This window comes from Panthera pardus, unplaced genomic scaffold (assembly GCF_024362965.1).
Source record: "Panthera pardus isolate Hobbes unplaced genomic scaffold, ASM2436296v1 HiC_scaffold_9, whole genome shotgun sequence".
Classification (NCBI taxonomy): Eukaryota; Metazoa; Chordata; class Mammalia; order Carnivora; family Felidae; genus Panthera; species Panthera pardus.
In genome coordinates this window covers 1,131,626-1,408,099 of record NW_026527024.1, presented here as the reverse complement: position 1 = coordinate 1,408,099, position 276,474 = coordinate 1,131,626, and the positions used below count along the sequence as shown (strand labels likewise).

The 276,474-nt window shown below is 53.9% G+C and overlaps 11 protein-coding genes and 2 long non-coding RNA genes across 43 annotated transcripts; 5 read left to right on the top strand and 8 right to left on the bottom strand.

The window, feature by feature from the left end:
- The first annotated feature begins 2,232 nt into the window (after positions 1–2,232).
- On the top strand, positions 2,233–7,790 carry LOC109268892 (GTPase IMAP family member 1-like). Of its 3 annotated transcripts, XM_053898641.1 has the most exons (4): positions 2,306–2,418; positions 2,599–2,647; positions 5,228–5,276; positions 6,521–7,790. In XM_053898641.1, the coding sequence occupies exons 2-4, from the start codon at positions 2,645–2,647 to the stop codon at positions 7,402–7,404; spliced, it is 936 nt and encodes a 311-aa protein (XP_053754616.1). In that variant the 5' UTR covers positions 2,306–2,418; positions 2,599–2,644; the 3' UTR covers positions 7,405–7,790. The 3 variants fall into 3 exon arrangements, with proteins under 3 accessions (XP_053754615.1, XP_053754616.1, XP_053754617.1); XM_053898640.1 differs by lacking the exon at positions 2,599–2,647 and having other exon boundaries at positions 2,233–2,418; XM_053898642.1 differs by lacking the exons at positions 2,306–2,418; positions 2,599–2,647 and adding an exon at positions 2,716–2,842.
- Positions 7,791–25,492: 17,702 nt separating this feature from the next.
- Positions 25,493–43,262, bottom strand: GIMAP8 (GTPase, IMAP family member 8). Its single transcript, XM_053898685.1, has 5 exons — positions 43,129–43,262; positions 37,150–37,810; positions 33,098–33,143; positions 29,785–30,411; positions 25,493–27,516 (listed from the first exon to the last, which is right to left on the bottom strand). The coding sequence occupies exons 1-5, from the start codon at positions 43,161–43,163 to the stop codon at positions 26,801–26,803; spliced, it is 2,085 nt and encodes a 694-aa protein (XP_053754660.1). The 5' UTR covers positions 43,164–43,262; the 3' UTR covers positions 25,493–26,800.
- Positions 43,263–51,062: 7,800 nt separating this feature from the next.
- LOC128775876 (uncharacterized) lies at positions 51,063–60,657 on the top strand. The gene is made up of 2 exons (XR_008420818.1): positions 51,063–51,556; positions 58,105–60,657. It is a non-coding gene; the product is annotated as an uncharacterized LOC128775876 (long non-coding RNA).
- A 2,096-nt stretch (positions 60,658–62,753) lies between these two features.
- Positions 62,754–70,717, bottom strand: LOC109269248 (zinc finger and SCAN domain-containing protein 2). Of its 6 annotated transcripts, none has more exons than XR_008420813.1 (3): positions 70,555–70,717; positions 66,754–67,652; positions 62,754–65,082 (listed from the first exon to the last, which is right to left on the bottom strand). XR_008420813.1 is itself a non-coding variant. In XM_053898703.1 (2 exons), the coding sequence occupies exon 2, from the start codon at positions 67,622–67,624 to the stop codon at positions 67,013–67,015; it is 612 nt and encodes a 203-aa protein (XP_053754678.1). In that variant the 5' UTR covers positions 67,625–67,652; positions 69,344–69,646; the 3' UTR covers positions 66,382–67,012. The 6 variants fall into 6 exon arrangements, 1 of the variants encoding a protein (XP_053754678.1); XR_008420811.1 differs by lacking the exon at positions 70,555–70,717 and adding an exon at positions 69,943–70,154; XR_008420812.1 differs by lacking the exon at positions 70,555–70,717 and adding an exon at positions 69,781–69,936.
- Positions 70,718–76,893: 6,176 nt separating this feature from the next.
- ZNF775 (zinc finger protein 775) lies at positions 76,894–97,348 on the bottom strand. 7 transcript variants are annotated; one of them, XM_053898718.1, is made up of 4 exons: positions 97,241–97,287; positions 86,491–86,554; positions 85,474–85,629; positions 76,894–79,196 (listed from the first exon to the last, which is right to left on the bottom strand). In XM_053898718.1, the coding sequence occupies exon 4, from the start codon at positions 79,180–79,182 to the stop codon at positions 77,635–77,637; it is 1,548 nt and encodes a 515-aa protein (XP_053754693.1). In that variant the 5' UTR covers positions 79,183–79,196; positions 85,474–85,629; positions 86,491–86,554; positions 97,241–97,287; the 3' UTR covers positions 76,894–77,634. The 7 variants fall into 7 exon arrangements, with proteins under 7 accessions (XP_053754693.1, XP_053754692.1, XP_053754694.1 ...); XM_053898717.1 differs by lacking the exon at positions 85,474–85,629 and adding an exon at positions 81,475–81,509 and having other exon boundaries at positions 97,241–97,281; XM_053898719.1 differs by lacking the exon at positions 85,474–85,629 and adding an exon at positions 82,217–82,326 and having other exon boundaries at positions 97,241–97,271.
- A 4,059-nt stretch (positions 97,349–101,407) lies between these two features.
- Positions 101,408–107,231, bottom strand: REPIN1 (replication initiator 1). Of its 5 annotated transcripts, none has more exons than XM_019453163.2 (3): positions 107,214–107,231; positions 105,649–105,846; positions 101,408–104,236 (listed from the first exon to the last, which is right to left on the bottom strand). In XM_019453163.2, exons 2-3 carry the CDS (start codon positions 105,803–105,805, stop codon positions 102,522–102,524), a joined length of 1,872 nt encoding a protein of 623 aa, XP_019308708.1. In that variant the 5' UTR covers positions 105,806–105,846; positions 107,214–107,231; the 3' UTR covers positions 101,408–102,521. The 5 variants fall into 5 exon arrangements, with proteins under 5 accessions (XP_019308708.1, XP_019308706.1, XP_019308709.1 ...); XM_019453161.2 differs by lacking the exon at positions 107,214–107,231 and adding an exon at positions 106,536–106,655; XM_019453164.2 differs by lacking the exons at positions 105,649–105,846; positions 107,214–107,231 and adding an exon at positions 106,536–106,648.
- A 10,055-nt stretch (positions 107,232–117,286) lies between these two features.
- On the top strand, positions 117,287–120,635 carry RARRES2 (retinoic acid receptor responder 2). Of its 4 annotated transcripts, none has more exons than XM_053898724.1 (6): positions 117,287–117,396; positions 118,384–118,630; positions 118,836–118,940; positions 119,885–119,980; positions 120,192–120,317; positions 120,520–120,635. In XM_053898724.1, exons 2-5 carry the CDS (start codon positions 118,457–118,459, stop codon positions 120,306–120,308), a joined length of 492 nt encoding a protein of 163 aa, XP_053754699.1. In that variant the 5' UTR covers positions 117,287–117,396; positions 118,384–118,456; the 3' UTR covers positions 120,309–120,317; positions 120,520–120,635. The 4 variants fall into 4 exon arrangements, with proteins under 4 accessions (XP_053754699.1, XP_053754700.1, XP_053754701.1 ...); XM_053898725.1 differs by having other exon boundaries at positions 117,352–117,463; XM_053898726.1 differs by lacking the exon at positions 117,287–117,396 and adding an exon at positions 117,484–117,611.
- Positions 120,636–120,768: 133 nt separating this feature from the next.
- On the bottom strand, positions 120,769–134,794 carry LRRC61 (leucine rich repeat containing 61). Of its 3 annotated transcripts, XM_053898721.1 has the most exons (4): positions 134,275–134,794; positions 132,014–132,185; positions 131,473–131,815; positions 120,769–122,334 (listed from the first exon to the last, which is right to left on the bottom strand). In XM_053898721.1, the coding sequence occupies exon 4, from the start codon at positions 122,168–122,170 to the stop codon at positions 121,391–121,393; it is 780 nt and encodes a 259-aa protein (XP_053754696.1). In that variant the 5' UTR covers positions 122,171–122,334; positions 131,473–131,815; positions 132,014–132,185; positions 134,275–134,794; the 3' UTR covers positions 120,769–121,390. The 3 variants fall into 3 exon arrangements, with proteins under 3 accessions (XP_053754696.1, XP_019308695.2, XP_053754697.1); XM_019453150.2 differs by lacking the exon at positions 131,473–131,815; XM_053898722.1 differs by lacking the exons at positions 131,473–131,815; positions 132,014–132,185; positions 134,275–134,794 and adding an exon at positions 125,620–125,735.
- Positions 134,795–139,968: 5,174 nt separating this feature from the next.
- On the bottom strand, positions 139,969–146,712 carry ATP6V0E2 (ATPase H+ transporting V0 subunit e2). The gene is made up of 4 exons (XM_019453158.2): positions 146,507–146,712; positions 145,072–145,119; positions 142,186–142,300; positions 139,969–141,713 (listed from the first exon to the last, which is right to left on the bottom strand). The coding sequence occupies exons 1-3, from the start codon at positions 146,608–146,610 to the stop codon at positions 142,207–142,209; spliced, it is 246 nt and encodes an 81-aa protein (XP_019308703.1). The 5' UTR covers positions 146,611–146,712; the 3' UTR covers positions 139,969–141,713; positions 142,186–142,206.
- Positions 146,713–146,858: 146 nt separating this feature from the next.
- On the bottom strand, positions 146,859–184,403 carry ZNF862 (zinc finger protein 862). 3 transcript variants are annotated; one of them, XM_019453144.2, is made up of 9 exons: positions 184,147–184,403; positions 180,023–180,045; positions 174,297–174,408; positions 172,448–172,552; positions 169,688–170,385; positions 168,013–168,190; positions 155,098–155,202; positions 151,655–153,769; positions 146,859–150,116 (listed from the first exon to the last, which is right to left on the bottom strand). In XM_019453144.2, the coding sequence occupies exons 3-9, from the start codon at positions 174,355–174,357 to the stop codon at positions 149,941–149,943; spliced, it is 3,438 nt and encodes a 1,145-aa protein (XP_019308689.1). In that variant the 5' UTR covers positions 174,358–174,408; positions 180,023–180,045; positions 184,147–184,403; the 3' UTR covers positions 146,859–149,940. The 3 variants fall into 3 exon arrangements, with proteins under 3 accessions (XP_019308689.1, XP_019308688.1, XP_019308690.1); XM_019453143.2 differs by lacking the exon at positions 180,023–180,045 and having other exon boundaries at positions 184,147–184,402; XM_019453145.2 differs by lacking the exons at positions 180,023–180,045; positions 184,147–184,403 and adding an exon at positions 174,574–175,007.
- LOC109269239 (uncharacterized) lies at positions 183,982–186,758 on the top strand. Of its 2 annotated transcripts, XR_002081002.2 has the most exons (3): positions 183,982–184,091; positions 184,794–184,923; positions 186,269–186,758. It is a non-coding gene; the product is annotated as an uncharacterized LOC109269239 (long non-coding RNA). The 2 variants fall into 2 exon arrangements; XR_002081001.2 differs by lacking the exon at positions 183,982–184,091 and having other exon boundaries at positions 184,569–184,923.
- A 3,284-nt stretch (positions 186,759–190,042) lies between these two features.
- Positions 190,043–247,049, bottom strand: SSPOP (SCO-spondin). The gene is made up of 105 exons (XM_053898624.1): positions 247,025–247,049; positions 246,769–246,965; positions 243,537–243,853; positions 243,045–243,127; positions 242,751–242,930; positions 242,252–242,496; positions 242,037–242,136; positions 240,922–241,080; positions 240,755–240,834; positions 240,123–240,275; positions 239,701–239,872; positions 239,258–239,498; positions 238,811–238,955; positions 237,800–237,917; positions 237,539–237,714; positions 237,229–237,456; positions 236,860–237,025; positions 236,396–236,630; positions 235,454–235,643; positions 235,217–235,311; positions 234,771–235,027; positions 234,319–234,453; positions 233,491–233,687; positions 233,233–233,360; positions 233,036–233,145; positions 232,557–232,706; positions 232,330–232,423; positions 232,066–232,235; positions 231,620–231,853; positions 231,179–231,400; positions 230,512–230,748; positions 229,791–229,919; positions 229,606–229,697; positions 229,277–229,508; positions 228,987–229,139; positions 228,743–228,883; positions 228,457–228,639; positions 228,200–228,350; positions 227,425–227,584; positions 227,226–227,283; positions 226,321–226,425; positions 225,799–226,002; positions 225,416–225,525; positions 224,381–224,534; positions 224,147–224,300; positions 223,580–223,652; positions 222,726–222,783; positions 221,128–221,304; positions 220,685–220,828; positions 219,441–219,611; positions 219,192–219,356; positions 218,284–218,463; positions 218,043–218,165; positions 217,743–217,872; positions 217,513–217,638; positions 217,245–217,336; positions 216,188–216,361; positions 215,753–215,917; positions 214,785–215,037; positions 213,777–213,823; positions 213,433–213,603; positions 212,981–213,112; positions 212,608–212,753; positions 211,160–211,254; positions 210,398–210,450; positions 210,033–210,239; positions 209,742–209,912; positions 209,557–209,636; positions 208,191–208,360; positions 207,604–207,650; positions 207,296–207,487; positions 207,035–207,205; positions 206,573–206,773; positions 206,168–206,264; positions 205,860–206,059; positions 205,349–205,515; positions 204,076–204,236; positions 203,662–203,885; positions 203,016–203,057; positions 202,692–202,847; positions 201,978–202,187; positions 201,648–201,815; positions 200,780–200,911; positions 200,432–200,678; positions 199,997–200,149; positions 199,871–199,917; positions 199,368–199,712; positions 198,850–199,023; positions 198,164–198,294; positions 197,777–197,901; positions 197,510–197,556; positions 196,977–197,255; positions 196,448–196,606; positions 196,162–196,278; positions 195,562–195,700; positions 195,222–195,424; positions 194,947–195,074; positions 194,706–194,848; positions 194,525–194,571; positions 193,522–193,739; positions 193,125–193,220; positions 192,933–192,993; positions 192,514–192,644; positions 190,808–190,958; positions 190,043–190,208 (listed from the first exon to the last, which is right to left on the bottom strand). Exons 1-105 carry the CDS (start codon positions 247,047–247,049, stop codon positions 190,186–190,188), a joined length of 15,900 nt encoding a protein of 5,299 aa, XP_053754599.1. The 3' UTR covers positions 190,043–190,185.
- ZNF467 (zinc finger protein 467) lies at positions 246,586–256,018 on the top strand. 6 transcript variants are annotated; one of them, XM_053898651.1, is made up of 6 exons: positions 246,587–247,132; positions 248,837–248,947; positions 249,259–249,335; positions 249,803–249,919; positions 250,727–250,840; positions 253,951–256,018. In XM_053898651.1, the coding sequence occupies exons 2-6, from the start codon at positions 248,868–248,870 to the stop codon at positions 255,450–255,452; spliced, it is 1,890 nt and encodes a 629-aa protein (XP_053754626.1). In that variant the 5' UTR covers positions 246,587–247,132; positions 248,837–248,867; the 3' UTR covers positions 255,453–256,018. The 6 variants fall into 6 exon arrangements, with proteins under 6 accessions (XP_053754630.1, XP_053754629.1, XP_053754626.1 ...); XM_053898650.1 differs by having other exon boundaries at positions 246,587–247,219; XM_053898653.1 differs by lacking the exon at positions 248,837–248,947.
- The last annotated feature ends 20,456 nt before the right edge of the window (positions 256,019–276,474 follow it).

Genomic DNA, 276,474 nt, shown 5'->3' with positions numbered 1-276,474 from the left:
GCTGTAGACTTCAATGTCCACGTTGAACAACACGTACCACAGCTAATCAGAAGGTCAAAACAGAAACAGAAGATGTGATCCACAGATAAACCAACTAGACCTAACACTAGATCACTTAACCCAACGAAGTAGATTATGCATTCTGTTCAGGTACACAGAGAACGTTCTCCTAAATATGACGAATAGGCTATAAAATGGGCCTCAATAAATCTAAGAGACTTGAAATCCTAGAGTATAACAGGGGGGTAAGCTCCTTTACATCAGTCTTGGCAATAATTTTTTGGATTTGACCACAAAAGCAAAGGCAGCGAAAGATAAAATGATCAAGTGAGATTACATCCAACTAATACGCTTCTGCCTCACAAAGGAAACCATCAACAATACAAAAAGGCAGCCCACTGAATGGGAGAAAGTATTTGCAAATCATATATTTCATAAAGGGTTAATACCCAAAATACATAAAGAACTCCTATAACTAATAGCAAAACCCGAGCAATTTATTTAAAAAGGACAGAGGAACTAAACAGGCGTTTTCCCAAAGAGGACATACAGGTGGCACATAGGTGCATGGAGATGTGCTCAGTATCACCATCATCAGGGGAATCGCAAATCAAAACCACAATGAGGTATCCCCTCACACCTGTTAGAATGGCTATCATCAAGAAGACAAGAGGTAACAAGTGTTAGGGAGGATGTGGAGAAAAGGGAAGCCTTGTGCACTGTGCATGGGACGCAAATTGGTGCAGCCACTGTGGAAAACAGTATGGACGGTCCTCCAAAAATTATAGGTAGCATCACATTTGATCCGGCAATCCCACTTCTGGGTATTTATCCAAAAGAAAGGAAAGCAAGATCTCAAAGAAAGATCTGCACTCACAAGCTCCCTGCAGCATTGCTCACAATACCCAAGATGTGGAAGCAACCTAAGGGTTTATATATATATATATATATATATATATATATATACACATATATATAGTTCTCTGAAAAGAAAGAAGAACATCTTCTCATTTGCAACAGCAGGGTCAAACTTGAGGGCATTATCGTAAGCGAAACAGGTCGAACAGAGAAAAACAAATACTGTATGATATCACCCTTATGTGGAATTTTAAAAAGCCAAACTGATAGAAATGGAGAGTAGAACGGTGGTGACCAGGGTCTTGGGGATGGGGGGATGGGGAGACATTGGTCAAAGAGTAAAAAGTTCCAGTTATAAGATGATTAAGTTGTGGGGATCTAACGTGCAGCACAGTGGCTATAGCTCATTACCACTGTATCATACCTTAAGTGTTACTAAGAGAGGAGATGATCTTAAATGTTCTCACTCAAAAAAAGAGTAATGGTAAATATGTGATGTGATGCAGGTGTTACCTAATAATATTATGGTGGCAATTATTTTGCAATATAGAGTGTATCAAATCAACACATTGCACCCTTTCAAATTACAGTGTTACATTTCAATTATATCTCCATAAAGCTGGATAGGGTGTGGGGGGATAAGGTGGAGGGCCATGGGTTAGGTATCTTCACTAGAGAGAATGAACTGGCAAGACTGAGTAAAAATCACGCCCCAGAACATTAGCTTCAGATTAAGTGAAAGCCCTCACTACACACGGCGAGAGTTGACTCCAGAAACTGTAAGTGAGTTAGGCAAGATCGCAGAGTTGATTCCAGAACAAACCAGGTCCAGGGCACATAGCACCATACACTGTTGTAGCCTTCTCTCCACACAAAGTCTGGCTATTTTACTCACGGCTATTTTCCTCTCTCATGACCTCCTGAGAGGAGAAACAGACACTTGGGTCAGAGATACCAACTTGAGGCTAGACTAAGTCTCCTATGAAAATTCCATCCTCTTCCTGCTGTCTGATCTTTAATAGCTGAAAAGACCTCTTTTTATTTAGGAATGAGGAGATGGCAGAGAGGACCACATTGGTGGCCTTGTCCACACTGATGTCCAGTCAAGGATTCCTCCCTGATTCCTGGGGAAGGAGACTCTCAAGAGGCCATTTTCTAGGAAAACACCCAAAAAGCAAAAGGCAACTGGACATAAGAGTAGTGGGCAGAGGCCAACACTGAGAACAGGCCTCAGAAATCTAAACTGCCCTTCACTGAGATTACAGCCCCTCCCGGGAACAAGATGTGGTGCCACAGCGACCATCGGAAAGGATCAGCACAGTCCCAAGCAGGGGGTGTGTTGCGCAGTGGAAAGAACACAAAGGCACCACCCGCTGGCCCACCTGGCCCATGTCCTGTCCCTTTAAATCGGCACCACTGGGCCCTCCCTCCCTGGGTTCTGAGACTTCCTCCCTGTGCTGTGCTGGCAGGAACAGCCTCTGTACTCACAACCCAAGGCACAGCACCAGGTCGCGGGTTTCTGCAGCCAACAGCAGAGCCTGTCACCACTTCTGCTGGAAGGTGAGCACACAGGGGAAGGAAGGGAGCCACCTGGGGCAGAGGGCAGTGGAGGAAGTGGGGGGGATTAGGTTGGCTCTAAGGAGTTCAGGGCCTGGTTGCAGCTCACTGAGTGGGTGCCTGCATTCTACTACCTCCCAGGAAGGGGAGCGGGATCTAGAAAGAATAACTTCACCCTTGCAGGCTTTTCAGGGAGCTCTGAGTTTCAGAACAAGCAAGTGAAGAAGAAATGGTAAGCATCTTCTCCAGCCGTGGAGTGCGCACACTTTTACTTGGGACTACGTACTTCGTCCTGCCCCGCTCCTCACCTGGTCAGAAAGGTGTTTGCTGGAAGCACTGCCAGGGCTGAGCACGCTGGAGAAGGCTGCAGACACTCCCTCTGAGGGCATGTGCAGCCAAGGAGAGAGACATTTCTGAGGACAAACAAGTGAGTCTAACCTCAGAACACATCGCAGAGTGGAAATCGTGTCTGTGAGCCGAACCCCACTCACACCCTCCACCTCCTCAGCCCTGTGCACCCCCAGGGACTTGCAGGAGCCAGCAAGAGTTATGAACATGGTCTTCAGACCTCTGCAGTACACGTGCTTGTGTGTCCTTGCACATCCCTTCCCCCGCCCAAGCTGCCCAGGGCTCTGTGCGCTGGGAGCCCTCTTCATCCCCACACACTGGCTATAAATGAAGGACTTGGACAGGATGAATGGCTCACAAACACAGAGCAGGGACCCAATGCATTAGAATCACTCAGGGGGTTGGGGTGGGTACCTCGGTGGCTTGGTCCATTAAGCTTTGAGCCCTGGGATGGATTCTGTGCTGTCAGTTCAATGCCTGGAGCCTGCTTTGGATTCTTCATCTCCCTCTCTCTTTCTGACCCTCCCCTGCTCGAGCTCTGTCTCACCGTCTCTCAAAAAAATAAGTAAACAGTAAAATAAATTTTTTTAATAAAAAAAATCCCTCAGGAGGAGGGCTGAGAGATACCGTTTTTTTAACGTTTATTTATTATTTATTTATTTGTTTGTTTGTTTATTTTTGAGACAGACATGTGAGCAGGGGAGGCACACACGAAGAAGAAGGAGAGAGAATCTGAAGCAGGCTCTGTGCTATCAGCACAGAGCCTGATGAGGGGCTCAAACCCACAAACTATGAGATCATGAGCTGAACCAAAATTAAGAGTCAGACACTTAACAGACTGAGCCACAAAGGCACCCCCTTTTTTCTTGTTAAACTACACATCTATGAAACAAAATGTCAAATATATGTTTTAAAGACTCCCATAGAGGCCTCCAAAAGATAGCAGGTTCAGGAAGCAGGGGACTACATAATATCCAATCGCATTTAAGATGCTAGGAGTCTCCATGTTCTACATCAGTCAATGACTCCAAGCTCTAAACCCCAGATGTCAGCTCTCAGAAACTCAGGAAGAATTTTTCAAATCCCATCCCAAACCATCGCAAACCTTTGGGAAGTCCCATAGGGGCCAGGAGTCCAGTGGATTTCCTAGAGCACACTTGGTCAGTTCTGTCATCGATAAGGACTTCTTGCTTTAGCTAAATTCTTGTTCTTTGCACTGAATCTTCTGGCCGTTTCTTCAGTTCTGCTGTGCAGTCAGTTATGGGAGTTTGCTAATTTTTACACACAAGATCACTACTCACCTGAAGCCTGTGGGATCAACTTTACCAAGGGCTTTGGGGAGCCGAAAGTGGCATTACGCAGAAGACAAACCTGTCATCTAACTGGTCAGAGACAAGTTATCAATCAACCTTTCCCTTTGCTTGTCCTTGTGTGTTGCCCATGGGACACAGCACGGTCACCCACAGTAGCCAGGTGTTGCCATGAAGAGGTAGCATTTGAAATGGATGGCGGAGCACAGACAGGACTCAGACAGAAATGTGGGAGAGAAGGAGTGGTCATGGGGGTGAGCGCACAGGTGGGCTGGAAAGGCCCTGAAACCTGTCCTCTGCGGAGCAGCTGACCCAGAAGGGGAGTGATTGGGACACAGGGCTGGCGAAGCAGACAGAGCAGAGCTGCGCCCTTGTGACCAGGTCCTCATGAGATCAAGCAGACTCCATCACTGAGTGGCTATCTGTAGTAAATCCTGCCGGACTTGGGGTCATCGCTTAGTTTGAGAGGCCTCAGATTCGGGGCAGGAACACCAGGAGCCGGAAGGGAGTGTCCCATCTCTCCAGCACACAGGTCATATTTACACAAATGACACAAGCCAAATTCTTTGGTCTTCGGAGAGCAGAACACAGGTTCTTCAGATCAGCATGGGAGATAGGTATCTTTCCCAATTTTCAAAAGCAAACTGCAAACTCTCTTCTTGTCCCCCCACCCCCACCCCCGCCCATCCCCGGCCAACAGCCCTAAGGTGGTTCCCTAAGTCACTGAGCAGAATTTCTGATTCTCAGGGTTTTCCAAAGTCTCCCCTGGCTGTGGAATCTTCTGGGAAAACTTTGTGCCTACAGTTAATGCCACTGACATAAATTACCTGGGAAATTCTCAGCTAAAGCTCACTCACTGACACAGAGGACGGGTTATCACTTCCACTCTGTCATTTGCATTCAGGGTCCCTGAAAGGACCAACAAGGCTCACCAAAGGTTCTCATGGTTTGGTTCCAACACCAACCAGGTCCTTCCGGGGTTCCTCCCCAAATTCTGATGTTCAGGGAAGGGCAGGAAGCATGACCTTTCATTGGGATGTCACCAGCTCTTTGGACCTTGCCTGAGCCACCTTAGGTAGTTATACCTATTTGATAAACGAATGAATGATTGAAGGAATGAAGGAACTAACAGGTTGTGTTTGGAACTCTTTCAGGTGGGCATGGGAGGACGCAAGATGGCCAGAGATGAAGAGAATGCCTATGGTAAGAAGTGATCTCAGTATGTACTTGCCCCTAGGCGTCAGCTCTGGGTCCCAAGGCCATGGGCTAACTCAAGACTGAACAGAGACATTGGGGCACCTGGATGGCCCAGTCGGTTGAGCGCCTGACTTCAGCTCAAGTCATGATCTCGCAGCTCATGAGTTCGAGCCCCACGTTGGGCTCTGTGCTGACAGCTCAGAGCCTGGAGACTGTTTCAGATTCATCTCCCTGTCTCTCTGTCCCATCCCACTCGCATTCTGTCTCTGTCTCTCTCAAAAATAAATAAACATTAAAAAAAAAACAAAAGACTGAGCAGAGACATATCCCAGACATGTCCCCATGCTGGGGTGAAACAGCTAGAGCCCCAGCTTTGCATTTTTGCTGGACCTCTGCCCCTGACCTACTGTAGGATATTAAGTGCCTTGACTAGCCTGTGGCTTGGGTCCCAAAGGGTACAATGAAGATAATACATCTACTCCGATCCCCACGGAAGATGTGGAGGGTTGAGATCATGGACTGGAGGGAACACAGTTTACCAGGTAGACTGTGTCGGTGAACAAGGATAGAGGGTTAACTGTGTCTTACTGGAAGCAGGTTTACTAGAGAGAAGAGGGAGGAGGAGGGGAAGTGGAGGAAGGGAAGAAGGAAAGAGATCCTGTCACCTAATGCTCTGAGCAACCCTGGGAGACACAACTCTCTGTCACCCCTCCCATTATGCAGAAGACGTTGAAAGCTTAGACTAAACTCGCCCAAGCTTCCACAGCTGGCACATGCGGGGCTGTGATTCCAACCCGGGGTGTCTGGGACTCCAGACAGCCCTTCACTCCCAGGCCTTCTGTGCCCTCCCGCATCTCCTCGCTGGGATGGCCCCTGGGAGAAGTCTGGCAGAGGCCTGGGAAGTCGTCGAGCACGGAGCAGCTCTGCAAAGTGCGGACGACCAGAGGCAATGTCAGCTGAAGTCATGGCCTGCGACCGTCGAGGGGGACCCTCCAGAGCAGTGTGCACCCGGTGCCGGAGCATGGACTGGGGGGCAGGTGCACGCACTGGAGCCAAAGATGGAAGAAAGGTGGCTAAAGATGCCCCCGGAGTCGCACAAGCTCTAACCAGACCGCCTGGGAAAGGCCTGGTTGGACAAGCGGAAGCGGGAGGCGTCGGTGCCCTCCTCCGTTCAGGAGGCACCCCGGAGCCCCGGTGGAGCGGGACGCGCGCTCTCAAGCCGGCGGCTCACGCCTACTCTGTCCTCACAGGTTCCCAGGACCCGGACGACCAGCAGCAGCCGGTCGCGCAGGAGCGCAGGCTCAGGCTCATCCTGGCCGGCAGGACCGGAGTGGGCAAGAGCGCCACGGGCAACAGCATCCTGGGCCACAGGCTCTTCCCGTCCAGGCTCGCGGCCACCCCGGTGACCAGAAGCTGCGCCCTGGGGAGCCGGAGCTGGGCCGGGTGGCGCGTGGAGGTCACCGACACCCCCGACCTCTTCACCGCCCAAGGCCGGCACGCGGACCCGGACTGCACCGAGCGGGCCAGCTGCTACCTGCTCTCGGCGCCCGGGCCGCACGCGCTGCTGCTGGTCACGCAGCTGGGCCGCTTCACCGCCCAGGACGAGGAGGCGGCGCGCGGCGTCCGCGAGCTGTTCGGCGCCGGCGTCCTGGCGCGCGCCGTGCTCGTCTTCACGCGCCGGGAGGACCTGGAGGGGGGCTCGCTGCACGACTACGTGCGCGCCACCGACAACCGCGCGCTGCGGGCCCTGGTGGCCGAGTGCGGCGGCCGCGTGTGCGCCCTGGACAACCGGGCGGCGGGCGCCGAGCGCGATGCGCAGGTGGGCGAGCTGCTGGCGCTGGTGGAGCGGCTGGCGCTGGAGCACCACGGCGCGCCCTTCACCGACGACGTGTACGGCCTGGCGTGGGCCCGGCGCCACGCGCGTCCCGAGGACACGCTCCGCCTGGTGGCCGCGGGGCTGGCGGCCCGCGGCCTGGGGCGGGGTTGCGGGCGGGGGTGGGGGCGGGGGCGGCGCTGGCTGGAGGCCGTGCAACGGAGGTGGCGGCTGGTGCTTCTGCTGCTGGGGGGCGTGCTGCTGCTGGGCCTGGTGTTCCCGCGTGGGCCCCTGGCCTTGCCTGAGGGCCGTCCTGAGTGACCCTGTTAGAAGGACTTTGACCCATCAACTGAAGAACACGTTCCCCTGCTGGTGTTGTGCGTCTCTAGGGCCCACACGCTCTTCCTTCCTCCTTCCTATTCAGAGCCCTGCCTTGGGCCAACTCCTACAATACCTTCCCAGAGGTGGAGCGCTTCCCTGAGCTCTCTCTCCCTTGAGTGAAGCCGAACAACCAGCGTTTCTTTGGTCTGTTTTCCACCGATCAGACTGCCTCTCCTGTCGTTGAACTGTCTCCGCTCCTGTCTTTGCCTTCCTGTCCTGGACTCCCCTCAGATTAGGGTGAAAGCCAACAATGATCAGAGCCTCAGGCCATACTCGTTTATTTGAGTTATCTGAATTGAATAAATAAACGCACTAAATCACATTGTGTTTTCTTTAAATATAATTTATTGTCAAATTGGCTTCTTTTCAACACCTCATCCCAACAAGTGCCCTCCTCAATGCCCATCCTTCAGCTGGTAGATGATTTTTCTGCTTTATCTGCCCATTGAATATCATTCCTAGCTCAGTCTGCAAAATCCAGATACCTCATGCTTGCGCGTGCGTGCGCGCGCGCGCACACACACACACACACACACACACACACTCAAGCACCTAATCATAAGAACAGAATACACTGGAATAGAACTGTCCATCTGTACCAGCAAGGGAATGTGTCCCTGGGCATGGCCATTCCCACCCCTCTGCAGCTTGCAAGCAGACGTTCTACAAATCCCAGGAGAATAGGACTAGAGACTCCTTTCCCTAGGGGCTATTGAGACCCTGAAGAAAGTCCACTTCCAAAGAGGAGTTTTTTTCACTGGCTCACACACTCACAGGGCGAGGATACACTTTTGAACTCAGGGATAAATAAACAACATTTAAGAGGTTTGGAAATTTTTCTTTTATTTCAATCTCAAAAAAAGGCTGGGTGGGTAGGGGGACAAACAGATTTGTGGGCCAACTAGTGAGATGATATGAGGTGCAGAATCCTCTCCTTCTGTCCCATGCATCTCTGGAAGGATCATCTCTCTGGTCCAGGTCAAATGAGCCAGGTTAGCCTCTATTGTGCATCCTAACTGTGCCTCCTTAGCTCTCCACCCACACTTGCTTTGTCTCCAACATCTCTACCCTCACACACAAAGTCAAGCCCCTCTCTGATACTACAGTGCAATTCCATATCTCTTCCCTCCAGTATCCTCTGCCAGGTTGTCCTCACAGCCAGGGATTCTCAGGTTGCTGATGACCTCAGATTTCTAATGAAATGCATAAAAAGGGGAAATTGTCTGCAACAGCTGAGCACACATCGCAAAGAAAAGCCCACCAGCCTGCATGCAAGCCATGCAGACATGAACAGGGACACGGATGCCACACGCTAAAACCTGAAATTCCCTCAACTGCAAAAGTTATTCTGGCTTAAGGGGTTGTGTATGGTTCTAGCAGAAGCCCTGATAAGGAATCTTGATTTGGGTCTTGTTCACTTCTCAAACAGAAAGAAAGAAAAAAAATAAAACAAAACTCTGGCACTGTCACTTTGCTGAGAAAGGGGATGGTCCCTGGCAAAAATAAATGTGAGAAAAGAATAACAAGGTGTCCAGCGTGAACAATGGAAACTTTTAACTCACGACCCAAATAGTGAGAAATATTGGTTTCTTGCTCTTTAGTTGGGGAGGTTGAGAGCCCAGGGAACTCCCAAGGAGCAGTGTTTGAGCTGATGGGAATATGGGAAGGAACATTCCGGGGGTCCTAGAGGGCCAGCATGTCCCACTAAGGCTGCGATCCAGGACATATTGAGAAGAGAGTGTGTTTGTGGGCAGTGTGTTAGAAGCTATCTATACATGTAGGATATATGTGAAAGTATAGAGCATGCCAGGAAAAAATGTCTGAAACAGGGTGCCTGGGGCACTCAGTTGGTTAAGTGTCCAACTCTTGATTTCAGCTCAGGTCATGATCTCACTCACGGTTCATGAGATGGAGCCCCACGTTGGGCTCTGTGCTGACAGTGCAGAGCCTGCTTGGAATTCTCTCTCCCTCTCTTTCTGCCCCTTCCCCCTCTCAAAATAAATAAACTTAAAAGAAAACCTATAAAACTCTGAAAACACAGTGTAAATCTTTACAACCGTAAGTTAGGCAATAGTTTCTAATATATGACACCAAAATCAGAAGCAACCAAAGAAAATAGATGTACTGGATTTCATCAAAATCTAAAATTTTTGCATATCATGGAACACCATCAAAAATGAAAAGACGACCCACAGAATGGGAGAAAATATTTGCAAATTACATATCTGACAAAGATCTAGTACCAGACTATATAAAGAACTCTTACAACTCCACAATAAAAAGACAAATCACTCAGTTTTTAAATAGATAAAAAAATGGATTAGACATTTCTCCAAAGAAGATACATAAATAATCAACAAACACATGAAAAGATGCTCAACATCATTAGTCACTAGGGAAATGCAAATCACAGAATGAGAAACCACTTCACATTCATGGAGTGGTTATAATTTTAAAAAAAGAAAAAGAAAAACTAACAAACACTAGTGAGGATGTAGAGAGATTGAATCTTTGCTGCTCAGGGTGTAAAATGGTGCCACCACTGTGGAAGATAGTCTGGCAATTCCTCAAAAAGCTAATCATAGAGCTGTCAGGTGACTCAGTAATTCCATTCCTAAGTATATACCCAAGAGAACTGAAAACATGTTCACACAAAATGAGATTAGAGAGATGTGTAAAACGTGAGAAGCAGTGCAAAATTCTGTAGAAAATCACCACCCGAATAAGGCTGTAGCAGTGTAGTGATAAATCTGTTTAACAACAATGCAATGTCACATTTCCACAAAATCCTCAAAAGGAGGCAAAATAAAGTGTCATGGGACAGGTTCCATGTTAAAATTGCATGAAAAGAAAAAGATTCCATTGAGCCAATAGATAGCAGTAATTCCGTTAGCGATAGTGAATGTTGTCCTATACAATAACCCTCCTCTCTCACATCTCCCTCACACCAGCCACGAAGGTTTTCAAAGGGAAGTGTAGGTTGATTTGCTTATTTTTCTTTATATTTTGTATTTGATTTATTATTTTGTATTACATTACAGTATTTTAATTCATTTTATATGAAAATTTGGGGGCTGGGAATGAATCATCTGAGTTTCCATTATTTCTTATGGGGAAATTCACTTTGATATACAAGAGCTTTGGATTGCAAACATGTTTCCAGAACGAATTATACTCGCAAACCAAGGTTTGACTGTGTGTGTGTGTGTGTGTGTGTGTGTGTGTGTGTGTGTGATGGAATATTACTCAGCCATGAAAAAGAATGAAATCTTGCCATTTGCAACAATTTGGATGGAGCCAGAGTATAATGCTAAGTGAAATAAGTCAGTCAGAGAAGGACAAATACCATATGATTTCACTCATATGTATAATTTAAGAAACAAAACAAACAACCATAGGGGTGAAAAAGAGAGAGGAAAACCAAAAAACAGACTCTTTACTATAGAGAACACACTGATGGTTACAAGAGAGGAGGTGGGTAGGGGCATAAGTGGGGATTGAGGATGATGAGCACTGAGTGTGGTACGGAAGTGTGGAATCACTAAAAACTAACACACACACACATGCACACACACACAACCAATAAATAAATAAATAAATAAATAAACTATATTAAAATCAAAATAGAATTATAAAATTGTTCAAGTATCCCACAGGAATGTAGAGGGGAAAATAGAGAAGTGAAAACCGGAGAGAACAAAGGAAAAAAAAATAAAATAAAATAAAAATGGCAGACTTATGCCCTAACACCTCAATAATTAATTACATTAAATGTAGGGATCTGAATACACCAATCAAAAGATAGAAATGGGAAGGTAGATTAAACCACATGACCCAACTATATGCTGCTTATAAGAAAATCATTTCAGATATTATGGTAGAAACAGGTTGAAAATAAAAGGATGAGAAACGATAAACAGTGCAAATATTAACCATGCAAAGGAAAGAAGGAATGGCTATATTAATATCAAATAAAGTAGATTTCAGAGCAAAGAAAATCATCAAAACCAGAGAATGATGTTATACAGTGATGAAAAGGTCAGTTCATCAAGAAGACAAAGCAATTCTAAATGTATATTCCCAAAAACAGAACTGCAAAATGTGTGAAGCAAAACCTTAAAGAATTGAAAGGAGAACTGATGAAGCCACAATTCTATTCGAAGACTCCATACCTCTCTCTCAACCATCGATAGAGCAACTTTTAGAAAATGAGCAAGCACATAGGAGAAATGACCCAATAACACCATCAACCAGCAGGATGTAATTGATATTGACAGAAACAACCACAGCAGACACATCCATTTCAAGTACACATGGGACATATACCAAGACAGACCACATCCTGGGCTATAAGACAAATCTCAACAAATTTAAGAGTTGAAACCAAATGGAGTATATTCTCCAACCACAATAGAATCCAGTTAGAAATCAAATAACAGAAAGATAACAGAAATATCTTCTGGACTGCCCTATAGGCAGCATCATGACTCCCTTAACAATCACCAGAATCTGAACAAAGGCTTTGTTGATGGTCTTCCAATGTCAAATTCTAAGGCTGAAAAGGGACTTTTCTGGGCTTGGAAAACACTCAAGACTGTCACCGAAGGATGGAAAAGTAAGTGGTAAATAGCCATTTCTTCCTTTTTTTTCTACCCATTACTAAAGCCAACTTCTTTGCCATTGAAGAGAAGAGGGAATTATATGTTCCCTACTGCATGTCTGTCCCCTGTCCCAACGTTTACTCATTTTTCACTTTGAGTACAGATGACTTTATTCAAGAATAGACAAACCCGATGTCTACTCACCCTTGGCCAGCTTCCGCCCACCAGTTATGGCCTAGCCAACCCTCTGGGCACAATCAACTCAACTATGTAATTTAGCCCTTAGGTGAAAATGCTGAGAGCACTTCCTGGTCAGGGACAGACACCTTCCAGCCTATGCTGAGAATAGGTCTAACAGGATGCTGGGAACACCACGGCTCCCATCCCTGGTGCACTGTGAACAGCCTCCTCCATGCACTCACAGGGATCTCAGGGATTCCAACTTTACTCACCCAAGAGAAAGATGACTCTTTTTCTTTTTTTTTTTTGACAAAAGAGAAAACTGAAACCTGGAAAGCTTAGATAGCATATACCAAGCCCCTCTTTGTGCAAGATCTGGAACTAATTGAAATCTGACAGTTCATCTCCTCTCTGTCCCTCCACACACCTCACAAGACCCCACCCCATCCACTCAATGATTAGACTGATAGTGGTAAGAAATGTGGAAATGAAACCACAAGTCAGAGTTTGATGGGAAGAAATCTGAATTATGAAACAATATTTCTTCCCTTGTCTATGCTCAGTCTTGAGAAGAAAATGTATGCTGTTGAGAAAGGAGTGTTGAAATCTCCAGTTCTATGGATTTGTCTATTTCTCCACTCATTGTTTTCAGTTTCACTTCTTCAGTTTTGAAGTTCTCTTGGTTTTTTGGTTTAGTTTTGTTTTGGGGTTTTTTTTGCAGCTCTGTTACTAATGAGGTACATGCACATTCAATATGATTGTGTCTTCTCGATGAATTAACCTATTTATTACTATGAGGGTCCTTCTTTATCCCTGGTGTACAGATGGCATTGTTCTGAAGCTTACTTTGTCTGATACCAATATAGCCACTACAGGTTTTATAGACTTTATGTACGTTATATCATTTTCTGTTCTTCAACTTGAACCTATCTGTGACTATATTTTTATCTTTTATTTTGAGAGAGAGAGAGAAGCTTAAGCAGGTTCCATGCTCAGCTGGAGCCCAACACAGGGCTTGATCCTACAACCCTGGGATTATGACCTGAACTGAAATCAAGAGTTGGAGGTTCAGCCGAGTGAGGCACCCAGGCACACCCCCCTTTTAAATTAATTAATTTATTTTTTAATAAATCTGTGACTTAATATGTAAACCCAGACCTTTGGGGTCTCTATGGAGGCTTTGCTGCATAGTCATGATTGACCAAGTCATTGGCCATTGACTGATCCAACCTCCAGTCCTCACCTCTCCCATCCTGGGAGGTCTGGGGGTGGAACTGAAAGCTCCAATGCTCTATAATCACCTTGCTGGTCCTCCAGGCAATCAGTACTGGCCCTGCCTTGGGTGGATCCTTCATTAACATAACAAAGACACCTTTATCATCCATATCACAGGAAATTTCAAGGGTCTTAGAAGCTGAGCCATGAGCCATAGACAAAGACCAAATACATATGAGAAATATATTTTGATCATTTGACAAAATAAATATTGCTTTCTTTTTTTTTAGTTTATTTATTTATTTTGAGAAAGAGAGAGAAAGTGAGCAGGGGAGGGGCAAAGAGAGGGAGAATCCCAAGGACTCAATCTCATGACTGTGAGATCATGACCTGATCCGAAATCAAGAGTCAGACACTTAACTGACTGAGCCATCCAGGCACCCCAAATATATATTTCTTATAAATCACAGTATCACAGGATGGATGATAAATAATAACCTTGGTTATTCCATCACGGCCTGAAACAGAAGACCCCCACCCCCTGTCTTCTTTTGCAAAGTGCTTATCCAAGACATTAGACATTTGTACAGTTAATTTTCCCACATTCTGAATTTTTCTGTTTTCACCCTCACAATGTCTTTTAGTACGTTTCTCTGTCTCAAACATTTTTGTAAGCTGGCACTTAGCTGTGATTGGTTTGATTGGACAGATCAGAATCAAGTTCAATTTTTTTTTTACAATGTTACTTATAAATGGTGCCCTATGTTTCCATCAGGGGGGATGTAGTGTATTTTTTCATCTCTTTTTATGTTAACAGTCATTGATGATCACTGTGGAGATCTATTATTTAAATAAGTATTGCAGGTGTGCCTGGGTGTTTCAGTCGGTTGAGCATCAAACTCTTGGTTTCAACTCAGGTTATGATCTCATGGTTTGTGAATTCGGGCCCCACATCAGGCTCTGCACTGACAGTGCAGAGCCTGCTTGGGATTCCCTCTCACCCTCTCTCCCTGCCCCTTCCCTGCTCACTCTCTCTCTCTCAAAATAAATAAACTAAAAAATATTTAAATAAGTATTGCAAAATGGTGATTTTCTATTCTAATATTTCTTTTCCATTATGCAGCTAGAATATTTGTACTAGGATATTCTTTCCCTCTTCACTTACTTAGTAACCTGAAGTACAGTTGATGATAGAAAGGCAAAATAAACGCTTGATAAACACCAGGATAAATTACACACGAATAAAAGATTTAAATGTTAGCAAAAAGGAAATCAAAAAAGTTCTAGAAGGAAACATAAAAGTATGCATGTGGAAAGTCTTTCTAACTATGACTCAAAAGCCAGAGCACATAAATTTATTGATTCATTTGCCTACAATAACAGTGATACACAACTACATTTTTTAAAAAGTAAAATATGAATAACAAACTAGAAAATAATATTTTTAACCTATATAATAGACAAATCACTAAGCTGTCTAATACGTAAAGATTCTAGGAAATTGAAAGGGAAGAGACCAACAACCCATTGTAAAAATGGACAAAAGAAAACTCGAGAAAAAAAAAAAGAAACTCGAGAGTTGCCAGAAAAACAAACTGATTCTAAACATACAAAAAAGATCCTTCATCTCACTCATGTGGAAAGAAATGCATATCAAACGGTGTCGTAGACTCTAGGTCTAGAGTTCTTTCTTGCCCAGCAAGAAAGCGGGATGCAGGATTAAAATGCAAGAGATGGCTAATGTCCAGGAGAATACAAGAACCCCGATTAAGGGTACTTGCTCCATTTTTATTAGAATCAGAAGGCTTACAAACATGATGATGGACATGCACAAAGAGACAATAAATCTGTGAACAATAACTCATGGGCATGAGGGAAAGGTGTTTTTGAAGATATATGGTGCTAGGGGGTTAGGTCAATATAAAACAAAATCCTGGCGCCTGGCAGATGGATGTTAATGGCAAACATGAGATGCCACATCTATTCATCTTAGCTAGCCTAGGGGATAAGACAGATAAAGCATGCTACCTGAGGATCAACAAAGCACCTTTCTTTTGCTAATTAGCTCTGATCTGGGCAGCTTCACCCCGAAGAGTCCATAGCCCTATTTACCTGTTTACCTAATTTGGTCCTTCCTTCCATGAAAGCAGCTTTTTGCTATAGTACTAAATTATTTTTTAATAAATCTGTGACTTAATATGTAAACCCAGACCTTTGGGGTCTCTATGGAGGCTTTGCTGCATAGTCATGATTGACCAAGTCATTGGCCATTGACTGATCCAACCTCCAGTCCTCACCTCTCCCATCCTGGGAGGTCTGGGGGTGGAACTGAAAGCTCCAATGCTCTATAATCACCTTGCTGGTCCTCCAGGCAATCAGTACTGGCCCTGCCTTGGGTGGATCCTTCATTAACATAACAAAGACACCTTTATCATCCATATCACAGGAAATTTCAAGGGTCTTAGAAGCTGAGCCATGAGCCATAGACAAAGACCAAATACATATGAGAAATATATTTTGATCATTTGACAAAATAAATATTGCTTTCTTTTTTTTAGTTTATTTATTTATTTTGAGAAAGAGAGAGGGCGTTTTCGCCCTGAATACTTAATCTTGTTTACCTCATACACCTTTGTGTTGGGACCTTTGCCCTGCCCTGTCTATACTGGGGCCTTTGCCCTGCCCTCTCTATACCCATTTACCTAATCTTGTTTACCCAAACTTGGGTGTGAGCATCCTATGGCTTCACAATTCCTTATGCCTTGTTAACCCATCAGTGCAGCTCAGGGAATTCCTAAGCTTATTCCTCACAAAATGGCACTCAGGTATGACTCCTCCCCTACCAGGTTTTCAAAACGAAAAGTATGCCTCTGATAGATTTTAGCCATGTTCATGTGCTTAGAAAGACAAAAGAGTAAGCCTGTTAATAATTTTTGAACTGCTATTCTCATTCCGGATGCTATTGTTTCCATTCAGAGTGCCAAGGAGCCTCTTCTTTCCTCCAGAGTTCTGAATAATAGCATATACACACAAAGAATGGAGTCATTTGGGCAAACTATCACCTTTTCATCCAAAGTACAGAGCCCCCTAGTAAGTTAGGGTAAAGTTAAGCACAGCTTAACTGCTACATGTGCTAAGAATGGGTGCAAGATTTTGCATTTTACTAGCGCTTTCCTGCCTAAGAATAATGTGCTATCAAATGCAGAAAAACAGCTGCTCTCTTAGCAGAAATCTTTTGACATAGTATTTCCAATGAAATCTGTAACATATGAAGCAGTTCTAAGCAAAGTACCCAATGAGAAGCCAATATTGAAATGACTTTTAGAACTCCAGGTATAAGAAACCAACAAGTCACTGTTCTCAACCTGCATGAGGAAACACCCAAGAACATGGAACCACAGGAGCAAAGTAATAAGCCATAATCAAAAACAGCTCCTACAATATGTAAAGGAAGAACAAGGCCAAAAACTGAAAAACAAGCACACCACAAAATATCTTCCCTCAAGCAACATCGTGAGACCCTGAGAAAGAGGGGAAAAATCAAGAGCCTAGAGAAGGAACTGGCAGTGATCTGGTAACGGAAATAACAAGCAGCAGGCAGTAAACAGTTGAAAAAAAACCATTGGAGAACATTCAAAAAGAGACAGCCTTTCTCTAGGTGCTAGAAGATTTACAGTGGAGTCTTTCAACTATTCACAGAACACAAGCAGAATACCAAAAATAAGTACAAATAGATCTTCTCACTGAGCCTGACAGAATACCCTGAACATTTTCTTTAATGTTTTTATTTTATTTCTGAGAGAGAGAGACAGAGCGTGAACAGGGGAGGGGGAGAGAGAGGGAGACACAGAATCCAAAGCAGGCTCCAGGCTCTGAGCCATCAACACAGAGCCCAACACGGGGCTCGAACTCATGAACTGCAAGATCATGACCTGAGCCTAAGTCAGATGCTTAACTGACTGAGTCACCCAGATGCCCCAATATTTTTTGGTCCACACTTGATGTTTATCAATCCTCTATGCAATGTTCTTAATATGTGGGAAATTTTTAAATTTTAAATGAAGTGTATTAAATTGACTTTTCTTCCCTTTCAATACAATGCAGGGGAGGGTGCTTGGGGAGTGAGGGGCTTTTTACACCAAAGCTTGACAGACTGAAAGAGAAATGTCATCATTGTCCACGAAGGGACAGGATCTCATATACATGAGTAAAATCATCTGAAAAATTGTTTAAAAGAGAGGAGAGCGAAGAGAAGAGAGTGATCAAAATGAAAGAGGAAGCCGTGGGCTGACTCGTGTGCTTTGCGCAAATCTCCGGTAACGTTTCTAAAATTAAAAAAAGAAAGAAAAGGCTGAATATTAATAATAGTGTGTGCATACCAGTTTAAATAAAAACTGTAAAAGCACTGCATTTTTGGACTTTCAGAGACATAGGCTGAAACTGAAACAGTGCATAATTTCATAGGAAAGAGGAAATGGAGAAAAGGCTGAGGAAGAGCACAGAGCTCTTAGAAATGGGAGGAGGACTTCAAGCTCTCACATACTGTGTAACAATGGATTGGACCAAATTTAACCAATTCATCAGAGTAAGGGATACTCAACTGACATTTGAATGACAAATTCAAAACTGAGGAGGGCCTTGGGGGTGCCTGGGTGGCTCAGTGATTTCAGCATTGGACACTTAATTTCAGCCCAGGTCATGACCTCATGGTGGTGGGATGGAGCCTTGAGTCAGGCTCCAAGCTGGGCACAGGGTCTGCTTGGGATTCTCTCTCCCTTTCCCTCTGCCCCTGTCGTATGTTCTCTCTCTGTCTCTAAATAAATAAATAAATACATACATACATACATACGTTCATACATAATAAATAATAAATAAATAAAAATAAAAACTGAGGGCCTTGGACATATCAAATATTGGGATATAACTTAACAACAAGGAGTTTCTGTCACCAAAGATTTTACAATGTACTTGGGTATATAGACAAGATAGTAAGCACTTGATCTGAGTGTCATATAGGACAGACACTTAAGCCAACCTTGGGTGGATCAGAAAACTTTCCTTAAGAATATAAGCTATAAGGGTGCCTGGGTGGCTCAGTCGTTAAGCATCTGACTTTGGCTCAGGTCATGATCTCGTAGTTCATGAGTTCAAATCCCGCATTCAGTGAGCACGAGCCCAGCTTTGGGTAAAACTGAATCCCAGGTGAGCCCCGCCTCTCTCTCTCTCTGAATCTCTCTCTGCTCCTCCCTCATTTGTGCCCTCTTTCTCTATAAATAAATAAATAAATAAATAAGAATATGAGCTGTAAAATGAATCCTTAAGTCTAAGCAATGAGTTGGCACAGTCATCCACAGCATGCGTGTGTCTGGGGAGGTGACAGGGGACTGCTGCAGGAAGCACTGTGGGCAGGAGGGCAGCACCCTGGGGTGTGACTACAAAAGTAAGAATTGTGAGTGGAGAGTTACAAGGAGGCCACAACTGAACAGCTTTGCCTAAAATACCAAGGAGTTGGGACAGCTGTGAAGCACATCATGATTATATTTCTTCCCAGTTTCCCAAGTATTTTATCATAAAGGGGTGTTGGATCTTGCCAAATGTTTTTTCTGCATCTTTTGAGATAATATGTGATTTCTATCCTTTATTCTCTTAATAGGGTAGAATACACTGATATATTGAATGAGGGTTAAATCCCAGGTAGATATATTTTTAGATGATACATACTTCTCATGGTCTACTCTTCTTTTTATAAGTTGTTGTATTCAATTTGCTAGTATTTTTTTCACCTTTATATGTATATATATATATATATTTTTTAATATAATTTATTATCAAGTTAGCTAACATATAGTGTATACAGTGTGCCCTTGGCTTCAGGGATAGATTCCCACGATTCATTGCTTACAAACAACACCCAGTGCTCATACCAACAAGTTCCCTCCTCAGTGCCCACCACCCATTTTCCCCTCCCTGCCCATCAACCCTCAGTGAGTCTCTTATAGTTTGCCTCCCTCTCTGTTTGAAACTGTTTTTTCCCCTTCCCTTCCCCCATGGTCTTCTGTTAAGTGTCTCAAATTCCACATATGAGTGAAAACATGATACCTGTCTTTCTCTGACTGACTTATAATTTGCTAGTGTTTTGTTGAGGATTTTTGCCTAAGTCAAGGTTTTTGGCATGGGCATCTGTGGAGTGTCACCATTTCCATTGTAGGTAACCCAGGGAGGAAGGGGATGAGTGACCAATGGAGCCAACAGTGGTGCCCATGAGAACCTCATTGCCCAATGGAAACAGATGGTTAGAAGAAATAACAGCGGTGTTTAGCGAAAGCTCCAGTCTCCAGTAGACCTGGCAATGTGGAGAACCTGGCTGACCAATGAGATTGAGAGTTATGCTTGATGATCAATAGTGCCTTCTAGGCAGTACCCAGCAGAGGATTCATATCAGGGAAAGAAGAAAAACATGGTAATACCACATGGCAGGTCACAGGTTTTCAGGAGCTAATGGGATTCATCCTTTGGGGAACCTCAAAAATATATCCAAGGAAAACCAGAACTTGTGGGGGCTCTGGAGGGCTGCACCAGCAGGAAGAGTGAAAGCTAGGAAAACATTCATAATGTCTAAATGACCTCATTTTGAACTTACTAGCCTTATTACAGACAAATTACAAATCTATTTCCAGAGGCTCATTTGAGCATAACACCTCTTGGCACAGGCTTGACCCCTTTTCATCTAGCCCACACACCATCCTCTAATCTGGGGAAACACAGAACCACCACACTACCACCACCTAATACATATGAAGAAGCATTAGGTGAAAAGCAATAAACAGGAAATGTTTGCAGCCGAAGATCAAAATGTGTCATGTTGTTCACAGGTAGATTTCACACCAATCTGGTAAGTATATCCTGTGTCTATTCTCAGAAATAAACACAAGGATTAAGACCACAAAGTTTTCCTGTTAGCATCACATTGCTTCTGCTGGTAAAATAGAAGATGAGATATGCTGATGCCTAAGTCCGTTAGGGAGGAGGACAATATGGCAGCGGGGAAGGCTGGGCCAGTGGGTCCACGGTACAAACAATTGTAATGATGGGACAGGAAGATGAGGGTTGGGGTGTGTTTGCGGTTTTTTTTCAGATTTCCTGCCTTTTTGCATCAGCAAGCTGTTTTTTTTTTTTAACTGTTAAAAATTAAACTCACCACAAAAGCCATATTCTGAGCAACACCTTTCTCAGGGCAGGAAGAGAGAGAACAGGAAGTGAAGGGGGTCGCTGTAAGGAAGGGGAGGCTGTAGGGGGGAGTCGGGGGGCACTTGATGATCCAATGTGACAAATAGGTACACACGCAGTGCATTAGCAAAACAGAAACACTGTGAATAAGGAAAAAACACTTCCTTCGAAGCTACTTCTCCCACTCTCTAATCCAAAGACAGCTGGTGTGTCTGGACACCCTTCAATCCATTGCATTGGGGTTTCTCACCCTCAATACTATCAACATATGGGGCCATACAGGGACTGTCCTGTGTATTGCAGGATGTTTAGCAGCATCCCTGGCCTCTACCTACTACATTCCAGTAGCATCCCCCTACTGTGACAACCCAAAATGGCTCCAGGGATTGCCAAGCCTACTTGTGGGGCAAAATCATTCCCAGTTGGGAACCACCATGTGACATCCATGATATCTCACTCAACAGGCAGGATGAGCAGTTCATGGCCAGCATTTAGTGGCCTTGTTAAGACACATACGCTTGAGAGAGTCTTGAGGTCTTACCAGGGTCTTAGATCCTTCAGGAATAAAGGTTTAGGTCACACAACAGGCAAACACTGACGTGAACATCAATGAGAGCTGAGTGTGAGGGAAAGGAAGATGGACGGTGGAGGAGGAAGACTGAGCGCTGGCTGTAGCCCAAGATTGAATACAATGACAAGGACTGCAGTTCAGCCTAGAAATTTTCCTCTTTTAGTCGCCTTGCAGGAAAAGAGACCCTGTGGAACCCCATAGGAACCGATCTCCAAACATACATGGAGAAGTGGATCTGTATGGAGGACAGCAGAGGATGTGACAGCCTCGAAGGTGCACCAGTCTCGAAGGTCTCCCTTCAAGCAAATGTATTAGTCAACTGGGGCACATAGGTGGCTCAGTCAGTTAAGCGTCCAACTTCAGGTTATCATCTCATGGTTTGTGAGTTTGGGCCCTGCATCAGGCTCTCTGCTGTTAGTGCAGAGCCTGCTTCAGATCCTCTGTCCTGCCTCTCCTCTCTCTGCTCCTCCCCAGCTTGCTCACTCTCTCAAAAATAAATAAACATTGGGGCACCTGGGTGGCCCAGTCATTTAAGCATCCAACTTTGGCTCAGGTCATGATCCATGGTTCGTGAGTTCAAGCCCCTGCTTCAGACTCCATGCTGACCATGCAGAGCCTGCTTGGAATTCTCTTTCTCCCTCTCTCTCTGTTCCTTGCTCACCAGCACCCTCTCTTTTCAAAAATAAATAAAAAATAAATAAATAAAAATTTAAAAACAAACACATAAATAAACATTTTTTTAAAAAGAAAAGAGGGAATTGTGGGAAGATGGCAGCGTAGGAGGATGCTGGGCTCACCGCATCCTGCGGATCACTTAGATTCCACCCACACCTGCCTAAATAACCCAGAAAAACCCCAGAAGACTAGCAGAATGGATTCTCTGAAGCCAAGCACAGACAAGAGGCCCACAGAAGAGGGTAGGAAGGGTGGAGAGGCGGTGCATGCCACACAGACTGGCGGGAGGGAGCCGGGGCAGAGGGGCAGCCCGCTGGCAAAGCAAAGCCCCCGAGTCTGGCTTGTAAAAGCAGAGGGGCGGGACAGAGTGTGTTTGGAAAGCAAGTGGGACTTAACATCTGGAAGGTTATAAGTTAACAGCTCTGCTCGAGACCAGGAGGGCTGGAGGACAACGGGAGGGAAAGTTGTTGAGCCCTGGACAACAGATTTCACAGGTAGATTTCACAGGTAGATTTCACAGGTTTCTCAGGATGGAACTGGAGAGTGTGATGCTAAGTGAAATAAGCCATACAGAGAAAGACAGACATCATATGTTTTCACTCTTATGTGGATCCTGAGAAACTTAACAGAAACCCATGGGGGAGGTGAAGAAAAAAAAAAAGAGGTTAGAGTGGAAGAGAGCCAAAGCATAAGAGACCCTTAAAAACTGAGAACAAACTGAGGGTTGATGGAGGGTGGGAGGGACGGGAGGGTAGGTGATGGGTATTGAAGAGGGCATCTTTTGGGGTGAGCACTGGGTGTTGTATGGAAACCAACTTGACAATAAATTTCGTATATTAAAAAAATAAATAAATAAATAAATAAAATAAAATTTAATCAACTAATCTTTGACAAGGAATCCAAAAGTACTCAATGGGAAAATGATAGTCTCTTCAATAAACGATATTGGGACATTGGATATCCACATGCAAAAGAATGAAACTGGACTTAAGAGTCCATTATTAGAGTCTATTATTAGAAAATTAGCTCAAAGTGAATTAGAGATGTAAGTGTAAGACCTGAAATGGTAAAACTACCAGAAGAAAATTCAGGGAAAATAATTCTTGAGATTGGTCTTGGCAATAATTTTTTTGCACAGACAACAAAAGCAAATATTGGCAAGAGGGATAACCTTAAAGTAAAAAGCTTCTGCACAGCAAGAGAAACAATTAACAAATTGAAAAAGCAATGTACAGAATGGGAGACGATATTTGCAAATGATATATCTGATAAGGAGTTAATATCCAAAATATATAAGGAACTCATGCAATGCAATAGCGAAAAAAGAAGAAGAAGAAGAAGAAGAAGAAGAAGAAGAAGAAGAAGAAGAAGAAGAACTGATTATTAAAACATGGGCAAACCACCTAAACAGATACTTTTCCAAAGAAGACATACAAATGGGCAGCAAAAACCATGAAAAGGTGCTCAGCAGCATTCAGCATCAAGGAAATGCAAATCGAAACCACAACAGGAGAGAGGTATGCCTAGGTGGTCCAGTAGGTCAGTAGAAGCATCAGACTTCAGCTCAGGTCATGATCTCAGGTTCATGAGTTTGAGCCCCACGTTGGGCTCGGTGCTGACAGCAAGAAGCCTGCTTGGGATTCTCTCTCCCTCTCTCTCTGTCCCTACCCCACTCATGCTCCCTTGCTCTCTCTCGCTCACTCTCTCTCTCTCTCTCAAAATAAATAAAGAAATAAACTTAAAAAAAAAAGAAATAACAAATGTTGGTGAGAATGTGAAGAAAAGGAACCCTGTACACTGTTGGTTGGAATGTAAATTGGTGAAGCCACTCTGGAAAACAGAGTAGAAGTTCCTCAAGGAATTAAAAATAGGGGTACCTGGCTGGCTCAGTTGGTGGGGTGTGTGACCCTTAATCTCGCTGTTGTGAGCTCAAGCCCCATGCTGGGTGTAGAGATTACTTAAGAATAAAATCTTGAAGAAGAAGAAGAAGAAGAAGAAGAAGAAGAAGAAGAAGAAGAAGAAGAGGAAGAAGAAGAAATTAAAAAAAATAGAATCACCATATGATTCATCAATCCCACATCTGGGTGTATATCCAAAGAAAATGAAATCAGGATCTTGATGGATACCTGCACCCCCATGTTCATTACAGCATTATTCATAATAGCCAACATATGGACACAGTCTAAGTGTCCATCAATAGATGAATGGATAGGGGCACCTGGGTGGCTCAGTCGGTTAAGCATCCGACTTCAGGTCAGGTCATGATCTCGTGGTTCATGAGTTTGAGCCCCACATCGGGCTCTGTGCTGACAGCTCAGAGTCTGGAGCCTGCTTCAGATTCTCTCTCTCTCTCTCTCTCTCTCTCTCTCTCTCTGCCCCTCCCGTGCTTGCTCTCTGTCTTTCTCTGTCTCTGTCTCTCTCTCACACACAAAAATAACAAACATTAAAAAAAATTAAAAGAAAAAAAAGAACAGAAGAGGAGAGGAAGGAAGGGGAGGAGAGGGGAGGAAACTTCCATTCTGCTCCAAAGACAGCAGTTAGCTGGCAGCCTCCAACTATGACACTTTCAGGACCCACTTCAGCTTTGAGCCAAAGCCATGCCCTTCCCAGCCAGTCCCTAGCCAAAGGCTGCCAGTGCCCAATGCAGGATATCATCACTATGGGTCAGTCTTTGCCCTAGAACCCACTATTCAGATGTGCAGCTCTCCCTACCCAAGCAGCGCCTCCCCTGTTTCCTCCTGCATGTGTCAGACCTGCATCACAGTGTGGAAGCTCTCTCAGACCAATTCTGCTTCCTCTTTATTTTTTTGAAAAGGTTTTACGTTTATTTCTTTATTTTGAGAGAGACAGAGACAGAGCAAGCAGGGGAGGGGCAGAGAGAGGGAGAGAGGGAGAGAGAATCCCAGAAGCAGGGCTTGAACTCAGGAAACCATGAGGTCATGACCTGAGCCAAAAAACAAGAGTCAAACGCTTAACCGTCTGAATCACCGAGGCAGCCCTCTGCTGCTTCTTTAGTCTTTAACAGCCTTGGCATCACCCCTGTGCCCTGTAAGCCTCTGGCACTCCTAATTCTCAGCACGTGCCTCTCGGAGGAACCCACATGGCAGTACTGTCGCATGTCTCAAGCGTGGTCCTAAAGGAAAGTGGAGACGGATGTTAGGTCTTGCCTGGGAGAAGATGCCACATTGCTTAGCCCACCCATCCCCCACCTCATGCAGCTCCAATGTCACCTGCTCAACCTAGGGTGGCACACTGGGGTTTGTGCCTGCCTTCAAACAGAAGAGAGGCTCTGGGAAGAGGCACAAAATGCCTTCTAGGCTTTATTCCTTCCATGCTCTTGGTTCTAATTTATTTGTCCTTGCTCTAGTGAAATGCCCAGAGTGGAAGATTCCTGAGCTGGCAGAGGCCTCATGAAATGGCTGTCACCCACTCTAAGGTCCTCATGCACCCAAGATGCAAAAACCTCACCAGAGTCAAGGTGTCTAAACATCTGCATAGCCTCTTCATGGAGGCATGGTCTGCCCCGGAGTCAGAAAAATAGAAATCAGGAGGACGTGAATTTATAATATAATTCATCTTTATTATTTCACTCAATTGAATATACTTATACATACATTTTCCAGAATGTGTCATTTTCAGGGTTATGCAGAGTACAACAGTATTGATGGTGATGGTCCATGCTCTGATAAGTGGGTTAATCTTGAAGGCAACTGATAACTTTCCAAAAATAAAAGTATATGGATGATGTAGATCCTGTCCTCAAAGCATATATAAAACAGTTAATACTGACAGCATCTGACTACACCTACCTGGAAGAAAACCCCATGGTTCTCGTCTCAAATATTGCCCGTACAGGCGCCCCTCAACATAACCTGCTCAAATGTCAGGGAACACCACCATCCTGGAACGGAGAAGCAACCTTAAGTGTGGAGGCCACATTCCACACCAGCCTCAGACTGCCTACCCTCAGACTTCCTGATGTGAGACACAACAAGCCCCTAGTGTGTTCGAGACTATTATTTGAATCCTCTGAGCTTTACCCTAATTCCTAACCCACGGGGATCCAAAAAAGAGAGAGAGAGAAAAGTGCAAAGGAATTTTCAACTTGTCTGGAGGCAATCTAGAATTCTACATAGAATTCTGGAACTTTGCAATGTTGTCTCATGTTGGCAGTTTTACCACATTGTGGATTTTTGTTCTACTGTCTTTCACTGTGATGGTTAGCAATAAAATCTTTGGAAACCTCACAGACTCATGGTCATTTCCTAAGGAACAATAAAGAAGAGTAGACTGGGGCCCACTTTCCATTCAGGCTTGGAATGAAGACAGCACTAAAGAATATCCGCCCCAGGAAGAAAAGAATGTGCTGGCCCTGAGTTCTGCCCAATGGCGACAAGGCAGCTCAGGAGACCAGCATGCCTGACAAGCATCCCTGGGCACCCAGAGGCCCACGGGATCCAGCTTGTCCACTCTGCCACACCAGGAGTTGGCTGGACACTGCTCATTACTCTACCCTCGTGTGTCTGGATCCCCTGGTTCGTGGGTATTTGTCTGTATTCTGACCCCGGGCTGGCCTTGGTCACCGTGTCTGTCCTGACTCCACTCTATGTCCACAGGTGAGGTGATTCTTGTGATTTAATTCTGACCCTCAATGGCCACTCAATCTCAGGAGCCTCTTTCAAGATTTCCCCACCTAATTTCTCCTTTCTCCTTTCTAATCCCCTGCCCCAGGCTGACAATTTATTCACCTACTAAGAGCTGAAACATTGCAAGGTGGCCAGCATGTGCCTTTCAAGCCCTCTAAGACATGGACCCTCCTCCCCTCCCACCAGCCCTACCTCACACCCATCCCCAACTGAGGGTGTCTCTAACTTAAAGACACCCCACGTCCATCAACTACCGATGATACCATATCTTTTAAATTTTTCAGTAAGCTTTTGGGCTTGTCCTTTTCCTGGTTATTTCTAATGATTTTTTTGACATTCTCCCATTCATGGGGGTAACCATGCCCTCTGTGGCTATTTATCAGATCAACGGCCATTGTCAAAAGAAGACTTGCCTGGTTTTCCCTGGCTTGGCCAGTTTCTTTGTTATTAAAAGCACACACTCGCTCCTCACACTTCTTAGTTATGCTCTTAAGAGCTTTGTTATCTGTCTCCTGGAGGTAAACTTTGAGGTCCCCCCCTTCTAGGTCTTCCTTCCGAGTGAACAGCACAATCGTGTACTTCAGAACTTCCTCCCCAAAGATGGTCTCTAGATTCTTCACTGTCTTTTTGTCCTCCTCAGTGAAGCGTCCCAGCTGGAACACCAGGACCAGAACTATGTTCCCTCCCTCACAGCAGGACAAACAGTGTTTGACCTCCTCCTCCAGCCCAGATGGAGGAGTGCTGGCCGTCAGGCAGAGCAAGGGACTGTCCACAACCACAACCCTCCACCCTTCCCACATCCTCCTGCTGCTCTGGCTCTTCCTGGTGACCAGCTGTGTTCGGAGCTGGTCGAGGAAGTCACGCCTCCCAAGGATGGTGTTCCCCGTGGCGCTCTTCCCGGTGCCGCTGCCCCCCACGAGGACAATGCTCAGCATGTCTGTCAAAAGGAAAGCAGGAAAGATTCATGACCATGGGCAGATCTGTGTGCGACTTTCAAAGTGATGCCAGACATCACAGCAGAGGATGCTCAGAGAGCACTGTGGCCACCCCCTCACCCGGCAGCTCCATCCCCAAGTATGGGGGTGGGGGGCGGCTTCTTCCAGCCAAGCACTCTGTGAACCCACAAGCACGACTTGGACCACCGTCTCTGCCCAGTGCTCACCCATGACATGGCCACTGTCCTTATCTCTGAACTTGCTCCCTCTTTCTGGTACCTCCTCTGACTCCTGTGGGTGCTACTGGCTGTATGACCCATCACCTACTCAGATACATCCGGGCTATACATCTCATCTCTTGGGCTTCTGTTCCTGCTGCAACTATGGCTTCCTGTTGCCAACCTAGTGCTGTAACTGCAGCAAAATCTCCTCGATGTATTTGAAAATTTATGCCATAGAACTGACTTTTCATGAAAAAGCAACTACATATATTATCAACAGATTACTAGTTCCTTCATTCGGACCATGCTACAATTCATGTCTCATTAAAACCACATTAAACTGAACTGTGTCTTTCTTTCATCAAGGAGTCAAAGAGTACTTAGAGGTTATAACCGTGAACACGCCCTCCCCTGTTCTGTGGGGCAATGACGGAGAACAGATGTCCTTCTAGATGGAATGACAGATGTACAGAGCCCTTGCAGAGTGTGCTAGTGGGGACTCCTTGTGACTCTGCACTTGTCCTGTGGTCTTTCTCTTCCACACTGCCTTTTTCCACAGTTCTCCTCAATTATGCATCGCTGGCCAAGTTACCAATATCCACCCAGAAACAAAGAGTGAGGGAAGCCTACCCTGTTCTGTTCCCCCAGGGGAAATTATTGAACTGCTTGTCCTGAACCCACAATCTCATAGTTATGCGTAAAGGATGAAAAAGAGATTAATCCTCCCACATTCCCACATTTGTCACAGGCTTCGGTCCTTGCTCCCATACCCTCGGAAGGTGGCTCCCAAGAACCTCCATGATCTCCCACTTCATGTAGAGGCACGAGCCCTCCATTTCCATCATTGTTCCAGATAGCTAGTGTGCTCTCTGCGATGTCCTCCAGCTTTCTCCCAGCCATCCAAACTCTGCCCATTTTCTAAAGCCCATTTCAAACTGGGCTTTCTCCACACAGCCTCTCCTGACATTCCCGCATATCTATGCTTCTTCAGGAGGCTCCCCAGCACCTGGGGCTCCATGGCAAATATGAAAGGGCTCTTTTGAGTCTGTATTCTTCCCAGGTGAGGACATTTGCCATGGGACAGAATGGGATGACTCATACTGGCCTGGAAGAATCTCAGTTCAGGGCAATAGAGTATGTAGCACAGAGTGCATGGGGACTTCTGCTAAAAAAGCAGGTAGTGGGGCTGGACTGAGAAACCCATCTAGCTGGGGCACCTGGGTGGCTCAATCGGTTGAGCATCTGACTTCAGCTCAGGTAATGCTCTTGTGGTTCGTGGGTTCAAGACCCACATCAGACTCTGCTGTCAGCATGGAGCCCACTTTAGATCTTCTCTCTCCTTCTCTCTCCCTCCCTCAAAAATAAATTATTAAGCTTAAAAAAAAAGAGGGGTGCCTAGGTGGCTCACTTGGTTAAGCATCCAACTCTTGATTTCAGCTTAAGTTATGATCTGAGGATTTGTGGGTTCAAGTCCTACATCAGACTCTACACTGACAGTGTGGAGCCTGCTCAGGATTCTCAACTCTCTCTCTCTCTCTCTCTCTCTCTGCCCCTCCCCTGCTTGGTCTGTCTCTCTCTCTCTCTCAAAATAAATAAATAAACTTTTTTAAAAAAAGAACCAAGAAGTTAAGAGAGGGAAAGAGAGAGAGATGGAGTGGGCTTAAGAGAAAGAGAAGAGCAAACCAATGGTTCAGAACTATCTCATCACCACCGCTGAGTCCTGAGCCCCAAACCACAGATACACTGTGGGGGAAACGGGAGATTAGAAAAAGCTCAACTCCTTCCCTTAAGTCCTTCACCATCCCCTTGGAGAGATGGGATAAGGATCAGGAAGGAAAAATTAAAGAGTTCGAGGTGTGGACAGTGTGCGGGGGGAAGGCTCATTACCTTAGGAACATTTGAGAAAGGAAGGAGAAAGAGAAAAGCTCGTCAAGAGCCTGGACCTGTCCTTTTTAGCTTCTCTCTGCCCTTCAGAAAATAGAAAGCTCTTGCACATGTCACATCTAGCTGTCAAAAGCATATATAAAATGTGTTTTACACAATATGTACCTTCCTGGCTGATGACGCATGGCTTGGCCCTGTTCTGCAGCACCAGGTCCACGATCTTTTGTAGGAGCTCGTCCACCTGGCACTGCTCCTCTGCCCCCGTCAGTCTGTAGTTGAAGGCGCTATACCGGTCTTTGCATTTCTTAATGAGCTGGTAGAGAGCTTCATTATTGCTTTTCAAGAACATCTCTAGATCCTGGTCCCCTAGATCTTCCTTCCTGGTGAGGAGGACGATCATGTACTCAATGAATTTCTCTCCAAAAATGCTTCGGATGGTGTCCAGCACAGCCTCATCCGTCTTGGTGAAAGAGCCCAGCGGGGTCACCAGCAGGAAGGCATGGAGGCCTTGAGGGGCATGTCTCTGAAGCTCAGCTTTAATGTCCTTTGAAGATGCAATGTCCGGAGTATCAATGACCCAAATTTTCCTCCCTCTCCAGATTCTGCTCACAGACGCAAACATCTGGGTTACCGACTTTTCACTGAATTTGGTCTCAAAGACTCCCTTCCCCAGAAGGCTGTTCCCGGCGGCACTTTTTCCGGCTCCACGCTTCCCCACAAGCAGGATCCTCAGTTCCAACAACTCAGGGCTCGGTTCACATCCTGTGGCCTGCAGCTGCTTTTCCCCTGGCCCTGTGGGACAAAAGGGCAGATTCAGAGTCTCTTCTTGAGGCCGAATATGGAGATGTGGACAGGTTTTATGATTTCTCCTCCTTGCCAGTTTTTACAGAGAATGGCAGTAATGCTCTGAACAGCAGGACTATAGTCCCGGGTCAGAAGTCACTCACCCATTCAAGTAAAAACCACAAAGGCGGCCACGAATAAATTAGGAGATGTGTAAAAAGCTCAAGACCTCCCAGAAACATGAAAATCAGTTAAACTTGGCCTTTACAAGTCTTCGTCCTTAGATTTCCTTTCATTTGCTACCAAAGTCCATGAAGTCCATGGGCTGAGGCAGGACAAGGGAGAATCTGAGTTTAAAATGCCCCTTGGTGGTATATTCATAAAATGTTAGACTACTCAGCAACCAAAAACAAAAACAAAACAAAACAAAAAAGAATGAATGAATAAATGAACTATTGATATGCAACACGCATGGATCTTCTAAACATGCTAAATGAAAGAAGCCAGACACAAAACCACATGCTATCTGATTCCACTATATGAAGTTCAAGAACAGACAAAATTTAATCTATGTGGATAGAAATCTGGGTTGCAGTTCCCTTTGGGGAGAGGCAGCAGGAACTTAGGTAAGGTGACGGAAATGCTCAAGATCTTTATCTAGAGGATGGTCACTATGGGTAGATACATAAAGTCACTGAGCTCTACACTTAAGATCTGTGCATTTCACTCTACATTCATTATGCCTCAATACATGACTGTAGAAACTTGTGCCACAAAACTGTCTCTGCACACGTGCCCTGTCCCCATCACTTCTCCTTGATCCAACGTCAACACCAGACCTCCATGCTGAGCAAAGGGCAGAGTCAGCAATACAGAGAATATTCAGAGTTTGAGGCATCCTAGGCGCTAAGGGTATGGATTGTCACTTGGTGTCAGAGCCGCCAAGTCTGGGAGGTGGAATGAACACGGCATTTAAAGAAAGCCACTGAAATGCTAGTGACACCACGTCCTTGTTATGTTGCCTTGGGAAAGCTCCTACTTTCTTCCAAATCACCTCATACAAGGCTACATCGTATAAAAGGTCACTTCCAACTTTTTGAGCCACCCTGTGGCTACCCATGGTGTGCTATTTCCTCACCACCACGAGGCAAAATTTGGGGCCATAACAGGTAAGTTCCTTCAGGTCTTGACAGAAGGGCATCCGGAGAATTTTAAATCCCTACTTCTGCCTAAGCTCACATCTTTCTGGCTAAGTTTACTCATCTGTCAATGAGACTAATGATAATACCACCCTCTTCCTAGGGCTGTCATGAGGAATATACTTTAGGGTTGTTAAGAATATATGGTTGTTATGAGAATTATATTTATACACTAGGAGGATTGAATTATTTCTATATATTTTTCCAGCACATAATGTCAACTGCAATTATTATCATTATTAAAATTGAAATAATAATAAAAGAATAATTATTTTATTTAATAAATAAAAATGCTATAAACATTCTAGTTAATTAAAATTATTATTATTATTATTATTATTTTATTGTTATTATTTGGGGGAGTTCTATGGGGACAGAGATCTCACCTACCTTATTCATTGCTGAATATTCTGTGCTTGCACAGAGCTGGCCCAGAAATAACGTGAGAGTCCATCAATAAAGGGATAGTTGGGGGCACCTGGGTGGCTCAGTCAGTTAAGCTTACAACTTCAGCTCAGGTCATGATCTCACAGTTCATGAGTTCAAGCCCCACATCGGGCTCTGTGCTGATGGTGCAGAGACTGCTTGGGATTCTCTTTCCCTCTCTCTGCCCCTTCTGTGCTCTCTTACTCTCTCCCTCTCTCTCTCTCTCTCTCTCTCTCTCAAAATAAATAAGTAAACTTAAAAAAAATTTTTAAGCCTGATTTAAAAAAAATAATAAAAAAAAGGAAGGAAAGAAGGAAGGCAGGAAGGAAGGGATGGTTGAATTAGGCGTGTACGCCCTTACCGTGAACAAAACTGCATCTACTAAACAGAGCGAGGTAGATCTATATGTATTGATTTGTGCAGTGTGCAGGATGAATCATTAACGGCAATCATTACATGGATACTGAACTCCATTACGGAATCCTATAAATTAGTGCTCCCCAAGAAGGTAATTTCTGCTTTCCCAGTAGGAGCCAACATTGTATATATAGTCTTGGATCCAGGGCCAGGAAGACAAGGCTGAGTCACAAAAAAAAGCCATGAAAGACAAGCCCACCTCCACAATATTTCAGAGAAAGCCAGGGACACCCACTCCATGTCCACCACCTTTGCTGCTGCCATACCTACTCCCAAGTGTTAGGAGTTTCCTGGGGGACAGGTTGTGGACACCAACCTGAGCAAGGTCCCTAGAGCGCATCTTTGTTTCTAATTATCTATTTTTTCCACTTCATTTTGATGCCTAATGCATTCAAAAGAATATAGATATGAGCTTAACTTTTTTTTAATTTTTAAGTTTTTATTTATTTATTCATTTTGAGAGAGCACGAGCAGGGTTGGGGGACACAGAGAGAGGAAGAATCCCAAGCAGGATCCACACTATCACCACAGAGCCAGATGCAGGGCTTGAACTCACAAGCTGTGAGATCATGATCTGAGTCAAAATAAAGAGCTGGATGCCCAATCAACCACCCAGGCACCCCTGAGCTTAACATTTTTAAGGATCATCTTACCATGTGGATTGTCCCCCTTCTGAGATGTGGCTTCATTCACATGATCCTAGAAAATAAAGTGGGAAATGATGCTCAGAGACCCAAAATCTCATCTTTTCACAAAGCAAAGAAATGGAGACATAAGTATATAATTCAGAGTAATTTGATGATTGGGATGTGGTCAAATTCAGGCCATGGTCCTATTCCTTGTTGGCTTCTGTAGACCCATCCATAATGACAGTCGATCCTGAAACCCCATTGTTGCCACCACAACAGGCTTCCCAGAAATATGAAGATGGGTCTTGTTCTCACTCAGGTGAGTCCCATAAATGCCATCTAACCAAGGTATTTGTCCTGAAGCTCTAACTTTCCTTCTCCCCGGTCCCCAGTGGTAATAGCAATCCCTTCCAAAGTCTTCCAGAGTTTTTTCTGTTCCTGGAGAAAATCCAGAGGCTTAAAGACAGCTTCTGGATTCCCCAGAAGAAGAAACTAGCCCAGTGATGTTTGTGATGTGCATCTGAGGGACCAGGGGAAGGGAGGAGATTGGGAATCACGCTCCCCACACATCTCCGGTGCCTTCTCCCTGCACCACACCCCCGGTACAGAGATGATCCTTCTTCTGACGTGAGAGCCAGGAAAATTTGGAACCTTCTCCATCCAGGTGGGCAAATGGAGACAACAGAGGATGGAAGGCCAAACACACAGTTGGTATTCCCTTCCCCTGCCTGGCCAAGCCATACAGTCGCACCCCAAACTTAAATTGTCATGACATCAAAAGAGAAGGTGAAAACAATGATACACAATGTGGATGAATCTGCTATTCTTAGAAACTCCCAATACTTTATTTTAACCTTATCTTTGTTAAATTTCCATGCTAGCCAAGGAAATTTTCCCTCTGCTTTCTTACCTGGCCTTACCCCAAACCATTGATACCTTCCACCATCTCCCTCCCTGGGTCTTCTCCATTCAGCTCTGATTATCACACTTCTTTCTTCTTACCTGGCACAACTCAAGGTCTTTCATGTTCTTTAAATGGAAAACATTTTTACAATGCAAATGTGTATGATCTAAAAATTAATAATGTTTTTAATGTTTATTTATTCTTGAGAGAGACAGAGCACAAGCAGGGGAGGGGCAGAGAGAAAGGGAGACAAAGAATCCTATGCAGGCTCCAGGCTCCGAGCTGTGAGCACAGAGCATGATGGGGGGCTCGGATTCCACAATCCATGAGATCATGACGTAAGCCAACTAACCCACCCAGATGCCCCTAAAAATTACTAATTTTTAAATTCCCAATCCACTACCAAAGGAACAATAGCTAATTCACATACATCCTTCTATGTTTTTCTAAGTTTATACAAACACACACACAAGCATATATGAACACATCGGGAGAACTTGGCTAGGTTTCAATCTGCTTAATACTATGTCCTGTACATCTGTACAAATCAGTACATATCGATCAACCCAATTTTTCTAGAAGATGCTATTTACTCCACAGCATGGATATGGAAAATTCCATACTAATGTAACGATTCCTGTATTTTTTTAAAGATTTTATTTTAAGTAATCTCTACACCCAACATGGGGCTTGAACTTAACAATCTCGAGATGAGGAGTCATATGCTCTACTGACCGAGCCAAATGATTCCTTTATTGATAGATCATAAGCTTATTTCTGGATTTACTATTTGAAAAGATGCAATGATAAATATCCTTATATATACATCTTTATATGTGCAAATGTTTTCCTTTCTTGGTAACAGGGTCCTAAAAGTGGGAATCTTGCTCAGTCTCTGGGTTGTTAAAGTCCTTAATGTCTCCATAACTTATGTGAAACTTATACACGTCCATGATAATAATAACAGTAATAATAATGGCAACTATGGAGCGCCTGGGTGACTCAGTCAGTTGGGCGTCTGACTTAGGCTCAGGTCATAATCTCATGGTTCATGGGTTTGAGGCCCATGTCGGGCTCTGTGCTGACAGCTTCAGATTCTGTCTCCATCTCTCTCTGCCCCTTCCCTGTTTGTGCTCTCTCTCTCTCTCAAGAATAAACATTAAAAAATTAAATAATAGTATAATAATGGCAGCTAATAATTACTGAATGTTTGCATTTCAAGTATTTGCAAATAACTTTGTCAGCATTTCATTAAACCCTGAGATACATAGTATTATCCCTTTTTACACAAGACAGAAAAATAAGATACTGTGGTCAACAAAAAGGATAGGAGTTCTGTCCCTCAGGGAGTCTGTGGGGAGGCAGCCATTGAAAGCACATACAGAGCAACCACTTGACTGGCTGATGGCCATGAGGAGGAGAAGCGCCCTGAGGGAAGGGGGGCTGTAGAAGCTCATCCCAGGGGCCCACAGGGAAGACTCTCTGAGCAAAGGAGCTCTAGCAGAGGCAGACCTGGAACAGGGTGGGATGGGAGAGGGGAAGTGTCCAGGTGGAGAAAATTCCAAGTTCAAAGCTCTAGAGCACACATGAGTATAAGTCAAGGACCCCACAGGGAAGGCCGGTGGGACCAACACATAAAGAGCAAGTTAGAGGGTGAGGGGCCAGCTCAGGTCAGGGATTCCAAACTTGATCTGAAGATCAACGTACAGTCACTGCAGGATTTTACACAACAGGGGGTTGTGTTCTGGGTACACTGCTGACAGTTCATTCTGTGCCCCTTATCCTCTCTGCTGGCATCCCTGTTCCATACAGCCTTCAGGGGAGAGACAGAGGCTATAAAGGAGAGAGAGAGGGAGATCAGGGCTAGGAGATAAGAGAGTGACAAGTTCTCCTGAGCCTCAGGGTCCTCCTCGTACATTGAATAGGTGTGAAGATTTGATCAGTCTGGGGGTCTGGGACTTAGCAGGTGCTCAGTAAATATTGCCTTCCTTCTCATTTCCATCCTGTTTGGGTTTAACACTCACCAGTTCTCAGAAGATTCACTCTGACCAAAGCTGCCCCCACGTTGGATTTTTGCTTTGCTTTACATCCATGGACACTTGCATTTAAAGACTCCTCTGTACCAACATTCACTTACTTATGCTCAATCAGGAACTGCTTCGTGTCTTCTGCATGAGTCACTCAAACAGAAGCGTGAGGTCCTCGAAAACAAAAGCCTGGATTTTTGTATCTTCCTTCATTACAAATATATTTTCCACTCAAGTCTAGAAATTAAATAAAATACCACTCTGGCTGTCGTGTAGAAAATGGATTGAGGGGTAAGGCACAAGAACGAATGAGGGGAAGGTTGTTTGTAAAACAGTACAGGCAAGAACAGAGGCTGGCTTGGAGCAGAGCGGGGGCAGTGGAGATGGAGAGAAATGCATGGATTCCAGGCACACCGATCACACAAGACCTAAGGACTTCTCAAATATCAGCTGCCAGCTAGTAGTAGCAAAGCCGACCTCTGGGTTTAGGTTCAAGGAGCATCAGGAGCATCACCACCATTTACCCAGTTGAGAGAAAACTGAAGTCTCATACATCTCAGAGGGAAAACCAAAAGTGTAACCTTGTGAAGCCTGAGATCCTGTAGGAGAGCCAAGTGGAGACATCAGACGGCAACTGGATAAGGGAGCAGGATTCAGAGGAGAGGCCTGGACAGGAGTGACAAATCTGGAAACCATTAGTGATCAACGGAGCTCAAAGCTGGAGGGCAGAGAATTGAGGAAAGCCTAGAACCACACCCTGAAGATCTCAACTTTTAGAGGCCATGTGAAGAGAACTCAACAATCTCCAGAGGAGCCAGAAAGAGTAGGAGGAAAAAAAACAAAAAGAGTATAGCTGTATTGAAGCCAAGGGAAGAAAGGGTCTATTTGTGTGTCCAATACTGTGAGGGAAAAACTTAAGTAAAGACTTAACTGTATCCATTAATTTGCCAATAAATTTCAAAGTCCAAAGGGTAATCCTCAAAGCAACCTACCATCTGGTGCCTCAACTTTCCAGATCATAGATAAACACCTCCTAAACAAAGCCTAGGTTCCATCACACAATGTGACAGGTCACTTATCCGTGCTTGTCTTCAACCCACTAGCTCTCACCACAAAGATCCTTGAGGACCTTCAGCATTTCTTACCAGGAATCCACTGCCTTCATTTCTGAGATTCACGATATATGGTCCTCCGTTTTCATCCACCAAACGCTGGACCATGCAGAGGAGCTCCCTCACCTGGACATCCCGCTCATCCTCACTTGCCTTGTTGTTAAAAGCGCAGTATCGGCCTCCACAGTTTTCAACCAACTCCCTAAGGGAGTTCTCATCTTCAATGCAATCTTTCAGTGAGTCATTCTCCAAATCATCCTTCCGAGTGAAGACAATAATGATGTGCCTCCTGGAGTTAGCTCCAAACACCTCCTGGATCCCCGTGACTGTCTCTATGTCCTCGACCTTATAAAAGCTGATGGGGATTACCAGAAGCAGGACGTGGAGGCTGGGAGCAGAGAGCTCGAAGCAGTGTTCAATGTTACATTGCTTGTCTTTGGCACAAGACTTTGAGGAGAAAAGGTCAGGGGTGTCAATGACCACAATCCTTCTCTCTTTTGTGAACCCACTCTCTCTCTGGCATGTTTTAGTCACCATCTGGTCACTGAATTTGGACACGAATGCAGCTTTGCCCAGAATAGTGTTTCCTGTGGCACTTTTTCCTGCACCACTTTTGCCTAAGAGGAGAAGCCTCAGTTCCGGCATGGAGCACTCTGGCTCCAGTTTCCTCTCCTGACACAGGCTCTGGTTGGTTCTGCTGGGATAAAAAGCAACACATCAGTGTTCAACCCATGCAAGAGTGGATAGAGGAGCAGCAAGAAAAATGCCTTCCTTTTTGGCTTTTCCCAAAGGATGTGGCCTACTGAAGTCAACTCAGGCTAGATTGGGATAAGAAATCCTGTTTCCCACAATCTTCTCCGTGCTCTTGTCTCTGAAATAAATCCACACTGGTAAGATGCCCAGCACTGTAGGGGCACCTGGGTAGCTCAATCGGTTGTGTCCAACTCTTGATCTCAGCTCAGGTCATGATCTCACGGTTTGTGGGATCGAGCCCCACATGGGGTTCTGCGAGGACAGCACAGAGCCTGCTTGGGATTCTCTTCTCTCCCTCTCTCTCTCTCTCTCTCTCTCTGCCCCTCCCTTGCTCGCTTGCTCTTGTTCTCTCTCTCTCTCTCAAAATAAATAAACACTTTAAAAAAAGATATTCAACACTGTTGACTGACTAAACCAACAACCCCCTTCTCTGTATTCATCACCCATTATACATGCTGGGGGAAACTGTGATAGACAGAATAATGCCCCCCCCCACCAGATGTCCATGTGCTAATCCCTGGAATCTGTGATTGTGTTATTTTACATGGCAAAAGGGACGTTGCCAATGTGATTAAGGCTCTTGAGACGGAGAGATAAGAGGATCCTAGAGGATCATCCAGGTGGATCCATTATAATCACACTAAAAGAGGTCCTTCCAAGAGGAAGATAGGAAAGTCAGAGTAAGAAAAAGGAGATGTGAGGACAAAAGCAGAAGTCAGAGAGTGAGAAAGATTTGAAAATGCTACACGATTGGTTTTAAAAATGGAATAAGGAGCCACCAGCCAAAGGCAATGCAGGCAGCTTCTAGAAGCTGGGAAAGGCAAGGAAATGGCTTCTGCTACACAGCCTCCTCCAGAAGAATCCTGCCCAACACTGATTTTAGGACTTCTGACCTCCAGACTGTAAAATAATAGCTTGGTGGGTTTTTAGCAACTAACTTTGTGGCAATTTGTTACAGCAGCAACAGGAAATTAATACGTTCTCTCTCCCAGCTTCCTTTCGACCAGGGGTGGCCATGTGACCCAGTTCAACCTGATGACAGTTGAGGGAATATTTGCCTGGGTCTTTTGGGAATGTTATTGTTTTCTTGATGATAGAGGCAGACTCAAGTAGAGAGCTCCTGTTCTCACCTCCTCCCCCTTCTTCTTTTTATTTTTTCTTTTTATTTTTTTTTAAGTTTTTTTAAAGCTTATTTATTTGTGAGAAAGACAGAGCATGAATGGGGGAGGGGCAGAGACAGAGAGAGACACTGAATCTCAAATACAGTCCAGGCTCTGAGCTGTCAGCAGAGCTTAAACTCGGGAACAGTGAGATCATGACCTGAGCTGAAGTCGGACTGATGCTTAACCAACTGAGCCACCTAGGCTCCCCCTTCTTCTTATTTGACATTTAAATGTGACATCTGGAATGGCAGCAGATATCATGAGGCAATGAGGTAACAAATAAGAGAACAAATGTTGTTGAAGGACCCCAGAGCAGAAAGATAAAAGGATCCCCGATGACATCACTGGGCTACCAAAACATCCTTGAGATTGCCCTTTTGCTAAGTAAACAGCTGATATTCTAATGATTTAAGCTGCTGCTACTCAGAGCATGGTTCACGAACAAGCGATATTGCCAATAACTGAGATCATGTTAGAAATACAACATCTCAGCCCCACGCCAGACTTGCTGAATGAGAATTCTTCATTTGACAAGTTCCAGGTGATTCTCATGAGCATTCAAGTTTGAGAAGCACTGGTGTTAAGCCACCATTGGTTAAAGATTAGCATTCCGGGGCGCCTGGGTGGCTCAGTCGGTTGGGCGGCCAACTTTGGCTCAGGTCATGATCTCGCGGTCCGTGAGTTCGAGCCCCGTGTCAGGCTCTGTGCGGACAGCTCAGAGCCTGGAGCCTGTTTCGGATTCTGTGTCTCCCTCTCTCTGACCCTCCCCGTTCATGCTCTGTCTCTCTCTGTCTCAAGAATAAATAAACGTTAAAAAAAAAAAAAAAAAAGATTAGCATTCCTAACTGAATCAGAAACCACTGGAAGAGCCAAGTTTCCCAGCACTATTTCTTTTTTTTTTTTTCATGTTTATTCATTTTTGAGCTAGAGAGACAGAGAACACAAGTGGGTGAGGGGCAGAGAGAGAGAGAGAGGGAGACACAGAACTTGAAGCAGGCTCCAGGCTCTGAGCTGTCAGCACAGAGCCCGATGCAGGGCTCAAACCCACAAACTGCGAGATCATGCCCTGAACCGAAGTCAGACGCTCAGCCGACTGAGTCACCCAGGCTCCCCTCCCAGAACTATTTCTTGAACAGTCCCTTTTCCAAATGATTCTGTCAGATACCAGGGGCCCATGTTTCCATGAGTCTTTCCCTAGGTTGTCTGTTTTGTCCACTGGACACTTTATTCCTGAACCAGAAAGCCTTAATTACTAAAACCAAGATGACTTAATGTTATTCTACTAAAAATATAACTCTAAAATGAGGCTTCATTATGTAATGGAGCAGGTTCCAACACCTTGCTATTGTTCAAAACTGTCACAGTATTCTTGGCTTTTTAATCCCCTGTAGAACTTTGAAAATCAGTTGTCATTGTCTTCAGGAAACCCTGTTGAAATCTAGAGTGTCGTTGCATTGAATTTGTAGCTTACTTTTATTTTTTTATTAAGTATTTATTTATTTTGAGAGAGAGACAGAGAGAGAGCACATGCACAAATCACAAGGGGGCAGAGACAGAGGAGAGAGAGAATCCCAACATGGGACTCGATCTCACAGACTGCGAGATCATGACCTGAGCTGAGGTCAAGAGTCGGACGCCCAACCGACAGAGCTACCCAGGCGTCCCTGCAGCTTAGTTTTAGAAGAATGGACATCCGCATAGAGTTGTTCTCCCCACTCCTTTTTTTAGTCAGTTTTAAATATGTTCTAATTTCAATCATTTCTTTTTGATCCATAAATTAAGAGAAGTAATTACAAAATTTAAAAATGAGCGGCACCTGGATGGCTCATTTGGTTGAGTGTCCGACTTTGGCTCAGGTCATGATCTCACAGTTTGAGCCCTACTTAGCTGAAGTGTCAGCTGGGGTCAAGCCTTTCATGGTTTTTCCAGACTGAACTGATCATCAACTCTTCTCTGGACTTCTGCAATAACAGAATCACTGATTCCCCCTGCTTCTACCCTTCTAGAGGCTATGGTCTGTAGACAGTCAGTGTGCTCCTGCACAAACAGGAGACAGATAATGTCATTCATCAGTCCAAAGTCCCCCCGTGGCTTCCCCCTGACTTGAAATAACAAGCAAAGCCTTTACAGTGGTCGACAAGACCCTACCCATCTGGATTCTAGCTGTCTCTCTGATCTCCTCTCCCACCCCTCTCCACATTGTTTTGTCTCCTGTAGTCACATGGACCTCCTTGCTGTTCCCCAAATGTGCAACCTTGGGCCTTGGTGCTGGTCGTTCACCTGAGCTAGAACACTCTTCCCCCGGACTCGTGCAAGGCGCATTCACCTCCTTTAGATCTTTACCGCATTGGCCCTGTGGGACAGATGGCCTTCTTCAGTCATCCTACATTTAACAGCAATCCCCCTACTGCATCCCAACAGCATTCTGCGTCCCCCACATGCCTGTTCTGTACGCCCCCAGCAACCACTGCAACCACCTTTCACATTGTGCATTTACTTGCTTATTGCTTTCTTTTGTCTCCCCATGGCTAAGAGGTAAGTCCCATGAGAAGGAGGACCTGCTTTATCTTGTTCACCATCGCATCTATGACCCAGAGAAGGCATTCGATAAGCACCAGCTGATAGTATTTACTTCATCTAACTTTGAAATTCTCTCTACCACCCTTGGTATGAAACCCTGTAAGAGCAGAGACCATGCCTGTCTTGTCCTGTGTCCCTAGTCCCTGATATTGTGCCTGGCTTAATAGTATAGGCTTAATAAGTGGTGTTAAATGAATGATCATGGGGTATAGGGGTGAGGAAAGGAAGAAAAACAGTTTTTAGAAATGAAGAGAGTGACTGAAGTGATGCCACTTTGAATTAAAAAAAAGAGAAGTAACTTCACACTGTATCCCAAGCCAATGAAGTGACATTTTTTGGAACATTAATTTTTTTTAAAAAAGACACTAGTGGGCAAATAGCTGAAGGAAGCAGAGACCTCCAGCAGGTCTGAAGAAGAAAGAAATTGATTTCCCAAGTAAGCTCCACTGCTCACATGATTACCCATCATAGTGTGTGTAAATTAATGAGCCTTTGCTAAACTGTGTGTTATATTGAATCAGGGACCCACCCAACCTACGCCCTTGCCTTGCGAACTTTTCTCTGGAGCAGAAGGGGTGCCTAGGTGGCTCAGTGGTTGAGCCGCTGACTTTGGCTCAGGTCATGATCTCAAGGTTCATGGGTTGGACCCCTATGTGGGGCTTTCACTGACAGCGCTAAGCCTGCTTCGGATTCTGTCTCCATCTCTCTCTCTCTCTCTCTCTCTCTCTCTCTCTCTCTCTCTCTCTCCCCCTCCCCTGCTTGTTCGTTCTCTCTCTCTCTCTCTCTCTCAAAAAATATTTAAAAAAAAAAAAAAGTCGGACAAAAGGTAACCAAAACTCCCCCTCCCTCACTCTCTCCTTTACCCACACTCCCCTCTGACCATCTCCCAGCCCCTCTGGAGACCCCAGCAGGGCAAGGAGAGAGAGAAAACGAGAGCTTTCACTCCAGAACTATAGTGACACTCTCCAGCAACCTGTACTTGTTCTCGGGGTATAGCTCGAGGGGGATGTGGGTTCAGCCGTACAAGCAAAGCTCCCAATGGTCTGGGGAATCTGCCCTGCACCCGGGAAGTTCAAGCCCACAGAAAGAGATGGCCAGAGAAGCTTCCAGAGCCTAGCCTGGGGAGGACGCACTCCCAGCCCCGCAGGTCAGGCAGTCATCAGGAGGACAGAAAAGCATTCAACGGTGACAGCCCAGGGGGCTCAAATGTAGGCAAAATCATAAGTCTTGTTTGGGGCAACCACCGGCCATCCCGAGGGCTCAGTTAAGGGGACCCGACAGCGCACGGGGTGGGGAACAAAAGCGAGCGTGGACGGGGCGGATCCGTGGCTACCAGCCTCCTCCCCCAACCCTGCCATCGGCCCCTCGCCGCCGAGCCCTCCTCGGGGAAGGCGAGGAGCCCGCCTCCCTCCCCCATCCCCCCTCCCCCCTCCCCCGCTCCCCCCTCCTCCCCGCGACCCGCCCGGCCTCGGGCCCCCCACCCCCCCCCCCCCCCCCCGCGCGGATGCGCAGGCACCTCGGCTCCGGCTCCGGGCGCGTCGTGGGCACCATGGCTCCGGAAAGTGGCCGAGAGCCCCGCAGCAGCCGGCCCAGGGCAGGAGGAGGGCCGCGCGGAGAAAAAGCAGGGGCGGGCCCTCAGAGGCGGTGAGGGTGGAGGGGAGAGTTGGGGCTGGTGCCAGGTCGCGGGGTGCAGACGAGGGACAGGCACGCCTCCCCCCCCCCCCCCCCCCCGGCCGCGCCCTCCTGGGGACACGAAGGGCAGGACTCGAGAGCGGAAGCTGGGCCTGGGGCTGCGGCGCCCCCGAGGGTTCCCCTGGAGAGGGTCATAGTGCGGGGTGCTCCCGTCCCTGGGACCGACGTCATGGAGCCTGAAGACGCTGAGCCTGGCCGGTGCGGGGACGGCGCCCAGCAGGTGGTGCTTCTCCGGCTGGTGTCCGCCACCCTGGGCACCTGAGACCCCTTCCCGAGACTGAGGAAACCGAGAAGACGCCGGTTTCCTTCTCCCACCCCCACCCTCTAGCAACTCCTCACACCCCTCCTGGGGGACCCTCCAACCAGACCTGGGGAACACGCTGCTTGCCAGGCTAAAGGGTTCCTTCTTAGAGCCCGGCTAACATTGAAATGCTGCAACTTCTATGCTTTCCAACAGCTTATAAACGAAACCCTTTTTGTGCGTGATGATAGTATCCGGAAGCTTCCTACTACAGGAGCCGGACTCTGAGAAAGACTATTATTTTATTATGGTTTTTATTTATTTTATTTTTGTAATGCCTTTTCAGTTTTGAAAGAGAGACAGAGCGTGAGCAGGGGAAGGGCAGAGAGAGAGAGGGAGACACAGAAGCAGGCTCCAGGCTCCCAGCTGTCAGCACAGAGGCTAGAACCCATGAAGTGAGAGATCATGACCTGAGCGGAAGTCTGAGCTTAACCAGCTGAGCCACCCAGGTGCCCTGATTATGGATTGTTAAAAAAACAACAACACACCAACATCACAGAATTTTACCATCTTACCGATTTTTTTAAAGTTTATTTATTTTTGAGAGGGAGAGAGAGAGAATCCCAAGCAGGCTCTGCACTACCAGTGGGGTTTGAACTCCAGGATCCCGGGATCAAACTCACGAACTATGATATTAGGACCTGAGCAGAAATCAAGAGTCCTAGGCTCTACTGAGCCACGCAGGCGCCTCCCCATCTTAGCCATTTTTAAGTGCACAGTGCAGAGCATTAAGTACCTTCCTTGTTGTGCAAGAGCTGGAGAACTTTGCCACCCTGCAACAATAAAACTCTGTACTCATTAGCCCTTAATGCCCCTCCACTCCCCCAGCCCCTGATAACGACTTCTCTACTTTCTGTTTCTGTGATTTTAAGGGCTTTAGATACTTCATGTACCTGGAACCAGTGTTTGCCCTTTGTGACTAGCCTTTTTTCGTTTAGGGGAGTGCCCTGGAGGTCCCTCTGCGTGACTGCTCTTTTCATGGGAATGCAGAAGCTGATGAATGGCCTTGAGCTCACGCTGTCCCACCAGGCTTGGTCTTTGAAATGTGTCAGGTGGTGCTAGACTTCCAGAGATCCTGCAAAAAGGAGGAGCAGTGGGGGCCCTGACCAGGTTTTGGGGGCTGCTCTGTCCCAAAGGGTCCAGCTCCCCTCTGGGCTGGTCATGCCCATCTTGTTAGGAAGCCAGAGAAAACCTAGGGATCCTGGCACTGCCCACCAAGGGCTCAGGTCTACACAGACTACCTCTTGGTGAGAAGAGTCTCTCCCATTCCCCACCCCATTTACTCCCCTGGCAAGGAAGACCCCATCTAGAAACAATCCCCACCCTCTTTGGGGGCACTAGGTCAATTCCATGAAAATCAATTCATTGAAGTAATTAGACAGAAGCTTTCAATCCCACCCTGTGATGATCCCAACTGTGTTGTTCCCAGAAGTGGAGGTCAGTTCAGGGGCAGAGAGTCACAGCCCTGTGGAGTATCAGTTCCCCAAAATAGAGAAAACAGTAAATGGAGAAAAAGCTCCCTTGTTCTGAAATATTAAGCATTTGGAGAGCATTCTGAGTAAAACTGCAGCTTCAAATAACTCCTCATTGATTTAGCAAGTTGATTGTTTGCTGAGTTGACCATTTTTCAGGAAAAAAAAAACCCCGATCTTTCAGTACATTGGCTTGTGGGGAATTGATTTCTGTGGGGAAGGCTGGGTGCGCTCAGGTCTGGGGAAGGATGGGGGTTCCCTGCCCCCTAGTGGCTTTGTGGCTAGCACTTACTCTCCCTTCTCCCTTCCTCTCAAAGAGGCTGAAGAGAGGGCTGGACTTCCAGAAATCATATAAGCCTGGAAGACACAAACTATGCAAACAAGGAGGAATCTACCAGGCTAGGCACCATATGAGACACAGGGGCCTAAAGACCTGCCAGACAAATCTCCATTCAAGGAGCTCAGTCAAATGAGGAGACTGAACCCTATGGTCATGGACCAATAGAACACGTGTTGTCACAGAGATGTGTTCAGGGGAGCGAAGAGGAAGGGCTGTAAGTCCTACAAGATGCAGAAACAGGGGCGCCTGGGTGGTTCAGTCGGTTAAGCACCCAACTCCTGAGGTCAGCTCAGGTCATTGTCTTACAGTTCATGGGATCCAGCCCCGAGTTGGGCTCTGCACAGACAGTGCAGAGCCTGCTTGGGATTTTCTCTCTCTCTCTCTCTCTCTCTCTCTCTGTCCCTCCCCCACTCATGCTCTGTCTCTCTCAAAATAAATAAATTTTTTAAAAATTATTGAAAATATGGAGACACAGCCAAGTGGGGAAACAAATTTACAAATAAATCCATAAACCATTCATTCTCTGTGGCAGGTACTCTCATGGAGGACATTACTAGACACACTGGAGGAGGAAACTGCCACACAGGGGAGCTTACGCCTACCCTGAGTCATGAAGGGCATGTAGAAATCTCCCTGCAAAGGACATTCAGGCAGAGGGATTATGGCAAACCCCACAGGCATTCGGAGTGCTGAGAGCAGTTTGGGCAGGTGGGGAAATGGCATCAGGCTGGAGGTAGAAGTGATGAGGGAGCATAAGGCAGGTTGAGGGCAAAGTACAGGCTAACAGCTCTTCTTCCTCACCTGGGGGGTACATGTGTGATATTCCTCGGACACTCCTGGCTGCCAAAGAACAGGGGAAAGGAAGGAAAGCAAATGTTTGACTGATAGAGATCACAGTCCTGCAGGGCAGGAGTCTCCTTCAGTGCACAGATAACTTAGTAAACTGCAAGAAAAAAGCAATATTATCCATAGCCTAATTTCCAGAAACCTATAGACTCCATTTCCTAGAGTCCTAATAACACCCTCATCAAGATGTAAGGGAGTTTAAGTGCTTGCCATGGCGATGTGGGAAACTAAGGCAGATGAAAAATTAAATTCCCTTACTGCCTACAGCCCATTGACAAGTCCTTGAAACAGGCAGAGTGACCTCCCTCTAAAAGCTCAGCTGCCTTGATGGTGACACTTTGTTAGGGGGCGAAAGGGAATCTTGGCTTAACATTATCCTGACCCCCCAGGATCCTGCGAGTCTCCTTAAACACATAAAAATTGGCAAACCTCCTTTATCTTTAACCCCCAAGTGTATGTTGGCAATTATACTCTAAGCATATGGCCCCTGATATACATCTGAAGGGTCTCATGACTGAGGTTTTACTAAGCTGTAATAAATGATGGTTTCCTAACAACGGCTAGCCCCTCAAGGCCCTGGAAACCTTGATTCCAAAATTCCTTAGACTTACTCCTTCCCTAACCCCCTCCCAACCTAATGGTATATATATGATCAGTCACACTTCACAATCCCAGTGCAGCTCTTTCTGCCCACGGGTCCTGTCCCCATGCTTTAATAAAATCCCCTTTTGCACCAAAGGTATCTTCAAGAATTATTTCTTGGCCATCGGCTCTGAACCCCACCATCACTTCAAACCCCATCAGAAAAACCTAGAGGCTACCAGCTAAAGGCTACTGCAATAGTCCAAGCTAGATGGACAGTGGAAAAAGGAACAGACTGATGATCTATTTAAGAGATAGAGGGGTGCCTGGGTGGCTCAGTTGGTTAAGCATCTGACTCTTGACTTAGGCTCAGGTCACGATCTCACAGGTTGTGAGTTTGAGCCCCACCTCGGGCTCCGAGCTGACAACATGGAGCCTGCTTGGGATTCTCTCTCTCCCTCTCTCTCTGCCCCTCCCCTGCTCACACACGTTCTCTCTCTCTCTCTCTCTCTCTCTCTCTCTCAAAATAAATAAACTTTAAAAGAGAGAGAGAGAGAAACAACAAAATCATTTTTAAGCAGACTAATTCAGGGTTGCTATTACAAGGATTCAGGCACCACATTAAAGAGAGGGCTCTTCACAGTATAGACATTTCCTTATTTCAAAAAATGTTGTTATATGTTGTTTAACTTCATAGATGGGAAATGTATGTTTCCTACAACGTTGGCAGATGGCTGTAAAGTCTCTTGCAACTAGATTTGTATATTTTGGCAGTTTTCTGATGGAATTAAATGTCTTACTCAAACAGAGTCCTTGTGTGTTACAGTAATGTTTAAGAAATAATATGCTTTAAGAGACTGTTAAAAACTGAGAACAAACTGAGGGTTGATGGGGGGTGGGAGGGAGGGCAGGGTGGGTGATGGGTATTGAGGAGGGCACCTTTTGGGATGAGCACTGGGTGTTGTATGGAAACCAATTTGACAGTAAATTTCATATATTAAAAAATAAAAAAAAATAAAAAAAAAAGAAATAATATGCTTATTTATAAGTATTTAACTTAGAAGAGACACCATTGTCTCATTCACATAGAGGCTAGTGGTCACCTCAGGCCGATTGGCTGTGGAACGCCTGGGGTCACAGCACTTCTGGTGGCCTCAGTGAAGGCAGAGCTGTGAAAGGCCCATGTTCAGGGTGGGGTGGGGGGAGAGATGATCACGTCAGCTCCAGGATACTGGGTCTCAGGCACCAGAGACAGGGCAGGCAGAGAAGTCCGAAACGTCATGACTGATTCCTCTTTCCCGTGTTATTCGTACCAAGCCTCCCACTGGAAACAGTTAGAAGTAAACAGATGTGGGGCGCCTGGATGGCTCAGTCAGTTAAGCGTCCGACTTTGGCTCAGGTCATGATCTCACCATTCCTGAGTTTGAGCCCCATGTGGGGCTCTGTGCTGACAGCTCAGAGCCTGGAGCCTGCTTCGGATTCTGTCTCCTTCTCTCTCTGCTCCTCCCCCTCTCACTCTCTCTCTCTCTCAAAAAAATAATAAACATTAAAAAAAACTTTTTTAATTAAACAGGGTAAAAATGTTTACACCTTCTCAAAAGCATCCAGGAAGCAATAAAGCTACAAAGAACTACAGGCCCCAGCAAGGACCAAGACCTGGAGATACACGAACGCTCGCCCTGGGGGCACGTGACCACCCAGAAGGAGGAGACCCCCTTGCACATTGGTCAATGTGCTTAGGCCAGTGTGTCTGCTGAGTGGTGCCCACATCAAAGTTAGGCTTCTGCCCTCCCACAGACAGACTGGGGAGATCGGACTGCCTCCTGGGGGTGGGTGCCCACGTCCCTGAGAAAGCCGGCTCTGGGTTGGGAAACTGGAAGCAGGTTTTTTAAAGATTTCCATCTCAAAGGGGCAGACAAAGAATTTGCAATGACAAGTTTTCTAAAGGAAGTTCTCTAAGAAAGGAGAGGTCGGGGCCCAGAGTCAGAACACAGCCGTCTAAAGCTTAGTCAAGCTGGGGGACACGAACATACCTGGCCACACCAGCACCTGCACGGCAGGAATGGCTGGCGGGGAACACACGGACTCTTCACATTCTTGATTCCTGTCCCAGACCGGCTCTGAATCCTGGCCATCACCCTCTCTGTCGCAGACAGTCACTCCCCACTGCCCTGGTCAGGTACCTCCTGGCTTCTGGCTTCTAGCACTCCCACCCCTCCCCACCCCCACTCAGTGGATGACCTGGCTTCTTATTTCTTTGGGAAAACAGAAACAGTGGGTCCCACCCGCCACCCGCCCCCCCCCCCACATCTGCCCACCACCTCAGGCCAGGCAAGGGATTCCACCTGCCTTCCCGTTACTGTGATCGACCTGCCCAGACGCTGGCCTCAGCCCAGCTCCTCGGACTGTATGTCAATCCCCATTCTCTACTGCTCACAGACCTCACTCTGGCGAGTGCCCCCTGCCCTGGGCCATCAGCAACCCCCTCTCTCCTGGACCACTGCTGTGGCGTCTAAGTGGGGAGTTTCTCCATCGGATGGGGGCCCCCAAATGTGGGGCGGGGATCAGGTGGAAGGTGCAAGAATTCACCTGAGGCAGAACAAAGGAGACAGAAGTTTACTGATTACACAGTGCAGTGGCCCGTGGCCCGTGGCCCGTGGCCCGTGGCCCGTGGCTGGCAGCAAAGGAGAAGCTGTCTGCTGCGAGGCAGTGGGTGGGGGCTGTTGTTAAAGGGGGAAGATGAAGCAGCATGGCCACAGATGGAATCTTCCCCCTTATTGATACTGGCCTGTCTGTATTCAGCCCAGTGGTCACTGTGGGCCCGTTCAACATTCCCCTGCTCAAGCCTGTTTGCCTCAAAGCAGCCTCTACAACTGCCATCAGCATATGACCACGCCATGTTCTCCTACCTTTAGAAAAGAAAATTCCCAGGGGCACCTGGGTGGCTCAGTGGGTTAAGCATCCGACTTCAGCTCAGGTCATGATCTCGCGGTTTGTGAGTTCAACTCCCACGTTGGGCTCTGTGTGGACAGCTCAGAGCCTGGAGCCTGCTTCAAGTTCTGTGTCTCCCTCTCTCTCTCTGCCCCTCCCCTATTCGCACTCTGTCTCTCTCACTCTCTCTCTCAAAAATAAATAAACATTTAAAAAAAGAATTGTTTAAAAAGAAAATTCCCGGGGCGCCCGGGTGGCTCAGTCGGTTGTGCATCCGACTCTTGATTTCAGCTCAGGTCAGGATCTCAAAGTTTGTGAGTTCGAGCCCCCACATCGGGCTCCACACTGACAGCCCAGAGCCTGCCTGGGATTCTCTCTCTCTCTCCCTCTCTCTCAAAATAAATAAATAAACAAAAACAAAATAAAAAAGAAATAAAAAAAGAAGATTCCCTTACCCTACTCTCTCCGGCTACCACTCAACTTCCCTCTCCTTTACTGCGAATTTTACCGATGTATCTGTAAAATCTGAATTTTACCTGTATCTAGACTCAGGATCGCCTTGGGAAGAGGCAGTCTGTCCAAGCTTTATTATTTTTTTACGGATTTTGTTTTTAAGTAATCTCTACACCCAGCATGGGGCTTGAACTCACAACCATGAGATCAAGAGTCCCTCTACCAGACTGAGCCAGCCAGGTGCCCACAGGCTTTAATCCCCCAGGCAGGCAGTGTTGGGGAGGGAGGCCCAGACAGCAGACACACAGGCAGCTGCTCCAGATGATTCCATCAGCACCTGGAGGGACTTTTTCTAGCACCTCAACTGTATTCCAAGACACCTGCCCCTGCCGCTGCTGGGCTGCTGGCTGGAAAAGAAGCAAAACAGGATTTGCAATGAGCTTTCTTCCAACTCACTGTCTCCTTAGAGCCTCTGGGCGGAAGCCAGCAACCCTGCTCTGCATTTACCAATTCAAGACAACCCTCAGTTTCCGCAGGGCATTCTCAATTTTTTTTTCTTTCCTGCTCATTTTTGGTTTGGGGGTTTCCTAAGTGGTTTTTGTCCCCCCACCCACCCAATGCTGCTGCTACTTTCGGTTTTGGTTCCTGAGATTTTTGTTTTTCTGTCCCCTCTTCTCCAAAGGAGACTCAGCACAGCGGGTGAGCCCCAGGCTGGCTTGGCCTCTCGGCAGGACCAGGCCAACCTCGCTCTCACCCAGACAAGCAGGAAGCCACCCGTGCTGCCTGCAGGTGCTGAGCAGTGGAGAGGGGCCCGGGCGGGCCTGTGAGGAGAATCCCCACCAGAAACCCAGTGGGCTGCTACTAAAAACACAAACCCAGGGGCAGATGTGATTTGTTCCTTCTTCTCTACTTCCCAAGAGAAAACAGTCACGAGAAACTCGTTTCTGGCCTCTGCTGCTGTGAGAACCCCCCACCCCCCACACCACACTCCTACTCCATAAGGCCCACGATGGCCTCTCCAGTCACATTCCAGAGCAGCCAGGAGGGAGAAAGCCATACCGTGCCCAGGGCGCCGGGGGCAGACTTGGAGGGGGGCGGGTGGTCCCCTGCAGTGAAGGGCCAGGAGGAGCTGTCCTGAACACTGGCTGTGACTTGCTGTGCTCCTTGCAAGCAAGACGTCATGCTCCCTGTTGTTCTGGCGATGGCCATTCTCTCGCCGCCTCAGCTGGCAGCTAAGGGATTAAAGAGTTGAACTGCTTCTGGAAGATTCTAGAGAGACACAGGCCACGCACAAGAGGCCTCGAGACCTGAATCGGCAGCGAAAAAAGTAAGTTCTTAAACCCTAAGTGACTGATACTGGCAGCAAAACAGCTTTGTGGAGCTTAAAAGTGTTTTTCTATCAGAGTTTTGGAAGGTCAAGGGCAGTTAAAAGCTAGCAAGGGGCCAGATTTTGACGTGAGGAATACCACCCAAAAAAGGAAGGAACATGTTAGCATAAAGGGAAAGGTCATTCTTGTGAAATTCTGCAGCAGCTTAACCTCTCGAGCTGCCTGTCAGGGGAGACAATGTGACAATGTGAAGTTTCTCCAAATTCTCCAGATTGTTTCACCTGTTAAAAACGAAGATTTCTGGAGAGGGGAACGGTAGAGGTGGGTCAGACGTCATCTCAGGGCTGAGCCCCGTGGGGCAGGAAATGAGCAGATGGAGGAACTCGGCTAAGCGGGGAGAGTCTGCCTTTAACCCGAGACTGTGGCACACAGGGGCCTCCCTCCCTCCGGCCCAACACTCTGCTGGAGAACCCTGGGCCTCAGAGCAGAGCCCTGGGCCTCAGTCTGGAGACTCCGAGGCCACACATCTTCTCTGAGAACCTAACCGAGGTCACTTCCAGTGTCGGGCCCCTGGCCCCGGCACCCAGGAAACAGATCCTGTCTGACCATAAACCCCATACTCATTTGCCAAGCCCAGACAGGAAATTTTTGTCCCTGCCGTGATTTGTCAGGAGCTGTGCTCTCCATCGCAGCCCTCATGCCAATTTGGGGGGTGTAGATGGGTGATTTCAGTATTGTTGCTTTAACTGTGGACCGTCCTGGTATTCTCTATTTCTAGAGGAACCAGAAAAGGCCAGAAAGCCAAGAGACTCAGAACATGAACACAGCAGGTCCCCAAACCAAGCCTTGTGATGTCAAGCGCCAGCATGCGCCATGTTAGAAACTGACGCCTCCCACCCCTCAGCTATGACTCGTATTTCAACCCAGACCTTCTCACGTGGTCCTCAGGCTGTCCATGACCTCATACTCCAAACCAAGGCAGAGGAGCAGAAAGACCGAGGGACCGCTCAACTCACAGCCCCCCAAGTGCCAACTGCTTTCCTTCCCCAAGGACATGCTCCCCTTCCTGCTTCCTAACCCCTGTCTGCCTTCTTCCTTCCACTTTTGACCAATAGGTCTTTCCCTTCTCACGTTGCCAATTGTGAAGATGTGGCCTGTTCATCAAAATCGCTTCTGTCTGTGGCTCTTCAGGACCTACAGACAAGAAGCCGGAAAATGCTAGAAAAAATCAAGGAAGGAAGTCAGTCAATACTCATGGTCACTCTCATCCTTTCTTGCCTGGGTTCATCATAATTTGATGATTTTACACCCATAGTTTGAAATGTTATATGTGGCCAGAATAGTATTTTGTGATATCAACCCTTACATAGCATCTTCCTGGTATTCCCAGTATCGTGGCAGATGGTAGAATCCCACTCATCTGGCCACACGGTACTACGCTGGGCTTGGGGGACCCAAATGAGCATGAGCATTTTAAGAACCGAGCGATTTTTTCTTCACAACCACCTCCTGCCCCAACTAGGCGTTGCTTGAAGGAAAGGTACTTCTCCCGCCGTCCCAGGGAATAATCAGGGCGGGGCACATCAGCGGGGATCTCGCCCTGAGCCCCCTCTCCCAGAGACATACCGCACAGTGTCAAGACCTTCAGCACGGCTAACGTGACATCAGACATGAGCGGCAGGCAGTCAGGGGTCGGCATTTACTGTACAGCCGAGCCAACAAAAGCAACATGGCAAACCAGGAACAATAAGTGGGGCTAAAACAAAAGTGAGCAACAGACCAGTCACAAGCCAGGAAGAAACTTAGAGTCGCTTGCCTCTTGCTTTCAGTCTTGGGTGCCCCTGCTCCGTGGGCTAAGGGCTAAGGACCAGATATGGCTAGACAGTGAAGAATCGTTCAGCACTCAGGAGAACTTCTGAGCTAAACAAAAACTTCCCCAAAAGCCCGGTTTGCAGATAGTGGCCTTGGGACACTGCCCACCCCCCACCCCCCTCCCCAAGCCTAGATCATAAATGTTTTCACCACACACACACACACACACACACACACACACACACACAAAGATGGAGGGGTTAATCAACCTTAGTGTGGTTTTTGCAATAGGTTTTGCAATACATACGGGTATCCGTAAGAGACTCTTAAATCCAGAGAACAAACTGAAGGTTGATGGGGGGCAGGGGGAGGGGAAAATGGGGGATGGCCATTGATGAAGGCACTTTTTGGGATGAGCACTGGGTGTTGTTTTCGGGGGGAACCTACCCCCGAAACCAAGAACAGTATACACTGTGTGTTAGCTAACTTGACAATAAATTATATTAAAAAATTATATTAAGAAATGAAAAACAATTTTTTTATTTAAAAAAAGACACACGGGTGTCAAATCATCACATTGTACACCTTACATTTACGGATGTTGTACATCAATAACATCTCAATAAAGCTCGAAAACATTTAAAATTTTAAAAAGTCTCCTTTCTTTAGAAAAAAAAAAATAAACAGGGGTGCCTGGGTGGCTCAGTCGGTTGAGCATCCGACTTTGGCTCAGGTCATGATCTCACGGTCTGTGAGTTCGAGCCCCGCATCGGGCCATGAGCTGACTGCTCGGATTCTGGAGCCTGCTTCGGATTCTGTGTCTCCGTCTCTCTCTGTCCCTCCCCTGCTCGTGCTCTGTCTGTCTCTCTCTCTCTTTCATTCAAAAAATAAATAAACATTTAAAAATTAGAATAAATAGGGGTGCCTGGGTGGCTCAGTCGGTTGAGCCTCCAACTTCAGCTCAGGTCATGATCTCACAGTCTGAGTTCGAACCCCGCGTCGGGCTCTGTGCTGACAGCTCAGAGCCTGGAGCCTGCTTCAGATTCTGTGTCTCCCTCCCTCTGACCCTCCCCTGCTCATGCTCTGTCTCTCTGTCTCAGAAATAAATAAAAACATTCAAAAAATAAATGTAAAAATTAGAATAAATAAATAAAAATAAAAAGGCAAGACCTGCTTCTGTGTTCCCTGATGTACGTGGTGACGGCTTGCTGGGTGAGTCAGTCAGGCCGGGTTTGAGTCCTGCCTTTGCTATTTTTTTTTAATGTTTATTTATTTTTGAGAGAGAGAGAACATGAGCAGAGGAGGGGCAGAGAGAGATGGAGACAGAGGACCTGAAGTGGGCTCTGTGCTGACAGCAAAGAGCCCGATGCGGGGCTCAAACTCGTGAGTTGTGACATCATGACCTGAGCCAAAGTTGGAGCCAAACCAACTGAGCCACCCAGGGGCCCCATCTTTGCTACTTTTGAACGGCACATCCCCGAGCTGACTGCTTGCACTCGCCACACTTTGTTCTCTTACACAAAACGGGGAAAGTGGAACACGCTTCAGAGACTCGCAGACTGGGGGACTGAGGGAGACCAGGCTGGTAAATGAGGAAGTGCCCATCCCGGGGGGATTCTTAGCGGGTGGTAGCTCACAGCGTAACCCCCAAGCCCTGGGAGGGCCCAGCAGGCACCGAGGGGCCGGTGAAGTATGTGAACACTGCATTTTAGGAGCGGGTCCCTGGTGCCCTGCAAAAGCAAACGAAGGCAAAGGGAGCAGCAGAGGACGGGAACAGCCCTCGCATCATCTGTCGCTCTGAGCATTTCTCTCGTTTGTCTGGAGATGGCTCAGCGCCTCCCGGCAGTGGAACAGCGGCTCCAGGCCCCAGGGGGCGGGGCACCCAGATCGCCACGGGACACCCTCCACGCCGGAGCTGGGCACAGGATCGGGGAATCGGACCCTCCGCCCACACCCGCCAGCCTTTAGGGGTGGCTCGGCAGAGCCTGGTAAAGGCGTAGTGCTGGAATGGGCACCACTTGGACCTTCACCAGGAAATTACCATTTTAAACAGACTGTGCGCTGTGAGTGCCGGTTTACAGTTGCTCTAAGGATGGCCTTGAGCCTTCCTTCCGACAGGTGGGCAGGGGCGGAACTCAAGCATGTCCTCTCCCCCACCAACACTGGCTCCTCTAGCAGCATTGAGGTGGGAAATTTCAAAAGGATAAAAGGATTGAGTAGAAGCACACTTTAAGCTGTCCTTAGGAAAATTTTCAAACACACGGCAATGGTAGAATGAGATGAGCCCCAGGCACCTGTTGTCCTTCAGGCTGTCGACATGTGCTCCCTGTGGCCCATTCCTGTTCCCACCCTCACACCCATCCCCCAGCCTGGGTGGAAGCCAATCCCAGCATTTCATTCCCTATGTATCTCTGAAATTAAAGATCTTCATTGGCATAAGCACAATAACCTAATTATTACCAAGAAGCAGCTAATAAACGGTATCATCGAATACACGTAAGTCTCAAACTCCCCCCAGAGCATCTACATTTTGAAGATTTATTTACAGATGAAAACAGCCCACGGCTCTCCAGCCTGTCACTGCTTTCCACACTCTTCTTTCAAGCTTCCCTCCCTCTGGTCCCCGGCCGCGCATCCAGGGACTCAGTGCCCCTCCCGATTTCACAACTATTCCCTTTTAGGATGCATTAGGCTAAATGGAGCAAACGTTGAGTGCTGGCTTTTTTGAAATGTTTTTAATGTTGATTTATTTTTCGAGAGAGAGAGTGTGACCGGAGGAGGGGCAGAGAGAGAGAGAGAGAGAGAGGGAGACACAGAATCCAAAGCAGGTTCCAGGCTCTGAGCCGTCCGCACAGAGCCCGACGCGGGGCTCAAACTCACAAACCTCGAGATCATGACCAGGCGCCCCGATTGCAGGCTCTTTTGGCTAATTCTCTTTGGAAAGTTACTCTATGTTTCCTTCTTATTTCCTCTTGAAACCCAGTTAAGAAACACACAAGTTTCTTCTATGCCTCCAATTTTCCTTTGTTCCATCAGCCGCCAACCTTCATCTCATCTCTAAGGGGACAATTTACTTTGACAACTTGGCTTTAACAAGTCGGCTTTTTTTGACTCTCTTCCACGGAGCCCTCCAAAAAGCCTCACGGTTATATTTATTCACTCAGGAAATATTTATTGACAGCCTCCATGCTCCCTGACTCGCAGGCGGGGATGCCTTTAGGGCATCAGAGAAACAGGCCTGGTTGCAAAGTCTCAGGCACTCAACGTCAGTTCTCCAAACGTGCACTAGAGGGCACCACTCTCCCATTGGCCTCTGCTACAAAAGTCTGGCGCTCAGGCAGCCTAGTTAGGGTTTGTTTGTTTTTTCACTTGAATACTTTTTACACATAACATGTGGAAGTTTAAGATGTTCAATGTGTTGCTTTGATATATTTCTGTATTTTAATATGACGGCTGTTCGGATGTCTATCGCTCTAAGCGACTATAGTACAATATTTTCTATACTCAGTGTACTGTGTGTTACATCTCTGTGGCTGATTTTCTACTACATGCAAGTTTGTACCCTTAAGCAACATGAATCCTGTCCCCTTTATCTTATTTGGATTCTGGACACCGAACCACGTAGTCAACCCAAATGAAGACTCTCACACATTTTGCTCCTTAATAACGAAATAAACTCCATTTTATTAGATGCATAAACAAAGAGGGAAAGATAGAAAGTATATAATTCCCCAAACAGGTCCATTTAACCATTAACTCATAAGCACAATGCCTTATGCTTAGGGCTTACAGATTTTGTAAAATTATGAGGACCTTGAGACTATTTTTAAAAAAAATTTTTAACGTTTATTTATTCTTGAGACACAGAGAGAGACAGAGCATGAATGGGGGAGAGTCAGAGAGAGGGAGACACAGAATCTGAAACAGGCTCCAGGCTCCAAGCTGTCAGCACAGAGCCCGACGCGGGGCTTGAACTCACGGACCGCGAGATCATGACCTGAGCCGAAGTCGGACGCTTAACCGACTGAGCCCCCCAGGTGCCCCTGAGGCTATTTTTATTTCAAAATACCAAAAACAACCTCGGGGCACCTGTATGGGTGGCTCATTTGGTTAAGCGTCCAACTCTTGGTTTCAGCTCAGGTCAAGATCTCACGGTTTGGGGATCCAGCCCCGCATAGGGCTCTAAGCTGACAGCACAGAGCCTGTTTCGGATTCTCTGACTCCCTCCCTCTCCGCCCCTCCCCTGCTTGGTTTCCATCTCTCTCTCAAAAATAAATGAATAAACATTTTAAAAAATACCCCCCAAATCTGCAAAATCAAAATCAATAAATCTTCAACGAAATGTCTATAACCAGCAACATATCAACCGATGGAGCCACTCAGGTGCCCCAATTATTTCTTTTTTTTTTTTAATGTTTATTTTTGAGAGAGAGACAGAGTGTGAGCGGGGAGGGGCAGAGAGAGGGAGACACAGAATCCGAAGCGGGCTCCAGGCTCCAGGCTGTCAGCACAGAGCCCAACGCAGGGCTGGAATTCATGAACCGAGAGATCATGACCTGAGCCAGAGTTGGACGCTTAACCCACTGAGCCACCCAGAAACCCCCCAGTTATTTCTAATGTTATTATATTGTGGTCGCATGATATGATCTTTCAGTGCTATTTGGGGCTTTTTTGTGAGTTGCCTAATAAATGGGACTGTTGTATTTATGGGCCTGTTTCTCAATTTTCTCGTAAGATTTCGTGAATCCGCTCCAACGATGGCCAAGAAAACAGTCCCACTTTCTAATCATCTCCAGGCAGTAGAGAGAAGTGACCATCAATCCTTGCCAACCAGGGAGAGGCAATAGGAACTGAGAGAAACTCCCCGAGTGACATTTTTGTTCCAGCTCCAACACGACACGCAGAGCATGAATCCAGTCGAAGCCAACATCCGCGCGTCCAGGCCACAGACCTGTTCCCTGGGCTCCCAGTGTTGGACACCAGGGTCCCAGACCTGCAAAGTTTCCCCCGAGTCCTTGAGGGCTTTACACACAAGAAAGTGGACTACCAGACGGTGTACAAATGCTACCTGTCGTTGGAGATCAGCCAGAGGCATGAGACGTTAAATCTTAAGAAAATGGTATAAAAAAGGACACGAGGCATTTGGATCAATCTGCCAGGTGAGGGATTTGCCCAGTAAAAGTTACGGGGTGGGGAGGGAAGCAGAGTACTGGCCGGACCAGAGAGACAGCCCTATTGCCTGTCACTTCACCCCCATCTGGGGACACGAGTTCGGGCATTCCCTCAGAAGCCCCCAGGACCTACACCTTGGCGGTAGCTATTAGACCCAGCGTGCACCTGTACCAAGGTTCACTGGCAACATCAATGCTGGAAGAATAGACTGTGTCCCAGGGCCTCCCTAAAGGGATGGTGACCAATCACACCAAAATCCACCCTGAGGACTCTGCATGTGAGACAAAGAAAGACAGAGTGGTGGTGGTGAGGAAGCCGAGGGCAGTGGCAGAAAGCGGCATTAGCGACAAGATCACAGGCGCCACAGCGAACACAGGACAGGAGGTGGCAAAGATGGCCAGTGTGTCCCCCTTCACCAGCCCGCCATACGCTTCGTATGTTCGAGTCGAGACTGAGCCCTCCCCGATCCCCAGAACTCCGGACGATCCGTTCTTCCCCCAGGAACCCCACGCCACACATACACCCGGTAATTTTCTGGGAGTGTTCACACGTGGAGGCGCCTGCCTGCCCCGCCCTCCGCCAGTGTTCCTGTCACCTCTCAGCACCCCCGCAGTGCACCCCCCTGTGCCACCCTTCTCCAGAGCCCCTCTGGCCCCACACCTGGACACAGGGCACGCTGCTCCCACAAACAAAGTCTCTCTTAGATCCACGCTCTTTAAACCTAATGTCTGGGGACAACTGCTTGTCCCTAGCAGGTTTCCACATCCCGGAAGGGGGACCAGCTCAGCCCCTCCCGAATGAAAGAATTTCGGGTCCTTTCCACACTTGAAAGGCGCCTATCCCCAGGGGCTCTGCCTAACAACAGCCTTTTTAATTTTTTTTAACGTTTATTCATTTTTGAGAGACAGAGTGTGAGCAGGGGAGGGGCAGAGAGGGAGGGAGACACAGAATCCGAAGCGGGCTCCAGGCTCTGAGCTGTCAGCACAGAGCCCGACGCGGGGCTTGAACTCACAAACCGTTAGATCATGACCTAAGCCGAAGTGGATTCTTAACCAATGGAGCCCCCTGGGCGCCCCAGCAGCAGATTTTTTTAAATGATTACTATCGGGGCACCTGGGTGGCTCCGTTGGTTAAGACTCTGACTCTAGATTTCAGCTCAGGTCATGATCTCACAGTTCGTGAGTTCGAGCCCTATATCAGGCTCTGTGCTGACAGCGTGGAGCCTGCTTGGGATTCTCTCTCTCCCTCTCTCTCTCTGCCCCTCCCCACCCGTGTCCCCTTTCTCTCTCTCTCTTTCCTTCTCTCTCAAAATAAATTAAAAAAAAAAAACCATTAAGATGATTACTGTTAAACACAGCAGCTAACATGCTGTCCTGAAGCGTCTGTGCCCAAGTCCAAGGCTAGTTTGAGACTAGCAGTGGGAAATTGTTTGACATGAGCTTAACCGATGGCCTTCCAGAAACAAAGGTCTGCTCCAAGGTGTCTTTCTGTCTCTGCTGCTAGAAACTGTAGCAAGTGGTGTCGCCTAAAGACAAAACAAAATTAGTATCTCGTTCCACAAGCATCTGCTAGAGGGTAAAGGGTGAGAGCAGCCACAGGAAGGAGCAGGGCTGAGTCCCAGGAACAGTGTGGGGACCAAGGAGAGGAATGCCCTCCTGGGGGGGGCACGGCGGTGCATGGGCCCCCTTGCATCTCATGAGGCCTTGCCACACAGAGTGTCTCTGCCCCTTGCAACCCAATAGAGCCCACACGAGCAGTCAGGAACCAACTATAGAATCTCACCCCTAAAAGAAACATCAGGGGGTGGCTACTCCTCACTCCTCTTTTCGTGGATCAGAAAACTGCGGTTCAAAATGGTAAGGATCCTGGCCAAAGCCATGGGGCTATCCTAGACCCCAACCCTTGACCCTTGATCTAGATTCTTCTGCCTTGTCTCCAGTTGGGAGGGGCCTCAGAGCAGCTGGTGAGGAGATGTTACACCAGCGCTTAAGGCTCGGGCCTGGCCCCTCACAAAGGAGATGGCCACCCCAATCTGTTAATCTACTGACAATTCTTTGCTGGAAACCTACAGGTAACCAGCACCGCCCAGAAGTGAATAAAGATACTGGTCGTGGTCTCTTGCGTGTGCAAGGTGCTTTGAGCCTGTATTCCCCAGAGACATTTCCTTAGGCTCGGGTCCCTAGAAGCAGAGCCTGAGGCAAGGATTCCATCCAAGGGGAACAGGTGTTATTGAGAAGTGCTCTCTGAAGAAAGGGGAGTGGGAAGCAGGATTGGGTGGGGAGAAGAGCCAGTGATGTGGTCTCAGCTGGAAACTAGCATCATCGGATCCCTCAGGACTACACTTCAGAGTTGGCCCCCCTGTGGGGGTTGGCGAGGGGCAGCCCCACAGGCGACCCAGCTATGAACCACTAGCCGCCCACACTCATAAGAGCTTGGAAAGGGGATCTGAAATGGCACCAGCCGCACCCGGGGCAGACGCCCTCTCACTTGGGCATCATTACAAAAAGGAAATTGAGGCCTTGCCACATTTGGAAGGGGCTCGTATGGAGGGAGGGAGAAGATGGGGGGCGGTATACAGACCGGGTAGAGGAATCGCTCTGGGTGAACCACCTGCTTCCTCACCCAGGACTGGCCACTTTCTGCGCCTTTCTCTCCTGCCAAAACATTCGCATAAAGCCAGGCTGGGCAGGCCAGGTCAGCATAGGTGCTTGCTGCTGGTGTGCACGCCAGGCCCCACACGTGGTGGGGGCGGCCAGGCAGGGGCCCTGGACCCTGGTGGAGACAGCATCTTGCCTCCACACCCACAAGCCTGCCTCAGAGGTATGCCACGTCTCAATCTCCTCTTAAAAAAAAAAAAAAGTTTATTTATTTTGAGAGAGAGATAGAGAGCAAGTGGGTGAGGGGCAGAGAGAGAGGGAGAGCGAAAATCCCAAGCAGGCTTTGCAGCTGTCAGCACAGAGCCCCACACAGGGCTCGAACTCACAAACCGTGAGATCACGACCTGAGCCGAAACCAAGAGTCGGACACTTAACCGACTAAGCCTCCCAGGCGCCCCTCAGTCTCCTCCTTTTGACAGAGGGTTGATGGCATGTCTGAGTCAGAGGCCCACCTCAGAGAGGCGGGCAAGTGACAGTGCAGAGCACCTGTGTCTACACACGCAACTGCCTGGGGATCCTGCTGAAATGCAGTTTCTGACTCAGATTCTGGAGCGGGGCTGCGATTTTGCATTCATAACAAGCCCCCAGGTGACTCGATGTCACCGGTCAGTAACAGGGTGTCGGTCTGCCCACCTGGAACCCACTCACCGCCTCTCCCTCCGGTTGTCCCCTGGTGAACCAACCACTCCGTCACCTGCCCACAGACCCGGGCTCCAGGGGGGCTGACCCCTCCGCGGCACTGTGTGCCCCGGGGCCTGGCCATTCAGATCGCTGCCCTCCGCCGCCCCATCAGCCCTGCAACTGGTTCGGACCTTTGGGGGAGAAACCTGGCCTCAGCCGACGGAGGGCTTCTTCCCGGCCTGGGTGCGAGCTGGGGAGGCAGCCCCCAGGAGGGAGGGCAGAGCCCAGGACAGGCTGGGTCCCGACTATCACCCTCAAGTCACTGCATTTCTGTCCCCTGAGTCCGCAGTTCCCCATGTAGGCATTAGTCAATTTGAGTCCAACAGGAGTCCTGCCGGATCCACCCCCAACAAACCCAGGTTCCACGGGTCCTGTCCTTGAGTTACTGGCACTCAGGACCTCCCTTGGCTGATAGACGCCATCGATGCAGCCCCAAATCTGTCACGAAGAGGAGGACACAGAAAGAAGGTGCTGGGGAGAGCCTGGGCTGTGATCAGGGCCGGCGCCTTGGCAACAACAGGACTGTCACAGCTAAGCAGACTAAGCTCAGGAAAGACACGCGGCTGGCCAAGGCCCCCAGGTGATGGGGATCACCGCGCAGGCTCTCAGCAGGTCTGGACTCAGTCTCGGCTGAGCAAACAGTCGAGGCTGCTTGAAGGGGCCCCAATATCCGTTACCCAAATCCAAATAGCAGTCATCATCCAGATTGCAGGGGAGGGGGGAGCTAAACTATTCACTGCTGTGGTTTTGAGCTCTGCTTGCTATAGCCTTTGACAAACCATAGCACACGGCTCCTCGAGACACGATGGACACAGAGATAGAGCCCTTCTCCCTGCTCCCGGCGGAGCCCCAAATGACCACTGCTCACGCCAGCTGATGTCGAGAGAACATTTATTCCACTTGGTCAGCTCTGGCAGGTATCGGTGACCGAGGGAAATATCCAGGCTGGACGACGATTGACACGCACTCCCGCGTAGCCATGGGGGCGTCCCTCCTGTCCCACTGGCCCAAGTAGGGGAGGACCTGAGGTCTCCTACAGTCATTAGTGCCCCAGGGGAGCCAGCTCACAGCCCAGTGAAACGAACCCACAACCCACGTGTGAACTCACCCGCCACCTCCTCCCACCACCAGCCACCCTCCAGCCTCCAGCACTTGACCCATCAGCCAGTAGACAAGTATTTCCTGAGTGTTATGAGCCCAGCCCTGTGCTGGACCCTGTTGGGGTTCAAGAGGAAATGGCACATCCCTTGCCCTCAGGGAGCACACAGTCTAGCTGAAGACTCAACACACACACACACACACACACACACGTACGCACACGCGCACGCACGGAAAGCCAGAGTGCAAGGCGGCATGTGCCCCCGAGAGTGAGACGGTGTTAACACGGGGACCGTTCAGAGAAACACGATGGAGGTCCTGGTGGAGAAGTGGGTTTGGGGAGGACGGGGGAGGGGCGCATTTCACAGCAATACCAGGGAAGGCAGAGGCCGCAACAGCGCATGAGGGCTGCGTGGTTAGACTGGAGGGAGGTGAGCTGACGATCGGCAGGGAAGGGGTCCATCTGTGAGGCTCCCTCCAGGCAGGCCAAGGATCAGAGCAAATGGAAGCTTCTGGAGTGCAGAACGCCTCCTGTTTCTCTGATCTCCCCCAGCACGGTTTGTTATTCCAGGATGAGGCGTGCGGCAGATTTGCAGCAGGCTGCAAGGGAGACGGGACAGGCAAGATCCCAGGGCAGGAGCTGGGGAGAGGGGCCTCCAGACAACCCTGACCAAAGCCCAGCTGGGCCCTAGGACCTCCCACCAGAATGCTCCATGGCGCCCCCCACAACTCCCATTGCTGGGATTTGATCTAAATCCATGGCTCCAGGCCTCTCCCCACCCCCAAGGGTTTCACTAAGTAGAACCTGCATCTGGAGGTCATCGAAACCCCAGCCCAGCCCTAATCGGCCACACCTCTTCAGATGAGTGGCTCCTTCTGGGGAGGCCAGTGAGCTCCAGGCCAACCCACTCAGGGTGGAAACAGAAGTCCTCTCCCTGCTGGTGGTCCAGCCTCTGCCCCTCCACATCCATGCGCCGACCTCGGGAAAGCTCCTCGGCCCCAGAGCTGGCGGGCACCAGGAGCCAAGCTCCGTCTGCCCCCTCAGCCTTCCCCACATCAGGCCTGGCTAAACACCTGGTGTGGTAGAGGCTTGGCTGCTGGGAAGCAGGATCCCTCCCCCCGGGTGGACCCAAGGTCATGCACACCCTACACCATGGAACTCCCTGCTTTCCCCGCTGCTTTCACAGTGAGATCAGAGCCCGGGCCAGGGATCCTAGGCATGGTGAAACCCAGCAGCCAGAGCAAGCAACCCCAAACCAGAGAAGAGCAAACCCAGCCCAGAGAGCCTCCAGCAACGTCTGTGGAAGGGAAGAGAGGTTCCAGAAGCCTGAGGCCCTGTGAGGCCTGGGAGAAGAGAGCGACTAAAAGGATCCCCTCCTCAGAATTCTTTATTCCTGAGTGAGGGAAGGAAGTTCAGCAGGGGGAGGGAGAAATGCTACTTGTGGGGTGGCCCTGACCCAGGGATCTATCGTAGGTAAGGAAAGAGTGGCAGGTTCTGTCCTGGGGCTGAGATTCTCAGCCAGGAGTCCAGGAGCTCTAGAATCATTTGTAGATTCTCGTGTCTACGTGAGTATGCGCGTTTTCCTGGGGAGAAGGTTCATATCCTTTGCTAGATTTCCCAAGGGTTTCACACCCCCAAAGTCTTAAGAACCATTGCTCTGAAAGGAAAGTGGAGCCTTGAAAGTATGGTTCACACCTGGGGGAAAGGCTTTGCCTCTAGAGCCAGGCCTCCTGCTGACTTTGCTGTGTTCTCTTGGGCCAGTTACTTGCTGTCTCTGATGGGCCAGGCAGGCGCAGAGAAGCTGGCTCTCCACACAGGCACTGTCCCTGCTGCCACATGAGAGTGGAAGTCTGTGGCCAGGCAGCCAGGACGAGCTCTTCTCTGGCCATGACTCCCAACTGGTTCGGGGAGTTTTTCCACCGGGGCACAGAACCGGCCTCCAATTCCAGGCTGCATCAGTCCCCTCTGCAGGGCACCTCCGGAGGTAGGTCTTCTTAGGGGATATGTCCTCATGCCGGTGGGCAGGGCTCCAGAGGGCCCCATTCCTAGACTCTGTGCCCAGATGTGCCTCACACACTGCCCAGAGGTCCTGCCCACTCCACATCTGTTCATGGAGACAAAGAGACGAGGGTCAGGTCTGGGGCTCTGACACGGTCCTGCCCAGCCATCCCTCAGTCACCTCTCTGGGGCTAGGCGGGAAGAGTCCGTGGGGCCACCCTGCACTTGTCCAAGGCTTTCAGCCAGTCTGTTTAGCCCCCTACGGAGCACTCCAGGATTATCAATCCCATGAACCCCTGAGACAACTTGGGGCTGGGGCATGTGAGCTCCAGATGTCCCAGGTCCCAGATTAATCTCTTCATCTCTGCCACTAAATACTAGTCCACACTGCAGCAGCCACCTGGTGGCAGGCCGAGGGCCACTGATGCCCAAGGAGCCACAAACTCTAAGGAAGGGCAGAGGGCAGGGACAGGTCTCCAGCACCTAGCAAGGTGGTGGCACAGGCTGGGCACAGAGCAAGGGCTCTGTGAGTGCAGGTCTCCTCTGACACCCCCAGCTCCCTTCCTCCCAACCTGCTACTGTGGACGCCAAGACCCCCTCGGGCACCCAGGGGCGCCCCTGCCCAGGATCCTACCACGTGGGATCTTGTCACATCCCCACGACCTCCACACTCCATTTTCCCGCCAGTAAGAGCTTCTCTTGTGGGCAGTGAAATAGAGATGAAGGGTCTTGGGGGCCAGGCTTGCACTGTGACACCACAGTACTAAGTACTAAGTGAGTACTAAGTGAGATTTGGGGCAAGCTTGGGTGAGCCTGTTTCTTCACCTGCCAAATGGCTGAAGAAGCCTGTGCTTCAGAGCACCAACTTGGAATCAGGAGCCTGGGAGACAGTCCTGGCTCTCCCCCTTGGTCAAGCCTCTTAGCTAGGGCCTCATTTTCTCTTGCCCAGATGACCCCATAATGCTGGAGGCTCCTGCTCACCCCACTTTGACCTGTCCTCACAGTGCTTGCATTACCCCTTGAACCGTATGTCTGAGATCACCACGCTCTTCTCATTAAACATCTTGGTGTCCTCTCTTTATGGCCACAAAGTCCTTTATAGGGCACATATGGGCTTCCTCTATCTGATCCCCACCTCAGAAACCCCACACACCCTTGCTCTCCCTAGAGAACCTCTATTCATCCCCCGGACCCAGTTCAAGCCATCAAACGCTTTGGGTGACACCAATCACCTCCCCCACCTCCCAGACTACGTTATAGTTTGTCCACTAGGATAGCCTGCATCACCTGTGTGTGTACCAAGTGTCACCCCTCAGATGACAAGGCTTTGTGTCAGTGCCTCCTCCCAAGAGCACAGCACTGTGCGTGGCACACTGGGGTGCTCAATAAATGTTTCCAGACCAGCGCTGTCACCCTCTTTTATCTAGTAATATTGACTACAATCCTCACAATATCCCAGGGAGAAGTCCCTCTTAAACACAACTTAAACAGATGAACAAACTGAGTCATAAAGTGCAATGATTTCTCAAGTACACCAGATAGTAAGTGTTGGAGTCAGGAGACCTTGGGTGTGGAGGGGGTAGGGGGTGGGTGGGTCTGGGGACTGTGGAGAGCGGCCCTCTCCAGGTGACTTTCAACTCTGACATTCTGGGAAAGAAGATCTAGTAAGAAGCTTGTCATACACCCAGAGCCCAGTTCACCCCACCTTCCCTGCCCGCCCCTGCCCCCAACCCCTGCCCAGGCCTGAAAGGGGATCGGGCCAAACCTTAGGTCTCACCTACTCTAGGCCGGGTGAGCCAGAGGAGGAAAACCAATGCAGGGGCCCAAAGCAGCTGTGGACGACCAGCCGTAGGGTGGAGAAGACTCGGAAAGAGGCGGCCCAAGCGGGGCAGCGGCCCACTCCTTCAAGACCCCAAGCCAGCCCTCCCCGTCTCTCAGGATCAAATCCAGGACGGGGGCCGCAGCCCAGCGCCATCTCCTGGAGTCACGGATGCGGCTCTGGGGCAGGAAACCGGCGGCGGCAGGCCTGGCGCGCATCATAGCACGCGGCCTAAATGGGCCGCCTGGCCCTCGGGCCCGTGGCCGTGGCTGCGCTGGTGGGTCTTGAGCGAGCCCTCGCGCGCGAAGCTCTTGCCGCAGCGGGCACAGAAGTAGGGCCGCCGCTCCCCGAACACGCCGGGGCGGCGTGGGTGCGGTGCGGGCATGCGCGCGTGGGTGCGCTGGTGGTTGAGCAGGAAGCGCGGCTCGCGGAAGCAGCGGCCGCACTGCGCGCACTGGTGCGGCTTCTCGCCGCTGTGGATGCGCTGGTGCGTGAGCAGGTTCTGCTTGAGGCTGAAGCAGCGGCCACACTCCGGGCAGGGGAAGGGCCGCTCGCCGGTGTGCGTGCGCTGGTGCACCTCCAGGTTGTGCTTGACGCTGAAGGCCTTGCCGCACTCGGGGCACACGAAGGCGGCCGCACGGCCCACCCCAGCGTGTGCCTTCTGGTGGCGCACCAGGCTGGGCTGCTGCGAGAAGGTCTGGCCGCACAGTGGGCAGCGGTGAGGCTGCTCCTCCGCGGGGTGGTGGATGACCAGGCCTCTCTCGTCCCCCAGACCCTCCTCCCCGTCCCCCGCAGGGGACCCGCCCCCCGAGGACGCCAGCTCTGTCATGGGCACTTCCAGCTGCAGTCACCAGTCCCTGGGGAAGCAGAAGCAGAGAGAGGAGTCAGGGGTGGGGGGATCCAAGGATCAGCGGCCCCCAACCTCAGGGACACTGGACCTTGAACTGGCTTCCCACAACTTCAGCATCCACCCCTCTACAGTCTTGTTCAAGCCAGCGTTCCCCTGCTGGCAAGCCCTTCTTTCTCCTCTACCCTTTAATCACACCCTGCCCCTCCTTAAGGCCTTTCTCAAGTTCACCTTCTGCTAGAACCTTTCCCTGACCCCTCCAGCCCCTCCTGAGCCCTACGGCCCAACCTTATGACCCTCAGTCATCACAAAGCCCTGGCCCTGTGATGCCTTAAGGACAGAGCCGCCTCCTTCTTTTATCCCCAACAGCAAGCACCCAACCTGCCACACAAAGTACTGAATAAATGCCAACGGGTGATATCCAGGGGCTTCTAGTCTTACAACTTAGCACCTGTATATGTCTTATCTCTCCAACCAGCATCTCAAGGAGGGAGGGGATAGGTAGGTGCATCCCCAATCTGGAGGGAGGGATGGGGTCACCGGTGGTTCACAGATATTTTTTAAAAGCGTAAAAGAAGAAACAAAACAAAAACCCTGTACACTTGAAAGTAATCTCAATTAAACATTAAAGGCAGCAGCTCTTTGTTTATCAAAATGTGGCATGCCTGCAAAAGGTTTGCAAATCACTGAAAGGGAGGGTGACCTTCCCTGGGGGGCGGGGGGGGGGGGCGGTGCTGGTCTCAGCTTGATTCCTCTTGGCATCCCCAAGACACGGAAGCCTGACCCCGAGGCTCAGCAAACACCCCCAAGTTCAGCTCCATTCCATTCATGCTGGTTCTAAGGATTCTCTTCCCCATAGCACCGTGGTCTCTTAAATTGTTTCCCACTGTCCTCACAACAACCCCAAGGAAGGAACAGGGCTTATTGAGCCCTACTTTATAGACGGGGTAACGGAGGCACAGTGAGGTCACCTTACTTGCCCAAGGTCGCACAAGGTGAGCTCGGACTAGGCCCTAAGTTTCCTGACTCACTGTCAAAAGCTCTTCTCAATGTGCCAGCTGCTCACCAGCTAAACTCCCCTCAAAATACACACGCATGTACAAGACCACCACCACCACTATCCTGACCACTGCAGAGTTCTAGATCACCCAAAGGGCCACTGCTCCTGTACAACCCTGTCTGCAAGAACTCCTCCCACGCCCTCCCCCCCAAATAAAAGCCTAGGGCTCCTGTTCCTGCAGAGCACTGAGGCCTGCCCCAGAGCAGGCTGAGCCGGCACTCCCCTGCGGTCCTCCACCCCGGTCAGGGACCTAGACCTCCATGCAGGCCTTCTCTACACTTCCAGATCTCACTGTTCACTACAACCTCAGTCGATCTATCTGCAGAGTGGGGTCTCAGAGATCCCCCTTCTTTCTCCCCCTACCCTCAGGCCAGGCTGGAACACACACCCACCCTGGAGAAGGGGACCAGTACTACTTGCATTGGACCCCACCCACGAGGCTCTCAGCCCCCCAGCTGCACTGACATTTGCAAAGACAGACCATCACGGTCCCCTCGGCCAATCTCAGCCTGGCCTTGTCCCTGGACAGCCTCCTAGCTCTCCCCGGCATGTATCTCTGACCAAGGCCCCCACTACGGAGAGGGTCGAAAGCCACGGCCCCCTCTTCTCCCCCAAGTTCCTCCATCCCCTCCCGCACTCACAGCCCAGGCTGCGCCCCTGCTCCTCCGGTCTCCAGCAGTGGCTCTCTCCTCTAGAGTCTGCGCTGCCCAGCGCAAATACGGTAACTCTCCCGCAGCGACTCCCGCGCCCCTTCTCCCTCGCCCCCATAAAGACGGCCAGCCTCCCGCACCGCCCTCCTTATCAAACTGCTGCATTAATCAAAAGAGCTGACCCCACCCACCCGACCTCCGCACCCACAACCGGGCCGACTCCCGGGGCCAGAGCGACCCAGGAGAAATATGGGAAACTCTGCGTCGCAACCTCGCCCCCACGAAAAGACGTAGGCCTCCCACCCTGCTGCCGCAACCCACCCCACGTCGCTGCAAGGCCCGGCCTCCTCGGGCCACGGATGCGACCCACCCCCACTCCCAGCTCCCGCGGCGCCCCCCGGGAGAACCACGCGACCCTGGATAAATACGCAATTAAGTCGCGGCGCTCCCCGCTCCCGGAAAGGCTCTGCGCGGCTCCCGGCAAATACGGTAGCGCGCCCGCAGTGACCCGCCCCCAAGGGTCCGGCACTGGCCTCGATAAATACGGTAATCTCCCGCCGCGGCCCCAGCCCCGGCGGCCCGGGACTCACGTGGCGCCGCCTCCCGAGCCCTCCGTCTCCGCCGCAGCGCCGCAGTCGCCAGCGTCGCCGCAGCCGCACAGCAGCCCCGTGAGGCTGGGAGGTCTAACTCGCCAACGACCTGGCTGGCGGAAAAAGGAGGGCTGCGAGCGCTGCGCCCGCGCGGGCAGGAGAGGGAAGCCGACGGGAGCCGCTTCGGGAGCCGGAAGCCCCGCCGGGCGGGTCACCCCAACTTCCCCGGCACCCCCCCGCCCCCGGCCTCGGCCATTCCCATCGCCGGATCCCCCCGAGGCCCCAGTCCAGCAGCAAGAGCCTCATCCCCATCTCCGTCATCCTAAAACAGCGCTACCCAGGCCGGGCCCACGATCTGCCCCCAGGAAGCCGGAAGGGTCTGGGGCGCTGGCGGTTTAAGCCTTTCCTTGCAAGAGAGAACAGGGGGTGAAGGCAGGAGCCCCTGCTGCGCAGCCTCTCTGGGCGGGGTGTCTGGGAGACAGCCATCGAAGGGGCGGAATCAGAGCTGCCCCAGCTGACGGGGTTGCGAAAGCCTCCCCCTACTCTGTGGCCCGGTTTATGCCACCAGGACGGCTGGCAGCAAGGAAGAAGTGATACCCCTACTGTTCCCACCTCCTCAGGATTGGTCTCATTCCGATCTGACCAAAGATATCCCATAAAAGGTATACCGGAGGGGCCTGGACTTCAGCTCAGGTCATGCTCTCACGGTTCTGAGTTAGAGCCCCACACTGGGCTCTCTGCTGTCGGCGCAGAGCCCCGCCTAGGCTCCTCTGCTCCCCTCTCTCTGCCCCTCCCCTGCTTGCATGCTCTCAAAAATGAATAAACATTAAAAAAAAAAAAAAAAAAAAGATAGGGGAGCCTGGGTGGCTCAGTCGGTTGAGCCTCCGGCTTCAACTCAGGTCACGATCTCCCGGTTTTTGAGTTGGAGCCCTGCATCAGGCTCTGTGCTGACAGCTCAGAGCCTGGAGCCTGTTTCAGATTCTGTGTCTCCCTCTCTCTCTGCTCCTCCCCTGCTTGTTTCTCTCTCTCTCTCTCTCTCTCTCTCTCTCTCTCTCTCTCTCTCTTTCAAAAATAAATAAGCATTAAAAAGAAATTTTAAAAAAAGATATCCCATAAAAGAGCCACCTATCACACCCCTTTAGACAGGCCTGGGCTGAATTCCAGCTTTCAACTGTCCTTCAATAATAATACCCCTTACCTATATATTACTTTTCTTTTTACAAAGCCTTTTCCCATTTATTATCTCGTGGGAGCCTTCCAATAACCATGTGCCGTGTATGTTACACAAGTATCATTATCCTATTTTATAGATGGGAAAATAAAATAAAATAGAAATACAGAGAGCTTCCCTGGAGACCCAACACTCTAAGCGACCGAGCCCAGATGGGAAGACAGGGCCACCACCCAGCTCACTGTCCCCTGCACCCCCCTGGTACCAAACCCCAAACAGAAACAGGGTGTGATGATCGTGATTGGAAATAATCTTGTCCAGAGTGAGAAAGTGCCTCAGAATTCACATCTCATAGATCAAGAAACTGAGGCGGGAAGGGAAAGCGATTTTAAGTTAAAAGTGCTAAGAGGAACATCAAGTAGCCTTTTTCTCTGTAACCCCCGGTTGCTGCCAGCTGGGGCCCGGGCAGAGCTCCTTACAACAGATGGTGGATGTGACAGCTGGGGTGGCGCCATCCCTGAGGAGGGGCTGTGGGAGACACAGGCCTCCCAGCCCCGTGAGGTCACCCCTGCCACTCCACCCTCAAAGCCTGGGAATCGTAGAATTCCGGGGCTGGGGGGGTGGGGGGGGGTAGGTGGAAATAAACTCAATCCCTTATTCTCAACACCAGACCTGAAGATCAGGCCTGCCTGCTTTCACATCCCGCTCCGTGGACCAGTGAGTGCATCCCAGCAGGTCCATCCTGCCATCCTCAGCCTCTCAAGGACCCACCCCTACCCCACCCTCTCCATGCTGCTTTTGTAGCAACTCACTGAAGTATGCAGGACTTCATGAGTTAGTCCCAAGGACGTTGGTATTTAAAATAGAAGCAACAGGGAGGGAATTCTGGGAAGCCAAAAGAAATGAATCCACCAGGATAGATGTGCCCATGGCATTGACAAAAGGACCCCTTAACCACTGACAACTGATACCCACGCTCTACCCAGGGGCTGGCACTTTGCTGGGGGGGGGGGGGGGGAACAGCCACACCTCCCAGCTCTCCAGCTCCCTTTGCAAAAGTTGTCACCTGCCAGAGCAACCAGCTTTCATCTCTTCTGCAGGCTACAGGACAAATGGGACACTTGGTAAATGACCAGGTTTCTCAAAAGCAGCAACAACACTATACCTGAGGATGTCACCCATATTTTTAGCAGCACTTTCTAAGTAAGCTGTGCCAAAATGGAAAGGACAGGAAAGGCACACGGTGGGGGGATGGGCGTAGGAGGGAGACAATGCCACCTAACACCCACCTTGTCAGTGCCAAGGGCCAGGGGATCCCGGAGGCCTCCACTCTCTGCTCTGCCAATGTGTGATTTCTGCTGAGTCACCCCATTTCTCTGGTTTCATACACATGCAACCCCCCCCCCCCCACAACAGACACCCCTCCCTCACCCTTCTTATGTGCTGCAGCGAACACAATAGAAAGGAGATGTGCAGACATTTTGCAGAGGAAGCCATGCCTCTTTACACAGGCAGGGCCAGTGGCCGGCCCGGCAATCACCGCGGCTCCACCAGGCTCTTGTGACAGCCGGACACTGGACCCTAACAAAAGCCTAGGCTGCTCACAGCCAAAGTGTCCCCGAGAACCGCAGGCTTGTGGCCCCCCGCTGTGAGCAGAGCCCTGCCCAGGGCCCTCCCACTCGCCCGGGGCTCACTAGGTGGACAATCACCCCCGCTTGCTCCTGCAGTACCCGCGGGGCCTTCCTCCAGCTCTCCTGCTCTGGGCTCGGTCCCCAGGGCTTTCCTGCTCAGCTGGGCAACCACTTCCCCCCTCACTAGCTCCTCCCATCTCCCCCGAATTGGACAGCGGTCACTAACATCCCCTTCCAAAGCACCTTGTGCTGACTTCCAGTTGGGATTTAGCACACCTTTGTGTTCCCAGCGGGCTGTGAGCCTCAAAGGGCGGGGACCATGTTTTTGGCCTCTCTGCATCCCAAGCGCCCAGCATATAATAGTTCCTCAGTCAATTTCTGTTGAATGAATGAATGTAGGTCTGGAAGCTCCATCTGGGAGCGTGGAGAGAAGAGAGGCCACCCCGCCCCCCCCCCCCCCCAGCTAGCCAGCGTGCTGATGTCTTGTAAGGAGGGGGGGGGGGGCGGTTTGGGCGGGGTTGCAGGGAAGGCTACGGCCCCAGCATTGGGGGCTGGGAGACCCCACCGACCCCCGTTCGGAGATGTGGGGCTGTGGGTGCGCGGTGTCACCTGCACCCAAAGTTTCTCTTTCCTTGACACTAAAACCCAAAATGTGACCTATGATCAACTCAGCCAAGCCCTTAAACTTGCAGCTGGCCTACTTAACACAGGTGGCGACTCCCTCCTTACGGGATGGCGCTCTGGGGAAAAGCCCATTCTTCTTTCCACAATAAACGTCCACTTGTACAAATGCTGTGCAGGTAGCCACACATGGAGTTCATCAACGCGACGACTGGAGCTGCTATTTATTGAGCGCTTGCTGTGGGCCGGGCACTATACTACATGCTCTCCCACAGGCTATTTGCACGGGGTCCCATAGCATAGGTGGGAAAGGCAGAAGTCCGCCCCCGAACTCTTCTGACTCTGTCCACTATTCCCAACAACAAAGGAAAGCTCTTTCTAGATTTACGCGGTGGCAGGGAGAGAGACACAACATTTCTACCCCTTCTCGGCAGGAGCATTACTCCTAGAACTGTACTGTCCAATAGCCACGTGTGGCCATTTAAATCAATTAAAATAAAACAACATTTTAAATTCTGCTTCTCAGCCTCACAAGCCACATTTTAAGTAGCCAGTAGCCACATGTGGCTGGTGGCTAGGGTATCGGACAGCACAGCTATGGCATGTTTTCATCATCACAGGAAGTTCTACCGGATAGCGCACCCCTCCTTCCAGATCTGAGTAACCTAGGAGACACCACTCTCTTTTGAACCCAAAAGACAAGCTCTAGGATACCATCCGTTTCTCTCTCTTCTCTGCCACGATCCAGTAAGAACACTGCCATGTGAGAACACACTGTTTCCAGCCGCAACACTCCTCCTCTTGCCAAAAGGTCATTTTTTTGTTTGTTTTGCCAGATGACTTGATAAAAGGAAAAGGTCTCAGAAGCATCCCCCACACCCACCAGGAGCTACCAAGTCCCTACTGGTCCCGCGGCCTCCCTGTGGGTGCACCTGCTAAGAGGGTTTCCAGCCTATTCTCCCTCGGGCACCTCCCTGGGGCTGGGCAGCAGGAAGCCAAACCCTCCTGAGGAAGCTGCCCCCCTGCCGGCTGACTCCTGACTGGGAGCTTATGTTGCTTGCCAAAGAACCACCATTTTCCAAGCTCCGGGGTCATTTTTCTTAGCTCCCAGCCTGCTTCTAACACGAGGGTGATGCGGGCACTTCCGGAAACCCCAGCTCCACCAAGCTCATCTGGCCCATTGGAAGCTTGACTGCGGGGTCCCTGCCGCAGACCTGCACTTACCTGGATGTGGACAGAAGTCTTTTAAGATCCTGACTGGCTGGTGGTTGTTTTCTGTTCCCCCGTGGAACTCTTTTCTCTCCGCATGCTCTAGAGTATTCGGGAGTGTAAGCCACTAGGATAGACCTGACCTCCTTCCTTGTCTGATTTTATGACATGACGTTTCCTGAGTATTCCCTGGCCTAGTTTTATTCTTCCCAAATGAGCGGGGATGAATATGGAAATTGACGATCCAGGCCACCCTGGGAGAAGCCTGGGGTCGGGACAGTGGAAGGGGCTTGGCTAACAGGAGGCCTGGCACCTGCCCTTAGTTTGTAACTTGAAACGCGACCTGGCGGACAAGTCCCTCTGCAACATCCCGCTTTCCCGGATCACTGCCCTGCCACGGTCACCGACCCGCAGCGAGGCTAAGTGACACGATGAACAAGGAAGCTTTAGTAAGGGGGCTGGGGGCTGCTCTTCAAGAGCTGGCCGTACAGATTGTTCTGAGCTACGTGTGTATCAGTGATTTTCCACGAAGGTTCATGAACCCCTCAAGGAGAGGGGCCCTGACTGCTATTGGCTGAATTGCGTCCCCCTCCAAATTCACATATCGAAGCCCTGACCCGCCCCCCAGGTGATGGCATTCAGAGACGGGTCCTTTGGGGGGCAGTTGGGTTTCAGTGAGGTTGTGAGACTGGGGTCTTCCTGACGAGATTAGCGTCCTTGTGAGAAAAGGAAGAGACGCCAGAAGAGACGCACCCCTGCCCCCACCGTGTGAGGACACAGAGAGAAGGTGGTTGTCTACAAGCCAGGAAGCGGGCCCTCACCAGGAACTAAATCTGCCAGCCCCTTGATCTTGGACTCCCAGCCTCCAGACCGTGAGCAAATACACGTCCGTTGTTTCAGCCCCTGGCCCGTGGCACTCCGTTGTGGTGGCCCACAGCGTCACTCCAGTTTGGCACAGCGCCTGGCACACAGTAGGCTTGTTTAGTGAACCGATGTTTGCCCTCCCCTGACCTGGCCCATGGGGCAAGCATCGCAGTACCTCTCTGCTCTAATGGGACCCTGTCCCCCTTGTGACCCAAAGCACTCACTTGTGAGGACCGGTCACCTCGGGTTAGTGAACGGACAGCCTCATGAATGTGCACAGGGAAGAAAGCTGCAATTAGACCTCGTTAACCCCTAGCAACACAGCTGTTTGATTGACTTGGCCATCAAACACAGGCCTTTGTGGACAACGGCCCGTTCTATTGTACAGAAACTCCCATCTGACTGAGGCCTTCACCGTCTGCCTGCACTGCCCCTCAGGCACCTGATTTGACAGGGCTCCAGGGTCTCACAGGCTGCTGTCCTTCCCGACAGCAGCCTTCTAATGCAGGAATGGTACTCCGGGATGCCTTCCTGGAGGAGGTGGGCTTTGCTGGAGTTGGCCTCAGGATTTGCTGAGTGGCAAAGTGGAAGAAGCAGATGACTCCCGAACTTTCCCCGTGTTTCAAGTAGGTGTTGCTGAGATCCCGGGCCCTTGGCCTCCCTGAGCAGGGCAGCCTGGGACAGGAATTGCAGGAGGGGGCAGGCATCACAAGGGAGGTAGGGCAGCGCCTAGTGCCTAGAAGAACCCTGCTGGGCTGAGAGCCCAACTCTCACATCCGTGCCAACAACTGGGCCCAGCTCGCCCAGTGGGAGATTCCACACAGCAGCGTTCGCAATGGAAGACCTGGACCAGTTGGGCAGCTCGGCTGAGCGCTGACTGTTACTGGTGCCCCCGTTAACCCAAGTAAACCCCGTCGCCTCCACAGGTCTTCCCATGATGCTACAATAATCAGAGCTCCTGCCAGGTGAGGGGACTCAATAGAACCTGAGAACGTGGTGGCCAGAAGCCGAGCTAAATCCGGCAGCTCCTGGAAAACAGGTGGCACTTCCTCGAGTTCAGAGAAACCGGCGGGCCCCTGGGACACAGGCAGGCACAGTCCGTCCTCCTACAGAATGCCAGGGTCCCCTCTTTTTCCTCCCACCTCCCAGCTCTCCACCCCTAGTGCCCCAACACCCACCCTCCCCTCCAGAGGCCCAGCCTGGAGCCCCGCATCCTGGTTTTGGAAGGGACCTCTGGGGACCAGAAGTAGAGGAGGGCATGTGGGAAGATACCAAATGGCTTGGAGAGGGTAGGAGAGTACTGCCCCCCACCCCCAGCCAGAACCAGGCATGGGGAGCTGCTACGCTCAAGGTCGAGCTCCCTGTCCCGGTCCTGGGGGCAAATGGATGCCTCAGAGCACACACAGACCTAGAGTTCCAAAAGGGCAGCTTACAAAGGACAGTGAGACCACGTGAGACCGTCCATCCTTCATTTTTTTCTCTTCTGCAACACTGACATTGAGAAGGATCCAAGTCAGTGACGGCCACTGGGAGCGCCACACGAGGGCTTCTTTTCCTGCTGTGGGCCCCTCCCCAAGCTACTGAACCTCAGCTGCCACCCACCCCTCTGGTGCCAGTCCGGCCACCACACCCATACCAGTCCCAACGTCCAGCCCGCTGTGGCAGCACCCTGGGCTTTGGGGCACTCAGGGTTGAGGAGGACCGCAGAACCATTCAGTCCTTCCAAACATATGCACTGAATGGCCATTAAATGCCAGGCACTGCCCTTGACATTGGGACTGTGCTTGACCCTCCTCAGCCGCTACTGCTTGGCTTCTGTCCTTGCTATACCAGCGCGTCTGTTAAAACTCCCCGCACTAGACTGGCCTCTGGCCATCCGGCAGCCTGCATGGGACAATCAGTCCAGCCCTGGGCCATTCCCCACCTCCCTCCCACCTCCGAGGGACAGACGGACACATCCGGGCTCCTGAGTGAGCAATGCTTCGTCTTACGTCCTCCCTGAGCCCACACTGGGACCTCTACCTGTCCCCTTTGGGATGCTACTGGAATTCTGTTCTCTAGCTTTCGGAGCCTGGAGGAAATCGCCTTTTGACGGGGGTTTACCCCCTGGGGTCGTAGAAGCCACCATTCCTGGCCACGCGCACCCCCACAGACATCCCCTCCCGCCCCCACGAGTCCGCTTGGGTCCGAGGCGCACTAAAGCGCCTGGTCCTTGGCGCTGGGGGTGGGCGCCAGGGCCCCCCGGTGCACGCGCTGGTGCTTGAGCAGGTGCTGCTTCTGGCTGAAGCCGCGGCCGCACGCGGCGCACAGGTAGGGCCGCTCGCCCGTGTGGTTGCGCCGGTGCCGCGTCAGGTTGGGCTTCTGGCTGAAGCGGCGGCCGCACTCCGGGCACGGGTAGGGCCGCTCGCCCGTGTGGATGCGCTGGTGGATGGTGAGCGCCGACCACCACGAGAAGCTCTTGCCGCACTCGTTGCAGATGAACTGGCGCTGCTCGCCCGGCCCGGCCAGGCCCGCCCGCGCCCGGCCCCACGGCGCGCCGCCCGGGCCCCGGGCCGCCTGGGGGCCGCGCGGCGGCGCCGTCAGCCCCGGGGGCGCCTCGGCCTGCGGCTCGCTGCGCACGGCGGGCCCGGGGCGCGGCGGCGCGGCGGCGGGGGCGGCGTGCGCGCGCTGGTGGGCGCGCAGGGCCGCGCGGCTGGGGCAGCTCTGGCCGCAGCTGGGGCAGCGCGCCGCCTGGGCGCCGGGCAGGTGCGTGCGCTGGTGCTTGAGCAGGTGCTGCTTCTGGCGGAAGCTGCGGCCGCAGTGCAGGCAGGGGTGCGGCCGCTCGCCGGTGTGGTTGCGCAGGTGCCGCGTCAGGTTGGGCTTCTGACTGAAGCGGCGGCCGCACTCGGGGCACGGGTAGGGCCGCTCGCCCGTGTGGATGCGCTGGTGGATGTTCAGGGACGACCACCACGTGAAGCTCTTGCCGCACTCGTTGCAGATGAACTGGCGCTGCTCGCCCGGCCCCGCGGCGGCGACTGCGGCCCGGGCCCCCGCCTGGCGCCACCAGCCCTGGCAGAGCCCCAGCCAGGCCCACTCGGGGCGGCCCCGCGGCGGCCCGGGCCGCAGGCGACAGCCCCTGCGGGCGGCGGCGGCGTCCCGCAGCAACTCCTGCAGCCCCGCGCGGGCGCCCAGGCGGTCCCGGGCGTGCGCGCGCTGGTGGATGCGGAGGCCCACCTGGTGGCGGAAGCAGCGCGCGCACTCGGGGCACGAGTGGGTGGCGGGCCGCGCGTGGGTCTTCTGGTGCTTGAGCAGGTGCTGCTTCTGGCTAAAGCGCCTCGCGCACTCGGGGCAGCAGAAGGGCCGCTCGCCCGTGTGGTGGCGCTGGTGGCGCGCCAGGTTGGGCTTCTGGCTGAAGCTCTTGCCGCACTTGCCGCACAGGTACGGCTTCTCCCCGGTGTGGGTGCGCTGGTGGATCTTCAGGGACGACCACCAGCTGAACCTCTTCCCGCAGTCCAGGCACACGAAGTGACCCTCGCCGGCAGAGAGAGCCCGGCCCGCCAGCCCCCCGGCCTGCTCAGGGGGAGGGGCCCATCTTGGACCCCCAGGCTCCTCCTGTCCCCCCAGGGCCCGAGGCTTCCCCACGGTCTGGCATGGCGGGAGGCCCCGATGCTGCTGGAAAATGTTTTCCTTATCCTTCTCGGAGAGCACGGCCTGCGGCATCAGCGTCTGCAGCAGCCACTCGGGCTTCTCTTGCTTGATCTTCATCACCGGCCCATCTCCTGCCGGGGACAGAGAGAGAGTGGATGCGGAGGGTCACTCACTGCTCGTGGGGTGGAAGGAAAGAAGTGCCAGGAAGGCAGAGCAAAGGCAACGGGGCAGGAAGGAGGAGTGCAGAAGGCAGCTTTTAGGAGGAAGTAAGGGGGTATAAAGAAGAGAGCAGGGGCGGTAGAAAGGCAGTAAGATAAAGGCAGGTCGGGGTGCCGGGAAGGGCAAAGAAGAAAAGGACAAGAAAGGAAGAGAGGCTGATGCCCCGCCTTCTCTGCCCTGAGGCCCTGAGATGCAGGGAAGGTTAAAGAAACCAAGCCAATGACCCCTCCCACCAAGCAGAAAACGGACAAGCTTCCAAAGCATCTCATTCTTTTTTTTTTTTTTAATGTTTATTTTTATTTTGAGAAAGACAGAGACAGAGAGAGTGCAAACAGGGGAGGGGCAGTGAGAGGGGGAGAGAGAGAATCCCAGGCAGGCTCCGCACTGTCGCTGTCAGCCCAGAGCCCAGTGTGGGGCTCAGTCTCACGAACCATGAGATCATGACCCGAGCTGAAATCAAGAGTCGGACCCTCAACCGACCCAGCCACCGGCATCTCATTCTTTTTCTAAGAGGATCCATGTGCCGGGAGCTTGCAAAGTGAGCGCACGCCCGGCCCCTCAGTGTTTGGGGGGCCTAAGCTCCACTCCACTGCCAGGCTCTCCAAGGCAGCCGCCCCGGTGCCTGAGCACCTCACCTTCTTGGACCTTGGCTGTTCGGGAACTTCACCCTGTCTCCAACAGAACAAGAACAAGAAAGTAGGCCAGAAAGGTCTAAGCACCCAGAATAGGTGCTGCACCATCCTGACTAAACCCAGGCTGCTTTACTCCCCACGCAGCGCCATGAGCTCAGGTCTACAGGGTGTGTGTTTCCCTGCTCGTGGACATAAGCCGTGATGGAAAAGGTCTGCTACAGACACTAAATACAGACTGTGTGATTCCACTTAGATGGAATTCAAGAGCTGGCAAAACTAATCAGTGAGTTAGAAGTCAGGGTAACGGCCGCCTATGGACAGTGTTGTGACTGGAAGGGGGCCTGAGGGGCCTTCCGGTGTCCTGGCACCGTTCTCTTTGTCAATCTGGGTGCTGGCTTCATGAACATGTTCATTTTATAAGAATTTATAGAACTTGTGATCTGTGCCTTGTTCTGTGTTATACCTCAACAAAAAGTTTACATTCAATAAAAAGCAGGTGAAATTGGGGCGCCTGGGTGGCTCAGTTGGTGAAGCGTCCAACTTTCACTCAGGTCATGATCTCTCAGTTCGTGAGTTCGAGCCCCACATCGGGCTCTCTGCTGTCAGCACAGAGCCGGCTTCAGATCCTTGTCCCCCTCTCTCTCTGCCCCTGTCTCTCTCTTTCTCTCTCTCTAAAATAAATAAACTGAAAAAAAAAAAAGTAGATGAAATAAAACAATTGTGAACAAAAAAAAGAGAAACTCTAAATAAGTTCCAATAAAAAAAAAAAAACAATAAAGTAAACCCAAGGAAGTAGGAAGAAGGGATTAATAAAGATAAAAGCAGAGATTATAGGATAAAGGGAACATAGAGATATAAAAAGGAGTCTAAAAATCCTAATGCATAAATGTTGTATCAATTTGAAAAATCTATATAAAAAGGATGATTTTGTGAGACGATATCAATTAACAAAACTAACTCAAGAGGAACTAAAAAAAAAAAAGAAAATGCTAAAAGATACAAAAAGGACAGCTAACGTTCTAACTCGAAAATGGGTAACAGTCCTCTTAATTATAAAAACAGGTTCTACTAAAACTTCCAGGGAAGGTTTATCCGCAGCATGCATAAACTGTGACAGTGACTAGGAAGGGGAGGGAGCCCCCAGGCTAGCATGGTCCAGTGTCTATAAGACGAGGGCAGAGCAGGCAGGAAACTATAGGTTTAGCATTTGAAAGTAGACACCAAAAACAAACAAGCAAAAATACTAGCAAAGCAAGTTGAGCTGGGATCTTCCCCAGGAAAGCAAAGACGGTTCAACATAGTTCATGACATTGACATTTTAAACGTGAAGAACTTTCTACAATCTCAATACATAAAAAATGTCCTATGATAAAATTCAACATCATTTCTGGAGGGAGAGAAGGAAGAAGGGCTGGAGGGAGGAGGCTCTTAGCAAACTAGGAATATGAGGAAACTTCCTTAGGTTGACAAAGAAGCTGCACTGGAGGCTGCAGCAAATGTTATAACCAAAGGCAAGAGATCAGAAACCCATTCAAGTGACGAACAAGGTGATGCTCACCGTCACTGCCACTCTTCAACATTGTCCTTGCAGAACTAGCCAAAGCATAAGGGGAAAAAGAAAAACATATATAAATATTGGAAAGGAAAAGCGTCATTGGCTGATAATTATTCACCTAGGAGGTGCAAAAGAATCTGACAAAATATTAGAAATAACAGGGTCAGCAAGATGGCCAGATACAAAAACATACAAAAATTCCTTTTTAAAAACGGCAATAAAAGCTATGAAATAACTGGGAATATACCTGATACACATGCAAAGCTTATATAAAGGAGGGGCGCCTGGGCAGCTCAGTCGGTTAAGCATCCAAGTCTTGATTTCGGCTCAGGTCATGATTTATGGTTCGTGAGTTCGAGCCCCACGTTGGGTTCTGCACTGACGACTCTCTTGGGAAGCCGCCTGCTTGGGGTTCTCTCTCTCCCATCTCTCTCTGCCCCTACCCCGCTTGCGCACGCACACACATTCTCTCAAAAAAATAAACTTAAAACAACCCTTATATAAAGGAAACTATTAAACGTTATTGGAGGGATAAAGAAAAGGTAACGAAAAGGACAGAAACATCATACTCCTAGACGAGGAGGAAGGAAGCTCTGCACTCCAAAACATGTTTAAATTCGGTGTCATCCTGGTGAAGCAAATTACAAAATTTCTGATGTGCATAAATCATCCAGGAGACAATAAAATGAGCCAGGAAGAATCTGGCTTCTGCACCACTGAAAGCTAAAATACTACCCCTGCATACCTATTCGAACGGCCCAAATCCAGAACACCGCCAACACCGAATGCGGGCCAGGATGTGGAGCCGCGGGAACTGTCACCCGCTGCGGGAGGCAATGCAGAATGGTGCAGCCACTTTGGAAGACAGTTTGGCGGAAGGAGACCTACGCTCACCACACGGCACAGCAACCGCTCCCCCAGGTCTACACCCAAAGGAGGTGAAAACCTCTGTCCACACAGAAACTTGCACCGAGATGTGGATCGCACAGGCAAACCGCACAGGACAAGTGCACGTGTGCGTGTGCCGGGGGCATGAACTGATTCAGACCTTTTGGAGAACAATTGGGCAACGCTTATTACAATTATAAATGTATCTGACCTTCCACTTCCTCCACCCAACAGTTTCTACTCTGGGTGTTCGTCCTAATGAATGCTTCCGTGTGAGCGGACAGAGGAATGTCTGAAAATATTCACTGCAGCGCTATTCGTAACCAGTACCGATTCCCCATCAATAATACTGAAACAAAATTATCACTCCCTTCACAGTATGGAATAGTATGCAGCAATTTAAAAGAATACAAAGGCAGGGGCGCCCAGGGGGGCTCAGTCAGTTAAAGGTCAGGGTCTTGACTTCACCTTAGGTCATGATCTCAGGGTTCTTGAGTTCAAGTCCCCCGTTAGGCTCTGTGCTGCCAGCCCGGAGCCTGCGTGGGATTCTCTCTCCCTGTCTCTCTGCCCCTCCCCTGCTGGTGCGTGCTCTCTCTCTCTCTCTCTCTTAAAATAAATACATAAACTTTGAAAGAATAAAAAAAAAATAAAAGAATACAAAAGAGCAGTATAGGGTGGCATAAAGATTTCTGAAACACTTTAAGGAAAAAACAAAAAACACAGATCGCAAAATGGTATCGTCTGACCCAATTTATGAAAAATAAAACTATGGACGTACATATGCACAGTCCAGGATGATTCACGACAGTGGTCACCCTGTAGACAATGTGGACAATATAAAGGCTAGACAGAAGAGGTCAAAGGGGACCCTTGCTTTTCCTGCATTGTTCGATTTTTTTTTTGTTTATTCATTTATTTTGAGGGAGAGAGACAGAGAGAGAGAGCACATGTGCACCAGCAGGCGAGGGTCGGAGACAGACAGACAGAGAGACAATTCCAAGCAGGCTCTGCAAGGTCAGCACAGAACCAGACACAGGGCTCCATGCCACCAACGGTGAGATCATGACCTGAGCTGAAACCAAGAGTCAGATGCTCAACCGACTGGGCCACCCAGGCACTCCTCTGCACTGTTTGAATTTTTATGAGGATACTCAATATAATTTTCAAACCTTTAAAACATTTTAAGAAATAAAAAGAAAACCTCCCCTCGAATCTGGCAGCCTTTGGTTCTCGGGCCAGAGAGTTCCGCCCTGCTCCACAGCCTTGCTGCCCATCACAAGGACTCGAAAGAGGATATGGTGACCGTGGGGATGAACGTGGGAGTCACAGAAAGTACCTGTGAGGGGCCAGTTTTCCTCCTGGCAAAATGACCTTGTGAGGCCTCCGCAGGTGCTCAGTTGTGAGAAATCATAATTTGAAAATGAAAGTGGTGACTTCAATCGCACATTGGCAGGAAGTGAATACCCAATTGTAAGAAGTTCACTTGATTCTAAGAGGGTTTCCTTAGATGCACTGAAGTGTTGGGCGGCTGAAGTATTTTACGGGGCGGCTAGGGGTCCAAATTGGGTGGGTAGTGAATCCAAAATATACTCACGTGACAGGGTCCCAATTAATGCCCCAGAGCCCCACAAAAGCCACTGCCTTACTCTCATTAAACCTGACCTTGACGTTCATCATGGTGCCTGATGGCTGGGAAGGTTCACCCTCTCCAGCCAAAAAGAAGACCCCGGTCTGAGAGCCCAGAGAACGTTCCTGGCCACGGCTGCGGGGCCCAAGGAAGACACAAGTGCCCGGGTTGTGCATGTGTCGACCCCGTGAAGTGCATGCACTGGGACTTCTCCCTCGGGGCTCAGGTATTAATGTAAGGAAGACAGGCCTTGGCCTCTACCTGTGGAAGGATCCCTAAAACAAAGGTTCTGCTCCTCAGTTATCATAAAGAGGTTAATTTTTTTTTTAATTCTAAGCAGTTCAGATAAAATAAAAAGGTGCTCTATGGGGAGCTCTTACTCCCCAGAGTTTCTGGGGTGATGAAAATGTTCTGGAGACGGACGGTGGGAGATGCTCGCACAACATTGTGAATGGACTTAATACCACTGCACCCACTGTACGCTTAAAAATAGTGAAAATGCTGGGCGCCTGGGTGGCGCAGTCGGTTAGGCGTCCGACTTCAGCCAGGTCACGATCTCGCGGTCCGTGAGTTCGAGCCCCGCGTCAGGCTCTGGGCTGATGGCTCGGAGCCTGGAGCCTGTTTCCGATTCTGTGTCTCCCTCTCTCTCTGCCCCTCCCCCATTCATGCTCTGTCTCTCTCTGTCCCAAAAATAAATAAAAAACGTTGAAAAAAAAAAATTTAAAAAAAAAAAAAATAGTGAAAATGGTGACTTTCACGTTACGTGTATTTCACCACGATAAAATAAATAGAACTTAAAAGGTGCTTAAAAGAGGTAAGCTCTTGGGGCACAGGGGTGGCCCAGTCGGTTGAGCATCCAACTCTCGATTTGGGCTCAGGTCACAATCTTACTGTCGTGAGGTCGAGACCTGCATCGGGCTCCATGGTTAGTGGAGATTCTCTCTCCCTTTCTCTCTCTCTCTCTCCTCCTCCTCCTCCTCCTCTGCCTGCTGTCTCTAGTTCAAAACAAAAACAAAAAAAAGTAAGCTCTTAATTATCTGGAAACTTTGGCCAGCCAGGAAGAGTCCTCCCTAAGCCTGGCCAGCAGGCAGCGGAAGCCTGTGGAAGGCCCAGAGCCGCAAGGATGTGGCTGCAGCCCAAGACGCCCCCCAGTCCCCTGGTGCCTCTGTCCTCAGGGGTCAAAGCCAGTGTTCTTCCGCCTCTTTCCTAAGACCTCAGGGTACCCCAGAAGCTGCCACAGGTTGGGGAGAGGGCCCTGGCAGACCCTACCTCTCATGCCTGAATTAGGATTCTCCTTACGAGTTTACCCGGGGAAAGGTTCCTTCTGCTAAAATGTTTGGAATCATGTCCTTGGTTTTCCTATAATTATGGTAATGTCAGCATCGCTCACACACACACACACACACACACACACACACACACACACACACACACCCTGAGGACTCAGCCTTCAAAGTGACAGGGCAGCGGTGGGTGGCAATGCTCACCGAAGTCTGTGTCAGGACCCAGCCCCAGAATGTGTGGTGTCCATGCATCATACCAGCCCCTTGGAGCTGGAGGCTTCCTTCCTGTAGTACCCTACCGGCTGATTTCTGTCCCCATCTTAGGTTCATCGCGACGTTTATCCTGGGAGGGTTGGGGCTCTGGAGGGGAGGGGAGGTAAAGGAAACTGAGTCACTGAGCCTAGGGGCAGCATTCCTAGGAATGGGCCCTACCCTCCTCCCAGGACCAGAGCCATTCTGCAAAAGGGTGGCTATACTCTCCCCAGGGCCTGCGAGGAGGCTGGGGATTCTGGGGCGGGGGGGGGGGGGGGGGGGTGCCAGGGAGTCTTCCGCTGAAAGCACAGGACTTTCCACTGACAGGAGCACCTGCTTGAGAGACACCAAAACTGATGGCCTATTTCCTCCCATCGGACCGTGAACTCTGAGTGACCCCAGGAAGCCTTAATGGACCAAACTGCACTTGGTGATGGAAAACCAACAGGGATCGTCCCACCCGGAGTGCTGGTTTTCAGAGTTAGATCCGCACGCCCGCCGCGCACTCCCTGTGCCACACTTAGCAAGCACCTTGCTCGCCCTCGGGCATGGCTTCCTACGCGGGTGTGCACACGTCCCCTTGCCTGGTGAGTCACAGCGGACTTTGTCATTGTATTAGCTCCATAGTCTGTCTTCTTTCCATTTTTTTTTTTAATGTTTATTTATTTTTCAGAGAGAGAGGCAGAGAGGAGAGGAACAGAGGATCTGAAGCAGGCTACAAGCAGACAGCTGGATGCGGGGCTTGAACTCACAAACCAGGAGATGGTGACCCGAGCTGAAGTCGGACACTTAACCGACCGAGCCACCCAGACGCCCCTTCTTTCCATTCTTTGACATGACCTTCCACATCCTGGTCCCGCCATGCAGTTCTACAGGGAGGGCAGCAGCACGCGCTCAGCGGCAGGGCAGGGGGGACGACCTGGAAGAGGAGGCCGCTGTTGGCTCCCACCCCTCCCTGTGCTCCCTTACCTGTGCTCGCGCCAGCCAGGCCACCCTCCATCCGCGGAGGCCTCCGGGGCACCCGCTCTGCCGTCTGTGGGGGAGAAGGGGGCAAAGGAAGGACAGCTGGCCATCAGGACAAGGACCGAATGGGGCCCCCTGCCCTCCTGCCACCTCACAGAACATGTTCCCTCTTCATTAAGAACTCCTCTGTCCATGACCTCAGTTGAAAGCGCAGGGCTTTTATAAGCTGCACACTTACCTGCTAGGCAGGACTTATTCTCATTTTATGAGGAGGAAACTGAGGCCAGGGAGGGCCACTGACATGCCCCGAGTCACAGGGGTGGCTGAACAGTGGCGCCGGTGAGGCCCCATGTCTTCTGACTCCCAGACCGGAGCCTCACGCCCACGGGCTCAATACCGGCAGGGGAGGGTGTGACAGACACCACCCCAGGAAACTCAGCTGAGTCCAGAGACCTTCCTGAGTGGCCGTGAAGACACCCTGGAAGGCAGAATTGACCCTCCCAAATCACCGGCCCCTCTGCTGCCCCCTCCCACCCCTATTCCACCTGAAATCACACACAGGCCATACGGGGTGCTGGTTAGAGTTCACCAATCTGGGGCTCATCTCTTTTCCTTTAAGTTTATTTATTTTGAGAGAGAGAGAGCGCGCGCACACGCACCAGTAGGGGAGAATGAGAGAGAGAGAGAGAGAGAGAGAGAGAGAGAGAGAGAGAGAGAGACAGGGCAAGAGAGAATCCCAAGCAGGCTCCACGCTGCCAGCACGGAGCCCGACTTGGGGCTCAAACTCACAAACCGTGAGATCGTGACCTGAGCCTAAATCAAGAGTCGGAGGCTCAACGGGCTGAGCCAACCAGGCGCCCCTCCCCCGCCTTTTCTTTCTTTAATGCTCAAGGCTTTGGACACATCCTGACCGGCTCACTGTCAGGGACAGGTCACTCTGCTGGGGGGCCCCAGGCTTTACACCTCACATGCTGCCCGTCTGCCGGGGAGGCTCTACCCTGGAGCCCCGCGCCGCCTTTCAGGTCTCTGCCTAAATGTCTTCAGAGTGGTCTCCCCAGGCTACCGTGTACAAAGTCACAGCCCTAACGCCACTTCACGTTCCTCCGTGACTTTCCGCCACCTGACGTGGTATGTATGTGCCTGCGCTTCTCCAGGTCACAGAGCTTCCTTCCTGCGGCTCGGCCACCTCACGAAAAGCCGTGTCCTGCTCTTCACCTGGGCCCTCGAGAAGCCCCATCCCAAAAGCGTCCCCCTCCCCTCTCCCAGGTCCCCTTCCAACAGCCACTCCCGGACAGGGACCCAGGCTGGGAACCTGGGCCCTGCCCAGAGAGGTGGGGGCAGGGGCAAAGGGCAAAAATGAATTTAAAAAATAGGTAAATCGGGGCACCTGGGTGGCTCAGTCAGTTAAGCGTCTGACCCTCTCAGATCACGATCTCACGGTTCGTGGGTTTGAGCCCCGCATCGGGCTCTGTGCTGACAGCTCGGAGCCTGGAGCCTGTTTCAGATTCTGTGTATGTGTGTCTCTCTCTGCCCCTCCCCCACTCATGCTCTGTCTCTCTGTCTCTCAAAAATGAATACACGTTAAAAAAAAAAACTTTTTTGGGGCGCCTGGGTGGCTCAGTCGGTTGAGCGTCCGACTTCAGCTCAGGTCACAATCTCGCGGTCCATGAGTTTGAGGCCCGCGTCGGGCTCTGGGCTGATGGCTCAGAGCCTGGAGCCTGCTTCCGATTCTGTGTCTCCCTCTCTCTCTGCCCCTCCCCTGTTCATGCTCTGTCTCTCTCTGTCTCAAAAATAAATAAACGTTAAAAAAAATTTTTTTTTTAAACTTTTTTAAATAGGTAAATAATTTTCCCTGGGGCAAAAAGGGAAAGAGTCCCCTCCCTTTTCTTTTACAGCATTTACTTGAGAACAGTTGTCATTCTGAGTTTTTCTCTGCCCCTTAGAGATGCATGCAAATCTTTTTAAAAGCTACCACAAGCCTCTTGCCAGCTCTGCAGCCCAGGCCTCTTTCCCAAGGCCCTGAGAGCCACCTCTCTGATACCTAAACATCACGGGAGATGGTGACCCTGGGTCCCGCTGCCCACAGGAGGGAGGATGGGAGCCTGACTTCTGCGGTCGCCTGGCTCCAAGTTGCAAACCCACCTCCTGCCATAAAGATAGGAGCCGTGTATTTTTCCCTTGCATGAAGGCAATTAGCAAACACAGGTGGCTACCCCAATCACCAGGTAAATTCAGGATGAACTACGGGTGACAAATGGTACCATCGAGGAAGTGCTCTTGCCCGAAGACTAGTTACACTTTATCTTGAACGTGTGTGTGCACACACGTGCACGCACGCACCTGCTGGGCTATGTAACAGGGTGAGATCTCTTTCTGTTTTCCAGATCTCTTAGCAGATTGCCTGTGATGTGCAGCTTTTTCTGGTTTAATGCTTATTCAATCGGAAAAAAAAAAAAACTGTTCTCTTTCTTTCCTCCTTTTGTGGGAGCTTTTCTGACTTGGCAGGAGATTTTGTTTTTAATTCTATTTCCCCAACAGGGGTCTGCCGTGCGCTCCTACTGTGGTTTCCTACAGACACTAAAACATGCTGGTGGTGCAGAGAAAAAGCGGGCGTCAAAGACGGGAGGAGAAGGCCCGCCGGGAGGACCCTGATGGATGCTGAGGCACCTGCCCTCACGCCCCCTCTTCCCTCCAGGGTTCCTGTGTGTGCCAGCCTTGGGGAAGCCTCTCACCCGCTGGAGATACAATGGCCCCCTAAAGAAATTCAGAGGGCTGACACCTCAGTTCGGGGAAAACTCAGAGGGGCCAGAGCCCCCGGGGCCACAATTCAAGGTGAGGACAGAGCTTAGGGCCCGGCTTCATTCACAAAAGCCATACACAACACCCTTGAGCCCGATTAGATCAGTGCTCCTTGATCCATTCTGTCTTCCAAGGAATATTAGGACCTAAAAATCACCTCAGGTGGCAGAAAGGCTTCAATTCTTGGTAGATAATTCACAGCGAGCCACAGAGCAGCCCCTCCCGTGTCCCAGGGTACTTCTTTCTGCCCCAGCCACACTAGGGCTCAGGGTGTGGTCCGAGTCAGCAGAGTGGGATCAGAGGGAAGGGGACCCGAGGAGACAGGGGACAGGGGAGACACAGAGGACAGCAACGGGGGGCAGGCCCCCAGGTATTGAGGGCCCATCTCCAACTGGGTGCTCAGGTGGGATGTGTCTGGAAAACAGGCCAACAGGTGTCCTGCAGGTAAAACCCTGAGGAGGCCAAACGGTGGAAAGTCTCCGCGTGTGGCCACGTCTCTGCAGGTCTGTCTGCCAGGCCACCCTGAGCTGTGCCCTTTCTGCCTCCGCCCTGCTATACTGCTCTGCACGCCCCTTCCTACCCGCCACTCCCCCACCCTCCCTGACACACGGCTCACCTGACCTGGCCTGGAGTGCAGCCTGCCCAGAAAACAGAAGGAAACGAGGCTGACCCGCCACCCCCACACTGAGGGGTGCCCACACTGAGTCCCTGAAGGCTGCTCAGCCTGTCGTGCAGGGCCCTCACCCCAGTCTCCAAGGGCCTCCCCCCTCCCTGCTCAGCAAGTTCTGTGGATCTCGGGACAAACCCCTGGTCACCTCCCCCTTCCCAGCACCTGGCTCTGGGCCCGGCCCTCCCCACACTGGGTCAGGCTGCAGTTGGGATGACAGCCCCCCAAAGAGAGGCCTCCAGGGTTGGAGGGGGGGCAGCTGCATGACAAGGCCAGACCACACAAAGCGGGGATTGTGCCCTGCAGCAGGTGGTGAGGTTTGGGGGCAGGGGACGGTAACAAAGGGGCTTTGCTCTCAGCAGAAACGTGGGGGCAGGGAGGGGAGCGGACAGCAGCTGGGGTGAAGAGAAAGGCCACAGATGCGAGGGGCAGCGCAGGGACATGGCCACGTCTCCCTGCATGCTCCCAACCTCAGCCCCTGGAGCTTTTTCCAGCAGCCAAGCACAGCCTTCTTCACAGATCAGGCCTCAGGCAGGAAGAACTGGATGGCACCTCCCGTGTCCTTTGTCACTGGTGGCGTGGGGATTGGCCACGTGCCAGGAGCGGAGGCTTGGAGGGGGTGGCATCTCCCCAAACCCTGGCCGAAGGCCCAGCTCCCAGGCCCTTCTCAGCCATGAGCTCCCCCCAGGGCCACACCCAGCTCCTCACCACCCACCACTGCTCCCCCAATAATCCCCGCCCCCCCGGAAACCGCTCTTCCCAAAGTGCCCCCTCCTCATCAAGCCGACCCCCTCTGCCACACCAGCAAGACTGCCATGCTTCCCGAATCCTCCGCTTCCATTAACCCCATCTTTCCCACCCCTCAGCTGGCCTGATCCCACCCGCTCCGCAGTGGATGGCCCACCCGCCCAGCCTCCCACCCTGGCCTCCACATGCTCTCATCCGCCTGGCCCGCTCCCAGCTTTATTTCCTCGGGTCCTGTTTCCCTGTGGGCAGGCACCACTTCTCATCTCCTTGCCCCGACCCACCGTGCTGGCTCACACAGGTCACATGCCCAGGGAACGGGACTCCAGACTGTGGCTCAGGACAGCATTTGCAAGGGGGTGGCCCGGCGGGCACAGGCTCCAGCCAGCCCCCACTCTGGGCAGATGCTCTCAGAATGTCCCCTGGGAACGGAGGTTCTGCCTCTCCTAACCTCGTTTATTGAGGGGAGTGCGGGACTTCCCTGAGATCTTGACATTGATCTGGCTGTGGAAAGAACGGGTGGTCAGCCAAGACTCCACTACGGCCAGGAAGACAGCCACTACCTACTGAGCACTTAGCCGGCGTCGCCCATTTCAGCCCTCACAACCAATTTCGGCTCAGGAGCCACGGCTCCGAGAAGTTAAGTCATTTGCTCAAGGTCACACAGTTAGTTAAGTACCAGAGCCAGAACCCAACTGGGGTCAGCCTGCCCCAGCCAGAGTTCTTTCTCCTGGACCACGCTGCCTCCTGGGAGAAAGTGCAGGACTTAACCAAACCTTAAACTTCCAGTCCCTCGTTTTCAGGAGTCTGGCTTCTGTACCCACATGTGGTTATTCAGATTTACATAAATTCAAGTTTAAATTCAGTTTTTCAATCACACTGGCCACATTTCAAGTGCTCCAAGGCCTCATGGCGCTCGGGCTACCGTATGGACAGCGGAGGACATCCCCGTGTTCACAAAGCTCTGCTGGATGGCACTGCACTGGACTGTAAGCTCTGGGCTTGCCCTGCCCAGTCCCTGATATGCTCGACTTATAGGCACACCTCATTTCATTGCGCCGTTTTCTTACACTTCACTGATACTGCATTTTTTTTGTTTTTTTTTTCCAAACCGAAGGTTTGCGGCCAATCTGCACTGAGCAAGTCTATTGGCACAACGTTTTGCAACAGTATTTGCTCACTTTGTGTCTCTGCGTCACATTTCGGTAATTCTTACCATATCTCAAGCGTTTCCATTATTGTTGTATTTTTTTATGGCAACCTGTGATCAGTGGTACAACCTGCTGAAAGCTCAGGTGATGGTTAGCATTTTTTAGCAATGAAGTTATTTTTTAATTAAGGCGTGTACATTGTTGTTTTAGACATAACATATATATAATGCTACTGCACAGGTAACAGACTACTATATAGTGTGAACATAACTTTGGTATGCACTGAGAAACCAAAAAATTCACTTGATTCGCTTTATCCCAGTATTTGCATTACTGCAGTGGTCTGGGAATGAACGTAATGTCTCCGAGGTATGCCTGTATACTGAATGAATGAATGAATGAATGAATGAATGAATGAATGATTGAATGAATGGAGAAAACAAATGAAGGAGTGCAGAGAGGGCTCCTCTGGCCCCAGTCCTTGGTCACTAATGACCACGATCTCAGGACAAGTTGATGATGTTTTTTGCCTGGGAATCCAATTTCAGTCAATATCAGTGGATGTTTTCATCTACCATACGGCAATCACAGGCATCCGAGAAGAAGCTGATATAAACACTAAATGTACACACAAACACATCCAGAAACCACCGTATCTAACATCTAACACAGCTGTGTAAACAAAAGTCCAAAGATGCACAAATACAATACGGAGACTCTCATCCCTGAGATAACAGTTGCAAAACTATATGCAGAGTACGATGAAACTGAGGTGTTTAGAAACCCAGAGATACACCTGCAGACCCACAGAGACCAGCGTGCGCCAGGGCGAACCACATAAGCAGGGCACGGCGTGCTCGTGAAAGCAGAAATGTGGATCTTTGCAGGACACGAGTATCCTCGCACGTTCACGATCCTCCCAACCGCCCACTGCTTGAGAAAGGGATCTCAGGGAGACGGTAGCATGATGGGGGACCACCACCTGTTAGGTCACCTGCGCTGGGGGAAGGGACGGGATGAGGTCAGCCAGGCTGTCGCTGGCTGGGGAGAAGTCGGATCCACCCAGGAAGCCACAGATGGGAGCACTGGGGTCTGCTCAGCAAGCCCAGACCCTCCCAGGGCCAGTCCTACAGGGGGTCTAGCCCAAGAGGAAGCAGCAAACCCTTCCCCTGCGGCCCTGAGCCCCACAGGGCTGGCCCCTCGGCCGGGTCTGCTCCCAAAGCCTGCCCCTCTTCTCAGGACCCGGTCTCTCACATCGGGCCCATGTCACGCCCAGACTGGGGATCAGGGCCCTGAGTCCTAAACCACCTGTCCTTGGTAAGCCACTTTGCCTCTCGGCCTCAGGTTCCTAAGGTGAAGGTGACTGACAGGCCTGCTCCCCAGGTTTGTCTCGAGCACCGAATGAGACAAAGCTGCAGGAACACTACATAAGCTTCCCGAAGCCTACACACCAGCGGTCTCTCTCTCTCTCTCTCTCTTCCATTCCCAGGGACTGAGAACAACCCACTCCCCACTCCCTCAGCCCTCTCCAAAAGGGCCACTGCCGCTCACTCTTCCTAAACCTTTACTCCTCCAGCTGCTTCAGAATCTTCAGAGGCCTCCGACGCCCACTCAGTCACCCCCAACCCTGCTCACCAGCGTGAGCCGGCCTGGCGGGAGGAAGAGGGTGTGCCCGGATTTTACTGTCGGGACTACCTCAAGGCCGCGCACAGCTCCATGTATGGCAGGTCACTGGACCCTCAGCGGCCCTGGGGGAGGAGAGGCTCCTGTGGGCGGGTGCGGGTGCCTAACAGGGTAGGGGCGGAGATGGCCCTGTGGGCAGTGGTAAGGAAGGCAGGGCTGGGAGCTGGGGTTGCTGAGAGCCAGGTAGGAGGACTGGACTAGAAGCCCTGGATGCTTCTGCTGGTTTGAGGCTCAAAGCTTCAGCTCTGTTGTGGGCAGGGTGTCGGTGGAGCCTGTCTCCCGGGACCTGTTCCAAAGCCACTGGGCCCTCCCCCCAGGCCAGTCCTACAAATGCCACTCCTGTACAAGGCCTGCACCCTGGGGTTGTGTCCCAGCTGGCCTCTGGATAGTCAGCTCTCTCCAGGTTTCAGGCCCCTGGACACCAGACCTCCCACCTTCCTCTCATCCAGAGTTTATGACCAAGGAGGACACACAAAACAGTGGATTTAAAATCTTATCAGAAACACAGCCCAACGGCTCTCAGGGCCCCAGGACACCTGCTTCCTACCTTACATGGCCCCAGGGCCCATAGACAGACAAGCAGGCCCAGAGGTCCCTCAGACCAGGGAGGTGTCTCCTCCACCACCTAGAGGCCCACCTCCATCCCACACCCCCACATTAGCATGCTCAACATCCTTCTGTGACTCCCACAGGACTCCCCAGCCCCTCCTGGGCCTCCACTCCGTCTTCCTCAGATCTCACTCAGCCCCGGGTGCGGTGTGGGTGTCCCACGCACCTTCTTCCAACCCCCGCCCCTTCTCCTGCTTCTACTCCAGCATCTTCAGACCTCAGTCTCCCAAACACAGGGTCCTCAGTCGTAGAAGAGGGGTCAGAGGTGGGGAGCAAGGGGAAAGGGCGGGCCACGATGCCACAGAAATTATTAAATGGTTATCTGGAAAACAAGAACACCTGTTCCTGTGTATAGAACTGCTGAATCAAGCAAGGAGGAAAAACAGTGTGAAAGGACTCTGAAGAACGTTCACAAAGTGCAAGACAAATTATTTTTAGGTCACTGCATTGCCTTCACCCCCTCCCTGCCTTCCACATTGTAAGAACTGCACCTGAGGGTTCCCTGGTAAGAACAGCCCCGTTTAGTGACTTCAGGTTCCTTCCGGCAGCATTCCCAGGGAACTAGGTCCATAGACAGCCCAGGCAGCTGCCTTATCCTCTCATGCCTGTCCACCTCCCCAAGGTCCAGGATTTCACCCCAGGCCAGTGTCAGAGGGCCCTCCTTCCAGGACCTCTGCCCTCACCTGCCCAACATTGGCACCTTTGCAGGGACTGCCCCACCCCCACCTCCCTGCCCCCGTGCCTGTCCCTCACCTGTGGCATTCACAGCCCGTCTCTGTTCACCCATCTCCCTTTAGAGGAGATCCTTCAGCCCCAAGTCCAAGACTCAGGAGGCTGCTAGAGCCTGGGGACCCCCGTCACCCGATCTGAAGGCAAGGGATGAAACTGACTGCTAACAACACTTTGAACAGATGCCACGATTCCATTTATAAACACCTTTCCGCACCCCCTGCTTCATTCAAAAGAGCTTGGAAAGGGCAAGGAGTGCCACCCCACTTGTCAGATGAAGAAAGCAAAGCCCTGAAGTGACATCCCTTGCCTCAAAGAGTTAGACCTAAGGTCTCCTTCTGCACACCCCAACCACACTCTTCCCTCCCAGCCACCCCTGCGCTAGGAAATCTTGGATTCCTCAGCTTAACCCTCACTAGGAGGCAAGTGCATGGGTCAGACCACCTCCATGAAGTTCTGCACTTTGTCCAGGGTAGCCCTTGTCTCTCCAGCGGGGACAATGGGTCTTCATCAGGCCTCCCAACACCACAGCCACTTGTCACTACCACAAGGTGCAACTGTCCCAATGCATCGGTCACTAAGTTGTACTAATGCTATTTTTAGTGCCTGCAAGATCCTACTGCCCCACCTCAGTCAGGCCTCCCTTTTCTTGCCCAAAGACTGTAGTTTATAGTTTTATAGCTTCTCTTGCCCCTCCAATCCATTCAGCACCCAGAACTCAAAAACTTTTCCTAAAATTACAGTGAGGACAGGTTACTACTTTGCTTAAAATATTCCAGTGGGTCCCCACCACTTGCAGGTTCAGCTAAAAATGTCTTGGCAACACCATTTAGAGCCTGGCCTCTGCTCACCTCTCCTCACTGCCTCCCAGCTCCCTATTGTCCCAACATGTGACTCCCTGACCTTGTAGCATCTTGGCTCGCCCATGACCAGTCTTGGAACACTCTTGCCCAGCACTTCTCCGCCCAGCCTAGATCAGGGATCACATGGACTTAGAAGCCTTTCAGGGTATGCCACCCTCAGTTAGGGGCCCTTCTGTTTGACCTGTGCACCTGCCCAACCCAATATCATGTACATGGAATAATAATTCGTCTGGGGGCAACGGGGTGGCTCAGTCAGTTAAGCAACCGACTCTTGGTTTCAGCTCAGGTCATGATCTCACACTTCATGGGTTCTAGCCCTGAGTCGGGCTCCCGCTTGGGATTAATTCTCCCTCTCTCTCTCCCCCTCCCCTGCTCTCTCTCTCAAAATAAATAAACATTAAAAAGCATAATAATAATTCGTCTGTCTCCACAACAAGACTATAAAGATCTCATCATGGAGTATTTCTCTCTCCCCAACATCCAGCCCAAGGTCCCAAGTGTTGTAAACCATGAATGAAAATTCTAATAAAGAAACATTTACAATACAGAAATTTAAGTCCAAAACAGATTGGAAGCACTGAATCATGGAACTTTAGAGTTGAAAGGAGACTCTACCCTCTAATCTGTTCACTTTACAGATGAACAAGGACCCAAAAAGAACAGCTAATTAGTGGAGGCTGGACATCAGGCAGCCTCAAGCTCTTGGGCTCTGACCACACCCAACCCCAGGTCTGGCTGACCAGGACACACTCCAGGCTCCCTCCCACCCAGAGGACTGGAGGAGGCAGCATCTCTGTATCCATCCTCCACCTTTACAGGGGAAGAAGTCCCCAGCTCCTACCCCCACCCCCACTGAGGTCTTGACTCCGGTGCCCATTTTCCTGGAATGGAGCCTCCCCAACACACACACACACACACACACGCACACGCACGCACACACACACACACACACACACACACACACACACGCATACGCACACACACGCACGCACTCTGTGGTGCTTCCCTCTTATTGTTCGCACTCCCAGTGTTTATGCCCACTCATTTACTCATTTATTAAGCACCTACTCTGTGTCACTCTGCGGCGAGCACTGGGGTTCCTGCCCTCCAGAAGCTCGGTCTTTCGCACAGCTGACACAGCTCCCAAGCATCCGGGCAGCGCCTGGGCAGAACGCGCCCGGAGGGACTAGGGATCAGTCCCCCGCTCACCACCCTGTCCCTCCCGCTCTCACGGCACCCCCCTCCTGCTCTCTGCCCCGGCCTGCAGCCCCTCCCACGCACGACCCGGGCCCCTTTCCCCAGGGGCTGTGTGGGGGTGGGGAAAGTTCGGGGCCGCGGCGTCAGGGGCTCAGGGGACCCGAGACCCCCGAGGCCGCCTCCAGCCCGAGGCTGGGTGGTGGCAGCGCGGGAGGAGCGGGCCGGGCGCTGGCCCCACAACACGGTCCGTCCCTCCACACGCCCCTCCCGCCCGGATTCGGAGGGACTCGGAGGGAGGAGACGGGAATAAATACCTTGACTTTGTGGTTAAGGTTAACGGGAACTGCCACCCCGGGGCGACTTGGGCACTGGGCTCCCCGGCCCCGCCAGTCCCGGGACAGGCGGGGCGGGCACCTGCTCTTGATTGGTTAATGGGCCTGGCCATCCCCAGGGCCGTCCCCCCGCCTGATTGGCTGAGCGGCTCAGATGACCAGCTCCGCCCTATCGGAGAAGCCCGCGGGGCGGCCCCTTTGTTCTCCTGAGCCAATAGCCCGCGTGGGCGGGCTGACCTCGGTACCCGCGGGGCCTCCCGGGGCCCCGCGCAGCTTTAACGCTTTGGCCGCCGGCTCCGGACTCGAGTCCAGGGCTCGGAAGGGAAGGCAACGGGGACGAGCCCGGGTGCTGATGACCGGGCGGCGCCGCGGCACCCTGGTGCTCCCCTCGCCGTGTTCTCCCTCCGGCTCCAGCCCCGCGGACGCGCTCTCAGATCGACCCGGTCGTTCCGCAACTATCCGTCCGACTCAGGGACGCGCCCGCACCGCTCTTGGTGCCGGGATCCGGGGGAACGAGACGTACAAGCCCCACTCTGACGCTCCCACTCGAGTGTGCGTGTGACATGGTGGTGGCACTTGGCACTATGGTACACCAAGTCTTAGGGTGAGAAGCAGTACTTGTCTCGCGCGACCCGAGAGAAATCGCCCTCCGCACCCCGCGCGGTCCCAGGCACGTCGTGGGCGCGTGATGGACGATCCTGGGGTCTCTGCGAGAGCCGGAGACATCATTAAATCCAACCCCCTCGCTTTCTCGTCAAGAAACAGCGGTCTGAAGAGGTCACGTTCTTAGGTCGAGTGCCACTGCTGATTTTTAGAGGCAGGGTCCAGACGACCAAGGAGGATCTTCTGTTCCTGGGGATCTTCAGGAAAGAGAATTTTCATTTCTACCCACACTAATTGGAAGCCAAGGTTCCTTTATACCAGTGAGATTCCTGACAGTACTGCCTCAAGCCAGCTAGGTCAACTCCCACCGGCAGGATGCTCTCTGGAGCTGCCTAGAAACTGCCTTTAAGACACGAGGTTGTTAAAAAGATAAGCTGGCCGCTCTCTCTCCGAGACTTCCTACAAATCTACCGTTAAGCGGGTGGACCTCATTCTAATTACTCTAAAGCTGCCTACTAAGCATTTGCCACGGCCCCAGCTATTGTTTGGCCGCCTAACAATAGATACTGTTGGACTGAGATTCTGTCAATTTTGCCACTAACTTCTGTGCAGTTTTTACAAAAGATACTTTTCTGTCGCTGGACTTTGACTTGACTGTAAAGGAGTTAATAATTTCCTAGTTAGATACTTACCTTCCTGGATTTTTGCAGGACCCAAATTGTTCAATTGTCTATGGAAGCATTTATAAAGCATAAAACCCTACACAGAAGCCACTCGGCCATCAACCTTTTACAGAATCCCATTCGTCTCTTCATTTTCTTGATTGCCTACTGAAGGTTTAACAAAGGCTTGTGTAATTCCAGTATGCTAGTTCCCAGATCTGCCACTGGTTATGAATGAGAAGACCACTTCTCTCTGGACATGGTTCCTCCTCTAAAGAGTGCAAGACTTCCTCCAGCTTGACATTTCACGACCAAGAGTATTTCAAGGACCAAAAGAATGAAGCCCATCTGGGATCCTATTTGCATTAAGAAAAAAGAGACAGACGGAGCACCTGGGTGGCTCAGTTGGTTAAGCCTCCGACTTCGGCTCAGGTCTGGATCTTGAGGTTTGTGAGTTCGAGCCCTACACCAGGCTCTCTACTATCAGCACAAAGCCTGCTTCTGATCCTCTGTCCCCCAGTCTGCCCCTCCCCCATTTGCATGCACCCATAAGCTCGCTCTCTCTCTCTCAAAAATAAACATTTTTTTAAAAAGGAAAAAAAGGGGCGCCTGGGTGGTGCAGTCGGTTAAGCGTCCGACTTCAGCCAGGTCACGATCTCGCGGTCTGTGAGTTCGAGCCCCGCGTCGGGCTCTGGGCTGATGGCTCGGAGCCTGGAGCCTGTTTCCGATTCTGTGTCTCCCTCTCTCTCTGCCCCTCCCCCGTTCATGCTCTGTCTCTCTCTGTCCCAAAAATAAATAAAAAACGTTGAAAAAAAAAAATTTTTTTTAAAAATTAAAAAAAATAATAAAAAGGAAAAAAAAAAGAAAAGACAGAATGGGGAGCAGGGGGGAATGGAAGACTTCCACATTTGAAAAATATGTCTGTATTATTAAATTTTGACAAGATAATTGAGTACTTTTGCAACTGTAGAAGAAAAAGGAGGAAAATAAAACCGGACACCTCGGAACAGAAGCATAGCTCCTGTCTGCAGAACTATGGCCCCTCCAGCCTGAGCATTTCCTCCTTCAAGACTGCTGTCAATCGCTTCTCGGCCTTTTGGCTAAGATCAAGTGAAGACTGCTGTCAGCAGTGCGCCATGCTGAGCAAGGATTTGGGAACCACCTAGTCCCCCAAGGGAAAGGACCCACGGACCCAGCTCTGTCACAGCTTTACCAGCCCTCTCAAGGCAACTTCTGTGGCTCTCCCTTTTTCAGGGCACTTGGGTGGCTCAGTCGGTTAAGTGTCTGACTTTGGCTCAGGTCATGATCTTGCGGTTGGTGAGTTCGAGCCCCAAGTCAGGCTGTGTGCTGATGGTTCGGAGCCTGGAGCCTACTTCAGATTCTGTATCTCCCTCTCTCTGCCCCTTCTCCACTTGTGCGCCCTCTCTCTCTCTCAAACACAAATAAACATTTAAAAAATGTTTAATAAATAAAGGTGATGGTTTTTCAAAGTCAGGAGCCCTGGTCAGATCCCCTCTCCCACATGCTTTTCCCCAACCCGCAAGTAAAAACCCTAGATGCCTGAGGACCTGTCTCCTGCTCCCTGCCCATCATCTCCAGACATTGACCTACTTTCCTGCCCTCCCCCCCACCAAAAAAGCATGGTTCCCCTTCCCTTGAAGCCCTGGGGTCCCATAAAGAGAGATAGTGGAAGTGAGGCATTCTTGAGACAATGCTTCCAGTCTCTGAAAGATAATTTGCCATTTACCACACAGGTTTTTCAGTGGCTCCCTACCCTCATAAACCCGTATGAAACTTGGAAGCTATCTACTTCCATCCTACACGCTTGGGATGGGGGAGTCCCCATCGTCTCTGCTGTCATCTACATACACATACACGTCCTCCCCGGACTTGGGCCTCTTGGAGGTAAGGACAAGATCTTGTCTTGGGAAACCCCTAGTTTCCATTGCGACATCAAGACCATGGTGGGCGTTTAATGATGATCTGCCCCCAAAGCAGCAGCATACTGCATTCACCCGATAAATATGTGGCAGGGGTCAAGAGCACAGGTTCCAGGAGCCACACAGGCCTGGGTTGAAATCTGAAATCTGGATTCTCAGTCATGTGCCCCCGAGCAAATGTTTTCACCTGTGAAAGAAGAGCACCTACCACACCAGGATTACGTGAGACGGTTTAGGTAAACTTCTTTGCGAGGTGCCACTCACATAACCATACTGCGGTTATTATTATGTGCTGCATGCTAGGTGCTGGATCTGTGCAGAAATTACTAAACCTGGCGGGAAAAGGGCCTCCCGATATGTGTCAAAAATAGGCACCCAGGGGCGCCTGGGTGGCGCAGTCGGTTAAGCGTCCGACTTCAGCCAGGTCACAATCTCAGGGTCCGTGAGTTCGAGCCCCGCGTCGGGCTCTGGGCTGATGGCTCGGAGCCTGGAGCCTGTTTCCGATTCTGTGTCTCCCTCTCTCTCTGCCCCTCCCCCGTTCATGCTCTGTCTCTCTCTGTCCCAAAAAAAAAAAATAGGCACCCAAATTTGTAGGAGACAACCGGTGCAGGGAAACATCTGTAGTTCCAGATGTGGGGGGCTGCAGCGGGCCAGCCTGGAAGGCACTGCAGGACACTGACATCAGACCTTTTCCTCCTGATAACTGGCACCGGACAAGTCTGACTCGACCCCACAGAAAGTCCCCCGGAGAACCAGTCCCACCTGCGGGGTGCACCTGGCCTCCCCCCCCAGGAAGAACTGGAGGCAGGGTGCAAAGGAGCCCGAGTGGGGCACTTGTCCTGTGGCCAACCCCCGCCCCCAAATTCCCCTCCTCAGAGCAGAGTATGCTGCTGCTCCTTCGAACTACACAGCTCCCCGGGAGAAAGGAACACTCGGCCACCAGCTCTAAAACCAAATCTTTATTCTCTAGTTTGAAAAGGAGGGTAAGCGGTTGTTCCGTTTCATTCCAGAGAACAGAAGGAGCCCCGGTAGGTAGAAATTACAGGAAAGCAGATTCCATTCATTCTAAGGAAGAATTTCTAACAATTAGAATTATCCTACAATAGGACCAGGGCCTCAGGAGGTGGGGACTACCCGTCACCTAAGCGTTCAAGCTGAGACTGGGCATCCATGCCCTAGAAAGGCTGAAAAGGAACCTCGCCCCTATCTTCCTGCCGGCTGACCCTCCATTATCAGTGGGGCAGTCCTTTCCACCATGTTGAGTTCCGGAAGGAGTGGAGGGTTGGGGTGTTCAGACAAAAGCCTGGACACAGGGCTGCTGACAGTCAGGGGACGCTCAGAGCGCCGGGAGGGCGGGGTGTTGACGGTGGGGAGGGACAGGGTGGAGCTGAGTGCTAACAGCAGATGGGTCTCTCTCGGTCCAGGTGCCTATGCAGGGGCAGGAGGAAGGGGACAGGGTGGGACAGGTTACAGCAGCACGGCCTCACCTCTCAGTGCTGGAAAAGGCCCAGGTGCTGCCTAACAAGGCCAGCAGGTTCTCCCAGGTGTATCCAGCTGGTCCACTTTTCCTCCCAAGTGCTCATTTACTAAGGACTGTACCACACCTACTTCCAAAAAAAAAAAAAAAAAAAAAAAAAAAAAAAAAAAAAAAAACCAGCGGAAGGAATTCATAATAAAGGACAAGGACATTAAGGCGTTAACACCAGAGGGGAAGGGTCTTCTTCCTGCCCCCTGGTGGCCCCTCCAGCCAGAGGGCTCTAAGGGGTAAGTGGAGCTGCTATTGCTACTTTTCCAGGGCACAGGACAGTCAGGACAGAACCTTAGCAAACACCAGCTGGAGGCCAGGGTCCCTGTGCCCCCGACAGTGGCCTCCCCGGCCGCAGGGGGGCCAGACCTCCCTCTCTAACAGGGCCCCCAGCTCACTGGCTGCCTCTCCCACCCCTCGCCTACACCAGCAGCAACCTAGGGGCCCCCCGACGGCCCAGGCCCACGGCAACGCTCCCCCGTGAAGGGCTCCCGGGGGCCCCCTCGCCCTCAGCCTCCGCAGCCCCTGCCCTCTCACACATCATGCTTCTTCTGATGGGCCAGGAGCTTCTCCTCGTCGTCAAAGGTCTGGCCGCAGATGGCGCAGCAGAAGGCGCCGTCCCGGATGTGGCTCTTGCGGTGGGTGATGAGATTGGACTTCTGGCTGAAGCTCCGGTCGCAGTCGGGGCAGGCGTAGGGGCGCTCGCCCGTGTGGATGCGCCGATGGGACACCAGGTTGGACTTCTGGCTGAAGGCTTTGCCGCAGTCCGGGCAGACGTAGGGCTTCTCGCCGGTGTGGATGCGCCGGTGGGCCGCCAGGTAGGGCTTGTGGCGGAAAGCCTTGCCGCAGTCCGGGCAGACGAAGGGCCGCTCGGGGGCATGGTCGCGCCGGTGGGCGGCCAGGTGGCTGCCCTGGGAGAAGCGGCGCCCGCACTCCTCGCAGGCGAAGGGCCGCTCGCCCGAGTGCACCCGGGAGTGCGCCACCAGGTGCGTCTTCTTGCCGAAGTTCTTCCCGCACTCGGCGCAGGTGAAGGGCCGCTCCCCGGTGTGCTGCCGCTGGTGGGCCCGCAGGAAGCGCTCCAGCCGGAAGCTGCGGCCACAGTCTTCGCAGCCGAAGAGCGAGGGGGTCGCGGCCGCCGGGGCCCGCGGGGGCGCTCCCGGGGCCTCGGGCGCAGGCTCAAGGGCGGGTTTCAGCGGGGCCTCGGCGGGGGGCTCCGACGAGGCCTCCTGCGGGCCGGCCGGAAGCTGGGGGCTCCCCGCGCCGGGGACGCCCGGCGCGGACCCTTCGGACCGCTTGTGGATCTTGCTGTGAGACAGCAGGTTGGGTTTGTGGCGGAAGCGGCGCCCGCACTCCGTGCACGGGTAGGGCTTCTCGCCAGTGTGGATGCGCCGGTGTGAGGTCAGGTAGGGCTTATTGGTGAAGCGCTTGCCGCATTCGGGGCACTGGTGGGGCCGCTCGCCCGTGTGCACGCGGCGGTGGGCGATCAAGTTGGGCTTGTGCCGAAAGCGCTTGCCGCAGCAGGCACACTGGAAGGGGCGGTCGACCGCGTCTCCACCGGGCCGGGGGGCGGTCACGGCCGGGCGGCCCCGAGGCCGGGGCCCCAGAGCCTTGGCTGCTGCCTCCTCCAGGGCCTCGGCTACGTGAACCCGCTTGTGAGCAACTAGCTGGTCCCACTGGGCAAAGCTGCGGCCACAGTTGCCACATATGAAGGGCCGGGCCTCCGGGGCTGGGGGGTGGCACCTCCGCGCGTGAGCTCGAAGCTGCTTTTGTCGCCAGAAGCGTCTCTCACATTCAGGGCAGGCGATGGGCCGCTTTGCGGCCGAGTGGGCTCGCAGATGCAGAACCAGGGCCACCCAACCTCGGAAGCTCTGCCTGCAGAGGTGGCAGGCGAAGCCCAGATCTGGGGTGGCGGCGGCATGGACCTGGCAGTGCAGCGCCAAGAAGGGGGCGTGCCGGAAGCGCCGGCCGCATTCAGGACAGGGCAGGGGCAGGCGGGCCTGGCAGTGTCGGGCATGAAGCCACAGGGCCACCCAGCCGGGGAAGTGCCTTCGACAGTGGGCACAGCGATGGGCCCTGCCCGGGGCTTGGCTGCCCGACTGGGCCACGGAAGTGCCTTGTAACCTCAGCCCGCGGGGCTCCTTCTCCAGGGTCGGGGGCAACTTCTGGGAGGGCCCAGAGAGCCTGGGCTGGGCTGGGCCCATGGCCAGGGGGCCCCTGCAGCGACGTTCCAGCATGGGTTCTTCCTCTGCTGAGGGTGGAAAAGCAGCGTCACTCTGGGGATCAACTCATCCTGCCCCCGTTCCTCCCTGGCCGACCCCAGGCCCGAGAGGAGCTCAAATCTCTGAACTGCTAGAGCCCTTGAATCAGGACTACCCTTCTATTGCCTTCTGTGTTCTGCGTCAGTTCAGTCAGGGGCTTCTAGATACCATTCCAAGTGTATTTGTCCTAAGTGTTCATTGAGCCTGGAAACTACCAGAAGGGAAGAACTCTGACACTTCTTGGAATCCCCCTCGTGGCAGTCACCCCGGGTCTGGCATGGAGTAAACACTCCAGCGTTGGCTGCACAAACATTCCTGCCTTAGGACTCACCAGAAAACGCCGTCCCCTCTCCCTCTAGTGCTTTCCACTTTTCAAGTGCTTCCCTGCTGCCCTCGGCTTGTTTCTACTATTTCCTCTTGCTACCTTTGAGTAGCAACCTTGTGAGGCTGGATGAACAGACATTATTAAGCTCCCTGCTTGACAGATGAAGCAACTCTGAGGCATAAGAGGAAGGAGGGAACTTGCCTGAGAGGACACGGTAAACCAAAAGCAGAACCAAGACTAGGGGACAGGCCTTCTAAACTCCCAGTTAGCGTTCTTTCCTCCAAAACACCGGGGTGTGTACAGCTCCCACAGAAACTCCTACGGCCCTTATCCTATTTACCCTCTCCCGGGCTCTAAGCGCACCACAGGGGAGGCATTTCTGGCCTCCCTAACCTCAGTGTCTCAGGGCGGAAGCCTGGAGAGCAAGAGAGAACAGCGCTTCTGGGGAACAGGAGGGCAGCGCTTGGATGGTACTCCCAGGACTGCAGAACGCCAGGCCACTGTCTGTCCAGGCGGTGCCCACGCTCTGCCTGCCCGCCCCCCTCCACCCACACGCGATTAGGACATCGCGAGAAGGAAAGCACCCATGAATCCAAGGAACACCCACAGCCTGTTAGCCTCGGGCCCGGATCCCTGCCTCCCCCGGGGTGGTAGCGATTACTGGGGCAAGAGAAGGGGAGGAAAGACAAGACTGTAATCTGGGTCCCCTGCCAGGTCATGCCCCAACCCCACCGGGGGCTGCCCCACATTCAGCTATTCCGCGGTGCCAGGGAGCCCAGATTCCTCAAGAAGAGCTTCCTATAGCCACTGAGGGGTGGGTGGTAGTTAGCCTCTTAATGGACCTTCGCTGCGGGCTTGCAACCTCCGGACACATCCTCCCTAAATCCCCTAGAGCAGAACTCCTCTGGCGGAGCTCAGACATGACTCATTCCCCACGGCCAGACTGAGCACAGGGAAGACGCTGGTACGAGAATGTGATCCTTCCCCCCTACAGGTGACTTCCTTCCTCCAGGAGGAGATCTGAGCACTGGGGCTGTGGAATGGTGTGGGAACCCAACAAAGAAGGCCAGACTCTACCCTGCAGACCGTAGAGCTGGAGATGAGGCTTTTTCCAGCTCCTCCGGGGGATGTTCCTGGGGATACTTCTGCGGCTGTAGCGCCTGCTTCGGCCCACACTCTGGTAGCCCCCAGATGTCAGAGAAAACTGCAGCAGTAAAGACACCCCTACCCCCATGGCAGAGCTCAGACCTCTGAGCGCAGAGAGGCCAGCCTTACCTGCGGGGAGGGGAGAGAAAACACGCGTGAGGCTCTGAGCTCCTCTAGGGCAGTCATCTTTGTGTCCTCGCCAGCCACAACCCCCTCCCCCACCCAGGCTCGACACCCCGCCCGGCAGGGGAACCTTAATGGCTCCTGGATTAATAAATGAATGTGTCCCCTTCACCAAGGAAGTACACGCCAGCGTTCGGGGGTCATTTCCTCCACTGGTAAGGTCACAGCACGAATTCTCCATGCTGATGGCCAAAGGCCGGCCGATGGCAGAAACTCGGGAATCCCTGCTGGCTCCCCTTCCCCCACCCTCCTCCCAACAGGAATTCCAGGCCCGTTTCCCAAGGGGCTGCGTAGGGCGAGCTAGGGTGGCCAGGTCTCGGTCACAATCCCCTTGCGCCTTCTGGACGGCAAAGGGTCGTGGAGACCCCACACCCCCCTTTTGTTTTCGCGCGTGTCCCGCGTCCACGTCGCGGACATACGGCTCCGCGCACCCCGAATGGGCCCTTTCGGGTCCCCACGCAGAGCGCACCTCGCGGAGCCTGTGCGCAGGTGCGCGGGCTCGCCCCCCCCTTCGGTCCAGCACTGTCCGCCCCCCCCCCCCCAAACACACACAGCGCACACACAGTCACGCGCCCGGCAGGTAGGGCCGCCCGCCTCGGGCCCGCGTGGAACCCCGCGCCCTGCCCGGGACGAACCTCTCCGGCGGGGTGCGCGGAGGCGCGTCGCGCGTCCATGAGGCCGGAACGCCGGCGCCGGCGGCCGCGCTCCCCACCCCGCGCGGCGACAGCGGCAGGTTCGAGTTCACAACTGCCAGGCCCGGGCCCAGCCCCCCCGCCGGTTCCCAGCGCCACGTGACTACAGGAGCTGCCGAGGGTCAGTCGCGGGCTGGGGCCGGCGGCCGCGGCCGGAGGGCGGGGCGGGCGGCGGGGCCAGTCCCCTCCGCACCCCTCCTCCCAGCGCCCCCTCGCGGGCTGGGCCGGGTCGGGGGCGGCTGCCGGGAGCCCGACTCGGTAGCCATGGCGACCGCAGCCCGGATTTTCCGGGACGGGCCCGGATCAAGTTTCCCGACCCTTTGTCCCTGCGGAGGACACGCGTCCCTGCGCGACCGCGTGGCCGGGCCGCGGTCCCTGGGCTAGACCCGGCCTCGTTGGCTTCCTCCGAGAGGGCGCTCGCGGCCTCCCGGCCACCCCTGCCCCGCTGCGGCCGCCGTCGGCCACCTCGACCTCTGGCCTCGCTGCAGGATCGAAATACCCCTGGCTGGGGGCGGCGCGGCTGACCCGAAAGCCTGGCTTCTGGTTTGTTCACGAGTGGAGAAAGGAAAGGCCCGATCGCGTGAACTTTACAAAGGGAATGCCCTCAATTCCAGAAATTACCACGAGCAGGCGTTCGCTGCTTCCCGGGGCCGGGGGCATGGGGCCTGGCTCAGGGACAGCTCTCGCACCGGGCATTTCGCTTGGAAGCGCGCGGCAGCCGGTTGGCGAGTGCGGAGGCAGGTGCGAGCCTGCGCCCGTGACTCACCGCCGAGCAGGTGGCCGTGGCTTTCCAAACCATACACTTCCTGGGGTTTCCAGGCTATTACAGTGTCATGCACTTTTGTGCTTTTCAACAAAGTCAATGTTAAGTATACAATCATTTTTAAAACACTTAAATCTGTTGCCACAGTAGGAAACAGAATATAAAAATCTCTCCTACTCTTAGATCCGTTACATTTCGTGTTTTGGTATGTCTCCTCCGATGTTTTTTCTATGCTTACCTATGCATGTTTGATGTGATTGGGATAATGCGATGCAAAAATGTATTCTGCCCATTTCTCCCATTTTATTGGATATTCTTTTATGACATGATCCTTAATGGCAGAATAAATGTACAGATACATTTTCTTGTTTTTCTATATCATTGATCATTATAGATTCATCCTTTATCGTACATGCCTGATTTTAAAATTCTAGGAGTGGGCAACTGATGGGTCAAAGACACAGTATATTTTTTAAATGTTTTCTAAATTACCTTCCAGGAAATTTTATTAGCTTTCCCTTGAGAAATGCCCATTTTTCCATCTTATTGACAACACGGGCTATTTTTTTTTTCAAATTTAAAGTCATTGTTGGGGTGCCTGGGTGGCTCAGTCAGTTAAGGTCTGACTTTGGCTCGGGTCATGATCTCACTGTTGGTGAGTTCAAGCCCCATGTTGGGCTCTGTGCTGACAGCTCAGAGCCTGGAGCCTCCTTCGGATTCTGTGTCTCCCTCTCTCTCTCTGCCCCTCCCCTGATCATGCTGTGTGTGTGGCTCTCTCCCAAAAATAAATAATAAAACATTAAAAAATAAGTAAATAAAGTCATTATTTCTCATTGTTTTGAATTTCATATGTCACTTCCTGGATTACTAGTGAGCTGACTTGTTTTTTCACGTAGTTATGTGTTGCCTTTTTGTATTTCTTTTTTTTTTTTTTTTTTTTTTTTTTTGGCGAATTTGCTTATGTCCCTTTGCTCACTTTTCTATTTGTATGTATGTTTTTTGTTTTTTGTTTTTTTTTTTAAGTAGGCTCCACGCCCAGCACAGAGTCCAGTGTGGGGCCCAAACTCACGACCTTGAGATCAAGACCCCAGCCAACAACAGTTGGGCCCTTAACCGACTGAGCCCCCCAGGCGCCCCTCTATTCGTCCATTTTTAAAAGCTGGGAAATTGGTTTTATATCACACTGGGGGCTCATTTCTTATAAAGTAAAAGACTTTCATGGTTTCTGCCTTGGGTGTCATATATAGAGCAGCCACTGCACCCCAAATTAAATTTTATGTGTATATTTTTATCACAGAAAATAAGTTTTAATATCTAATAATGTAAGTACTCCCCCTATGCACAGATTTCTTTTTTTCCCCCCAAAAAAACTTTCTTGGCTACAGACAGTCGTTTATTCTTCCAAATAAACTTTAGAATTTGCCCATATTTAAAATTTTTTCTTGTCAATATTTTAAAATCCATTTGAAGAGATTTGAGATTCAGGTCCCTGCATTTGTTTAGGTCTTATTTTACTTCTCACAGTCAAGGTTTCTATTTGTAGATTAAATGTAGGGGCGCCTGGGTGGCTCAGTCAGTTAAGTGTCCAACTTCAGCTCAGGGTATGACCTCACAGTTTGTGAGTTCAAGCCCTGTGTCGGGCTCTGTGCTGACAGCTCAGAGCCTGGAGCCTGCTTCGGATTTTGCGTCTCCCTCTCTCTCTATCCCTCCCCTCCTCACACTCTGTCTCTCTCAAAAATAAACAAACGTGTAGACCAAATGCTGGGCCAGCCCAGAGTAATTGTGAGATATCCATCAGTTCATGGCTAAATGTGATACATCCAAACACTGCAATCCCACAAGCACCCTCAATGGGAAATTCCTTCACAGACCCTCCAAAGTATCTTCCTCTGTTGGTAATCAGAGTCTCTTAGTCGAAAGGCTCTTCACTGAAGTCCATTAACTACTCCCTCACTCCCTGGGCCCCGATGGAAGGAGTGTCTTCCCGCCCAGTCAGGAGTTAAGCACCTGCTGTAACTTCCTCTTCTGGCATAGCCAAAGGAAATGATGGGTCCCTTGCTCTGCAGAGACGAAATGAACACAGGAGTTGCGAGGGATTCCCTGACTTTCTACCAGCCAGGAATTCTAGGCCTTGGTATTTGAGACTTTACCCCTCAGTATGCCTTAGAGGAGGGTGTAGGGGGGGAGGAGGATGTAGGGAGGAGGTACAGCAGCCAGCCAAGTGGCCTGCCCCGGTGGAGTAGCTCTGACGTGCTCGCCAGAGAATGATGGGGCTGGACAGGGTATAGGACCCACCGGACAGCAAAAATTGCCAGGGGCTCAGGGAGGATCCCCCTTCCCCTCCCACGATGGCTGGCTCCCACTACTGGATTAGATGACAAAGTAGGTGGGCATGCCAGGGGATGAGGGGAACCATGTCTCCAGAAATCCTCCTTGAAGAGAATCGAGTATTGTTTAAAATGTTTTGTTAGGCCATAGCATCTCTTTTTATTATTTTTTATTTTAGAGAGAAAGCATGTGCACAAGCGGGAGAGGGAGAGAATTTCAAGCAGACTCCACGTCCAGGGCAGAGCCGGAGACAGGGCTCGATCCCACAACCCTGGGATCATGACCTGAGCCAAAATCAAGACTCAGACGCTCAACCCACTAAGCCACCAGGCCCCCCATGATCAAGTATTGTCTGGAAGCCGTCCTGTATCTGCAAGAGGGAAAACCGCGTCCACCTCTCGCAGATACACTGTCCCAGCCGTCCCCACTGGACTCACTGGACATCCAACAAATAGGGAGTCAGCGCCGGCCATCTGCCACTGGGCCACAGGCTCACCCCTTCACGAGCCACACAGAAATGGCGCGCGCTATTTTCCATGAAAGGATGTTGAGGGGACTCGTAGCCCTGGTTTAGCGATGGAAATCTCTCTTGGGGGGTAGTACTTAATATGAAATGAAACCAAGCAGTTGCTGACAAATTTTGAATGGGTGGCTGTTGAAAAGCTGGAGAGAACGTCACTAACGCAACTAACACTTGTTAACTCTGGCTTGAGACAGCTTCCCGAAGGCAGACTGGAAACCCTCACAGGGCTCAGTCCAGGAGTTTGCGGGCAGCCGGGGGAGGAGGCTGAAAAGGTCCCAGCAGACCTTGGTGGAGGGCATGCCTGCTGGCCCCGTGCACCTGCTCAGGCAGCCCTCCATCGTGAGCCTCCCCCATGGGGATGTGGGCAGAAAGCAGCCGCGGCCCCCACTGAGGAAGGCCCTGAGTGTCCCAGGCCAGCACCTGGGCAAAGGAGCCTGCTCAGTGTCGTGGAAACTCCTCAAGAAAAGATCAAAGCGCCCCTCCTTGTGCAAGGCAAGGCGGTGCTGTAAGAGCAGCCCCAGACGGAGGGCAAAGGTCCCCCCCACCCAAACTGCTGCACCAGACCTTCTCCTGTGGTGTCTGTTTTTTTCTGAAAGGAAAAGCACAGAATTGGTCAGTAGCAAACCAGGTAGAGATCTGATTTCCTGCGGTGAAGCCAGTGCCCAGGCGCCTCCCAGCTGTGCCCCCTCACTGCCCCAGGCCCTTCCGCCAGCCTCCCCTACTCTCCCCCCCTGCCCCAGGCCCAATCCTGGGCCAGCATGGCCCCTTATTTGGAAACCTCTCAGATGGCCAGTGTCTCTCTCGGGTTCCACCGGGTCTGACCACGCCCGCCTCTGTCCCTGGCCACCCCCCCACCTGTCTGGCTGGACGCTGCCCAGCCACAAGAGCCCAGTCCCCCCATGGGGCCTTTGCCGTGGCGGTTCCATCCGCTGGGATCACTCATCACTTCCCTCAGATCCCAGCTCGAGTTTCCTCTCCTCCAAAAGCTCTTCCCAGTGAAAGGCCCTCCTCTCTGCACCTGTAGGAGCTTCCTGTGGCCTGCTGTGACAAATTACCACCAATCTGGTGGCTTAGGACAACACACATGTGTTCTCTCGCGGTTCTGGAAGAGGCCAGAAGTCCAAAGTCGGCTAGGGCAGGAATCGAGGGGTCGGCAAGTCTGTGTTCCCTCCGGAGGCTCTAAGGGAAAATCTGGTCTCCTCACATCCTGCAGCTTCTAGAGCTGCGTCCTGTGTTTCCCGGGGCTTCCCTTCCTCCGGCTTCCAGGCCAACAGTGTAGCGCGTCACTTTGGTTGCCACATCTGTCCCTGTTGGAGTCAGAGCTCCCCCTGCCTCTCTCTTGTGAGGACTCTTGTGATCATGTGTGGGGGCCACTCGAACAATCCAGGCTAATTGCGAGGGCAAATACAAGTTAAAAGTATGAAAAATAAGTTTTAATTCTCCCTGGTGCAAAAAGGGACAGACTTTCCCTCCCCACCCCTTCCCCTAGAGCATTTACTTGAGAAAACTCATCATGATGGGGCGGCTGGGTGGCTCAGTCGGTTAAGAGTCCGATTTCAGCTCAGGTCATGGTCTCCTGGTTTGTGGGTTCAAGCCCCGCGTCGGGCTCTGTGCTGACAGCTCAGAGCCTGGAGCCTGCTTGGAATTCTGTGTCTCCCTCTCTCTCTGCCCCTCCCCCAATCGCGCTCTGTCTCTCAAAAATAAACATAAAAAAAAATTAGAAAAGAAAAGTTGTCATTGTGAGTTTTTCTCTGCCCCTTGGAGATGCATGCAAATCCTTTTAAAAGCTACCACAAGCCTCTTGCCAGCTTTGCAGCCCAGGCCTCTTTCCCAAAGCCCTGGGAGCCACCTCTCTGATATGTAAACATCAAGGAAGATGGTGATCCTGGGTCCCGCTGCCTCCCCGCCCCCCCACACACCCAGGGAGGAAGGGTGGGAGCCTGACTTCTGTGGGCCCCTGGCTCCAAGCTGCAAACCCACCTCCTGCCATAAAGATAGGAGCCGTGCATTTTTCCTTTGCATAAAGGCAATTAGCAAACACAGGTGGCTACCCCAATCACCAGGTGAATTCAGGATGAACTACGGGTGACAAATCCGGGAAGGACTAGTTACACTTTATCTTGAGTGAGTGAGTGAGTGAGTGAGTCAGAGTGTGTGTGTGTGTGTGTGCGTGTGTGTGTGTGCATCTGCTGGGCTGTGTAACAGGGTGAGATCTCTTTCTATTTTCCCGATCTCTTAGCGGACTGCCTGTAATGTACATCTCTTCCTGGTTTCTTGTTTATTCGACAAACTGTTTTCTTTCTCTTCTGCCTTTGAGGAGAGTTTTTGCCGGGTTGGTAGGAGATTTTGTTGTTAATTATCGCTCCCCAACATAATCTCCCCATCTCAAAATTCTTAGCCTACTCACATCTGCAGCCCCCTTTGCCATATAAGGTAACATTCATAGACTCCAGCCACTGGGCCCTGAGCAGGGATCAGAGGGTCTTTATCAGTCCCCCACCGGCTCCTACCCCATCACCTGCTAGCTGCCCTATTCGGCTTTACTGTTCTGCATTGCTCTCGTCACCCACGGGAAACCGTTTAGATATGTACTCACTTAGAAAGCAAGGATCTGGCCTGTCTTGTCTACTGTAGCCAGCCTCTAGAAAGGCTTCAGGTTCATGGTAGGAACTCGGTAAGCGCTGTGGGCCAAATGACTGAGGAAACAGAAGAGCTCCAGCCCACGCTGAGTGAATTGGATTGGAACACACAGGTGTGGAGGCAGCATTCTGGATCAACCGTTTACCAGCAAACTTCAAACTCTCCCCACCCTGGCCACTGCTTGTTAAGCAGATGATAGGAGTCTCACGGAACTCTGAGAGAAAAATACCACTTCGTCATAGGAAAACTCCAATCAGTATGTGAGGGAGGCAAAAAAGAAGACACTTAGGAGAAAACTTGGGTCTGTAATTCTCCCCCTTGAAGGATTCTGACTGTAGGTAGCAGTGCCTCAGACATATTCTTTTATCCAGAACATTATTCTAGAATGACAGGAACGCGAGAACCTTTGAGGAGCCTCTGGCTCTGAGGGGAACCGATGCTCAGCGGGAGGAGGACGCCTGACGTCCTGGGGACCACGTTTACCAGCCGCTTGGTGATTTGCTCTCAGGACCACACGCTGCCAGGAAGAGTGGCAACAGAGCATTTTGGCGTCTCAGCCAAGAGAGGAGGTCCTTGACTTTCCCTGGAGATCTCCATTTTTACCCTTTCCAGGTCAGATCGCCTCTATTAGGATGATGCAGTGTCTATTTCTACTCCCGACTGGCATCGGGCTGTGTCTTCTTCAACTCAATTCAAAAGATGGATTTGGAAGCCTGTGGGTATCCATTCGTGGTTTAAAAATCTACTAAAAGCCAGGCTTGATGTAGAAACACAAGGAAATTCTAAATAGAACCTCTGTGAAGCCTTCGCAGTTCAGCAGAAGCAGGTGTATGTGCAAGTGTTTCCTTCCTGCAAGGGACACGCACCGCTGTGCGTGTTCACCAAATACCGAAAGTGCTACCTCCGACCTGAGCTCGTTCCCACCCAGACTCCTCTCAAACAAATCCACGTGGCGAGTCAGAACGTAAAGCCTGGTTTCAACTCAGAGCCTTTCTCCTCCGTTCCAAGACCAAATCTGGGTCACAGTTAAATTCGATGCCTTCAGAACTGGCCAATGAGACCTCAGATGTTCTCAGAGGTGGTTGGCCTCAGCTGTCTTAAAACATGAGAAGAGTCTCCTCTAAACGGGACTTAAGAAGGTTTGTTCTGAGGACGTTATTAGGAATTACACTAGTACGGGCGCCCGGGTGGCTCAGCCGGTTGAGCATCCCGCTTCCGCTCAGGTCGAGATCTCACAGTTCATGGGTTCGAGCCCCGCGTTGGGCTCTGTGCTAACAGCTCAGGGCCTGGAGCCTGCTTCGGATTCTGTGTTTCCCTCTTTCTCTGCCCCTCCCAGGCTCACGCTCTGTCTCTCTCTCTCAAAAATAAGTAAACATTAAATTTTTTTTTAAATTACAATATAACATCATTAACTAGTACACAGTAACATTCCATTAAATTACTACATTCAACCACATTATAAAAAATAAAATTATTTTTAAAAAAAACATTTGGAAAGTATTTAATTTCATAGCTTCTAAACTGCTCTAAGAACCTTCCACTGGTGGAGACGCTGTTTATTATCTGTGCCTGCCCTGGTTCACAGTTCTAACAAATGTGTGCAGGGTAGACAAAAATCATTGTAACAGATTGGCATGATTTATGGGTCAGATGGAGCTAAAAACACTTCTTACAGTTAAACCATAAATCAAAAAGTGACCATAGGCTACCGCAAGTATGTAAGAAAAATAATTCTACAGCCTATTATTTGAAAAAAATGGTAGAGGGGCGCCTGGGTGTCTCAGTCGACTGAGCCACCGACTTGGGCTCAGGTGGTTCGTGAGTTCGAGCCCCGCGTCAGGCTCTGCTCTGACAGCTAGGAGCCTGGAGCCTGCTTCGGATTCTGTGTCTCCCTCTCTCCCTGCCCCTTCCCCACTCATGCTCTGTCCCTGTCTGTCTCAGAAATAAATAAACATTAATTTTTTTTTTTTTTTTTTTTTTTTAAAGAAAAAATTGGCACAGAACTGGCGAGGGGTAAAGGACCTAGCTTGTGCTCACCATCTCCATCTAGTGGTGGATCCCTGCGTGAGGTTTAATGGACTCCATGAGGTCTGTTGGATATTCAGGTTGGTATTTGCCTTCTGACCACTTTGATTTAGGAAAATATTTTTGCATCATGAAGCTGACTCTTTAAATGTACTCCATAAAGATGCAAATTCCTCGTATTAGTTTGCTGAATTTTCTTGAAAGAGTAATTATAAATTTTAAAATGTTAATGGCATGTTAATATTAAGGTACTTCCACTGATTAAAATCCAAGTTTCATTTCCTGCCACGTCAAAACATTAAAAATGGCATCCCGATCTCTTAAATATTTTTTCCAGATAAAATACAAGATTCATATGTTGATTCTTTTGTTTTAATGTTTTTCTTTTTTTAAGTTTACTTATTTATTTTGAGAGAGAGAGAGAAAGAGAGAAAGCAGGGGAGCGGCAGAGAGAGGAAGAGACAGAGTAGCCAAGAAGGCTCCGTTCTGCACTGTCAGGCATGGAGCCTGATGCGGGGCTCGAACTCATGAATTGTGAGATCGTGACCTGAGCTGAAATCAGGAGTTGGATGCTTAACCGACTGAGCTACCCAGGCGCTCCCATATGTTTATTCTTAAAAAGTTAATTTTGATTCTTTTTCAGCCTAGTATTAGCCATCCTAGCCTCATTCTTTGGATCACTGATTATTGTGTCGTATAGACAACGACGTGGCTTTTCTAATAATCGGGTTGAGTGCATAGTACCAAGTCTTAGGAAAGGATTTCTTCTGTACATGTGTGTGTAGGTTTGCTAGGGCTGCTGTAACACACACACCGGGTGGTTCAAAGAGTAGAAAGTTATGATCACAATTCTTGTGGCCAAAAGTCCAAGGTCAAGGTGTCCACACGGTTGGTTCTCCTGAAGCTCCTCTACTTGGCTTGTAGATGGCTGTCTTCTCCCTGTGTCTTCACGTGGCCCTCCTTCTGTGTCCTAATCTTTTCTTATAAGGACACCAGTCATACTGGATTGGTGTCCCCCCCCCCCGACCATGACCTTGTTTTACTTTAATTACCTCTTTAAAGTCCAAACTCCAAATACAGTCACATTATGAAGTACTTGGGGTTAAGACTTCAACATATGAATTTTAGGGGAACACAATTTAGCCCATAACTCTCTCTCTCTCTCTCTCTCTATGTGTGTATACACACACACACACACACACACACACATATAAAGTACATTGTATATAGTGTGTATAAATAAAAATAGTTCATGGACTCTGATTAAACATGTTGGATCACACATGTGTTTATCCCTACTCCCTTCCAAAACTCCATCAAAACGATGGTAAATGAATAAAAAGATACAAATTCACAAGGAGAAAGAAGCCGGGAAGGAGACAACCATGGTTGAGACACAGAACCTGTTCTACAAGCCGGCTGGGAAGGAGCCGTGGTAACTGAGCTACCAGAAGCCAAGGGTCTTTCTGGTACCCCCAGAGCACATGGCAAAGGAAGCTGTCAGCTCTCTGTGGAGAAGCACAGCAGGAGTGAATAGGGAAGGGGAGGAAACTTGTGCCAAACCCTGGGCCATCAGTCACTTTCCATGTATGTCCTCATTTAATCCTCAAAACAAGCCTGTAGCGTGGAGTTTCTGATGGCCACCTTGCAGAGAAGGAAGCAGAAGTTCCGGGGATTTGGGGGGGCGGGGGGGGGCGGTAAATGAGACCCTCTGTTTGGGGTAATTAGCCTAGGGCCTGGAGCCAGAGAAATGGCAGTGCTGGTCCCCAGCCCACCAGGTCCCAGAGCTGGTTCTTATTTGCTCAGGATGCATGGTGGCTGAGTGGTATTTGGACAGTTTCCCCCTCGTCCCACACTAGCCTGGTGAATTCCATCACACCGTTCCGACATGCCTGCGGACTCGCACGAGACCTCTGAATCTATCAGCACCAAGGATGAGACACGCAGGATCAAGACTGAACATGTTTGCTGGTGATAAGTCACTGGACACCATACTCCTCTCTCTCCGTGTGGCCTTGGAGGCAAGGGGAGGGGTCGAATGACTCCTGAGGCCTCATCGGGTTGAAGGATGTCTGTATTTGTGGGAAGGCTTTCCCGAAATGTGGGTCTGAGGATGCTGGGGACTGGTCACCCAGGAGGGGCTGAAGAAGACGGCAGCCCTACAGAGGCAGGACAGGGGGCCGGGCAGCCCCATATTCCATGGAGAAGCCGGGCCAAGACCGCTGAATGCTTGGGCTCCTCAGCCAAGGGGAAGTGGAGGGGAGGGTGGATTGGCCAGGGTTGGGGTGAAGGTCAGGCGGCAAGTCAGGGCGGGGAAGCGGGAGGGTGGATGGGAGGTGGGAGGTCTCCAGGGCTGGCTGCCTATCCTAACGGGGTGGGGAGGAGCCTTGGGAGGGCTGGGAGCTGGAAGGGGGTGTGGGAGGAGATGGGGGCCGAACCGGATTGGAGGGTGGGGGGCAGGAAGAGGCTGACAGGCTTGCCACAGTCGGCCAGAAGGGCAGCAGAGGCCCTGAAGCAGAGAGGAGGTGAGGAGGGGAGAGGGCCCCAGAGGCAGCTAGGTGAAACGAGGGGCCACAGGGAGCAGCTCCAAGGGTGAGATCTGTCAACCCAACTGTCCGTCTGTCCGTCCATGAGCCTTTGCTATAAGGCAACACCCTGGTATCTTTCACCGAGGGGGCTTCTGTTTCCACATCTGTAACCTTCTGGTTCTAAGACCCGCCAGTACACCGGAGTTCTGGGGGTGGGTCCATGCCTCAGGCAACCCCAGTCGTGGGCTGGGGTGGGCTGGGGTGGGCTGGGGGATGGGATCAGAAGGGCTGGGAGAGGGGTGGTGGGGGAAGGCCCCAGAAAAGAAGTTAAAGGAGACTTCTGCCTAAAGAAGAAAGCCATGGTAGGGCGGAGCTGAGACCCCGGTTTGGTTTCGGGGATCAGGGCTACGTAGGGCCAATGGCCACAGGCAGCCCCAGCACAGGGAGGGTTAAGCATCCTCCGGGTTCCCACCCTGCTCTGGGCCCCTCCCTTGTGTTTACGTCCTCCCAAAAATATTCTGCCTCCAGCTGGCCTCCTTCTGTGTCCTGCCCCTCCCCCTTGAGTTAGCCTTGGGGGCCCGAGGGGGTGCCAGGGCCAGGGCTCCCAGGACTAGGAGGGAGCCAGCAGACTCGGGCGTGCTGGGGCAGAAGCGGACCTGGAGAGGCTGAGGTGGGGGAAGCAGAGAGGAGCTCTGGGGGCAGCAGGCAGGAAAGGGGACTGGATTCACACGGGGAGAGAAAAAATGCTTTAGGAAACAGTGAGGCGGAACCGTGGTAGTGGGAGACAGGAGGGCTTCCCAGGCTCTTGGCCTGAGGACAAAAGCCAGCTCAGCATCTAGCCGGGACAAGGCCAACCGTGGGCTGAGCTGGATCCAGGGCAAAGTGGGGGGTGGGGTGGAGAGGGGCGCAAGGACGAGGGGAATACCAGGGGAGTCTGGACAAGAGGGCCACTTCCTGCCCCTCCACCTCTGCCTCCCCCACCAGCTGCAGGGCCCGGGCTGGTGGCTCCTCTGGCTGAACACACTCTCTGCAAGGCCAGGGTGACAGAGGTGAAGCCATGTGGCAGCTGCTGATCCCCATGGCCCTGTGGCTGGGCATGGTGGGCCTGGGCAGAGCGGAGCTCACGGCAGCCCAGCAGCGGGGCCTGCAAGTGGCCCTGGAAGAATTCCACAAGCACCCGCCTGTTCAGTGGGCCTTCAAGGAGATTGGCGTGGACAGTGCCACGGACACGGTTAGTGGCACTGCCTGGGGAGGGGAGGGGTGGGGGCAGGAAGCAGGTGCAGAAGCGCTTGGGCTCCGAGCACCCAGCTCTCCAGAGGCGGCCGGCATCCCAGCCGCCTTCTCAGATGCGCTGTTTCACGCAGGGGAGGAGGGGCAGGTCACATCTAGCGACTGCTGGGCCGCTCAGCCGGCTGCTGGTCTTTGTCTGTCGGCAGCTCTTCCCTGCAGGGACCTTTGTGAGGCTGGAATTTAAGCTCCAGCAGACGAGCTGCCGGAAGAAAGACTGGAAAAAAGCTGAGTGCAAAGTCAAGCCCAATGGGGTGAGTGAAGGTCTGTGTGTGTGTGTGTGAGAGAGAAGAGAGAGAAGAGAGAGAGAAAGAGAGAGAGAGAGATGGGGGCATTCACTCGGTGCGAGCATATGTCATAGGGGTCCAGCAAGAAGCCCTGAGGTTGGGGCAGCCTCCCTAGAGGCTGACCTGGCTGTGTGGGCCCCGGGTCACGGCACTGTGGGCGGCCAGGGCCGGGACAGGCAGGAGCAGAGAGGATAGATGTTCTTCAGGGAGAGTCCTCCTCCTGTCCGAGCTCCTCTCTCCGGCTTCCAGTCACTGGTGGAAGAGGCCCACGGCATGGGGTTTGCCGGGTCCCCATCCCAGGCCCGGTGAACTCCCCACTTTCGTGAGTCTTCAAGTAGACACAGCCCAGACTGGACTGATTCGTAACAGGGCTTGACTGTATTCTGTCACCTCGGGGGCACAGCCCTTGCCACGGGGGAGTCCCGAGGCTGGGAGTGCCACGATCTGGGAGATCCAGTGCTAGTCCCGGCCCTCCCAATCACCAGCCTGTGACTGTCAGCTCCTTGAAGGCCTCAGTTCCCTCCATCTGTTAAGGGAGGGACTGGATTATACCAGTGACTTTTTCCAGACTTTTATGTCATGACCCTTGTATTCAAATCAAATCCTAGAAGAAAATGCAAATTAATATATCAGTAGAGTGGCTCTGGTCAAAGTCCGGTGGGGAGAGTCCGTCTGGGGAAGGAGTCCTGCCTGCACACACACCATTAGCTTGAGAGCTGCAGGATGGGCCCCGACTTGTGAGATCTCCCCGTCCTGGGCCGGGCCTGGCCCGCAGGACCCCTTGCCTCTCCGCCCTACAGCCTGCTGGGAGCAACCATCCCCATGGCACGCGGCCCCCAGTTTCCACCCCACCGGGGCCACAGGACTGCCCTGACCTCTCTCCTCCCCCGGCCCCATGCTCCCCTCCCCAGAGGAAGCGGAAATGCCTGGCCTGCATCAAGCTGAACTCTGCAGACAAAGTCCTAGGCCGGATGGTCCACTGCCCCACACTCACACAGGTCCAACGGGTAAGAGTGGGCAGAGGAGGAGGTGGAGAGGAGCGGGGAGGAGGATGGCAACAGGGAGGTGAGGAAGGGGTGAGGAGGTTGTGAAGGAGGGGGGGGAGGGGTTCTGGGCCTGGCCCCGCTATTCCCTAAGGGATGTGGAGGCGGGCGCCGCTGCGGGGACAGTGGGGACAGCGGGACAGCCATGGGCCTGAGCCGCTGCTGGCGCTGGCAGGAGCCTGAGGAACAGCACGAGGGGCAGTGCGGCAGGGTGGAGCGTGCAGGAGAGGACCCCCACAGCTACTACTTCCCGGGACAATTTGCCTTCTTCAAGGCCCTGCCCCCCAGCTGAGGCCTGCCGGTAGGTGGCCAGGACAAGGGGGACTGGGCGGAGGTGGGACAGCCCTCCAGTGGGTGGAAGCTGGGCCAGGGTGGGGCCCAGGGAGGAGGCGGGGGTGGGGGGGGGGGAAGGGGGAAGGATTCAGAGCCTGGGAAAAAGGCTTGGACCGACCCAAACAGCCTCCCTCACACCCAAATCTTAGCTTCTCTTTCCTTTCCTCTAGAATTTTGTCCCGCTTCCCGGACAGCAGGAGGGAACCAGTGAAAGACCCACCTCCCATCCCTGCGCCCAGGGAGGACGATCCCATTATCCCTGAGCTAATAAAACCGCTCTCCCAGATTCGTGCTCTCCTCCTCTTGTATGGCCTCCTTCTCGGCTCAACTGTGGGAGTGAGGTCTTACAGGAGGGACAGGAGACTTCCCGTCCGTGCTGGGGAAAATGAAGCTCACGCACGAATGACAGGCAGCGATGCTTCTGCCAAAAGAAAGATTTAATAGGGATCAGCGAGGGTGAGGATGGGCAGCGAAGGCTCCAGGGTCCCACGGGACAGGGGGGACCACAGCAGAGGGTCCTCTGAACAGGCAGCTTTGCAGGGTGGAGGACGCCAGCTTCGGTACTCTGCCGCGTCCTCTCCCCAGGACTGGCCAGGACAGCAGACACGCGCCCTGCCTTTCTTACCTTTAGCCTTAGGAAAAAGCGCCTTTCTTCCCTTAAGTCTCAGACCCGCACAGCCACGGGTGGCAGCGGCTGTGGACGCGGCTCAGCATGCAGCCTCCTCCCCAGCCGCCCAGCGCAGGTGGCAGACAGCCTCACACCGCCAGCCGCTCGAGGACGGTCCTCACCCGTGCTAGAGGCCGCCGAGGTGGTGTGTCCTTGAAGTGCGTGGAGGGTCGGTATGGGATCTTCCTTGAGGTGGGGGTAGGAGGGAGGGGCTGCTCTTAGGAACACAGGTAAACAAAAAGCCCAACTTGCGGCCCGGTGGCCAGCGTGATTAAAGCGCACAGACGTGTACCGAGGCAGGAGAGGAGACGTGGGCAGCTGGGCCGCAGCGTGCCGAGGGTCCCATGCTCAGCTGTCACGAGCCACGGGCATATTCAAAACACAAAGGATGAGGCGGCGCCCGCAGGGCCGAGCGCCTGCTCGGCCCGGGCCAGGCTGTCGCTGGCCTGGCGGTCCAGCTCGTGGCACTCCCGCAGCGTGTCCTGGAACTGCCGGCACGCCTCCTCCAGGATGGAGCTGCTCCGGGGGGGCCACGACTCCCAGTACCCTGGCTCTACCCAGGGCTGCGCCTCGGCGGCTCTCGGGCCCGGGCTGGAGCCGGGGCGCAAGGAACTGTCCAGGTCCCGGCACAGCTGGTAGAACTCACTGCCACGCCCGGTCACGCGCTCACCATCGATGACCTTCAGGCCGGGCAGCAGCTCTCGGACCAGCGTGGAGTAGGAGGGGCTGGCGCACAGCGGGTTGCCGAGTCGGGCCAAGGGGTCCCGGAGCCGCAGGCACTCGAGGCCCCGCAGGCCGGCCAGACACTGCAGCTGCCCAGGGGTGGCCAGCAGGTTGCCCGCGGCATTGAGACTCTGCAGGTTCTCGCAGGCGGCCAGCGGCTCCAGCCCCGTCAGCCGGTTGTCGGAGACATTGAGCACCACCAGCCGGCGCAAGGAGGCCAGCGGGCCCAGCTGGGTGAGCGCGTTGCCGGACAGGTCCAGCCACTCGAGAGCCAGGCACTCCCCCAGGCAGCCCAGGTCCACCAGCCCCAGGCCCCGAAGCTTCAGCAGCAGGATGGACTCCAGGGCGAACTCACCCGAGCGCGACTTGAGCAGCTGCGGTGTGACTCGTGCCCCGTCCGCCTCTCCTGGCTTCTCAGCCTGGGGCTCCATCAGATGCGGTCCGTCCAGGCGGCCCCGGGCCCTGGTCCTGTCACAGGGACGTGGGTGCCGGGAGGGGTCAGCTGACCGCGCGCCCAGAAAAAGGCACCCTCGAGTCTGCCCTGGCCAGGGCCGGAGGCCTGTTTCCAGCACCGCTGCTCAAGGGCCGGAGGCTCCTGAGGAGAGACAAGCAAACAGTGAGCAGGCCTCTCCTGAGCGTCCTGAGTCTGCAGCCGTCGACGGCACCAAGTACCCGCCCAGCCTCTGCCACTGAGGCAGAAAGCGAGCTGGCCCAGCAAGACCTGAGGCCACAGAGCCCCCCTGAGGGAGGCGGGCCAGGCGCAGGCCCCCACCTAAGCGGGGGGCCCTGACGAGGCTCGAGCAGTTACGGCCATAGCGGACACAATTCAGATTCTTCCCCTTTTCCGTATCTGCACCGGGAGGCAAAATCTCTAAATTTTCCTTTTTCGGCAACCGCTCTTTATGATCTATCTTTATGAATTCTGAGGTGTTTCTTTTTAACTATTTTAGTTTTTTAATAGATTATAGGTCACCACCACCAACAATCTGTTTTGTTTCCTTCCATATGCAGACACAAAAGACAGCACGATAGGCCTTGCTTCGTTCTCTCAAAAATGTTCTTTTTTTTAATTTTTTTTTTTATTTTTTAATGTTTATTTATTTTTGAGACAGAGAGAGACAGAGCATGAACGGGAGAGGGTCAGAGAGACAGGGAGACACAGAATCGGAAGCAGGCTCCAGGCTCTGAGCCATCAGCCCAGAGCCCGACGCGGGGCTCGAACACACGGACGCGAGATCGTGACCCGAGCTGAAGTCGGACGCTTAACCGACTGACCCACCCAGGCGCCCCTCAAAAATGTTCTTGGCTCAATGTTTTATTTTTATTTTATTTTTAATTTTTTTTAATGTTTATTCATTTTTTGAGAAAGAATCCAAGTGGAGGAGGGGCAGAGAGTCGGGGACAGAAGATCCAAAGCGGGCTCTGGCCTGACAGGCTGACAGCAGTGAGCCCGATGTGGGGCTCGAACTCTCACGAACCGTGAGGTCATGACCTGAGCCCAAGTCGGATGCAACCGGCCAAGCCACCCAGGCACTCCCCCACCCTTTTAAAAATATTTTTAACTGACCCAATGTTTTTTTTAAAACATTAGCAATGCATTCAGAATGGTCTCCAGATTGCATAGGCCAACGTGTAACCTCTGGTTGCAGCTGTGGGGCCTGAAGGCTCAGCTCTCAGTCCAATGAGGAGCCTGAGGTCAAGGGAAGGAAGGGACGGTGACGACCCCAGGAGCAGGTGCAGCACTGCCAGTCCTGATGCCATTGCTCTCCACCCTAGCCCGCGAAACTAGCTCTTTACTCCAGCATCGACGGAAGGGCATCAATCCCTATGTGCCAGACAGAATGGTCCTACCTGCAAACATGACGTCATTTCCTAAGAACACAAGTGGGGAAGGCCAGGCAAAGAAGCCATCCTGGACGGAAGGACCGGGGTAGCACCTGGATTCCGGGAAGGCAGGGGAAGGAGGGCCTTTCCAGTTACCAATGGCCGTGGGCCAGCATGAGCCTAGGCGCCAGTGCAAGACCACGCGCAGGAGGGAGGAGGCCTGGGCGGGGGGACATCGGCAATGCCGGCCACAGAGGGGTCAAGGTTTGAGCAGAGAGAAAACAAGAAGGGACCTCTGCTCCAAGTGGCAGCTTCCCAACCCTGCAGACTCTAGCTGGGCCTGGGCCAGGCAGGGTGACGCCTGCAAGGAACCATGGGACCATTCACTCCTGTTTATAAAACCTGGGTTCCAGGGTGTTGACCAGTCCCAAGTCTGTGTTTACACAATCAATGCAGTTTTTTAGTTCCCTCTCCAAGGAAACCGGGCCCAGAATTCCTCCCACACCCCCACCAGGGAGCTGGGGAGGCTGCTAACAGATCTGATCCGCCTCCCCCACGGCTTTACCTAACTCCTTCTAGTCCGCAACACCCCTTCATTTCCATTTCATTTCTTTCCAAAAGCGATTCCAGGCATCCACTAAGAGGTCTGGTTCACTGTATTCAAAAGGGGTCTGCTGGGGCTTGTAAGCAGTGAGACGCGGTCAACTTTGCATCCACTTAAAACTGTCACCCATGGGGGTGAGGGGTGCGAGAGGGGCACCAGACACTAGAACCTGCCATAAAAGCACTGGAGAGACAGGGCTTCACGGAAGGCAGCGAGCACTGAAGCGTGTAGAACAGCTTCCAAGGGTCTAGCCACGTCACTGGATGCAGGGGCTCCCTTCCCCAACATGTGGGGCACATGGGACAGCCTGAGGGAGGGGGCAAGAAGACATCCAGCTGGAGGTGACCGTGTGCATCGGGCCTAGGAGGCAGTCAAAGCTCTAGGCTGAAGGGACTCAAGCGTCATCCGCAGAGGTGCCCAGGGAGAATGTGTGGCTCACGGGCCAGGCTTCTGGAGGACACAGACCTCTTTAAGTATCTGCAGGCCTCTGTCCGGGATTACGCACAGCCTCCCAACCACATGCTATTTTGGGGGTGAATGTGGTCAGGAGCCCCTGGCGCACAGAGAAAGGGAGCAGTCATGGGCCGACGTCGAAAGAACACCAACATTTATGAGGCTGAGTGGAGGGCACTGACGAGCAGCCAGAGAGGGAGGCGTGCAAGGACCCAGTGACGGACACTGTTCCAACGCCCACCAGACTCAGAGATGAGGCCCCCAGGCAGGGGCAAGCCCACAGACTGACCACGACGGTTAGGGAGCCATGCCCTGGAGAACCGGCTCGATGACCGTCTAGACGGAGATGGCTGCTGTGGAGGGAAAGGACGGGAGGACCGGGTAGGGGCGGTGGTGGGAGGAAGGGAGGAGTTGTACGTGCTCCCCACGTTACAGCTGGGAAGAACGCTTTTTGCAGGAGAGGAAACAGAGGAGCAAAGAGCACATTAACTGGAAATCGGGACTTCTGTGCCCCCAAGTCCTGCCTGGGGGGAGACATGTGGCCCTCCAGCTCACCGCCCCACGCCCCATGCCCCCCGCCCCCGCCGATGACAGTACTGCATAGTCACCAAGGTGGATCCCTGACTCTCCAGTGCACAGACCTCTGCTCTGCCCCCAGTCCCATGCTCCCTGAAATCCGCACGCCTCAAGCAGGCAGGTCTGGGCCCGACCAACCGAGCGCCCTCCCACCTGCTGTGCAAACCCAGCTGACACACAGGCGGCAGCTTGGAGCGGGTGGGCCCTGCTGAGGGAATTGGCTCATCCACGCCAACCCCCTGCAACGCTCACCCCTGAACATCCAGAATCCGAGTCCTCCTATCCTGGTCCAACATGTGTCTGCGGACAGGATTTGGTCACACGGATGGGACCATGACTAAGGCACAGAGGACACTCGTCTCTCCTGCAGGAGGCCACCTTCCCTCGTTCCGAATCGCCACTGCTGAGTCTCAGTTTACCTACCTAGCAAGTGGGCTGGCAAATGGTGCCCAGGAGCCAGCCAAGGCAGGACACAGCTACAGCCAAGGGGGAACCGGTTAACACAGCGCACAAGTGGACAGTCCCACGGCTGCTTCAGTGAACCTGGAGACCCTTCCTCTGGCCCATCGCCTCCCATCCCCAGTGGAGTTCAGGGTTCTTTACCACAGCACGAGTGCCATCCGAGACCCGGGTGAGTCTCTGTCGTGGCGGTGATCCTGCGCATGGCAGGTGTTCAGCGGGGTCCCTGTGCCACCCACATAGGTGTGCGGCACAACTTAGAGTCACTTTTGGACAGAGTTCACCTTTTCTATGCATAAACCACTAGACACAAATTAAGCAATGGATGAATGGGAAATGACATCACCCTGGGGAAGAAAAAAAGGGCAATGTGTCAAGAATCGAGAACCTATCCCTATTCCCTCCAAACAGGTGGAGGGAGGACTCTGGCCACCTCTGTCTAATGCCCTAGGGTGCAGCATCCTGCCCTCCCCTCTGATGCCGGACACACTTCCCACAGGCAGACTTTCAGGGCGTCAGACGAGGTCGGCCTCGCTGTTCTGCTCCCCGTCGGCCAGGTCTCCACTGGGGAAGATGAGGGCAGGGGCGGGGTAGTCGGGGAAATTCTCCAGGTTGCTCTTCAAGAAGAGGAGATGTTCAATGGTCCCCACTGGGAGAGGGGCGCCATGCTCCGCAAGGGCAGGGCTGTCCAGGGAGGCACAGACGCTTCCAGAGAAGGCCCCCGTTGGGGGACAGGACAGGTAGACAGTGGCCAGTCTCGCCAGAGCTGGCCAGACCTCCTGCCTCTTCTCCCAGTAAACCAGCGGGTCCTCCTGGGCACCAACTGTCTCATTCTCACGCAGGTACTTCTTGACGATGACACTGGCCAAGTGGCTCTCGGTGGAGAGCGACGCTACCGCTTCTCTCGGACGCCAGCAGCCCCACGCTTTCCAGCTGCTCCAGCAAGCTCTTCTCCCTCTGGTCCAGCAGCAGAGACCCCGAGCCGCCGCCCCCCTGCACAGGCACCTTCTGGCCCTTCCCCTCGGCCCCGAGGCTCCTGGCGACTCGGCCGCTCGGGGTAGGGCCCGCACGCCTTGCCTTGGGGCTGTGCAGGGAGGGTGAGGGAGGCAAGGAGTAGTCGGACACCATGATCTCCTTCACCTTGTACACGAGAACCTGCTTCCAGTGGTCAATGTCGGCCCCTGTGGGCAGGATGGACTCGATCTTCCCCTTGAAGCGGGGGTCCAGGAGGGTCGCCAGCACAAACTCCTTGCGGTGGAAGAGCTCGTTGAGCTGGCCGTCTGTGGAGAGCTGCAGGGCCAAGCCCTTGGCCAGCCGGACGGCTGCCCCCACCTCCCCGCCGCCCTGCTCCTCGAAGTGCCGGTTAACCTGCTCCAGGAAGATATGCAGGTAGCGTAGCTGGGGCAGCACCTGGCTTAAAGAAGCCCGCGCGGCGCTCGCCCTCCCGGACCGCCACCCAGAAGGGCTGCAGGAGCGTGACCAGACTGTCCGTCAGGCTCCAAAACGTAGTCGACAGGGCCGTCCCAGCCCTGCCCAGCTGGTGTCGCCTCTCGTACTCTTGCAGGGGCCGCTGCTGCCTCACCAGCCACTCCAGCAAGCAGTAGGCGGACACCCAGTGGTCCGAGAGCTCCCAGAAGGGCTGCTGGGCCGGGAGGCCACGCTGCAGCTGCAGCTGGCCGAGGAGCCGCCGGGCCTCCGCGGAGCCCTGGAAATGGCTGCAGATGGCCCGCACCGTACCCAGGATGAGCTGGACGCTCTGATGGTGACGCAGGAAGTTCCTCACCAGGGAGTCGAGGCAGTGGGCAAAGCAGGGGAGGTGGGTGTAGCCCTCTGTCCTCACTGCCTGCTCCAGGCTGAGGCAGCCGCCCGACACCAGGAAGCCTGGCTGCAGGGAGCTGCGGCTGAGCCACAGGCCCACCTGCTCCCGTAGCTCCCCCTGCCTCTCCTCCGGAGAGCTCTCCTGGGGCAGGCCCCGAACCCACAGCACGGCCTGCTTTCTCAGGCTCCCCGACGCCACCCGCCGACTGCCCGGCTGTACGGCTCCCCAGTGGGCGGTGATGGCCACGTAGTCCACAACCGTGTCCCGGGCAGCGGCGGACCACGGTGAGGTGGACACAGCTGCCCTTGGCCCACTGCATCTCCCGACACACCTGCTCCTCGACCGCCTCACGGAGCAGAGGCAAGGCTCTCCCGCAGAAGAAGGCGGGAGGCGGCACGTGGTAGCAAGGGTCGACCTGGGCCATAAACCTTCTGAAAGGCAGCGATGACACAAAGGACAGTGGCAAAGCCAGGCTGCAGAGCAACTCCGCGATGCTGCGGGTCCAGGCCTGTGTTCGGGGCTGGCCGGGGGCATGGGTGCCGCCCCGGCCCACCCCGACTCGCCGGCGGGGAGGCGGCGGGGTCATCTCTGCAGGAAGGAGGCAAGAGTGGCGGAGCCAGTGACAGCTGCTCAGGCCTGCCCGCCGCCAGCTGCCTGCCACCGTCCACCAGAGGGGGAGCATCCGTGCAGCGTCCTGGTGACGGCAGCCCCTCGGGGGCAAGGCCAGCAGGACTTGCGGGCAGGCCCTTGTGCTTTCTCTCCTCGGCCCTGCCCTTCTTCTCCCCCGGGCTGGCTGCGGCTGGCCTTCTGTCTCTCTCTAGTCCGTGCTTACTCACCAAGTGACGGACCAGGCCTGAGGTTTGGAAATGACCCTTAAATTTGCCCAGTCTGATGCTGGCATGACACAGAGTGCAGGTGACGTGGCAGACGTCCTTGCAGTCAATGGTAAAGAACCGTCCGATGTCTGACGCGGCCTTGTGACCTGCGGTGTCCGTGGGGCCGGGGGAATGCCCGGGAAAAGCCCAGCCCTTGGTCTCCGCTTTTAGAGTTCTGACCAGCTTCTTCAGGCAGGGTGGCTTGTCCCCGACAGCCGCAAGCAAGTGCCTCTTCTTCCACTTCTTGAGGCGTCGCAGCTCTCTGGCCAGATGGGCGATGAGGAGGTCGGCTCGCCTTGCCTTCTCACTCTCACCAGGCTGGCCCACCTCTGGCCTGTCTGCCCCGGCTGCCTGGTGTAGCGCTGGGGGAGAGGGGGACCGGCCAGAGCTGAGCGCTGGGGCCCTCGACTTCTTTCCCGTCGGCTCCCCCTCCTCCCTCTGCCCTCGTGCCTTCTGTTTGGACACCTTCTTCTCAGGCTGCCCAGGGGGACTCCTGCCCAAGCACAGACTTGAGGCTGTAGAGGCCAGAGTCGTCCTTTGGCTTCCTCCACCCAGGGCTGGCTGGCACTTTTCACGGGAGGCAGCTGGGTGCAGACCGGGCCTCCCCAGGGAGCAGGCTTCGCTCGTCTCACTGTGGACAAGTAGGCCCAGGGTGCCTTCCTCCTGCTCCTCCAGGAAAACTCCGTCAGGTGAAGGGACCGACGAGGAACTGGGGAGGGGATGAGGTCTCTTCCTCTGTAGGGGCAGATCCGTCTCACTCCCCTTCGGGGAGGCAGACAGTTCGATCTTGCTGTGGCCACTGACAGCCTTCTCTCCTATTTCTACAAACTCAAGTTTGACCTCGGTCTCCAGCAGGCGCCCCCCCGCACCCCAGCCGAGTCCCGTGAGAGGTATTGGTAGCTCTGGTTTTAAACTTGGAGCTAGGAGAAGCCAGGGAAACAGCTGGGCTCCTGGGTCTGGTCACGGAGGAGGCAGTACACACAGACGGCCCCTGCCCCACTGATCCTGAAGGTGTATGTCTCTTGGGGGGCTTCCCGATTTTTTCCACTTCCAACATGCTTGGGAACTTGGGGAAATGAGATGGGCCCAGGCTGCAAAGCAAGATGAAAAGAACGGCTCTCAGCTCCCCTACTCAACCGTGGGGACTCTGCGGGGAAGGCCAGAGGGGAGAAAAACGAACAGAGGACAGAGGCGTAGGGAGAGCCTAGGAAATCAGCCCCGGGACAAAACTCTCAAGACCACAACCTCCTTGCTGAAGGCTGACATTCACTCCTCCAGACTGAATGGAAACAGCCCTCAACCAGAATCCCCAGGGGCCCTCTGTAAGTTAGCAGTTTCTACATCCATCTTTGCCAAACTAACTGAGGTTTCTTCTTTCCTTTTGATGTTTATTGAGAACCCAGCAGGCACTTGGCGATTCTGCCTGGTTGTGGATAACGGAGAAGATCGGCAAGGTCCCTGCGTGTACGTGGCCTCCAGCTTGGCTGGAGAGACGGAAGTAAGAGACTGACCCGCACAACGGGGAGGTGCAGGAACAGAGGGGCGCCACTTGCAGCTGTGAGTCCCCAAGGAGGGGACCGACCTGGCCAAGAAGTCAGGCAGGTCTCCCTGGCGGAGGTGCAGGCGCCAGGTGCCATCAGCTCAGGCCAGGAGGTGTGGAGCCCATGTCTCTGCATCCCGGGCACCCAGGCTGTGCCCATCACCTGGCAGGGCATCAGGAAACAGGTCATGATGCTGGGTACTAGGCGGTGAGGCCGCCAGAGGCCTTGCTTAGATCTTCTGAAATTCCTTCTCTAGAAATCAGCCTGCGTCAGGGACACAGGATAGCAGCACAGAACAGGGTAGCCCCTGATGCCAGTGACTCGTGCCCCCCAGTGTCCTGTCACTCCCCTCTCTCTGTCCTAGAGAGACTCCATGCTCTGGCTCTGGCCCCCACCGCTCGTCAACACCCTTCTTGCCAAGGCCACAGCGCCCCCCTCGGCACCGCCTCCAATGGACCTCTTTCAACCTGTGGGGGGCCGGCCCAAGTCCTCTGTCTGGAACGCCACCTTTCCGTGGCCCTGGGATACCACACTTCCACCTGCACCTCCCCTGCAATCTCAGTTCTGGTCCCTCTTCCTCCGCCTGTTTCTCCCTGCTGTTTCCCAGGGTTCGCACCCAGGTCTCGATTCTCAGTTCACATACCCTCCCCAACGGGGGTTGCATTTACACACTGACATGGCGAGCCTGTCTCCGGCTCAGATGGCTCTCTCCAGCTCCCACTCACCTGTCTTCCTATAGTCACCTCACTCGTAAACGGACAGTGTTTACCCAGATGCTCAAGCCCAGGCACGACCTTTACCTCCCTTCTCCTCGTTCGCTCTCCTAGAGATCAGGTCACAGTCAGATCCAGGCACACCAGAAAAGAGACACAGAGAAGTCAGAAGAGAAGTACGTGGAAAGGGAAGGAAAGAAAGAAAAAGCCTAGCGCGAGAATGTATCTCTCTAGACAAGGACAGACTCGCAGAAGGTGACCTAACAGCTCACCACACACATCAGAAAGCAAGTGGAATTCAAGTCTCATCACGCCAAAATGAGATAAGGATTAAACAGGAAGATTTAAAACCAGTACGTTCAGACACTGAGTGATGTTAAACATTAAAAAGAATCACCAGGCAGGCTCCACGCTGGGAGTGGAGCTTGCTTAAGATTCTCTCTCTCTCCCTTTGCCCCCTTCCCCCCCACCAGTGCCCACCCTCTCCCCCACCCCTCTCGTGCACATGTACGTGGGGGGCAAAGGGGGGGGAGGGGGAAACAGAGAAAAAGAAAACAGAATCACCAGGGAGAGCAGGACTGCCTTTGTAGGTGACAAGCCCACTAAGGCGGCTCCGGGAAGATTCTGACCATAGAAGATGGTGAGCGACGTGATGCTGAGCCCCTCCCAGCTGGGAAAACCTCAGAAGGATGAGAGGCATCACCCCAGGCCCACTGCCCAAGAACCCAGCTGCTGCCACACCGAATGTGTGACCTCCCCCCACGGGAGAGGCACCGTGGACAGGCTGGACGAAGGTGCCGCGAACTGTAAGACACCATCCTGGGGCCCAGGAGAAGTGCTCTGGGACATCAGAACCGGACTGGGCTTACCTCAGCTCTTATTTCATGGCTGTAGAACTGGAAATCCAGAGTGGGGGCGTGATGGCAGAGCGGACGACCAGGGCCGGCAGCAGGCCTCCGGAAGCGGCCTGTAGGCTTTACCACCACTGACAGCTCAGAGCGAGCAACTGAAACCCTGGCCCAGGTCAGACCTGTGCTCACCAGTGATGGCCGAGAAAAGGAAAAAACCGGTGTGTTAGGACTGTGCCTGGCTCACACCAGTCCCGTTCTGTTCTCCAATGTGCCTTGTCCCGTCAGTACATCTTTTTTGGTCGATCCATTGGACCACTTAACAAGAATTCATCGGATACCTGCCGGTAAGCCAGCCCGTGCCCTGAAGGCACAAATACAGGAGAGGAAGCACCCGGCTGGCACCCGAGGCTTAGGACAAGAAGACAACCTGGAAATGGCTCATGGCACCAGACCACGGCAAGCGGTGTCCGCGCTGTGAAGGCCGGGCCTCGGCCTGACCTACAGATAAACGGATTCTGTGACACTGGCTTTGGACTCCGTCCTGCGAGGGGTCACTTACCTTCAGCTACTGCTTCAGGATCCTTAAGTCCTGACGGACTCCCTGAGTATAGCTGGGACCTTGCGCGGGTGCAGTCGCCGATGGTAACACACCGCCTTCTCTTAAGCCACCAAAGCACACAAGGATGACAACGAGGCTGACACCGGGAGGACCAATTCGAATTGAAGTGAATCTAAGATGCAAAATTTGAAAGGAAAACCATTCAAAAACTCCAGTACTTTGGTTATCGGTAAGAAGTTACTTGTGACATTTCTCCTGAGAGATGACAAATGCACATTTGAGGACAGCTATGACGCAGAGGCCCTCGGACTACCCACTGAGCAGCATCACAAGCACCGCAGCGAGGCCATGTAAGGCAGGCACGGTACACGGGGGGCGAGGAGGGCCGGGGCAGGTAGTGGCAGAGGAACTGGGGCCGCGGGGACAGTTTGGACAGCTCTTCCGGAGGCACATGTAGAGGAGAACTGGGGGACAGAGGGGGACTCCCTAGTGATCCCATTGACTAATGCAGGTCACTTTTGGATATACTGATTCGCGGTTGTTCTGCAACAAATCTTTAGAAATACATGTGACAGATACGGGGTAGGGTCTGAGCTAAAGGTACAGATCCGTGTGAAAGCCTCCACAGAAACTAAGGAAAGGGCCGGAAGGAGAAGAGAGTGGCGGGCGGCTGTCCAGGCAACGCGGACACTGTAGAGAGGCCAGAAGGGGAGGGGACTTCCAAAATGACTGACAGGCAAAGACAGACACAGAAGAAACTAAAGCCAAGTTAGGAAAGCCAAGAGAAGACTCTCCAGGTAGGCCAGGCAGAGTCAAGGTCACTGCAGAGGACGAAGACGGAGACATGGCTGTGCAGTGAGAACTGGGGGACACAGGTGCCTGCCATGTCAGAGGTGGGGTGGGGAAAGGAGGGCCACGCTTTGGAGATAAAAGGCTTGACTTCATCTCCAAACAGAGAAAGGGCACAGTGGGAAGAGAGAAAAGAATATACATATACAGGAAAGAAGTGATGGCAGGAACTTTCTTTGGGAAAGGGATGCAGGGCACAGGCGGTGAGCGGGTTTATCTTTGGAGACAAGAAAGAATCTATTTTCTCTGAGAGCAAAGAAAGACGGACGGCTGCGGTGCCAGGCAACCCGAGTGCAGGTGGGGGAAGGAACTGAGGCAGTTTATGACAAGGAGCCCACAGATTCCCAAGGGGAAGCCATAGGTCTCCAGAGGCAGCAACCTGCTGGCTGAGACTGAGATGGCAGGTGTCTCTTGCATGTGTCCTACATCTGTGCAGCCTGCATGGATCAGGGGGCTCTCTTCTAACTGCACTCAGCAGCCCTTTCCCCATGTGCATGCCCAGAAGGAAAGGAACCACTTCCCTATTTCTCTGTGCCTGCCTTACCCCAGAGCCTTGTGCAGAGCTCAGCCTGCCCAGGGTATCCCATAACTATGCCACACCTTTCTCTCTGTTTTTACTGCCCAATCCCACCGACCAGCCCCCTCCTGTCTTAGCTCCTGAGCTGTCTATCCATCCCAGATCCCAGGACATTTCAAGGCACTTGCTGGGCCCTCAAGTCCTGGGTTCCTCATCCCCCACCCCCCACCCACTCACTTGCGGGGAGACAGAAAGGTGGTGAGAAAAAGAATGGGAGGAAGGAAAAGAGTAGAGCAAGTTACTATACATTTTGGGGTCTGACCACGCGCGAAAATTTGGCTCCCAGCAAACCCTAAGCGAGACGTTTTAAAGAATAATCGCGTGTCGTTAGATTTCACATTATGCCAAAGTGACAAAAGATGAGATCTGTTTTAAATTACACACCAGAAGAACCCGTTGCTGTGTTCTGCGAGGCTGCCTTCCATAACGGACTGAAGAGCATGAGGTCTGGAGCCAGGATACGTGGGCTGAAATCCTGGCTGCTACCCACTCAACAGCTACCTAAGATCCCACACTAGGGTGCCTCGGTTTTTTCACCTATACAACAGGGATAACAGCCCCCACCTCACAGGCTTGTTCCGTGAGCTAAAACATGTAGAAGCCTGTTTAAGGGCAGTCCCTGGCACAGAGCGAGACTGGACACGACCCGCTGTCCAATACATACAGCCTCACCGGGCGTGCTTTCGGCGCCGGGCACTGGGAGGGGGCTGCTAGCCAGGGAGGGAGACCCCGGGGCCTTCCGACGCGCCGGGAGGGGCTGGGCAAGGCGCCCCACCCTCCAGCCCCGGCGTCCGCGTCGGTGAAGCGGGACCGCAACGCCCCCTCCCCGGCTTACCTAGGGCCTGGGGTCCGGGAGGGGCCTGGCCGCCCGCTGAGACCAGGCCCGCGAAGCCACGAAGCCGGGCGCCGCTCCCGCCGCAGCCGACAGCCCCGCAGCAGTCGGCAGCGACGAGCCCACCGCCCCACCGGCCACCGCGCCTCACCCCCAGCCACAGCGGGAGCCCCCGGAAGACACCAAAGGCCCAAAGGCCCAAAGGAGCCGGGGTAGGGGGCTCGACTTCCGGGACGCGCAGGGGCTACTTCCGGGAGCGACGCGCGCCCACCCCTGCCTGCGGATGGTACGCTCCTCCAGCTGGCGGCCCGCGCCCCCCAGTGCGCAGGCGCGGGCGGCCGCGGCCGGAAGCCCTGGGATTGCGGGGTCTGCTCCGCCCGAAGTCGCGCGTTCTTCTCACCGTGGCTGGGAAACCCTAGCACTAGTTTAATAGCGCTGCTTCAGCTGCATGGCCTCGGAGAAAGCAGTCACACGCGCGAAGAGACAGCGGTGGCCTAGTCTTCCTCCCTAGCTGATGTCCAAGGCCCTTTCCGACCCGGGCTCCCTGCGCCCGGGGAAGATGCCCGAGTGCGGCCCGCGCGCAGACAGACGCAACCGCAGCCATTGTAATGGACATGTTGTCGGGGTCTCTTCCAGCCTTGAAGGCTCGCGCGGCATTTCGGGAAGCCCTCCCGGGGTGTCTCCCGGGACGGTTTCCCATCGCTTGGCGGTGCCGCGAAGTCTTCGCCCATGTCTCCTGGGACGCGCTACCACCTCCGCAAACAGCCGTTCAGGGGCCACGGAGGCTGCGCCCCTTGGGTTGAGCAGAGAATGCCGTGTTCTTCCACGAAAGTGCCCAGTTCTTGTCTCACAGGCTGCCTTGAGCTTCTTGGCAGCCCTAGGGTCAGACTGATGAAAGGGCCTACGCTGGGGTCACTACCTAGCCTTGGGCAGTCATTCCTATTCATCTTGCCAGGGGTGGTCTCGGTTTTTACCCTCATAGCGTCCCTCCCCTGGCCCCCAGCAAATCGACTCCAGGCTGGTCCAGTCCTCCTGTTTGGGCTAAAACTAGGACCTCTGCAACAAAAGTACACATCTTTACAATTTACCGAGTCACCTTTTAAAGTGTTATTTTTAAATTTAAGGGGGAGAGAGAGAGAGCATAAGTGCGCACAAGCCAGGGAGGGGCAGAGAGAAGACCAGAGAGGATTCCCAAGCCGGCTCCGCACTGTCACAGAGGAGCCTGATGCGAGGCTGGAACTCACCAATGGTGAGCTCATGACCTGGGTCAAAATCTAAAATCTATAGTCAGATGCTGACTAGGTGCCCCATCAAGTCATTTTTAATGTTACTTGATTCAGTCCATGTGCCAGCACCATTGTTTTCATTTCTGTAGCTTTGCACATCGTGACTCTGTCATACTTTCAAATACCTGGGAGTATCCTCAATACTCTGCTTTTCCAGTAATTTCCTGGTTATTTCTCCATTTATTTTTTCCTGAGAACTTTAGAATATCTACTCTAGTATCCTCCTCCTCCCCCCCCCCCCCCCCATCTTTAGTGTTTTCATTGAGAGGACACTGCATTTGTAAGTTATGTCATGGACATTTGACAGGAAGCAGAAATGCAGATGCATAGGGGCGCCTGGGTGGCTCAGTCGGTTAAGCGTTTGGCTTCAGTTTGGGTCATGATCTCAGGGTTTCTGAGTTGGAGCCCGCATCATGCTTTCTGCTGTCAGCTTGGAGCCCGCTTCTGATCTTGTCTCCTCTCTCTATTCCTATTCCACTTGCACACACATGCATGCGCACACACACACACACACACACACACACACACACACACAATCTCTCTCTCTCTAAAATAAATAAACTTTTAAACAATAAAATAAGGGGGCACCTGGGTGGCTCAGTCGGATAAGTGTCAGACTTTGGCTCAGTTCATGATCTCACGGCTCGTGGGTTCGAGCCCCGCATCGGGGTCTGTGCTGACAATTCAGAGCCTGGAGCCTGCTTTGGATTCTATATCTCCCTCTCTTTCTCTGCCCCTTAACCCCCTTACCCGCTTGCACACGTGCACACACACACTCTCTCTCTCTCTCTCTCAAAAATAAACTTAAAAAAATAAAAAAGAAATACAGATACATAAACAGGCCCCAGGTATCTTTCTTGGTCCTCAATTCCCAGGTCATACTTCATATATCAAAATGCTCACAGTGGATCAGCATAGTGTCTGTGATGGGAACAAAAAAAAAAAAAAGGAAAAGGAAGCTGAGGTCCTGGCAGAATAGAGTGGCAAGGAACTAACATATGTAAAAATAGTGTGATCAATAGCTTCCACTTACTGGTGAGCCAGGCACTTTAATCCATTCTCTTGGCTCATATTCCCAATCTCTCTGAGGCAGGCACTATTATTATTATATCAACTGAACAGTAAAACGAAGATCATAAAGATTAAGTAACTTTCACTCAACTAACATCAATTAGTTGATGATGTTAGTGCTGGCTTGGTCCTAGCATTCTGTGGGTTGTTTTTTTTTTTGTTCTGAGCGATTCTTCTGCAGGTTCATTAACACAGAAAGTGGTCTGAGTTAGCCTAGACTTTGGTCATTTGCCCTCACTTTCCTGGTTTTAAAAGCAAAGCTGTGGTGTCCTGTCAACTGACTTTGTTCCTGGAAGCCCCAAGGTTTTTACACAAAGGTCACTTCCAGCACACAGACCTGGAGGTTATAACCACCCCCACTCGATTTCACCTCTGCTCACATTCCCATTGCTATCACCTATCCGATTTCTGTTCAAAGCAACTAAAATTCATCAAAAGGCTTACTCTAGGGTCTAGAATAAGAGGTAACCCTGTGGCCTGTATGAGAGTACAGGTCTGTCTGTATCTTCTCTTCCTTGTTCAGAATCTGGCTGATGGGTGTCTCTTGTACACACCGGAATATGCCAGATCTCTCGGGGATGTGGAGGCGGTAAGAAGACACACAAGATTTTTGGAAGGCTTGTATCAGAGCAGTTTCAAGCTGGCAAGTTTCCTTAGCTCTTTGCCCTTTGGTTTTGATAGTGCCTGGCTCCTAGCAACTGCTCAGTGAACATTAGCCGTGGTTGTGGTTACATATCCTTGAAGGACATTCCACTCAGGCTCTGTTATCCTCTGGAGGGTTGTCCCTGCTCCCCACTAACAGCGGTGCTCTAAGGCCACAACCTCTAACATGTGCAAGGCATCCCCAGGGGTGGCGTAAACCGGGCTCAGGAGGTTTAGCGCCTTCGTGAGAGCACTGCCCTCTGCTGGCCACCCTGTGTGTGTGCAGGTTAGCTTACCTTGGCTGCCTTTGGTGTTTCTTCTCTTGGGGTTCGTCCAGTCCCAGGGTGGTCTCCAAGGCTGTTTCCCTCCCTACTCTGCCACTAGGTATGGTGCAGGGGTTTCCTATTCTCTGCCACTTCCCATCTTTAGGAATCTTTTGCTTCATGTAAGTTCTCCGAGTGTCTGTCCGAGGAGACATTCACTGATGAGCCCCCACGTGGCAGATGGCAGATGTTTGAAACGAACTACAAAACAACTCTCGGCACGTTTCAGTTCAAACCCTGCACAAAGAGACTCAACCAACCGCGTGTGGCTTCAGACAGCCTAAGGCTGGATACCCGGGGCAACGTAGCCCTGTTGGGTTCTTCTCTGAAAAAGCTCTGTCAGAAGAATTTACGGTCATTTCCAGCCAAAACATGACCACAGACCTCTGACCCTCTGCCCTCTGTCCTTTCTTACAGCATTTACTAAAAACGCTTGCAGTCGTGAATCCTTCCTCTGTCCCTTTGAGAGATATATACGTATCTCCTGCAATCCAGTGACGTCTCCCTCCAGGACATGAACTTCAGTCTTCCGAAATGAAATCAGGAAGGATCGGGTCCCAGTCTCTGTGGGAGACACAGGTGGCCTAGTGGCACTTACACTAACCAACCCTTTGTGATTTCTCACTTTCCTGACTTACTTGAGCCCTCACTCTCCCTTTAAACTGCCTGTCACCTCGGCACAGATAAGAGGGAGCTCAGATTTCCATCAGTAGTTACAGAATAAAACCTGCTTCTCACTGCTTTAACTCATGTCCAGCCATGCTTATCTTTGACAAGACCTGTTCATCTTGCAGTTTCTGCCGTGGGTGCGGGGGTGAAAGCTTTGATAGGAATGCAACCCTCACCCAGTGGGTGGGCATCAGATCCTGGGAGTCATGCACCCATGCTCTCAGCTGCTCTCCCTTCTCCCTGGATGGCCGTGCAGGCAGAAAGGAAGGGAGCGGAGGGAAGGACCATGCTGGGGAAGGGTCTGCCAGCCCCAAGGTGCTCTGTTCGGAAGTGGCCTGGAGAGCGCGGGATGCTCCCCAGGACCGCACCTGAACAGAGGAACAGACACACATCCTGAGAGAGTCCGGAGGAGCGGCCGCAGTCTGATGCCAGGGAAACTGAGAAGCCAGGGAAGGGAAACTGTGTGGGAAAGCAACCGGATGTTGCCCCTCACCTCCCCAACCCTGGGCCTGGGCCAGTGATCTTCAGCATCCCAGACCTGAGACCCTAAGGGGGGAGTGGCTGGGGGGAGCAGGGAGCCCAGAGGGTGGGGCTGGCTTAAGTTTCAGCTGCAGAGATGGAGATGCCACACAGCCTTATGGGGTACGTCCCCAGGGACCCAGGAGAAGGGACCCAGGAAGGTCCCCTTGTTGTATCACTCCCTTTCTCTCTCTTGGGCTTTCTGAAGTCGCTGCTGTCCCCGGTCTCCCCTCCCCCTTGACCTTTGGGGGAGGTGGCGCCCTCTGAGGCCCTGGACCTTCCTTCCTCTTGAACCACTTCCAGGAATCCTCTGGTGGTTCTACTCACCCAGCTCTCCTCCCGTCCCCTTGAGAACCTCTTGTACGCCTGACAGGAGCCCTTCTTTATCTGCCCACCCCGTGATCACTGGCATTCCCGGGGTCTCACACTGCACCCCACTCCACAGGCTCAGGGACCACCGTTATTTTCTGCTGAAGACTCTCAGCTCTTCAGGCCACATCTTCCTCCTGACTTTCAAACCCACTCACCTGACCACTCACTGGACATCTCCACACGGATGCCCTGGACACGTCCGACTCACCAGGAAACAAAGGAGACCACAGGCCACCGTTTCCCCTCTGAAACTGTTCCTCTGTGGCCCTTCACGGAGCCCATCAGCCAGCAGCCCCGGGACCTCCGTAGCTACTGCTCACTGCAGGGCCCCCGCCCAGAGCACAGAACCTTCTGCATCCATCCCCGCCTGCCCCTCTCCCACAGCCAACAGGCTGGTCACCTGCAGCCCTGACCAGACCTTCCAGCCGCCCCCTCGCCTCAGTCCTCACCACCACGCTCCACTGGGACCCTATAGACAGGCTCCTGTCCGTGACACACCCTATAAAAATCATCCTAGAAATCAAATTGGGTCACGTCACTCCCCTGCCTTAAAACCCTTTCATGGCTTTGCTTTGCCCTTTGGGTCATCCAAGCTCCTCAGCCGGTGACAAGCCCTCAGTGGTCTGGTCCCTCATTCCTCCAGTGCCTCCCCACCCCCAAACCTCTTCCGTCTCTGCGCAAGAACCACCCTCCCTGGCCCTGGAGGACCAGTGTCCTCTGCTCAGTCTGCTCCGGCCCCTGCAGGAGGGGCAGGGGCGGGCAGACTGGGTGCGCTCAGGTATTCAGGAACGAGGCAGGACACGCTCTGGAGACTTGGGGGGCCTGCTTTATTGCTCACCCTCAGGCGCCGTGCTCTCTGTATCTGGGGCACAGAAGAGGCCGGTCAGACTTCCACTGGAACAATCATCTTCCTTCTCCTGCCGGAACTGCTTCTGGGCAGAACCTGGGACGGCTGTATTCTCCTTCCGGTCTCAGGAGAATGTAGTTTTCAGTGTCCACGATCCAGAACTGCGGCTCCAAGCGGCTGCCGGGTCTCTCCCGTGCCCCAAAGCCACCCACTGAGCACATTCGAACTGGGTGGACAGGGGGGCAGCAGCCAGCAAGCGTGGCCTCAGCCAGGACTTAGCCGCCGCTCATTAGTCATGGATCAGGTTTTCAGTACATTCCACACTCCACAGCCCCCTCTCCAGGAGGGCCACAGAGGGTCAGGACAGGAAGGGAGTTTGAAAGGGGGTGCGGTGAGCTGGCATGTCAAAGGGAAGCCCCAGTTGGGAGCTCTGAGCAACAGGCCAAGCCCAGAACCAAGAAATCTAGGTGAGACATAGCACATTCTACCACTGTTCCAAAGACAATGCCCGCTAAATAGAATATTAAATAAATACGCTCAACAAATATTGGAGATTGGTGTCTTCCCCAGGGAGGCAGCGTGGCAGATCGGGGGACCCCAGTTAGTTCTGGGACATGGGCCAATGCCTGAGGTCTCAGCCTCAATTCTCTTGGGAGGAGGGAGAGTATGGGCAGGGGTCCTGGGTTCCCTCTCATCTGATTCCTGCACATTCTGCTTTCCACGCCTTGTCAGGCCAGGTGCTCCCAGAGCAGGAATGGACAGGGGCCAGGATGGACCCAGTGGCCCAGTGCCGCCCAAACCTCACCTGCATCTATCTCTCCCTAACTCCGGGTTCATCCTCCCTAACTCCGGGTGACCTAGCTGCTACTATGAGGGGGGCTCTGAAACTCACCCCACTGTAGTCAAAGGATGGAATCCAGTCCTGGGCCTGTGCCCAGACTGAGCCCTCCAGGCCGCAGGGAGCTTATCCACAGAGGAGGGGCCAAGATAGGGAAGGAAGATGGAACAGGATATTCTAAGGAGATACAGCTTTCTGAGCAAGCCCATTTAAGCGACTTTATAACTACAAAGAATGCTAAGTAAACATACAGCTTTCAATCCTGACCCAAATTACTATGTTGTTTTTTGTGTGTGAATGTTTTTCCATTACTTCAACTTTCTTAGGGAATTCACATCTGTAAGTGTCTGAAAATTACAGAATCCCAGGGGAGACCTCTGGGACGCCCTGCGTCCATCTCACAGGGTGAGGAGGTGAGGAGGCCCACAGAGGCAGAGATGCTTCCTGGGGTCACAGGGCAGGACTGTGGCAGAGCTGATGAGGACCAGCTGACTCCCCACCCATGGGCTTCCTCTCTGGTCCCGCCCCCCAGGCTTGTAGCATCCCAGGCTGGACCCCCCTTCTCCACAGAACACATGCCCTTTCTGGGGCTGCCACATTTGTAAGAGAAAGGTCCCCCCACCCCCCAGTCAGCTCCTGGCCGGGATCTACTTGGGAGGGGCGGGGGAAGTTTGAGGGCCGGATAGCTTCTGCTCCAGCCTGACTCTGAACTTGGGGCTTCCCAAGGCCCAGATTGGATGGAGAAGGCAGGAGGTCCCCAAACCAGACAGATCCTGGGGTGGGAAGCATGGAGGGACTCAGATACGGCTGTGAGGGTGGGGACAAATGGGTCATCAGGGACAGTACAGCCAAAGTCATCCAGAGAACTGGGGCACCTGAAAAGCACATCACACGAAGGGGTCACTTCCTTGCCGCGGAGACGCCTTCTCCACCACCGCCTCCCCCCTCCCTCCCTGGAGAATTTCCTTGTCCTTGTCTGTGCCCCAGCCACGAGGCTGACTTCAACTGCCCCTGTGTCCAGTCTGTGCGTCATGGCCCCTGTGCCCCGAGCCTCCCTCCCTCACAACAGATTCTGGCCATGCCCTCTGTGGCCTGCAAACCCACAACCGTGGCAGGGCCTGCCATGCTTCCCCTGAAGACCCGGATCCTGCAGGCAGCCCTGGTGCCTCACACCCTCCTGCGGCACCGCCAGGAAGAATACACGTGCTTTGCATCTTCTCTTTTTGTTTCCTTTTTGCCAAATAAATGAATGCCTGAGTGTAAACGTGAACTCTTATGACTGCCCTGTGTGTTCTCCTCCTACGCGCCAGGCCCCTGTCCCACCCGCGGGGTCTGGGCCCCCAGTACCTGGGGCCAAAGTGGCGACGGTCACTCCCACAGGAAGCGCACGTACCAGATGGTCTCATTCTTCAGCTGCGGCCCAAAGAGGGGGTTCAGCTGAGCCAGGATGGTGATGAGCCAGCTGCCGGGGACAGCACAGGGAGGGTGAGCCAGGACGCCGGAAGGAAATCCACGCTCCACACCTCGCGCCATGCGTCCGGTCACGTGGCCAAGCCGGCAGACACACAGGGGTCTGCGTTTCCAGGTGAAGGGTCCCGTGAGCCCTCCCCCAGTCTGGCCAGCACAGGAGGTTGGCCCGGGGTTCGTGGGTTCCGGCTTCGGTCTGGTTTGATCTGATGTTTCTTTGGTTTCTAAGACCCGGGCTGGGGCTGGACTCTGGGACAGGGAAGGGGTAAGACGGCCTCCAGAGGCGTGCTGAAGGGGCCTCCCAGCTGAGCCCAGGACACCTCTGGTCTGGGCCTCCCCCAGCCGGTACCTGGGAGCAGGACAGGGCTGGTCTGCCAGCAGGCACGTCAGAATCACCTACTTCTAGGAGCAAGACGAAGAACTACCTCCTAGGAAGGGCTGATGACCAGAGAGCCCCACGCTGAGGCCTGCTGGCGACAGGACGGGAGCTGTCCTTCAGGCCAGGGAGATGTCCAGGGAACATGGGCAGGCTGCACATCTTGGTGGGGTGGGGCGGGAGGGCCAGACCCTGTTGTCAGGACTTGTGTGCCCACAGTAGTGGGTCCCCAGAGACTCTAAAGGTGCATGACCTCACATGCCAGAAATAGGTCCCCTGGTGCTCCATCTGGTTTCGCAGGAAGGCTCCAGCTGTTTGACCTCAGACCACACCGCAACCCCCAGCAGCCAGTCACGTGGCTGACGCCTGTAAGCTGTCAGAAGTTGCAGTCTGGGGGCGCCTGGGTGGCTCAGTCGGTTAAGCGGCCGACTTCAGCTCGGGTCATGATCTCGCGCTCCGTGAGTTTGAGCTCCGCGTCAGGCTCTGTGCTGACAGCTCGGAGCCTGGAGCCTGTTTCGGATTCTGTGTCTCCCTCTCCCTGACCCTCCCCCGTTCATGCTTTGTCTCTGTCTCAAAGATAAATAAACGTTAAAAAAAAAAAAAAAAAAAAAAAGAAGTTGCAGTCTGCTTATCATCGGCATTAACCCAGAGTTGATGTTTTGTGGAACATAATTTCCAGGCGTGGCATTTTGTAAGCTGCCCCACCTCTCCACCTGTGTGCGCCCGGTCTGCGGCCAGTCTCCCTTTCCCCTACGTCCATCTGGTGTCTGTAGTTACCACATCCCACGCACACGCCGTCTCTGCTGTTCCCAGCCACCACCCTCTATGCCCTGGTCTCTGTGCCATCGAGCCCCAGCCCCTCTGAGGCCCTCCCTGAGACAGATGAGGACATTCTGCCGAGCCCCGAAAGGCCAAGAAACAGCACAGAGGGCCTTAGAGACGTTCTGTCTCGGGAGAATCCTGAAAAACCGTACATCCTCATGTATTTAAGCTAACATTTAAGCTAACGTAGTACGGGTCATTATTTTTTAGCAAGTTTTATTTTTTTGTTGTTAATAGGGGATAGAAAGTATTTAACGTCGTATGAAGTGAAATGAGAGAACTGACTCAGAGGAATAAATAGTTCGTGATCTAATTAGATAGAACAGGCTTTAACTACAAAACACACCCCAAATACGAAATACATCATGTAAAAAATTTTACATGTGGGCCTTAATCTATGCATTTTGAAAAATTTGGCAGTCTTGCAAAATACTCGTTACTTTTATTTTTTATTCCAGTTGTCTTTAAAACAATCTGTTACCTCTCATTATTGTTTCTTATTTTTTTGAAGTTTTTATTTATTTATTTTTGAGAACGAGAGAGTGCCAGCTGGGGAGGGGCAGAGACAGAGAGAGAGGGAGAAGGAATTCCAAGCAGGATCCATACTCAGCACAGAGCCCGACACGGGGCTCAATCTCATGACCATGAGGTTATGACCTGAGCCGATATCAAGAGGCGGATGTTTAACCGACTGAACCAGGCCCCTCTGTTACCTTGTAAAGAATCAGTATCTCATCACTGTTACCCGTCCTATTTTGATTGTTCTGAATTCAGAATACCCCAACTATGCCAAGCATAACCCACAGAGATAGCGTATGAGACCCAGGAGGAGGGGAGGCCACACGGGCTTCCCATGGCTTGACTGATCAGGGGAGAGGCTTCCCTCAAAACCAGAACTTGGACTTATCCCCTGGTTTGGCAGGCAGGATGATTTAAACTTGGAGCAGGGTGACATACAAGGGGTGTGGGTGGAAGGAGGAGTGTCTTCTTTTGTAAAGGGGGCGGGGCTATCGTGAGTGGCAGTTTTAGGAAGAGAACATCTGGGCATTCAGGACCCAGACTTTGACTCCCTCACCCTGTCCAGGTTCTTGAATCCCTTGGAATTATTCTCCTACATCCCCAGGGCCCCCTTCCCAAGTTTGAAGACTCCTGCTCATCTGATGGTTTGAAACCGGCCGCATCACAACCACCCAGGAGCATGTATTAGAAATATGAACTCCTAAGTGCAGATGTTGAAAACTGAGTCAGTGGGTCAAGGGTGGAGCCCTGAATGCTGTGTCTTTCCATCTCTCCCAGTGATTCTGGTGCCCGGTCGGGCATAAAGAGCGCTCAGTTCACAGATGAGAAAACATGGACGCTACAAAGCTAGTTTGGCTGCCGCATTTGGAACCAGACCCCAGAGTCCAGGACTTCGAGCCCCCTGCTCTCTGTGCCATCCCAAACTGCCTGCTCCCCTACGTTTTACAGACTCAGCCTTTCAAAAGTGGAATCTGTCACTACCAGGACAGAGGAGAGGGCAGGGCTTAGGGAGAGGAGGGAAGACGTCGAACTGGGGGAGTGGTACTTACAAAAGGTAACAGCAGACAGCCGTGGCCACCAGCATGGTGATAATGACTCTGCAATGGAAGCGGTGGTCAGGTCAGGATGGGTGGAACCAGCACCCTCCCAAGGCCAGGCCAGGGCCAGAGAAAGAGCTCCTGGTGTCAGCCCCTTTCCTGTTGGCCTTCCTGATGCCACCTGAACACAGGAGGCTGACTTCTATTCAGGGTGACAATTGTAAGAGGGGAGATAAAAACTCAAGCGTCACCCCAGGGGAAAGCCCACCATGACTGCATCCAAGTTGCATTATGGACCTTCTCTTTACCTCCCTTCTCCACCACCTACCATCTTATTGCAGCCATGCTGGGAAAAGATACCCCCCCCCCCCCCGAGTTGCATTTGCAGCAACACACCATGGAATGTTCTCTGCAATGCAAACTTCATTGGGCAAGGGGATGGAAAACAGAAGCTGGCAAGAAGCAAGGAGACCGTGAGCCATTTCTGAGGCAGAGTGAGTGGTTACCAAGGGAACAGGTAGCTCTGTGTCCATACAAAGAGGACTCTGGACTCAGAAGCTTAAAATGCATCAGGAGAGACTTCAGTTAGAACTCACCAAAGTTTGCAGGAGAGGTGAGATACTAAAATGGTTCACAAAGTGATGCTGTGGGACTTCAGGATCAGGGACAGTGCCCATATGTCCAAGTAGCCTCCACCCAAATCCAAATCAGGCCCCAGGACCCCTGGTCTAAAGCACCTGAAGTCAGTGCCAGAGGAATTACACTGGATCCATTCCTTCAACGTTACTACGCATTGTGGGCCAGCCCTGTGCTGGGCACTGGGGTCCACGGTGGTGAAGGAGACAATCTTCCAGGTAGAGGAACTTAAAATCAAGTTCAAGTTCAGGGGAGAGCCCTTCCTAGCTGAGGAACTGATAAACTGACCCGCAGTAACTGATAAACTGACCACAAGGTACAGAAATCTGCTAGGGGCCGCTCAGAAAACAAAACCTGCTAAAAATTATTCAACACATAATCCGTGCCATGCGCTGTTTTACATGCGTTATTTCGGGTATTCCTCACAGTATAGCCTTAAAAGGCACGTACCACCATCATCCACATTTTACGTATGAAGAAAGTGAGGCCTGAAGGGCTAACGTTCGCTCAAGGTCACTGCTGGTGAGCGGTGGACAAACCGCATCAGCGGCCGGCCATGGCCTCTAGCTTCACTGGCGGGAGGGGGGGGAACCCTTAACTGCCTCCCGCGTCGGTCGGCCCTCCACCTTTCTAAAGCACCACCGGCTCTGCTCTTTGGCCCCGACCGCCTGCCAGTTCCGAGCCGAAGGCGGCCAGTGAGGACGACGGAGGAAGGCGGCGCCGAACGAGCCCTGACCCAAAGCTCGCTGCACCGCCTGACGCTGCCCGGGGAGGGGTCCGCAGGAAGGCCGGGCCCGCACGCCATCCTTACCCGCGGTTGGGTCCTTTCGGCACGAACCAGGGCCCGGCGATGCCGATGAGGCCCCAGAACGTGGTGAAGATGATGACCGGGAGGGCGAAGGAGTGTGCCGTCATGGCCGGACGCGGGACGCCCAGGCTGGGGTGCCAGGCCGAGCTGCGGACGCTCAGGTGTGCTGGGTCCCCGCCGGCCGCTGGCGCCGAGCATGCGCAGCAGGAACGGGCCGCCAGGGGGAGCTCGCGCAGTCGCCCCCGCGCAGGCGCGAGCGCGTCGCTCGGGCAGGGGCGGGCTTTCCGAGGGGCCAGATCCAGCTTCGATCAGCTCTTGATGAGCTTTGACCCGCGAGACTCACAGGACGCAAGCATGGGTCGAAATAAACGGCTTTATTCAGGGAGCAAAAAGTTGCGAATCCAACGTGGGGTTTTAAACCTCATTTGCACGTCTCTGAAGCCAGAAGACGCTGCCGATCGCCCTGAGTATCCTTGGCTGACGGGCACCTGAATGAGGGAATCGGCCAATCTTCACGCTGCCTTGCTAAATACTTAGCGCCCCAGGAACCCAACGTAGGCTTGAGGAAGAACCAAAAGGTCTGGGGTAGGTTACACTGTCTTAGGTGTCTGGCGAGGGCAGGGGGCTGAATTCCCTCCCACCTGGTCTCTATGGCTACTGAAATCAAACCATCAGTTATAATGCCGGTTACTCAGAACGTCAGACCCTCTGGGCATCAGGGGTGGGAGGACGCCAGGATCTGCGCATGTTGCTGGTGCAGGAGGGTGGAGGCGTGGCTAGGACTCTGGCCAAAGGCTTGCTCCTTCTCTTCAGCTTGTTTTCTTGTGAGGCAAAAATAGGAAGCCTCTCCAACAAGGGTGTCTCCAGGCCCTGGATTTGAAATGCAGCAAGTGCCTTGAAACAAAACCAAAGAGGTCAGGCTGGGTAATAGTCTCCAGCAAAGGTGTTCACCACGTGTCAGCCCTGGGGTCCTGCACAAAAACGTCGGTAGGCCTCTGTGCCATTAACTAGGCTGCCTGTGCCTCTTAAGAAATGTGGACAGTGCAAATCGCTGCAAAAAAAAAAAAAAAACAAAAACAAAAACACAACATTTTCCATCACCCGCTCCAAGGGGCCCAACTTTCTCAAAAGCTGGTATTGGAGGCTTCCTCAGTACATGGATGTGGAGGCTGGATGCTTCCCTACCTGGCCTCCACCTCAGCGCCTAGAGCTGCACAGGGAACTGTGTGTGTGGAGCTCACACACACAACACTGCTCGCGGGACTAGCCTCATGCTCTGAGGATTCTTACAGGATGGAAGAGCCCCAGGGAGGATGCTTGCCAGAAAGTCACCTCGTTTGGGATCTATGGATAGGGTGGGGGCAACGACCCCTATTTTAAGGGGTCTTTCTCTCTTCCACCCCACCAATTTATAGCCCCAACACCTCGCCTAGGGCAGAGTCCTGAACTCCCCACAGAACCTTATGTGAATGGGGGAGGGAGGCCTGGGCTCCCTCTCGGTGTGGACAGTAACACTGCCAGAGCTGCAGCTCTAAAGGCCCGTGGTATACCCCAGACCCCTGACCCTGGGGCTGGAAGAGAGGCATTTCCACAGACTAATAGAAGGCAGAAAGTGGGGACGAATTCCTGGCTCGCAGCTGAAGAAAACAGGAAGACGATGGCACTACGGCTAAGTGCTAAAGGTGGGTGACGGGAAGGGAGAGTCAGAAACACTGGGAACCGGGGCGGGCCGGGGGGGGGGGGTGGTTAGAAGGCGACAGTCCATACCAGCATCTCAGAGGCTCTCAGCACCTCCCAGGACAGAGGAGAGAACAGAGCGCTGGCTGAGGGCCAGGCGACTTAGCATGCAGCACAGGGCGGGGGCCCCCGGCGCAAGGCCAGGACGCAGCACCATTTCCTGCCTGTCTAAAACAAGCAAAAGGCAGGGGTCAAACCTGCCCTCTAACCTCCCCTGGTTTCCTACCCAGGAAGGTTAGGAAGGCGGGACCCAGGCCCCACATCATCCCCAGCAGATAAGCAGCCTAGGAACCTGCCAAAACGAAGTGCCCTGGAGGGAAAAGTGCTTTGCTTCAGGGAGTGAGGGGAGAGGGGTGAGGGGGAGTGGGAACATAGTTGTGCAAGACACCCTTCTGGGCCTCCAGGGTAGTGCTCTCAAGCTTGAGTGAGCCCATGAAGTTCCTGGAGGACCTTGCTCCAAACTGCCCGTCGCTGAGCCCCAGTCCCAGATATCCGCTCAAGCAGGTAAGGAGTTGAGCATATTTAACAAGCACCCCTAGTGACTCCCAGGCTGGGTCCCAGAGAACTGGGAAGAGCGGACTAGGCCACCACGCTGATGGCACATTTAGGGAGCTCTGTTCCCGCAATAAGGACGTTGGTAGCAAGGGACGAGGACAAGGGCTGAAGGCAGCTACGTCCACTCTGTGCAGCCCGAGGTCTGACTTTTGGGGAGCTGGAGGCGCCGTCACTCATCAGCCCAGTGGCAGACCAGGAGCCAGCAGGCACTTGAATTCTCTGCTGCCACGTCATGGAGAGGGAAACTGAGGCACAGGAAAGAGGAAGAGATTCATTACTGTTGAACCTCTGCCTGCGGCAGAGCTGGGGCTGGAGCCCAAGCCTCCCAAGTGAAAGCGTGGACATGTCTGCTCCTCAGGAAACCAGGCTCAGGTCAAACATAAGTGCCGCCACCGCGGAGAAGCAGCAGGCTCCCTCCAGGAAAGACTTTTCCTCCATTGTCCCGGGATGACCTCTCTGGAGTGCTCTGTGGAGAGGGTTTGGCTTGCCCCTCCTAAGGGAGCCCCTGGAGGAGGTAGAGAAATTCTCTGGTACAAGTGTCCCATCTGAAGTTGAAGCTTCCCTGCTTCTGCTGTAGAGCCAGAGTGAGACCCAGAGCCGGGCCGGTGGTCCCTAGAGCCTGGTGATCCTCTGCCCTCACAGTGCCTCCTCCATGCCACTGAGGCTGTGAGCAGCCTCCCCAGAACGCTCCCCAACCATCCAGGGGGGATGCTGGGGTGGGGGGTGCTTCTGAAAGCCCCAACAGCCTCTCTCCCATTTCAGAGAAGTCCTCTTGCTACCAGATCATGGGGTGGAATATTTCATGATGGGATTATTTCCTGAAGCACCTTAAAAATGAATTTGAGCTAGGAACCTTTCTGCTTATTTAAGTGCCAGGAGGTCACCGTTGCTCAGAAAGGGGCCTTGGGAAGCAGGTTTGTGCTCCTGATTACCCTGCCTCTGGGAGGTGGGCTTAACTATCTTGTCGCTGCCCACTTCCTGGTGCTTGGAGAGCACCCCCCCCCCCCCAAGCAAAGACTCTAGGGCAGCCTTGATTCTGCAAAGAGCCTGTCACCATGATTCCCAGGGGCAAGGCAGCAGCGGGGGGGCGGGAGGGGGGCCTCCAAGGCAATCCCTAGGATTCCTGCTCCGACGTGAGCTCTCCGTCAAGACAGCTTGGGGGCCTCTTGGCTGGTAGGGGGGTACAGGAGCCTGTCAGGAGGGTCCATGATGCAGTCCTTCAGGATCTCCACTGGCTCCTTGTAGGGTGGAACGGGCGGTTTCTGGGTCACAGCCTCCTCCACATAGAGTGCCCCCATCTTCTCCTTCCTGAGCCCTGGTCCTTGTGCGAGGGGAAAGAGAACCCACAGTTACACGGAGGGGAAAACAGATTAGATGACGACCCCTTCCCATATCCACTGTGCCCCAAGGAATGCTGGGTGAGAATGCAGAACAGCCTGGAGATATGACTGCGCTGCTCTTGGCAGACCTGTTCTAGACTTGCTCTGTTCTCTCACCCTGGGGTGGTGGGCCTCACCTGGGGCGATTCTGCCCTCCAGGGGACACGTGGCAATGCCTGGACACACTTCTGATCGCTACAACTGGGTGAGTGCCAAGGGGGCCCAGTGGGTATGTAAGGGGTGCAGGTCAGGGGTGCTGCTGGCGACCCAATCACACACAGGCTGGGCCTTACAACGAGGAACCTTCCAGCCCTCAGTGTCCACAGTGCTGAGGTTGAGAACCCTGCCTGGGAAGGAGGGCCTTATCCTATCAAATCTGGTAGTGCCCTGTATTTGCTTCAGATGTACTAGTCCCACCGCCCCCTGCAAAAGGGCACACTTGAGAGCACCCTTCACCCCCACATGGCTGGACGCGGGGAGCAGCTCACTCAGCAAACGTGTGGGTGAAGGATTCACTCTCCAGCTCCCTACCTTTCTCCCCGTCTCCTCTCTCCACTTCCACCCCAGGCCCCTCCCCTTGCCCAGCAATGGGGCCAGGGCCGCCCTGCTTCCTGGGGAGCCCCTGGCAAGACTGACACCCTGTCCGCAGCTGATGACCACAGACCGGGCGGTAACCACACAGGAGCACAAGCAATGGAAGGGGACCAGAAACAACAAGATGTCAAGGAAGAAACTTCATTGCTGTCACTGAGAAGTGACACACGAATAGCCTGGAGGCCCTCTTTGGTTTTCAGGGACTACTTGAAAAGAGGAGACTTGCTCACTTCAGACTCAGTAACTCACCTCCCATATAACATAAGCGTCCCTCCAGTCCGTCCCCACCCCGGCCCCCAGGCTAGCTGGGCTGTGCCCCCTCACAGATGCCTCCCTGCCCAGGATGCTCCAGCCCTCTCCTCCACCTAGAATCTTCTTCTCGGCCCCTCCGACCTGACTTCTTCCCTCCCAAAAGAGCCGACACAGCACCGCGGAGAACGTGAGCTCACCGCCCCAGCTTGTCCAGTCCTCTGGTTACTTCCAGTCCTGGTCTTAACCTTCAGAGGGTGCCGCTGGCATTAGGGGCCAGACGTTGTGCACTCGACACGTATTAATTCACTTTACAGAAAAAAAACCAAAGCACAATGCGATTAACCTGCCCGACGTCACACACTAGTTAGCGGAACCAGCGGGCAGACTGGCTCCGAAAATTCGTGCTCTCAGAACTACTCCCTGCTGCCCGCAGCAAGTATGCCCTGCCTCCCTAGCCGGATCATAAGCTCTGTGAGGGTAGATGTCGTGTCTCGCTCACCCACTGAGACCACGCCTATCGTGACAGCTGACACAGTGTCGAACACCTCCGTGTCCAAGGTCAGCATGGGATTGGGAAGATAAGATTCTCTCCCTTCGTTTTCCCACATCCAGGAACTCTGTCACACGGACTTACCCACATGGGAGCGAGGTGGCGCTTGGGCACAAGTGTAGACGTGGCTGAAACGCCGGCCTGAGGAGGTCAGGTACCAGTGCTGGATGGCGGGCTGGGGGTCGTACTCCGTGACTGCCACACCGTTCACTGCCGTCATCATGAGCATGTTGATCACCTCGTTGGAGAGCTTGGTCCTCTCGTCGGTCCTGATCCGGTTCATGGCACTGAAGCCCCGCTCACAGCAGGAGGTGGAGACGGGCACGCAGGCCACCACCGCCACCAGCCTGCTCAGCAAGGGGAACCGGTAGTGCTGGGCCAGGGCGTTCTTACACAACATGGAGAACGGGAGGTTCTTGGCGATGGCTTTCAGGCCCAGCCACTCCTCCAGGAGTGCTTCCTCGCTGTACCCTGCGGGGAGGGAGAGCTCAAAGTATCTGGCAAGGGCAAGAATGTCATCGTTCCCGAAAGCGGCAAGTTCAATCCCACTTGGCCAGGCCATGGTGTCAAACACCTCCATGTTCTTGAGCTGCGGGGGCCGGTCTGTGTCAAACCTTTGCTGGAGGTACTCGATCCCGGTCAGGATCATTCTCTCCCTGTCCGCCTGGAACCGCTGCTCTGCCATCTGCATTCTGTCCAAGAAGATGCCATGGAGCCGCCCATCCCGGAAGCCGGCGTTGAACTCTTCCTCTTTGGGCCCTGCCTGGTGACGGAGGGTCTCCAGGGCCACGTAGGCCCGTCCCAGTGTGGAGTTCACCTCCGTAATCAGCACGATCTCCTTCTGGCACACCTCGGACAGAGGCCTGTAGATGCTCAGGAAGTCCAAAAGGAAGTGGCAGAACTTGACGAAATGGAAGCTTTTCATCAGCTTCAGCATGCCTCTGGCCCTGTGCCCGATCTGGCCCCCGGCTTCCGCCACGCCCTGGAGGTGCCTCGCCAGGGCCGGCCAGCTCACGATGAGCGCGTTCAACGTGCGCCTCTTGCTGGCCACCCACCTGACGGCGTTCAGGTCCTTCAGGCGGATGATTTCCTGCTCTAGGGGAGCCGCGCCTTCCTGCAGCTCGTTCAGCCTTTTATTCGAGGACTGATAAAACTTGAAGACGGTCCGAATGTGCCGGTCACACTTCTTCACCAGATCGATGCCCCCACAAGCGTCGACCACGGCCAGGTGCAGCCGGTGGGCGACGCAGTGGACAGGCAGCAGCTGGGGGATGACCTCCTGGAACTTTTCCACGAGGCCTCCTCTGCAGCTCAGCATGGTCGAGCCATCGGTTCCCAGGCCGACCACCCAACCGGGCTTCCGGAAGGGGATGTCCAGTTCATCCAGGGCAGAGATGATGGTCTCAAAGTATCCGTCCACCGTCTCACTGTAGAGAGGGGCCAAAGTAATGTACGACTCTTTCACCTCCATGCCCTTAAAGTAGCGGATATAAATCCCCACGCACGACTGGTCGGAGGCGTCCGTGGAGCTGTCCAACAACACGCTCACACAAGGGGAGCTCCGGACATCCTCGAGGATCTCCTTCTTGAGAGTCTCAGAGATGTATTTGATGAACTGCGTGCACGCGGTGCGATTGCGGTACTTGCCCAAGATCATGGTCCCGGTGCTTTGGAGGAGTTGCAGGATCTTCTCAAAGTCATTCAGGGGCCTCGAGTGATACGCGATGGAGTAGGCGGCGTTGAAAAAGTGCTCCATGTTCGCCATCAGGTCACTGGAGATCTCTGGGACCGGGGCAGCCTGAGGGGTGTCTTCCTTGACTTCCACGGTGTTGACACAGAGCTTGTGTGCTTTGCTGACCTCGTGGTATTTCAAAGTCTCCACTTTAAAAGGCCCCGTGTAACCGCGGACTAACCGGGATGATTTGTCGTGGAGACTAGGTCTTTCTTTGCAAGCTGAACAGAAGAGCTTGGTCTCTTTGGGGTCGATTACTAACCACGGGAACTGCCCAAACCATGACCTCTGGATTGAACGGGGTCTGTAAGTCCTCTTGATTTTCCTGGGTCCATCTACTTCGACTTCACAAAGGCTGGGATTACCGTGGGAACTACGGGTCTCCACTGAAGGGGCCGGAAGCACTGTGGATTCTACAGCCAAGGCCGGTGCCTCTGCCTCTCTTCCGGCCACCATTTTCTTCTTCCCTTTGGAGCAAATACAAATGTGCTTAGTGTTGCTGTGCAGAACTCTGTAGCCTCCTATCAACTAGGATATCCAATTTAATGAGTATCCCTTATGCAAAGCAGAGCTGAATGTGATCTACCTTTCTAGAAATCATCAGTGACTTCTCTTTAAACCGTTCCCCATTGTTATCTGTGTAAGTCAGCTTGCGGTCTAAGAGAGGTCCACTGACCCTTGTGGGACCTTTAGCCAGCCTCCCTCTCTCCATCCACACAGCTACCCTGGGACCGTGTGACATCAGCTGCTAGCAAGCTTAATGAGCCACCTTGGCCATAGATGCTATTGGATAAACAAGTGACTTCAATCCTCTTTCGGGCACCACAAAGAAATGAGGTTAAGTATCCATAAGTCGTCTTACGAGCCTTAGAAAGAAGGAAGGTACAGGGGCGCCTGGGCGGCTCAGTCGGTTAAGCATCCAACTCCAGCTCAGGTCATGATCTCACAGTTTGTGAGTTCAAGCTCTGCATCGGGCTGTCTACTGTCAGTGCAGAGCCCACTTCGGATCCTACGTCCCCCTCTCTCTCTGCCCTTCCCCCCGCCTCTCAAAAATAAGCATTTAAGGGGCGCCTGGGTGGCTTAGTCCGTTGAGCGTCCGACTTCAGCTCGGGTCATGATCTCATGGTTCGTGAGTTCGAGCCCCGCATCAGGCTCTGTGCCGACAGCTTGGAGCCTGGAGCCTGCTTCGGATTCTGTGTCTCCCTCTCTCTCTGCTCTTCCCCCACTCATGCTCTGTCTGTCTGTCTGTCTCTCTCTCCTTCAAAAAAATAAATAAAAACATTAAAAAAATTTAAAAAAATTAAAAAAAATAAACATTTAAAAAATCTTATAAAAAAAAAAAAAAGAAAGAAGGGAGGTACCGAAGTATTCGCAGTAGCTACTAGCCAATAAGCCCCTGACTGAGATACACAAAACAGTGAACTCTCACAGGCCAGGGTGCTGTCACTAAAAACTGGAGGGGGAGGGAAGAAGGGCGGCTTGCAGGCCTGCAGTTACAGAGTTCCTTATAACCAGTATCTCCCACACATCGCCCCCACCAGCTCTACCACAGACCCCATTAGCATTCTGCTCATGAAAGGGCCTCGTTTTTCCCATACGGACCCCGTTTCCCAGGCTGTCTGACACTTGGACGGCACAGTTAAGTTTCTTACTCATCTTTGTCCACCAGGGCCTAAAACAAGGCCTGTTGCACAACAGAAGCAGGACAGGGATGGCTGAGTGAACACTGTGTGACCCGTCGTGGCCACGTGGGCCCCAGGATGTGCCCTTCAGAGCTCAGTAGGTCAAGACTCACCTGGAGGACGACCTTTCCCCCACTTGGGCCCGTTTGGGTCCTTGATCCAGGGCGCAGCCCGACGTTCCAGCTTCGAGATCAAGTCTGGTTTGGCAGCCGCAGGCCCTAATGCAGGGACGAAGAGTCACACTGAGGTCCCTGCTGTGGACCACCAAGTCAAGTAGCCCGCCCGAAGCTAGTCACGGAAACGGAAATACTCAGGGGTGGCTCTGGGTCTATCTCTTAAGAAAGTCTATTCAGCCAGGGCCACGATGAAAACATACGTACGTGGCAGGCCAATTTATGCATAAAGCCCGAGAGGCAGTCAGGTCCAGATGCTAACATGCATCCCTTAGCCAGGATACATAACGTCCTTAGCTCCGCGGACCAGCCACTGGAGACAAGAGTCAGCTGATTGCATCTAGAGGAAAGGTGGGTGTCGGAGGAAACAGGATACAACAGGAGGAGAGAGGGCAGGGATGGTAAAGCCACGCGAGAAGAGTCAGACTGTCACGGGCACTATGCTGGCTCAAGTGCCCCCAGAGCCACCATGGCTGGCCTACGGGCAGGTGTCTTACTACATGAGTTATTTTCATGGGGCACTTGAAAGGCCCCTTAAAAATGTCTGCCTTGGGGCGCCTGGGTGGCTCGGTCGGTTAAGCGTCTGACTTCGGCTCAGGTCATGATCTCATGGTCCGTGAGTTCGAGCCCCGCGTTGGGCTCTGTGCTGACAGCTTGGAGGCTGGAGCCTGTTTCAGATTCTGTGTCTCCCTCTCTCTCTGCCCCTCCCCTGTTCATGCTCTCTCTCATCTCAAAAATAAATAAACGTTAAAAAAAAAAAAGTCTGCCACCTGCAGAGGAACCTTAAATATGACTAGAAGCAGGTCAGGCCTCTGGGTTAAGCACTGCCCTTTATTTAAAAAATGAATATTCTCAGGGGTAGGCAAAGAAATTGATTTCTTGATTTGAAATAGGGGCGCCTGGGTGGCTCAGTCAGTTGAGTGTCTGACTTCGGCTCAGGTCATGATCTCGCGGTCTGTGAGTTCGAGCCCCGCGTCGGGCTCTGGGCTGACAGCTCAGAGCCTGGAGCCTGCTTCATATTCTGGGTCTCCCTCTCTCTCTCTCTGCCCTCTCCCACTCATGCTGTCTCTGTCTCTCAAAAATAAACACTAAAAAAAATTTTTTTAAATAAATAAATAAATAAAATCCATTAATATCTACCTACATGCTTTGGTATGTGTGTGAATGTGTGTGTAAATTCCCTTTGGAAAGACAAATACAACTGCTAAGCGTGGGTGCTTCTGGGAAAATAGTGATTATTGTCACTGTTCATCTCTAGGGTCACTTGAATACATTTATATATTTGTATCTGTTATGAGTGGGTATCCATATATTTACTACTAATAAAAATATAATTTAATACATTGTTAAAGTGCAGTAGACTGGATAAATCCTTAAAACATGTCTAAAATGAGGACAATGGAATAATAATAATAATAATAATAATAATACAAGGAAAAGTTACTGAACACCAGATGCCGGCAAAGTAGGTGGCAAGGAGAAAGAAGCGGATCTAATGGCAGAATCCCCCAGAGACTCGGGACGAGGCGCCATGAGCGGCAGAAGGTGGTGAGTTAGAAACGGGTAGAAAGGGCGGGCCCACAGTCTGCAGAGACCATTCCAACCCGGGTCGTCCCACCTGCCCCAGGAAACCAGAGAACACCGCCACCCCCACCTACCCTCACTTGAGGAGGAGAATGGAGATTTAGTCCACAGAAAAACAGAAGTGGGAAGGTTCCAGGCCCGGGGACGGTGGGGATAGTGGACAAAGAAGGAGAAGGGTCATGATAATGAAGAAAGAGTCTGTGTTCGGAAATGTGCACTACTCAGCTCCAAGAACACGGGCTTGGCTTCTGGCCCCAACCAGGGGACTTGGAAGAGTTTTCTTTTCTTCTTTTAAAAGTGTTTATTTATTATTTATCTTGAGAGAGAGAGAGAGAGAGAGAGAGTGAGTGCAGGGGAGGGGCAGAGAGAAAGGGAGAGAGAGGATCCCAAACAGGCTCCGAGCACAGAGCTGAATACGGGGCTGGAACTCACGATCGATTGGTGAGATCATGACCTGAGCCGAAATCAAGAGTTGGATGCTTAACGGACTGAGCCACCCAGGTGCCCCTGGAAGAGTTTTCTTTGGAGAAAGGGAATTGCCCCTCCCTGTCCCCTTCTGCCCCAAAGGCCTCCGGGACATTGACTTTTGCGAGATTCTCAGTGAGACCTGCAGGCTCACAGCGGACACCCCGCAGTGAAACCCACCCCTTGATGAGTCCCAGCTGCGCACAGAGCTTCCAGCCAAGGTCTGTCAAGGCTTTACTCTTAAACCTGGATGAACCACACGATATTTATTTAAGACAAGCCTCTGACATGAGACGGGTAGGAAAGAGATCGGAGGAACTAGAGAAACTGCAAGGAACGAAACAGATCTCCAAAAAACAAGCCTGAATTCCTGTTCCCAGAGAGAAAAGTCACGATAGTCACCCACGAAGAGAGTCATAGGGGTTCTTAGATTAAAAGTATGATAGAAGAGGGGCACCTGGGCAGCTCAGTTGATTAAGCTTTGGACTTTGGCTCAGGTCATGATCTCACAGTTCATGGGTTCAAGCCCCATGTCGGGCTCTGTGCTGACAGCTCAGAGCCTGGACCCTGCTTTGGATTCTGTGTCTCCCTCTCTCTCTGCCCCTCCCCCACTCACGCTCTGTCTCTTTCTCCCTCAAAAATAGCATTAAAAAACAACAAAATACGATAGAACAAATGACAAAATTAAGTAGATTGTTAGCAAATACAATTGAGAAAATCTCCAAGAAAGTAGAACAAAAAAGACAGAAGCAAAAAGGAGAAGCAGAAGGAGGGAGAGGTGGGGAAGGAGAAGAAAATAAAACCAGAGGCTCAATTTAGGAAGTCCACTATCTAACTGATAGGGCTTTTTGGAGGAAAGAAAAGAGAAAATCAATAGGAAGAAATCATACAAGAATGTCCCCCCAAACCGGAAAATGCAAGTTTTCAAGTGGAAGGGAAGCACTAGGTACCCAGAACAAGAAGTGAAAAGTCACTGATGCTATAAACACTTCAGAACACTAGACTAGATCTTGAAAACTTTCAGAGTAGAATAAAACAGGCTGTGTTCAAAGATTTAGTTAGAAAAAGGTATTTAGGGGCGCCTGGGTGGCTCAGTGGGTTAAGCGTCTGACTTAGGCTCAGGTCATCATCTCGTGGTCCATGAGTTCGACCCCCATGTCAGACTCTGTGCTGGGAGCTCGGAGCCTGGAGCCTGCTTCGGATTCTGTGTCTCCCTCTCTTTCTTCCCCTCTCCTGCTCACATTCTGTCTCTCTCTCAAAGATAAACATTAAAAAAGAATTTTGAAAAAAAAGGTATTTTAACTTCTCTTCAGCACCAGTAAAACCTAAATGCAGTGCTTTCAAAATACTGAGGAAACTATTTCCAAGCTACCATTTTTTTTTTAGTGTTTATTTTTGAGAGAGAGAGAGCAGGGGAGGGGCAGACAGCAAGGGGGACAGGGGATCTGAATCGGGCTTCGCACTGACAGCACAGAGCCCAATGCAGGGCTCGAACTCACGAACTGTGAGACCATGACTTGAGCCAAAGTTGGACACTCAACCAACTGAGCCATCTAGGCGCCACCCCCCCCCCCCCCCACCAAGTTACCAATTGGAAAGCAGCATAAGGCATGTCCTCCCATGCAGCCTTTTTTGGGAGGTTACTGGAAGATGTGCTCCAAAAAATGAAGATATAAACCTGGAAGAGATACAGCCAGGGGACAGGAGGGGGACAAAGGGAACTCTGAGGCCACAGCTGTGCAGGCCTAAAGAATAACCAGCTTGTCGGACAGGGCAGGAGAATGGAGACCTGATAACAGAAGCCCCCGGGGAAAGAATGAAATTGATCGGTCACAGGATGTCTGAGCATGTGGAAAAGCTCTTCAGAGGAGGTTTAGAATTCCGCTGGACAGTTGGAGAAGAATTGGCAATAGTACAGAAAACTAGCAAAAAAAAAAAGAAAAAATTTCAATCTCGGGGGGGGGGAAATCCTACAAGGAAAATCATCATACTATGCCACTTTGATCAGAAATAAATAATACATCATCATAATTATGCAAATAATTTACATTGAATTAACCAAAACAGCATGATATACTTGTTCTGAGAGGATTGAGGGACAGATGGGGGCCCAGGGTGGCGTAAGAGGGCCGGATCTTCATCATCCACAGTAGGAATCAAGAGCGAGTATCACTCTAAAATCAACAAACCAGGAACAGCAACAGACATACTAAAGTGTGAGTCTGCCCGTCTGTTTTGGTTCAAGGTCCAAAAGATAGGAGGGACGCCCAGGTGGCTCAGTCAGTTAAGTTGTCTGACTTGGGCTCAGGTCATGATCTCTCCGTTTGTGAGGTCAAGCCCCTCACTGGGCTCTGTGCTGACAGCTCAGGGCCTGGAGCCTATTTTGGATTCTGTGTCTCCCTCTCTCTCTGCCCCTCCCCCACTCACGCTCTGTCTCTGTCTCTCTCTCTCTCAAAAATAAATGCGCATAAAAAAAATTTAAAAAACAAAACAAAAAAACCAAAAAGATAGGAGCCAACTGTCCCCCATCCCAAAGCTAGACCACTGAGGCCTGACTTGGAAAGTGGGTGGTTGAAACACTGGGCTGGGACCTGAGCCCTCGACACAGGGAGTCGGTGCACTGGGAGTGAAGAGGACAGGAAGCTGGATACTAGAGGTGTTTCTGGAAATAGATGTCAAGTACACTGTGAGGACCCCTCCCCCCACCATGGAGAGAGGTGGCACGAGCTACTTTCCCCTGACCTTAAGCCTAATGGGGATGACATCCTGACCTTTATCTCCTGGGCTATGGGGCTCCTCATGAATCCAGGCCTGGAAAAGACTAAAAGGCAGAATCTGATGGGCTCCTTCATGGCGGCCATGTTGGGAACAGCCTACATTCCCAGACTTTGTCGGAGCAAAGGATACCTAAGTGTTTTCCATGCTCCAGATGTGGGCCCCTGAGGGAAAGAGAAGGGTCTGGAGCCACTTCCAGGGACTCTGCCCATGACTGCCTGTTGGCAGCCCAGGAATGAGCCACTATGGGGCTGACGGCCAAAACAGACATTCACCGTGTAGAACAGGTGGCAGTAAGGGATGGCGGGGAAGCGTAGAGCCCACAAACTCACCCAGAGAATCAGCTTTCAACTATCCGAGCCACGAGTGGAAGCCAGGTAAAAGCTTTGTGGCACCTCTCCTCCCCACTCACCCACCACTGCGCCCCCCACCCCCGCCCCGGACACACCAGAAGTCCCGGGCCAGGCGGAGGTTAGGAGGAGAACTCCCTTCTTCCTACACAAGACACCAGATTCCAGACCAGAGGCAGGTGGAGTGGGAAGGGGCAAGAAACTTCAGCTTTAGACGAAGTCCAGATAGTTTACTACCCGACAAAGCCTACACTTTTACTTCCTAACTTTGCAGAGGGGGTAAATTTTTGTGCCATTTAAAACTTATAGTGTCAATAATAATACAAGAAACTCCAATCATTTACGTTTTGTCCTGTTTGTTTTCTCACTCATATGTTCGTGTGCCCTCCCCTCCCCTCTTTCTCTCCTCTCTCTGCATACATGTATGAATAATACATAAATATTACATAGGTGATATTTTTCTGAACCATTGAGACTACACTCTTTTCATACCCCCTTTTATCCCTAAATACTTCTGCACGTATCACTCAAGAAAAACGACATTCTCTCATGGGGTAGGTGGAATTCTAACATGAGCTCCAGGGACCTTGGCCCTTCCTGATCCCTACCCTTTGCAGTGTGGGTGGAACCTGTGACCTGACCTCATACCCGTGGGTATGTGGCATGACGTGGCAAAAGAGAGGTTATGTGGCTGACTCACCTAACCACATCAACCCTTTAGAAGCAGAGAAGTCAGAGCTTCAAAGCATCAACAGGGGCACCTGGGGGGCTCAGTCAGTTAAACACCCAACTCTTGACTTTGGCTCTGGTCATGATATGGTTCATGGGATCGAGCCCCGTGTCGGGCTCTGTGCTGACAGTGTGGAGCCTGCTTGGGATTCTGTCTCTCTCCCTCTCTCTCTGTCCCTCCCCGGCTCACACGTCTGCACTAGCTCTCACACACTCTCTCTCTCAAAACAAATAAATAAACTTTCAAAAACAAAGCAGGGGCGCCAAGGTGGCTCAGTCGGTTAAGCATCCGACTTCGGCTCGGGTCATGATCTCATAGTTCATGAGTTTGAGCCCCGTGTCAGGGCCTGTGCTGATAGCTCTGCTTCGGATTCTGTGTCTCCCTCTCTCTCTGCTCCTCCTCTGCTCACACTCTGTCTCTCTCTCAAAAATAAATAGAGATTTAAAGAAACTTTTTTAAAACAAAGCAAAACAAAGGACCAACAGGATTCGACACACTGTTGCTGGCCCAAGGATGGAGAAGGCCGCATGGAAGGGACAGAGGGCAGCCTGCAGGAGCTGAGAATGACCCCTGGTCGAAAGCCAGCAAGAAAACAGGGACCTCAGTCCTACCACTGAGAAGGAACTGGATTCTGCCAACAGCCTGGATGCTCTTGGCAGTGATTGTTCCCAGAACCTCCTGATAGGAGCCAGTCTGACGGACACCTTGACTGTGGCCATGTGAGACCCTAAGCAGTGAACGTAGCTGAGCCCATCTGGACTTCTGACCTCCAGAACTTCAAGATAATAAATGGGTTAAAAATTTAGCCACTAAATTTGTGATATTTATTTATCGTGTGGCAACGGATCTCACCCGGCTAAAGGGAAACCAAAATGGAGGCCACAATTTGAACAGACCCCCTAAACCATTCATAATCACGTAACCAAATCTCTAACTGCCCCAATTTCACCTAAACGGGGGCGTTGACCCTAAACAAAACTGAAGCTTTCTTCATAGCACTGTGACCTTACGGCTTCCAAGCCAGCCGGCTGCGCACAAGAAAACTTACACAGTGCTACTACTCTAAAAAGAACAGAAGTTTCTAGTAACGAATCACAATTTAAAAAACCAAACAACATACTCCCTGAATTCTAACTGCTGAGAGTCAAGCTCTTAACCACTTTGGGTGTGAGGCCTCCCTGTTCACGAACAGTTGGTTTCTTGTTCAATATAATACTCGTATCACGTAAAGCTCTCTGAATTTTCTTTTGACCACCCAAAGAGTGAGGAGAAAGGAACCACATGCACAGAGCTGATCCAAACAAGTAGCGGTGGCAAAGAATAAAGCTGTATTACGAGTGTAAACTATGAGGTTCGCTCTTTGAAAAAATAATGTCTGTGTGTATTTCTTAGAAATAATGAGGCACATTACTAGAAGAAACAGCTAGAAGACTTTGGGGAGGAGGACCCAGCAACAGAGAAAGCCGGGATAGGGTACTGTCATTTTGTGGTATAAGTCCTGTTAGAACTACTTAGGTTTCAAAAACATGATTATGGAGAAATATTTGTAAATAAAAACTGGAAACACACAGGAGACTGAATATCCCTGAATCTGTTCGCCTCAGTTCTATTCTCCTTGGGGACCGGCCACCTTTGCCTGCCCCGCCACCGCCACACCAGGCCCAGGGGTACTGCGCCCCAACTGGACCTCTTGGAAGCTGTGGCTAAAATGCTGCCAAAACCCTCTCCTTTTTGTTCCCTTCAGAACGAGGGAGACAGAAGGGAATTTCAAACAAATTTTTCTACGTCTTAGTAATGGCAAAAGGGCAAAGGGGCCCTAACTACAACAAGTGCATGTGCATGCACACACACACACACAGACACACACACACAGACACACACACACACACACACACACACACACACACACACACACACACACCTCCATAAAAGTTCATAGAAATGGTTTGGCTTGCAAAGACGGACTTCTGATCCTTCCAGGCTACCTCCGTCCGAAGGCTGGCAGGCCCTACCCATGAGTCGGCTGGGAGAAGCTGCCTTGGGTCGCTCCCTGTCTCCTGCACAGCCCCACTGTACAGCAGCTGCCTCCCTACACATCACGTGAGCCATTCGAGCTCCCACTCGTCTCTCACCGAGGCCCTCCTACTAGGTTTTGGTTTCCACCTAGTGGCATGACTTCTTGCCCCCAGCTCTGTGAGTTCTGGCTGTAGCTGATGACCGCGCCCGTAGAAAGGGCAGTGCCCACCTGAAGTGTGTGACCTGCCCCTTGGCGTGGGGTGACACTCTTACTAATAAAAACACGGGCTACTGCATAGTCCCTATATTGGCAGGTCTACTTCTGTCACTGACAAATACTAGTTTCTTAACAGCAGGATCTGAGTTTTCTTTTAGGGGGGAAACAAGAGACATCATCAAATATGACCAAACTCTGAAACCAGAATTTAAAGCATGGAAGTAAAAGCATAGTCGGAAGCTCTGTAGAGTGATAAGTAGCTCGAAATAAGCAAGTCTACGTACGAAAAGGGTGAAATAGCAAAGCATTAAAAACAAAACACAAACCTCTTCTTTTCTCCATAAACAAAGTGACTGTCCTCTACAGGTTCAGTCCTATTGATGAGACAGCTGATGAGACCGAGGAGGGTGTGACAGGTGGGGGCGGCCTCCCCTGGAAACATTCTCTCTGTTGAAAAGCTTCAGTCTGTACAATTTAACTGTCAACAACTGACAGAAATTAATATTAAGTTCGACTATATCAAACTGAGACTTTTTTTTTTGAGAGAGAGAGAGAGAGCGCATGAGCAGGGGAGAGGGGCAGAGGGGGAGAGAGAATCTCAAGCAGGCTCCAGGCTCAGCACGGAGCCCAATCCAGGGCTGGGTCCCATGACCCTGGGATCGCGACCTGAGCCGGAATCAAAAATCAGACACTCAACCAACTGAGCCACCCAGGTGCCCCGAGACCTTTTAAAAACAGGTACAATAGTTATAAAATCTGAAAGAACAAATCTACTAACCGTAAACCCTAACAAGAGCAATGGAAGAATTAGCTGGGCTTCCTGAAAGGATCAGAGCAAAAGGAAATCAACAGCAAGAATGTGCTGCGATGCAGCTTGATGACCATCAGACCCCAAAGACCCACCACAGCAACTACAGCATGAACTACAATGAACTACAGCAACAGTGAACTACAACATGACCTGATCACATGGGACAGCCAGGCCCCTTTCTCCAGCCAGTTCCCCTGGATGGAGGGAACTAACCGTGACCTCCAGAGAAAGTCTGAAAGAGCCAGGCAAACTAGTAACTTCCAGCAAGGGGGATTGGGGACGGGAGTGGAGACTTCTAGAAAATTCTTGTACTGTTCGAATTCTTAAAATAATCTCACCTCATATTTGGTGTTATTATTATTATTATATTAACAATATGATTAGCACAAATCTTGAAAAGAGAGGGAATCCAAGTGCCCGTAAACACCTACAAAGCAGGGAATGGAAGGAGTATAAGGCACATGGAATGCACAGAATAGAATAGAAAGAATTTCAGTTTCTCCGTTTTCCAGGTAGATGGTCGGGATTCCCAGGCCTGCTTTCTCATCTGAAAATGCTACTACTACCTGCTATAGAGGTTTGCTTTAAGGATGAGAGAGAACATATATAAAAGACTCAACACAGGACCAACGCTCAGTAGATGCTCAGTGGACAGCAGAAACCACTGTTATTATTTCCACACAGGAGAATAAAAGAAAAACATAGAAGCTTCCTGTAATACCCAGTATAAGCAGATCATCAGAATATTTGAAGATAAAATATAAGAAGCATTAAAAATGGATGGGAGGGGTGTCTGGGTGGCTCAATCAGTTAAGCGGCTGACTCTTAATTTCGGCTCAGTCATCATCTCACAGTTTGTGAGTTCGAGCCCCACATCAGGCTCTGCGCTTGGGATTTTTGTCTCCTCCTCTTTCTCTGCCCTTCCCCACCCATGCTCTATCTCTCTCTCCCTCAAAAATAAATAAATAAACATATATTTTAAAAAGCCTTTAAAAAATGGATGGGAGATTTTTTTAAAGGCTAATAGAACTTCTCTTGGCTGCAAAAATTATAATGGGGTTTTCTTTTTCACAAATTGTGTTCACTCCAAGGAGAAGTTCTTTTTGTAGAAAAATAATTGAAAGCTAGTACCAAATAATATGTGATTTTCAACTCTTAAAGTACTTGTCACAGGAGAATAAAGTATGGGAGGGAAAAAAACTCACCAAAGCAAAACGAATAGCACCTCCACTGTTTCAACACTGTTTTATATCCCAAATACCAGCCCAATGCCCTTTAACACAGGTCATTTTTAAACATACAAATCATTTATGTTTGGCCCCACTTATATTCTCAAGCCTCCTTAAAATACTTTTATTTTTAATTTTATTATTTTTTAATTAAAAAATTTTAATGTTTATTTTTGAAAGAGAGAGAGAGCACGCATGAGCAGGGAAGGGGCAGAGAGAGAGAGAGAGAGAGAGACACAGAATCCGAAGCAGGCTCCAAGGCTCTGAGCTGTCAGTACAAATAGTTGATGCGGGGCCCAAACCCATGAACTACAAGATCATGACCTGAGCCAAAGTTGGACACTTAACTGACTGAACCACCGAGGCGCACCTATTTTTATTTTTTTTAATATTTATTTATTTTGAGAGAGACAGATAGAGTGTGAGTGGGGGAGGAGCAGCAAGAGGGAGAGGCAGAGAAAGAGAGAGAGAGAGAGAGAGAGAGAGAGAGAGAGAGAGAGAGAATCCCAAGCAGGCTCCACACTGTCAGCACAGGGCCTGATGTGGGGCTCATTCCCACAAACCGTGAGATCATGACCTGAGTCAAAATCAAGAGTTGGGTGCTTAACTGATTGGATCACCCAGGTGCCCCTATTTCTAGACTTCTGTGCCCATTTTAATTTCTCAGACGACTAAAGAGGATGTCCCCATTCTCTATAAAGCCTTCCTGACTCTTGCCTGCTACCCTCAAGCAAAATTAATTGCCCTTCCTCTGATGATACTTATTGTTCATCCAACTAAGCATAACCAAGACGGGACTGTCCCTTATTTCCCCCAGTTAGCTAAGATCTCCCCATTCCTAGGGCATCTGGGTGGCTCAGTCGGTTAGGCATCTGACTGTTGGTTTCGGCTCAGGTCATGATCTCACAGTATGGGAGTTCGAGCCCCGCATTAGGCTCTGTGCTGACAGTGCAGAGCCTGCGTGGGATTCTCTCTCTCCCTCCCTCTCTGCCCCTCCCTGGCTCGCTGTCTCTCTTTCTCTCAAAACAAACAAACTTTAAAAAAAAAGAATTACAAAATATTATATATAAAAAAAGATTTCCCCATTCCTAACCGACATAAATTCAAAAGAAAATGAGCACGTGCTTATGTTGTATGCTGTCAGCCCCGATGGTGGGAGACACCCTGTTGTCAACATCAGTTAGCACTGCTTTCACGACAACGTTCCGCAGGGGCTCTGAGGGCAAGGCACGTCACTACTGTGCATTCCTTTCAAGGAAAACCCAACTTCTCATACGTGGTGTGTATTTCTTAAAAATGAATTTCCCCTTCATTCTCACTGCTTTTAAACAGTTCTAGGGGCACCTGGGTGGCTCGGTCAGTTGAGCGTACGACTTCAGCTCGGGTCATGATTTTCCAGTTCATGAGTTCGAGCCCCACATCGAACTCACTGCTGTCGTCAGCCTGTCAGCCCAGAGCTGGCCTCAGGTCCTCTGTCCCCCACTTACGTTCGCCCCAAAATAAATAAATATTTAAAAAGTAAAAATAAACAGTTCTAGAGGTAGTGATGCTCTTTGAAGGCATACTTTGTACAAGCGCCCAGGGCCTAAGGCAGGATTACAACACCTCTATTATCACACAAGAAACCAGTTTTTACATCACTTCTGAATGTTCGGGGAGCCACTTAAAAATTCTGAACAATGAGAACAACAAGCACACGGGTCAGGAATGTTCAGAAAATAATCCGTATCTTGGCTGCGCGTGAAAGGGCAGGATAAACCAAGGGCTAGGACGTCAGTTGAGTCACAGATATTCTTAGTTCTTACTCCACGGAAGTCACGATACAGATTGCTGCTGGGATTCCTGAGTTCTGTCCAGCTGCCCGTTCTGTAAGGTTGCTGTTATCACATATGCTAGTCAGTAAGTAAGAGCTTTAGAAGAAGAAAATTCGCCTTCCCATTTCGATGCCGCATGAGAACCCTGGGTGGAGGAACGGAAAGCAAAGAGAACAAGAAGCAGAGGCAAGAGACAGCACTGTCCCAAGAAGGTAACAAACACTGTTGCGTTCCTCATGCGCCGGTGCCCAACCTAGCGACACCGCGGCCAAAGGCCACCAGCCCTTGCCGGCCCCTGGGCGCAATGCCGCGGGCCTGGCATAGACAGAGGGGAGGGCGCCTCCATGCCTTCGCTCACACCGTCCCTCCCTCTGTCATTTCTGGACGCCCTTCCTTCTGCCCGTCTGCCTGGTTTTCCAACTTCAGACTCTGTAAAGGCTTTCCTGGTCCCTCCCTCCGACGCCCAGCAAAATGAAATCACTCTTCTTTAGCGGCCTCAGGGCACTTTTCCCGAACCTCTTTCACAGAGCCTGTGTTACTTTCTAGCTTCTTATTCAAGTGTCTGTCTCTCCCCCAAACCTGCCAGCCCCTCAAAAGCAGAGACCTTCACTGGTGTTCAGCTGGCACGTGGGAGGGATTCAGCATGTCTGGTGGAGGGTGAAAGATGGACGGGCGGGAGCGTGGGGAGGGGGTGAGTAGCGTCCCAAAGCCAGGAGAGAGCTCTGAGGTACAAAAAATATAATCTCTCTCCGCCAATGTACAGGGAGAGGGTAGAAATGGGAAGATGGCCACAAGCCACAGCTGCCCTTGTGGGGTTCCCATGTCAGATGGTGGTGGCAGACAAGGGTCTACGTGAGTCTTTACCCAGGGAAGCCAACAGCTCATAATTCATCCGCATCACGTCTCTGTACAGCTCCTTCTGCCGCTTGACTAGCATGCCCCACTCCTCCCGGGTGAAATACACCGCCACATCCTCAAACACCACCGGGAGCTCCTCAAACACCACAGGAACCTCCTCAAACAGCCCCTCTTCAGAAGGATCCTGCAACAAAGAGCAGCAGTCACTCAACACGCCTCTTATGCCAGACACCCAGTGGGATGCTTTCAAGGTCCTTCGTAAGGACCTTCTCAAGGCCCGTCTCTCTTGGGAGGCTTGCCAAGAGGCCCAGATGTACTCTGAGGCAGCAATGTACCCAGCCAAAGTCAAAGAAGCACATTTGCGAGGCCCAGAGTTAGTAGGTGAAAAAACCAACCAACCAAACAAACAAAAAACCAAATGAGCCTCAGTCTGATCCTGGGGTCTCCTAGGAGGAAATAAAAGTGCTGAAGAACAGGGGTCCTGGAAGAGCTTACGACTGCACCCCTCCCTGTAAGGTTCTAAGGGGCTGCCTTCTATTCATCCGTGACTACAATGATGACCGTCTGCCTCCAGGAGCACCTGCTAAGATTTCCCACTGGGATGGGAAGGAAGAAGAAGTCGTACAGAAGAACGAAAGATGCTTATATTCAGTGACGAGGTTTACACGTGCCTTCCTGCTAAAGGAATTCAGATTATAAATGGTTAGACATATTTATTAGCTCCTAATACCAAACACTAGATGGAATATGAACATGAAGAGAAATGAGCTCTGTTGCTTTTCCAGATTCTGGAAAAACCCACGCTTACTAACTTTAGCTGGGCCCTTCTCATGTTAGGGACGAGGAACATCTGAGCTATTCTCGTTGGAAGTAGAGGGGTACTCCAAATGACTTCTAGTAAAATCCTGCTCGCGTGAAATAGCTGAGAAATGGCAAAGGACCCCGTAACTCAAAAACTCCAGTGAACGCAGTTTCCTTGCGGCCAACTTTGCAAAGAGCTAGAGACCGACTGAGTGCCCGCAAGGTGAGAGCCAGAGAGGTTCGGGACCTGCCGGTGCGCAGGGGGTGGGAGGGAGTGCCAGCTGGCAGCCACGCTCTGGCACAGGTGGACTGTGGCCACGTCAGTCCCCCTGACGCTGTTTCCTCCCAAAAAGACGAGTTTAATCTGACCCACTCCACCGGCCTTAGGGCAGCATCAAAACCCTTACATAAGAGAACGGGCGTGGAGAGATTTTACAGTTTCAAAGGGCTACCTGATTCCAAAGTCAAAGCTGAAAAACTTTTAGAAGTTAAGTATTTAAGAGTTCTGTGGTTGTTTTGTGGTCGTGTATTATCTTCTTGAGTTCTGCGACTGTTTAGGATTCTGGATAAAGATCAGTGTTCTGAATTTAGATGTTCCCTTTATATCAGGAGTTAGAATGTTCTGTCCCACTAATTATGTTTTGTTGTCTGCAAAAGGAAATGAGAACAACAGGGGTGCTGTCTTAAATACACGAGATAATACACGTAGAGCACATAAAATAATGCCTACTACGTTATCAGCACGTTAGGTTATGATAACAGTATAACGTTAGCAGCAGGCGTAGCTACTATAATCTCCCCATCATCGTCATGCAAAATATGTTGTTCTTAGTACAGAAACCTTCCCCTGGAGACACAGCAATCATTACAAACACATTACCTGGCCGCAGGGTTCGGCAGCGTCATTACACAAAATGTTAACATTTGAGGCGCTGTAGATACCATCAGCAATTTCTTTTTGCCTCAATTCAGAAATGCAGTCGAGATACAATGCAGGAATTGTTCCATCCTCTCTCGGGTCCTCCAGTTCAGCTCTGGAGCCGGGCAGGAGCTGGGCCATGTTCTCATAGGCTCCCAGAGGCCCTGGGGGGTACAATATGGGATAATCTGCCGTGAAGAGGTGCTCCGGGCTGGCCAGAACATCTCCGGATTCATCTCGGATGCTCTGGAGACGGGCTGCCCAGATGGGGTCCCGTGCTGCCAAGGCATTGACGCAGAACAGGTGAGCTTTGCTCTTGGCGTGGTATTTGAGCGTCTCTACCTTGAATGGTCCTGTGTAACCTTCGATTAATCTTGACCGTTTGTCCCTGACAGACGGGTATTCTCGGCAGGCAGAGCAGAAGAGAGCCGTCTGCTCCTCGTTCATGACCAACCACGGGAACTGCACAAACCAAGACTTCTGGATAGACCGGGGTTTCAAGGGTTTTTTGCTTTTTCCTGTACAGTCTCCCTCAGTGTTGCCAGGCTCCGTGCTGAAGTGGGAAAGGCAGGCTTTCTTCTGAGGCGGCAGGTACGGTCCGGCTTCTGCGGCCGGACTCCGCCCGTCCCCTTCTTCCACGCAGCCCATCTGGTTTTTCCCTTTAGAGAAAAGAGACCAGTGGAATTTGGTCTGAGGTCCTGTAGTTAGAGCCACTGCCACCCATGAAGCCTCTCGGTGTATCAAACACGAAAGCTGGAAGTCACACCCAAGAGTGACACAGGCTCTACTTGGAATTTTCTTCCAGACCCTCAGCGCCCCAGGGCCCACCTCAGCTGACCCAGAAGAAAATCAGAGGGGCTTTAAGCAACTCCCCCTTTTTTTTTTAATTTAAATTTTGGCTTGGCCAAAAAGACCTCTGCAATTTCATCTTTGCAACCCAAGATACGGGCACAATCTTCAGAAGTTCAAGCTTATTTATGGATAAGAACGCAAACTGATAAAATGTCAGTTAATGAAGATATTAAAGCCAAACCCTGCAACTCTGTCCTCAGCAGGAACCCCCTTCCATGGTACCCTGGCACACAGACGTCTGCACTCCGCTCACGCATCTTTGGAACCAGGGAACGACCAACCTCCTGGGTAGTTTTTGTCCCCAGAGTTTGCCTTAAACCACGATCCATTTGTAAGTACTTTCCACCCAGGGGTGCTATGTCAGCCCTCCAGAGAAACACAAGCCCTCTCCCACACCACAGCCCTTCCAAGAGGCGAAAACTCTCATCAACTCACACAGATCTTCTTTCTCAGGCTAAACTAGAAGTTTCTTTATTCACGCCTTAGTTGAAACGCAACTTATAGCTTTCGCAGCTCTAACTCCCCTCGAGCCATTTCTTGTGAATAAGCACAGATGCCCAGTGGCCAAGGACTCCATGGTACTTGCTCCAGGCCAACAGTCCAGTCTACACACCCGGAGCTCACCCAGGAGCACAAAGCGGCTAATGAAGAGTAAGCAGGCTCAAAAGAAAGAGCCAAGCATTGGAAAACAAAATAAAACAAACTGGTATCTATGAAGTCTCGGGCTCCCTGTGGTCCATCTGAGACAGATCGTGAGGGAGAGTAGACTCCTGTGATTCGACTCCCGGAACAGCTTGTTCCGCCTCCCTTTTCTCCGGCACTGGGGGCTGGGTAACTCAACCACCTCATACAATGACACGATGTCACCTGGCCTGACTCTAGCCAAGCCAGTCCCTCAACAGGACGGGCTTATCGAAGGAGAAGAGCCAAAATAAATCCTACAACTTAGCAGACATCTGTCCATTCACTCAGTGATTACTTAATGTGCAACTGCTATGTGCCAGGCATTGTTCTTAGCACTGGGAATACGGGAGTCAGTAAGACAAAGTCATGCCATCGTGGAACTTAGAATATATAACTGCAAATCAACATATACTCTCAGGCAGAAATAAAGAGAGGGCCACCTGGGTGGCTCAGTCGGTTAAGCATCCGACTTGGGCTCAGATCGTGACCTCACGGGTCGTGGGTTCGAGCCCCGCATCAGGCTGTGTGCTGACAGCTCAGAGCCTGGAGCCTGCTTCAGATTCTGTGTCTCCCTCTTCTCTCTCTGCGCAACCCCCTCCCACTCGTGCTCTGTGTCTCCCTCTCTCAAAAATAAACATTAAAAACATAAAAAACATTATAAACAATAAAAAAACATTAAAAACAATAAAACATTAAAAAACATAAAAAATAAACATTAAAACATTTAAAAACAATAAACATAAAAAAAAAAAAAAAAAAAAAACCCGCCTGGGTGGCTCGGTCACTTAGGCGGTTAGTCATCTGACTTTGGCTCAGGTCATGATCTTGCAGTCCGTGAGTTGGAGCCTGTGCAGACGGCTCAGAGCCTGGAGCCTGCTTCGGATTCTGCATCTCCCTCTCTCTCTGCCCCTCCCCATTCATGCTCGGTCTCTCTCTTGTCTCTCAAAAATGAATAAATGTTTAAAAAAAAATTTTTTTTTAAACATTAAGAAATGGTTTTAAAAAAATAAAGAGAATGTTGGAGAATGATGTGTATATGTCAGATACACTGGGGAAGGACAGCATTCTCATGTGAGCTGGAGGACAGCAGGGAGAGGCCAGGGATAAGACAGGAGTCCTGGTGCCCAGCTTTCTGCCCCCTCTCTCCAGCTAAGTACCCCTCCTCCCATGCGGGTCCACACTCACCTGGATGGTGCCTCAGGACATTCCTCTGGCCCTGGGCACTGCCCACCCATGGCTCTGGCCCTCGCTCAAACTTGTAGAACAGTTCTGGGTTGGCAATAGTTGGTCCTGAGTCAGGAACAGAGAGAAGCACTTATGAAGTCTTAGATCCCGGTCACAACGTTAAGGAAGGGTCTGTCTGGGACCTCCCCCTCCACACTGTAAGATAACTGGTCAAGGGCACAGGTAGGAATCTTGATACTTCAGCATGGTGGTTTGGAAACTTAGATATCCATGAGGCTCCTAAAAGAATGGGGGACTAAGTGAATGCAGTGAGGGGCACAGTGTCCCTCTTTGAGGCTAAAAGGGTTTGAAAACTACTCCTGGTTCAGAACAGAGACTCACAAACCCAAATGCTGAGAGGGGCCAGGCCAACAACGTAACGAGGAAAGCAGGCCGGGTGGGGAGGCTGTGGCCACCTGTGTGGGGGTACAGCTGCCGCTCCCCTCGGGGAACGCAGGGTCAGCGCTGCCAGGCTGTACCGCTTTTCAAGAGAAACCAGAAATCATAATTCCATGTAAAAACTCCCCATGGTGAAATACTAACAAATTAAATATTGTAAAGGAACCACCTGGCAGGCTCAGTGGGAAGAGCACGCGGCTCTTGATCTCAGGGTCATGAGTTTGAGCCCCACGTTGGGTCTAGAGATTACTTACGTAACCTTAAAAAAATTAGGGGCGCCTGGGGGGCTCAGTCGGTTAAGCATCCGACTTCGGCCCAGGTCATGATCTCGCGGTCCGGGAGTTCGAGCCCCGCGTCGGGCTCTGTGCTGATGGCTCAGAGCCTGGAGCCTGTTTCGGATTCTGTGTCTCCCTCTTTCTCTGCCCCTCCCCCGTTCATGCTCTGTCTCTCTCTGTCTCAAAAATAAATAAATGTTAAAAAAAAAAAAACAACTTAAAAAAATAAAAAATATTGTAGAGAAACCAAGCAAAAGTGATGAAAGCAGAATAAAGGCCCGTGAGCCGTGACTCTGCAACTTTTGGTTTAAAAGAACCGGCAGTTTTCAAACTGGGTTTGGCAAGCCTGGGAGAACCCGCTGTAGCCCCTGCGCCCACAGAGAGCTGCCTGTGGCTCCCGCAGCCTTAGACGGGGGCGGCGGGGGGGGGGGGGGGGGGGCTGAGATGACAAGAAGAGAAAGGCGTGTCACATGGTCGTCCAAGTGAATTGAGAAAATAGCACATACGTTGTACACACGTGTTGAATTACAATCACGTCTGTCCGTGGCACGGAAAGTCTACCCACAGAAGCAGAGAAAGGACATTCAGAAAATAGAAAAGGTGAAATACACCTACATGGGCACGAAGTTTTAAGTGGCTTTAGCTCCTTAAGCCTCTACGACGCCCCTACGAAGGAAACCAAGACTTAAAATGTGAAAGTTGGGTCGAAGGCACGCCAGAGTCACGTGGTGGGGGCTGGGCCTGGGCCCAGATCTCCACAGGCCAGATGATGCTCCTGCTTCCAACACTTACTACCTCCAGTGTCCTGTGGGCACCTGAAACAAAATCCACCCTGCAGCTCCACCCACTACAGGCCGGGCTTCCTGCTGGCACCGTGTGACACGGTAAGGCATCAAGGTCCAGCCCTGACATGCTCCAGTTCCCCACTTCTCTTGGCCAACGTACGAGAAGGAGAGAAGGGGTGGTGCGTGAATCTTGTGCAGTTAAGTTACATAAGGGGCTGCGCAGGTGAATGGTGTAAACAGGCCTGAAAAAAATGGTAGGATTCCAGAAAATTCTCCAGTATGGCAGAGTCGGATATGATTTGGAATGCTGACCTAGACCGAGGCGGTGGGGAAGCGAACAGGGGCCCATACCTAGTGGTGCCACCAGCTTGTCGGAACCACAGATCTCCTTCTGTTGCTGACTCAGCAGCATCCATTCCCCCTGAAGCAAGTATACAGTGATGTCATCAAAGGTCACAGGAGCCTGGAGGGAAAAATGACACCTGCTAAGCACCAATTTCCTCCTCTGATGAATCTTCCGCACCTGTGTTCACACCCCCTGAGGGCACCTGTGCTCTGGGAACCTATCAAACTAGAGGAGGGGCATCGTCAATCTACATATAAGACCTAAAGACCCCACCTCTCTCACCTCCTGGGTCCACAGGAAGGGCCACACACCGAAAGAACTGTCATGGAGAAGGCTGACTCGGGAACTCCGTCATCCTTTCCTGGCACCCTCCTCGCCTGCCACAGTACCCGGTATTCTCAGCCAGTGCCTCAGCAACAACCTAGGGCACACTCTTGTGCAAAATCTTGAACATGGTAAGGAAGACGTATCTAATTTCTGGAAACAGTCGAAAGTCCTTCAGAACTATGTCTGCCGATGAAGTCAGTGATCAAGACAGGCAAAGGTTTACAGTGGAGAACTATATATCCCATGGAGCTTGTAAAATAGCTCTGTTCTATGGGGCGCCTGGGTGGCTCAGTCGGTTAAGCGGCCGACTTCGGCTCAGGTCATGATCTCGCGGTCCGTGAGTTCGAGCCCCGCGTCGGGCTCTGTGCTGACAGCTCAGAGCCTGGAGACTGTTTCAGATTCTGTGTCTCCCTCTCTCTCTGCCCCTCCCCCGTTCATGCTCTGTCTCTCTCTGTCTCAAAAATAAACGTTAAAATTTTTTTTTTTTTTTAAATAGCTCTGTTCTGCCAAAAAGGGGTCCGGGGATCAGAAAATATTTTGGGGGAGCTCTGGTGTAAGATGGTAGATTGAACAAGTACACTGAATTCTGCATCCTCCCTGTGAATTGAAGACACCCTCCCTGGGGCGCCTGCATGGCTCAGTCACTTGAGCTTCCGACTGCGGCTCAGGTCATGATCTCGCGGTTCGTGAGCTCGAGCCCCGCAGAGGGCTCTGTGCCAATGGCTCGGGGGCCTGGAGCCTGCTTCGGATTCTGTGTCTCCTTTTCTCTCTGCCCCTCCCCCGCTGTGCTCTGTCTCTGTGTCTCTCAAAAATAAATAATTAAATGTAAAAAAAAAATTTTTTTTTTAAAGACACCCTCCCTGCCAAAACGCTCCGAAAGAAAACACCCACAAGGATAGGAAACAGAACAAGGAGGGAGGTGGAGGAGACAGAAGCAATAGGATTTTGGAAACTGAAAAGTAGATGAAAAAGTAGTAACTGAGCAGACCCAAAGAAATCAAATCCTCGCCCAGCAGTGGGCAAACTGAGAAACGACCCAATTTATACCACAAAATCCAAAAAAAGGCTCAGAAACTGCAGTGCTGAGAACCTCCGGCCTGGGAGTGAAGGCAGCAAGGGTAAGACAACAAGAATGGGGGGAAAGCTGTTCGCCAAGAAATGCCTGCCCAGATTCCCCTGCAAGGCTCAGTGCTGACAAGCCCCCCCCCCCCCCCCCCTCCAGCCGCCTTCCATGGACTCTGGGCTTCCAGTTAGAATTTTGGTTTCTGACTATTAAGCGTCCGACCATTAAGCTGGACTATCAGACATCTGGAGAAAGGTTCTTGCAGATGGTGGCAGGGAGAGGAGGCAGGTTGGAACTGAGGAAATGAATGTGAGGCATGGAAAAGAAAACTTTTCCAAAACAAAACTATCATCATAGCCCCAGAGAGGGAAGAATCCGCGGCCATGCAACAAACCATTATAAAAGAAATTATCAGAAAAGGAAATAGGCAGAAAACATTGCTCCGTTTATCCTTTTAATTTCATACCCCGAACATTTATCACTTAGTCTGATAAAGAAAATTATTAACAAAATATAAATTCCCCACCACCAAAGCAAAACAACATTTTGGGAAATAGTATCTTTGGGGTAAGTAGAAGGCCTTCCAGAGTGACAACTGTGAAGGGGACACATTTATTTCCGTTTATGACAAGTTCTAGTACATTTGTCTAAAATTGCCTTGTAACTTTATGGTCAGATTTCGAGCAGGTGAAATATCTATTTTAACTCAATAGTCAAAGCTTCTTGAGAAAAATAATACAGATAGTTCTTATTACTCACTGTTGAGCTGTATACTTAAAAAAATAATTTGACTGCTTTTCTTATGAGTTAATACGTGTTCACCGCAGAAAATTTAGACAATGAGCAGAAAAAATGTTTTAAGATCACCCACAATCCCCTTACTAAAAAAGAATTACTATTGACACCTGGTATGTAAACTTACAGTCTTTCACCTATGAATATGTATGAATGAACAATTTTAAAAACAAAAATGGTTTGGAAACACAATGGTCCAAAATCTTTGGGACACAGCAAAAGCAGCTCTAAGAGGGAAGTTTATAGCAATACAGGTCTACCTCAAGAAGCAAGAAAAATCTCAATCTAATCTTATCCTTAAAGGAACTAGAAAAAGAAGAACAAACAGAGCCCAAAGGAAGGAAATAATAAAGACCAGAGTGGAAATAAATGAAATACAAAGAAAAGAAAAGATCAATGAATCTAAGAGCTGGTTCTTTAGAAAGGATAAACAACATTGATAAACCTTTAGCCAGACTCATCAAGAAAAAAAGCAAGAGGACTTAGATAAATAAAATCGGGAATGAAAGAGGAGAAATAACAATGGATACCCCAGAAACACAAAGGATTACAAGAGAATACTATGAAAAGTTATATGTCAACAATTGAACAACCTAGAAGAAATAGATAAATTCCTAGAAACATACAATCATCCAAAACTGAATCTGGAAGAAACAGAAAATTTGAACAGACTGATTGCTAGTAATTAAATTTATTCAGTAATCAAAAAAATCCCAACAAACAAAAGTCCAGGACCAAATGGCTTCACAGGTGAATTCTACCAAACATGTAAAGAATTAAAACCTATTCTTCTCAAAATTCTAAGACAGTAAAGGGAAAAAAAACTTCCCAATTCTTACTGAGGCCAGCATTAACCAAAACCAGACAAGAACACTACAAAAAAAAGAAACTACAGACCAATATACCTGACAAACAAAGATGCAAAAATTCTCAAGAAATAGTAGCAAACAATTCAACAATACATTAAAAGCATCCATTCAGCACAATCAAGTGGGATTTATTCCAGTGATGCAAGGATGACTGAGTATTTGCAAATCAATCAATGTGATGCATCACATTAACAAACAGAAGGATAAAAGCCATATCATCTCAATAGATGCATTTGACATTTGACAAAATAAACATCCTTTCATGATAAAAACTAACAAAGTAGGCTTAGAGGGAACATATACCAACATAATAAAGGCCATATATGAAAAATCCACAGTTAACATCATATTTAATGATGGAAAAACTGGAAGCTTTTCCTCTAAGATCAGAAATAAGATGTAGATGTTCACTTCCACCACTTTTATTCAACATAGTACTAGAAGTCCTAGCCACAGCAATCAGACAAGTAAAAAACAAACAAACAAACAAACAAACAAACAAACAAAAAACAGAAGGCATCCAAATTGGTAAGGAAGAAGTATAGCTATCACTATTTGCAGATGACATGATATTACACATAGAAAACCCTAAAGACTCCACCAAAAAGCTATTAGAACTAATAAATGAATTCTGTAAAGATGCAGAATATAAAATTAATATACAGAAATCTGTTGCATTTCTCTATACTAATAACAAAGTAGCAGAAAGAGAAATTATGAAAACAATTCCACTTACAATTGAACCAAAAAGAATAAAATGCCTAGGAATAAATTTAACCAAAGAGGTAAAAGACCTATACTCTGTAAACTATAAGACAGTGATCAAAGAAATGAAGACAACACACACACACACACACACGGAAAGATATACCATGCTCATGGACTGAAAGAATCAATACTGTCAAAATGTCCATATTACCCAAAGCAATCTACAGATTCAATGCAATCCATATCAAAACACTAACACCACTTTTCACAGAACTAGAACAAAGGATCCTAAAATTTGTATGGAACCACAAAAGACCCAAATAGCCAAAGCAATCTTCAGAAAAAAGACCAAAGCTGGAAGTATCACAATCTCAGATTTCAAGATATACTACAAAACTGTATTAATCTAAACAGTATGGTACTGGCACAAAAACAGACACATAGATCAACAGAACAGGACAGAAAACCCAGAAATAACCCCCCTTGTATATGGTCAATTAATTTGTGACTAAGGAGGCCAGTATATACAATGGGGGAAAAGACAGACTTTTCAATAAATAGTGCTGGGAAAACTGTATAACTACATGCAAAAGAATGAAACTGGGCTACTCTCTTACACCATACACACAAAAAAAATCTCAAAGTGGCTTAAAGACCTAAATGTGAGAACTAAAACCATAAAACTCCTAACAGAAAACATAGGCAGTAATCTCTTGGACATCAACCTTAGCAACATATTTACAAGATGTCTCCTCAGGTAAGGGAAATAAAAGTAAAAATAAACTGTTGGGACTGCACCAAAATAAAAGGTTTTTGCACAGTGAAGGAAACCATCAATAAAACAAAAAGGCAACCAGTGAATGGGAGAAGATATTTGTAAATGATGTATAAGAGGTTAATATCCAAAATACATAACGAACTTACAGAACTCAACATCCTAAAAAAAAAAAAAAAAAAAACTAACTAAAAAATGAGCAGACACAGGGGTGCCTGGGTGGCTCAGTCGGTTGTGTCTGACTTTGGCTCAGGTCATAATCTCATGGCTCACAAGTTCGAGCCCTGCATCCAGCTCTGTGCTGACAGCTCAGAGCCTGGAGTCTGCTTCAGATTCTGTCTCCATCTCTCTTTCCCCCTCCCCTGCTCGCACACTGTCTGTCTCTCTCTCAGATATAAATAAACACTAAAAAAAAATTTTTTTAAATGAGCAGAGGATTTGGATAGACATTTTTCCAAAGAAGACATACAGATGGTCAACGGACACATGAAATGATGTAATCATCAGGGAAATGCAAGTCAAAGAACAATGAGATATCACCTTGCACCCCAGTCAGAATGGCTAGTATCAAAAAGACAAGAAATCACAGGAGTACGTGGCTGGCTCAGTCAGTAGAGCACGCAACTCTTGATCTCAGAGTTGTGGGTTCAAGCCCCACACTGGGTGTAAAGATTACTTAAAATAAAAACAAAAAAACAAGGTAAGGAATAACAAGTACTGATGAGGATATGCAGAAAAGAGAGCACTCGTGCCCTGTTTGCGATGTAAATTGTTGCAGCCATTGTGGAAAACAATACGGAGATTCCTCAAAGAGTTAAAAACAGAAATACTATATATCAGCCATATAATCAGCCACATCAATATCAGCCATAAAAAAGAATGAGATCTTGGGGCGCTTGGGTGGCTCAGTCGGTTAAGCGGCCGACTTCGGCTCAGGTCATGATCTCGCGGTCCGTGAGTTCGAGCCTCGCGTCGGGCTCTGTGCTGACAGCTCAGAGCCTGAAGCCTGTTTCAGATTCTGTGTCTCCCTTTCTCTGACCCTCCCCCATTCATGCTCTGTCTCTCTCGGTCTCAAAAATTAAAAAAAAAAAAAAAGAATGAGATCTTGCCATTTGTGACAACATGGGTGGATCTAGAAGGTATTATGCTAAGTGAAATAAGTCAGACAAAAAAGACAAATAGAATATGACTTACCTAAAGTGGAATTTTAGTGGAATCTAAAAAAGAAAACAAAGTAACAAAAAACTGAAACAGACTCATAAACACAGAGAACAAACTGGTGGTTGCCAGAGGGATGGGGGGATGGCCGTGGGAGAAATAGGTGAAGGGGATTAAGAGACACAAACTTCCAGTCATAAAATAAATAAGACATGGGGCTGAACAGTACGCAACGGAGAATGCTGTCAATAATATTTTTTTTTCAACTTTTTTTTTTTTACTTTTTTTTTTATTTTTGGGACAGAGAGAGACAGAGCATGAACTGGGGAGGGGCAGAGAGAGAGGGAGACACAGAATCAGAAACAGGCTCCAGGCTCCGAGCCATCAGCCCAGAGCCCAACACGGGGCTCGAACCCACGGACCGCGAGATCGTGACCTGGCTGAAGTCGGACGCTTAACCGACTGCGCCACCCAGGCGCCCCTATAATATTTAATAATGCTGTGCAGTGGCAGACGGTAACAACACTTGCAGTGAGCACTGAGTCACGCGTAGAATTGTCCAATCACTATGTTGCATTCCTGAAACTAATAAAACATAGTATGGCAGTGGTACTTCAGTAAAAAATATTTTTTAATAGAATTGCCCTGCCAAATGTGCACGTTTGAAATAACTATTTGCACTCAGAGTGTCTTCCAATGCAAAATGTGATTATATTTCCAAAATCCTGCTGGAGGATGCGCTCCGCTAAAACAAGGCAGTCAGACAGCAAAGGGGTACACATAAGATATGGTCTAAGGGGAGCCAACAGGGGGAAGGGGGAAGAGGATGTGAGGTTAGACCGAAGGCAGAACCCAGGGTGATTACTGTGCCCCCAGGACTAGCGAGCAAGCTGTTCCAAACAGGACAGGTTGAACTTGTAACCAAGGACAAGCAAGGCTCCCTATTCACACCCACCCCTTCCCCTTTCTTCCTGAGGGAACAGGTGGGCTTCTAATGAAAGCCAATGGGCCCATCATTCAGCATCCACAAGGATGAAGGGAATGACCAGGACTGAATGCTTAGATAATAAAGAAGTATCTTCCCAACAAGAGTGATTGCCCTAACTCTGGTATCTCTCTTTTAGCCAATATTATGGCAAGAACCTTCTGATTCCAATTGATGTCCATGTAAAGAAAACACAAATCTTCAATAAAAGCAATTCTTTACCTATATATAATGCAAAGAGTATCTCTGGATGTTCTATTTTAGTGGTTCCCTCTGTCTATACGGCAGAGCTCTGACTTAGCCCCGCACCAAGTTCCCTTGATCTGAAACTAATCCACCTTCCTAACTTGAGCTCTGTGTATTGTCCGACCTGGAATCTCTACTGCAGACAGATTAGTGCCATTGCGATCACTTAACATGTCTTGCGTCTTTCCTCCTTCTACACACCGACCTTTAGATTCCCTGACTCCGCCTATTTCCTTGTACCTACTCATCAGGTTCCTATTCACATTCCGCCTCTTTCGAGAGGGATTCCCTAACCACGTGGTCCACGCATTTCTCTTTCTCCTGAGCAAGGAAGCCTCTGTATCTCTTATGGAGCTGGAGGTACTCAGGAAACCTATGCTGATTGGCTTATGTTATGACCTCCTTCACCATTACCTACCCCTTCCCCCACCACATTATATACAAAGTATTTCACAGGCTCTTAATTATTTCATTCCAAATACATTTATTAGTTGTTTCTCATGGGCTTGGTGCATGGTGATCCTAAAATATGGAAAACACTATCACTGTTGTCCAGATTAAAATCTCTTGGGAGCTGAGAGACACCAGTAAGTGTAATAATAGAACTGGGTCTAGAGAAAAGGGAGATAGGAGTGAGCACTTCCATGGACAAGGCAGAAGGGGCAGGAACCAGAAATGCTGAGGCAATAACTATACACACAATAAATACCCCTATGTGGCAGCACTAAAAATACAGTCTCCCAGAGGGCACATGGGGTGTCAGACTGCAGTGAGCTCCAGAGCATTCATAACCTCTAGCAAAAGGGATCCTGTAGCAACGCTACTTTATGAGTCATTCATTCCAAAAATACTGAGAACTTATTAAATGCCACACGCTGCTCCATTGTCCTAACTGGGGATACAACACAGAGCAAAGTCAGCACATGTGAGAATAAATAATTGTGAGAATTTATACAGTGATAAAGGCTGGGAAGAAAATAAAACAGGATAATGGGATAGAGTGATGGCGAAAAGTCTTTGACTTCTTTCCTTTATTCTGCCAGTGACATGTAAGATACCCCCCACCCAATCCAGTAGGCCAAGACTGCTGTTAGTTAACAAATATCACAAAACAGCACCAAAGGAAGATACTATTAACCGACCAAGCCACTACCTCAAGTGGACACCCAGTCTTCCAGCCTTGAGCCAAAAAAAAAAAAAAAAAGATACTCAGAATGGAACTTTAGCAGACATTGCACCCAGCCTAGTTACTGCCACTCATGTGCAAGACATCTAAACACTGCCAGTGTTTGCAGTCGCTTTATTTCGTCTTTGGATAACCTTCTAATTTCCCAGGTTAGAAAACTGATGCATTGGGAAGGGTGAGCATCTTTTGGAGACACCCTACAATCAAGATTAGAATCAAGAGTGAAAGTTCCAGTCCCCAAGGGGGGGGTTTTCATTTAGTGGTTGGGCCTGGACGGGACATCACATTTCTCCCCTACCTCCCAAATTGTTTGCATTTTTCTCTTCTCCCATTAAATGCTAAGAAAGCCTACAACTAAACAGAATAGTTTGAGATCAACCTCAAATTGCTAATTTCAATTTCCAACAATCCTTCTTCCACATTACACTTTGCTCCCCAAACTCAGGTTTAGTTGAAACTAATCAGGGGATATTGCCTGAGGGTCCGGGCCATTTCCTTGACTACTTTGATATCCCCTACAGTGTTTATCGTGAGGCTGGCACATGGTTCACCTTCAATCTTTCTTTAGTTGGGTTCTGTTGAGCTTTGTCTCACACTGTTTACTTGGGTTGTTTCATCTGTGGAAGAGAGACTTAAGCATGGGGTAACTTCTTTTGTAACTCATTCCTTCCCAGCCTTTCCAGAAGAAGCTACAGCGTGGAAATAACCTCATTATCTTTTCTCTTTTGTCTCTGAGACAGCGCTTTCAGGCTTGTCCTAGTTATTGAAGTCAGCAACTCTCTCCCACGGAGAGCTCTTTGCGGAAAGTGGTCTCTTCATGTTTATCCTGTATTCCACCATCTAGCTCACAGTAGACCACAGACCGCATATGTTTATTAAGTGAATTTCTTTTTTAAAAGGGCTCAATACACACTTGAAAACATATGTGGAGGGAATTCCCTCTGTGCCAAAGAAGAAATAAAAATTGGCAGCAGGCTGCCAAGAACATCCAGAAAGATCTTAGTCCCAAGAGGCTGCCACGGTCTCCAAGTCAGATGCCTACAACCGAGTTGGTCTTCTGACACTGCCTCTAGCAATCCCGTCAAAGCCACTGAACTCTACCGTCAAGCACTTTTTCCCATCTTTTGTTCCAACTCACAGCCTCCTACCCCAAGCCTGACGCAAGTTTATGGAATATGCTTCTGGGCAGTGCTCGGATACTCCACGAAGTAGATAAGCCAGTAACTTTTAAGTGGGCAAGAAATATGCCGGATGCCTTCTCTTTTTCTTCTCAGCCCTTTCTTGGGAAGGGGGATCTAGTCAGGGCCAAACCTTCACCCTGCTTCTCGGTAATCCCTACCCCCGGCCTTCCACTACGGTTTTAGCCAGCCTTAAAACATGCTGGGCCTCTTCAAAACTCCCAACAGAGGTGTGGGGAAACAGGAAGCACTTCTGCATCACTACCCTGAGTCGGTCACCCACCCCAGCATCAACCGGGCGGCCACGGGGCAGAGGGCGGCTTGGCCACCGGGAGAGGGAAGGGGGGCCGAGAGGCTGCGCGGGACTCCCGCTCCTCCCCGCCACACCCGCCCGGAGAAGGCCGCCCAAGTGTGGAGAACGAGGCGGCGGGCGAGCGGGCGAGTCGTTCCCTGCAAGGATGGCTCATCTGCGGGGACTCCGCCCATACCGCCCGCCTCGCCGGAGCCCAGGTCAGGGATCTACACGGGAGGGGAGTGGGCGGCCCCAGGGCCCTTCCAGGCCTACCTTCCCCGACTCCCTGGGCTCCATGGCCCTGCTTGAGGTGGCCCGTGCTGACCCCGCCACTGCCTCCAGGCCGCCCCCTCCCCCCGCGGCCTGGCCTGAGGATGCCGCCGCCGCGACCACCTTGGGGACCGGGGCCCCCGGAGGGCAGGACGCCCCGGCGGGGACGGCGCGCGGCCGAGAACCGGCTCCCCCACGTCGGGAGGGCGGTAGCTCTCCCGATGCCGGGAGAGGCGAGCAGCGCGGACTAGCGCCGCGTTGGGCGAGCCGCTTTACGGCAGCCGCCAGGCCCGAGACGGCGGGGCATCACGGGAAGTGTAGTCCGGCCTAGTTAAGTGGCTCTCAAGCCGCTATTGGCTCCCGAAATGCTGGACCCTGATTGGACGCAGAACAGCTCGCTCCCTGCTCTTCCCGCCGCGCTTGAGGGTTGAAAGGTGACATCCCCACCCCCCTCTCCCAGATCTTGCGTTAAAGGCAAACAGATCTCCCTGGGCTGTGAGAATGCCTGTTCTTGGGTCTGTTCCCTCGCATTTTTACGACCACTGTCAACCTTGAAGGTTTCAGACTTTATTTAATCAAGGAGGGCAATACTTTTTTTTTTTTTTAACATTTATTCAAAAAGCATCATTGGCTGCCTACCATGTTGCCAGGCACCGTGCAAGGTTTGGGAATACACAGCTGAATGAAACAAAACCGTGCCTTCAAGGAGCTTACAGTCTATTGGGGAAACAGACCAGAAACAGATAACTACAAAATAAAGACACAAGTGCAAGGAGAGAGGTAAGCACAGGACCCTATGAAAGCACACTTTGTCACCGTTTAGAGTACAGTGGTGGGAGAATATGGGGTGCTTAGGTCAAGGATTTCCTGAGGAAGTGGCACCTGGACTAAATTAAAGAGTAGGAGTCAGCCATGAGGTGCTATGGAAGGAATTGTATAACCCCCGAATTTGTATGTAACCCCTATGTGACAATATTTTGATGTGGAGCCTTTGGGAGGTAATTAGGTTTAGATGAGATCATGAGGATGGGGCTCTCATGATGGTATTAGTGTCCTTACAAGAAGAGACACCAGAGAGCTTGCTGTCTCTCTGCCAGATGAGGAAACAGTGAGAAGACAGCTATCTCTAAGCCAGGAAGAGAGTTCCCACCATCATCTTGGCCATGATGGCATCTTGGTCTTGAACTCCCATTCTCCGGGACAGTGAGAAAATAAATGTCTGCCGTTTAAGCCACCGGGCCTATGGCATTTTGTTATGGTAGCCTGAGCTAAAATAGGAGGGGAACAAAGCTGTTGTTAAGAGGGCAGTGGCCATAAGAAATAGCATAAATTAAGCCAGGCAGGTGAGCAAATGGTAGGTGCAGCATAAGACAGGAAGTTGTGGGAAAAGACATTGGAGAGATACTTGGGGGCTGGACATGGAGGGCATTGTATGCTACCTTAAGGAGTCTGAAATGAGCTTTAAGCGGGTGAATGGTGTGGGCCAATTTGCACTTCAGTTGGATCAGGCGTACTGCAGAGTAGAGGATGAATTTAAGGAGGAAAGAAAGAAGTCCAAGCTCTATAAAGATATACTTGCTTTCCTTTCTTCTCTCTCTCTCTCTCTGTTTTGTTTTTTGTTTTGTTTTGTTTTGTGAGAGAGAGCGAGTTCGAGGGCAAGTGTGAGCTGCCGCAGAGGGAGAAAGAGAATCTTGAACAGGCTCCACCCCCAGCTTGGAGCCCAAGGTGGGGCTGAGTCTCATGACCATGAGATCATGACCTGAGCCAAAATCAAGAGTCGGACGCTTAACAGACTAAGCCACTCAGGCGCCCCTATTCTCTCATCTTCTTTAAAAGACGTCCAGGGCGTCTGGGTGGCTCAGGTTAAGCATCTGACTTTGGCTCAGGCCAAGATCTCACAGTCCGTGAGTTCGAGCCCCACGTCCGGCTCTGTGCTGACCCCTCAGAGCCTGGAACCTGCTTCGGATTCTGTGTCTCCCTCACTCTCTGCCCCTTCCCCGCTCACACTCTCTTTCTCTCAAAAATAAATAAACATTAAAAAAAAAAAAAAAAGACATGAAACAGAACATCAACCGCCTCCATCTTGAGCTCATCTATACTTTCTGATTGGTTATGTTCTTCCCAGCTTTTGTCTTAACTCAGGCAAAGCATCCTGTGATGGGGACCAGAACTAGCCCCTCAAGCAGTAACAAGTGCCCCGAGCCAGCAAGACCCCACATGACTGACTTCAAGACAGCGATCAACCTTACCTTTACTGCCCACCTGCATGTACCCCCCCCAACTTTTGCCCACATTTTCCCTGTAAAACCCAGAGGTTTTGGAGATAGTCTTTGAAACACTAGTCCGCTGTCTTCCCAGCATTGGCCACACTGAAATGCACTCCTTTCTTGTTTCACCACCGCTCATCTCTCTGTCTTTGGACTTTGTCAGCAGCGAGTGACCGAACCTGGTCTGTTTGGGACCCCTGGGGCCAGATACTTTTGCACCCCGGTGCTCTGGTCACAGACATAAAATTATTTGAAGTCATTGTAACCATATATTGTTTCATTTGTAATATATATGGATGTAATATATGTAATAATAATAGGACAAATAATAAAGTGCAAAAATCTTAAGTGTATAACTCGATGTGTTTTTACCTGTGTGCCAGGTAGCCACCGCTCAGATCAGAGACAGAAAATCTCCAGCACTCCAGAAAGCCCCCATGTGGCCCTCCCATTATGTATACATAGAGGTAAAATGACAGAAAGTAAGGCAGTGATTATTATAAAGGTGTTGGTAAAATCAACTATAAAAATGTTTTCTGTACTTTTACATATGGGTGTTTTAAGTCATAACTTGAAGTTTGGGGTTTTTTAAATTTTTTTTTTAATGTTTATTCATTTTTTGAGAGACACGTAGTGTGAGCGGGGGAGGAGCAGAGAGAGGGGGAGACACAGAATCCGAAGCAGGCTCCAGGCTCAGCTGTCAGCACAGAACCCGAGGTGGGGCTTAAACTCGTGAACCAAGAGATCATGACCTGAGCCAAAGTTGGACGCTTAACCGACCGAGCCACCCAGGTGCCTCTAAGTCATATTTCGAAGTTTTAAATAAAAAATAAAGCAGATATAGTTTATATTTAAAATTTTTTTAATGTTTTATTTTAGAGAGACAGAGACAGAGTGAGAGTGGGGGAGGGGCAGAGAGAGAGGGAGACACAGAATCCAAAGCAGGCCCCAGGCTTTGAGCTGTCAGCACAGAGCCCAATGCGGGACTTGAACTCATAAACCATGAGATCACAACCTGAGCCGAAGTCACATGCCTAACCGACTGAGCCACCCAGGTGCCCCAGTTTATATTTAAAAATTTTATTAGTATATATTGCCATACTGACTGTTAAATATTTTGATTATCACTCCTGAGTAGGTCCTAAGTAACCATTTTCCATTATACGACTCTGCACTCCTGGCCATGGTTCAATGCAGGGTCCAATAAGAATACCTTTTCTAGAAATACGACGGATTTCAATCCATGTGAATGGACCTATAATATTTGACCTCAGCTCAGGCTGCCATAACAACATAGAGAAATTTGCTTCCCCACAGTTCTGGAGACTGGAAGTCCCAGATCATGATTGGCTTCTGGTGAGACTTCTGTCTCTGGCTTATAGGTCGCACCACCTTGCTATGTGCTTATATGACCTCTTCTCTGTACTCAGGAGAGAATGAACTTTCTGGTATCTTATCTTATAGGGACACTAATCCTATCAGCCTTAACCTTAGTTACCTCTGTATAGGTCCTGTTTCCAAATATAGTCACATTGGGGTTTAGGGACTCAACCTAGGAGTTTGGGGGACCACAATTCAGTTCACAGCTTTGTGTGCTTTGAGCTGGCTCCCTCTGGCAGGTGCAGTCCCTGGTAGGAGGAGTCTGTGTTACTGAGAGAAAAAAGAAATAAGACAGAAGACTCCGAGTGGCCTTCCAATCTCCAGCTCCCAGCTCAGTTATAGCTGTACCTCTCTGTATATACCTTGGAGAGCTGTATTTCTGCCCTTGAGTTATCTCTGTCTCCTTATAACAAATTCTTGTTTAGGGGTTTAAAAGTTAGAGGTGAGGGGCGCCTGGGTGGCTCAGTCGGTTAAGCTTCTGACTCTTGGTTTGGGCTCAGGTCATGATCTCATGGTTCGTGAATTTGAGCCCCATGCCGGGTTCCAAGCTGCTGGTGCAGAGCCTGCTTGGAATTCTGGCTTCCTCTCTGCCCCTCCCCCGCCTCATGCTCTCTCTAAATAAATAAATTTTTTAAAAAAATGTTTAAAGTTGGAGGGGAGGTGGTTGAGAAAGCAAGGGTTGGTGATTGAAAACGTTTTCCCATAAAAAAGTACAGAAAGACGGGGCAGTATCTGGAAGGAAGTGTGGGATCCAAATGTAAGACACAAGATCATGTTTCTATTGTTGGTGGAAAGGGAAATGATGGTTAAGCACAGGTGAGGAAAGGCAAGGAGGCAGGACCACAGGACCAAGGGCTCTTTCCAGGGGTAGGGACACTTCTAGATGACACCCCGCGGGAAGAAGGAGAAGACGGAGTCCGTGTAGCCTTGTTTGGTAGATTTGCTGAGAGAATCCCCATCTGACATTATCTCAATGAGACAAAGTCATCTCATGAAAATGAAGGGGGTGGGGAAGAAGAGAAGGCATGCATAGTCAGTGCAGAAAAGAGGAAATAGAGTTTATGGGGGAACAATGTGCAGAATGGGCAAATCGAATTAAAGCCCTGTTTGAGGTTTGTGATTACAAATTGAAGGCAAAAACAGACTATCTGCAAAATTCTGTCTGGAAGCAGAAACTTGGGCAGATGTTTGAGTTGGAGGATTGCCAGGTATGGAGTATGAATGGCAATAGAAAAGCAAGGTGGGGGGCCTCAGTTGGTTAAACATCCGGCTCTTAATCTCAGCTCCAGTCACGATCTCATGGTTTGTGGGATCGAGCCCCCCATCGGGCTCTGCACTGACAGCTCCAAGCCTGCTTGGGATCTCTCTCCCCCTCTCTCTCTGCCCCTCCCCTGCTTTCTCTCTCTCTCTCTCTCAAAATAAATCAATTTAAAAAGATAGTTTAAAAAAGAAAATCAAGGGATTTAATGGTACTTGCATTGGAGTGATTTATAATGACAGGTGGTTCTCAATTCCAGCTACGTGCACATAGAATTACCCATGAGGCTTCCAAAGAATCTGATTTAAAGGGTTCAGGATGGGGCCCGAGCACTGGTAGGATCTCAAAAGCTCCCCGGGTGCTTCTAATGTGCAGTTGGTGCTGAGGATGACCATGCAGACCATGAATCCTGAGGGGGAGACAGGAGAGAGCTAATGAAAAGTGAGAACCCGGTGGGCTCAATGAATCTGAAATAAATGATAGCGGTGGGGTACCAGAGCAAGTAAACTGGAATGATAGGAAGTCATGATCCGTAAGTAAATATTTGGAAGTGTTTGAAAATATCTGAGTGGTGAAGGGAAAGGTCATTGGAGGTGAGGGGGTGAGAACTGAATGGATTATCCACACGGACACCGAGTGTCCGTGACAAGGAGTATGACCCATGAGCCGAATTCTTCTCTGGATGACAGGGAATGGCATCTGGAAGCAGGAGAGGGTGGTGTAGGTGGGCAGCACCGACTACAACCAGCAACGTATAGGAAGAGGGCTCTTTGCGGGAGGAAGAGGCAGAACTGGGCAGCAGAAACCGGGAACCAGAGAACTCCAGACTTTATATTCAACCTGCTGAAGTGCAAACCGAGGCCTGCCCGGTTCACCAGCATGGCAGATTAACAGAAGTCTCCTGGAGGCAGTCCTTGTGCAGGTCAAGGCCAGGGCTCAGACCCACCCTGCCTCCCTCTCTTTTCTGGTCCCCAGACGCAGACTGCACACAAGCTTGCTGCTGATGTCACTTTATTTGGGATATGCTGGTACCAGGGCATGGAGTGGACGGGTGGGCACGGGAGGAGGGGGTCGGTGCCTCTGGGCCCGGTGATCGCACGAGGGGTGGTGGCTGGGCAGCCTCATCCAGCGGGACCGTCAGTGCTTTGAGAAATCACCTCCTGGAGGACAGATAAGGGGGAGATGCACTGGCACAGAGGCAGTGGTCAGGCCGGGAAGGGGTGCAGCTAGAGGGGGAGCAGTGGAGCAAACTGGCAGGAGAGAAGCCACGCCAGGAAGAAGCCCAGAGAAAGGCATGCTTTTGCCCTGCACTCCACCCAGGCGCTGTGAGCGCCCCTGCACCTGTTTCTCTCTCACCTGCCACAAAGTGGCCTCAGGGACCTATCAAGAACCAGGCACCTGGCAGGCGCTTCACACATGCGCTCCCACCAAGCCCCCCCACCGCCAAAAGCCTGTGCACAGTCAGCCAGGTCTCGAAGCTGAGGTCACGGATGCTCAGCAAGGAAGGAAACAGATGAGCTGGGAGGAAGCAGCTGTGACAGACTCCAAACACCCAAGCTTGCACTCGATTGGAGACGAAGCCAACAAGCAAGCCAAGACGGGGAACGAAGAAGGTCAGAAGGGGTCAAGAGGGATGAATCCCACGAGGGCCTGAGCTTCGGGAAACGGGGCGCCTTTCGGAAGGCCTGGCCCCGCCCCTGCAAGTGTCCAGCCTAGGTCCCCGGCCCTCCCACCCCAGCCCCGCCCCGCCCAGACCCACCCTGGCAGGCGCTGCACTGGCAGCTGCGGATGGCCGGCAGCACCACGGGCTCCGCGTGGCCGTCGGGACAGCGCAGGTGCAGGACCCGCACGGGGTTCTCGGGGTCCAGGCTGTAGCTGCAGCAGTCGCACTGGCTCTGCAGGTAAGGCTCCTGCGGGAGGGCGTGGCTGAGCTGGGGAGGGGCCACGCGAGTTTGCCCGAGCCACCTCCCTTCGCTCTCTTGGCCCTCCCATCCGGGGTACGGCCAGGGCCCAACACTCCTGGCCAAGCAGGGCAGCGGGGTAGGGAAGGGATGTGTCGCCATCAAGCTCTCGTTTCCCCAAGAAGCCCACCTCCTTCACTGTAAGCCCCAGCCATCTGAGCTCGCACCCGCACGGTAAGAATGCTTTTAACTGCTCATCACTGCCTCCTGGCAGCAGGGGAGAGATACGGCCCTACCCCAAGGGGCTTGTTTACCATCCCCTTGGGCGGATCTAATACTTTCTGACGCTGCAAGGTGGGAAGCTCTAAACTGCACAATTGTGACCCTAAGTGCAAAGTGAGTTCTCACTCCAGACCCCTCCTGCTATTCGATTATATAGTAACTACGTGTCACCGAATATTTGATTTAACTTCTGTATAATTCCATTGCAATTTTACTTTTGAAATAGGCACTATATTCAACAGCACCAAGTTACAAAAGATTCAGTTAAAAAAAAAACCCTCTGGGGATGAAGAGTACAGCATAGGGAGTATAGTTAATAACACAATACCACTGAATGGCGACTACACTTATTGTGGGGAGCACAGTGTAATTTACAGAATTGTGGAATCGCTATGTGTGCGCCTGAAACTAACACTGCATGTCAATTATACTTCAGTAAAAACAAATCTCCATCTGATTTCTATCCCGCTATCACTCACTTTTCCTCCCCAGGGGAGGAAAAAAAATGTCTTAACCACTCTCCTTTCCTATGTTTTAACAAATCCAAATACTGTTTGGGAATGGTCTGGGAATACCAGGAGGTACTGGGAGCACCCAGGGGAGCAGAGAGTGGCCAAGCGTTGAGGACTAGGTAGGAAAGCACCTCTGTCTTCCAGGAATAGATGACCCAGGTGGGTCGAGACAGGAGGGAATGGCCACACCATCGGTGAGCTGAGGCAGGGCCAGGACCCTCCCAGGCTAGAACTGGAGCCACAGCTCTCCAGGCTCAGGATGGGGGAAGTCAGGGTGGGCACAGAGCCCCTGACAAGGTCTGCACATGGAGTAGGGCTGGGCCTTCTGGGTCCAAGGAGAGCACGCACAGGGCAGAGGTCTTCTGGGACGTGCTCATAATATGCCTTGCCAGGAATGTCTGGGACAATGCTGTGTGTAAATGGTCTGTTCTAAAGAACTTGTCCTCGCTATATAATGGGCTGTGATTTCAGAGCCTAACTTAGGTCCTTTGTGCCTTTCTTGCTGATGTCCTGGGAAGCCCGCAGCACAGGGTGGAGGCCTGGAGTAGGCTTGGGGCCCAAGCCCCGCTGAGGGTGACAGGGCCAAGCAGCAGGTGCAGGCCACCGCCTTGGTGAAAACTCGCCCCTGGCTCTGAGCCTTGCCCCTTTGAGATCAACCGAGTCCCTCGTGTCCCCTGGGCATTGCCCAGGCCTAGGCTGGCCGCAGCAGTCCCTCAGGGGTGCAGGCTGACCTGACTCTCCTGGACCTGCACGGCAGCCCCCTCGCTCACCTCAGGCATGACGCTGATGCTGGACGGGCAGTGCCCACTGCAGTAGCTCACTTCCACCTGGTCCAGGTAGCAGGCGCCCTTGGTGATGTTGCGCAGCTCCGTGAGATGCCGGCAGGAGGCTGCCTGCCCCTCTGTGGGAAGAAGGTGAGCACAGGAGGCGGGAGCAGGGCAGAGAGAAAGGGCCTCGATGAGGGGACTCTGTGTACAGGGGACACTGTGGACCTGAGGGGCACCTGAGGCTGTTGGGTCAGCGGTGGCCAGGTGCCATGATGCAGCACTGGGCGTCACCACTCTGCTGATCCCCATGGTAGGCAGCACTGGGGACGGCAGGCCCCCTAGGGTGGGCACGGGAGCAGTTTGGGAGAAGGGCCCAGAGCAGGGAGAGGCATGGCGGGAAGTACCCCAGGTCCCCGGCATACCCGGAGCCTCTCGGCGGCAAGTGGGACAGCAGCTCCCTGGTTCCTGCACGGTCACCTCGCCCTGCAGAGGGAGTGGTCCCCAGCGCTCTCAGGAGGATGACCCCAGGGCCCCAGCACTGTCTGCTCAAGGCCCTAAGACCAGCCTCTGGGGAGGGACCCAGGAAGGAGGGCAGCAGCGCTGCAGGCGGGTACCTGGGCACAGGTGAGGAGGGGGCAGTGCTGGGTGCAGACACTCCTCCCACGGAGGCAGCGGCAGCTCTCACAGGCCTCCTGCCATTCGGATCCAGGCTGGGGAGAGGGGGGAACCCTCCCGTCCATCTCTACCCATCTCTGCCAGTTAGACTTTTCTATACTACACCTACCCCCCATCCCTGAAACCAGTCAGGACAGGGGCCAGAGACCAAAGTCAGGGACAAGAGTCTCGGGAGGGAGGTGGGCTGATGGGGCCTGGAGACTGTCCCCGTGTGATGGGTGATGGCTGATGGCCGAGCTGTCTGCTGCTGCAGATCCTGGCACAGGGGGAGGAGCCAGTGGAGGGGGGCGGGGGTGGGGGAGGGCTGGGTGGCCCAGAGGGGCTGCGGTGTCTCACCGGGTGGGGACGCCCATGGTGCCAGCACTCGCAGTGGTCTGCGGGCACGCAGGGGCCCGCCTGGCTGCGGAAGTGTCCGTGCTGGCACACACAGCCTGGGGCCTGCCCCGCACCGCAGCTGCCCTGGGTCTCCGTGGCATTGGGCTCCCGGCACGTCCGCTCGCAGGGCCCTGGCTCCCCAGGGGCCACCTGCTGCCACATTTCCCCGGAGGGGCACTCTGCCAGGGAAGACCCCACCACCACCACCACCACTCAGGTCAGCCCTGGGTCCGGCCTCGATTCTCCCCCCTCCCACGTCAGACACCCCTAGAGTCCCTCCTGCCTTCCCAGCGCTGTCCACTCGGCTGGCTCTGGGCCTCTGGACCTCCAAACACGCCCGTCTGCTCTTATCCACCTTCCAAATACTAACGGGGCCTAACTCGAGTCTGGCCTTCTCCAGGAAGCCTCCCCTGACCAGTCCTGTCCACCCTGACCTCTCCATCCGTGGCACCGATTTTCAGTCCTGTGGGTGCAGTCTGCTGGTCAGTGAGCCAGAAACTGTCTCCTGTCCCTACCTGTTCCGGTGGGTGAGCTGGCCCTCAGCAGCCAGACTGGGGCTGCTCAGGACTCACCAGGCCTGTGTGCCTCTGAATCCACACAGAGCCCAGTGTGCCCGAAATGGGCACCTGTGAGCCCTTAGCAAACGCCTGTTGACTTCGATCAGATGGGGGTAAAATAGCACAGGGCAGATGGCACCTGCCTGGGCACTGCCAGACAAGGGTCCTACTTTAGCTCACCCTCAGCCTTTGCTTCCTCCTCTGCAGGGAAAGACCCTCCACTTCCTGCATCACTCACAGCCGTGTGCTCACAGGAATGCCCCCAACCCCAGTGGGGACAGAGCAAGGAAGGGGCTTCTTGGGAGAGACAGCTTTGCCTAGGGCAGGCAGCGCCCTCTGCCCTCATCGGGGTCAACCCCACCCTGGCTTTGGAAGGACCAGCAGGGGCCTAGACAGCCACATCTCACCACGACAGTCAGCTGGGGAGCAGTTGAAGGCTCCATCTTGGCAGATACTGGGAAGACAGAAGCACGTGTTCGGATGCCTCCAGTGCCCTCCTCCCCACCCCCATTCTCAGCAACGCTGCCCTCCACCCCCTCCCTGCCCTAGCTCCCTCCTCCCCCTGTCCCCCCTGCCCGGGGCCCTCACCAGTGCGTGCAGTTCTGGGTGAGCACAGTTCCTGGGGGAAGCTCCCGGGCCTGTTCTTCAAGAGTCAAGGTAAGGCCCCAGGGCAGAGAGATCTGGGTGCAGGGGCACGCCGCAGGGGGCACGCACGTGCCATTGTGGAGCAGCTGCGGCGGGAAGGCGCGGGCTCAGTTCTACTCACACCGCACTTCTCTGCCCCCCACCTGCCTGCCCCCCCATATGGCAGTCAGGGCACTGTCCATACCTGCTCTCCGGGGCAGCCACAGCCGAGCCGGCAGGGTTCCTGCACACAGAGGACACCAGGCTGCAGATGCGAGCAGAGGCGTGGGCACGAAGCGGCACAGGCACTGGGCACCTGGCCAGGCGGGCACTCTGGGGGGAGCGCACAGACGGTGAGGTGGAGTACCAGGGAGGGGACCGCCTCGGGACCCGCCGCCCGTGCTGCTGAACTCCCGCCGAGCTCAGCAGCACCAGAGGGCAGGGAGGCTCCCCCCTCACTCCCCCACCCCAGGTGCTCACCAGGGCAGGGCTGCGGGTTACATTCCTGCCGCTGCTCTGTGTCCTGGGCCTGGCATGGCGCCCCCATAGGACCCTCCTCACAGCTCCTACGTCGCCCCATGCTGCCCCCACCACAGGGAGCAGAGCAGCTGCTCCAGGCTGACCAAGGCCCAAGGACTGGGCACTCATGGCGTGGGCACACCAGGGACCCGTTGGTACAGGTGCTGTGGACAGGGGTCAAGGGCACAAGTCAAGGGGAACAGGGCCTTTGTTTCCCGCTAACGCCCTCCACCCTGACCTGTCCCAAGCCTCCCACCTAAAACTCCCCATCCCCTGCTTGGCCACCAGTGGGCAGCCATACCAGTTTTTGCAGTCCAGCTGTACCACCTCGGCTGGGGCCACCACCCATGAGGCATTGGGGCTGGGGAGGCCACAGCGGCAGGAGGAGATGGGCACACAGCGCCCATCCTGTACCAGTTGGCCAGGGGGGCAGCGGCAGCCTGAGGGGGGTGGGGAGGACAAGCAAGGTTCGGGCACACATCATGGGTCCCTCTGGCAGCCAGATGGGGTCCGGAGCCTCAGGCTGACCCTGGAGCACCCTCCCCTACCCCAGCCCCCCGAGTCCCCACTTGACCCGGTCTCCACACTGTTCCCACTGCTGGAGCACAGGAAGGGGTCACTCCAGCCTACCCTGTGTGGGCCCCACCCCAGGGACCCTTGAGGCTGCCAGAACGTCCTCACAGACAAAGCCCATGTTAGGTAAGGCTCGCTCTATGCAGGACCCCTACCCAGGTGCTGAAAGTGACCCAAGGATCCACTTTGCTGCCCTATAACCCCTGATCCTGTAACATGTCCCCGCCTGCAGGTCACATGCTCTCTGGAAGCAGGGATCCGCCAAGCAAGCTGCTCTGGTCTGAGGCCCTAGGGCTCCCAGGCTGGGCTGTGGGCGTGGCCCGGCCACCTGGACGGCATGGTCCCTGCAGACACTGCACGCGGTCCCAGAGGTCCACACAGCTTCTAGGGCACTGGTTGGCACAGTCAAGGGTGGGCACGGTGTCCTGGGCTTCACAGCTCTCCCCTGAGGACCAGAAGGTAGGAGTCTGTGTTGGGGACCGACTTTTGGGTCCCCAGGACAGCACCCTGCCCTCCAGGGCACACCTCCAGGAGCAGAGGCCACATCCTCATCAGGTGGTATCTCCCGTGTTACAGTCCTTGGCCCCGCCCCCAGATGCCAGGATGGGGGTTACCTGGGCAGGGCTCCACGTTGCAGCTCTCAGTCTGAGCCCAGGGCCCCCAGCAGCCTCCTCCAGGGGGGCCCCCTGCCTCCCTCCAGCGTAGCCGGAAGCCCCCACTGCACGACACCTGGCAGGGGCTCCAGGGCCCCCAAGGACTCCACTGGCATAAGTCTGGGGAGGTAAAATGGAAGTCAGCGCCCAGGGCCCCGCCCTGGCTTCTTGCTCCCACCCCAAGGCCTCAGGCTCCAGCCCTACAGACACTCTGCTAGGCCCGGAGCACCCAAAGCCCCCTTCCTCCCCTTTCATCGGCTGCAGGGATCCTTCCTGCTGCGGCCCGCCCCCCCCCCCCCCCAAAGCGCCAGATCGCCAAATCTCCCCAAATCCCGCAGGCCCTGGGGCAAGCAGGAGGCTTAGCAGGCCTGTTAAGCACCTGGCTACTGAAATAAACAACATGGCCCAGGCCTACCTGGCCAGGTACCCCTCCCTCCACTCTCATCTCAGGCTCCCTCCTGCCCTGTTGGTCTCTGGCCCTCGGTATTACCATGGCAGGCCCTAGGGTCCGGGCAGAGGCGTTGCTGGCTGAGTGGTGCAATGCACAAGTCTGGGTCCCCAGCCCATGGCCTCCCAGTCTCCGGGTCCAAACAGAGGCGATGGCGGTGCTGCTCCGAAGCCAGCAAGGGGGCCAAGGTCGGGGAGAGGCCAGCTGGGTGCTGAGACCGGTGCTCCTCTAGGGCAGTCCTGGAGGCGGGGGCCAGCACACCAGGGGGCAGGCAAGGCCCACAGGGTGACCACTCGGACCACCCGCTCAGAGGCAGAAGACCTAGAAAGGGCAGCAAGTGGGCACCCTTCCCAGTGACCCTCCCTGAGACCACAAGCCCCAGTAGAGGGGGAGGGAGGAGACCCAGTTATGACCAGGAAGGGGTGGAAACAGGAAAGGCTGCAGGAGGTTGCCGGGAGGGTCAGGGGAGGGTGACCAAACATCCCGGTTTGTCTGGGACTGTCCTGGTCCCAGATCCAGGAAACCTTCCAATCCTGGGCAAATGGGGACAGTGGGTCTCTCCAGGGCAGCGTTACCTTGACAGCCCTGGCTGGTGCACTTCAGCTCCCCATGCCGGCATTCACTGTGGGAGGGGGTGGGAGGGGTAAGACTGGGGAGACCAGACTCAGTCCAGAGAGGTGGTTGGTGGGGCTCACGGAGGGGTGGCCTGAGCTCTGGGCTCATTTGGAGCAGGATGAGGTTGGGGTTGGGTCCAGGCCAGGGCAATTTCCCTGTGGGGCCACCTGCCTCCCCATTCCCTGGCCCCAGCCCTCTGACGCTGCCTCCCCGCCCCCTTAACTCACCACTCTTTGCAGCCCAGCTGCAGGCGGTCCCCGGGAGCCAGAGTCACCCTGGCTCCTTCTCCTGTGATGTGTAGGCAGCTACACTGCTCTGGGGGAATGCAGCCCCCAGCCTGCTCCAGCAGCCCCTGCGCAGAAGGGGACACAGGGACAGAGCTGTGTGGCAGCCATCTCTGTCCCCGAGTGCCAGTAGTGTGAGTGCTCACAGCAGGGGCACGTGCATGTTGCCGAGCAAATGGATGGGCACACGGGCACGAGGCAGAAGGTGAGGGACCCTTAAGAGGCGTTGTGGGGAGGGGTGTCACCACAGGCATCGCAGAGAGAAGGAAGGTAGGAGTGTGGGCCAAGACCCGCTTCTCCTGGGGCATCTCCTCTGGCTCCACCCCTCACCTCAGGGCAGTAGCAGCCAGGCTGGCAGGGTGGCAGGTCCTGGCAGAGCCGACGGCTCAGGTGCGTGGCACAGAGCCCGGCACAGGGGGAGCCACAGGCCTGGAACTCAAAGGGAGGTGTGCAACTGTCCTCTGGGGGGGGGGAACAGAGGCCAGCAGCATGGTGGGGGGGCAGCCCAGAGACACCCTCCACCTGCCCCCGCCCCAAGCCTGGAGCACACAGTGCATGGTCCCATCAAGGACCCTCAGGGCCTCCTCGTAAGAGTGTAAGCCTGGCCCCAGGCTGCCGGTAAGGACTGACCAGCGCTGCCCCGTCTAGCGCCCACTCGGCCCCTGTGGCTGTCTCTAGGGAAGGGTCATGATGGTCGGGGCTTGGAGAGCCAGGTAGCTGCACGGAGGATAGGGCCTGCGGGGAGCGAGGGGCCTGGCAGGTGCTCCAGAGGTTGGCAGATGGGAGCCACGGGGGGCAGAGATGGAGAGGGTGGCCACAACGAGAGGTGGGCCAGACCTTCTGGGCCTGGGAGCGGCCGCAAGTGGACAAGGCCTGCAGCTACAAAGTGGGGAGATCGCAGTGGAGCGGGGAGGGGTGGGACGTGAGGCATGGGGGTCACGGGGCCGCTGAGAGCGGGAGTCAGTGCGGGCACGGGCAGGGCTCGGCTCTCCGGCCTCCGGCTCCGGGGTTCTCACCAGAGCAGTTGCCGAGGGGGCAAGGCCGGAAGTGGCCGTCCAGTCGTGTGCAGGGGGGGCCCGCCTCCGTCCCCGCCCCTCCGGGCGCTGGTCCCTGGTGCCGATAGCGCTGCTGCACCAGCACCCGACAGGAGCATCGCGTCCAGCTGCTCCAGCGGCTCCACACACACTCCTCTGGGGACCAAGGTGGGGGGGTGCCAGCCAGGCCTCTCCAGCTTCTCTCCTCCCTCCCCGCCCCTCCCCTGCCCTCTACTCTCATCCCAGCCCTGGCCAACGCCCTGCGCAGGAAAAGGGCAAGAGGGAGCCAAGAATTCACACAAGTCCTAATTCGCTGTGTTCCCTGTCACCCAGCAGCAAGGGTCACATCCCAAAGGGCTCAGAGGAAAAGATGGTGGGAAAGGGAAAGAAACAAGATCAAATATCAGGGGGATAGGTGGATATCTCGGGGGGGGGGGGGGCGGGGAATCTGGGGTTTGGGAAAACGTGCTACTCCCTGTATTTTTCCTGCGCACACTCACCCAGGCAGGGCCCCGGGTAGCAGGCCCGGGTGTCCAGGTGCAGGAAGGTGCTGTTGCAGGTGGGGTCGGCTCTGGCCAGCGGGCAGGGGCAGGACCCAGAGCGGGAGGCCAGGCCGGGGCCGCAGCTGCGGGAACAGGGCCCCCAGGGGCCCCAGGAGCAGGCGTCCAGCAGCCCCAGGCAAGGCTGCCGTCCACAGCTCTGGGTCTGGGTACCAGGGCCCAGGCAGGGGGCGCCGCTGCGGTGAGGGGCCGAGGCCACGCAGTCCCGGGTGCGAACCTGGTTTCCACCTCCACAGGAGACGGGGCATTCAGACCAAGGGGACCACAGCGTCCAAGCCCTGGGTACTGTGGGAGGGCACAAGTAAGGTCAGAGAAGGTCCCGATGGCTGGTCGGGACCTCCGTGGCACAGGGGGTGGCGGCTGGAAGTAGGGGTGGGAGGGAAATATGAGACACGCGGCAAACAGAGGTGGGGGGAGGTGGGAGCGGGACATAAACTCCAGACCTGCACACTCGATGTCTTCACATATGATGCCCTCCGGGGTGCAGGAGCTGAAGGGAGGAGACCAGATTCAGGGACGCTGCCATCCGCCCCCGTCCCCGCTCCACCCCTGCCTCTGCCCAGACTTACCACTGCTGGCACTCCCCCTGCAGCCAGCTGTCCCCCAAGGTGTGGAGGCGGGCACCGTGCAGGCACAGGGGTGGGCATGGGGGCTGAGGGCAGGGCCGGCTCTGGGACTGCTCCTCCCGGCACTCTGGAGCCCATGAGCCAGACGTGGAGGACCTTTGTGGGGCCCGGGGCACAGAAGGTGAGTGGTGGCCCAGGGCCCTTCATCGCTCCTCCACCTCCTGGTGGGACACCAGATGGGAAAGCCTGGGGTGGGCGTGGAGGTGGCTAAAGAAAGGCAAGGATGACCAGGGACAAAGGTGGGGCCAGGGCACAGAGTGGGCATGCCCCTGGGGGGCAGGATCCAGGAGCTCTGCATCAGAGAGGGAAACCGCATCCAGGCGTGGCAGACCGGGGTTGGGGGGAGGTGACACTAGCCTGGCCCAGCCCCATACACACCGGAAGCGGCTCTGCTGCCCTCCAGGCCCACACGAGTGGCTGCAGGGACTCCAGGCTGACCAGCGGCTCCAGGCGCAGTGGGCAGGCGGTGGGCAGGGCTGAGCTGTGCAGGAAAGCCGCCCGGCCCAGCAGGTGCAGGTGCGGCAGGCTTCCCGGTGCTGGCTCCCTGGGGCCCAGCTGTGGCCCTGGGCATCCGTACACTCGCAGTGCCCGATCGGCACACAGCCTCCGTCCTGCTCCAGGAAGCCTGCGGGGAGGCAGCCCTCCAGAGCTGTGCAGGCACCCGGGGTCCCACCTGCCTTCCCACCGAGTCACTGTGACGTGCCCAGGGGCCAGGGCAGCACCCACCCTCGGAGCAGCGGCAGCCCGGCTGGCAGGCCTGGCCGTCCTGACACACGACCCCCTCCTGGAGGTCTGAGCAGCGGCGGGGGCAGCGGTTGGCACAGCTGACCATCTCCATGCCCGCTGGGCAGCCCTGCTCTGAGCACATGGGGAGGACCAGAGTCAAGAGGGCCCTGAGCACCAGCAACCCTCTTCCTGCCTGCCTGGGAACCACTCCTACCTCCACGAAGCTGTACTCCCATCCTTCTCCCCATGTTGGTGCCCATAGAAACATGGGGCCTTGGGGAGGCCCTGGAATGGGGACATTCTGAGTGACAGGGAGTTCCTCTCACCTACCTGGGGGTTCCCGGCACCTAGCCTGGCACCCAATAAATGTCGTCGAGCTGGACTAAATTTGTGCATCTAAGAAGCCAACATGCTCACCTATGTGGCTGCTTTGTGTTCACCTGGAGGGGATCGGTGGGGGGGGGGGTGTCCTAATAGCATTGGAAGGCCCTAGAGGGACCAAGGTCCATAGGGTCGGTGAGCTCAGAAGGAGCTGAAGCTGGGAGGAGCCTGTCTGGCTCAGCCCAATCCCAGGTGCAGGTGCACTCACGACCGTAACCCTCAAATCCTCCGAAAACCTTGAGGGGGCTGGGTGATTCTCCAGGAACAGGAGGGTGGACAAGATGGCGAGAATGAGTTCTAGTGCAGCTGGGGACGGGCAGCTCACCCTGGGCAGGTCCTCACCCAGCGCCCAGATCCCACCGCCCACCCCCCGCGGGCCTCAGGGTTTTCTCAGCTGGCCAGTGAGCGTCTCCGTCACAACGTGTCGCAAGAACGCAATTAGAGGTGGGGGTGGGAAGAGCTGTGCGGGATGTCCCCACCGCCATACCACAGGGCCCGGGATTGCAGAGCCGCACGTGGTGCCTCTCCCCCACGCAGGGGGCACCCCCGTTCTTGGGCGGGGGGCTCGAGCAGCTGCGGCTCCTCAGGGACCGGCCCCCCCCACAGCTCCGGTCACACCAGGACCAGGGGCTCCAGCGTGACCAGCCTCCAGGCACTGCGTGGAAAAGAGAAGGGCCAGGTGAGGGATGTGGCTCAGACAGCGGGGGCCCCCCACGCACCAGGCGCCTGGGGCAGGGTCGTGCGCGGAGATGGAAGCGCCACAGGGGCACATGATGCCAGGGAAGGGCGCGTCCTGGTGCTCGGCGGCCGGCCTCACCTGGGCAAGCCCGCAGGTTGCAGAAGCGGTGCTCCTGGTAAGCAGTGAGGATGTCAGGGCACCAGTGCCCGCCGGGCCCTGGGGGGTGGTACGCCCGCAGCCGGCGCTGCTGGCCCACCCCGCAGCTTCGGGAGCAAGGTTCCCACGGGGCCCAGGCCGTCCAGGAACAGTTCCCGGCCACGCAGCCAGGGCTGGGGCACAGGGGCAGCTCTGCGGGCCAGGACAGGACCAGACAAAGCTGAGCTGGAGCCTGCCCCGCTCCGCTCGAGGGCAGACCTCCTCGTCTGCCAGGGCCAGCCGTGACCTCATCCAGACCTTTGGGCTCCTGTTTCGGATCTAACACTGGCTGTTGTGGGGCTTTGGCAACTACGCCCCAGACTCACAGACTCACAGGGTACTGAGGGATTTGGATGGGAATTTCGGGGGGACTGTTCAGTACACGCACAAGTAAGGGTTTTCTTGGGTGCTGGCGGTGGATCCCCAACAGTTGCCGGGCTGACACAAAGCACCCAGGGTCCAGAGTCACACACGGGTTCGATTAGGTGTCAGGGTGAGAGCTCGGGATTTGCCTCAGGGGTATTAGATGTTTCGGGCTGGATGTGGGACAAGGGCTGGGAGCCAGAATGAGCTGTTTGAGGGAGGATGCTGGGATTAGACGGGATGGCCGTGGTTTGGACATAGGTCAGGGTCAGAGGTCAAGACTGGAAGGCGCACCTGTGCAGGAGGGCAGGTTGCAAGGGCGCTCCTGTGAAGTGTCCCCCCCGGTGCAGTTTGCCAGGCAGAGGCGAGCGCGGCCACGCCAAGCAGGGTGAGCGGGGTCTGTGCAGGTGCGAGAACACGGGGACCACGGAGACCATGGGCCCCAGCCGCCTGAGGGGAGAAGGGGGAGGGGCATCTCCTGACGAGTCAACCCTGGGCTCCAGGCCTCCCAGGAAGCAGGGCTGGGAAGGGAGGAGGCCCTGGGCTTGTTCTTCCCAAAGGGAGGCCACGTGCAAGGGTGCAGGCAGTCTGGGGCCGGGACCCAAGGAGTCTGGCTACCTGGAAGGCTGGTCACTGGCTCCACCGTGGACCCTTCAGCTCCTGTGCCAAAGAAGAATCCTGCTCAGTGTTTCTGAGCCTGCACCGCACCAGGACCAAACCTGAGGCTGGTGGCCACGTTCCAAACCCATCGCTATCTGGTTCAGCCCCTCGTCAGCTTGGTCTCCCACTGACCCTCTGGGCCCCAAGCACAGTACTTCCTCATAGCAGCAAGGCCTTGGCTCAAGCCGCTCCTGCTACCTGGCATTCCTTCCCCTCCAATGATTGTCAAGGTCCTCTCCCTCCTCAAACCCCACATGCTGCCTCCCCAGGAAGCCCTCCTACACTGACCCTCCAGGAGAATTCTCAACCTCCCCAATCTTCCATAGCATGTGCGCCCTCCTACAGGGCTCACCACATGCTGAAATGGGTTATCTGAGCCCCTGGATTCCAAGGTCAGAGTCCTCGCTATCCCCCTAACACACACAGCGTGGTGCATTTGGCAAGAGCTCCAGAAACGTTGTTACACCGGAATCGAAAAAACACATAGAGCTAGCAGGCAAGGAAGAGAGATCCAGAGACAGCAACTCGGATGGGCAGAGACAGGAAAGGACAACGGAAGGGCTGAGGTGTATTTGGCCAGACTCTCCCTTCCCACTTCCCTCACCTGGGCAGTCTGGGCTGGGGCAGTACTTGAGCTCCTGGCGGGTCCCTCGGCAGCCCTGGCTGCCCGGGGCGAGTGAGGCCTGCACACACTGGCGGCTGCGGGTGCGGGTGCCCAGCCCACCACAGGAGCGGGAACACGGGCCCCATGGCCCCCAGGGACTGAAGCCATCAGCGGCCTTAGAGCAGTTGCCCACTGAACAAGACAGCCTCCCATGCACACAAGAGCTGGGGAAACAGCATGGGGGTGAGGGGCTGGGCAGGATAGACCCTGAGAGAAAGGGGTGTTGACAAGCGTCTCCATCCCAAAGAACAGGAGACACAGCCAAGGTTACCCAGGCCAGGCAGGGCCAGGGCAGCCAACGCCTCCCCCTCCCTTGACTCCAAATCTCTCCCCCACTCTCACTGTCTCCCTCACCAGTTGCTACAGCTTGTACGGAGGGTCTGGCCTGAGCCCAGCTCATCTCCAGGCCCAAGAGGCTGACCGCCCTCTCCCAAAATGGGTGAGTGAGCCCCCGGGTCAGTGCCGGCAGCCCCCAGCTCCTGCAGCAGCAAGGCGGTCAGCACACAGGGGCACTCCTGGCGGGTGGGAGGGAGGAGAAAAGGCAATTGCACAGGTCAGGTGCCAGCCCTCTGCACCTCCTTGGGTGAGGGGGTTGGGGGAGGACATGTGAGGTTTCAGGGGGGCTCTGGGCACCAGAAGAGCATTCCCTGGAGCAAGGGGAGCCATTTCCCTGAGTCAGGGGTGTGAACCTGAGAGCCTAGTGGCCTCTGAGCTAGACCTGTAACGGCCAGGAGCTTTCCTGCATACAGATCTCAGCTGGGACACAGGCAGGACCAGAGGAGGCCCCCAGGGGGCAGGACTTGGAGGGAGCACTCAGGCAGAAAGGGCCTCAGCCAGGAATCAGACGCCTGATCCCTAGCTTTGCCAATAACTGCATGACTCAGTGTGTCCCTTTCCCTCCCTGGGGCCCCCTCAGTGTCATCAGCTCTAAGTCAAGCAAATGGGACCAGGTGGCTGCTCAGGCCTTTCTGAGTATGGCTGGAACTCTGGCCGGGGGAAGCCCCTGGACGCCGGCTTCACGATTAGGTAGGATTAAAGACTGGGAAGGAAATCCCCACGTGCCCATAGAGCTTGGCAGAGCAGAGCTGACACTGGCCTGCTGTCCAGACCCCACAGTGGGAGACGAGGAGTCTGGGGCCAGGCAGAATGGAGGTTGGGTATGCTTCCCCACAGGGGTCTGGCAGGGAAAGGGGGACCGCGAGGACCCACGATTGCCTGTCCCAGCCTGCATGGCATGGGGAGCCACTGCCCTTGGCTGCCAGCTGCTGGGCGGCAAGAAGCCAGAGGGGGCACCTGGCCACACCTCAGTCCTGGGTGTCTCCGTGCTGGAGTTGAGAGCCAGGAACAGCGGCTGCTGAAGAGCAGGAGCCCAGACAAGCTCCCCACTCCAGGGACCCAGCGACATCCAGAGCCTGCACGGCCTCAGCTGTCTGCTCTGGGAGCTCGGCCCCTGCCTGACTCACACAGTCTCACAGGACCGTGCTTGCCTGGGGTCACGTGAGGAAGCGGGGAGCTGTCCAGAGGCCACAGAGTCTGCAGAGGTGAGCAGCTGCAGGGGAGGGGGAGGAAAGGCAGGGGAGGGGAAGGGAGGGGAGGGTCTTGGGCTCCTGGCTGAGTGGGTTCTGACCTGGACACAGGACAGGTGGTGCTGGAAGGTGCCTTCGGGGCAGTGGCAGCCTTCTTCACAGCCGGTGGAGAAGCAGCCCACCTGGCGACTGACGTGGGCACAGGAGAAGGGACACCCCTCGCCGGGCCGGCATTCCCGGTACAAACGTCCAGCCGGGCAGCCGGCCTCTGGGACAACACTCGTGTCAGTGCCCAGCTCTGGCCTGCACTGCCCTCAATGGCTACTTCCATGCTCACCCCGCGGCCTGCTTACTCACCCCAGTACCCACCTTCCCACAGCTCCCCAGTTGTGCAGACAATACCTTCCCTAGGTTGTGCCCCTCAGGGCCAATGTCACACCCTCCCACAGGCTCCCCTCCCTGAATCTGGCTACTCCTCCTCCACATGCCCATCACTGGCCCCGGGAAAGGGCAGTGTAGGGGGATGGGACGGAAGAGGTCAAAGGCACCTATGAGTCAGCATCAGAGGCCAACATGGGAATCCGTCAAGGGCAGACCCCGGCCGGGGCTCACCTCTGCAGACCTGGGTGCGGCAGGTGCGGCTCTGGCGGGCAGGTCCAGGGCAGGGGGGCCGGGCGCACCTCCGGGAGCGGAGCTGCTCCCCTCCCCCGCAAGAAACACTGCAGTCCTCCCAGGGGCCCCAGGAGCCCCACACCCCAGGCCCAGGGCAGCCGGGCACCTCCTGGCACTGCAGGACGCCCTCCATACAGGTGCTGGGGACAAGGGAGGGGGCTTCAGAAGACAGCACCCTGGCCAACTCCCACAAGAGCCCCCACTGCCCGGCTCTGCAGCCCACCCCCTCCCGGCTCCTCTTGACTCACCAGTTGTCACAGGGCCCGGTCACCATCTCTCCGGGTTCCAGGCTCTCCCAGGAGCTGAGCCCAGACCCTGCTGACCGGCTCTGGTTCTCAGGGATCCCTGAGGGCACAGGTCGGGGTGGGACCCCAGACAGCTCAGCGGGCCCCGCACCCTCAACCCTTCCTCCTATCCCACTGCCTTCTACCTCCCTCCCTATCAGCCTACACCCCACGGGTGCCCCAGATCCTGGGCCTGGGAGGTGGAAGCCCCAGCCTGGAGCAGGGATGTGGGGGGATGCATGAGACACTAACGCCTGGAGCAACATCCTGCAGCCCAGGCTGGGCTCCGGAGCCAGACAGGCAGAGGCCAGGCCGGTGGGCACCGCGGTGCTCGGGAGAAATGGGGAGAACACGGAGGGAAGCACTGACCCATGGCTCCAGGCTGGTACTGGCAGCGGCAGAGGGCAGGAGGCACACAGAGGCCGTCCTGGAACAGCCGGCCAGGGGGGCACCCGCAGCTGGGCTGGCAGCCCGTCGAGCCCGGCTGGCACGCACTCCCGGGAGACAGGTCCTGACAGGAGCGGGGACAGGGCCGCCCACAGGGGAGAAGACCCTGGCCACCCCCACACTCTGTGGCGGGAAGGAAGCAGAGAGGGCAGACGCTGAGCAGGGGCCCATCCTGCAGGATCCCAGGACTCAGGGGCCAAGCCCTCCTGCCTCACCACCCCCAGCCGCCTGACTTTCCACCTTGTCCCAGGACCACAAGGTGAGGGATCTAAATGTTGCCTCTCAAAGAAAGTGACATGCACGTGTATACTGGGGACAAAGGCCAGAGCCCGTGTCTCCCAAGCCTTCCAAGGGACCCTCCCCGACCTCTACAGAAGCCCTTACCTGTGCATTTTGTGGAATTGTCCTGGCAGGGGCGACTCTGCCTGTGGCCCCCAGGGCAGGGCCTGCCTCCCTCAGGGGTGGGGGGCCAGATACACACCCGGCTCCGATGGGACTGCCCCAGGCACGCGTCACAGGAAGACCACAGTCCCCATGGGCTCCAGGCTCCGTCCACTGTGCCGGGAAGACAGCATCAACTGCCCTAGGAGGCCTAGGAGGTACCCGGCCTATTGAGATTTGAGCAGACAAGTGGGGGCATCTCACCTGGGCACTCGGGCGAGCTGGGGCAGGTCTCCTTCTGATGCTGGGCCCCTGCCTCCCCTGCTTCCCCGGGACACGGGGTGCCCCCGTGCTGAGGGGCGGGGCAAGCGCAGGCCCTGGAGCGGGTCCTCGTCTGGCTCCTGCAGGGCTGGGAGCACGCCGTCCACTCCGACCATGGGCACCAGCCACCATGCACTGCGGCAGGGGACAATGGAAGGGCACTGGGGCACAGACATCCCTTCCCCAGTCCCAGCCCTCGCTGTGACCCTGGCCGCTTTTCCTCACCTCCCCCTGAGCTGGGACATACGTACCTGGGCAAGGCAGGTCTGTGCAGTTCAGCCTCCCCTCTGAACAGGTGCTGGGCAGGGCATGCAGGCACAGGAAGGGGGACGGCAGCTCAGCCCTGCCTGTGCTCTCCACATGCACCCCTCCTAGGCTGCCTCTTCCCTTCCCCTCACCGCTACGCCCTCCTTTCCCTTCAGGCTCTCGGATGCCCCTTTGCCATTCTCCAGAGCATCTAGACCCTTCTCCCTGTCCCATTCAGGGACCTCTCGGGTGTCCTGCGGGCTCCCTGCAAGTCGCTGACCAGTGTGTCCTACTGGGGTGTGACCACAGGCAGTGTGCGGCTAACGGGGGCCGGCCAGCGAGGAGGAACATCATACCTATCACCCCGCCCTCCCCTCAGAGCACACACCCAGCCTTCCACGTCTTCCAGAGAGCAGATGCACAGAGCTGGCTGCCTCGGTCTCCCCACCCGTCAGACCAGAGTTTCAGAGTGCCTGCCCGCATCTCCTCGGGGATTGTGGGAGTCTAACCTACAGCAGCTGAGACCTGGGAGAGCTCAGGCACACCCCACCCTCAGCCTTGCACCTGCTTTCTGCCCACATGGCCGCCTCACCAGTAGTTGCAGCCATCAGGCCTCAGCAGCCGAGCTCCTGGGCGGTGCCGCTCCCCGCTCAGCAGGTCCAGGCAGCCACAGTGGCTGGGCTGCACGCAGAAGTCCCCGTCGGCACTCAGCACCTGGCCTGGAGGGCAGTAACAGCCGGGCTGGCAGTGCCACACGCAGTGCTGGGGGGCAACAAGTTGGGGGTGGGGGGGCTCTGGTCAGCAGAAAACAGTGCCGAAGGGGCAGGGAGGGGAAAGATGAGGCGAAGGAGGAGGCTGAGGGGTGTGCAGAGGCAGAAGGCGTGGTTCTCCAGTTCGCAGTCGTCATCATGTTCTAAACACGGTTTCTGGGGCGCCTGGGGGGCTCAGTCAGTTAAGCGTCCGACTTTGGCTCAGGTCACGATCTCACAGTTCGTGGGTTCGAGCCCCGCATCAGGCTCTCTGCCGCCAGCACAGAACCTGGATCCTGCTTCGGATCCTCTGTCCCCCGCGCCCCCCACCCTCCGCCCCTTCCCTGCTTGCCCTCTCTCTCTTCCTCTCTCAAAAATAAACATTAAAAAAATTTTTATATATAAAATAAAACACTTTCGGTCGTGTCCCCTCCCCAGGGGAGGAGAGCCCACGAAGGGCTTCCCTGGGTGGGAGTGTCCTCCAAATGTGAATCTTGTGGAGGGTTCCATGGGGGACCTGGTTAGTGCCTGGGAACCGAGGCATCTCTCAGAACACAGGGAGCAGGGCAATGGAAAGCTGGCGTGGGGCGGGGGGGGGAGGGGTCATTTGGGAAGGAGGTGGGGTCCCCTGGGGAAGCTGGGAGCCAGGCACTTGTCCTCCTTCCTCCCTGCTCACCCTGTGCAGCTCCTGCCTGACCCTCTCAGACAGGGCCCTGCACAGGGCCCCAAGGCTGTCCCTTCGGCATCCTTGATTCAGGCCAGCTTCCACGCCACACTGCTGCAGGCTCCGTGGGTCAGAGACCCTGTCTGCGCCTGCCTCTGTCCCTCTCCATGGTCCTGGACAGGCATTCCATGAAGGCTCACACACAAGCACACGTACACTCAGAATCAGGGTGTATGCGCCAAAAGGCTCACGGTGTTTGAGATGATGTAATGGAATGATCTCCCCTCCCTCTGTGTTTATGGAATCTTTGTAATAAAATCTTTAAATTGAGAAAGGCTTGATGGGCTGCTGGGTGAGGTTCACTCCTGAGACGGTCTCTGGAACAAAGGGGAGCCAGTCTGATGGGCACTGACCCCATCCCTCCTCACCAGTGCCAGGCTGCCCCAGGCCCAAAGAGGTCATGACCCAAAGCCACACCCTGCCCTCCTGCAAAGTGGCGCTTGGTGCCAGAGGTCAGGCAGGCATTCCGAGGGAGCCAGACTCACCACGAGATCGTCACAGGAGCGAGGACAGGGAGGGCCACAGGGGCTGTACTCAGCCCCTTGAATGGTGGTGCAGTTGGTCACTGGGGAAGGGGACAGGGTGGGTTGAGAGCCATGTGGGTGCCCCCCACCCCACCCCATCTCTCCATAGTGTTCCCTGACCTCTGTGCCCCGTTCCTGGCAGGTACCTGGGCATGGCAGGGCCTGGCAGGCTTCTCCCTGGGCCCGAGGCCCCTCGCAGTAATCCCCCAGGCCCTGGGGTGGGGGCTGGTCACAGGCTCGCATCCGGCTCCGCAGGCCCCCCCCACAGCTCCGGCTACAGCTGGACCAGGGCCCCCAAGGACCCCAGCCCCCAGCTCCTGGGATGACAGCAAAAGGGCAGCTGGGGGAGGGGCCGGCCAGGGCTGGGGGCCAGCTGGCGCAAGGCAGCAGGTATCCACAGGGCATGGAGGGCACCATCCTGGCACCGCAGGACTCACGGTCACATGCTGCCAGGAGGCAGGGCTCTTCCTCAGCATCGGAGCCTGGGCAAAGAGGTGTAGGCAAGGTCAGTGGGGACGGCAGCCCCAGGATGGATGGTTCCGCAGTGGGGGGCCTGGTGCAGAAACGGTGCCGATGGCGTCGGGCAGGGCCACAGGAGGCCGAGCACTCGCTCCACGGGGTCCAGGGGGACCACGCGGGCTGACCTGGGGTACAGACGAGGGAAAGGCCGAGAGAGAGAGGATGAAGTGAGCGCAGGCTGGAGGCACTGGCCTGGGCAGAGCACCCCTTCTCCCTTCCCCCGACTCTGCCCCTGGTGGGGAGCAAGCAGGGGGCACAGTCAGGTGCGAGGCCCCTTCCTCACCCTCCTCACAGGGCCAGGAGGTGCAGTTGGTGATGAGCCCAGAAACACAGGAGCTGGAAGAAAACAGCAGAAGTTCGGAGGCGCTGTCACAGGCTGAAGTGTATTCCCCCAAATTCACACGTTGAAGCCCTAACCCCCAGTATTCAGAATGTGACCTGATTTGGAAACGATGTCTTTATAGAGATGAGCAAGTCACAGTGAGGGCACTACGGTCCAATATGACTGGTGTCTTTATTTATTTACTTGTTTATTTATTTATGTTCATTTATTTTTGAGAGACAGAGCATGAGCAGGGGAGGGGCAGAGAGAGAGGGAGACACAGAATCCAAAGCAGGCTCCAGGCTCCCAGCTGTCAGCCCAGAGCCCAGCACGGGGCTTGAACCCATGAACCATGAGATCACGACCTGAGCGGGTTGCAGGAAGGCAGCTACAAGCCAAGGGACGCCAAGGCTCGCCAGCCACCACAGAAGAGAAGGTTCTGGAATGGATTCTCCCTCCCGGCCCTCAGGAGGAACCACCCTGCTGACTCCTTGCTCTTAGATTTCTAGTTTCCTGAACTGTCAGAAGACAAGCCCCGGGTCTGCTGTGTGGTTGTTGCAGCCTCAGCAGATGGAGACGGATGGGAAGAGAAAGGTTGTTGCTGACCGGCTGTGCCTGTGGGCCCAGGGGAATGGCCCACTGGAGGCCATCATCCCCAGCACTGAGGAGGGACAGCAGGGTGCCCCCGGGTCACGGGACCATCGGGTGGGGTGGGGTTCTTACCAGTTCTCACACGGACGAAGCACCACGCTGCCCGGGGGATAAAGGCGTCCCCCATGGGCACAGGGGCAGTCCTGGGAGGGCACACACACGTTGTTCTGGAATCAAAAACCATCATCTTCTGGATTCCAGGTGGGTCTGGCCCGGCCCGCTCCCCGCAGTCAGAACCCAGCACCCCTCAGGCTCCCACCCTCCAATGCCACCCAGCCTCCTTCCACAAACACCTCTGTCACCACCCTGTGGAAAACCCGCGCCAGCAGTTACAGGAGCCGTGGGGGAGGGGCATGGACCGCCCCCCCCCCCAATCTCTGGGAGGAAAAAGACCATCTCCAATTGCAGGACATGAGACCCAACTGTCAAATGCCCATGAAATCAGCTAACAAAATACGAAACACGTGATCCGTATAGCAACGATGTTTTTAAAAAAAAAAAACAACAACTCTACGTTTTCATCAAAAAAATTAAAACCGATGAAATCATGCATACAGGAAGTTTGGAAATTATGCATACAGGAAGTTTGGACAAAAGTTGCTAATGCTTCAAATTAAAAACAAAAACAAAAACAAAAACAAAAAAAAAAACTGCCACCCATCAGTACACGATTCAAAGTCAAATGTAGTGAGGTGTGGGCCAGGCCCTGGGAGGCCCTTTCACCATTTCAGAGACCCTGATGAACAGACACATTATTACCCCAACTTGACAAATGAAGAAACGGAGGCACGGGAGCACGCATCTTAAGGTCACAGGGCTGCTAGAAGAAGAGTCTGATTTGAACTCAGACCCCGCTGGACTCTAGCCCCTTAACCACACCCCACATTCCAGCAATTTATCCCTGTAAACCCTCCCCACCACCCCACAAGCTTCTGTCCAAATTCCACTGCGCCCGCCTCACTTCCCTGCCTTCCAACAGCAGTGCCGCCTCCAGCTCTCCACCCCCTGCAATCTCTGACAGTCAAATCAGGATCACCTCCTCCGGGAAGCCCGCTGTCACTGACCCAGTCTCCGCCAGTCTGCATTTTGAGCTCCACAGTATGCAAAGCTCACTTCCTGTGTAAGGATGGTTCTACCTCCATTCTAGGCACTCTGGGCCTGGTTTCCCCAGACCAGAGGCTTCATGAGGGCGGACTTTACTTTCTCCCCATGGTGGAGCCCCCATCGCAAGACTAAGCATGCAACAGGTGCTCAATAAATGACTAATGATAACATAAGACAACAGAGCACTCAAGGAGGCATGAATCACAAAGACCTTGTAGACCTATCACCATTTCACAAATGGGAAAAGAGAGGTCCAGGGAAGCATGACCGTGTCTCACCCAGGGTCACCTGCTGGCTGCTGGCAGAGCTGAGCCATGACCCCTGAGTTCAGTGCTTTTTCCTCAACTCTCAAGCCCCATACCCTTGGTTCTCCCCTGCCCAGGTTGCTGGGAGGTCAGGTCAGGGAAGACACTCACCAGCAGGAACGTCCCAGGTGGACAGTAACAGCCAGGGTGGCAGGTCTGGTCAGCCCCTTGCAGGACACTGAGCTCTGCACACGAGGCAGGGCCCTGGGCACAGTCCAGCCACCGCTGGCCCCCGGGACACACGCCAGGCACCGGCCCTGGGGTCACAGAAATTGATAACCAGCCCAGGCACAGTAAACTCTTTCCCGGGCTCCTAACCCAGGAGAGGCATCGGCTCTAGATGTGGCCAGGGAGGTCACAGGCTGCATGGCAGCTCAGGGAGAGGGGTTCTTGGGGTGACAGGGAGGGGCTGACAGGGCCCTGGGTTGGGGGGGATGACTACTGGGGGTACAGGAGCAGTGGAGGAGGTGGGGACAGCCCTCACCTGCACAGGGCTGCAGACCACAGGTGGAGAAGTCCACAAGGCTGTGCGGGCCACTGCCTCGGGTGCGGTTCCGGTAGCCACCACCGCAGGGCACGGAGCACGGAGACCAGGGGCCCCACTCCCCACGAGGACCTGGAGTGGCAGCCCAGGTCACTGCGGGCCCTACCTCCCACACCCACCACAGCCCTCTCCTCCACCCAGACCCCTTCCTTCTCGAACCTACAGGATCACAACCCATCTCAGGAGACCTCACTCCTCCCTGGCCTGGAGCAGGGCTGGCCTCCACGGAGGACCCCTCTTAGGGAATGACTCTCAGGGCTCTCTGGGGACATCCTCCTGGCATCTTTTACACTAGGCCCTTGTACCGCTCTTGGGGTCTGGAGGGGGGAGTGAGTGGAGTGTTTCCTGGCTCTTCTCTGGGGGATTCTGAGGACCTCAGTCCCAGCTCTCACCCCGACACGGCCGCAGGCTGCAGAATTCGGCCTCCATATTGGGGCCCTGGCACGCAGCACCCCCGAAGGCAGCTGGGGGTGCGGTGCCCGCCCGGAAGCGCCGCCGAATGCCCACGTTGCAGCTGTGGCTGCAGAGACTCCAGGGGGTCCAGGGGCTCCAACCACAGGCCACTGCCAGGGTGGGTACAGGGAGGGGCACAGCGGGTGTGAAGCCAGGTCAGGTCGTCCCTGGTTCCCAACTTCCCTGGGGCACCATCGACATCCCCAGGAGTTGATCTAAAGAGGCCAGCATCCCCTGTGGTCCCTGAGGACCCACCACTGCTGATTCCCGGGCATCGGGGTACCTGGGCAGGGCTCTGAGGTGCACACCATCTGACCGGAGATACAGGTGCTGCAGAGAGAGGACCCATCATGGCCACCGTCAGGCCCCGCCCCTTGGAGCTCTGTGTACCTGCCCCCAGGGGGACACGGCCGGCACACCACCGAGGCCGGGCACAGAAGTTCAAGGCACAGAAGTGAAACTCGCAGAAGGGTCTAGAAAGTAAAGCCCCGTGGCCCCCTCGAACTTCATGAGGTGACAGGATTCTCATCCAGGCCCTTCCGCCTAGCTCCACCCTCCGTGGGCTCCCTGATGCCCCAGGCACTGTGCTGTCCTCTGTCCTACACTTTTATCCAGGAGTCACCTTTACGTGCTTTCCTTTCCGTTTGTATTTATCACACAGTTTGGAAAGGACTTTGAGCAGCTCTACGGGGCCAGGTAGGAGCCATTTCGAAAGAGTACACCCCAGTGTGAGCCTCTTGGAAAGAACAGTGTACTTTTCTCTCCTTTTGCTTTTCTCCAACAAACGTGTTCAAGTTGCCCCCCATCCAATATGTGGAAGTCCCAGAAAAAGAATCGAAGAGGGAAAAAGCAAAAGAGAAAGAGGTGGGGGAGAGGAAGCACAAAGGGGACTGTAGCAGGGGGGTCGGGGGATGGACAGGGGATAGGGAAGAAAAGGGAAGAGGAACAAGAAGAACAGAGAAAATGAAATGAAATGTAAGAAAAGGAAAGAAAAATAAGAGAAGCACAAGGCAGGGTGGGGCGGGGGTGGGGCGGGGGGTGGGGGCGGGGGTGGGGCAGGGTCACGTGTCCCCTGCCAGCAGGGCCTGGTGTCAGCTTGGAGTGTTGGGGGCTTCAAGGTGTTTGAGCAGAAACCCAGTGGATCTCAACATCCAGGAAAGAGAAACAGGGGTGACTGAAAGGGAGGGTAGAAGACCCTCTCCAGCCCCTGCTTCCTTCACAAATCACCTCCCCCACCTCGCCTCCCTTCCCCCCCTCCCCCCACCCCCCCCTACCCAGGCTGGCAGCTTACCAGTTATTGCAGGAGTCCAGCGGAGCCACTGCTCCCGGTGCATAGAGCTGCCCGTGCAGCTGGCAGGGGCAGCGACTGCGGGGCAAGCAGCTGGCATTGTGCAGGAAAAGGCCAGGGGGGCAGGCGCAGCCGGGGGCACAGAAGCTGGTACACTCCACCCCAGGGTCCTGAGCCAGGCACAGCTGAGGGCAGGGGCCCCCGTCCTGGCGGCACTGCTCCGCCGAACGGAACACCATGTCCCCTGGGCACTGGGCTGGATGGGCAGACAGAGAGGGTCTCAGCATGGGCGGGAGGAAAGGGCCAGGGGATGGAGGGGTCGAGGGGAAGCTACATGCCGGGCTGGATGGGCAGACAGAGAGGGTCTCAGCATGGGCAGGAAGAAAGGGCCAGGGGATGGAGGGGTCGAGGGGAAGCTACATGCCGGTGGTGGGGGAGCAGGACTGAGGAGCCACGGGAAACCCCTCCCACTCCCCCTCCCTTGCAGGCTCGCTCCAGTGTCTGAAAGGTTGCCAGTAAAGATTCATAGCTTTGCCTGACTTTAATACAAATATCCTTGGAAGTAGAGCAGGAAGACAGAAGCCACCTGGGTCAGGAGTGGGGGCTCAAAGGAGAAAGGACAGGGAGAATGGGGCCAAGGGCTTCTAAAGAAGGGCTGGCCCTGCTTCTCGAAATTCCTGCAGTGAGTGGTTCTCCCCAGAGGCCAGTCTGACCTCCTCGGCCACATGCCTGGGAAGGAGACCTTGGGCAGGGAGGAGCAAAGACTGGGGACCAGTGCCCGGTCCCCAGGGTATGGGAGCCAGAGGAGGGAGACACAGGAAATCCGGGAGTCTCTTAGCTCAGGGTATGGCCTGACCTGGAGCCAGAGGTCAGTGATGTGAGAAGGTGGGGTGGAGAGAGGTCAAAATCCCCGGGGGGCTGGCTGGACGTGGCTGGGTAGAGAACAGCAAGGGTTAGGGGGAGGTTGGCACCTGTGCAGGGCTGCGTGTTGCAGTCCCTGGTCTGGCTGTGAGGTCCCTGGCACTCGGGGTCCCCAGGGGTGGAGCCGGAGCAGTTGCGCCCACGAATCTGGATGCCCCCATCACAGGGGGCTGAGCAGGTGGACCAGGGAGCCCACAGACCCCAGATGCTTTGCGCTGTCAGGAAGAGCCAAGTTCGTCATCACGGACACCGGCAAAGGTGCGGGTAGGGGGTGGGGTGCAGGAGGGCCACACCTCCAGGACTGTCCCAAAGGTCCCTTCAGGCCCGGCCCACCCTGTGAATCACAGGCTGGGGGTGGAGGAGATTCTTCGGGACAATAGGTTTGCTCTAGCCTCCCTGCCCCAGGTGCCCAAGGGGTCATTCTTCTCCCTTGCTCCTCATCCCACCCTAGTGCCCAGGCCACTCCAGGGACAGAGGGGGCACACCTGGGCACACAGGGGGGCTGCAGGGCTCCTCCTGGGTGGCCTCTCCTGGGCAGGAGGTGTCCCCGGGGCTGGGGCAGAGCCGGGAACGACTGCGCCACCCAGGGTCTCCTCCAAGGGTAAGGCAGCTCCTGGAGCAGGAGGACCAGGGCTCCCAGAGCGTCCAGCCCAGCGTCTCTGGAGGAGAAAAGGACACGCCTTCTGCACAGGGTTCCTGGCAGAGCTGGGAGGGAGACCGGGTCAGGTCTGAGAAGCCTCTGCCCCTCGAAAGTGGAAGGTAGGACCCCCCCCCCCCCAACCTCCAGGCCCAGGCCTCTCTCTCGAAGCACAGCTCCTGTTCAGCCAAGCTCCAGCTCAGGCCACACTCTACCTGTGGGCTCGGCTGGCACCTCATGTCCACCACCCACCCTCACATTTTCCCCCAGATCAACTCATCCAGAGTCTTCTAAACGCCTATCCTTCATTTCTCTTCCATGCTAGAAACCCCAGTCGCCAAAGACACCTGTCGGTGCACCAGCAGCCATTCCTTCCCCTTCCTTCCCTCCTCTGCTATGAGAGCCTGGCCCAGACCCCACGGACCCATGCTCGCACCCCCAACTCCTATTCTCGCCTCTGTCCCATCTGCCTGCAGAGACCTCTGCCGTCACCTGCTCTGCCTGAGGACACCCTGGGCCACGAAAGAGGGAAACAGCCTGGGCTCCCTCATCTGGCATCTGTGTGCTCCTGATTGCCTGCCCCACCCTCACTCACTCGGCCAGCAGGACCAGTGAAGCTCTCTCCTGCTCTCAGGACACCCTGGCCCCCCAAGACCAGCCTGTGCTGGGCATGTGGGAGGGGGGTGCCGCCTGGGCCCCACCCTCTGTCTTGTCCCCGACAAAGCCCCATGCATCATGGCCCCTTCTGGGGCTGCCTCCTGGACCAGAAGGCCGCACTGACTCCATGTGGGTGGCCAGCGGCCCAATCGGTCATGCCCTGTCCCCAGGGTGGGAATTGGGAGGAGGAAGGCAGGCATGAGGGTTGGGGGGTGAGTAGCAGGCCCCCATCCGGGCTCCTGACCTACCTGTCCCGCATTCCACGTGGCAGGCCTGCAGCTCCTGCCTGTTGCCTTCACACGGGGCACCCCCAGAAGCAGCCGGAGGGTTGGAAGGGGACCTGGGGGGGATAGGCGGCCTGGGCACCCGGTCTCCTCTGCCTGCCCTCATTCCTGTCTTCCCGGTCACCTGTTCTCCAACCGTCACCTTCTCCACCCTCCAGCACCCCTTCCCTTCCTTCTCCCATATTCCTCTCCCTGCCCCCTACCCCCGCCACAATGGCTCCGTCCTGCACACCTGAACCGAGTTCGCACTCCAGAGCCACAGGAGCGGTCACAGGGACCCCAGGAGGACCAAGCTGACCAGCCACAGGACACAGGGCAGCCCCCGGGCTCGCACACCAGGGCCCCTTTCTCGCACACGCTGCAGGGGAGGGAGAGGCCGAGGAGGTCAGGACTGGGAAGGGGGGGGTGGAGAGGGGCTGGTCCCCTGACCCAGGCACTCCCTGCCACAGAAGACATCCTCACCAACGGCTGCAGTTGTCCAGGAGGAAGGGCACCCCCGGCTGCTTCAACTCTTCGCCCACCAGGCAAGGGCACTCAGAGAGGGGCAGGCAGCTGCCATCATGGAGGAGAAGCCCAGGGGGGCAGCGGCATCCTGGGGTGGAGGCAGGAGGGCACTCAGCCCCACGCAGGGGGGCAGTGGGGCGGGGAGGCTGGAGACCGAAGGCTGGTGAGAGGGGCAGGGAGGCTGGAGACCGAAGGCTGGTGAGTATCCTCCTCCCGAGGGCTCTGTCTGCCGCACCCTGACTGCTGGGTGTGCCTCACCTTCCAGACAGCGTCCACTGCAGGTTCTGTTGGCCTCAGGATCCAAGCAGGACGGTGGACATGGTGGCACCAGCCCCTTCTGGCACAGCTCAGCACTGATGTGAACACGGCCCAGCCCACAGTCTGGTGGGAGAGGGACACTAGGTGGGGCGGGTAGCAGGAGGCCCGGTGACCTTCCCTAACAGCCCCACCCCCACAGGGCTCCATCCCTGGATGCCCCTGCCCAGCCCTGCTCCCTCACCTGTGTCACCCGTGCAGGGCTGCAAGCCGCAGGGTGCCCGCTCTTGGGAGGCCCCAGGGCAGGGAGCACCACCATTCTTGGGCGGAGGATCCACGCAGCTCCTCCTCCGACTTCGGTGGCCACCCCCACAGGAGACGCTGCAGGGCCCCCAGGCCTCCCACACAGCCCACACCCCAGCCACTGTGGGGGGAAGAAAGGATGGAGGCGGACCAGGTGAGCCCAAGGAGACTCAGACCGCACTGGAGAAAGCAAGGTGGCAGGGTAGAGAAGGGGCCTGCGTGGTGGCCAGCTAGGTGGCCTAGGGCAGCACCACGGGGACTCAACAGGCTCTTCTCCTGTCCCAGGAAACCTCCCCTTGGTGGAGGGACTTGAGCAAAGATCTCTAGGTGCCTCCCAGGATGAAGGCTCTGGTCCCTGGAAAAGGGCTGGGGCAGTGGGGAGACTGGAGCGGGGCTCCTCCTGGTGGCAGCAGAAAAAACCAGGTTAGGAGACCAGGTGTGGGAAACCCCTCTCTGGAGCAGAGGCAAGGTCGGGACTACTCCCTCGCACCTACAGAACACAAGGGCTATGAGGCCTTAGGCACAGCCTGGGAACACCCTCACTCTGAAGTGGAAACAACTTTACCCATCCAGTCCCCACACTAGAGGAGGGTAGGAACCCATCCAGGGCCACTCAGGCAGGAAAAAGGGCAAGGCCAGGGGCAGCCTTCCTCCTAAGCCCTTTGGAGGTACGAGGCTGTGACTTCAGAAGGGGCTGTCCCCCTAGAGTCGTGGAGAGGAGCCCAGACACCGGGGTCCCCAAGAGCGCAAGGGCACTCCCCCAGGTGGATCTCGGATAGGAATCCACCCCAGGTGTCCCTTCCGGGGGCAGGGGGGGCGGGGTCCTGAGGAGGCCTGGGTGCCAGTCACCTGGGCAGGCCTGCACGAAGCAGGGCTGGCTGCGGAGCCTATCGGACGGGCAGGTGCCCCCAGGCAGGGGAGGCCGCAGCAGGTCCCGGCGCTGGAAGGCGAGGCCCAGCCCACAGCTGCGGCTGCAGCTGCTCCAGCCAGACCAGGGCGCCAGCCCACAGTCCACTGCAAGGGGATGGGTGCGCAGGACTCAGAGGGGGCTCGTGCAGGAGCGGGGCCCTCAGAGGTGTCCCCTGGCCAGGTCCGTACCACAGCCGTCCTCGTCAGAGCCGTCCTGGCAGTCAGGCCGCAGGTCACAGCGTCGCTCGGCCGGCAGGCACTCACCGCTATCGCAGCTCAGCTGGCTCGGGGAGCAGAGGGCTTTCGAGGCCGGCAGCCCAGGCAGGGCCGTGGTGGGCACCGGGAAGGGCGCGGCGCTCGCTGCCAGCAAGGTGAGGGGAAGGGAGCCACATAAGTGATTCCTGACTGGGTGATACACTGAGCCCCTTCAACCTCGGGCCAAAAGCAGAACACACTTGTCAACCAGAGATCCTGCCCCTCCTTCCTCCTGAAGCTTCCCACGCTCAGTACAGCCTTCTGTCTACATGTGAGGGGGAGATCATGGGCTCTGGTCTGCACAGGCTCTCACCCAGCCTTTCTGCTTGTTAATGGCTCATGGGGGGTCTAGAAAAACATCAAGCTGTCTAGAACAACAGTTCCTTCCCTGGGATAACCTCTTCCTGAATGCATGCTCCCTGGGGTGGCCCTTCCCTGATTGAGAGAGTAGACTTTGAGCATAGTGATCTACTTTGGATGGATGGATGGATGGATGGATGGATGGATGGATGGATGGTGGAGGGATGGATGGATGGATTGATGGATGGATGGATATATGGATGGATGGGTGGGTGGATGGATGGATAGATGGATATATGGGTGGGTGGATAGATGGGTGGGTGGGTAGGTAGATGGATGGGTGGGTGGGTAGGTAGATGGATGGGTGGGTGAATGGATAGATGGATGGATAAGTGGATGGATGAATGGATGGATGGGTGGATAGGTAGATGGATGGGTGGGTAGATGAATGGATGGATGGGTGGGTAGGTAGATGGATGGGTGGGTGGATGGATAGATGGATGGATAAGTGGATGGATGAATGGATGGATGGGTGGGTAGGTAGATGGATGGGTGGGTGGATGTATGCATATATGGATGGATGGATGGATAGATGGTTAGATGAGTCTCCTCAAAAATCAGACAGGGTTTATGAAACAAGCCATGACCTAAGACCTACTGCATTTGCCCTCGTCACCATCCCCAAAGACACACACATTCCTAGCTGTTTTTACCCACTCAGGCTCTTTTCACTCTCTGCTACCCCTAGCCCCTCACAGTTCCTTCCCATATGAGCCAGGAATAGGGGGCAGAGACTTCTCCAAACCTAAAGCCCTCTGGTCACTGCTACCCACATGACTTCAAACTCTCCGGGGAGCCCTGCAGGGTCCCCTACTCACCACAGCGCCTCTCATCGGAGCCGTCCAGACAGTCCTCCCTCCCATCACACAGCTGCTCCCGCTCCACGCAGCCCAGCACCTCACAGGGCACCTGGCCTGGGCTACACTGCACAGGTGGGAAGGGCGGCGGGGCGACACTCTGGCCTGTGGGCACCATCGCGGCCAGCTGACTGGACACCTGCCCACCACATCCCCCCTCCCTCAGCCCCCAGTCTCCTTCCTCCTGACATCTGGTGTGTGTGCCCCCACTTCCCGCCTCTCTTGGGATAATGGAAGAACAGTGAACTGCATCAGGAGACTTGGTCCTAGGCCTGATCCTACCAAAACTCTGACCTTACGCTGTGGGATCTTGGGCAAAGCGGCTAACCTCCAGGGGCCTGTTTCTCCGACGGGGAGTTGTTCAGATGCATAGGTTTAGCAGGCAGAAGATGGTAGAATCTTACCAGCAGGGGCCACTGGACTCATGGGGTGCAGGGGGAGCTCTGTCATGGCTGTCGTTCCTGGTCTCAGGGCCTTGGCCTCAGGCTGGGAGGTGGGAGGGGTGGTCATGGTCTGCACAGATTCCCGAGGACTCAAGCGAGGAGCCTCGGAGTCTGGGACCTGGGTCACTGGCCCCTTCCCTGTGGGTGCAGAAGGAGAAGGGTGAGGCCCTCCAGCTCTCCTTCCGTGAGATGAAGCAGAAATGGGTTCTCCAAAGGGGTATCCAGGCTTTGGGTGGTGCAGGGTTGAGCACAGACCACACCACACCTTCTGAGGGACTTCAGACCACAAATGAGGTGGAACTTGGTAGTCCAAGGAGCACAAGAAGGTTTTAAATGAAAGCACAAAAGCGCTTAGTGTCAAGCTGAGATTTGTACCCTACTCTCAAGAAGCCACACACGGCAGCTTCCAAGAGGAACCGACAGCACAATGAGACATTCAAGTCTGCACCCGATGACCTCCTGGCAGCTACAGCAAAAAGGGGGTTCGAGATTCTCATTGCCCAACAAAGGATTAACGTTATGACACAGCCAGTTTTCGAGAACCAGACTCAGCGTGACGTTAGAATTCATCACATAGCCTGCATCTTGCGGACTCAAGCGATGGTACAAGTTGCTTCGTCTGCTTTTCACAAAAAACACAGGAGGACGGGCCAGCCGGGCTCCTGGATGACTTTCGCTGGAACTCACGGGAAGGGGTCGAACTCAGACCTCTTATTCTTACAGATGGAAAAACAGAGCCCAGGGAGGTGGTGAGGCAAGCCAACATCTCCCAAAAGAGGAGGTCAGAGCCAAGCCACAGCCAGCTGACAGCCCCGCCCATTTCTGGCCTTGCTCTGAAGACAGCTCTCCTCAGGCTAACGTGCAGGTGAAAAGTCAGGCAGCCACAGGGAGGCTAGTACATGACCCTCAGGGAGCCCCTTCCTTGTCCTTGTCCTTGTCCATATACCAGGGAGACTGGTACATGACCCTCAGGGAGCCCCTTCCTTGTCCTTGTCCTTGTCCATATACCAGGGAGGCTGGTACATGACCCTCAGAGAGCCCCTTCCTTGTCCTTGTCCTTGTCCATATACCAGGGAGGCTGGTATATGACCCTCAGGGAGCCCCTTCCTTGTCCAGTTTAGGAACATGCTAACTTGGTGACCCCATGTTCCCTGTGCCCACTTAGAGACATGCGTGGCCAGCAAACCCTTCAGAAAGGGGTACGTGGCTGCATCCATAGGTGAACAGAGGGGGCACAGGCGGGGCCAGACAGCACCCCGTAGCCCCAGGGAGCCCCTATCCTGGCCAGGGGTCTGGAGAAGGCAACCATACTTCAGGGCACACGCTCAGCCCTGGGAACCAGTCTGGGGGATCCAACCCTACAGTCCGGGAGGGTGGGCAGGGGCAGGATTTAGCCAAGGTGTCCTCCACGGTGACCAAGTATTCCTTCTAGAAGCAATCCTGCTCCACTTAGGGATGTCAGGTGTCAGGAGACTGAATGCCGAGATGTAATAGCCCTTGCCCTGAAGGGGTGGGCAGGGTGGGGGGCTGGGGATGGGGCTTAGAGTTTGGGTACATACCTGTGGGGGGTACAGATGACCCTCGCCAGGGACGCCAGTGTTCTGCATCTGCCAGACCCTGCAGAGGGAGAGGGGTCAGCTGCCCATACAGCGCAGGGCCCCGAGGGCAGTTCCACCTGAGAATAGGGACCTAGCTCTCATTGCCTTTGGGATGCACCTATGTCCCATGGCCCCTCCCCTGTCCCTGCAGCACAGGGCACAGCTGGGGGGTGGAGACTTACTTCCCTACAACACCTCCGGGCTGACACCCAGGGGCTATTCTCGCTGACCCACCTAGGATTCTGCTTCTGCTCTTGCCCCCCCAAACCCCATCTTCCCCCCAGTATCCACACATATGGGCTTCAGCGCTATGGTCGCTCTCCCCTTGGGTCCCTGACCAGGCTGTTCTCCAGAGGGAGAGTGTCCACCCTTCATCTCCACATTGCAGACCCCACTGCCTCAGATGCCCCATCCTTCAAGCCTCTTCCAGGAAGCCTCTGGGGACCCTGGGGACAAGTAAGGCTTTTCCCACCTCTGAGTGTCTGATGCCCTGTTTCCAGCCCTGAGGGCATAACTTTGCCACCTGGGGGTGAAGGCCTCTCCTGTCTCCCAAACTCCTCCAGGCCAGGCACCTGCCCTGTGCTTCTCTGCCCCTCTGACCTCCAGCCCCCGGTCCAGCACCGGGCTGGCCCCCGGAAGGCTCACGGGCTGAAGCGGACTGCGAGAGCAGACCAGGGACACGTGGGGAGGCAGCGCTGGCTGAAGGTGCGAAGAGAGGGAGAGTGCAGGGCGAGGGAACGTGGCTGCTGAGGCCCTGGGACCAGGGTTCCCCATGCCCCGCACCCCACCTGCTGGGCCTACAGCTCTCCACTCACCTTGCTGGGCTGGGGGAACAGCTGTCCGGGCAGGGTGGAGGAGAGAGTTGGGGTCCCGGCTGTGGACCGGACTCTGGGAAGAAAAATACAGGGGTTCTCCCAGCTTCAGAGCCACCACCCAGGCAGGGGTGTCAGCGCTCCCAGGGTGGGCCCAGGGCAGGGCAGGGCAGGGCTGGGGCACTCCAAAAGGGCACACCCACTAAGACTAGACAAAGGAGACATTATCCCAGTGGTTTTCAACGTATTAACCCCCCTGCAGGGCTTGTAAAACAGATTTCTGGGCCCCACCCTCGAGTGTCCGGCTCAGCCCGGCGGAGCTCGGGCCTGAGAATCTGCATTGCTAACAACTGCCAGGTGATGCTGCTGCTGCTGCTGGTCCAGGGGCCACATTTTGAGAACCAGTGACCTCCAGACTCTAGGAAAATGGCAGAGGATCCTAGAATCCCGTGGTGGGAAGGGGCCTCCAAAGGCACCCAGCTGCACCAACGCAGCACGCAAGGCCAGGGAAATAGTGTAGGACATCTCTCCCGTGGCTGACCCCTCCAAGGCTGAGCTGGGCACCCGTACCTGCCAGTGCCCGCGGGCAGGGGCACACAGCCCTCTTCATCAGAGCCATCTTCACAGTCCTTCACGCCATCACACGGGCCTCCCCTTGGGGCACACTCACCGCTGGCACAGCGGTGCCCAGCCCCTGGGCACAGGGGCGCCACCAGCGGGGACGCTGGTGGGAGGGGAGGGCTGAGGGCTCCTGTCCGCCCCTCTTCCCACTCCCCCCGATCCCACTGCCAGCCCCGCCCATACCTGGCTCACAGCCCAGCAGCTCCACCCACGGGGAGGTGCTGTGGTTGGTGTCACTGTGGGGGACACGGGGCCACACCCGGACATGCTGAGTCTGCACCATCTGGCCAAACATCCACACTGTGGGGGCCACTTCATCCAGGTTCTTAAGGAAAAGCTGCAGGAACAGGGGTGACTGTTCACCAGACCCGAACCTGCCTTTTCTCCGGACTGCGACCCGACCCTGCTGAGTGCCCCCGCCCAATCCGAGTCCCCCAGCCGTCAAGGCATGAAAAGCATGCTCTCCTGGCATTAATCACCAGGGTCCCTCAACGCTGTGGGTTCTGGTCCTGGTGCCCTGAGGGCAGGGGCCAGGTTGTGCCTGCTGGTGAGTCCCCAGGGCCTGGCTAGTGCCCCGTAAGAATCAAGAGGGAAGGAGCACCTGGATGGCTCAGCTGGTTGAGTGGCAGACTCTTGATTTTGACTCAGGGTCACGATCCCAGGGTCATGGGATCAAGCCCTTCATCAGGCTCCTCGCTAAGTGTGGAACCTGCTTAAGATTCTCCCTCTCTCTCTCTCTCTCTTTCTCTCTCTCTCTCTCCCTCTGCCCCTCCCTCCCTACCCCTCTGCACACACGCATGTGCTCTCTCTCTCTCAAATAAGAAATAAAATTAAAAATTGGGGGGGGGAACCTTAAAAAAAAGAATTAAGAGTGAACACATGGTGTAGACTGATCCCTCCTGCTTCATGAGGCTTGTCTCCCTGGGGAGGATGTAAACCCCCAGGGCAGGGCTGGGTCCCAGCTGCTCTTGACATGGCCTCTGAAATCCTCAGTGAACTTGATGTCCCCTGACTCCCCTCCCTCCACAGAGCTCTGCACACCTGCCCCACGCCAGAGCCACTTGGATAGCTCCTGACGCCCTGCTAATGACAGGTGTTCAACGAGCCTCCAATATAAGAATGTTCTTCGGGGACACTGGAAGGCCCTTGGGGACAAAGACGGTGGGATTCGCAAAGAGGCATGTGGGTCACTGGCCCAGGAGGCTCGAGTGGCAGTACCTTGGCTGGAGGCAGGATGCCAGGCAGGATGTCACTATAGTTGTGCCAGTGTAGACCATCAGTGCTGAACTGCAGCAAGGCCAAAGACCCAGTCTCCTGCACTATGATGCCTAGAGCGTGGGCCGGGGGGAGGGAGGGGGCGAGGGGGAGGCGGGGGTCAGAGCTGAGAGAGTGAACCCCAGCCCCCGCCTCCCATTACTACCCCATCCCAAGCCCCGCCCCATCACCGCCCCGTCCCCCCCAGCCCTGCCCCCATCACCGCCCATCCCCAGCCCCGCCCCCATCACCGCCCCACCCCAGCCCCGCCCCCATCACCGCCCCGTCCCCCCAGCCCCGCCCCCCATCACCGCCAGTCCCTCCTGCCCCGCCCCCACCGCACTGACCAGTGAGGTTCCTGGGCAGCATCAGGTCCAGCTGCAGGTAGGGGGGCAGAGTGTGCCGCTGAGTGCGAGTGTTCTGGATCGTGCTCCCGCCCCAATAGCCAGGCCCCCTGGTGGGAGCCCCCAAGAGGGCAGCCTGGGTGGGGAGCTCCAGCTGCAGGTTTTCCTTGGGAAGTCCGGCCAGGCCCAGCGGAGAATAGCAGGGGTCTGGGTGCAGAAGAGAGAGGGGCTGGAGTGCAAGGGAAGAGGGTGGCGGGTGCCTGCCAGGGACATAGTCAGGAAGTCACAAGGGGGGCTGAGGGATGCAAAGGGCCCCATGGTTGACCTCGACTTGGGCTGGAAGGGTGGTCCAGAGAGAGCAGAGTCAAACAGGCAACCTAAGCCAGGATGACTTCCAGATCCTTAGGATAACCATCCTCCCCATGGAAGGCAGGGATAAATTGCAGCGTTCCTGCCTCCTCTTTTAGGCTGGGCAAACCCTGGGTGGTAATTCCTCTCTGACCTACAACCGCATGTGGCCCTCACCTCCAGGTGGAGGCAGAACGTAGGTGACCAGACGGGGTCCGATCTGGGGACTGAAGGCTGGAGAAGGGGCAGGAGTGGCCATGGCGAGGATCGTCTGGTTCTCACCTGTGTGGGGAGACTCAAGGTTCAAGAGGGAGAGACCTGCAGATAGGCTCACACTAGCCCCAAGCCCCACACCCAGGCCTCTCCCCACCTCTTGCAGCACTTTCTCCCTCAGGACTTTCCAGGAGCCCCCAGAACAACCTCCCAGCTGGGAAAGGCCTGTTCTCCTTCCCTTGGCATGAACTGGGGGTTTTCACTTCCACTGAGTATTTAGAAATAGAAGACCTTTCTGAGCACTAGAAAAGGGTATCTCTGGATGGAAGCACCCCTGTGGGCTGGAGTCTAGCTCCCACTTGCCAACTTGCACAGTGAACAATCTGTACAACTGTGAGTGCTGGCCCTCCTCTAACCTCAGCAGCCTGTAGGTGCACTTTTAGGAGCAGGAATCTAGACCCATAAACGCATTCACTTTCAAGACTTTGTGTTTTTCTGTTCGTTTATAACTCAGTTTCCAAGCAAAAATACTCTTGAAAAAGTTGAACTCTGTCTTGGTTCCTCTTAGGAGAAAGGCCAGGAACCAGACCTGACCCAGCTGAACCAGAGAAAAGAAAGCACCCTCGACGGGGAGGCAGAATTCTAGCCCAAAAAAGACAGAAGAGACCTGATCTCAGGAGGACAGAGACAAGCCCTTCCACCCAGAGGGCCCCTTCCTTCCCCAGTATCCAGGACTCAGGCTCCCTCCAGCCGGGGCTGGGGTAGCCACGGATCCCCCCTCGTCCCCCCCACCCCGCTCAATCCTGCCACCTGGGGCTCCCTCTGAGTCCTCACCATCCTCCTCCCTGCCATTCCCCAGACCCACTCACCACCAGGGAGGGCACAGTGGCAACACGAGTCTCCCATTCCCTCCACCAGGACCCAGTCCTGCGGACACAAGAGTCAGGCTGGACAAGCTGAGCCGGCCACCTGCCAACCTCCGACCCAGCCTATCGGGCCGCTGGAAACCCTGGCCGCTACACAATGCCCCTCCCACTGCCCCGCCCCCAGGCCCCTATGCCCCCTCACCTGGGGGCAGCCGCCCAGTGGGCAGTAGGGGGAGCAGCGCACGGTGCTGGTGCTGTTGTGCAGACACTGGCAGACTCCGCAGGGGCCCTCTCGCCAGCGCTCCCCTACGCTGCGGACACGGCCCCGCTGCTCACAGCCCTCACACGGCTCCGTCCGGCACCTGGAAGAAGGGCCGCCACTTGCCGGGTGAGTGGGCTCGCCTAGGCAACCAGCCCGTCCTGGTGTGCCCGGAGTGAGCGGTCTCCCAGGACTTGGGACTTTCAGTGATAAAACCGGGAAAAGTCCTGGACCAGCTGCAATGCTTGGTCTCCCTATCTCCTGACTCCCAGCCCTGCACCCCAGAAACTGCAACTGGCCCAAGAAAGGGGTGTGGAAGCAATCTGTGCCAAGACCCTAGCCAGTGGAGCCCATTTCAGAGGGGGCGTGGTGGGCAGATCTGGCTCACCCCCTCAGTACCTCCCTTCAGCGACCTTCAGAGGCACAGGGTGCAAACCAGAGGACCCATACTTGCCCCTAGACTTGTGGGCTCCCTATACCCCTCTTTTGGACCTTGAGAGCCTAAAACTGATGCAGAAGAAGACCAGATATTCCCCCAAAGAGGCGCTGGGAATCCTGGTGTTTAGACTAATAGGGCTCAGAGTAGGAGAGGTTCCGCATTTGGAGTCCATGGTAGCTGTGGAAGTATCTCAAGAAAGGGCACACCAGCAGCTTCCTACCTGGGCGCTGGAGGTGAGAGGTAAAGGTCTCTGTGGGTCCCTGGGGTGGGTGCAAGTACCTGCGGGCCTTGCGGTGGATGCCCCGGCACTGGCGACCTTGGCCCGAGATGGGGGGGTTGTTGGGGCTCCGGAAGGACCACTGGATGCTCTGGCTCCCGCAGGGGCCCAGGCACTCAGCCCAGGGGGACCAGGATGACCAGCCACAGTTCACTGCGGGAGAACCAAGAGTCAGGGGTCAGAGGAGGGCTGGGTGCCCAGCTGGGTAGTCTGGGAGGGGACAAGGACCCCTCGGGAAGGGTCAAGGGTGGGGCCTCACCAGCACAATCTGGATCGGGCCGACAGCGTTGGGGCCGCCCATCCTGGCAGATGCACAGCTGGCAGCTGGCTTTGATGCGCTGCCCAGGCCAGTAGCGGGTGCCATCCACCAGGCAGGGGCACTGCCGGGGCCATACACACTGCCCCTCACTGCCCAGCACCTGTCCGGCAGGGCACCAGCAGCCTAGAGAAGGCCCAGGGTGAGGCTTCCCTGCAGAGCGTCCAGCCTCCACAGACACACCGGCCACAACCTGGGCCCAGAGCCGCCCCCCGCCCCCCGCCCTTACCTGGGCTGCTGCAGGGCTGGTCAGCCGAGCACACAGCCCGACCAGAGACTTCATCGCAAGTCAGAGGACAGGGAGCACAGGGCCAGAACACCAGCTGCCCGGAGCAGGTGGCATTGAGGCAGCCGTCCCGAGGGCAGGGCCCTGAGAGAAAATCAGAATCATGGTTCGGAACGGTGGGTCGGTCCCCTGCCGAAACAACCGAAACAAGCCACCTCCCAGCCGTGCCCTCCTTCCTCGCACTCACTGGTCTGGTGGGTGGAGTGAGAGCCCCCGGGCAGCATGGTGCAGGTCCGGCCCCCATTCTGGGGTGGGTGACACTGCCGCTGCCGGGTCATGGTGCCCGTGCATGGCTCAGAGCACGGGGACCAGGGAGACCAAGAGGTCCATTCACCATCCACTGTGAGGAGAAGGGGCAGGACAAGTGGGAGGAGGGGGGCATGAGGCCAGTCTGAGAGCCCCGTGATCTTCCTCTCCCTTGCTCTCTCTGGGCCGCCGCCCGCCCCCTGGCCCTCCCGGGTACCCCAGGCCCCTCACCGGGGCAGGCGGCCGTGAAGCAGGCCTGAGTCTGGTGCTCAGGGCCTGGGCAGTGCTGCAGCACCGGGAGACTAGGTGGGGAGCAGCGGCGGCTCCGGGCCTGCACCCCAGGCCCACACGTCCTGCTGCATGGCCCCCACGGGTCCCAGGGGCTCCAGGCCCCACAGCCCTGCTCTTCTGGGGAAGGCCCTGCCATCCCTGCCAATTCACAGTCAGGCTGCCCGTCACACACCTGGGGAGGGAACAGGATCAAAGTTCCTTTCAAGTCAGGTGGCACAATGGCTCTGCCTGTGCCACCCCCTTCCCCCCTCCCTCCTTCCCTCTCTCACCAGCTGGAAACTGATGCACAGGCCATCAGGGCAGGAGTATTCCGGGCAGGGAACCTTTGTCCCGTTGGGGCCTCCTGGGGCGGTCATCCCCTCTGAGGGGAAGAGAAGAGAAAACAGTAAGACGAGAACTCCCCCCCCCCAGCCCCCACCAGCCTTGGCCTTCATCAGGGGAACCGTGTCCATACCGCAGCCCAGCTCATCCTCGCCCTGGGAACAGTCAGAGATCCCATCACAGAGCTGCTCGGGGCTCAGGCACAGCTGGGGAGCCAAACCACAGGAGAAGAGGCCACCGCAGGGGGGCAGCTGGGTGGAGCCTGTGGGCACCCGGAGAGTGTCCTGTTGGGCTCCTGCCCCTCCCACCCTCTCTCTGCAGAGGGGTTGGCAGGGGGAGCCAAGAGTACTGGAAGGGGAGGGCAAGGAGAAGGCTGAGCCTACACGGAACCTGAACCTGGCTCAAAGACACCTTGGGAGGGGTCCAGAAGGGGCAGACGGACCTGGGGAGGCACTGGAGCCGGTGGACAGCTGCCCCCTCCTCCCAGGGTGAGGTGGCCAGGACAGGAAGGGCTGACATGCAGGGGCACGAAGGGAACTCCCAGGTCTGGTGGGGTGGAGCTGGAGGGGTAGCCCTCCAAACAGGCCCACTCCCCACGCTGCTGAGCCACTGCCCATCCTCGTGTCCCTTCTGGCCCAAATGCGGGCAAAGACAAAAGCCTCTTTCTTCTTTCCCCTGGGGGGGGGGGGGGGTGGGAGGGGAGGGCAAAGTCTTCAAAGAGAATTTGGGGAAAAAGATCAAAGGACACTCTGAGGTCGCAGCCCCAAGTCGCTCCCTAGCCTGCAGCCCACCGCGGGGGGGTGGGGGGGTGGGGAGGGGAGAAGACACGGCCCCGAGGCGGCCCAGGCTCTCACCGCAGGCCTCTGGGCTCTCGTCCGAGCCGTCGGGGCAGTGCGGCACACCGTCGCACAGCTGCGCGGGGGACACGCAGTGCGGGCCGCGGGCGCAGGGCGCGTGGTGCGGTGCGCAGGACCAGCCGCAGCCGCGCTCGTCGCTGCCGTCGGCGCAGTCCTCCTCGCGGTCGCAGCGCCAGCCCCGCGGGGCGCACTCGCCGCTGCCGCACGGAAACTCGAGGGGGCCGCAGGGGGGCGCTGCGGCGGGCACCCGCGCTAGACCCGGCCCGCCCGGCCCCTCCACCGCCGCCGCCCGCCTCCCGGTGCCCGCCCTTCCCGCCCCCTTCCCGAGCCCGGACTGCCCCCACCTCCCCACGTCCCGTCGCTCCCGCCCGTTTGCTCCCTGACTGGTTTCCCAAAACCTCTCCTCTCGTCCAGGCATTCCACTGACCACCCCAACCACCTCACCTCAGCGGTTGGGGGCGTGGGGGCATGTCCGCAAGTAAGATCTGGACTCTTCCAGTCCCTCTTTAAACCCCCTTCCCTTTGTGCATTCTGGTGTCTTCAGGAGGCTGCGTCTGTGCCAGCCCCAATGCCCCAATGCCTCCCTCTGAGGCGCCCTCCCCACTCTTCTTTCCCAGGCCTCGGGACTGCAGTTTTCTTACCCCTTTTCCTCCAGGACACTCACCAGGGCTGGCACTGGCCAGGGGAGTTGGTGCAGTCTCCCCAGAGCCAGCGGAGGGGCCCGGCAAAGTGCCAGCCGGGGGAGTGGGCAGCGAAAGGAAGGGGCAGTGCCCGGGTCCCTCATCGGCTCCATCTGGGCAGTCCCAGGTTCCGTCACACAGCAGGATGGCCCCCACGCAGGTGCCATCGACACAGGACACCTCCCCAGGAGTGCAATTCAGCTGCCCTGCAGCCAGAGAAAGGAGGAGCTGGTCCCAAACGCTGCCCTGTAATCCCACTGTTTGGGGTGGCCCTGTGCACACATTACAGGTGCCGGCTTCCCAGCAGGAGCCTGAATTGGTGGAGGAGGGGAGGCAGGAAGGTTGGGGCTCACAAGACAAGGGGGTGGGGGGGGGGTGGGAGGGGGGTGCCTTGTGGACTGGAGTCCAGAGCGGAGACCACCCACCCAGACAGGCCTCCTCATCGGCAGCGTCGGGACAGTCGGGATGTCCGTCACAGAGCAGGGCGGGGGGCAGGCAGCGCCCATCAGCACAGGCCAGCGAGTCGTGGGGGCACGGGCAGCCCTGCTCATCCGTCCCATCTCCACAGTCGTCCCGCCCGTCACAGAGCAGGGCCAGGGGCAGGCAGCGGCCGGAGCTGCAAGACATCTGCCCCTCCCCACAGCCTGGGGTGGCACAGCCTGGCATGGGGCAAGCAGGCAGGGGCAAGATGACAAAGGGTCCTAGAGAAGCCCCTGACCCTGGAAAGACCAGAACAGCCCTGCCCGCCAGCCATCGCTGCCGGCGATGTGAGCAGCAGCTCAGGAAACCGTTCAGTTACGCATAGGAGACACCCGCACAGTAGGAGAGACCCATCACTCAGTCACTGCCCCCCACAGATGAGGACACTCACCCTCCTCGTCCGAGCCATCGCCACAGTCATCCTGGTTGTCACAAAGCCACCCGTGGGGCACACAGTGCCCACTCTCCTGGCACAGGGCCTCTCCCTCCACACAGCCGGGCACCGGCTCCTCACAGCGGGTCCTGCCACTCCCGCAAAGCCACTGACTTTCCTGGCATGTGCTGAGCACACAGCGTCCCGGGATCAGCCACAGAGCTGGGCTTTGGCAACTCAGGGGCATGGGGCTCCCCTGAGCCACCCCCCCTCCGCACTCACCAGTTCCCACAGTCCTTCTGCAGCACAGTCCCCGGGGGGAAAAAGCTGCCCCCTGACTCACAGGGGCAGGAAGCTGGTTCTAGGCAGACTCCTCCTGGGATCACAGAGGGTAGGACTGGAGCAAAAGGGGCACAGCGGCCCCTAGTGCCAGCCTTGTCACCCAGGCCTTGTGGCTCTCTTCCCCCTCCCAGGGTCCCCTCCCCTCTGCCTCTTCTGACCCTACACACCATGGAACAGAGTCCCCTCGGGGCAGAAGCAGCCCTCCACACAGGCGACAGCCTGGCAGTGCCACCCAGGTTCAGGACCATGGTCATGGCAGGTGGGGGGGCATATGGGGCCACAGGCCTCATACACCTGGCCCCCTTCACACTGCAGAGCTGGGTGGAGAAGAGAGAGGCTTGGGTCACTGAGGTGCAACAGCACCAGGATGCAACAAGCAGGCGAGCCAGCCCAAGCGGATACTCATGGAGGGCACAGGGGTGCACGGTGTAGACTCTTGCTGAGCCCCTCCCAAGGCCGTTGGCAACATGACAGTTCTATAGGAAAGCAACCTTGCCCGTCTGGTTCATCTACGACAGCGTGAACACCACACATATTTGCCTTTGAATGAACGCATGGCTTGCTGGCAGGCCAGGGAGAGCACCCATGAAGGAGCGGAATGGGCGGTGGGATTGGGCATCGGGGACCCAGGGCAGGGCACACTCACGGCAGAGCTCCTGGCTGCGCCAGCGCACAAAGAGCCCATGCCGGGCACACTCATCTGCATACGTGGCAATGGCCGAGCAGAGACACTCACAGTCACCCCCCGAATCACAGCTGTGGAAGGGATTGTTCAGCCCCTGGACCCCCTCCCCACCCCCAACCTACCCATTCCCACCCTGTCCCCAGGCTCGCCCCTCTCACCCGCAGGCATCATGCACACACCGCTCGTAGTGCTGCTGTGGGGGCACCTCTGCATGGCACCGGGCAAAGAGTGACTGCAGCATCACCCCGCAGCGGGCGTGGGCCCAGCTGGCCCGGTGGGCGTTCACCTGCAGGCAGAGCAGGTCCATATTGTGGACCAGCTAGACCCCATCTGCAAGCACCCAGCCTCTGGATCCTACCCCCTGCAGGTTTCTGTAGCTGCCCCCACTCCCTCCCCCCATTCCCACCCATGCTCACGGTGCAGGGGTGTGGCAGCTCTCCCGGCTCAGGGCAGAGAGGATTCAGGTGCCAGGAGTGGGCAGCCAGCTCAGCTGTGGGTTCCAGGACCCCCTGGCGGCTCCGCAGGTCATTACTGGCATCTCCATCAAAGTCCCCGCACAGACCAGACACACGGCCCCGGAAGTGCGGGGACAGCTGCACCAGGACCCGGGTGCCTGGGCAGAGGGGGCAGCAGGGGCCAGCATTGTGGAGAAAGAAGACAAGGGTGGCTATTCCGTGGCCCTGTCTGACCATCTTCCCAGGGACCACAACCCAATAAGGGGTGCTCGTGCACTCTTTTGGGAGGATGATTGGCGATGGTAAGAGACCTAGATCTGGAGGGCGAGGGCAGAAGCGGGACGAGGGAAATTCTCCAGCGGGCCAGATTCTGGGAGGGATCCAGGCTCCAAGACAGACTGTGACACCACCAGACCCGGAGGCCTTAGTGACCAGAGACTCAGAGGGCAACCTCGCTGTGCCAACCAGGCAACTCCTTCCCCTGTCAGGGGTTACTCTGGTTTTCTTCGATTTCTCAGTAACAGTTATTTCTAAAATGCCTACCGCTTGGGTTTGGGTGGTGGGATGTTAGGAGATTTATTTTCATTTCTTCATTCCCAAACTAGGTATTTTCTAAATATTTCTTAGGTGAGGCACTGTTGCTCTTACGTTGAAGAGAAACATAATTTTAAGAGCGCAATTTGGGAACTCCCGCCACTCGTATGGAAGAGGAAGGGTTTAGGGGGAGCCAGCCTCATGACACTAAGGCGGGCATGGGTCAGATGGTTAAGGTTAAAGTTGGGGCCTGACCTCCATCCCAGAACAGGCTGAAGCCCAGGCGGGTTGTGAGTAGCAGGAAGAGACCAGCACGACGCAGGCTCAGCCCAGGGCCCGTGTAGACCTTGGGGAGTGTTATGCTCGCCCCATTCACCATCACTGCTCGGCCTGCGGAGGAAGAGAGACTTTCAGGCCCTGCCTCGGAGTAGAAGGGCTCCCAGATCCCCAGGAGGCCCTCACCAGCCTGCTGTCCAACCTTTCCTTTTGCTTCTCTAGCTATGAGACCTTGGGCAAGCCTCTGGACCTTAATTTCTTGGAGCCTTCCAGAATTATGATTCCCACACAAGAGGAGAGAGGAAAAGCACCAGCCCCACTTCCCTGATGGTAAGCAGTGGGGAACCCCGGGCCTTGGTCACCCGTGCAGAACTGTGATGCCACCCAGCACGCCCCTCCCTGGCCATGCCACCCTTCAATGTTACAGCCACCTCTGAGCATGTGCACAATGGTGCTCTGTAGTTGCACGGTCAGCGCCTTGGTGCAGGTGAGGCCACTGGCCCCACAGGGCAGGTTCTGGGCTGAGACTGTGAACTGGCCGCTGGCCTCTCGCACCAGCAAATATTCACAGGCTCCAGGGAAGGTGAAAGCCAGCCCGTCGAATGTCACATAGTGGGGGGCACCCGATGCCTGGCACCATCCACGGCACTGGCGGCTCGTGCAGTGCCACTGCCGACCCTGGCACACACTGTGGGGGGCGGTGGGGAAACAGAGTCATGAGGACATGAAGCCAGAGCTGTATCTAGGGGATGCACCTGGTCCAGGTTCCACGCAACTCCCAACAGACCCTCAGCTTGGGGGAATCCTGGAGAGCTCCCATTGCCCAGGCCAGTCTGGATATCCCACCCCACCCATCGTCCCTGTCCAAGGGGCATACCAGATGTTGCAATCCTCCTGGATGGTGGCGTTGGGCGGGTACCACTGCCCGCCGTGACGGCAGGGACAGAGCTCAGGAGGCACACAGCGTTCGTTCTGGGCAGAGGCCGGGGGCAAAGAGGCACCTTGGAGGGCTGCCTGACCCACTGCCCACTGTTTCAGACAGCCAGGGGACTAGGGCAGTGCCATGGTTACAGCAGGCCCCACGGTGCCCCATGCAGCCCCCTCCCACACTCACCAGCAGCACGGTGCCTGGGGGACAGACACAGCTCCCTGTGCTGTCCGGGGGGCAGGAATGGTTGGCACGCAGGTTGTCACAGGTAAGGAGGCAGGCACCAGGGACATAGACAAGCTCATGGGGGCAGAAGGTCTGCTGGGGGCCACAGCGGTGAGCAGTGCAATTCCAGAGGCCCCTCTCCTGGCAGACACTGCCGAGGTCACGAGGGAGGTAAGAGGCAGGCCCAAGACAGCACTCACCTCCAGGCGCCTGGTCTGACCTGGGAGAATCTCAGGAACCCAGAAGGTCCAAGCCCCTAATGTTGACTCTGGAGACCTGAGCGTCTCACCCCCAAACCCTAGTTACGAGCACAGGAAGTGGGGCTGCCCCCAGCACCAGCCATACCTGGGATGGGCATGGTTACCCTTTCCTGCCCCAGCTCCAATGGGACCATTCTCTGGGCTCTGAGGCTCTTGAAGAACCCCATTCCCAGCCCGGGTAGGAGAGGGATTCTCTAAAGTCTCATCTTCACCCACCAAGTCCTGACCACTGGCCTGGACTCCACAGGTCCAGAACTGGCCTTTACTTCTCCCTAATCCTTGGAAGAGCCTCTGAACCAGACTCATCCAGAATTCAGAGATCTGGGTTCTAGTCCGTCATCATTAATAAGCTGTGTGACTCTGCAAGCTGTTTGGCCTTAGTCGAGCCTCAGTTTCCTCATCTGCCAAATGGGAACAATTCTTCTACTTTCTACTATATTAGGTTATTGTAAGAATTCAGTAAAATTAAATAAGATAACGTACAAGAGTGCTTTATAGGCCAGAAGGGCTAGCAATGCTCTGTCGTCCCACGTGTGCATACCGTGCCCTAACCCACGGGGCTACAAGCCCAGCCCCTTGTCTCTAAGCTCTATTTCTTCACCCCCAAGCTCTTTGCTTCCCCCCCCAAGACCACTGCCCTCACCAGTGGTTGCAGTCCCTCATGGTGGCACTGCCGGGAGCATAGCGTTGACTTCCAAGCTGGCAGGAGCACGAGTTGGGGGGCACGCACTCGCCTTCGGGGTCCCATAGCAGCCCTGGGGGGCAGTTACACCCAGCCACACAGCTGCCCAGCTCCCCACAGTCTTCTGGCTCCCCACAGTTTTGACCACACGCCGGGGCACACTCCTGGTACTCCTGGCCCCCGGGACACAGGACAGCTGGGCACAGAGACACATGCAGGTCAGGGACATAACTGCTGCTGCTCTGCCCACCCTTCTGGAATTCGCACCCCCTATGCCTCTGGAAGAAGGCAAACTCAGCAATCTGCCATGGTCAGAGGCCCTCCTGGGGACCTTCCCTTGTTGCGAAGCTTTTGGATCCTTCTGGGCTACTCCTAGAAGAGGGCTGGGAGGAGCACCCTGGGGCTAGCTGGCTGAGCAGACTCACGGCAGAGTGTCTGGGTCCTCCAGAGAGACGGGACACCCTCCCGGGCACAGCGACGAGCAAAGGCAGCAAGCACAGGACACAGGCAGTCCTTGCCAGGAGCACAGCCACACATGGCTGCCAAGCAGCGCAGGTGGAACAGTTCCCTGTCCACCAGCCCTTGGCACTCCTCGCGGGGAGAGGAGGGAAAAATTGAGCCAGCTCCTCCTCCACAGATTCCCCCATCCCCTCTGGTCCCCACTGCCACCTCCCTGTGCTCGGTAGCCCTGCCCACGGCAGGGAGCCGGGCCCTCCCAGTAGCCCAAGAGGAGAGCAGAGCAGGTACTGACCCCACCTTACAGGTGCAAACAGGAGCACCCCCAATCCGGCTACCTGGAAAGTTGGGCCATGCAGGACGGCACAAGCTGCCTCGGCAAAAACATGGCGCTGAGAGTGGGTGCTGCAGGGGGAAAGTGGGGCGCTGTCTTCTGAGGGGCACCTTCCCTCGCCTGCCACCCGGAACTTGCTAGCAAAGGCTGCGACGCTGGTCTCCACATCGCCAGCGGGTGTCAGGAAGTCATCCTGCTGGTTCCAGGTGAAGGTGCCGCACAGACCCTGCACCTGGGCCACAGGAGTGGGCATGGGACGGTCAAATCGGGCCCGGTGTAGCCTTGCCCAGCCACTCACCTGCCCCCTAGCACACCTGGTGGGCATGGCGCGGGTCCAGAGTGATGTAAGCTGCAGGGTCAGACACTCCCCAGAGGACCTGGGCCCCGGGCCAGCGCAGCAGTAGGAAGGTGGAGGAGGCTCGGGAGACACTGAGGCCCTTAGGCCCACTCCATGGCAAGCCCACATCCTGCCCATCCACCAGGACGGCCCCTGGAATAGGGAGCCTGTGAGGGGCTGCCCCTGCAGGGCTGGGCTGATGAGGATTGGGGGTGAGCACATTGCAGGAGGGGGCTACCTGAGTCTCTGAGCTGGATGTGGGTGTCCCCCAGGGAGACAGAGATGGCGTGGAGGCAGCTTCCAGCGTCACAGGCCCCATGCTCCAGCACAATCAGCAGCTGCCCCTTGGAGAAGTCCTGGGGCAGATGTTGAGGAATGCGGTGGGGTGGGGGTGGGGGCGGGGAGGATCCGGGGACAGGGTCTGGTCTGCCCCTTTTCCTGTTCCACAGGACACCTACAGCACACACCTGGGGGCAGCTCCCACCCATCCCGTGTGGTGACCACCTTCTTGCCAGCCTGTCTGCAAGGTATAGGGCTTAACTCTGGCAAGCGCAGACACTTGTGAGCATCTGTGTGTGTGTGCGTGCGCGCTTGTGCACGCGGGCAGGCATGTGTGTGTATGTAAGTAGGTAGAAATGTGTGTGTGTGTGTGTGTGTGTGTGTGTGTGTGTGTGTGTATGCACGCATGTGTGTGTGTCTCCATGTTGGAGCAAGATGCCTCCCCTCTCCCTTCCCGTGGGTATGTGTGCTCTATATGTGTGTCTGTGTGTATACACATGTTAAATCTATGCGCACTTGCATGAGCCCGCGACATTATGAGCACACCTGTTTGTGTCTATGGACCCGAACTTGGTAAGTCACCTAACTATTAGGGGAGGCGTGGAGAGGAAGGAGAACCCATATTTCGTCAGGGGTTGTTTTGCAGGAAACCGCCTGTGATAAGCCCAGCCTGCCCCATTTGTGAGAAAGTACGGTGAGGATAGGTTTTGCTTCGTGCCCCTGGGCTAGGGTGGCAATGACAGAGGAACATTCTCAGGAACCCGAGGAGGGGTGAAGACCGGAAGGGGAGGTTTGGAGGGGAGGGGGAGGTGTCTGCGGCGAGCCATCCTCCCTCCAGAGTGGGTTCTCTCTCAGCTTTTCCCGGGATGACTCTGTGTTTGTCGTTGATTTATGTGGAGGTTTCCTGACAGTCACCTGCCTCCCACAGCAACCCCACGAGGACTTCTCCCGCAGTTCATCCCCTACCCACCTGCACCAGGCTGGAGCGGCAACCTGGGCTGCCGCGGAAGGAGAAGCTCCGCCCATCGAAGGTGACGTAATGCCCGTCCCCGCCCACCGCGCACTCGGCGGGGCACTGCGCCTGCGCGCAGAGCCAGCGGCCGTCCTGGCACACGCTGTAGGCACACGGGGCGGGGAGCGCGCTCGGATTCAGCTTCACGACCTCCCGCCCCCAACACCGTGGCCCCTCCCCTCCCCCCGCAGCCCCTCTAACTCTCTTAGGTTTGGAGGTCAGCTGGTGGAGGTCGCTGGCTAGGTCTTTAAGCGGGGCCATCAATTATGCCGTGAGAGGTCACCGGTCCCTTGTGAGGGGCCCCCAAGGGGAGGCAGGTTGAAGGACATAGCATGAGGGAGGGCTCCGCGGGGACCACGGCGCTCCCAACCCCAGCCAAAGGGCCAGCGAGGCCCTCGGACCCACCACGGGTTGCAGAGCTGGCGCACTGTGTCCCCAGGGGCGTAGCGCTGGCGCCGGTAGTAGCAGGGGCAGCGGGCCGCAGGGACACAGAGGGACCCGTCCCAGAAGAGACCAGGCGGGCACTCGCAGCCGCTCACGCACGCTTCCTGGCAGGACCCCTCCCCTCCCTCGTCCACTGCCGAGCAGCTGGGCGGGCAGGCCGAGGCGCAGTCAGAATACAGCTGGCCCCCAGGGCACAGGCGCTCTGCGGGCACAGGAGTGGGCTGTGAGGTCCGAGGGCCCCCTCCTCCCACCAGACCCCGCTGGCCACAACCCGAAGACGGGGTGCTCAGGAGGTGGCCCGGCGCTCATGAAACCAGGGCCACAGGGCTGCTGTCAGTCAGTTCCCAATTCCGCAGGGTGGGGAGGCCAGGGCCTATGCAAAGAGGGTCAGCCGCCAGACCTACCGCAGAAGCCTGGCTTCCTCCAGCCCACGTGGATATGGTGCTTGGCACACTCTTGGGCATAGTTGGCCAAAGTGGTGCACACGGCCTCCCGCCGGCTCTCGCGCCCACTGCCTGCTGGGGCCCCAGAACAGTAGGCAAAGAGGCAGGTCTGGTGGTACTCAGCAGGGGGGACCTTCAGAGAAAGGACAGGCCCTCAGTCAACCAGACTCACCAGCACTCCCTCCTCTTACTTGGATCTCTTACTTGGTCCTCTTACTTGGACCCTGACTTACAACCAAACAGAATGAGCACTAGAAGGGAGCTCTGAGATCATACATACATACAAAGCAATGCCAGGACTAGATTCCCTGTTGGGCACCTCTGTAGCACCCCCTGCTCCCCGCCTCTCTGGTGGTGGTTACCACCCCCACCCACACCCATACCTGAGCATGGCACTCCCCGAATGGACTCTCCAGCAGCTGGTGGCACACATCCTGGGCTTCAGCTTCCAGCTGGCCAGCCTCCATGCCTGCCTCTGTGCCTCTCACAGGGTCCTCACAGCCCTGGGCCACTTCCACTGCATCCAGACACCCAGGCTAGAGACCATTAGAGTCAGGTTAATGGGCTGGGATGAGGGACATTGACCAGGACACCAGGAAAGTGGCTACTACCCTCATGGCTGCTTCAAGTCCCCATTGTCATGGCCACCAGCCCAGACATCCTGAAGCTTTTGGGGGCAACAAAGTTGTACGCCTGGGTAGGGTGTGGGCGAGTTGGGGTCCCATCAACCCACAGGCAAGAGATTTGATAACCCAAACTGGTCAGTGACCAGGTCACTGAGTGTGTCCCCTGGGTGGTCAGTTCACCCCAATGCCATGGGCAGCACCTTAAATTCCACGGGACTCAGAGCCTTCCCCGGACCAAGGATCTGGGAGAGGGCCAGGCCTAGTCCCAGAGAAAAAGCCAGTGATGAAGACAGACAGCAGAAGCTTGAAGATGTCAGAGAAGCCAGGAGTGGGGGGCCAACTGGGGAGCAGGGCAGGGAGCCCAGGCTCCCCGAGGGCTGCAGTCTCACCTCTGAATCAGGGAGCCTCCAGGAATTCCCAAAGGTGGCAGCTAACACAGCCAGTCTCCCTCCTGGCTCCAGGAAGTCATCTGGGGAAGGGTGAGGCAGAGTGCTGTGTCTGGGGTCTCCAGTCTCTCCTTCCCTCCTAAACCAGCAACCAAGTCACGCCCACTTACCCTCAGGCCGGCCGCTGTAGACCCCACAGAGACCTTGAGTTTGTCCCTGGAGCTCGTAGTCCACAGAAACGGAGACTGAACCGGACCTGTCCAGCTGCACAACGACCCCCAGGCCCCCCGACAACACCAGCCAGTCCCCTTGCCATTGCAGGCTCAGCCCTGGGCAGGAGAAGGAAGGAGTCACACTCCCCACTCTTCCCACCATGACACCAAGGCTCAGACTGCTGGGGAAGGAGAGGAGATGGAATTCTTAGAATTCGAGAGAGCTCTGCACTTGACACCCTTTAAAGGAGAAGCGATTGGTTTCCCGTCGAAACTGTCCTTGAGAATTTCATGGACACTACCGACGCTCTCATAAGTAAACTACAAAGCTCACATGTGCGCGCACACAACTCCACCCACTTCACTTCATGGACTGAAAACCAGGGCAAAAGTTCTGGTGGGACAGAGACCCGTCTAGTAGCTCCAAAGCCCTTCCTCACAGCACTGGTAGAGGGGGGTGGGGGGAACTGAGACTCAAAGAGGTTTTTGTTTTTTCTTTTCTGAAGATGTTACTTTGTTTAAGTTTATTTATTCATTGTGAGGGAGAGAAAGAGAGAGAGAGAGAGAGAGCGCATGAGCAGGGGGAAGGGGCGGAGGGCTATCAGTGCAGAGCCCCATGCAAGGCTCCCTCTGTCGGAACCATGAGATCAAGACCTGAGCCAAGATCAAGAGTTGGACACTTAACCAACTGAGCCACCCAGGCGCCCCAAGATTTTATTTTTAAGTAATCTCTACATCCAACATGGGGCTCGAACTCACAACCCTGAGATCAAGAGTCCCATGGCAGCCAGGTACCCCCAAGACCCAAAGAGGTTAAGCAGAGGTACTTGCCCCAAGCCACACTGTGAGGGGATGAGTGGGGGTGGCTTGCAGGAGAGGCTTGTGGGAGACGAGGTCTTGGCCCCTCAGCAGCCTCCCTCATTTCCAAATACTGCCCAACAGTAATGGGGGTGGAGCAGCAGGCTCCCACCCAACTGCCCCTTTTGCTGTCCCCTGCTCTGGGGGATAGGCAGACTGTCCCAGGGGAACAAATGGGGCCCTGGGCAGTCTCCTGCTCCCCACAGCTCCCTTACCCTGGAGCAGCCGAGACTCCCCATCAGGTATCAGCTGCCCATTCACAGAGACATTTTTACCCTGGATCAGCACCTCCTCGGGTCCCATCATTACCCGGGCCTTTGGGGAGACACAGAGCGGAAGAGGTGTTCAGTGGCTCACCTTCCCCTGTGTCCAGCTCCCTCCCTGTGGTCTTCCCTCCCTCCCTCCCTCCCTCTCTCCCTCCCTCCCTCACCAGCTGACAGTGCCCAGGTTGGGGGCAATGCCCCCTGGGCGTGAGGTGGACAGCCCAGGTGGAATCAGCAGCGCCCGCCAGCAGGTAAGTGCAGCGGCCCAGGAAGTGGTAGTGACGCCCGTCAAAGGTTCGGTAGTGGAAGCCTGACCAGGTGGTGCAGGTGGCCGCAGGCTGCTGGCGCTGGCTCCAGAACTGGGCCACGGCCCCCACCAAGGGCTGCAGGGAGGCTGGAGAGGGAGCGCTGCCTGGAGGAGATACACCGACTGTGAGTCTCTGAGTGTGAAGGTAGGAGGGTGAAGGAGGAGGAGGACGCGGGGCTTCTCCCAGAGTGGGAGGCAGGTGGAGAGTTCATGGTCCCTCTGGTGGGCCAGGATGGGAGGTGACTCATCTGAGAGCACAGGGGAGTGGGCAGGGGCCCTGCAGGAAGGCCCAGAGCTCCAGAAATCTATGTGGTAGCCCTTGCAGGGGGAGAAAGTGGTGGCCAGGACCACAGACCCACCTGGGAGGTGTCGGCCAGGGCAGCTGAGGCAGGCCTGGGAGCTGCCATCCCGCCAGCTGTGTCCCCAAGGCCAAGCACAGCACTCCTCCAGGCTTCCCGCAGATGCATTAGCTGAGCCTGCCTGCAGCTGGCACTGCTGCGTGGCAAAGCAGTGGCCCCCAGGGCTGGCTTCTGCAAGGGCTGCGGTGGATAGAGGGAGAGAATGGGGCGGCCCAGACAGTCAGCCTGGGCCCAGCTTCCCTCCCCAGGCAGCCTCCATGAAACCACAGATCTGGGCAAAGAGCAGGTGCTTACCCAGAGTGCAGTGTGTGCCCCCCCAGCCTGGGCAGCAAGCCGTCACTGTCCGGTTCCTTGCAGCAGGCCGGGTTTCTGGGGGCCTGGGTCCACCAAGCAGGCAGCAGAGAGAAGATGTTAATTATTCAGCCCAGCCCCTTCCCTGTCCCTGAGAATGGCCTGGGACATTTCATCTGGTCACCTATTCTCTGAGTGGCTTTCTCATATAATTTCCCTTCCTGGTCTTGATTTCCCCTTGTGCAATGTGAGAGTGCTATTGGGAAGGCAGACTGGAGGGTAGGCACAAGGAGCAGACATCGTGCCTCCCTGCTCTGCCTGCTCCCCTCGTCACCTGTCCCCAGCCCCACACCCTGCACTCTTCCTGAGCCCAGCCAGACCCACTTCCCAAATGCCTGCTTCTCCAGGGCACCACCCAGTTCACCTTCTCCCCCACCCCCAGGATGTTGACTCCCTGCTGCTCAGCGGCCAGCCCAGACTCCAACCCTCACTCACTTGTAGATGGGACAGAGCCCTGCAGGTCCGCTCCGGGACTCGCTCCGGGACAGGTCGAGTCGCCAGCCCAGGCGCTGGTAATGGTAGAGGCTGGTGCAAGGCACCAGGCCCTCCTGGCGGGGGGTCACTTCCTCCTCCACCAGGAAGGTTTCTGTCCGCTCGCACCACCGCCTGCCCACAGATGGGGAATGACAGCCACTGCCCCCAGCCCTTCTGCTGCCAAGAAGCCCTGCCCGCAGAAGAGTTAGTGAACTGAAGAGGAGGCTGGGTGGGAGTAAGAAGCAGAGGGGAGGGGAGTCGGGCTGCCCCAGAGGGTCCTGTTCATGAGACAGAAGAAAAGGATCTTAGAGGGGCCCCAGGCTGGACTGCTCACCCGTTAGTCAATGCCCATGCCATCCCAAAGAGGAGGGCAGGGAGCAGCATAATGCTCCCCCCACGTCACCTCTGGGGGACTAAGAGGCTTGGGCTTGGGGAAGGTGACGGCTGTGGCCAGTGAGCAGAAAGGCCAGTGCTGGCCTTCCCCGCCCCACACCACGGTCTACTTCAGCCGGGCGTCAATGTGTCCAAGGCAGCCCAGACAGTGACAGCGAGGCCCATGGGACTGGGGAAGCTTTATCTCAGCCCCATGCCCTGGGGCACCAGCTGCTCGGAACCAGATTGGACCTGCCTGCGCATTGCACAATCCCCTCAGAGGCCAGTTCTCCCTGGAAACAGTCCCCTTCCGGCCCTGGTGTGTGTGTGTGTGTGTGTGTGTGTGTGTGTGTGTGTGTGTGTGTGTCTGTGTGTGAGCTCACTGGGGGAGTGCATGTGCCCCAGGCCACACAGCCAGACACTCGGAGCCTCTGATATTTTTCCACCCTCAGGCTGTACCACAAATTAACGTGGACTCTGGACAAGCCACCCTCTCTTTCTGAGCCATAATTTCCTTGCTAATAAAAAATTCAGGGGCTTCCCAGGGATGCTTGGGTGGGACTCAGGGGCTCTACTTTGATATTGTGTACGTGCACATTTCTGAGGATAGTTCCTTAACTGTAAATTAAATTCTCAAGAGGAACTATGACCCCACAAAATGGTTAAGAGTTATTGTGCCAAATGACTGATATGGTCTTCCAGCCCTAAAATTCTGATTTTATGAGTCTCTCCCTGCCCCCTTTCCTGCGTCTTCCTGCCCTCTCTCCCACTAAGCACCCGTGAAGCCTGGACCAGTGAACAGAAGGGGCTGAGTTTCCAGGCTGGTTGGACTGTGCGGAGATAGGGGGAGAATATGTGCCCTTTTCTCAGTGATCTGACTTCTTACTGGGGGTGATTATGTGTGGCTGGCTGGGTTCACCTTTCACCCTGGTCTCCTAAGAGAGTCTCCTAGGGTCCAGAATCAGGAAGCCTGGGCAGGGGAGCACAGCAAGCCTCAGGGAGGAGTGGAGGAGCGGCTTGGGTAGGAAGTAGGGAGGAGGGGTAGGAGACAGAAGGGGCTGGAAGCCAGCCCCCCAGCCCTGGGGGCAAGGCAGCCGGATGGGGATAATCTGAGCATCCGGTTGGGGCAGCAGGTGGCCTGGGTGAATCCTGGTTACTTCTTGGTTACCAGCTCCCAGGACACCAAGGCTGGAATGTGGCCTGAGCCTTAGATTCCATCCCCTGGGCCTTAGATTCCCCCCCTGCTGTCCCACTGAGCATCTCACACAGTTACCCCACCTGGGGCGAGGAGGCTGCTGGGAACCAGAGCCATGCTAGGCATTTCTCCTGGGCCCACCATTGGTCCTGTAGCCCAAAGAGGGTTCAGAGTTCCTCAGGGATCTCTCAGTGGGGTGCTCAGAAAAGACCAGGGCCCGGCCACGGACATGTTTCTGTTCCCAGTCTCTCACACATGTATCCTATACACTCTCCCCCTGCTGCTTCCCATGCTTATACCCCTGATGCAGGTCTCACAAGGGCAGACAGGTGCTCATGCCCCACCCTAGCACACAGTGACACATTCTACTCCCAGGGCCATGAGCGGGCTAGGCACTGACTCCTGAAGCAGCCCATCCAGGAGGTCAGAGAGTGTTTCCCAGCTGATTCCAAGATGCCCCCTGCTCTTCAGGTGCCACCCGCTCCCACGACTCTCCTAAACATCACCCATATTGACGGTGTCCCTGCTGTGTGCCGTGCTTCTCTTCCAAGGACTACATTCCCAGCTTTGGATTCTAACCACAGCTGATGAGGCTGCGCTTGGATTGGAAAAAGAAACCCAAGTCACAATCCCCCTTTCCCCTAAAGGGGGCAGGAGGGAGAAAGTTGGAAGCCAGGGGAGATTGGAGAAAGAGATTAGGGAGAGGGCGCCTGGAATAACCAGCCCACGTTTCAGCTCCTGGAGCACAGGATGTGAGGAGCTTTCAGGAAGAGTCAGGTGCCCGGGTGGCAAGGCCAAAGAAAAACATCATAACCCGGGGCAGGGACCCCCAAGTCCCTCCAGGAGCGGGATCTGAGGGCTGAGGGCATCCCTCCACACCTAACTGGTACAGGTTTCCAGGCCAGGAGGAGGGCCAGCCCCCACCCCGCCCAAAGAACTCTTCCCCACTCGGCAGCCCCCTCCCCCCGGACCCCGCCCTCGAAGTCCCCGCCCAGCCCCACTCCCGCCTCACCCCCTGGTGCCTGCGATCCAGCCCCGCCTTCTCCCTGGGGACCTGGCTCAAAGCCCCCACCCCAATTTCTACTTCAAAAGGCCCGTTCTCCGCAGCCACTGGGGCCCAGCTCAGTCTCCTTCGGCCACCCCTCGCTGCCCCAAGGGACCCGGATCGCGACGCGGGTGTCGGACCGGGTCCCCCGAAATCAGGGTCCGTGGTTGTGGCTCCGTGTGGACCCAGGTGGAATCTGGGTCAAGAGCAGGGGCGGGTCGGAGTTTCCCAGACCAACCCCACAGACCGACAGTCCGTGGACTCAATCCCACAGCGAGGCGCCGCGCTGACACGCTCCCGGGGGGCACTCGCGATTCAAAGACAGCAACGCACTCCCTGGCTCCCCTCCCCCGAGCACGCCCCCTCCTCTCCCCCTCCCCAACTCCTCACCGCACCCCCTCCCCCCGCGCTCCACCTTTCCCCTGGCTCCTCCCTCGGCGCCTGTGAGCACCCTCCCTCGCAGCCCGCTTGCCCTTCCTCCCTGCCTCCTCTCCCTCCTCCACCCCCTCCCCCCGCACTCCTCCCTTCCCTTCCCCCTCTTCCCTCCCCCCCCCCCTTCCTAGGCTTCCACTTTCCATCACCTCCTCGGGGCCGTCGTCCTTCCGCACCGTCACCTGCCCGCCTAACCCGGCTGTGCGCCCTCCCGCGACCCCACTCCAGCACACCCCGGCCCCTACCTCCCCCACGGGGCGCCCCGCAGCTCCCCTCCCGCTTCCGCGCTCCCCTCCCCCCTGCCGGGCGCCGCTTCCCCGCTCCCGCTCCCTCCGCGTCTTTTCCTCTCCCCTCCCCGCGAAGTTTCAGGGCTGTCAGTCTGTCAGTCTTTCGGGCGGTCGGCACCCGAGCTACAGGCAGCGGGCGCCATTGCGAGCAGAGCCGGCTGGGGCAGGAGGCCGGGGCGCCTGGGTCCCGCCAGCAGCGGGGACACCCGACCAGCCAGCCCGCCAGGTACGGGCCGTGGAGGCGCCCAGCGGCAGACGGCTCCGCCTGCTTCCCCTTCTACACCGACACTCAGTCACTGCCCGCTCCGCGCAGGTGACAGCCCCGGGGGTGGGGGCGCTGCGAGCGCCGGAGGGGGTGGGGTGGAGTTGGGGGGAAAGAAGGGGCAGGGGAGGGGCAGGGGCTGGAGAGGGGAGGGGATGAGACTGGGGAGCGAGGGCCTGGCTTGGGGGGTGGTGATGGTAGTGGAGAAAAGAAGGAAGACCGGGGATCTGGAGGGAGGGGCGGAGGCTGGGGTGAGGGCGCCCGGTGGGAGTCCGGTGGGAAAGGGGGGGGGAGGGGGGAGGCTCGCGAGGGGAAGTCTCCGGAAAGAGGAGAGGGAGTGTGGGAGGGGGCCGGGGGGGGGGGGAAGGGGGGCGACGAGGCACAGGGGTCGGGCAGTCGGGGAGGGGCGGGAGAGAAGGGCGCTGACAGGTGAGCCCGGGGAGGGGCCGGGAGGTGGACTGAAGAGGCTCTAGGGAACAAACGGAGGCGGGGAGGTGGGGCGGGAGGGGTCTAGTCGAGAGGAAAACTTGAGGGGGGGGGTAGAAGTCAGAGGGGAGCAGAAATGGGGAAGGGACCCACTGAGAGAGAGGGGAGGGAAGCGGAGGTGTGTGGGGAGGCAGGGGTGGGGAGGAGGAGGGTCAGTGCGAGGGTCCTGAGCCAGCGGTAAGCCGCAGACGCCCCGGGCTCGGGGGAGCCTGGGGACAAGGGTGGGAGCTCGGGGAGCGGACTGGAAGGGGGAGGGGAAGAGCGGTTCTAGGGACTGGGGACCGGGAGGGTAGGGAAGCGAGAGCCTGCTGGGGAGGCAAAGGGGGAAGGGAGACGGGGGCCTCGGAGGGGAAGGCGAGCTGCAGGAGGGAGGGATGGAGGGAGGGAGGAGGATGGTGTGGGGAGAGGGGAGGAGGGCTGGGGAGGGGGGGAAGAGGAGGGAGGGAACTGAGGTGAAGAGAGGAAAGGAGAAGGAAGGGAAACCAGAGTGGGGGAGGAGAGGGAGAGGGGAGGGGAGTGCGGGGTGAGGGAGAAAAGCGGGGAGGAGGAGGGCGGCGTTGGGGAGGAAGGAAAAGAGGAGGGGGAAAGGAAGGGAGAGGGTGTGCAGCCGGGGAGGGGGATGGAGCCTCGGGGAGAACCAGGAGGGAAGGGAAAGGCAGCTCTGAGCCGGGGGAGGAGGAGGGGAGCCCTGTCGCGGAGAATGCCCGGAGCTGAGGGTCAGGGGGCGGTGGCTGGGGAGGGCCTACCGGAGGGGGCCGGGAGGGGCTGGCCCGGCTGTGAGCAGGGGGAGGAGCCGGAGGGGCGGGGCAGGGGGCGGATCCGGGGAGCCAGCCAGCTTCGGTGGGGAGAGAGGGCGGAAGGCAGAGGGAGCCGGAGAAGGGAGGGGCAGAGGGAAGGCTGCCAGAAATGGGGGGGGTGGGGGAGGGTAGTCTGCTGGGGGAGGGGCAGGGAACCCGCCGGGGGAGGAGCATTGAAGGGGCTCGGGGGCGGGGTGTCCCTGCCAGGGAAGCCCTGAGGGGGAGGGCGGTGGTTTTGAGGTAGGGTTTTGGGGAGAGGAAGCCGGAGCCATTTCCTGCCTTCAGCAAAGACCCTCCTCAGAGGGCCTCCCCCACCAGTTGCCCAATGGTGACACTCACCTCCGCCCCCCACTCCCCACCCCGCGGCTGGCTCCTATTTCACCAGCTCCCGCAGTGACAGCTGGAGGGCCCAGGAGATGAAGTTCCCGACTCCCCACCCTGGTCTTCCACTCCCCACCCTCTGCGCTGAGAATCGATTGATTCCTGAAGTCCCCAGGCAAGGGCACTGTGGCGTGGGGAGCACTGGAGGGCTGGGCCTGGTTCAGAGACCCGCCAGGTGAGGGTGGGGGTGCCGCTGATTTCTAGAGCCCACCAGAGCTTGCAGAAATGGCTTCAAGGCCTTCTCCTCAGCCTTCAAAGATCTCTTTGCTTTCTGAAACCCACCTTCCCTCTTTCCCCTTTACCAGTACTTGGGGACATCACCTTTGGAGCTCCTGGGATAGCTGATGGGGAGAGGTTGGGCAGAGCCAGGGCCCAGGTGGAGGCTATCCAGAGAAGAATGTGAACAAGGATGTGTTCTCTCCTTAGGGTCCGTGGCCTGCTCCCCCAGGAGGAGCTACCCTGGGTTGCCATGAGAGAGACCTTTGAGGCCCTCAGCTCCCTGGGTGAGCTAGCAGCACTCGAGGAACTTGGGTGGTGGGAGGCAGGATTCAGGGGCATGCTAGGCCCGCTGCGTCCCTACAGTTCAGACTGCAATCCTGAGACCCCAGGGACCAGTGGGGGCCTTTAGGGCAGCAGCCTTTTCCGTTTTACCAGGGTATATTTGAATGCCTGGCCCTGTGGAGGTTGTGTGGGACTGCGTGCATACATGTGCACTCAACAGAGCACAGATATTTAGATCTATTATCTCTTCCTTCACCTGCCCTTGACTCAATGCAAAGGGGCTGAGGTGGATACCTGGCCAGGCTGCTGGGGAGCCTATCTATCCTCTGTCATGCCGGCTAGAGACCCTACCTTCCTGGGCAAGTTGGAAAAAGCCCCTTGGCTTTTGGGGGAAGGGGGAGAGCCCCTTTCTTTGTCTCCTGTTCTGTACTGAATGTTTTACCTAGTCCTATCCTTCCACCTGTAACAGGGTTCTCTGTGGGACAGCCTGAGATGGCCCCCCAAAGTGAGCCTGGGGAAGGGTCCCATAATACCCAGGAGCAGATGTCCCCTCCCAGGGAAGACAGCGTGCTGGGCACATGCTCAGGTAAGTAGGTGGGGGACCATGAACAGTGGCTCAGGTAGAATTTACCTTTCCTTCTTCAAGTGCCAGGATGCTATTCTCGTTATTTGGAAAACCTCAGTGACCAAATAGACAAAGATCCCTACCTTCAGGGAGCTTATCCTAATGAGGCCAGAGAGTCAGCAAACAAATATAAAAATAAGTGTACTTATAAAGTACAGCACACATATAGCACATATCAGAAGGGGATATGTGCTGGGGGCGGGGGGGGGGGGGGGGGCAGGGAGGGAGCCTGAGGTGGGGGTGGGGCAGGCTGCAGGATTAAATAGTGAGAGTGAGAGGAGGCCCCACTGGGAAGTGAGATTTGAGCAAGATTTGGAAGAGGTGAGGGAGGTGGCTGCCTAAAGCAGGCCTGTGTCTGGCTTTTTGACATTCTGATCTTCTGCAATGATTTGCCTGGAACTCGGGTCCATCTGGTGGGTCTGCGGCCCTCCTCCTAAGATCCTCCTGTAAGCCTCAGGGTAGCAACCTTTCCTTGCTTCCACTGTCTCACACACATATTCCAGAAGCTCCTCACAGCTGTGGCTCTTGCAACCCGCACAGCCTTTGCAGCTGCTGCAGCTGCCCTGCTTGGAGGAACCAGAGGCTGCCCCCACCCCTCCCTTGCCTGGGGCAGCTGGGAATTCAGTCCCTGCAGGTAGGATGTGGGACACAATCCTGCCAGTCAGGCTGGGACTGGGGTTTCAAAAGCCCCCACTTGATAGCACCGGTGGGGACCTCTGTCCATCTGTGATGTCTCTGGAGTCCTTGAGGTGGTCTGTTCTCTGCCAGGGCACGAGGCCCCCAGACCAGAGGAAGGTGCCCAAACTGAAGAAGCTGAAGCTCCCTGCAGAGGAGGCCAGGCATGTGCACCACAGAAGGCTGAGCCCCCGAGCTCCTGCCCAGGTGAGTCCTCCCACTTCTCGAGCCCGCCAGGGGCCCAGGCAGAGGGGACAGGGGACTTGTAAACTCCCGGGCTGGTCTCTGATGAGGCGGCCACTCCAGCCCCTTCCAACCTAAGATGAATTAGTTCCTGGCACCTTTCTGCTGCAGAGCCTCAGCCCCCAGAGAGAGGTCCACATCACAGACAACAGAAATCAGCGAGGCTGGTCACCCAGAGAAACTGACCCTCGCCTCAACATCCTCCGGAAGTCTTAACTTGCCCTCCTACCTCCCCCTAAGTGCCTACTTGTGGATGACTTAAATTACCGTTTACTTGAAGACATTGTCCCGGACAGGCTCCTTCCCCCAAATCTCCACTGATCTCAGTGGACCCAAATGCTCCAAATATGTTGTCCCAGAGTCATCCCCCCCATACCCAGGGCGATCAAGCAGCTGATTCTCTCTCCGCAATACTGCCATCACGCCCTTCCGCCACCACCAAACTTACCGCCTTCCGCCTGAGTGATGTCCTTTATTCCATATTCCAGGGGTTTCTCTAGTGCCTACTAGGTCTAGGCTGTGTTAGGTAGAAGGCAAGGAGACTGCCTCTAGGCTGACACAGACCTGGTTTGAATCCTTGCTCCACATTTACTACCCGGTGATCTTAGATAGGCTACTTCACCTCCAGCCTGTTTGTTCACCTGTAAGCAGGGAAAAGAGTAACTTCGTGGCTGGTGAACAGCATATAGACAGTGTGTCATCTATAGTTGGCATTCGATAAATGGTGGCAATCCTCGCTTTTGTCAGCCACGTAAAGACACGGAACACAAGACGTCTGCCTTTCGGAAGCTACGATCTAGTTGAGATGACACTACTATGAACTAGAATAAAGGATTAAACAAATAACAATAAAGCCAGATCACAAGGAAGTGTAACAGCGTTAACAATAAGTGCCAAAGGTGTTTACGTAAGAGATCCTCATGCGTTGGTTTGTCAAAGATTTTGTTGATTTGTGCTACATTTTGAGGGAGGTGTAGGCTAGACTTCAGCTCTGATGGGGGTGGGGTAGAGGATGGGAAAACATTCTAGGCTGAGAAGAGACTGTAACACAGAAAAGGTGACGCATGGCTGGGATTCGAGCAGACCTGCCCGGCTGCAGGGGAGGGTTTACGTGTGGGGGTAGTGAGAAAGTTGGACTGGGGGCGGGGGGTGGGGGGGGGTGGGAGGTGAAGTTCAGATGCAGCTAGAACTTACTTTCTCCTGTTAACAACAGAGAGCTCTTGATGGTTCTTGAGTAGAAGAGTGGCATAATGAAAACGAAAGCAATATCACAATAGGATAAATAGTTGTTTGGAACTGATGGATCTGTGAAAGACACTGGGAGGAAATCTAATTGTGGCGGTTCACGTGTAACGTAACCAGTGCTCAGGCTATTACAGACCTTCAGAGCCAGACAGGAACTCAGATCATCTGGTTCAATGGTTCTTAAACAAGAATCACTTAGGGAGCTTTATTTATTAGTATTTTTTTAATGTTTATTTATTTATTTTTGAGAGAGGGCGTGAGCGGTGGAGGGGCAGAGACAGAAGGAGACAGAATCCAAAGCAGGCTCCAGGCTCTGAGCTGTCAGCACAGAGCCCCACACAGGGCTCCATCCCACGTACTGTGAGATCATGACCTGAGCCGAAGTCAGACACTTAACCGACTGAGCCACCCAGGGCCCCCCACATTGCGAGCTTTCTTTTTTTTTTTTTTTTAATTTTTTTTTTAACGTTTATTTATTTTTGAGACAGAGAGAGACAAAGCATGAACAGGGGAAGGTCAGAGAGAGGGAGACACAGAATCTGAAACAGGCTCCAGGCTCTGAGCTGTCAGCACAGAGCCTGACGCGGGGGTCGAACTCACGGACCGCGAGATCATGACCTGAGCCGAAGTCGGCCGCTTAACCGACTGAGCCACCCAGGTGCCCCCACATTGCAAGCTTTAAAGAAAGAGAACAGATTCATGCACCCTGCTCCCATGGATGCATTTTGTAAAAGTCCCCAGGAGATTATTAGAAACCATGAACCAGTACAACCCTTATGCTTAAGCAAACTAGTACACCGAGCTCAAAGAGGTAACAGAGGTAAGTTAACCAAGGTCACACTAATGACTAGTGGCAGAAGAGAACCCAAGTAGACACTCCCAATCTGGGCCCTGAGCTCTTTTCTCTTGGCTGGACCATTGCAGTGCCCAAGAGAGGCAAAGTTCCAGTGGGACTCACCTCAAACCTGCTACCCCAGAGGGCCCCCCCCCTTGCTTCTCCAGAGGTTGGCACTGTTCTCTGGTTCCCCAACTCCTGTAAACTCCATCCCCTTCGTGTCCTAAACGGGGGCTTTCCCACCTGGCCCCAGAGGCAAGAATGGAGTTAGAGGCAGGGGGAGCCTTGAGAAGCAAGAGGAAGGCAGACAGAGCTCCTCGGTGGCCACTGGAAGGGAGAGATCAAGGGAGGCTCCAAGGTGAGAGCTGAGCTTCCAAGGTTCCAACACCAGCTACTGGGAGAACAAGGCTGTAGTCCTGATGGCAGAGTCACTGGGGTAGGTCTGAGAAGGTCAGCTGTTTGGTGATAAGCCTGCTGAGCTGCAGCCAATTTGCAGGACCCCAAAGGGGGCTGGGTCTGCTCAGCTGATGGGAGACTGTGGTTCTAGAAAGGACTGGAAGGTCTGGGGTGGCCAACGCAAGCAGATGACCCCAGTGTGAAGCCTAAGGCCTGAACTTTGAGCAACATTTATATTCAGGGGGCACAAGGGTAAGCAGTGCCTTCTGCAGGGGCAGGGGAAACTCCTCAACCACATGGAGACCTAGGAGAAAGCTCCCAGGACGGGGTGGGGGACTGGAGTACCAGCGTCCCTGGCTACAGAGGACCAAGGAGGAGGACTGAAGGGTGACCTTCGGATGTGGTCGTTCCCCAGAACCTTCCAGTAGAGTGGAGAGAACAGAAGCCAGGTTTCTGGCTCCAGAAGTGCTGGAGCTTCTGGGGCTTCTGGGGCTCCAGAAGTGGTGGTCTTACTGGCAAAAAAAAAAAAAAAAAAAAAAAAAAAAATTGCATAAATAAAAGTGGGGCTTCATTGGCTCCTCTTGTCTTGACTTTTCAGGGGACGAGTGGATGATTCGCAAGGTGAAGGTGGAGGAGGAGGATCAGGAGGCAGAAGAGGAGGTCGAATGGCCCCAACACCTCTCATTACTCCCTGGCCCTTTCCCCGCGCCGGACTTGGGGCCTCTGGCCGCCGCTTACAAGCTGGAGCCGGGGGCCCCGGGGACACTGGGTGGACTGGCGCTGGTCGGGTGGGCCCCGACCTCGGAGAAGCCCTACGGCTGCGGGGAGTGCGAGCGGCGGTTCCGGGACCAGCTGACCCTGCGGCTGCATCAGAGGCTGCACCGCGGCGAGGGCCCCTGCGCCTGCCCGGACTGCGGCCGCAGCTTCACGCAGCGCGCGCACATGCTGCTGCACCAGCGCAGCCACCGCGGCGAGCGGCCTTTCCCCTGCTCCGAGTGCGACAAGCGCTTCAGCAAGAAGGCCCACCTGACCCGCCACCTGCGCACGCACACCGGCGAGCGGCCCTACCCGTGCGCCGAGTGCGGCAAGCGCTTCAGCCAGAAGATACACCTGGGCTCGCACCAGAAGACGCACACGGGCGAGCGGCCCTACCCCTGCACCGAGTGCGAGAAGCGCTTCCGCAAAAAGACGCACCTGATCCGCCATCAGCGCATCCACACCGGCGAGAGGCCCTACCAGTGCGCGCAGTGCTCGCGCAGCTTCACGCACAAGCAGCACTTGGTGCGGCATCAGAGGGTGCACGAGGCGGCCGGCCGCGCCCCGCCCTCGCCCGACGCGCCCGCCTCGCCGGGTTCCCCCGCCCCGTCCCCCACCCCGTCCCCTCCCGGACCCAAGCCTTTCTCCTGCTCCGACTGCGGCCTGAGCTTCGGCTGGAAGAAGAACCTCGCCACGCACCAGCGTCTGCACCGCAGCGAGGGGCGCCCCTTTGGCTGCGACGAGTGCGCCCTGGGTACGACCGTGGACCCCGCCGCCGCCGAGCCCTCGGCCTGCGCGCCCGGAGGCACACCGGCGACCCAGGGCGCCCCCGCGGGCGAGCGGTCCTTCTTCTGCCAGGACTGCGGGCGCGGCTTCGCCCACGGGCAGCACCTGGCGCGGCACCAGCGGGTGCACACGGGCGAGCGGCCCTTCGCCTGCCCGCAGTGCGGCCGCCGCTTCGGCTCGAGGCCCAATATGGTCGCCCACTCCCGCGCCCACAGCGGCGCCAGGCCTTTCGCCTGCGCGCAGTGCGGCCGCCGCTTCAGCCGCAAGTCGCACCTGGGCCGCCACCAGGCGGTGCACACGGGCAGCCGGCCCCACGCCTGCGCCGTCTGCGCCCGCAGCTTCAGCTCCAAGACCAACCTGGTGCGCCACCAGGCCATCCACACGGGCTCCCGCCCCTTCTCCTGCCCGCAGTGCGGCAAGAGCTTCAGCCGCAAGACCCACCTGGTGCGGCACCAGCGCATCCACGGCGAAGCCGCCCACCCGGCCTCCGACGCCGACCTCTCGGCCCCAGCCTGGCCCACTCCCACAGAGGTGGCAGCGCCCCCGCTCTTCTTCTGAGCCTGGTTCTCGTCGGGACCCTTCCTTGGCTCGCTGGTTGGAGAGACCCAGGACGGAGATCTTCTGGGCAGTGAGCACGACGGCCTGGGCCCCTGACGGCTGCTCTTCCCTCCGTCTCTTGCTGGAGAGAAGTTGGGAGAGGGTAACCGGTTTGGACACTGCGACAAAGACGGTGCTCATAACGAACCCTTGCCGGGAACAGTTCAGGCCTGAGTCCTGCGAAGACTCCCAGCAACGGACCCCATCGGAAAGCAGACATTTCTTGGACACGCCCCTACGCACACACGCGCGCTGCGCGCCTGACCAAGAGCTGACTGGGTCCGGAAGCTCTACGGGAGGGGGGGGGGGTGGCGCGAAAGAATGGTTATCTGTGTACTTAAAGTGTCATTAAAATTAAAATAGAAGGATCCAGGGCTGTTAAATGAGCACAGGGTGGGAACCCACCACCCCACCTTAGTTCTCCCACAGAGGACCATCCCTTCCTATCCTGGGTGAGCTAAATTTAGCCAGGTGCTGGTCATGGGCGGTACCAAATGAAAATATAATATCGCTCACTGCTAAACCACTATCCTGCTCCCTGGTTCTTACTCAAACATTTGATGGAAGAAACATTAACATAGATTTCTCATGGCAGGTGTTGACGCTAGACCTGTAGGAGATGCACAGAGGGGCCGGGTGCCCTTTGGCCATTCCCATGGAGACGGCCGGCCACCCTGGGCCCTGGAGCTCTCCCAAGGGGATCTGGAAACAGCAGCCCCACCTGCCACCCTGCCTGGCAGCGTGAGGAAGGACATCAACAGCAGACGAAGGTTGCTTTTCCATCACCATTTCCCCTAAATTCTGTCTCCATGATAGACGCTTGATCCAAACGTCTCTGTAGCTGTGCTTGTGCAACTGGGCAGGCTGGCTGGAGGGGAAGGGAAGGGTAGGATGATGGGGAACATGCTGGGCGTGGTGAAGGCTTGGGTCTGACCCCTCCTGTGCCTCTCGTAGGATTTGGGGCAGAGCATTCATTTTTCTGGGCCTCTGCTTTCTCGTTACAAGATCGTTGGTGTCGATGAGGGCTGAGGCGATTTCCATCACCAAAAACAATCCTAGCAAATACTTATCGGGTGCCTACGACGTGTTGAGCACTACACTGGGCACTGGGAAACAATACTAAGCAAGACAGACAAACTTGCAGGAAACGTAAGAATTCTAGGGTAAGGTGAGCCCAGAGGGCTTTGGGAGCACGTGGTGAGGGCATCCAAGACACCTGGGAAGGTCCAAAATCTAGCAAAGGTCAAGGGAGGTTTGCAAGAGGAGGACACCTCTAACGCGAGGCCTGAAGAATGAGCACGAGTTGCCAGATGAAGGTGGAGGTTGGAGAGGACAGTGTATGCAGAGGTCCAAAGCCCAGCACAGCCAGAGCATAGAATGAGCATTGAAGGAGAGGCCCGAGAAAGAGAGGATGAGCAGACTAGGAAAGCCTTTAGCACAGATGAGAGAGTTCAGACTTTATCCAGGGGCAGTGGGTGCCGTGGAGGGGGTTTAGGCAGGACAGGAATAGGATGACGTTTACATGGATGCATTAAAATTTTTTTTTTCTTAACGTTTATTTATTATCGAGAGACGGAGCATGAGCAGGGAAGGGGCAAAGAGAGGAGAAGACACAGAATCCGAAGCAGGTTCCAGTCTCTGAGCTGTCAGCACAGAGCTCAATGCGGGGCTTGAACTCACAAACCGCGAGATCGCAGCCTGAGGTTGGGCACTTAACTGACTGAGCCACCCAGGCACCCCCACATGGATGCGTTTTAGATGGCTACCTGTAGAGGATGGGCTGGCTGGAGGGGACGAGACTCGAGACCTGCACATTAGCAATCCAGGTGACAGGTGCTGGTGACTGTGGACCATGCTATGTCAGAAGGGATGAAGAGAAGTAAAAGATTAAAGACACATTTACCAAGCAGCTGGTGCAGGGTGTGTTGACCAGTGTGGAGAGGAGGGAGGTGGAGGGCGGTGATGTTGACCTGATTTCTGCTTGATGACTGACTACCCTACAGCAGCATTCCCCTGAGGTGGGCAACACTGGAGGAGGAACAGTTTTGTACTGGGGGAGCCGGCTTCGATCTGCTGAGTTGGTGGAACCAGAGCGTCCCCAGTGGGAAGCAGGCCATGTGGGTGCAGAGCTCCACGGGGGGTCTGGGCTGGAGAGAGGCCTGAGGCCCATCTACATGTTTCTGAAGCTGTGGGCAGCAGATTATCTGCAAGAACTAGGTGTGGAGTGGGCAAAGACAGAGCCTGGGACTAAACCCTGGGGACACTAACGTCCAGGGGATGGCGTGCAGAGAAGCCTGGAAAGATTGGGAGCGTGCAGTGCCAGAGAGTGGAAAGGGAAGCCCCAAAACAGCACAGAGGAGCTGAGGAAAGGCAATGTTTCAGGAATAGAGGAAGAAGTCAGCAGCTGAAGGTTGTCAAGAGATCAGGTAATAAGAACTTCCAGGTCCTCTGGATTTTGCAGCAAGGAGATGGGTTGGCAGGTGCTTCGGGGGCAGTTGGGACAGAATTCCCATTCCAATGGTGAATCACAAATGCACGGTCCCACAGAAGGTAGAAGAAAATGAGACCAAGATGCAGGTAAACGAGCGAGGTCAGCTAGAAGGCCTCTTTGACCGAAAGGCCAAGGACGGAGGACACAGGGGTTCTGAATGCAGCGAGTCTGACTTCTGTGGCAAGAACGAGTAGGTGATTCCAGGTGACTGTGACAGCCGTGTGGCCATACATAGGAGCCACGGAGTTTGGCCTGAGCAGCATTTTAAATGCTTGGAAATTTCACATGAAACTCTGGACTTCCAGGTTCTCTTGTGAAAAGTTGGAAGATCTGGAAACCGGTGGCCAGGGCTGAGCGGCAGATGGCCTCTTCAGACACAGGGATGGGGGCACAGCGTCCTGGGCCCTCAGCACACCCATTGGCCTTGCTCTCTGCAGTTGCTTACCAGGCCTCTTAGGCACCGAACTCGGGATTCCCGCCAAAAAAGTCATCGCACAGACTTTTAAAATCAAACACATGAAAGAGACATTTATGTTGGTTATACCAATGTTTATATTCCTCTAAACATTCCGGAATTCTTGTGTAGGAACAGCTTTTAGATCCTGCGGCATATTTGGCGAGACCTACCATGTGCCAGACATTTACAGGGCTTCTCGTTCTCTCGAATCTTCTTGACAAGGTGTATTTTTGTCCTTCGAGTTTGTTTGCAAATAGTCAAGGCACGTAGGGTCAGGCCCGGTGGTAATCAAACCAGATGGTGCTAGAAAATGCTGTGTGTCTGCAGTGAAGGACTGGGGTTCCTGATGGCTGTTCCCCAGGGAGGAGTTCAGGGTCAAACAGTGGCAGTCTCAGCAAAACCAATATATACCCCCCACGCCACCCCCGGTGTAAGCCAGCCCAAGTATGACTCTCAGTAAAGCATCAACCTTTTTACCTTAGAACCACTCCCCAGTATGTGAAAAACAGCACAAATGTACCGTTTCTAGATAGAGAACAAAATGTTTTATTAAGTAATTGAAACTTATTTATTTTCCCCAATCTGGTTCCCAAGATCGACAGTAGCCAGTGGGTATAGAGTACCCCGTCTTTGCCCCCTGGTACGAACCAGCCATAGAGGAACGCGGCGGGGTTTCACCAGCCACGTGTCCATCAGGAACTTACGATGAGGTTGGACGTGTCAGATGAATGTCAAAGAAATGGGATATAAGTGCTGAATGGCTCTGTGGCTCTAAAGACCAGAGAATACAGCGTGGAAGATGGGGGCCTGAACACAGAGCTGAGCAGAGGTGGGGTCCGGATGTGTGGACTGAGAAGGCAAGGACGGAGGGAGGGAGAGGACAGGGAGAGGATGGCTCCAACCCCACCTTCTTCCCACACGCCTCTCTCCCTCGCCCCTCGAAGCCCCGTGGGGTCCCCAGATCCTACATCTCTCACAGCCTGTCTCCCTCCCTTCCTTCCAAACCCCAATCCTTACATGAAATTTACCACTACACGAAACTTACCATTTTAACCATTTTAAAGTACACACTTCAGTAGCATTAAATACATGCGCAATGTTATGTAAACATCACGGCTATTTCCAGAACCTTTTCATCCCAGACGGAAACTCTGTCCCAATCTTTTTTATGTGATGGCCCATGTAAATAAGGTGACTCAGGGTCAGTGAGAGAGCAGTACAGGGCTGCGGTATAGCTGGGCAGGGGTGGGGGGGGAGGCTCTAGAGCCCCACCCACTGTCCTGGTAGCCCAGAGAATGAGCTCCACATCCCTGTAGCTGCCAACAGGTTAGAAAACTCTTCCAGCCCACAGATCCGAGTTCTTGCATGTGAGGGAGATGGGGTCCAAATTCACTTACCACCAAAGTGATGAATATCCAGCAAGTTTCCCTGAACTGTAATAGTTCACGGAGATGACAAACACCCCGGAGACCTGAACCCCACCAGGCATCCACCTAGTTTTTCCTGATGGCCTAGACTTTGAGTCCTCAGGCCTCTGTATCCCACCTATGCCCCTTCTCAAATGGATGGGCTGGGGACAGCTTTTTTTTTTTTTAATTTTTTAAATGTTTTTAAATTTATTTTTGAGACAGAGAGAGACAGGGCGTGAGCAGGGGAGGAGCAGAGAGAGAGCGAGACACAGAATCCAAAGCAGGCTCCAGGCTCTGAGCTGTCAGCACAGAGCCCGACGCGAGGCTCGAACTCACAAACCAAGAGATTATGACCTGAGCCGAAGTCGGACGCTTAACCGACTGAGCCACCCAGGCGCGCCGGGGACAGCTATCTTATTGCTATCATTTTCTAGGATTTTGGGTGGCCATCACCACTCAGGTGATCTGTACATATAAGAGCAAGGGACTCAGTCCTGATTGACAAACACTTCCCCCTCCTCTAGGCCCTTTTCCCGGGCTCCCACCTCCCTCCAACCCCAATCTCCTAACTTCCAACTGATCTCACTGGGCGATCTAAGGTGGAACCCAGCCCCATGGCCATTCTGGTGATGACCACGGCGCTGGGGGAGGCGGAGAAAGACGAAGAACTATGCTGGCCACCTGTTTAGGAGCACAGTAGTGAACAGAAGACAGTGCATCTTGCCTGCTGGGGACCTCACGGCCATCCCCCTCGGCTCCAGCGTGCCTTCCAGCATGAACACCAATGAATGGGCACCCAGCACACCCACGCACTCCACTCCTGTGTTGTTGCTGCTTTTCGCTTTGAGCAGGAGGGGAGAGGGGTCAGTAAGGGGCCAGCCTCGTGTGTTTCAGACAAACACATGGCCAGTGTACTTTGTACAGACTGTTCCCATTTTCTTTCTAGGCCACAGACACCATGCTTGGGAAACTAAATTGGTGGTAAAGAGGGTGTTTGGCAGCAATGAAAGGAACAAAATGAAGGGGGTAAATTTATGAGATACGTTAAAGACAAAGAAATGTCTGTGTGGCTCGACCTCCTGTTTCTCCCCCTCCCGATCGGTAGGGCTGGACAAGAACTGCTGGTCAGAGCGACCTGCCAGACATCCCTGTGAGTCTCAAGTCAGAAAGATTCTATGTGCGCACCCCCCCCCCCCCCCCCGCCGCCCAGGCCTGGTCCACTCAGCAGGCAGGGACACTCCGGCATTTTAATCTTCCACCCGTTAAGACTGGCTAAGCTTTGGGGTGCTTGGGTGGCTCAGTTAGTTGAGCATCTGACTCTTGATTTCAGCTCAGGCCACGATCCCAGGGTCGTGGGATCGGGCCCCGCATCAGGCTCTGTGCTGAGCGTGGAGCCTGCTTAAGATTCTCTCTGTCTCTCTCTGCCTCTTTCCCCAGCTTGCTCTCTCTCTAAAATAAAAATTAAATTAAATTAAAAAAAAAAGAGAGACTGGCGGAGCTTTAACATCTTTGCAGCCTTCTGCAAACATTATAGGGAGTCAAGTGAAAGATCTTGCCCTCGTGGCATTTAGAATCCATATAGAAGACAAGCACCAGGGGCCCTGCAGTCTCCAAAGAAATAAAAGCCAAGGTCTGGGCTCATACACCTAAGCTTTAGGGAGAGAAAGCTTGAGTTTTATGAAACACCCAGACCATCCCATGTGGTAGTATATGGCCCACTGTGGGCACGGGGGGAGTCCAGACAAGGGGAGGCTTCAAGCCAGAACATCAGAGAGGGCTTGGTAAGTAGGAGGGTCCTGAGTGAGTCTTGAAGGATGCTAGAATTGGAGCAGAGGAGGTGGGAGAATCCAGAACAATGCAAGAGAGCGGGTAATTAAGGGCTGACCTGTGCAACCGGGCGCGGTGCCACAGGAGGTCAGGCATTTGTGACGCTGAGTTTGCAAGGAGAACGGGCTGTCTAGCTCCGTGTGTGCAAAGCAAACACTTCTCTCCAGTTCCCCTGCTGGTGAGGCATGGAATAATCAGGACTCTTTCCTTCCCCTAGCACTTCACAGAGCTGGCTGCCACGCCCCACCTCCCGGTGTCAGCCACTCCAAAGAAACTACCGAGGGAAGGGGCAGGCAGTGTGAGAAGGGTTTGCCATTGCTACCGCTAGTAATAACGGCAGCTAATATTTACCTAACACAGCCAATCTTCACAATAACTACCATCATTATCCCCGCTTTACAGATGAGGAAGCTGAAGCACAGAGCAATTAAGTCATTTGAACGAGGTTGTTCATTCATTCAACAAACGTGCATTGTCTGGCACTGTTAGATGCTGGGAATAATAATAGTCATAAACTAAAATATCTTGGACACTTACTTCGCACTAAGTACTCTACAGATTAAGGGTTTTACAAGTGCTGCTCCCCTCTTCTCACTGCCACCCTAGGAGTGAGCATCACTGTCCTTGGTTTAGTTTTTCTGATGAGGTAAAACAGGCTCAGAGAGTCTAAGTAATCTGCATACAATTACACAGCAATGCATGATGAAAGCAACCCAGTGGTTTGGTTCCAGAACCTGTGCTTTTTAAAAAAAACAAACAAAAGATTTTTTTTTTGAGGAGGGTAGAGGTAGGATAGACGTCCAAAGTCAGGGTCGATCCCCTTTGAAGTGTCTGAGGGAGAATGTGTTCCAGGCCTCTCTCCCAGATTCCATTGTTACCGGCAGTCCTTACTGGCTGTTCCTTGACTTTGTGAAAATGAATAGAAATATATTCAAAATGGGGGGGGGGGGCACCTGGGTGGGTCAGTCGGCTAAGCATCCAACTTGGACGTGGTAGTGATCTCACAGTTGGTGAGTTCCAGCCCCACCTCGGGCACTCTGCTCTCAGTGCAGAGCCTGTTTCAGATCTTCTGTCTCCTGCTCGCTGCCCCCCTGCCCCCCCCCCCCGCAGGCACTTTCTCTCTCTCTCTCTCTCTCTCTATCTCTATCTATCTATCTCTATCTCTCAAAAATAAAAATAAGACATTTTTTTTTAAATGAAGGTGGAAAGCCATGATGGGATGGCTCTCACACCGCTACCACACGTGGGAGCTTACTTACATAGAGCACCAGGAGGAAGGAAGATTTCCTCTCTGCCTGGCAACCATGGAACCTGCCCTCACTTGCAGCCAATGAGAGGTCAGCACTTCAATCAGCTCAGCCAATGAGAGGCTGCCACCGCTCGGAGCTCCCATTTTCCTCCGATGAACTTTTTGTTCAAAACACTCTCCTCCCCAATCCTTCCTCTCCTCTACAAAATGATGGTCTCCTTTGCTCTCCCAACTTGCCTATGGTTCCCCTTCGTTTGTGCGTTCCGAGTTGCAATTCCTGTGCTATTCCCAAATGAACTCATTTGCTACTGGAAACCCTCTGTTGTTTTAACTTCTGAAGTTAACAACTTGCAGACGCATCACTCCAGTCCCCTCCCCCTCCTCCTCTTCCTCCTCCTCCTCCTCCTCCTCTTCCCCGCTTCCTCCTTCTCAGGTACTCTTCTCTGTGTGTCTGTCTGTCTCTGTGTCTCTTCTTATAAGGATCCAGTCATATTGGATTAGCCCACCCTGATGACCTCATTTTAACTTGATGACATCTTCAAAGAGTCCATTTCCAAATAGGGTCACCGTCATAGGGACAGAGGGTTTGGCCTTCAACCTATGTCTTTAGGGGACACGTTTCAACTCAGAACAGAGCTTCACTGAGATACCGTGTCACAGCTGCAGGAGGAGAGACGGAAATGCAGGTTCCTAGCGTTGGGCGAAGACTGTGGTGGGGACGGGCCAGCTCGGTCCACCAGGGGAGGGCTGCGGGGGGGCGCAGTTCTGATCGGGCGCGGGCAGCAGTGGACCTGGGCTCCCCAGCGGCTGGCATGCCCCAGAGCTCTTGCACTTCCACTGTGATGGGCTGGAAACCTTTGGAGATGTATCAATGCACTCAAAAAAGCTAAAAGATAATACTTTGGCTTTGTGTTCCTTTATTGTAGAAGTGACTTTTAAATTTGTATGTTCTTACTTCTATAGCAGTACAATAGCTTTGACATGACCACAAACACACGAAAAAGCACAGCTGACTTTTAGGTGACTGTAGGAGCAACAGAGAACGGAGAAATCCACCATCAAAGATGACTGCTTTGTATAGCGTTTCTGTGAACCGTGCGTGTAAACCGCGCATGCGCACGCACCTGCCTGCTCTGGGGCTTATTTGTGATGAGACGGAGGGGAGGAGCCACGCGGGGGAGATGCTGCCCCCAGGGGTGAGTGGGTTTGGAAGGGGGCTGGTGGGGCCTGGCGGGGGCTGGCTGGGGCAGAGCCGGGGAGGGCTTCTGGCCAGCATCTTGAGGGAGAGTTGACAGCCTGAAGTGGGGTGGGATGGGGGTGGGGGTGTGTGGGGGGTGGGGAGAGTGAGGTCAGAGGACAGGTTGGTCTCCAATAGCGAAAGTTGTTTTTCTACCCCTGGTTACTCAAGAATCTTCCTTGGCTTGTGGAACCAAGCCTATGGTCACAACATGGCAGACGCCGTCTGGGAGGAAAGTGATTCCAAGGGCCGGGGTTGGGTGGGGTGGAGACACCCGTCCCCCTGCCCAGCATGGGAGAAACAACCACTCTTCAATCCCTATTGATCCTTGGAATTTCTTACACTTCACACTCGGAGGCGATCACTCTGTTGTAAATAGGTGACATCCTTGTCCTTTCTGGAGAGCTTTTATCTGGGGTAAGGTTGGCACGTGCCGTGCCGTGGCCTTACAGAGTCGAGAAACAGCCACTGGGGAGGAGGGGGGAACCAGGGGTCCTCGAGAAAAAGCATGGCTGTCAGGGCCTGACGGAAAGCTTTTAGGAAACAGACTTTTCCCAGGCACCCAACAGAGGACAGAGCTTTAGGCTAGGATTAGGTCAGCCTCAGGGCAGGGGCATTCTTGGTCAATACGAGGACATGAACTTATGTCATGGGCTTATGTAACATCATTATGTAACATCATTAGGAGCATTGCAAATTGGATTCTCCTTCGGGCTCTCCAGAAGCCAGACCCTGGGCTCTCCTCCAGCCCCTCAAGGCAGTTGCTGCTTAGCTCAGAGCCCCCTTTCCCTCGCTGGGATTTCTCCTCTCAAGGTGGCCCTGGAGGGCTGTATGGGGGCCCTCGGTGACCACCATTGTGCTGCGGCTTCTTCCCAGAAGGCCCTGAGTTTCAAAGGGTTGAGGCTCACTCTTTCCGAGTAGGCGGGGCCATGGGGATCCTTTCCCAAGAAACGATGGGCCTCAAATCCATTAACACACTTGTACCTGTTGATGCACATTCCCCCTGGTGTACTTGGTCCTCACCGCGCTGTCCACACAAGTCCCCTGACAGATCTTCCTCTTGTCTCCAAGCATGCCAAGGCCTTTCCGCCTCCCCTGCTTGCCTCCCTTGGTTTTCCCATCTTGAAGTGACCACCCATCCTTTGTAAGCCCCGTTGGAGGCCCCTCGGTGGCCTGTCCTGAAGGCCCAGCCACAGGGCTGTCCTTTTTTAAAGGCCTGGACACCTGCTGTTTGCCATTTTGCGATTTCCACAGGGTTGTTTCCGTATACTCTACACGGGACTCCGTGCTTATTGTGACCTCGGCTCTTGGTGAATCCCCCAAAGTCCTCTTTGATAGGGAGTTATTATCCTCATTTCACAGGTAAGGAAACTGAGATTCAGAATGGTTCAGCCACTATGGGTGTGAGGGCCTTGTCTCCCCCAGCCACCAGGGAGTGGCTCCAGGGCACTGTTTCGTCATCTGGATTCCTGGGACCTGAGGCCTTTGCGCGACTACAAGCTTGTTGAACTGGGTAGTGGGAAGAAAAGCCTTTGGAAGGCCCACCTATCTCAAAATCTCTGCCCTGCTAGGGAGCCTTGCGCCCAGAGTCCAGCTTTTCAGAGTGAAAGCTTTGGGCTAAGTTGTGGTAACCGCCAAAGCACAAATCCTGGAGAATGAATAAATATTCAGCAATCTACTCTTTCCCCTCGGCTGCCGGAATGCTTAAAACTAAATGTACTGCTTGGATGCACTGTCCAAGCCTGACGTCTGGTGTATTTCAGATACTTTACATCTCTCCCAACTTAACAGCCTTATTGTAATGTACCATCTTTTTTGGGGTTCTTCAAGACTCTCTCCACATGCGTTACTAGATGAGAAGCCAGCCATAGAGGCTGAGATGAGCAGAGGACCACACTTGGGGAGGGTACATGAAGGGAAAGCAAGAACCCTGGTGTAGGAGGGGATGGGGAATTCTCTAACCAGAGGTCCCCACCTTCTGTGGGCCACCAAGCACATTGTTAGGATGTTTCAGGCTTTCCTCAGAAAAGTGTCAGAGACACAATAGTTTGCATGTCCTTTCAGAGGGAACATAGACACCCGCACAAGCCCGCCCATGGCCCTCATGGTCCCGGAAGCTGGCTCGAGAACTTCTGCTCTCTGTTCAATTGTAACCCTCATCCTGCACATGTGAGAACAAGAGCTGGAGGAGAGAGCCCCCCCCCCCCCCCCGCCGGGACTGAGGGGTGGGAGGAAAGGAAAGATGGAATCCAAGGGCCTGCCAGGGCGGTCCCTGCCTTCAGACGTCCTTGTGACACCTGGGCTGCCCCTACCACAAGAGGAGCCCAGAGGCAACTTGGGAACCATTGCGGGGCCAGAGGAAACACCCCGGCTCTGCAACCCCCTTCCTGTTGGGCAGGCTTGTGAAGGGGCGTATTCAAACCCACAACTAAGGGGGCTGAGGGGCTGGGACCAGATCAGGGCTCATAATTAGCCGAAGGACCCCTCCCACCCCCACCCTGCCTCCAAACCCAGACGGAAGCGCACCCTCCTGGCGAGGTCTGGAGGCCGGGTGCACCGCAGGACGACTACCTGGGTTGGACCCAGGAAGCCTGGGGTGCCCGGCAGTCACACATTCATGAGGAGCCCCGCCCCCCCCCCCCCCCCCCCCGCCACCTCCTACCTCCTCCCCACACCCCTCCCCCGGTCCGTGTGGAACAGTCTGATTAGGAGCTCTTCACTCCACAGCCGCCCTCCCCAAGGCCTCTTCCTGCTCTGCCTGCTTTGTTTCAGGAGGCAAACAAAGCGATGAGGGTGTATCCCACTTGTCTTTCCAGTCAGGACACAGGCCTCGCCTGTCCTCCTGGGGCCGGGGCTGGTCTTTTGAGCTTTCAAGAGCCCAGTGGGGAGATGCCTGGACGACCATTGCTGAGCGGGACAAGGAAGCGGGCCAGAAACTCAAATGATCCATTTGCAAATGGATCCATTTGCATTTCTCAGTATCTGTCCCTTCCTTCTTCTCAACGGTCCGGCATTCCTGCCTCTTCATTCTCATGGCATGGTGAAAGTGGCCTGTCCACGGCTTCCACCTGGAAGTGTGGTTACCAGTGTGGTTAGACGCCCCACTGACCTTCTCTCTCCCACATTCCTGGAAGAGAACATCAGCTAAGCGAAAGTCATGTTTATCCCAGTTTGATCAGCTATGACTGGGGGGGACGGGATCACATGAATCTTAACGAATAATACTGAATGCTCAGTGGCTAGCACATAGTAAGCACTTAAGAAACATGAGATATTGGGGGTCCTGGGTGGCTCAGTCAGTTAAGCATCCGACTTCAGCTCAGGTCATGATCTCACGGTTTGTGGGTTCGAGACCCGCGTGGCGCTCTGTGCAGACGGCTCAGAGTCTGGAGCCTGCTTCGGATTCTGTGTCTCCTTCTTTCTCTCTGCCCCTCCCTCACTTGTGCTCTGGCTCTCAAAAATAAATAAAGGTAAGAAGACAGTTAAAAAAAAAGAAGAAGAAACGTGAGATACTGTGAGCTATTTTTATTTCTTCTTTATACTTTTGCCTTTTCCATATCTTCTATAAAGACATTTTTTAAATGATCAGAATGAAGATTCATACACGAAAAGAAGAGGAAGCTGGCATACGTAGGTGTATTTGTGATCTATCACCGCATGACAGAGAACCATGCACACAGGGGCTTCGAACAACACACGTTATCTGACAGTGTCTATGGGTCGGAAGTCCAGGCACAGACAGCCCGGCTGGGCCATCTGCTCAGCGTCCCTAGGGTGCGGGGATCAGGGTATAAACCCAACTGCTTTCTCTTCTGAGGCTCAACTGGGAAGAGTCCGAACCGGATCACTCAGGCTGGCAGATACATTTCCTGTGGCTGCAAAACCAGGGGCTGCGGCTCCCTGCTGCGTGTTGTTTGGAGGTCACCCCGGACCCAAGGTCACCTGTAGTTCTTCCTCAGGTAGCTACGTCCACACGAGCTTCTCAACACGGTGCTTACTTCGGCGGGCCGGCCAAGGGAGTTTCTGCTGGTACGACAGACCATGCCAGTGACACCCATGACCTTTCCCATATTCCACTGGTCAGAAGCCAAGTTACAGGTCCTGCCCACACTCAGAGGAAGGGATCATGCCAAGGACTAAACACCAAGAGGTGGGATCATGGGGCACCTTGGAGTTTGTCCTCCGTGGTCAGTTTAGTGGTACTGAGATCAATGCCAGAGTTCTTTTTTTTTTTTTTTTAATGTTTATTTTTGAGAGAGAGAGAGACAGAGTGTGAGCAGGGGATGGGCAGAGAGAGGGAGACACAGACTCCGAAGCAGGCTCCAGGCTCCGAGCTGTCGATACAGAGCCTGACGCAGGGCTCGAACTCACGAACCATGAGATCATGACCTGAGCTGAAGTCGGATGCTTAACCGACTGGGCCAAACTCATAATTTCTTAATCTAAAATAGAGATCCTCTGGGGCTAGGGGTCTGGGCTTTACAGGGGTCTCACTTAGGGTGCAGGAGCTGGCTGCGGTAGATGGAGCTTGGGCATGCTGGGAGCAGTGAGGGCCACTTGAGTAAACAAGGTGACAGTGCTCCCAGGGGGCAGCCTGGGGAGAAGACAGAATACGACCATAGCACCTGAGAGAGAAAGATAGTGTGTGAGTGTCAGTGCATGTTGGATTATGTGTGAGCGAGTGTGTGGGTGTGCCTGTGTTTCTGAGTGTGTGTGTGTGTGTGTGTGTGTGTGTGTGTGTGTCGGTAAGTCCGGAAGGATAGATCCACCAGCTAGTCTGAGACTGAGAAGGTGGACGGATCAGAAGTGGCCGCTTTGCTTGGTTTTTTATTTAAAAAAAAATTTTTTTTAACGTTTATTTATTTTTGAGACAGAGAGAGACAAAGCATGAACGGGGGAGGGTCAGAGAGAGGGAGACACAGAATCCGAAACAGGCTCCAGGCTCTGAGCTGTCAGCACAGAGCCCGATGCGGGGCTCGAACCCACGGACCGCGAGATCATGACCCGAGCCGAAGTCGGCCGCCTAACCGACTGAGCCACCCAGGCGCCCCTTTGCTTGTTTTTTTAGACAACGGACTTTTTGTTGTTTGCCTCAACCACTAACTCATAGATGCCACCTTTAGTGTTGCTGAGCAGAGGAAAAGCCTCCTTACATGAGTGTTCCAGAATATTCTCTTCCCCTTACTGGGACAGCTCTATAAACAGAGGTCACAGCCAAGGGGGAGAACCCCAAAGTGAAGAACCGTGGGAATGAGACAACGAGGAAGCAGGACTGAGAAGGAGTGGGTGGATTTTTGGAGAAAAGTTGTCCATGAGAAATATGTACCGGGGGTGGGGGGAGCGGGGTGCAAGGGGCACGCGAAGGCAGGTCACACAGTCCAAGGTTCAAGTTCACGTACCTTCTAAGCACTTTGACGCTATGGTTCCTTTCTGATTAGGCTGCATCTCTCTCTCTCAGGTGGTAGTGACAACATAAAGTCTAAGCCCCATGGCAGACCTACTGTTCAATGTGTGTGTCAAATGAAGTAGCATTGGGAGAGCTTTGGTTCAGCGACCTCAGAGACGGGCGTCCCCTTCCCTCAGGCCCCAGAAAGGTGAGGACTTAGCTCCCTCTGAGAAGGCCGGGGGGTAGGCGCCGATTCCCGGGGCCTGTCCAGGACCGCTGGCACACGTAGAGTGGGTGTGCAGGGTAACTGCCTTTTGCACGGGGCTGTCCCGTTATCCCGAGGTGCAGTCGGGTTTGAGAACCCTGGACGAGTGACCTCTGAGATGCTGTCGAACCCCGCGTCCCACCTTTCCCTGCTGAGAGATTCCTGTTAATTCGTCCAAAACGTCCCTTTTCCAGTTTCAAGGTGGGCGCGAAAGGGGGGGGCCAGGGGCGGCCCCTTCCAAACCCTAACACTCACCGAGCACTCGGCCTGTGTTGGACACCGCGTGTGCGCCATGGGGTCCTCCTGTGACGCGCAGCAGAGTCTTGGGGCGGGGGGGGGGACCTGCCGCTGCTCTGACAGAAGAGGAGACCCAGGGGCGCCGGGGCAGCTCCGTCGGTTAAGCCTCGGGCTTCGGCTCAGGTCATGATCTCGCGGTCTGTGAGTTCCAGCCCCGCATCGGGCTCTGTGCTGATGGCTCGGAGCCTGGAGCCCGCTTCGGATTCTGCGTCTCCCTCTCTCTCTCTGCCCCTCCCCGCTTGCGCGCTCCCCTCTCTCTCAAAAATAAATAAACATTAAAAATTAAAAAAAAAAATAAAAATAAAAGGAGACGAGGAAACCCGGACCCAGAGAGATTGAACAAGTCGCCCGAGTAAGCAGGGACTGACTGGGGGAGGTCGGCGGGTCGGGTCTCCCGGCCCCAAACCTGTCTACACCCTGTCTTCATCTGCAAGATGGGGAGACTGGCGATGCCAAAGCACCCAGCGCCTAGGCCGGTCGTGAGAGCTTTGAGGGGATCAACACACACTGAAGCCTCACTGGGCACGTGGTCAGCCCTCTGTAACGTCAACTCTTATCGGGTTAGCGCGAGCGTCTCCTGTTTGGGGGAGTGGCACATGGGGCCCTGTTCGTGTTTTCTATCCTCTCCAAAATGTAAATTCCACCCCCTCTGAGTCATCTTGGGCTGCCAAACAAAATACCGTGGACTGGGCGCTCAAACAGCGGACATGTATTTCTCAGAGTTTTGGACACTGGGAGTCCGAGGTCAAGGTGCCGGTGGCCTGGTTCCTGGGAGGCCTCTCTTCCCGGCTTGCAGCCTTGCCGTGTTCTCACATGCGGAGAGAGCAAGCTTTCTGATGCCTTTGTTTTTGTTTTTGTTTTTTAAATGAGGGCACCCGTCCCATTTGGCCACGGCCGCACCCCCATGACCTCCTGTGGCCTTGATTACTTATTCCAAATACAGTCACACTGGGGACGAGGGCTTCTTCAACATGTGAACTGGTGGGGGACACGGGTCAGTCCACAGCTGGCCCTTTTAGGCTTTCCTCTGTAGAATGGGAGCTGTCTCTCTTTACACCTTCCCAGAGCTGTCCTCCCTCACGCATGACTCCCAGCCATGAATAAACATTAGATTACCTGCCTTGAGTAAAAAAGTGCTCAAAGGTGTTGAGGCTCCCGTCCTGCCCTGAGGCTGGCTTTGGGCACAGAGGCTGCCACGTGCCCAACTCACCCCGCGTGACTGAGGAAGGCCGACTGAGGGCGTCAGGAGGGCTCAGGGAAGACAGTGCCCCTCTTAAGTGACATCGCACAGCACACGGCGTCAGTAACATGAGGGCCAGTAGCGAAGTCACCTCGATCTCCAACAGGGGTCCACGGCCACCTCCTTGTGGGGCCACCGCAGGGCCCCTCATGAGGGATGCACCTGTAGGGGAGCCCCTCCCCTGGGCTGCACGCGTCTCCCCCTTCCTGGGGGCCAGGCCTTGGATGAAGGCTCAGGACTCCTCACTGGCCCTTCTGCGGGGCTCTCCGTTCTCTTCCCCAGGGCCCGGGAGGAGACCCGATGTCCCATGTCGTGTCCGGCTCCTCTGCCACGTTCCCCCAGCCAGCAGGCCGAGGAGGCCTTTGCAAGCTGGAAACCATCATTCTTGGCAGATGCCTCGCCTTCCCTCATGGCTCCCCCACTCCTGGAGACCCCAGAGCACCGACGGCGTTGCTGAGCCTTGTTTGCTCAGTAGAGGCGCCTCAAAGTACGAAATCGGGGCACACGGGAAGGGCGTGCTGCAGGCACGGGAAAGGGGGTGGCGCGGGCACGCCAGGGGGCTTCTCTGTCTCTCTCTCCAGATATTTACATATCTTAGTACAAAACTCCACCATTTTACACGGATCTTTGAGCCGCACGCTAATAGTAAGGTGTCCTGGGGTACAGATTCATCGCCCAGGTGACAAAGTCTCCAAGTCTCACCTCACGGACAGCTGACCCCTGAATAAGGTGGGGGTCGAGGCGCTGATATCCTGCACAGCCGAAAGTCCGCATGTAACGTGGCTCCCCCAAAACACAAGAATAGCCCACCGCTGACCAGAAGCCTTACTGACAACGTAGTCACATAACACATATTTTGAAGGTTATATGTATTATGTACTGTATTCTTACCATAAGTAAGTGAAAGAAAAGAAAATGTTATTAAGGAAACCATAAGAGAAAATACATTCAGAGTACTGTACTGCATTTATCGGAAAAAAAAAAAAAAAAAACCCACGTTGGGGCGCCTGGGTGGCTCAGTCGGTTAAGCGTCTGACTTGGGCTCAGGTCATGATCTCATGGCTTGTGGGTGTGAGCCCCCTGTCGGGCTCTGGGCCGACAGCTCAGAGCTTGGAGCCTGCTTCCCGTTCTGTGCCTCCCTCTCTCTCTCGGCCTCTTCCCGCTCACGCTCTGTCTCTCTGTCTCAAAAATAAACATTAAAAAAATTTTTTTAAAACCCTCATGTAAGTGGGCCACACAGTTCAAACCTGTGTTGTTTGAGGGTCAACCAAAGAGAAGAGGCATCTTCACAGGGAAGAGATCTAGTGGGCTCGGCCATAACCAAGGGATCACATGTATCATCGTCACGGAACCGTCATCGTCACCGTCACGGAACAGGCTGACAATCTGTACTTCTTGACATGAAATAACGGGAAGCATCCAGCATCACCTATGTGTAGACTGGCTCAGAATGTTGAACCTGAACCCAGTCACGAAGAAACAATTAGGCAAACCCGGATACTGCGACGTTGTGCAAGGCAGACTCTCTGACCCATTCAGAAATGTCAATGTCACGGAAGAAAAGAGTAAGGGCAAAGTTCTTGATTAGAAGAGACAGACCAATTAAATGCATCGCATGATTCTCAGTTGATTCTTGGACAAAAAGAAATTGTAAAATCATTCTGGGGACAACTGGGGCAATGTGAATGTAGACTATGCATTGTATAATGATGTCAGTACATCGATGTTCAGTTTCTTGGCAGGGGGTGCTTAGTGGTAGTATGATTATTGCAGGAGATTGTTCCTCTTAGGATGTACATGATGGAATATTTTGGAGTGAAACACCATGACGTCTGAAATATTACCTACCAGTGGTTCGGCCAAAAAGAAAAAATACCTACATATCTATGGAGAGAGAAAGAGACGGACGGAGACACAGAGGGAGATAATGCGACTGTGGCTAAGTATCAACAACCGGTGAATTCTGGGTGAAGTGTATATGGATATTCATTGTACCCGTCTTTCGCATTTTCTGTACGGTTGAAATTAAAGGGGAAAATATCAGTTCCACTCCGTGATCTATATTTGTAAAGCCGATACAGCTATGTGCTGTTAATGTTAAAGAAAGTGTGCTTTTATTTTTATTTTTTTTTTTTTCAACGTTTTTTTTTATTTATTTTTGGGACAGAGAGAGAGGGAGACACAGAATCGGAAACAGGCTCCAGGCTCCGAGCCATCAGCCCAGAGCCTGACGCGGGGCTCGAACTCACGGACCGCGAGATCGTGACCTGGCTGAAGTCGGACGCTTAACCGACTGCGCCACCCAGGCGCCCCAAAGAAAGTGTGCTTTTAGAAACAATCGGACTTTCCCTGCCCAGATCCCTAAGACTCATGTATTCGGTGATCCTATTTCGAGAGATTTCAAAACAGGAAAAAAGCCAGGAGTGCAAAGATGTTCCCTGCAAGCCAACCATCAAGATGTCTAAATAAATGAAGGCGCCTCAATTGCCTGGAAGACTGTCCCCTGATAGAATTATAATGTGAACCGATAGGGTCACGTGGAAACGCTGAGGCGACACTAACGAAAGGGGGCAGCAGAGAGCAGCAGTCGCGGGCGGACCTGCATTGCCGGCGCTCCACTCCCTCCCTCCCAGGTTTGTGATTTAGGACAAGCTACGGAACCCGCTCCGAAGCTCGGAGCTTGAACCTATAAAATGGGGATAACAAACCTTACCTTTTAAGGATTAAACGCCTTGCAAGCCCTTAGCACCACCGTTCCTGGAGACGGGGAGAGCTTACTGTATGTGAGCCGTCACTATTCAGAAGGGACTTTCTCTCACTTCTGACTGCAGGAATCTCCGTGCATGTCCCCAACTTTGACCTTTGCTGATAAAGTGGCCTTCGTCAAAACGTGAACATCGGGGACGGATACTTCTGCAGGGGAGCAGCAAGGCACTTGCGTGGGCCCAGGCTGCCCAGGGAGCAGCGGAAAAGTCCAGCCGGTCTGGAACAGAGGTCTGTGGGCAAGCGCAGTGCCCTGAGTGTCCAGCTGGCCGCGGCCGCTCACGGGAGGCTCTGGATGCCAGCTCACCGCCTAGCACCTGGTTCTGTGCTCTCTTGGGGAGTCTCTGAAGGAGCTGCCACCCCGCCTCCCCCCAGCAGGGTGGCAGCAGGAACCGGGAACACGCAGGATGGCCTCCTGGGTAGGACAGTGGATGCTCCAAAGAGGCCTTTAGAGTTGCTTTTAGGAGCCAAGGGGCCAATCTCCAGTGCTCACCTTTCCTTTCGGGGCCTGCTGTTGAGTGCTCGTCCAGCTGTGAGTGCTCGTCCTTCCCTGCAGGTGGCACTGAGGCCTGGAACCGAGGCCCCTTCGGTCGTCCAGATCCCAGCTGGACCCTAGGAGGCCCGAATTGCCGGGATGCCCCTTCCGGCCGCCCTGCCTGGGTCTGACTGAGCCAGCGGTCCCCTGTGGTTTGATCAACAGTGAAAGGCATCCCAGACTGGAAGAGCTTTCTTTTCTGCTCGCAACCGCCTGAAAGTCAATAGGTGATAGATTGATGATGACAGGTAGATAGGTGGACAGACAGATAGCAATGCTGGGCCCCACTTCAGACCAGTAGAACTAGAATGCGTGTAAGTGGGCTCCCACCAGATTGCTTTAAACCTTTCCCAAGTGACCCCAATGTTCACACAGGGATGAGGACAGCTGTTCTAGGGTCTTGCCCTCCATCACCTTAGAGGCCACGTCCAGATCACCACCATGCCGGAAACGTTTTACAGGCTGACAGTGGAGAGCTGGCATGTCTCAGTACCCGCTGGTGGCCGCAGAGTCTCTAGGACTAGGAAGGAATATCTCTAACTTCTTTCCCGTAGGGAGGCATGACCGTGATCTCGTGGTTCGTGGGTTCAAGCCCCGCGTCAGGCTCTGTGCTGACAGTTCGGAACCTGGAACCTGCCTCGGGTTCTGTGTCTCCCTCGCTCTCTGCCCCTCTCCCTCTCGCACTCTGTCTCTCTCTCAAAAATAAATAAATATAAACATTTTTAAAAAAGAAATTTCCTTTCTCATCCTAGTTTATTTATAGATGTTGGCTCTTATCACATGATCTTTCTGCCACTATAGAGGTGACCACATGATGTTTTCCTTTATTATTGTGAGTTACCACTAGCGATTTTCAAATGGTAAGACCATCTGTGAATCTCTGTGACAAACCCTACGGGTCATGATATTTTATTCTTTTTATAATTTGCTAGTTTGATAAACTTTTTTTTTTTTTTTTTTTAGAATTTTTGCTTCTATGTACACTTCTCTAGGTTAGCTTGTGATTTTCTCTCGTACTGTCCTCAAGTTTTGGTTTCAAGATTGTTAGTCTCATAAAAGGAGGCAAAAAGTGTGTTCTCTGGAATATTCTGTGTGGCAGTGGACTTGTTTGCACTCAGGTCAGCCAGGAGCCATCCGCCGGCCTACTTCTCACGGTGGGGGGCAGGCAGAACTAGATTCTTCTCTGTCTCCCCCCGCCCCCCGCCCTCGCCAGGTCCCTGGAATCCCTGAGTTCAAAAAGTCCTCTCAGTTCCTTTTGCCAGAGACCACATTTCCCCGTGCAGTGGGCAAAGGAGACACACACGTGCTGAAGTGCACACAGATTTTTCACCAAAATCTGATCCTAGGTTTTTTGGGGAACAACTGCAGAAGGGTTTTGTGCTCGTGGGGCGGCGGACCTGTGGGATGAACACACAAATCAGGCAGTTTCTTATCATTCATTTTATTACTCATTTTCCACATTCTTAAAAAAAAAAAAAAAAAAAAAAAGCTTGGGGCGCCTGGGTGGCTCAGTCGGTTGGGCATCCGACTTCACCTCAGGTCATGATCTCGAGGCTCGTGAGTTCAAGCCCCGCGTCGGGCTCTGGGATGACGGCTCAGAGCCTGGAGCCTGTTTTGGATTCTGTCTCTCTCTGCACCCTCTCCCACTCACACACTGTCTCTTTCTCTCAAATATAAATAAAAATTAAAAAAAAAAAATTAAAAAGCCTTGAACTTCCTGTATGGCTGGATTGGATCTGGACCGCGGAGACTGGGCTGGCCCTGAGCGTCCTTGTCTGCGGCGCAGGTGAAGGCTGGAACGTGTCCCCCTGCGGTGGAGGGTGCGGG

What these genes read in the sequence shown, in the direction of transcription:
- LOC109268892 (XM_053898640.1), top strand. Translation starts at nt 2,248, where the DNA reads ATGTCCTGTCCCTTTAAATCGGCACCACTGGGCCCTCCCTCCCTGGGT. An exon ending in GTCACCACTTCTGCTGGAAG is followed by an intron (nt 2,419 to 5,227) that starts GTGAGCACACAG and finishes GAACTCTTTCAG; the next exon opens with GTGGGCATGGGAGGACGCAA. An exon ending in AGATGAAGAGAATGCCTATG is followed by an intron (nt 5,277 to 6,520) that starts GTAAGAAGTGAT and finishes CTGTCCTCACAG; the next exon opens with GTTCCCAGGACCCGGACGAC.
- GIMAP8 (XM_053898685.1), bottom strand. Translation starts at nt 43,163, where the DNA reads ATGGTGCCCACGACGCGCCCGGAGCCGGAGCCGAG. An exon ending in GAAGGGGGACAATCCACATG is followed by an intron (nt 30,412 to 33,097) that starts GTAAGATGATCC and finishes TTTGTCCCACAG; the next exon opens with GGCCAGGGGAAAAGCAGCTG. An exon ending in ATGCGTCATCAGCCAGGAAG is followed by an intron (nt 27,517 to 29,784) that starts GTACATATTGTG and finishes TCCTTTTGACAG; the next exon opens with ACATGCTGAGCATTGTCCTC.
- LOC109269248 (XM_053898703.1), bottom strand. Translation starts at nt 67,624, where the DNA reads ATGACAGAGCTGGCGTCCTCGGGGGGCGGGTCCCCTGCGGGGGACGGG.
- ZNF775 (XM_053898715.1), bottom strand. Translation starts at nt 96,880, where the DNA reads ATGCTTGGGAGCTGTGTCAGCTGTGCGAAAGACCGAGCTTCTGGAGGG. An exon ending in TCGCCGCAGAGTGACACAGA is followed by an intron (nt 86,555 to 96,797) that starts GTAGGTGCTTAA and finishes TCTCCCCCACAG; the next exon opens with ACGGCAGAGCGGGTGCCCCG. An exon ending in CCTGGCTGGCGCGAGCACAG is followed by an intron (nt 82,296 to 86,490) that starts GTAAGGGAGCAC and finishes TGCCTCCCGCAG; the next exon opens with CGGGTGACAGTTCCCGCGGC.
- REPIN1 (XM_019453165.2), bottom strand. Translation starts at nt 106,081, where the DNA reads ATGGAGAATTCGTGCTGTGACCTTACCAGTGGAGGAAATGACCCCCGA. An exon ending in TTTCTCTCCCCTCCCCGCAG is followed by an intron (nt 104,237 to 105,846) that starts GTAAGGCTGGCC and finishes TTCCACCCTCAG; the next exon opens with CAGAGGAAGAACCCATGCTG.
- RARRES2 (XM_053898724.1), top strand. Translation starts at nt 118,457, where the DNA reads ATGTGGCAGCTGCTGATCCCCATGGCCCTGTGGCTGGGCATGGTGGGC. An exon ending in GCAAAGTCAAGCCCAATGGG is followed by an intron (nt 118,941 to 119,884) that starts GTGAGTGAAGGT and finishes TCCCCTCCCCAG; the next exon opens with AGGAAGCGGAAATGCCTGGC. An exon ending in CACTCACACAGGTCCAACGG is followed by an intron (nt 119,981 to 120,191) that starts GTAAGAGTGGGC and finishes TGGCGCTGGCAG; the next exon opens with GAGCCTGAGGAACAGCACGA.
- LRRC61 (XM_053898721.1), bottom strand. Translation starts at nt 122,170, where the DNA reads ATGGAGCCCCAGGCTGAGAAGCCAGGAGAGGCGGACGGGGCACGAGTC.
- ATP6V0E2 (XM_019453158.2), bottom strand. Translation starts at nt 146,610, where the DNA reads ATGACGGCACACTCCTTCGCCCTCCCGGTCATCATCTTCACCACGTTC. An exon ending in CCGAAAGGACCCAACCGCGG is followed by an intron (nt 145,120 to 146,506) that starts GTAAGGATGGCG and finishes CTTCCATTGCAG; the next exon opens with AGTCATTATCACCATGCTGG. An exon ending in GCTGTCTGCTGTTACCTTTT is followed by an intron (nt 142,301 to 145,071) that starts GTAAGTACCACT and finishes TGTCCCCGGCAG; the next exon opens with CTGGCTCATCACCATCCTGG.
- ZNF862 (XM_019453143.2), bottom strand. Translation starts at nt 184,170, where the DNA reads ATGGAGCCCAGGGAGTCGGGGAAG. An exon ending in CAAGCTGGTGGCACCACTAG is followed by an intron (nt 172,553 to 174,296) that starts GTATGGGCCCCT and finishes TTCCTGACTCAG; the next exon opens with GACCAACTATTGCCAACCCA. An exon ending in GCCACCTCGCTCCCATGTGG is followed by an intron (nt 150,117 to 151,654) that starts GTAAGTCCGTGT and finishes CCCTCGCACAAG; the next exon opens with GACCAGGGCTCAGGAAGGAG.
- SSPOP (XM_053898624.1), bottom strand. Translation starts at nt 247,049, where the DNA reads ATGGCGCCCGCTGCCTGTAGCTCGG. An exon ending in CAGCCTGCGGCCGTGTCGGG is followed by an intron (nt 213,113 to 213,432) that starts GTGAGAGCTGGG and finishes CTGCCACTCCAG; the next exon opens with GTCCTCGTGGGGAGTGGGGC. An exon ending in GTGGCTGCCCCGGAGAGCAG is followed by an intron (nt 194,849 to 194,946) that starts GTATGGACAGTG and finishes TTCCCGCCGCAG; the next exon opens with CTGCTCCACAATGGCACGTG.
- ZNF467 (XM_053898651.1), top strand. Translation starts at nt 248,868, where the DNA reads ATGAAGTTCCCGACTCCCCACCCTGGTCTTCCACTCCCCACCCTCTGC. An exon ending in TTGATTCCTGAAGTCCCCAG is followed by an intron (nt 248,948 to 249,258) that starts GCAAGGGCACTG and finishes TTCTCTCCTTAG; the next exon opens with GGTCCGTGGCCTGCTCCCCC. An exon ending in TGAGGCCCTCAGCTCCCTGG is followed by an intron (nt 249,336 to 249,802) that starts GTGAGCTAGCAG and finishes CACCTGTAACAG; the next exon opens with GGTTCTCTGTGGGACAGCCT.